This window comes from Sarcophilus harrisii, chromosome X (genome assembly GCF_902635505.1).
Source record: "Sarcophilus harrisii chromosome X, mSarHar1.11, whole genome shotgun sequence".
NCBI lineage: Eukaryota > Metazoa > Chordata > Mammalia > Dasyuromorphia > Dasyuridae > Sarcophilus > Sarcophilus harrisii.
Genome location: NC_045432.1, coordinates 23,733,647 through 24,022,004, shown reverse-complemented (window position 1 = coordinate 24,022,004; position 288,358 = coordinate 23,733,647). Strand labels below are relative to the sequence as shown.

The window sequence follows — 288,358 nt, the reverse complement described above, 5'->3', positions numbered from 1 at the left end:
TGAGCTAAGGTAGACTTTAAAAACATAAGAATAAATCACTCTAAGAACATAAAAGAAGGTCAGGGTTGGACACAACCATGAAATGAAATGTGTCACAGGTAGAAGGCATCTTAGAAATTAGAATGGCAGACTTAAACATAAATTTAGATCATAGAATGTAAATGGTAAAAGGGACCTCAAAGTTGCAAGAACCTGTGGAAAATAGCAGAGGAAATGTCAGAGCTGGGAGAGACTTTAAAAAGAATTACATAAAATGGCAAAGCTGGAAGGGACTGAAAAACATGACAGAAAATGACAGAGTGGGAAGAAATCACAGAACAGAAAATTTTGGAGCAAGGAAGGGTTGAAGAATATAGAAAATAAGAGCTGGAAAAAACCTAAAGACAGAACCTAGAATTCAGAAGCAGAATTATGTTACAACATGGACAATTATGACAGAGCATAAGAGATCTTAGAGCATAGGATAATGTCAGATTATAGACTCAGAACTAAAAGGTAATGAACATTAAAAATCATTACTGGAAGGTAACATGGAACAAAGAAGGTCAGAAGAAGGAAATAAACTCAAAAATAACGAGAATCAACTGAAAAACAAAATTGGCAATAAAACAAAAATGATGTTACATGTGCAAACAAGTTACAAGATCGATAAAATAAGCGTACCACTGATTAATTTAGTATGTGAAAGAGGGGGAAAGGGGAGAAGAAAAGGAAAACCAGATTTCCAAAATAAAAAAAAATGAAAAAGGTCAATTTTCAATAAATTAAGAGGCAATAAAGGAAATTATCTGAAATAATAAAACTAATGGAATCAACAAAGAACTAGATTAGTTGTTTTCTGCAAGTCTTGGCAACCTAAAAATACCAAAAGACTGACAGGTCTTTTGGTAAAGTAAATCCACAGTAGAAGCCGAAAACCACTATCCAAAGTAAAAGTCTCATGAAATAATATGTAATTTGAATATATTGCACTTCTAATCATTGTCACCACTCACAAACTCCAAACCAATATCATAGGTTTATGCTTTCAGTTCTAATAGAACAGTACCCCTGCCCAGTCCACCTAATGGCAGTGACTCAATCTGAGCCTTGTAGCACCTCTCGTGGGAAAGAACAGGCTGATTCTGCCCAATTGCACGAATAAATGGGGAGCAAAATGAACAGGTAGAGGAGGAAAGAGTAGTCAAAGACAGCAACATGGAAGCAACTAGAAGGAAAGGGGTTTCTAAGCCAAAGAGAAAAGTGATTAGAAACCCTTCTGGGTTCAGTACTCTCTCCATGCCCACTTTCCCCAACATTAGGAACCTGAGGATGCCCTGCCCCAGGAGAGTAGTGGGACAAAGGGCAAGTGCAAGACAGGAATAGGAAGCCAATATCCTGAACTATTAGAATGCAAAAGAAAAGCTGAAAGGAGAAAGTTCAGTCTAGGTATAAAACTAACTCCAAAGTGGATAAACCAAACAGAGACTCAAATATAGAAGGAAAATAAGGGGGGAGGGAAGGAGAAAAGCCATACCACATTGAATGTGTGTTATAATATGGGAATAAGGGTTAGATGTGGGTTTTATTGATACAGGGTTCCCAAAGAGAAGGAAGCTCCCTCTGCCATTGTAGATCCGTGTCTTGTCTGGAAAATTACAGTCTTAGAGATTGCTTACAACACAGGAAGGTTAAGTGACTTGCCGAGGGTCACACAGCCAATATGTAACAGATGCTGGCCATGAGCTTCCAGGTTCCAAAGTCAACTTTATCCACTACACTATGCATCCTGTCTTTACATTATTGTGAAAGGAAATAAAAACAGAAATTAAAAAAAAATTAGAATTCTAGGGACACCCTTGAAATCACAAAACAAGGAACAGCAAGAAACTCCAGGATGTCTCATAAGAGAAAACTTTTTAAGAAAGATATTAGGATGGAAATCGGGTCAAAAATCTAGGCTGTCAATACAGAATTAAAGAAGAAAAATGAAGATAGATAATATTATGAAAAATCTCTCCGGTGAAGGGGAGATTTGGAGAGAAAAGCCAAAAGCAACAAAGTTAAATGAATACATCTATCCAAACCTAAAGGACTAATCTGAAAAACAAGATGTTCAGAAATAGCTTAAGTATCAAAGGACTCCTGGAAGAACAAGGCAAATAAAAGGCTGACTATCGTGCTACAACAATAACACAAAACAAAACAAAAATAAAACTATCAAAATTTGAATGTAGAAAGCAAAGTATTGAGTAATCAAATATACAACTTTTTGTGTATGGAGGGGGGAAACACTTGAAATTTAAATGCTACATTTGTGGTTACATTTCACAATTTCAGTAACAAACAACAAATTTTGCAAGCAGCCGGGACAAAAACATTCAGGTATAAACAAATGCCAATTCAAATTACCAAGGATTACTCCCCAGAAATCAGAAGAATGGAATAGGATATTCCAAAGAGCAAAGGAGCTCAAGTTAAAACCCAAAATAACAGCATCGGAAAAGCTGAGCTTAATCATCCGTGAAAAAAAAAAGTTAAACCTTCAACAAAAGAGAGGTATTTGAGATATTCCTTTAAAAAAAAGAAGAGGAGGAGGAGGAGGAGTTAGCAAAAGTCAGCTTGCAAATACTCCAAACAAGAGAAACACAAGAAAAATAAATAAGTGCAATTATCAAGTAAAGATTAATGAAATCAATTGACTTGGGTTTGTATGCTATTTAAAAAAAATTAGACTGAAGAGTAAATGAAAGAACAAAGAGGGATCATCAGGGGGCAAAGGGTAAAAACGACCTAAGGGGCTTAAGATTTAAGGGCATTTAAAGGACCAGGAGAAGGGGAGGAAAAAAAGGTTGAAGAGCTGAATCTGTATTCCAGGGACTCAATCTCACACTCCCCTAGAAGAGAATAAATATATTTTGTGGGAAGTCACATGAATGGGTAGAAGTGAAGCAAGACAAAGAAGGAAGCCGGAGCTGTACTCTCACCCAGTTCAAAAGTGAGATGGGGTCCCCATTAGAAGGCAGATCTTATCCCGACAGGGAAAATTAAAGGGTGCTACTAAAAACCATTCCTGTGAGGGTGCTGGGAAGTAAAACATTTCTATAGTAAAAGGCAAGGGATTTATAATCAGTTTCATCATAGGCAAATTTGCACGCTAGAACACTTTCTTCATCAAAGGGTTAGACATCATCCTACTACAGGAGAAGGGATTTATGAGGCCCCAAGACTAACAAAGTATCCAGGGTTGTAGGGGAGATACAGAGTCATGGATAGGTTAACCTGACCTTGAGCACTGTGAGTAATCACGATAAGGACAGAGGATGTAACTGGGTTTCACGACTTAAGACAAAGTGACTCCCATAATATAGTGCTGTTCCGTTTGACATTGTATCCCCTAATGATATAACATTTCTAAGAGAGAAGCATAACAGAAAATGGGGGGTGGGGGATTGGAATGAGGTCTTCAAATGCAATAATATAAAAATGGGATATAAGTGGGATTTAAATTTGGTTCCCCACAAGCTCTCATGAGGGACAGAGTTATCCGAAAGGACAAAATGTTATCCTAAACTAAGAGGTCAGGGAGAAAGGGAAGGAAGATTGTGAATGGCAGACCTGAGTAGAAAGGGAAAAGGAAGTTTCCTAAGAGAAGAGCAAACAAATAAAAAAGAAAGCAATTTAAGTAAGTTCAAGGAACTAAGGCAGATAAATTGAAGGGGGTGGAGAGTCCCTGTGGAAATAGACTGACATCAAAACAGCCTCCTGTAGTACTTCCTAGAAGTAGAGAAATGTAATAAAGATAAATTTAAAATACAATATAGAAATGAATAAAATGTTGAAAAGTTAGAGAGACTTGTAGCATCTTCTGAATGAATCTTATTATTATTTTTAATTATTATTATTATTATTATTATATTATTGAAGACTATGCATAACTGCAGAGTCAAAAGGTGCCTTTAAAAATAGATTATATGCTAGTGAAGAGAAAAATAAATAAATGTAAAAAGCCAGAAATACTCATTATATTCTCTTTATACTACAATGCAATAAAACGAGTCATGAAAAGAGCATGTAGAAATCTAAGTGAAGACTTACAAATGACATACAAATAAGTCAAAGAAATACTTAGAAATAATTAATAGTTCTATGAAAGAAAACAGATAATATACATCTCTTTAGATATGTTTTATTAATATAGGAAAAAAAGATGCAATTAATGAATGGATCATTCCATTTATAAAATTAGAGAATCAACAAATTAACAACCCAAAATAAGCATGCACAAAAAAACAAATCTTGGGAAATAAAGGGGAAATTGCATGAAAAATGGAAAGACAATGGAAATGATAAAACTAAAAGCAGTTCTTTAACAGATTAAATGTATTTCACACTAGACCACTAATTAAAAAAACAAAACAAAAAAGATTGTGAAATCATAACAGAAAATAAAAATAATTACTAAAACTTACTCTACAGTATAGCCAACCTAATAATTTGACATAAATGGATAACCTACAAAAATATAAAATACCCAAATTAATAGAATTATTTTAATAACCCAAACACAGAAAATGATTAACCCATGAATAAACTACCAAAATAAATCAGTCAGGAGCAATTTTTACTATTGTTACATAAAATATTCTAAACGTTTTATATAGAAAACATTTTTCCAAATTTCTTCATGAAGCAAATGTGATGCTAACAACATAACTAGGGAGAGGGAGGAAGGATTAAAAAAAAGAAGAGAATTATCTTTCAATATCATTAATGAATGTTAATTTAAACATTTTTGAATAAAAACCTTTCGAGGTGACCAAATATTCATTCTCTGTGACCAAGCTGGATTTATACTAGTTATGCAAAAATGAGTTAACATTAGAAAAACAATTAGAATAATTAATTACATAAAGAAAAATAGCACAATATTAAAAATTGACATTATTTGCAAAGGGACTAATACTAGACCCTTTTTAAAGTAGAAGACAAAAACAAGAATGCCCCCTCTCCTCACTTTTAACTTGACACAATTCTAAAAATTCTAGCAATAGAAGCAGAAAAAAAATAAAGGCATAAAAGATAATCAAAGAGAAGGCAAAACTGTCCCAATTTGTAGAAAATATAATTTACTGAGGATATCCCAGAGAATTAAGAAAGGAAGTAATTGATAGAACAATAAAGTAGATTTTTTTTCACCTTATCTTGTATATATCTTGTTTGTACCTAACTATTTACATGTAGTTTCCCATTTTACATTTAGCGCTCCTTGAGGGCAGAGGTTGTTTTTTTGCCTATCTTTATATTCCTAACACTTAGCACAAATGATCTTTAAAAAGAGATAAGAAAATGTCAGTCAGCAAGCATTTATTGAACACTTACTATGGACCACTAACTGGATACAAAATTCTTGGGGATGCCAAGAAAGGCAAAAAATGTGACCCCTGCAGATAACTAAGTACATACAAAAAGATGCATCCTGTGTAAATAGAAAGTAATCTGAAAGAGAATGCACTGTACTTACCCTCCCTTCTTCATAGAGATAGGGGCCTATAGTTATTGTCAAATACAGTTCATGGTTAGTTTTCATTTTGCTGAACTTTTTTTACTTTTTTTTTTTTGCTACAAAAGATGCCTGTGGGAGGAGGGAAGAGAAAGATAATCAGAAATGAAGGAAATTTAAAAATATATCAATAAAATCAAAAATAATGCCTTAGAATATAGAGGAAGTTGAATAAATGCTTTTTGACTTTACCAGAATTAACATTTCAGTATATTAATAAACAAAACCCAGTATGAAAAGACAGATACATTAGTACACTGTTGGTGGATGTGTTCCTTGATTCTAATATTCTGAAAAGTAATTGGAAATAATGCCATACCCCAGAGATCTGACTGTTAGACTTATGCTTCAAGTGGGATAATGACAAAAGGTCCCATAGATACCAAAATATTCATAACAATGCTTTTTGGTAGCAAAGACCAACAAAGTGGATGTTCATTAATTGGGAAATGGCTTAACAACCTGTGTGGCACATTAATGAAATAGAACTTACTGCATGATAAGAAATGATGAATACGAAGAATTCAAACAAGCATGAGAAGACTTGATGAACAATGAAGTAGAATCAAGCAAATGACATATATAATGACTGTGACAAAGTAAATGGAAAGAATCCCCAAGCAAAAAAAAAAAAAAAAAACAAAAAAAAACCATAAAGTTATATGTAAAAAATAATGACCACACATGGTCTTTAAAAAGGCATAAAAAAAAATCAGTCAGTAAGCACTAGTTAGTATGCTAAATACTGGGGATACCAAGAAAGGCAAAAATGTAACCGCTGCAAATAACTAAGTACATACAAAAAAATGTATCCTATGTAAATGGAAAGTGTAAATGGAAAGTAATCTGAGAGGGAAAGCACTGTACCCAACCCTCCCTTCTTCATAAAGATAAGGGCCTATGATTATTGTCAAATAAAGGTCATTAGTTGCTTTGAGTTTTGCTGCACTTTTTTTTATCTTTATTTTTGCTACAAGAGATGACTGAGGAGGAGGGAACAGGAAGATGTTCAGAAATGAAGCAAATGTAAACCAAAAGATATCGATAAAAACAAAAACCAAAAAGAAATGGAGATAATTCTCACAACCACAGCTGGGAAATTTAAACCAAAATATATCAATAAAAACAAAAAACAAAGAGAGATGGAGATAATTCTCACAATCACAGCTGGGAAAGGAGAAGCCGTTATCAAAAACAGAAAGGTTGGAGAGATAGAAGTTATCACAAAGGGAAAAAAATATGATTTTCATTACATGGATCTAACACAATTTTAAATAAATAAAAGCAATGTAACTAAGATAATAGGGGAAATCGTTAGGAGTGGGGATTTTTGTATCAAATATCACTGATAAGTACCAAATACATAAAGAACTGACAGAAATAGGCATTTCTGTTACAGCCATTGTATAATCAATTAAGCATTTATGAGTCACCTACTATGTGCCAAATACTACAGTCCCTACTCTCAAGTCACCAATATCCTACAGCAAGAAGTACAAACACATTAACCAAGGCCATAAAGTGGGAAAGACTACAAATAAAGGCAAAGTATTTAAATGCGATATAATTTGGGAAAACAGGAAAGGTTGCATGTAGAAAGGAGTGCTTGAAATGCATCTTGAAGGAAGAGCTGGACCCTATGTAGTGGAGGTAAATCAGGAAAGACCTTATAGACATGGGGGATGGTTTGTTCAAAAGCTTAAGAGAGGAGGAGAGGAGAGGGAAGGGGCCAGTTCGACTGTATTGCAGTGTGGGAGGAGGATTAACGTCCAATGATGATGGAAAGTTAGTTTGGGGCAAGGTTGTGAAACGCTCTAAAAGATAAACAGAATGGCTTATATTTTATCCTAGAGACAATAGGAAAATACGGGAATTGATTGAGTAGGGGAGTTATATGGTCTGATCTGCACTGAAATTACTTTGTCAAGTGTGCAGAATGAACCCAAGGGGTGAAAGACCAATGAGGGCTTGAACTAATGTATAGTTTTGTGAATGAAAAGTAGAAATTGGAGGCAAAAGATGCTGAGGAGGTAGAAACAGCAAAATTCAGCAACTAATTACATATGTGGGGCAAGGGACAGTGAGAAGTGAAGGATATTGCCAAGGTAACCAACCTACAAGACTAGAAAGATGGTGATGTCAGATAGGAATAGGTCTGTTCAGAAGAGAGGAAGGTTTGAGGGGAAAAGATGGGTTCAGTTTTGGGAAAGGCAAGCTTGAGGTGTCTAATAAGCAACTAGTGATGTTGAACTGAAGCCTAGAGAATATACAGATATACTATACATACAGTATCTTCTTGTGCAATGAGATAATTGTATAAATGTCTATCTTTGGATATACAGAAAGAGATCTTGGAATCATGTGCATAGAGATTATAGTTAAATCTATGGGACCTGATAAGATTATGAAGTGATAAATGATAGAAGAAAAAGAGAAGAAGGACCTGGGACAGAACTCTGGATAATACCCACAGTTAAAGGGCATGATATAGCTGGGGAGTCAACAAAAGAAATGGAGAAGGGTCAGACAGGTAGGAGAACCGGGAAAATATTGTCACCAAAAACTCAATCAACAAACTTTATTAAGCATCTGCTATGTATTAGGCATTGAAAGATATAAAGAAAGCCCCACTGCAGCTCCGGAAAAAACCCAACTTCTCAATGAGTTCAGAGTTTAAAGGAGGGGAGATAACATGAAAACAATTATGTACAAATAAGAGAAATTGGAGATAATTGTCAGAGGGAAGGCACTAAGATTAAGGAAAGGGGACAGAAATGGAACTCTAGATGAGACTTGAAGGAAGCCACAGAAGCTCAAAGGAAGATGTGAGGACAGAGAATTCCATACCTGGCAAACTAGTGAGTAGGAACTGAGACATTAAATGCTGAGTGTAATACAGGGCTGAAATTTGGCGAAAGATGGGTGAGGATAGGACAAGAGGACAAGGAATGTAAGGAGAGGAGGTTTAAATGGCTAACTCCAGGGTTGAGACTGAAAAAGGAAGAAAATGAGGTCAGAGCAAGGATAATGATCTGAGAAAGTACTAAGGAAGAGGAGTAGAGATTTTGATAAAGGTGAAGAAAAAATCAGTTTAGAACAGGTGAAGCATACAATATGATGGAATGATAGGAAGTTGTAGTCTGATTAATATGAATTTCTCAATAAGGAAGAATAGTTGTGGGAATGACCGTGGTCAAATCCAGTGTGTGACCATCCCTATGTGTGGTTATTATAGAGTGAATGTATTGGTCATGTGATGTGAGAAACTGGGAGAACAGAGAATTTGAGGAGACATCAATGTGAATATTGATGTATCCTAGTCTCCGTGACTAGGGATAGAAATTGTGGGAAGGAGAGGAAGACAGCTAGTCAAAATTGAACTCCTTGAGAAAATCTGTAGAATGACATGAGAGTCAGTAGATTCATAGCCACCATGTTTTAAATAAGTGATCAAAGGGTTTAACCAGTTTTCTTCCTTTTTCTTCCATTCCTTTTTTTTAATTAAAGCTTTTTTTATTTTCAAAACACATCCATGGATAATTTTTCAACTTTGACCCTTGCAAAATCTTGTGTTCCAATTTTTCCCCTCCTCCCCCTGCCCCCTGCCCTAGATGGCAGGTAATCCAATATATGTTAAACATGTTAAAATATATGTTAAATCCAATATATGTATACATATTTATACAATTATCTTGTTGCACAAGAAAAATCAGATCAAAAGGAAAAAAATGAGGAAGAAAATACAATGCAAGCAAACAACAACAAAAAGAGTGAAAATGCTGTGTTGTGAACCACACTCAGTTCCCACAGTCCTCTCGCTGGGTGTAGATGGCTCTCTTCATCACAAGATCATTGGAACTGGCCTCAATCATCTCATTGTTGGAAAGAGCCGCATCCATCAGAATTGATCGTGATATAATCTTATTGTTGCCATGTACAATGATCTCCTTGCTCTGTTCATTCCACTCAGCATCAGTTCGTGTAAGTCTCTCCAGGCCTCTCTGAAATCATCCTGTTGATTGTTTCTTATAGAACAATAATATTCCACATTAATGTTTTTGTGGAATATTGTTGTTTTATAAGAAACAATCAGCATTGTTTCTAACTTATTCATTCATTCTCCAACTGATGGGCACCCACTCAGTTTCCAGTTTCTTGCCACTACAAAAAGGGCTACCACTAACATTTTTGCACATGTGTGTCCCTTTCCCTCCTTTAAGATCTCTTTGAGATATAAGCTCAGTAGAAACACCGCTGGGGCAAAGGGTAGTTCCAGAATGGCTGGATTCATTCACAATTCCACCAACAATGTATCAGTGTCCCAGTGTTCCCACATCTCCTCCCATATTCAGCATTATCTTTTCCTGTTATCTTAGCCAATCTGACAGGTGTGAAGTCTTAACCAGTTTTCAAAAGAAAAATTACAAATTATCGCTCTAAGGAAGAATGCTCAAAATTACTAAAAAGAAAAATCTAAGTCAAAACAACTCTGAGATCTGATCTCACCTGACAAAATGTAAAAGTTGATAAAAGATGGAAATAGTCAATATATTGCAAGAACTGTGGCAAAACAGGAACGCTGCCATGTTGTTCGATCAGAATTGGTCAAATCATTGCAGAGAGAAATTTATAATTTTGCTAAAAAGAAAGGACAAAAATGACCATACCCTTTGACCAAAAGATTCCAATACTCCAAGGAGGTTAAAGGCAGAAAGGTCCCACAGTTACCAAAATATTCATAGCAGCAGTAGCTCCTTATTCTCGAAATACAAAATGCTCTGTTTGGCATTCAAAGCCCTTCATAACCTAGCTCCCTCCTATCTTTCCAGTATTTTTACACCTTACTCCCCTGCCACATGTTCTTCTGTCCTGTGACACTGTTCCAGTGGCTGTTCCACAAACAAGATATTCTCTCTCTTTACTCTGGGTATTTTCAGTGGCTATCCTTCAAGACTTTTTCAATGCTCTTCCTCCTCATCTTCACAGACTGACCCCTTTGATTTCCTTTAAGTTCTGACTAAAATCCCACCTTCTACAGGAAGCCTTTCACAACCCTCTTAACTCCCCTCTGTTAATTATCTCCTACTTATCCTGTATATCGCGCACTTTGTATAGATTTGTTAGTGTGTTGCCTCTCCCACTATGGTATAAGCTCTTTGAAGACAAGGACTGCCTTTTGCCTCTTTTTGTATCTTCAGGACTTAATACAGTGCCTAGCTCACAGTAGGTATTTAATACATGTTTATTGCTTGATTGCTGGTAGCCAAAAACTGTGGGGTGGGGAAAGATTAAATCCTCCTAACTCTGCAATTACCCTTTACTCTTGCTGTAAGTAGCATCTAGGTAGTCTTTGGACTGGGAGAGTAAGGGAGATCATGACCTGACTGGCAGCAGAGAGAGGGTGGTGATCAAGGTTACAGTGAGAAGGACATGGGGACATAAAAGGGCTTCAAGGACAATGGTGACCCTGCTCCTTGTCTAGACTATTTTTACCTATCTTGTTCTTATGAGTCAGCTATAACCAGAGCTTCTCGGTCATCCTCTCGGTGACCCTAAAAATCACCAATCCTCCTAAGTTCCAGTTCGCACAGTATCATATTACCAGTTACATGCTGCAACCTCGACTCATATCTATACCTAAATGACAAATCCTATGGGAAACTTGAGTAGAACAGCCCAAGAATGACTTTGCATGCTCCAGGGAGCACTCAGACCATGTATGACTTCAAACTCCTGGATCCTGATTGATCCTATGTCTGCAGATGGGAGGGGAATGACATATGGAAAGTCTAGACAGAGAATTCCAAGAGTTCCAAATTCCAAATTACTTGATGAGAGTGGCACTCTCTGTTTTATTATGTATTATTAAGCACTATTTACTTATGGATTCTGTAATGAGCAAAAACACCGTATGCCATATTTCAGCATGTGTCTCTGTCTCTATGTGAACCAATTCCATTACACCAAATACTTATTGGAAATATAGCCTGTTAAGAAGACATAGGGTTAACCAGTTGGTTATCCAGAGATAATTATGATTGAGTACATCTGCAAATCCACACTCTCCTAGACAATCGGTGGCACTATCTTGTAGAGAGAGGCAGAGCTAAGGAATAGAAGGTTACTGACTCTGGAGTAATCACTGAGAGGCTGGCACTCTCTCAGCACTTTTTCCTCAACGAGGTAGGTACCCACAACAGGGGTAAGTTTGGGATTGCATAGAATTCTATCAGTACCATCTGGTAGTTAAACCAAGTAGGCGCCCATCAACTGGGGAATAGTTAAATAAATCACAGTACATGAACAAAACAGATATCTCAGACTATTAAAATAGCTAAGATTAAGAAAAACAGAAAAATTATATTATGGCTAAAGGCACCAGACAGAATAAAACAATATCATTAGTAAATATTTATGCAGCAAATCGTGCAGCATCCAAGTATACAAACATGCAGAGGAGCAGGGTGGGAAACTCTGTGTGTGAAGTCTCTAACAATACAAATCATAACTCATTAATGACTTTGGGATTTACTGGGCGTTGCTTGAGGCATATAGAGATATAATATGCTTGAGGCATTTAGAGATTATATGTAGGGTCACTCATATCTATGTCAATAAGTAACCGAGGACAGAATTTGAACTCAATATATTTGAACTCCAAGAGTGCTGACTCTATCCACTGGGCCTTGCTTCTTCTAAGGACTTAGCATCTAAGTACTTAAAGGAAAAGTAAATGAAATTACAGGAACATCTAGCTAATAAAATAATAATTGTTGACAACTTCAATATGTCTCTTCCAGAGTTAGACAAAACAAAAAGAAAGATAAACAAGAAAGAGGTTAAAGGACTTAAAGATATTAGAAAAAAATAGAGCTTATAGACTCATGGTGATTATTAAATGGGAATCTTAAAGAGCATGTGCATTTTTCAGCATTTCACAGCATATTTACAAAAACTGGCCATATTCTAAAATAAAGATATTTTATTCTTTGCCGAGAGATTCCCATGGAAAAAAGTTAAACATTATATGAGCATAGAAAGCATCAATAAATAACCTCAATATACAGAGTCAGTGAAAGTACATCACAGACTTCCTAAAATATTGGGGGGGGGGTCACCAGCCTAAATAAGAGCTAAGAAATTGACCCTTTCATCTATTAACCACTCTATCACAGTCAAAAGAGGCAGATTCTCTGCCCATGGCTTTGGGGATTAGCATTGGCCCCTTGGCACCCAGAAGGCTGGAAAATCCCCACCCCTGCCATGACTTGCAAAGTATAGGTGGTAAACCAGTCTACTCATTGTCCAGATGACATTTCCCTAATGGCTTGTGAACAGGTAAAGAAAAATATCCTAACACTGAAAAGTGTTTCTGCCTCATAGACTGTCTTTAATGTAAAAAATATAGAAACTCTTCTTCTTAAACTGTATAGTTCTATCATAAAGTAAGTAGTAAACCATTTCTCATTTAAAGTGACATTAGCAGTTGGACACTGGATTAAGCTGAATTGGCAGTTATTCTGAAATAGAAGTCTGTTCTGCTAATGAAGTGAGAACTGACACATTCTAGTGCATAAAGAGCTAAAAAACAAATTCCAAAAAGCAGAAATATTAAATTCATCCCTTCCAAATCATAACATAATAAAAAATAGCAAATAAATGTGAACAAAGGACTCAGACACATATACAAATAATATAATACTAAAAAATAAGAGTTAAATATTGAAAGCAAATTATTGAAACAGCAAAAAATAAGGTGACTCAAAGCCTGAGAAACTTGTTGCTAGCCACAAATAAAGCAAGCAGAGAGTGGGGAACAAGAAGGGTAAAGGACTTCACTTTCTTGGCTTAGCTTTTGTGTTTGCTCAGATTTCTTTTATGTAAATAAGCAAAGGATTTTAGAGTGCTTAATGAAGTCTTCGAACATCAGATGGACACAGCCTTTAGAACTTGCTGGAAAATTGCTCTGAAATAGTTTGAATGGGAGCAAAAGTTGGCAATATAAAATCAAATGAGAACTACAAGAGCTTTCTAACCCTAAAATATTTAGAGGCTTAGAAGAGAGATGTCGAGCCTACTAGTAGGAAAAATTGAATTAAAACATTATAATTAATTTTATCCTGAGGGAACTCGGCCTGGCTGTTGTTCCCTTGCCTGAAAAATATTAATCTCCATTTATTGTGGAAAAACTAATCACTATACCATAAAAAGACTGGAATCAAGATGGCAAACAGGTGCCTTGAAGAGATGACATTTAGAAGCTGGTAAGCAAATCTCAACAATCATGAGGTCAGTAAAGACATGGGATGCCCACTGAGGAGCAACGTGATACCTAGCAAAGAGCAGGCTTAGTGGGTTGACATAATGATACCACCACAGTTGGCATTGGCAGCCCTTCAGTGAAGGATATATGAATTGCCTTTTTATAGTCTCACTCCACGAGTTCCCTACTTGTGGGGCCCTCCATGTTTATATCTTGGTTCTTGGCATTAAGCACATTGGAAAATCCTCACAACTGGCATGACTTGCAAAATATATGTGGTAGACCAGCCTGTTCATTGTCTAATGCCATTTTCTGAAGGAAAAGATGAAAGATATTTGGGCTATTTAGCAGAAGAAAAGTCAAAGAGGTGGTTTCATCTTATTTTGGTTTAAAGATCGCCAGTGACTTCCATTCAACTTATATCAATTCAATAAACATTTATTATGGCTGGGCACTGTGTAATTGGTGTATTTGCCCTGTAGCCAAAGAGCATGGTGGAAGTTTCTCAGGATCTTTTAAATGTCTTTGAAACTAGTCCCTTTCAGACTTGAATGAACTGATGCATAATAAAGTGGGTAGAACCAGGGGGACAATTTAGACAACACTGTAAAAAAAAAATAACTTTGGGAGACTTAAGATCTCTGAGCCATGTCAAGACCAACTGTGATGCTACACGACATGAAGCCTGTTCCTCGCCTCCTGACAGGGAGATGATGGACTCAAGATGCAGAATGAAACAAACATTTTAGGGTATGACTAATGTGGAAATCGGTTTTATCTTTCTATGCAAATTTCTTACGAACCTCTTGTTTTTCTTTTTTAATGGGGATGGGAATAGAAAATAAATACTTATTAATTGACAATTTTAATGTTTAATGGGGGGAAAGAAGGAATTATTCCATTTCTAAAGAGCAGGGGGTAATGGGAGGCCCCTTCTCTTATTATCACAGCATTTTTCAGAAGCTATGCAGGCTTACGTATGGGAGTATATTCTATATTTTCATTAGAGATCTAATTGTCTTCATTCCTATGATCCTAAGCTTACATATCCGACAGGAACTATTTATTTAATTCGTCTTTGTAGCTTTAGGACCTGATCCCATGAATGAATGCCTATTCATTTGAATCAAATTGAAGGCTGATCAGTTGTTCCCCACTTCCATACAAACCAAGCAAGAGGTTAGATTAATTTAAAGCAGGAAATATTGAGGTGGACATTCTGGATAACCAGGAAAATTAAACACTGGAACCTATAGAGCTTTCATTTTTAGAGACATTCAAGAAAGATTTTGTTGAATGGTTGCAGCTTCAACTTGCTTAAGAACTGTAGGATTTTAAAATTCTAAAACAGTTACTATTAGAAATCAAAAGCTTCGTGAGTATTTTGCCTCTGGGGCACATAGATATTTATAATCCTCAAGGCCACCCAATATAGTCATTTCTCCTAACCACATAGTACTGTCTCCTAAATATACCTTACACATTGGCTAAATGCCAACAGAACTATGGGCTCTCTTTTGCATGGTGGATTTTTGGTGCCTATAATTATCTTGTGGTTGGGTGGGAGCATGAATCTGAGATTAGAACAGCCCAGTGCGTGAAGCATCAAAAAATGTGGCTAACCGTTCAGCCAGTGAAGTCAACATGTATCAATAGCCAAGTCCTTGACCTTTCCTTTTGCAACAGAGTGTGAAAAATTAAAACATGTGAAGGTTTCTGACTTTTAGAAAAAGTGTGTCGATACCTAGAAACAAAATTTATACTGATTCCATTCATTATGTATATGCAGGGTTCTCAATTGGCCCAGTAGAATAAACACTTTAAGTTGTTTTGTGGATGGTAGGATTGACTTCTGCCTGATCACCTAGGTCATCAGATGATCGATGTACTTCTGCTGCTGAGGAATAGGACAAAAGATCAAATCTCTGAACTTGATCCCATCAGCATGATTCCATGACTATGAGAGAAAATAAAAAAACTAACAAACAAAAAAACAAAGAACAGTGTTCTTAGCAAATGGTTTCTCTAGATTCACTGTTTATGTTGATCAAAATCCCCAGGTAATTGTTTGATGGTCTGTTTCCTTCATGTCTGATCTTCACAATTTCAGGACATCTAGTTAAAAAGGAGAGAATTCACAAATTTTATCCTGACAACATAAAATATCCAGATATTCGACAGAGCCCTTGACTGGAGATCAGAGATCCGGGCTCAAGTTTGGGTTTGTTGGGTGAGTGGCAAGATAATGTCCCCTCTTTTTTCTGAGCTCCCTTGTAAAAATCTGTGATTTCAGCATTACAGAAGGTGAGAATTAGGTTTCTTGATGGCCACCTAGTCCAATCCATCCCCCAAAAGATTTCTGACAAGTTTGTTTACGAACTGTTACAAAGGAGGTCAAGGACACAGCTACTAATGCACCTTGACTTCATTGGTAGAATTACTAATTTCATTCAAAGCACTTTTGTACAGCTCTTATAGTTAAGAAGGTTTTGTTTTTCTTTTTACAAGGATAATATATACATTTGTCCATCTTTTTTGGACAGTCCCGTGCTAATGGCTTTCTTAGGCCTTCTGGAACCCAGACAATTTGGAGTCTGCTATAACACTGTCAAGACAATACTCGAAGCTTAAATGATTGGTTGGAAGAAATTAGGAAGTTTTCACAGACATTAAACCTTAGTTTGCCTTCTGGAATCTTTAATGTTATTCAACATGGCAGCTTTTCAAAAGCTATCCCTCATGTATGGAATACTTATTGGACTCACCCTTTCTACTGCTTTTTCTCCCTGAAGTCAAACAGAACAATTATCCCTCTTCCATATGATAGCCTTCCAAATATTTGAATGTCCCTAAGATGTCTCCCCTAGGTTTCCCTTCTCGTGAGCTTACATCCCCAGTCTCGCCAACCAACCTTCATATGACAGACTCAAAGCTCTTCACCATTTTGGTTGCCTTCCTCTGGAATCTGTAGTTTATCATTGTCATTCTAAATTATGGCACCCAGAATTAAGCATAATCCTCCAGATGTAATCTGACCAGGCCAGTGTCTAGAGGGATCATCACTTCCCTATTCCTGGAAGCCATAGCTCTCCTAATGCAGCAGAAGATCACATTTGTTTTTCTGTCTTTTAGGGGAAGCTAGGTGATTCAGTAGATAGAGTACTGGGCCTTGAATCAAGAAGACCTAAATTCAAGGCACGTAGTAATTATTTGACCTCGAGTTAGTCGTTTAATCTGTTTGTCTGTTTCCTCAACTGTAAAATGGGAACACTAATAGCACCTACCGGTAGGGCTATCGTGAAGATCAAATGAGATAATATCTGTAAAGCACAGTACACATGTAGTTAAGTGCTTTACTTCCTTTTTTCAAACCTTTCCCTTTTTCCACAATCTGCCCCCAGTACTGATAATTCTTAATGTTCTTTCTGGGTCACTAAAATTCGCATATTATTTTCCCATGAATGTCTGTTGTGCAGCACCTTCCCTATCTTGAAATTGTGGAAGTGATCCTTCAAAACTAAATGCAAGATGATAAATGTGGAAATATGTTTAGATGAATTGAACATGTTTAACCTACATTGAATTATTTGCTGTCTAGAGGAGGTGAGAAATGGGGAGAGAGGGAGAAAAATTTGGAACATAAGGTTTTGCAAGTGTGATCGTTGAAAACTATCTTTGAGTGTATTTTGAAAAATAAAAAGCTATTATTTTAAAAATGTAAGAGTTTACCTCTAGCCCTCTTGAGTTTTATTGTATTAGATTCAGATGAGTTTTCTTGGGCAATTAAAACTTTGGAGATCCTCTCATTCATTTTATTGGCTCTCCTTCCCAGCTTTGGGTCAACTTCAGATATGAGGAGCATCTAGACGTTTTTTCAAGTAGCCGATAAAACATATTAAAGAACGTCTAGCTAAGCACAGATCCCTGGGACACTCCACAGGAGGCCTTTTTGCTAAGGTAAGAATCACTTACAAATAGTCTAATTTATAAGTAAATCCAAGTAGTCAATCAACCGATTCTTCACCAATACAGTTATATTGTTGTCAAGCTCACATTTCTCTATCTTTTCCATAAGAATAATATGAAAACTAGGGGCTCTAATTTGTCTAAAATTCTAAAATTCTTTATCTTAAGGATATAAACAGGAATTTTTCAGATGAAAACAACTCTGAGGTATCCCTCATACCTATAAAATTGGCTAAGATGATGGGAAAAAATCATAAATGTTGGAGGGGATGTGGGAAAATTGGGACACTACTGCATTGTTGATGGAGTTGTGAACTGATCCAACCATTCTGGAGAGCAACTTGGAACTATGCTCAAAGGGCTATCAAACTGCCCATACCCTTTGATCCAGCAGTGCTACTAATAGATCTGTATCCCAAAAGATCATAAAAAGGGAAAAGAGCCCACTTGTGCGAAAATGTTTGTAGCAGCTCTTTTTATGATGGCAAGGAAGTGGAAATTGAGGGGATGCCCATCAGTTGGGGAATGGCTGAACAAGTTGTGGTACATGAAGGTAACGGAATATTATTGTTCTATTTAAAAAGACGAACTGATTTTAGGAAGGACGGGAAAGATATACATGAACTGATACTAAGTGAAAGAAGCAGAACCAGGAATACATGGTACACAATAACTGCAGAGGGTAAGTTGTGATATATCAATGTAACAGAATGCTATTGTGTTATAAGAAAAGTTGAGGAGAGTACTTTCAGAAAAACCTGGAATGGCTGGATTGACAGTAAATGAAGTAAACAGAACCAGGAGAACATTATACACAGTAACAGTAACATTGTATGATGATCAACTATGATAGTTTTAGCTCTTCTTGGCAATACAGTGATCCAAGACAATTGTAATAGACTTGCGTTGGAAAATGCCATCCGCATCCAGAGAAAGAACTGAATGCAGATCAAAACATACTATTTTCCATTTTTGTTTTTTCTTTCTCATGGTTTTTCCTTTTTAGTTATGATTTTTCTTTCACAACATGACAAATACAAAAATATGTTTAAAATATGTTTGTTGTCTTGAGGCGGGGAATGAAAAGGAGAAAGGGAGAAAAATTTGGAACACCAAGTCTTATACTTTATACTTATATACAAAGTCTTATAAAAATGAATGTTGAAAACTATCTTTACATGTAATTGAAAAAATAACACGCTATTAAGCTAAAAAATAAAAGAAATAAAATTCTTTGTCTTCCAAAGATATCATATATCTCTAAGTAGAATCTGTCACTTTCTTCTTTCCCCTCTTAACCTATAATAGTATAACATAATAATAAGTAATAATAGTATAATATAATGGCCTATAATAGCTTCTTCACCGTTTCTTTCCATTGTTCTCATTCTGTCATCTGAAGCAGAGCAGAGCCAGTTGTCTGCCCCTTCTAATGCTTGAAGACAAGGGTTCCATTCCAATATGTCTTCCAACATCCAGGCTGAAGATTTCTGATTGCTTCAACCAATCTTCCCCTAGCAATATTTGTATTACCCATTTGAATTGACTTTCTGTGGGTACCTTCAAGCTTTTCCATGTCTTTTCTAAGATGGAATGCCCTCAATTGAACATAATAATCTGTGCCAAAGACACAGAGGGACTATCACCTCCTCACTGGACACTAAAGTATTCACAACATATAGGCGTGGGGTTTCTAAGCAATCTACAAGCCTTTGGCCTCTTTTTTTCTTAATCCTGAACCATTTTTCCCAGCCTTTGCTCCACCCACCTTCATATTCAAGTCACCGACTAAAGCTTAGAGTTTTAGAGACTGCCTGGTCCAGGGCTTCTTAACATATGTGGGTATAGGTACAAGGAAGTACCTTTATGCACAATAGTAGGTCTAGCAGTTCTCTTTGTGATTACTCAAAATTGGAAACTAAGGGGATGTCTTTTGGAGAAGAGACTAAAAGAATCAAAGAATATGGAGGAAATTGACTATTACTATACTATAAGAAACTGCTTAAAAGGGACAATTTGAAGGGAAACTAGAAAGATCTCCATAAACTGAAGCAGAGCAAGGTGACTAGAACTAAGAAAATAATTTCTATGACAACATCACTGAGATCTTTTAGAGCTCTGATCATTGCAATGACAAGTCATGAGTCCAAAAGAATGAAGATGAGACATAACAAACCTTTTCCCACCGGAGTAATGAGCTTAAAATGAAGAGAGACATTTGGGGGCATGGTTACTGTGGAAATTTGTTTTGCTGAACTTTGCATGTTTATGATAAGAGTTCTGTTTAAAAAAATAAACTCTGGTTCAAGGAGAAAGGTCAGTACAGTAGAACATATAAATGCGTGTAAAAATAAATATTTTAAATAGCCTCTAAGTATGAAAGAGTTGACTAGTATGAAGAAGTGTCTTATGCTAGCTATAGATTATTGTAAGAAAGATAAAATGGATCCACAATGCCAGGTCCTACAACCTTTAATTTAGATACAGGCCCAAAAGGAACATTCGAATTTTTTTTTAAAATAGAAAGAATAATCTACGAAGGAACAATCCAAGTGACTTAGTGATATGTTCTCATTAGAAATGAGGAGACACATAGACACAGAAATAGCTAGAACAGCTAGGGGTCTTTCAATTCATGCTAGAGAAAATCCAAAAGTCATCATTCTTACCACCCTGTACTATCTTTTTCATCGTTCAATCACCTACAAAGACGAAAGGGTACTACACCGGCCAAAAGGCCATTTCTCCAACCAGTTAAGTAACCCAACAATCAACTTGCCCACTTCTGGGCACTTCTTGATGGTGGCACTTCATGATGCTCACTTCTCCACTTATCTAGACCATTGGTCAAACGCAAAAGATTAAATTATTAAAAATAAATATGAAATATTTGGATTAAAAAAAAAACAACTTCACAAAGCAGAAGATGAAAGAAGCACTAACCTGAAAGCAATTCCTTTAACAAAAGTCCTGGAAATTTTAATCAACTACAAGTTCAATACAAATCAGCAGTGTGATAAGGCATGGAGTAGATTAAGAGAGGAGTAAAGAAATGATCAACAGAAATCATTCTCTTTCCCTAAAACCCTTCCCTCTTCCCAGCTTCCTACAATTATTGAGGAAGCCACTGTTATCCAATCACCAAAGCCTCCAATCTTGGATCATCCTTACTCTTCACTCCTCCATGCTCCAATTAGCCAGTCAGTTGACAAATTTTGTTGTTCCTATCTTATATCTTTTATACATATATACATATATACTTATACATATGTATATATACATATACATATGTATATATATATATATATATATATATATATATATACACACACACACACACACACACACACTTTCTTCTTTCTATCCACATATCCAGTAACTTACTTAACTTGTGCCTTATTACATGGACTAATGCTATAATCTGGTCTCTTTACCTCACGTCTTTCCTCTCATTCATTCCATCTTTCACTCAACTGCCAAGAGTTTTTTTTTCCTAAAGTGTGGATCTGAGCATGTCACATTCCATTCCCCACTCATGGAACTCTGGTGACTAACTACTATCTCCATAATCAAATATAAACTCCATTCAGTAATTAAATCTCTTCATAACCTAGTCTTTCCCTTCCTTTCCAGTCTTCTTATATTTACTCTCCTCATATACTCTATGATCAACCGACACTGATCTATGGCATCCCACCTACCAAATCAATGGATTTTATCTCCTGGCCCCCATACCTGTAATGCTTTGTCTTTTCACTTCCCATCCTTAGTTCTCCTTCAAGACTTAGCTCGCATCTTGTGCAGGAAACTTTTTACAGGCCCCGCTAGTTGTTAATGCCCTCGATGCCTTCCTTTCTTAGAATGCCTTCCATCATCTATTCTGTATGTGAGCACAATGCTTAGCATATAACAGGCACTAGGTCCATGCTTATTCCCTTCCCTTCCCTTATTTACAAGTTGTCTCCACATGAGAATATAAGCTGATTGAGGACAGGAAGTGTTCTGCCTTTATGCAACTTGTGCCCTATTACATGAAGTAATACAAGTTGCATAAAGACAAATTTAGGGGCAGCTAGGTGGTGCAGTGGATAGAGCACTGACCCTGAAGTCAGGAGGATCTGAGTTCAAATGCGACCTCAGACACTTAATATTTTCTAGCTGTGTGACCCCAGGCAAGTCACTTAACCCCAATTACCTCAAAAACAACAACAAAAAAAGACAAATTTAGACTTCATTTCAAACAAAATCTCCTAACAATCAGAACTCTCCAAAAGTTGAATAGGATGGCTCAAGAAGTGGCAAGTTCTCCTTCTTTGGAGGTCTTCAACCAGAGGCTAGATATCCACTTGTCAGATGCATTGTAATGGGAATTTCCTTAGGGAAATGGCTTGGCTGCTAAGACACGTTCCACCTTTAAAATACTGTGATTTTGTGAAAATCGAGAGCTTTGGGAGTAAACAAAATTATGAAAAGATATAACTTAAGACATTCTTCGTTGATGCAAAAATGTTGCAATCAATTTTTTTCTATTTTTCATGGAAATAAAAGCTCCAAGAAAAATCACTCCAGGCATTTGCTGTACCCTGAGGGTTAACAAATCAGGTAAAATCAAACCCGGCAGAAAGCTGAGCTCCAAAGACTTCTTTCTAGCTAATAATAGCTGACATTCATCTAGCACTTTACATACGTTAATTATATTCTGTTACCCTGTAAGATAGATGTCCCAGTACATTTTTTTTTACAAATGAGGAAACTGAGGATCAGAAAGTTTACACAGGTGGGAAGTATCTGAGGCAAGATTCAGACAAAAGTTTGTTCTCCCTGCAAGCCTACCACTCCGCCTTTTAACTTGAACTCTAAAAGATCTACAAGAAAGGAGGAGAGTTGTCTTGCTTAGATATATCAGGGTGACAAAACTTGTTCAAAATATCAGAATGTTTGGCATTTTTATCTTTATTTATATCTTGTAATCATGGGGCATAGCAGGTACTTAGCAGGTACTTGCTTAGCAAGTGGCTGGCTCCCACTCTCTTGGCTCTCTTCCATTTGCTGTGATTTTTTTCTATTTTCAACCCTTAGGGGTTTCATTAAACCTTCCTGGTTAGAATGCTAAGATTGAAGATGCCTGAGGCAACTGGCCTCAAAAGGAAAGGACTCAACTTTCTCTTTTATTTTCCCAATAGGCTCCTTTAGACTCTGGATGGGTCCAGGTTATTTGGTCTGAATTCGTGGGGTCTTTTTCTCTGTTATTGACATGTTATAAGATACGGATCAATATCATCTCTTTCCATATTTTTTCCAAAGAATCTCTCCAAGCTTTAGTCACATAATTGCCTCCCTCTCGTCTACATTTACCCCCAAAGGGTATACATATAAGCAAATACATTAGTTTGGAGAAATTGGTTTCTTTTCTTTTTCTTTTTTTTAAGTGGCAAAAGGAACCAAAAAGCAAATAAAATCCTAAAAAACAAAGATCAAAAACATGTTTCAGTACTCTCCTGGGAGAAAATAAAAGCGAAAGCAAAAAAAAAGTTTGATGTCAATAGTACCAGATTTCAAACTATACTACAAAGCAGTGATCACCAATAGTATTTGGTGCTAGTTAAAAAGTAGAATCTAAGTGTAGCATAATTTCAGTGTCCTAGGCAACTAATTCTAAGATTATGAGTTACAGAAAAGACTTGTGTCGATAGTTTCTTCATCCACAAATGGCCTATGCCAAGAAAGTCTCAGGTACAATCCCTATCCCTAATAATATAAAAATTGATAAGAGATACAAATTTGCAACTCAAGATCCAGAAGCAATTGAACTTATTAGAATAGTCCTCAATAAACCTACAAAACTCAGCTACTGGGAGAAAAGAGTGACTATTTGACAAAAGCAGTTGGGTTAATCAGAATTATCAGGCAAGAGTTAGGTTTAGACCAACATCTCACACTTCTACTACAATAAGCTCCAAATGGATATATTATCTAGATATTAAAGTTCGCATAATAAATAAAATAGAGGCAAAGAAAAGAAATAACGTTCACAACTATGGGTAGAAATATTCTTGATCAAGCTTAAGAATATCATAAAATGATTTTGATCACATCAAATTGAAAGGTTTTTTCATAAACAAAATTTTGCATAAATAAAAATCAATTAAAATTGGAAAGAAAACAATAGAAAATTTGTTCCATAAATTTCTCTATTTGAAATATATAATTGATTCAAATATATTGAAATAATTTTCATATAAATGGATTCAAACCAGATTCAATCCCCCATGAACAGATTAAAAGATATAAATAAACATGCAGAAAGGAGTTCACCAAAGGAGAAAAACAAATGACCAAAAACAGTATGGAAAAATGCTCCAAATCATTAATAATACTTCAGAGTCACTTTGAGGTTGCACCTCTCACCCATCAGATTAACAAAGGTGACAAAATGTAAAATGATTATTAGAGTGATGTGTGCATTTAGTAATTTAGTAAAAAAAAAAATAGTGCATTAAAGTAAAAAAAATGCATAATAATACATTTTGTGAGATTGTGAATTTACATAGATTTTCTGGAAAGCAATTTGAAATGATGCCCCCCAAAAAACAGTAACAAAATTGTACAAACTCTTTGAACCAGAAATAATACTGCTATTCTCATACTCTCACTGATTTAAAAGGAAAAAGAGAAAGTACCCACATGTACCAAACTATTTCTTGTAGCTCTTTTTGGAGTGGCAAAGAACATAAGCTAAAGGAGTATCCTTTAGTTGGGAAGTGGCTAAACAAATTAATGCCTATGGAGGCAATGGAATATTATTACACCATGAGAAATGACAATAAGGACATATTCAGAAAAAAAAAAAACTGGGAAGACTTGTATAAAGTGATACAGCGTGAAGTTAACAGAACCAGGAGAATAATTTAAACTGTAACAACAAATAACTTTGAAAGACATAAGGAGTCTGATCAATGCAACAATCAATCACGACTCCAAGAGGTCAGATGATTACAAAGAATTCTCACCACCTCTTGACAATTTAGGTGGACTAGAGGGAGGGGAAATGAGGTCTTTTTTTGATATTATTAACATGTTTTGCTTGACTATGCTTATTTATTCCTGAGAGTTTTAAAAATTGGGGAGATAGAGTGAGGGAGGAACTCATGATAGTAATGCCAAAAAAAACCAAAAAGGATAAGAATCAATGGTGCCTTTTTAAGTGCACAAAACAGGAGGAAAATCAGAGGGAAGCCCAGACGAGCAGGACAGCTTTGGAACTAATGTGCTGAATGTATTATTCCATGTTTAAGAAAAACAACTTAGACATAATGGAGATTGATATTTTCACATACAATCTTCTTTCTGTTCTTTGTGTGTGGAAATGTTCCATATTTGCTGGGTTTGTTAAGATTAGAACGGCAAAAAAATTTAATTAAAAAAAAAAAAAAGGTTGGATGTTACCACTTTTTTTCTTGGCAATGGAGACAACTATAGCCACTGAACAACTGTTCAGCAGTTCAGATACAGTCTTTTCCCCATTCTCCTTGGCACTCTCTCTCGGGCCAGTTCATTTGCAATAGTGGGCAGCTGCAGGGGCACCCAGTACTGCCTCTATCACTCCCCCTCCTTACTGGCAGTCTTTCACATGACTTCTACTCTTCTTCCATTAGAAACCTGGACTCAGTGGGTAAGCTGGACAATGGCCTCCAAAATCCTGCGTCATATGAAAGACAGATAATCAAAAAATTGGACAACTCAACAATCTGTAAGATAGTCCTGCTGAGATAAAACAGCACAACCTCCTATATAGCCTGTTTCAAAATGAGACTCCCTGGGAGGAAGAGAGAAAAGTAGTTTTGAAGAATCAGTAAAAACAGACTTGAAGAAAAACCCACTTTCCTGTTACAAGGAGCATTCACACTAGATAATAACTCAGAAGATGATTCAGGTGATGAAGAAGCTGAGTATTGGGACCCTCAATAGGGTCTGGAAAAATCAATGGTATCCCAGTCCCAGAAGGTTCTCTATTCAGACAAGGCTTAATAATTCCATGGTGGAGACACAGGTTGAATAGAGATGACTAAGAAAGTCTAGAGACAATGATCATCAGCTTAAGCCAATCATAGGTTCAGGAGCAATTCAGTGAGCCAAAGATCCTATGGATAAAGATGGGCAGCCTAAGGCACCCACGGGGGCTGGAGGTCACAGTCAAAAAATCAGTGACCAAATTTATCTCATCTCAGGTGCAATGGGACACTCAAAGCCTGTAGGTGAATTGATGACATCTCTTCAACTAAAACATATTCAATATCCCCTTAGGCAGAAGCATTCTATAAGGCTGCAAAAGCAATCCTCCAAAAAGACAAAAATGGATTCGCTAAGCCCTAAAGAGGTAAAAAGCTTTCAATGAGGAAGTCCTCTGAGATCTCAGGAACCCAACAGCACTCACTGGCCCACTCTTGGAGCTGTTTTTATATCCTCCTTATTCCAAAGGGGCCTCAACTGGGTCCCAGATCAAGCCATCTGGAGGCAAAGTTAACTCAAACAGCTCTTGCCTTAGATCGCAGCTGCCCCAGTTGGTACCATGGGAGAGTATGGGTTAGCTCCAGTCACCCCAGTTAAATAGTGACCTAGCCCTAAATATTTATGATGCTTTCAGAGATAGGGGAGAAGTAGTTACTCATTTAAATAGCTGTTGGGGTGCATATATTATATTCTTTGCATGTAACCACAATATATACTATTGGATATGCATTGTATATGATATACAATATACTTTTATTGCTTAAGTATTAAGCTTTTTGTGCTTGAATGAAGTCTAAATATGTATTCCAATTGTTCTGTGTGCATGCAGTATGCTTTTTTGCATGTTATCTAGTATTTGGTCACCGTCTGCAAATTTGGCATATTGTATTATTAGTTTCTTCGTTGGGGTTTCTTTCCTTAATTTAATACAGACTATATATGCCATTGATTATGGATTATCTTTGCCATATTCACTAATGCTACCTACGTGCAATTCTACTGTGAATGCTATGTCTCAGAGTCCTGCATGTGCATTTTACTATGGAGTCAAGATGACCTATGCTATGTTACATCTCAATTTATGTTGCTTATGATCTACATTCAGTTATACTCTATATAATTTTCCATGACTGAAAACTGTTTACTAGGACATAGGGAGACAGCAAGTTTTCATTTTTAATGACCAAAATCCATAGGGTTTACTATCAAATCCTGTAACACTGACACAAAAGATGTATATAAAGGCAGAGAGAGAGAGAGAGAGAGAGGTTGCAATACATATGTGTGTATTAAACACAGGAAAAGAGACCATGTGAGTAAAGGAGAATTATCTTGCCTCCTTTGTTTAACTTTTGACTAAGACTTATTATTATATTATATTATTTTATTATATATTACATATAATATAATAATATATTCTATATTAATATAGAATTAATATTATTTATTTATTATTTATATTATTATATAATTTATTTTATATTATTATTTATATTATTTATTTTTATTTTATATTATTTATTTATTATATTTGTATTATTTATTTTATATTTATATTTATGTTATTATATTATTTATATTTTTATTATTGTATTTATCAAATATTTATATTTTGATAAATATAATAATAATTTTGATAAATATATTGTATATATTTATATCAAATATATATTATATTTATCAAATTATATTTATCAAAGATCCTCTTATCAAGAAGGGACATTCTAGTCATTGTACCCTAGCTAATAGGAGCTAACGGCCAGTAGGTGATTTTAAAGAGATAAAGTTCAGAAGCTTAAACAGAGAAAACTTTTTGCTACCATGTTCCCTGGTGAGGTGGGGAGGATACCTAGAAGCAATTAGTAGAGCAATGGTGATCAGAGATGATGTGTCCAGCAGTAATCATGAGATTGACAGTAACCAAAAGGCCAGTGGAACAATATTCCAGTAAAGAGGAATATTATAACATCATTCATAGACATCAGCAACCCTCCTTCTTTGAAATTGTGAGTCGGTCCAGATTTCTGAAGGAAATATACTGTTACTTTTCTCATTATGCTATTCATTAAATGTCTTTGTTTTAAATTATGTTCTCCACGAAGAAAAGTAAACACATTGATTGGTTCTCAAGAGCTTATGGTTTTGAATTCATATGAACCCAGAGTACTTTGAATCTAAGATGACTTTTCTGGGGGACTCGAGTGTTCATATGTGTGTTCATATGAGGTGGGGAGGGAGAGAGGGAAACAGAGACAGAGACAGACAGAGACAGAGACAGAGAGAGGGAGAGAGAGAGAGAGAGAGAGAGAGAGAGAGAGATGGCCCAGGCACTATACTTTATAGCCTACAGAATTCAATTCACTGGCTCTGTCAAAGCTCATTTCACAGAAATGGAGCTTGCCAAACCCTGGGGCCAAAGCTACAATAGTTTCCCAGTGATTTCAATTCTGATAATCTCCCTAAGGGAACAGAACTAAACTAAACTGCTTGGACAGGTTGGAGAATGAAGCACTTTGTACACAAAATGTGGTACTGGGAAGTCTCAGGCAAGCCAAGACAGCTGAACAAGCAGTACACAGCAATTGGAAGGCTCCCAGGTCCATATTGCATGACTTGGCCATGACTCTGAACAGCCAGTTAGCAAAAGAATGCCCCACAACAAGAAGCAACAGCAACTTCACAGACCTGGGTCCAAACCTTCATTACCTTTCATTATTCCTTGACATTCATCCCATCTATGCTGTAATTGTACTGAGTATCATCAATGGAGAACTCAAGAAACTGTCAGGTGTCCAGGACACGGCCCAGATGTTCAGATCAGGACATTCAAAAGAACCTACTTAATATCACAGCGATTGACAAGATTGAGTGACTGAGGAAAGAGGTGCAATTTTGATGGCTAGAGAATCTCAGAAATAGAATACACAATTATCTGGTTTGGTCGCAAGGGTAGCCCTAGGAGTCCTATTCATAGGCAACCAGCTGTGTGGTAGGATTTGGAAAGAGTCAGGAAGGCCTCTTGCTTCCACCTCCCACCCCCACTAAAAAGTAGCTCCCATGCATCCATGGAGAACTCCTGGAGGCGAAGTGATGGACAACAAGGGCAAAAAGAGCCAAATTTGAAGACATAATTAATGTGTTTTGTTTCATTTGACTATATTTACTACAAAAAAGGGCTTCTATTAGGAGGAAGGGATAAGAATTTCTACAAGAGAGGAAATAAGAACTTCTTTGGGGAGAGGGGAATCAGAGTTTCTTCTGGAGAGAAGTGGAGATGAGAGCTTTTATTGGTGAGTAATAAAAGTATGAAAACAAAAAAAAAAGAAAGGAAACTGAAGAACATCAATGAAACATTTAAGAAAATACATAGAAAAATCAGAGATACTAATATAATACATGCTTTAAAAATAACTAACAATAATTATTGATTTTATATCAGAGTTGCAATACAGTCCAAGTCTTTGTTGTTATTCTGTTTATTGAAGTATTCATATTTGTTGATGTTTAAGCTAATAAACACACATTATATGTATATATGTGTGGGTATGGATGGGCATGTGAAAGAATCCAGGGGAGCCAGGAAACAAAGATTAGAAGGGAGAACATTGCAGGCATAAGGAGCCAATCAGTGGAATTACCCATAGTCTGGAGATGGAAGATCATGTGCAAGTAACAGCAGGGAGGCTGATGGCACTAGATTGCAGAATAGGTGAAAGGGTGGTAAGTGTAAGAGACTGAATATATGGGGTAAGAGTGAGGAGTCAAGAAACTAAGTTCTCAAATCTATATGAATGAAAGGATGGTGATTCTTGACAGCAACAGGGAAATTCAGAGGAGGGGAGGGTTTTAAAGGAAGGACAATGAGTTCTGTTTTACACTTGCTGAGTTTGAGATACCTATAGGATAGGGATGGGGAACCTGTATAAGGCTGGCAAAGGCATTTGAATAATCAGCTGCAGGTGATGACGAGCTAAAAGCTAGGTACAGTTCCTCCCTGCTTGAGTTCTATAAGTTGATCATTTTGTATGGCCCGCAAATGATGTCATAAATATCCCAATGGCCCTCGGTAGGAAAAAGGTTCCCCACCCCTGCTATGAGACAACCACTTGGAAATGCCCAATAGATGGTTCATGATGTAGGGATTGGAGCTCGGGAGAGAGAACAAGGCTACCCTCTCTCATGCCCCTAATACTCTGCATCAAGAGGAAGCTTATTTGCTCCTTATTCCCACTTCCAAATCCTCTCCTCGCCATCACCATTCAGAATCCTCTTCCTCTTTAAAGTTAATACCATCCCTTTATATTGAGAAGAAAGTTGCAGAAGTTTTTAGCTGCCCTCCTTTTGGCAAAGGGAGATCTCTAGCAGGTGTCTGGATAGATTAAGCATCCCATCACTACTGTACCATGCCTCTGAGATAGTCTTATGATCTATTTCTGAAACTCCTCACGTGCTTCTTTTCTTTGTCAATAGGGTCCTGTCATATATTCTGATGACAAAATCACTCCTGTTTCTCCCTCCATTAATCTCCATCCAACTATTTTTCACTATAATCTCCCATTTCCTGGATTTTCTGACATGAGCCTCTTATTAACATGAAATACTACTTCACTCCTTTTTGTTCTGCCCTATTTCTTTTAATCTGGTCATGGGTTTGTTTCATCTCACTAACTTTTAGTACTGTCCATGACATTACATTTGCTTCCTTGTATTTAAATTTGTCGTTTTCCTTTCTTGTTGCCAGAATTTGTACATTTATGTATAAATATTTGTGATATGGGACTTTACTTTTGTATCTTTTCTTGGTTTTTGCCTCCTGTGGCCTTCAGGATGTTTCAGTGGCTAATCTTGGTTTATTGTAGCTTTCTATCGTGTCTAGCTTCATGGTTAGATACAGGTAGTTCTCTCCCCCCCATCCTCCAAAGTTTAAAACCCCTTTGATTTGATTTACAGGGCACCAGGCAAATACATTCTTACTACTCCTTTTTTTAGGTGCACTCTGTCACTGGCCAGGAACCTGTCATCCCTGTATTTTAAGCCATGGTCCAGACATCCAAATCCCATCTTCAGACACCACCTTCTTAGCCAACTATTCACTTCCCAAATCAGCTTTTCTCTTCTACATCCTTTGCCTTCAATATGAAGCAGTAAGAAAAACATAATGTCTTTGGTGGTTTAGACCCCTGTGGTCTTCAGTTTCTTGCCCAAGTGTTTGTAATCTTTGGCAGTCCTTTCTAGATCCCTTCTGTTTGGATCATTTGTGCCCATGTGAGTCACCAGAAGTTGATAATATCCGTACATGTTGACAAGTCTGGGAAGGTTTTCTGTTATATATTTTTTCCTTATTACAAACTTGACAGACATAAACAAACATGATCGTTTCTACGTACAAAAAAAAATAGAAAAAGAGAAGTGAATATAAAACTATGAATCTCAATTATATACAGCTTGGGTATTTTTCTTAAAAAGAATAAATTTAACATGGTAATTCTACTATCATCGAAACTCCCTGCTGCTTTATTCGGTGTGTTTTATAAATTCCCCAGGAAAACAAGAGACCTTTCTGCTGAATAAATGGTTGCCTCAGTACTCCTGAGCAGGAAGTCACCACCACTGTGATTCTTCAAGCTCTTCACTTCTTTCCCTCACCTTGGACAGCACCTGTGGTACTCTACTAGATGATTCCTTGGAAGACCAGCAGCTTGATGTTCTCCTGAGCATCTAGTTTCTTCTTCCCTGGGAAGAGCCTTAGAGAGGTTGTTTAAAATTCCAACTATGTAGTGGGTACCTCCACAGTATGACATGTGCCCTTTATTCACTAATTTCTAGACACCGGTTGAGTTTTTTGTCACTTCAGATCCTTTGGTCAACATCTTCTCTCATGGAAGTTCAGGTTTCAGTTTTGTCGCATTTGGGTTTTTTTAGGAACCACTTGTCCTGGATCATTTGGAATATGGTGATGCATCCCTTTAGCCCCTGTGCCTTCTCTTCTAGGAAAGAGACCAAGAAGTGCTTTGAAATCACTTGATTTTTGCAGAAATACAAATAGAGAGCATTCAATGCAAAATGTTTTCCTGCTCTCCATGTAGAATAAGATTTTTGTCTTTTACAAATATATATATTTGTAAGTGTTTATAATGCCTTTCCTAGCAACCTCCTTAAGACCCTTTCAGCCTTTTACCATCTCTTAACCACTTGAGGGCCACACCCTTCTTTCCTTTTTCCTTCTCTCAGCAACAAATTGATAGCCACACTCAATTTCCTTTCCCTTCAGATCACTAACCTTTTATTTATTTCTACCAAATTGTTTGATCCCTTTCCATTTAGCTTGGATGTCCGCCATGACAGTTGTCAACACCTTTGGTAAATACGTGTTCCGGTTTAATATCTCAATTGCTACTGATAATCAGAGGATCATCGATCAAAATTATCTTGTTGGTTGTATGTATCGACAGACCTTCTGTATGATCGATCAGGTTAAAATTAAGCATGTCAACATTAAGTATCTGCTGTGTTGGGGGAGAGGGCAGTCACAAAGACAAAAAGGAAACAACTCCTGTTCTCGGGGAGCTTGTGTTCTGTTGAGGGAGATGACACAGATACATAAAAACAGAAGCAGAATACATTAGAAGTAAGTGCAAGGTAATTTGGGAGTGGAGGGAGGCACTGGAAGCAGGATGGAAGGAAATCAGGAAAGGCTTCATGCAGGAGGTATAAAGGGAAACCAGAGATTCTAAGAGGTAGAAGTGAGGAGAAAGTATAGTCCAAGAATGGGACACAGAGAGGCTAGATGAAATGTCATAAACTGGAAACAATACATAATCTTGTTCAGCTGAATTGTCGTTAAGGAAAGTAATATTTAGTGAGCCTAGAAAAGGTTGGAATGAGCATGGCTGGGAAGGGCTTTAAATAGCAAACAGATTTGATCTTAGAGGAAATAAGAGCCTTTGGAGGTGTTTGAGCAAGGGAATGGCCAAGAGCTTTTTGTGATATCATTTTACCAAAAAATATTTTGTTACTTTGTAAAGCTAAGGTTAATTTTAGGTTTAAAAATGACCCCCCCCTCTCTTTAGGCCAGTGCCAATATCTGTCTGGTTCTAGGATCCCAAGATCAGAGATTTTGAGCTGGAAGAGAGTTTAGAGATTATTCAGTATACTCACCTGATTTGACAGATGAGGAAGCAGAGTTCCAGAGCAGGAACTAGCCCAGCATCAGAGAATAGGTAACTAGCTAAGGCAGGGTTGGAACTGAGGATCCCCCTATTCAAAATTGAGTACTCCATCCTCATGCTGCCTTCCTAGACAGCAGATCTAGTCTGTCACTAGGACTGATCCAAAGGCTTTCCAGTTGGGTTCTGTGGGTGAGTGGGCCAGCTCCGTAGCCACCCATGAGAGAGAGTCAACAATAGCCAGAGGTTTAAGCGACCCAAGTTTTTCAAGGGGGCTCTGGAGTAAGATTGACTAGGATTTCTGTTCTGTGTGGGGATGGTCTTTCATTTTTCTACTTTTCAGCAAATGGGAATAGGCTGGCTTCCCATATAACCATCAGTACTCATTCCCCAGCATGTACACCTTTCTATTTTAGGTTCAGGGAACATTTAACAAGGGCACATAGATCATGAGTGTGAGTAATAACAGTGTGGCTGTGACAGCTCCATGATGGAAACTCAAAGATCACTGTGAAGGCCGAGCTCCTCTCAGGGGAGTTGTGTGTGTGTGTGTGTGTGTGTGTGTGTGTGTGTGTGTGCTTAAGAACTTTGCAAAGCAATGTTGGGAGTTCCCAGAATTTTCTAATGAGCTCCTAGAGCAAAAAAAAATTCCTATTGCCAGCTTCCTGAAGTTTTACCCCAAACCATCATCAACTTTTTAATGTGGGAAAGACAGAGAAGACTGAATTTAGAGGGCAGTGCTATTTGTTGTTAGATGTCATGGCAGCTAGAGAATGAGACCAGGCGTTGAGAAGATCTGAGTTCAAATCCAGCTGCAGACACTTACTAATTGTGTGTGATTCTGAGCAAGTCCCTGAACCTCTTTCTGCTTCAGTTTTCTCCATTGTAAAATAGAGATAATAATAGCATCTACCTCCCTGGGTTATCATGAGGATCAAATGGGAAAAGACTGGTAAAGCAGCATAGTGTCCAGCACATAGGAAGCACTTAATAAATACGATTATTAAATAAATTAAATAATATCATATATGATATACTATATGCTTTAATATATAGCATATACTATGCAACATTATAGCATCTCATAGGTAATATGATATTATAACTACTAATATTCAATAAATGAAATATCATTATTAAATAAATTACTATTATTATAGTATATATCACAATCTATATTACAGTTTACATCTGTAGCTTTGCAAGTCTGAATGGCCCATGCCATAGGTAACCTGAATTGGGCAACACTTATAATGGCCTTACTGAGGAGACAGCAGTACTCTGACAAATGATTTGGGCATCTTTATCAGACACAGGACTCTGGAGCATCCATGGTTGCTGTTGGGCATCAGACAGGGAGTAAGGGCTCATTAGCAGTCCCTGAATGAATTCAGGCATCTAAGACTCATTTAGGACTGGGATAAGGTCATCTTCATTCAGATTTTGGATACGGACCTGATTTTGTAAGTGTCCAGAATTGCTGGGGTGGAAATTCCCTCGACCAGTGCAACAAGTCCCGTAACTTAAAAATCTCAGAGAGTCGTTTGAGACATGGAGATGGGAGATGAAAATCTGAGCTTGGAATAACCAGGGGGCAAGGAGGGCTGAAGCAGAGAGTCTGTGATGGAGAGTAAAATGAAATAAATCTGGAAAGTTGGCTGAAGTCAGAATGCAGACAGCCTTAAAAGCCAGGCTGACCTATTTGTATATGATCCTACAGGTACTAGGAAGCCACTGAAAATTCTGGGGCAGGGGAGTAATGGGGTCAGAGCTGTACTTTAAGTACATTACTTGGGAAACTGTACATGGACTGGATTGGAGAAGGGAAATATTAGAGGCGAGGAGACCAGTTAAAAATTATTATAACCCAAAGGACTCATGATGAAAAATACTATCCATATCCAGAGAAAGAACCATGTAGTCCGAATGCAGATTGAAAAACACTATTTTCACTTTTTATTGTTTTTTCTTTTTCATGGCTTTTCTTTTTTGTTCTCATTATTCTTTTACAACATGACCAATGTGGAAAGATGATTAATGTGATTGTACAGGTATAGCCTGCATTAAATTGCTTGCCATCTTAGGAAAGGGAAGGGGAGGGAGGGAGAAAAAATTAAAATCTTATAAAAGTAAATGTTGAAAATTATCTTTACGTGTAATTGGAAAAAAATAAAATACCATTAAGTTCGGGGTTGGGGGGCACAAGAAAGTTATTGTAGCAATCCAGGTTAAAAAATAAAAAAGTATGTGACTTGAGTTAGGGCCATAGCTCAATAAGTATACATTATAAGGGAAGGGATGTGACAATAAAAGTAAAATCAATAAAGCTTGGATATGGGATGAAAGAGAGAGAGAAGGTTGCAAAGTTATTTCTATACATTATTTCATTTGATCTACTTTTAGCATCAGCAATAACTCCAAAGTTTGTGTGTGTAAAATATATATATATATGTATATATGTATATATATATATATATATGTATGTAAAAATGCTAAAAGAAAAACTTCATTGACTGATGAGGTTAACAGTTTCAAAAGCACACTATGGGAAAACATGGAGGTTATCAGCATGACAAGGAAAAGGGAGGACAGATGGCAAAACCCTGATCCTTTCTGGAGGTCAAAGCAGGAGTTGGTGGAGTCTTGGGGCCTGGATGAGGTATAAGAATGATGAGGCATGTTTGAGGTAATCACTCATCAATTAAAAGCTAGGTCAGCTCTTCCCCAAGGCTAACTCTAATATTGAATAGGAGAGGGGTGTCTTTGGTCCTTGACTAGCGATCAGTGGGGGAGGGAAAGAAGCAGCAGAAGATCAGATTGTGATTCTCTGGTCCAATTTGATGGTCAAGATGAGGGTGGGTGGAGACCTGAAGGCCGATTGGTGATAGATTGAACAGATAGTTAACTGAACATCTGTTGTGTTAGTGACAAACTGACATGATGGCTTCCCTTCATCGGCTGTTTCATTAGGGTTTCTCTTGTGTTCCTTCTGCTTGTAGGTGTTAAAAGTGTATATTGCCTATAAACCAATCTGTATGTATATATGTAACATAATCAACCTTTTAAATATGTTACTATAACCTTTTTACTAATATTTTACTTAAAATGTTTGAATCTGTGTCCATTAAGAATTCCTGTTTTGCCTCTCTCTGGTTCCTTGGTTTAGATACTACGATCATATTTGTATCAGGGTAAATCAAGGATGTCTCTAAAAAAAATTTAATAATAGCTTCTTATTTTTAAAATACCTGTAAAGATAGTTTTCAATAGTCAGCCTTGCAAAACCTTGGGTTTTTCTTTTTCTCCCTTCCTTCCCTCCACCCCCTCCCCTAGACAGCAAGTAATACAATATAAGTTAAACATGTGCAAGTTTTCTAAATATATTTCCACATTTATCATGCTGCCCAAGAAAAACCAGATCAAAAAAAGGGGGGATGAGAAAGAAGAAAGCAAGCAAGCAAACAACAAAAAGGTGAAAATCCTATGTTGTGATCCACATTTAATCCCCACAGTCCTCTCTGGGTGCAGATGGCTCTCTCTGTCACAAGTCTATTGGAACTGGCCTGAATCATCTCATTGATGAAAGATCCAAGTCCATCCTAATTGATCATCTCATAATCTCACTGTTACGGAGTACAGTGTTCTCTTGATTCTAGTCACTTCACTTAGCATCAGTTCATGGAAGTCTCTCCAGGCCTTTTGGAAATCAATGGATGTCCCTTTTTTTAAAGTGGATCCCAGAGCAGGGAATTGTTGTATACCTGCTGAAAGAAAATGAACAATTCTTTTATAAATTTGATTTGACTGAATTGTCATCAACTATGGCAGGACCAGGCTTTGGAAAATGTGATGAAGTTGGCTAAGTTGGTTTTGATCACCCCCAGTCTTCCCCTTTCCCCACATCCATCAGCACCTGCTCTCAGGAAAATGACTGAGGAACCTTTCAGGAAATGACAGACCGAGCTTACTTAATATGCTCTTCCTCCCAGACTTGTTTTCATTTTAACAAAAAAAACTTTAAGCTAAGGAAACATGAAACGAAAATACAAAGTTCTCTCTAAAACTTGCCTTTAGCGAGCCTAATGGGGGAAATCGTTTGGTCAGCATGAACGGGCCCAAGTCCAGGGTATCAGCTTGTAGCAATATCATTGAACAAATTCAAAACAAACTTTTACTTCCTTTACCACATTGATAAAAGAGACACAATTGGTCTTATCTCTGTACTGTATCATTTAGGACACAACAAAGTGTCAGTCTCGGGAACTCGTGTCTTTGTGAAAAGCTGACATGTCTTGGGCCTAACCTTGGACTTGTTACCCCATTGGGCAGTGAAGAAACAGTGTGTGAGTCAGCAGAATAAGGCAGTGGAGTTCTGGAGAACTGGGCCTCGTTGCTTGGAGCTCAGACCTCAGCAGCTCTAGGTAGCCCCATGCTTAGCTTGATGGTGAAAAGGATTGCCTCATTTCCCAGGGGAATAGTCTAGATATGCAGTAGTATAGGGTGACCATGAACTCTTGGATCTGGGCTTTTCGTTAGGAAGAAGACTCTAGACCCTCTGGTTTTATCTTCTCTTCCTTCTGGTTTTATCTTCTCTTCCTTGTGGTTTTATCATGGGAATTTCATTCCGAGCTTATGTCCTTTCCCACCAAGTTGCCATAGGTTAATTGTAAGTAACCTGAGCTTCCCTGTTTAAGGCTCATGGTCCGAGAACTCATATCTGACCAGATTGTCTGGATCCCGCTGAGAAAAATCTCCGGCTTCTCTCTATTGCCTCAAAGACAATGCAGTGCAAAAGCCTTCATTAAAGGGATTCTATGTGCTAAGCACTGGAGATACAAATACAAAAGCCAGACAGTCCCTATGCTTAAGTACATTCGAATGGGGGGACCACACATATAGGGGAGTGGTGGCCAGGGAGGGGTGTTTTGGTCTGGGAAGTCACAGGCAGGGTGGATGGAACAATAGGCCAGTCCATGGGAAATGTCCTTTTCAGAGGCAATAGTAGTGGTAATTGAATTACACTTCTCAGAGCTAGGAGTGGAAAGTGTGTGTGTGGCAATGGGAAGGAGGCTCTGGGTGGGGGGGGGGGGGGGGGGGGGGGGGGGGGGGGGGGGGGGGGGGTGGGGGAGACGAACCCTGGGGCAAAATTAAAAATGGCTGGGGTGGAGATGAGGCTGATGAGCCCAGGGGATTCTAAACTGGAGTGGTTTAGGAGGGGGAGATACAACCTGATTCTTTTCTACCTTTCTAGTATTGGTTCAGGTCACTCCCCTTTGCACAGTCTCCATTCTAGTCAAAGTGACCCGCTTAAGCTGTTCCCCGTAGGTGACATCCATGCCCTACCTTTCTAGCCTAGCAGAAGTGGTCGGCTCTGCCTGGAAGGCAGTTCCTCTTCACCTCCACCTCAAAGAGCTCCTCGCTTCCTTCAAAGCCCAGCTCCAGTAGGGCCACCTTCTTTCTGATTCTCCTAGGACCACTTAGGATGGTCCTTCTTGAAATGATCCCAGCTGCCCTAGCTGGGATAGGAAAGGGGAATGGGGAGAGGAGATGGGTAGCAGGGAGAGGGAGGGCAACAGCAACTTGGTCATAAATGCAAATGTAAATGCTCTTGCCCCTCTTCCCCCAACAAATCCCAAATGCACAGCCACAGCTCCCAGGTAAAACAGTGATGAGGGAGAGGAGGGAAAGAGGGAAGAAGAGAGAAAGAGAGGGAAAGAAAGAAAGATAGAGGGAGAGATGGAGAGATATAGACAGAAGGAAAGAGAGACAGAAACAGAGAGATAAAAGGATCTTTTATCTCCTTTGTACTTACTCATGTGGACATGTTCTATCCCTGCCCCCCTCCCAATGGAAGCTACTCAAGGCCTGGGATTATTTAATTTTCTTCTTCCTTCATATCTCTAGGGCCCAGAATAGCTTTGCACATGGGAGGGACTTTACTGGCTGTTATGTTGAATGGAATTGTCTCTTCTCTGCCCTAGCAGGACATTGGTGAAACATGTTTCTGGATTTCTACAGTTCAGTAGATGTCTTTTCCTTGTCATACTGATAAGCTCAATGTTCCCACTTGAAACTCTTAATTCATCCCATTTGATGGTGATTCCAGACCTGGATTACTAGAATGCTCGCGCTCTCGATGGGAATAGGGAAGTTTGGGAAAAGGTTGGGCTTGAGGAGAAAAACAATGAGTTTTTCAGAACTCATTCTGAATTCTGTTTAGGTCCTATTATATTTAATATAGTAATTTAATTATTATATTTAAGATGTCCATGGAACACCCATATGGCAATGTCAGTTGAATAGAGAGTTACTTGGTGATTCAGAAATGGAGCTCAGGAGAGAGGCTAGGACTGGATACAAGATCTGAGAGTGAGTTCACAGAGAAGATCATTTTACCCATGGGGAAATGATGAGATCACCAAGGAAAACAGTGGTGAGGGAGAGGAGGGAAAGAGGGAAGAAGAGAGAAAGAGAGGGAAAGAAAGAAAGAAAGAAAGAAAGAAAGAAAGAAAGAAAGAAAGAAAGAAAGAAAGAAAGAAAGAAAGAAAGAAAGAAAGAGAGAGAGAGAGAAACAAAAAAGAAAGAAAGAAAGAAAAAAGAAAGATAGAGAGAGAAAGAAAGAAAGAAAGAAAGAGAAAGAAAGAAAGAAAGAAAGAGAAAGAAAGAAAGAAAGAAAGAAAGAAAGAAAGAAAGAAGAAAGAAAGAGAGAGAGGGGGAGAGACAGAGACAGAGAGAGATGGAGAGATATAGACAGAGGGAGAGAGAGAGATAGAAACAAAGAGACAGAGAGACAGATGGACATATATATATATATATATATATATATATATATATATATATATATATATAATGTGGAGAGAGAAAGAAATTAAAATAAAGTGATGAGGGATGCCCACAGTATAATAGAAATAGTCAACAAGGGAGAAGCAGAAAGACAGGTAGGAGAATCAGGAAACAACAGTATCAGGAAAACCTAGAGTATCCTGAAGAAGGAAGTGGTGTGAAATGCTGCAGAGAGGGAAAGTAGGATGAGGAAAGGTCCTGGGATTTGGCAATTCAGAGATCCCCCAGGCTTCCTCCTTTCTCATAGGTGTGACATGGTTCATTTCATGAGGTTGTCCATGCAGGGAATTCTATTTTTTAATGGTGATCATTTATTGCATACTTAATCATAAAAGATTTTTCTTCATTGTACACACTGAAACTTAAACTTAATTTTAAAAATTAACAATTCAAATTTATGTTAAAAACAAGGACAGACCTATGATATCATTGGCATACGGGGAATTGTCCAGTGAAGAAACTCCCTCCAGCAGTCCTGGGGCACTGAGGCCTCCATCTGATTTCTAGAGGCTGATCCCATACTCTGCTATCTAGTCACAGCCTCCCTTTTGCCATCTAGAAGTTGAAATCAGCAGCACTGGTGAGCCAGATGACTTAGGCCTCCATTACTTTGGGGTACACTATTTCCAATAGGAAAGTTACATGTGCCAGGTGGCTCCAAGATGCCTAGGGTCCCAACTCACTGGGCTTCCTGTTGATACTGTCTGGCCATTTCTTTGGGTCCCATGTTCAACCTTTGGATTGTTCCATTTATCATCCAGCTAGTGCGCATTCCATCAAACCACCAGGTTGCTCGGAGTAACCTGTTAAGTAAGTGATCCTGAAACCAGCTTTTCTTTCTTTTTTAGGCAATTGGGGTTGTGACTTGTCCAGAGTCACACAGCTAGCAAGTGACTGAGGTCAAATTTGAACTTGGGTCCTTCTGACTCCAAGGCTGTTCACTGTGGCACCTAGCTGCCCCCCCCCATTCCAGCCTTTCTTAATACCGATACTATCTTAATCAGATTATAATTCCCAAGTGGTCCCTAAATGCCAAAATTCATGGAGGGGCCCATGTCCTTGTCTGACACTTGATCCTGAAGTTATAGTCTCCTGATGTCTCCGGTGTCTAGCAACAGGTTAGTTTCTCCTGACTCCTCTACAAGTTACCCAGAGCTATTCAAGGAAATATTGGAGGCTTATAGATCTAGAACTGGGAAGGATCTCAGAGATCAGGGGTGGGGAACCTCCAGCCCGAAGTCCTTATTTACATAATCAAAGTGATGAAGCTAGGGCCATCACTGACTGAGCTCTAGAAGTCGATAATTTTGTATGGCTCATGAATGATGTTATAAATATCCAAATCCGACCTTGATAGAAAGAAGGTTCCCCACCCCTGCTCTAGCCCAAGCCCTTCATTTTACAAGAGAAACTGAGGCCCAGGGAGGGGAAGTGGTTTGGCCAAGGTCACACAGGTGGTCGCAGAAGTGGGGGGGTTTTCTAGCTCCTTTCACGCTGAATCCAGCAATCTTTCCCTCATCTGTTTGAGACTGTGTCCTACTACGTGCCATCTAGGGGGGGGGGGGAAGGAGGGGAGAATTTGGCACAGAAGGCTTTGCAAGGATCAGTGTTGAAAAATTACCCGTGCATATGTTTTGTAAATAAGAAGCTTTAATAAACGAGAGACAGAGAGAGACAGAGACAGAGAGAGAGACAAAAGAGAGAGACAGAGACAGAGAGAGAGAGACAAAGAGACAGAGAGAGACAGAGAGAAATAAAGAGAGACAGAGAGAGACAAAGAGACAGAGACAGAGAGAGAGACAGAGAGACAGAGAGACAGAGAGAGAGAGAGAGAGAGAGAGAGAGAGAGAGAGAGAGAGAGAGAGAGACTGCGTCCTAAACAGTGGATGGCACTGGCCAACAAAGACTAAGACTTTCTTCCTTGCCCTGAAAAATGATTCAGGATGTAATCATTGGTTCTTTTTGACTAATGAATATGGGGAGGGGAGAGAAAAGGAGAGTTGGGGAAGGGAGGAAACACCTCCATCATTTATAAAAGACACCTTGCAAAGAGCTTGGCCTTAAGAGCTAGGCTGGGTTCCACTAGGTTCCACCCCACCCCCACTCGGCCAAGGCTTCCTGGGGAAAGGGAGAAGCCCCCAGGCCTGGCTGCAGCTCCTGTAGCTCACAGCACCATCCCAGCACCCCCGCCCTCGGGTCACGCGATGCTCGCCCTCCCAAACTGCCAACAGAACTCGGGGACCGCCTAAGACGATTCCGGGGGGGCTGCGCTATACGAGAATCGGCCCTTCCCACACGGAATCGGTTGGGACTCCTTGCTGGGCCGGGGAGGGGAAGGGGGAGGGGAGACGGTCGGAAGGAGGGGGAGGGCAACGGCAAGCAGTCATCAATGTACCCCTGTACCGGCTCTCGCCGCTGCTCCCCCCCCCCAGAATCCCCAGCGCACGGCCACAGCTCCCAAGTGCTGCACTGTGGACTCTCCCTCACCCCACCCTCCCCCGACACAATGATGCCTTCTGTGCTGCCAGGCTCCCGGCTCCCGGGCCAGGCTCTCAAATTAGCCCTGAGGCCGTGTTCTGACATTCCGAAATACCCCTCCATGGAATTGCAGACACTTTGCTTCCCCTAATAGCCGCCCCCGCCCCCACTCCTGCCCCAGGCCAGGAATCTGTTTGATGAGACACACTTGGATATTCCTTCTCCAATCTCAGGCCCGTAATATCCTCCTAGGACCACGAATTTTGAGCTGGGGAGGGACCTCAGAGGCCATCCCCTTCCAATGCATCTTCCAGAGGAGGAGACTGAGGCCCGGAGGGGGGGGGGGAGCAGGTAGCAGGTCTGGGTTTGGGCCCCCGGGGCCTCGGCCTTTCAGTCCGTTAGTATTTGCAGTTGGGTGAAACTTTGAAATGGATGCGCTCCCTTCTCGTCCCTATCTCTTGGGCTCCCTAACTCTGTTCAGGACTCGGCTTCAGTGCCACTTGATTCTCCCAGTGCCCCCCCCCCCACACCTTCCCCTGCACCTTTCCCCTCCCCACCAATAACCCTGTAGTGACTCTGTGCTTACAGCTACGTACACACGTCGAACCCCGCCCCTTATTGACTGTAAGGTTCTTGAGGACAGGGATTGCCCACTTTTATCTTTCCCATCCGGGTGCCCGGCACCCAATCAGCGCCTGCCGATTGATGGATCGAGTAGTTGGCCACATCCGGACTCTGCTTTAGGACATAAGAATAATAACAGCCGACGTGTGTGTAGCATTTCAGGGTCCATTAGTTCTGTTGAGTCTCTGGACAGCCCCGGGGAGTCGATGCTAGAGGCCAGATTATCCTCATTTTACAAATGAGGGACCTGAGAGGTGAAGCCTGGCAAGCCGTGACCCCCAGACGGTTGGCAATACTGTCCATGGAGCCAGGGTGTTTAGGGACAATTGAAAGGGGGTGGCCAGAAAGGTGGGAGCCGCTTTTCGAATGCCAAAGAGGTCAAAGACTCTCCAAGCTCTCTGGGCAGTTCCCAGTCCTTGTGTTGGCACCAAGGGGTTCCCAGCCCCTTGCCACTTCTCCAGGTGGGCCGAGGGCTCGGCTGAAATCCCAGGCACCCATAAACTTTGGCTTTTATTGTAACCATAAAAAGCATATTTTCCATTAGATTTGAATCCACATTAAAAAGCATACAAAAGGAACGTTGTTAAGATGGAGCCATGACAAATCTAGTTTAATTATCCAGGCAAAGGTTCCACTCAAGTTTCATGGGTTTGTTTTGTCGTTTGTGGCTGTGATAAGCGGGAGCAGGTGGAGAGGGTCTGAGGGGGTCTTGGGAGCCAGGAGGGAAAAGCGTGAGAATTCTTGCTCTGGCCATCTCTCCTTTGCAGCCTGAGCTGATGGAAGGGACTAGCAGAGGGGAGATCTGGGTTGGGGATGTAGATGGGATAGTTGGGTGACCTTGGGCGAGTCACTGAACATGATTTTCGAAACTTTGGAAATCATGGTAAGATCAGTCCCCATACTAAGCCTCCCTTATCCGTTACCTTCTAAAAGCTGCCTTTCTTTTACTCTTTTGTGGATGTATGTGTGCATATCTATTTATATCTATATCTATATATAGATATCTAGCATACACACACACATATATTCATAGATGCTATCCCCCCTCGTTAGAATTTAAGTAAGAATTTAATCCCTGGATTGCTTTTGCTCTTCTCCGTTTCCCAGCTTTAGCCATCTAATAAATGCTGATTGAGTAATTCATTTAATTTAAAAATGATGATCTTTTCTCATAGCTGGGGACGCTGGTAGTTTGTGACCAACAAAAAAATAAAATCAAATAAAAGCCATAATGGCGAAACCTAAGCAAAGGTCTATCAGACTGGATATTTCTTTCAGTCCGGATTTGAAGTTGTTCTTCACTTTTACACAGCAGAAAAGGGGGATTCAACTAACGAGGGCTGAGGCTAATATACCAAGGGGCCATGCTGGTGGTAGCTTCTTCTTGCTAGTACCATACTCAGAAACAGGGAGAGAGCTGGGAGAGCTAGGGTCACATTGAGAGGGGGGAGAAAAGTCACTTGGGGATCAAGGAACAGAAAAGCTGATCTGAATTGGAAGATGTGCCAGAGTTGGCTTTTGAAAACCACAGTGGCTGGTGAGAACACTGGGAGACCACAAGATCCCTGGACCCTTCCCCTGTTTCCCCCTCACCTTAAGAATTGGCCTAGACAAGTGATCCTCCAGAGGGAAGGCAATTGAACGATTGGGTATATTCTCTCCCCAAAGGGAGCACAAGGAAGAAGTTGTAGGAGGAGATTTGGGGAGGGGGTGACTGGGTGAAATGCTCTCCCGGAAAGGCACTGACTGGTTTTCTTTGCAAGTTTGCTACATTTGATAAATCATATAGTTACAGATTAATTGTATACTATAAATATCCTTATAAACATTTGACCCTTTGATCAAATTAAGGGAGGAAATTCCAGATATGGGGGTGAGGACAAAGCCGTAGATTTGCTATAATTGTCCCCCTCTCCTCCGACAGTTGGAGTTGACTTGCCCGAGATCTCACAGCTAGTAAGTGTTAGTGTCTGAGGCTGGATTAGAACTCAAGTCCTCCTGGTTTCAGGGCAGGCACCATCTAGCTGCCCCCTATAATTTTTGAATTATTTGGAATCACGTTCTAGTTCCATCACCTAGCCTAAAATTTAAATCCAGCCAAGAGGTTCTTCAAAACCTGCCCAGCCTCATGCTAAGGGAAGGGATTGTGTCAGACAGGCCCTGATGGGACCACTAGGCTTGCCACTTGAACAATGGGCCGACGCTTTCTCGCTGGCCAATTAATTGATTAAGCCCAATGACGACTAGTTTTCCCATAGGTTTAAGGAAAGCCGGAGAGAAGCTAATGGGGGCTGCTCTTGCTACTGTGATACTTCACAGAGGTCACCTCGGATACCTTCTAAGTACTGGGAAGCCTGCGCCAGTGTAACGGTGATAATACGCCCCAAATGTTGTTGTGGAAAGAAGTGCTGGACTTGGAGAAGGAGGACCTGCACGTCGCTCTTGGATCTGCCATTTCTGACCTATGTGATGTGAGGAAAGTGTTTGCTGTTTGGGTCCTCATCTGTCTCAGGAGAGAGTTTAACTAAATGATTACCTAATAAAATCTCTTCCATTTTGAAATCTATAACAAGATCTCTTCCATTTTTAAATCTATCACCCGGTAGAATGTGGTATTTGAGACTTTCATTTTCTTTGTTTCCTTGGTGTTTAGCATGTAGTTGAATTTCCTGTTGAATTTAACACTACGATTCTATGCCCTATCACAGAGATGTTGGAAGGGCCAAATGAAATTACAATGATGTAAGGTTATAATGTGACTTTTTCAAATGTGATGTTTTTCAAAAGCGGCATGTATGTCTGTGCATTTCTGGCAGTTTTGGAGAGGTACCTGCTTAGAGTACCAAAAAGGCAAAAAGGAAAATGACTCGCTCAAGGTCATACAGCCAAATCCATACAAGGATGTGTTAAAGGCAAGACTACCTCACAGCAAGGCAAGGATTTCTCTCTCTCTCTCTCTCTCTCTCTCTCTCTCTCTCTCTCTCTCTCTCTCTCTCTCTCTCTCCCCGCAATCCGGGGGAAGTGACTTGCACAGGGTCGCATACTTAGTAAGTATCTGACGTCAAATTTGAACTCAGAATCTTCTGTCTCCAGGGCTGGCATTAGGGGGCCACCAACTCTTAAGAGTTGCCGTGACCAAAATTTAGTGTAGACAATCTGATAATGAACCTTACAACATTCTCCTAAAATCTCTCTCTTGATGAACTCTTCAGATACTATAAATTTAATGATCATCTCTCTACACTTAGGCCTCTAGCTCTAGGCTCCTTCCTGATTCCCAGTTCACCATTATCAGCTGCCTTAAGGACATTTCCAGTAAGCATCTCTAACTCAACACATCCAAAACAAAACTCTTTCCCCTTCCCTCCAGGTACCAGCATCCCTCCAGGCAGCCCAGCTCATAACACCCGTCATCCTGAACTCTTCTTTCTTTCTTTGTTTCTTTTTTCTTTCTTCCTGTCTTTGTTTGTTTGTTTCTTCCTGTCTTTCTTTCTTTCTTCCCCCCTCCTCATTTTCCCATTCTCTCTCTTCTCTATTGAATCTCTTGCCAAGTCTTATTCTATCTTCACAACATCTCTTTCATCTGCTTCTTCATATGGTCACCAGTACAGTTTAGCCCCTCATTCCTATCTTGCTCACACTATGGAAATAATCTTGCAATCTTCAGCTTCTCTTTTTTCAATTCATCTTCCTACAGCTTCCCAAACGATCCATACTCCAGATCTGACTACCTTTCCATTGCTCAAGAGTTCTCAGTAACTACCTATTGCCTCTAGGATCAAATACAATTTTCTCAGTTTGACTTTTCAAACCTTTCATAATCTAGCTCTATTTTTCAGGTTGATTTCACTTCATTCCCCTCCCTAAACTTTACACTTCCGCCAATTTTTCCTCCTTGCTGTTGATTGCAAAAGACATTCATTTACTATCTTCACTCCTCTCTTTACGCGGCCCATCTCCCCATGCCAGAAATGTACTCCCTCATCTTTGCATTTTAGAATTCCAAGCTTCCTGCAAAGTTCAGCTCAAATGTCTCCTCCAGCCGGAGGATTTTCCTAATCTACTTAGCTAGCAATTCCTTCCCCCTCTTAAAATTACCTTGCATTACTCTCTTTTGATGTCTTTACTTATATGTGTCTACATTTCCCTCAACTGAATAGGGCAATGAATCATTCACTTTTGTCTTTGTGCCCTTCGATTCAGCACCTGGTACCTAGTAGACACTTAAAAAGTGCTTGTCCAAGGAAAAGATAATGACGAATGTTGGAGGAGATGCGGGAAAACTGGGACACTGATACATTGTTGGTGGAGTTATGAATGGATCCAATCATTCTGGAGAGCGATTTGGAACTATGCTCAAAAAATTATCAAACTGTGCATACCCTTTGATCCAGAAGTGTTACTACTGGGTCTGTATCCCAAAGAGATACTAAAGATACTAAAGAAAGGGACCCACATGTGCAACAATGTTTGTGGCAGCCCTCTTTGTAGTGGCCAGAAACGGGAAACTGAGTGGATGGCCATCAGTTGGAGAATGGCTGAATAAGTTGTGGAATGTTATTATTATATGAATGTTATGGAATATTGTTGTTCTGTAAGAAACAATCAGCAGGATGGTTTCAGAGAGACCTGGAGAGACTTACAGGAACTGATGCTGAGTGAAATGAGCAGAACCAGGAGATCATTGTACACTTCAACAACAAGATTATACCATAATCAATTCTGATGGACGTGGCTTTTTTCCAACAATGAGATGATTGAGGCCAGTTCCAATGATCTTGTGATGAAGAGAGCCGTCTACACCCAGAGAGAGGACGTGGGAACTGAGGGTGGATGGACCACAACATAGTATTTTCACTCTTTTTGCTGTTGTTTGCTTGGATTTTGCTTTCTCGGTTTTTTTCCCCTTTTGATCTGATTTTCCTTGTGCAGCAAGATAAATTGTGTAAGTATGTGTGCCTATATTGGATTTAACATATATTTTAACATGTTTAACATATACTGGATTACTTGTCATCTAGGGAAGGGAATGGGGGGAAGGAGGAGAAAATTTGGAACGTAAGGTTTTACAGGGGTCAATGTTGAAAAATGATCCGTGCATGTGTTTTGAAAATAAGAAGCTTTAATAAAAAAAAAAAAATGCTTGCCCATTGATTGACTAGGCTGCTCTTCAGACCAGTTGGGTTTGAAGCCTTTCTAGTTTTTCAGGCCTTTGTCCTGGGCCCCTTCTTTTTTCATTTCACACTATCTAGGTAAGCTCTTCAGTGACATGGGTTCATTGATAATCTCTCTGAAGAGAATGCCAAGTACTATATCCAGCCCTAATCTCCATTCTGAGCTCTATTCTCATCACCCACCATGTCTTGGACATCTTGAACCACACGTCCAAGAGAGGTATCAAACTCAACAAAATACAAAATATCTTATTATTTGCTTTCCCTCTCCCCTTTTCCTAGCTTTCCTGTTATTTCAAGCAGTACTAACTACTACCCCCCCCTCCCCGCAGTCACCCAGGCTCCCAGCATCTTCAGCATCTTCCACTGCTCCCTTGCACTTACTTCACATATCCAAGCTGTTGCCAAATCTTCTTGTCCTGGGCAACATCTCCTTCTCTTAACTCAGCCACAATCCTAGTACAAACTCTTATCCCCTCACACCTGGCATTGTAATCACCTTCTAACTGGTCTCCCTGCCTCATCTTTCCCCTCCTCAATCCATTTCTCCCACAGTTGCCAGTGATTTTCCTAAGCCATAGCTTTGACTATACCACCATTCACACCTCCCACTCAGTAAACTCCATGGACTTCCTATTATCTACAGGATTGAATATAAATATAAATTGAATAAAAATAAAAATATTAAAAAAAATTCATTTGGCTTTATCTTCCCAGTCTTTTCACACTCGGTGTTGCTCAAACGTGACATTCTATTTTCCAACTCTGTTCCTTTTGACTGTCTCTCCTTTTTCTGATCATTTCCACCCCTCCCGCTCCCCTCTTCTGCCCCTTCCCTCTTCCCAAAGTGCCTTCTGAGATTACCTTCAATTTGTACTGTATATATCTTGTGGGCACAGAGATATTGGAACATTTCCTCCCACATTAAAATTTGAGTTCCTTGAAGGTAGAGACTATTGGCAGTGTCTTTGGGACACTGGATTTACCCCCACTTTACGGGGAGATTTCAGGGTCCAGTTTCAGTGGTGAATTAGTATGATAATGATGATGATGTCTGGCAAGTGGGGAATTGAAAGTATTCTATTCTAGTGAATCTCATTTTGTCAGGTTTTTGGTTCAGTTCTCACTTTGACTAAATATTTAGTTTCACCATCCACCATAAATGCAAATGTTCACCAGGAGGAATGTAAAAAAAGACATAGGGAAGGGGGAGAAGAAGGAGAGAGAGAGAGGGAGAGAGAGAGAGAGAGAGAGAGAGAGAGAGAGAGATGGAGGGAGAGAATAAACCAATTAAATGACACTAATCAATCAATATTTATTAAAGGACTGTTATGTGGGAGGAACTGTGTTAGGTACTGGAAATACACATGTATATTTACATATATATGCACACATGTACAGGTGTCCCAACAGTCTTAGCACAGTTTTTATCCCCAAAGTCTTAGTACAGTTTTAAGCTTAATTTGTACTGGATATACAAGTTTTTAAGCTTAAAAGTGTATTAAGACTTTTGGGACACTGTGTATGACACACGCGTAGTCGTTAAACACAGGCTACTGGTATTTATCCAAGGAAGAGTTGTTAACAAGATTGATGGTTGTTGTTTCTTTTTAAAAAAAAAAAATTTAGTGAAATTAAGCTTGAGCATTCCTTTCCAGAAGACTGTAGTTCTTCTCTCCTCTGTTAATGGCACTTACACCCTATACTTCACATGTGAGGCTCAAATAAGATAATAAATGGGAATGTTTAATGAAAACCTTAATTGGGATCTTGTGCTAGGAGCTAAAGATACAAAGACAAAAACCAGACCCTGTCCTCAAGGAGTTTATATTCTGTCCGGGGAAAATAAAAACAGGCAAAAATAAAGTAAATATAAGGGAACTGGGGGTGGGGGAGGGTCCCTAGCAGTTGAAGGAATCAGGAAAAGCTTCATGTTAGGAGGGAGTATCCTAACTGACTCTGAAGAAAGAGTCCACAGCTTACAGAAGCTTCCACTCTTAATTGGGCTGGGGGGTGGGGGGAGGCAAAATCTGAAAGCCTTAAATCAGAAGGATAAATTTGCTTTTAAAAAAGGAGCTTGGCAAAAAGGGTTCCGAGGGGGAGGTCAGAGATCTAGGGGGAAGCAATCAGGAGAAATCTCGTGGAGGAAGTAGAATCTGACTTTCTGGAAAGGTAATAATGTTGTCTGGGGCTGCCCTTGGGAAGCTGGTGATAGATACCATGTTGTTTTGTCAAGTATTTCCTGTTAAGAATTCTGTTAAGAATTGGGCTCCTAGAAGCCACCTGGGGTTTTATGACCTACCCTGACAGGCTATTTATTAAGTGCCTACTAGGTGCCAAGCAGTGGGCTGGAGAAGCAAAGATTTTTTTTTCTAATGAAACAGTTCCTGTTTTTGTTTTTGTTTTTGTTTTTTATGGGAGAATTTACATAAATAGACAAATACAAAAAAAAAAGTAAGAGGGAAAGTTAAGGATTGGGGGTATGGAGACACTAAGTGCTTGGGGTGAGGATCAAGAAAGGATTCCTAGATGGGAACTGTGGGGGGGGGGGGGGGGGGGAGTTAAGAAGTACATGAGGAAGGAGTGACTGCGCTTGTGCAGTCGGCACAGAGATGGAATAGCCTGTGTGAGGGACAAGGTCTAAGGTTGGCTATTTCCAAAAGAGTTCCCAGTTCTCCAAAGAAAATTCATTTTGTTTCCCGTTCATTCAGACTCCCTATTGCCATTTGGTGGAAACGAAAAGAAGATTGGAGAAGCAGTGTGGCTAGGGTACGAGAGGGAGCCGGTCAAGGGGGGTAGCAAGTGCACGCTGGGCGCTGCCTCTGACTACCTGGCCAACTCTGGGCCCGAGAGTGTTCTTCTCTGTCACGTGTGGGGAGTTAGGTTAGCCGGCTTCAAAGGTCTCTTCCAGCTTTAGAGCTAGGAACCTGTGTTTGACCTTGGATAGGTCACTGCCCATCTCTGAGTCTCAGTTTCCTTATTTCTAAAAGAAGGAGGGTGAGATGGGTGGCTTCTGAGGTAACTTGTAGCTCTACATGTAGAAAGTTAGGATGCCGGCTGACAGGAGCCCACTAGGCTCCCAGGGGCTCCCTGTCTCTCCCTAAGTGGACGGCAAAGAGTGCCAGGGGGGCGCCCCAGACCCGCCCAGGAACGTTAGTTCCCCGGATCACTGGGACTGAGCCGGGGGGGAGGGGCCACGGACGAGGTGCCCCGGGGCTCCACTCGCTCGCCGGCGTTGGGCCGGGAGGGATGCACTGTGGGAGCAGCCCCCGGGAGCCTTCTTAGGTGAGGCGTTCAGTTCCACTCGAGAAGCCCACGTGCGGGCCGTGCTCCGGGCGCTGCGGGCGGGCGAGACACAGCGGGGGTCCTTGGCTCCCGGTCCCGCTGGGTCCCACGCCGGGCCTCCCGCCCGTGGTCCTTCCGCGCGTCCGGCGGCCCCGCGTGCTCCGACTCCGGCCCCTGCCCGGGCGGCCGCCTCCCCAGCCCCGGAGGCACGTCACTTCCTTCCCCAAACTTTTTTCTTTTTTTTTTTTTTTTTCCCGAGGAAATGTCTCTGCAAAAAAAGTTGTCCTACGGGGAGCCGGGAGCCGGACGCCGTGGCTGTGGCTGCAAGTGGGTCGTGGGGTCGCGAGGCGGCGGAACCGCAGGGACGGAGCCACAGGCGGGGGCACGAGCCGCACCGCTGCCCTCCTAAAGGCGCTAGCGGGCTGGGGACTGGCTCTGGGGACCGGGCGCCGCGGGCGCAGGCTGCCGGAGCGCGCGGCCCCTCGGCGGCCCCCTCCCACTCGGGCTCCGGCAGCCTCTCCGCCTCCCCAACTCCCTTTTCTCCTCCCTTCTCCTTCTCCTCTCTCCCCCTCCCTCTTCTCTCCCCCCCCTCCCCCCCGCATCCCGGCCTCTGGTCCTGCCCTCCTTCCACCTCCCCCCCCTTGCCCCCTCCCCCTCTTTCCCCTCCCCTCCCCGCCCTCTTTTTGCCCCCTCCCCGTCAGCTCAAGTCCAAGGGAGTTGCAGCCCAGGCGGGCATTCGGTCAGTCCAGCTGGCGCCCTCAGCTCGTGCCCGACGCACTCTGACAGGCTCCTCTGACTCCCGTCGCCCGTCTTTGCTCTTCGCATCCCCGCAGCCCCGGCCCCAACTTCTAGCCGAACTCCAAGCCGACCTCCGACCCCGAGCTCCACCTCGACCCCCTCCCCGACCCCGACCCCGGCCCCGTCCCCGGCCAGGGCTCCGGCCCCGGTCCCGACCCCGACCGCAGCAATGGCCATGGCTAGAGTCTCGTCGCCCCGGAGCCTGGACCACATCGACCTGTCCACTCTGAGGGTGAGTGAGCGCTCGCGATGCGTGCTGGCGTCCCGCCGCCGGCGCCCGTCTAAGTGCGCGCGGTTTGGGGCCCGGCGCCGGGCTCGGGGCAGCCGGAGCGGCCCCGCACCGTGCTCCGGACGGGCCGGGAGAGGAGCCCCGCAGGGATCGAGGCGGAGCGCGCGTCCCCTGGCCGCCTCCCTCCCGGGGTCGGCGCCTGGCTCTCCGTGACTGCAGGGCACGGCTTCCCGAGACCCCGGCTATTTCGGTGTCTCCGGGGTGCCGCGCTCCACTTCTTTCCGCGCGTGTGTGTGTTTGTGTGTGCGCGCGCGCTTTCCCTGCCCGCGTCCCTCCTGGGGTCAGCGCCTCGGCTTCCCTGGACCTCGGCTATTTCGGTGTCTCCACTGTGTGTGTGTGTGTGTGTGTGTGTGTGTGTGTGTGTGTGTGTGTGTGTGTCTGTGGTGGGAGATGCTAGTCTCCCTAGAATCTGTCAGATCTAAAGCTGAAAGGGATCTGGGAGATCACTTAGCCAAACCCTCTCTTTACAGTGGGGCTAAACTGAGACTCGAAGAGAACATGTGATTTGTCCTTGATCGCACAGGTAGTAAAACTGCAGTTAGAATTAGAATTCAAATCCTCTGACTCGAAATCTAGCACCTTTTCCACTGTGATCCCCCCCCCCCAACACACACACACATACACACGGGATGGGGTGGGTCCGGGGCTCAGAAATCCACTTTAGAAGGAACCAATTCTCCAAAACGAAGAGATAGATTCTAGCAAATCAACGGAAGATTCAGTTTCTCCAAAGCAAAGAGTTGACAAAGTTTCTCCCTCTTGTAAGAGTTGCTTCTTTTGGCTTTGAGTTCGTCGTGCGTTTTCAGAGAGAAAGGTCAGAGCTGCTTAGGGCGGGGGGGAGGGGGGGAATCTGCCGCGCCCCCCCCCTCCTCCATCAGTCTTGTAAGAGGTCGGGGGTTTTCACCTGTGTATATTTCTTTCCCCCGACCACACGCCTGATCTTTCCTCATTAGTAATTTTGATTTTGACAGAATCATTTCTTTCTCTCGAAACCAATTCTTGTGAAGTTTGGACTTTGCGGATCGCCCCCCTCCCATGCGTGACCTTTACTAAAATTAATATAGTAACATAATAATTAACGCAGCACCTGACACACAGTAAGTACTCAGTAAACTTAGCTCCATCCCCTATTAGTCTTCTTTTGGAAGAACGTTTCTTTCCCCTGCAGTGAGCCTCGAGCTTTCTCACCGGACCCCCCAAAACACATTTACCGACTTCTTTTCCAAAGTTGTGACTTTATTCCCAGCCTCCCTTGAATGCAAAGGGCAGCTGGGAATCGCAAAAGCGGCAGGCAGGCAGGCACCTCGGTGGAATGAGTGCAGGGTAACTTTAAGAACGGAGCATTTGATGCTTGTCTGTTTTGAGAAAAGCTAAATATTAACCTTATGTGAAAGGACTTTTGAAAATCCCATTGGCATACATAAGTATTACTGCACTCTGATGACATTTACAGACTGCCCCCTTTGTATTTAGGATTGGATCCTGCCAGTCAAAAAGCAAAATAAACCAACGAACAAACAAACAAAAATCAAACAACCAAACGAAGGAAGACTAAATCCATCAAGAGTATCCCCTCTGTCGTTTTCTTATTATATATATTGAGATTTTTTTTTTTAAAAAAAGGGGGTAGTATGTGGATAATAATTTAGCAAAGTTAGCTTATCCATAAAAATCGTTCACTGTATTGCAAATATTAGTCCTATAATTTCTAATGCTCTTTTACAAATAAAAACAGCTTTTTTTTTTTTTTAAGCTCAGTTTTGTCTTTCTGGCTCCACTCAGAAAAGGCTCCATTTCTGTTCTTCATTATTTTCAATTCGATTCCACAAGCCTACATTAAATACTTATTACAGGTGACAAACATTGTGTTGAGCTGTGGAGATGCAAAGAAAAAAAAGAAAAGAAAGGAAAAGAAAAAGTTTCCTCCTCATGGAGATTATTCGGGGGACCACAGCTATATAAATTGGAAGAATCGACAAAATAATTTGGAAGGTGTATCTTGGAGGGTGTTGACTAACCCCCCGGGGAACATCAAGAAAGGCCCCTGTGTAGGAGGTGACATTTTAACTTAAGGGGAACTAAGAATTTAAAGAGACCAAGGTCAGGAGAGAGAGCATTCTGGGTAGGGGGAACAGTTTGTGCAAATGTTCAGAATTGGGAGATGGGAGTGGGCACTGCAGGTGTTGCTTTTTAATCCTGAACAGGATTTTCAAGGTCAGTTTAGATTCCTTCCCACTATCAGCCCCCCAATGAAAGAATAAAGCCAATGGAAAAAAAAATGTTGAACGAATGCAGCCTTTTTTCTTCATGTAAGGGAGATAGAAAAAGCAAACTAGGGCAAATATGCAAAACCACAGACAAGCAAACCGAATAAACTATTTTCTAAAAATGACGAGAGGAATGGAAAAATCCTCATGGAAATGATGGGGCAGGGAAATCCAAACCCAAGGAGAAGAGAGGGTCTTGTTGCCACACACATTAAAGAAGGGAAAAAAATGGAAGAGAACACTGCCTGGATTATGTCCTTGGTCATAATCCTAGTCCCCTGATTTCAAATTCAGGACCGAGAAGAGAATTACACACATTATCACTTTATTCCTCTTGTATCAACCTCCTGACAACCCTGTGATACTTGTAAGGGATGAAAATATTACCCCACAGTGTCTGACACACAGGCTCTTAAGAAATGCTTATTGATCCATCATTGAACTTCATCGTAGAGATATAATTTTGGCTGGGGTGGGGGGTGGTCTTGCCCAGGATCCAGAGCTAGTAAGGGTCACTGAGCCCAAGTCTCTTGTCCCAAATCTAGTGCTCTTTCCACCACACCAGCTGCCTCTCCCAAGTAGATAAAGGAGATAGCATTTATCTTCAAAGAGGAGCCACGTGCAATAATAGTCTTCTAGGTATAAATAAATTAGATTGTCATCGCAGCGGTGGGAAAGAGATTTGTAAACCAACCCTTTGGCACCCAGCTTAAGAGCCTAAACTAAATGTGACATCGTCTAGATTCGAGTTGCAGCTACTCCACTAAAGGCTGAGGACAAACCTTCATTTTCTAATTTTTTTTTTTTTCATTCTGACTTGCCATACTTGATTTGATTTTCATCAGCTTTTAAGCTTTAGTGTTGAGAGAAACTAAGGTTTCCTTCAGATTCAAGTTTTCCCAACGACCTCAGCCATAGATTTGGCAAGTTCTCTCAATCAAAACACACACACACACACACACACACACACACACACACACAAGTACCACACAGACACACCCTAAAACTTTTAAGATGATCCTGGATGGATTTGCTATCGCCTTGGCAAAATATCATATTGGCTCGGTACGTTTCATTTTGGGGCGTTTCAATGTATGTGATTTATTTCCTGTATTTCTGGAGAAATGTCATGTCACTGCTTTTTGGAGCACCCGACAGATGATAAAAATAAGCAAGAAAACCGACATATGGTAAGATGCATTGTCATAATTACTCTCCAAATGATGAATGTGTGGGTCAAAACTTGCCAACAGAAAGTATAGGAGTTTGGTGATAAGCTAGAGAAGGGTGGGGAGACGGACCAGAAAGGTTTGAAAGTTAATAAAGGGAAAAATAGATGAGTGAGATCGTTAAGGACTTGGCTCAGCTAAAAGTTCTGTCCGATTGTCCAGGTGACAACGTCCAGCCGAGCAAGGACATGCCGGAGGTACGGTCCAGCCGGAGAGCCTCAATAGTTTTATCTGGGCCCACCGCTTCCCTTGGGGATGAGGAAAAGAAGAGAGGGTCTAAGTGCTTTGGTCATAGACATCTTTATGAAAGTCAGGAGATATTAAGTGTGATTTCATAACAAAATGGCAGGAGAGGCAACTCGACACAGTAGACTCTAAAGGGTCGGCCTTGCTTTTAGCCGGAGTTAGAAAAATCTGAGTTCAATCATACTTCTGACACCTGACATAGGCTGGGTGATCCTGAATAAGTCATGGGACCTCTTAATGCCCCAAGAAGTTCTCCTAAGGGCTAGTTTCAAACCTATGTGCATTGGTAGAGGGAGTTTCCGCAGTAGGTTTTCCTACACTGATAGGACTGCAAGTTTAGTTTCTCCAAAAATAGTAGGAGAGAGAAAGAGATAGAGAGACACAGAGAGAGACAGAGACAGAGAAAGCGAGACAGAGACAGAGAAAGCGAGACAGACAGACAGAGACAGACAGAGAAACAGAGACAGAGAAAGACGGAGAGATCCAAAGAATTCTGACACGTGTCTTGAAGCTAAAGAAAGCATAGAATAACAGCTGGAGGCCCTTGCAGAGGTCATCTGGTCCAGTCTCCTCATGTCTGTCACTAAGGCGTGGCGCAGTTTTCACCTCCAACTCAGACGCCATCGGGAGCCGGGGCTGCTGCCTTGCCCGTGGCTCTTGGTGATGTGGCACCGAGGGCTCCCCATAAGTGCGAGGCGCTAGCCCTTTAAGCTCTGTGCATCTTTCCCTCTCACAGCCAGATCCCAGCTCCCTCAGACTCCCAGGCCGCGTCTCCGGGGCCAGAAGATGAATTGTTTGTTCCCGGGCCGCAGGTTGATGAGGGATGCTCCTGCCCGCTGCTTGCGCTCTTGGAGTTCGCCTTCTGTCCCGTTCTAGAGGCATGGAGGAAGGCAACGAGCTGAACCCCAACAGCAGATGATTTCTCCTGCCATTGCATTCTATTTATATGTTAATGTACCTGCCATGTCTCCGACTCCCCCACCGCACTGCCCAAACCTGTTCTCTGCCCTTCAGTCATTCCCTGCTCCCATTTCAGCCAGCCCATTAACCCCTCCTAGTTATTCTGGACCCCTCCACCTCTCCTAGACTCCAGAGTCAGCTATTTTAGTGCTGGAAAGGGCACAGGCTTTGGAGCCAGAGATCCCAGTGACCTTAGGCTAGGGACTTTCCCCTCTCCGGGCCTCCCTGTCTTAATCTCTCCCCTCACCATGTAACTGTGAATACCTCCTAAGGTTCTATTCTTGCCCTTTTGGAGTTCACGGTTTTCCATGACTTCAGCTACTACCTATGTGAAGAAGTCGCTCAGCTTTCTCCCATCTGCAGCCTTCCCCTCACTTGTGGGTTTTTCTCTTCTGTTCCCGTGATGTTCGGGGCGCCTTCCCTCGCCTAAACTGCTGTGAGTTCGAGGCTCACGGTGTCTGAAGCAGAGCTCCTCATTTTCCTCCTTGGACTGACTGCTCCCCGTTCCGGCCACCAACGTTACTGCCATCTTTTAGTATCTGGAACATGAAGCTTGGTCTTCTCTGGGACTCTTCCCCCTCCTTCATTTCCCAAATCCAAGCTGTCAGGTCCCACATTTCTTCCTTCCAGATAATTTGAGGTTAAATTGACCTGTGGTTTGGTCACTTACTCCTTGGCAAGTCACTTTGGCTCTCCGGGTCTCAGTTTCCCCCTCTGTAAAATGATAGGGTTAGGCTAAATGATTTTTCAGGTCCCTTAGAGTTCTAACTCTCTGGTTCGGTGATTCTTTGTTGATCCCCGTGTGCCTAGAATAGTACAACAGCTGACTTTCCTTCGACCGGTCTCTTTCCTCTTCTAACCCACAAAATTCTCTTTTTCTTAGTCTAATTTTAAAATCACAGTGCCTTGAAATACTAATAGCCGGGGGAGGCAGCCCTGAAATGTCCTGAATGTCTGGGTATACTCAGCCTGGTTGTCTGTGTGTACAAAAGTGTAACAAAATGTGCAAATGGGATTGTTTTTTCTTAGACGGAACCTATGATTCTATCGATGGAGGAAACTCCCTGCACCCCTGCAGATCCAAATCTGCTCCCGTTAGGGCTGCCGGAGGCACTAAGAGTGGAGCAAAGTACTAGGGTGTCAAAGCCAGTATGTGTCAGAGGTCAAGATTGGAACTCGGGTCTTCCCGGTTCTGAGGCTGGCTCTCTACCCACTAAACCATCCTGCCTTTTATGGAATTGTTTAGAAAATTCTTTAAAAGGACTTCCCGAGAGACAGCATAGCATAGCGGATAGCATACTGGACTTGAGGCGGGAAGACCTGGATTCAGAGCCTCCCTCTGACACTAGCTGGATCCTCACTGGACAGTTATCTGCCATGGCCTCTAGATCCCACCCAGCTCTAAATCTCTAAACCGATAACTTAGTTGTTGTTGTTGTTGCCATTTTTAACCAGCTCTTCTAAGTCCCCTATGGGTGGCGTTTGCTTGTTTTATGGTCATTTTCCTTACAGATAGAAGAAAACCGTGGCAGGGAGAAGACCTCAGACACTCTCAAGGTAACACTGCAGGCAGGATAATTGACCCAGGCAACCCCCACGACTTGGAAGACCTTGAAAAAAGGCCTTGAAAGATGGATAGCTGTTTATTTTCTGAAATCAAACATTTCTTCTTAGATTTTGCTTATGTCTATGAAATTTCCATTTTTTTGTGAAGCAACATTAACTCCCTCTCGCCACTGTCCTAGTCCATGGCTTAATCCTTCTTAAAAAAAAAAAAAAAAAAAAAAAAAGTTAATTTATTTTTAGTGTTTTTTTCTTTTTTGTCACTTAATAGTTTATTTTTTATTTTTTCAATTTCTTATAAAGAAGTTTTCAACATTCATTTTTTTTAAGTATTCGATTCCAAATTTCCTTCCTTCCTCCCTTACCTCTCCTGTCCCCAAGACAGCAAAGCAATCTGATATAGTTGATCCTTCTTTTTAGACATCTGTACCTCACTTAGTAAGTGAGGGGAATATTAGTGGGAAAAAAGGTCTTGTCTCTGGACAGACAAATTTTATTTGAATATGATGCCACGGCTCTTCTTTTCTCAGTGTTACCTCTACTGATCCAAGATTATAGAATCCTAGTTCTAGATACGAAATGGAACACAGAGGCCATCTAGTTCAACTCCCTCATTTTATGGAGGAGGAAACTGAGGTACAGGGTGGGGAAGTGACTTTTACGAGGCCAGGAAGATAGTAAGGGATATTGAACTCCCATTCCTGTTACTTCACATCCAATATTTCCACTGCACCTACGTTGGAGACAAATAGGATAAACCTCAAAGGAAAAAACCCAGAGAAGACACACAGGAAAATGTTTTATTTACAAGTTCTAGGAGAGATGCGATTCCATCCAAAACATGAATCTTTCAGACTTCTGCCAAACAAGAATGCTGGAAGTATCAGAACAAATTTTTAGGGGAGGAAGAATGTTTCTAAAGTAACTTGGATGTGACTCAAATGAATTCTGAATAAACTGATGTAGACTGGAAACTGTATTGATTATTTTTTCCAAATAGCCAACTTTTAAATGATCATAGCTGCCTGTATCCAAATTCAAATAAGGATCTCGCTTTATTCATTTCACCGCATGGGATGATGGAAAGGACTTTAGAGAACCCGAACAGGGTTTGTTGTCAAAGAATTTAGAGAAATTCTAAAGAGACTCCTAAGTGGTCCTTTTACATGCAGAAAATCTAGGTCTCTAATACTGTGTCTTCTGAAGCCCAAACAAAGAATGGTCCTTCGGTCAGTGACATCAATAGGCATCAATTCACCTGACTGATGGTTTTGACAGATGGCCACAGGCTGATCCTACCAAGTTAATAATGTTTCTCATAAATCTCCCAATGATGTCCACAGAAGGATTCTGCTAAGGTGATAAATGGTTCAAACAGATAGAGAACTATATTTTTCATCACATAAATCTCACTCTAAGTTATTATAAAAGGTAACACATTTTATATCAAGATCACCCCCCAAAATGATCTATTTTTACTTCTAATTTCTTGATTAAAAAAAGTTTTCTCTAACTTGGACAATTAAAAGGAGCCCTCGGGCATGACATTGATTATTGCTGAGATTGTCTGATGGTGACATTTGTTTTGAAAATAATTTTGGTAAAGAAGGGAACTGCCTTCTCAGATGAATGGGAGGAGCTACAGCCAGTCAAGGAGAGGTAGAGTTGGTGAGTTTCAAAGCTCAGGTGACACCTGCTGTAACGTGCTTTTTCTAATATTGCTCCACCCACCCCTGCTAAAATTACTTTCTGTGTATCAAATGTATATATCAGTTTTACAGATAGTCATTTATATGTATACACATTGTTTCTCCCAATAGAATAGTAGCTCCTCAAGGACAATGATTAATCTCACTTTTATCATTGTATCCCCTATGCCTAGCATCATGCCTGATATATATATACACATACACACACACACACACACACACATATATATATATATACACACACATACACATACATACATATATATATTTGTGTGTGTATATATATATATATATATATATACATTTGACATATCATACACACACACACACACACACACACACACACACATTTGCCCAATTATTTCAGCCATAGAGACTCAGTCACATCTTAAACTAGTATACAAAACTAGTTTGTATCTGGATATGGACAGCAGTGGAGAGTTAGATTAGTCAGATGTGAACTTCATTTTGAAGCACCGAATACCATGCCTTAGTAGATGCTCACCAAGTATTTGTTGAGCAAATGAAATAGTCCCTAATTTTCATATAAACCAGTAAAGAAGTTTTTTTTTTAAATAGTGCAAGACATAGGACATCACAGACTCAGTGTGTATAAGAGACGAATATAGGACCTTTGAGATCATCTGTTTCAATCTTTTTGTTTTAGAGGGGAGGGAAGTGAGATCCAACGAGGGGTAAAGAATTTACTCAAGAAACCATGCTATCTCACTGTTTCCATTTTATTAATGAGGAAACTTGGGGCAAGAGAGGTAAAGGACTTTGTTTAATCTCTATTTAAACTATTAGTAAATCCTTTTTTAAAAAAATAAATTTCTTGGTGCAGTAGAAAGGATTTTGAGTCAGAGGATTCAAGTTCAGATCTTGGCTTACTCCCTGTACAATATTGGACAAGTCACTTCCTCTTGCTGGGTCTCAGTTTCTTCCTCTGTAAGATAAGGAGTTCAGATTTGTTGTCTTGAAGACCCTTTTAGTTCTAGGCTTTGTTCAGTGACTAAGTAGCTGCACAAGCAGTGGATTGAGGGCTCTCAGATTAGCAAGAGTTTAAAAAAAGAATAACCACATGTACTTAAAATTAAATTGTAAAAATACCAATCTTTTGAGTTGTAACCGGGAAAGTGGGAAAGTTTCATGTCATGTGACTATCTCATGCTCTTCTTGTGGAAAAGATGGAGAGATGGGAACAAGATGACCATACATTTAGATGGCTTTGAAAGTGAATGAATGGTCAGCCCGGGATAGTCAGTGGTTCCATATCATCTTGGAAGAACAGCTCCAGGAGAGGTCCTCGGCACTAGATCTGGAGTCAGAGTACTGAGGAAAGAATCCTGGCTCTGCCCCTCTTACTACATCTATAACCTTGGATACTTCCTTTTCCTTTTTTCTCCAGGTCTTAATTTCTACCTCTGTAAAAGAGGGCATTGAATTTGAGGACCTTTGAGATCTGACATTCGGTGATCTTTCCATGTGTTTTCTCAATGAATCAGGCCAGTTAAAGACACTATTCAAGTCCTTCCCTAAATATTCAGTTCTTTCTGCGTAAGGGATAACTATATTTTCTCTTCCTCTTACAGGATCCGGCGGGGATATTTGAACTAGTGCAAGTCGTTGGAAATGGCACCTATGGACAAGTCTATAAGGTTTGCTATCTTTTCATTCATTTGACATTTCTTGTTAAAACCATTGCTATATCCTGACAATACCATAAGGTAAAATTAGCCTTCCTAAAGTTTTGACTTACTTTGGGAGCAGCACGGGGTTCAAGCTCCTTGGAAAGGAAGAGGGAGACGTGGTTAATGAATTCTATGCTCGTTATCTTATAGTAAGTCTGCTTGATTCCAAATCCAAAGTCATAGGTCAGCATTTTGGGGATCTTCCACGCACTGGCCATAATCCACTTCCCCACCCCAGCCAAACCATATGAATTAAAGACAATTAATGAGAATTGTTAAGGAGCTACACTATCAAGGAAAATGCCAGACTCAATACAAATGCACAAAACCTATGAAAAATCTTTCCTATAGAATGATCGGATTTGTAAAATAAACATAACATGGCGGCTATACAAATACTCCTGAAAGGAGAGTAGAAACAGACACCTGTCATATGGGCACTTGGGAAGAGAGAAAGAGCAAAGGAAAGCTTTTTGGGTGAAATAAATTAGAGCCGATGAGAGGAGGAAAGTATGATTCTGCCCTACTTTGCTCTCCTAGCCGCCTGTAGGGGAAGAGAGTCAGAGCTGAGAGAATAAAGCCCCCAAGCTCCTTCTCTCTGGGCTGTTACATAGAGAAGAGGAAGAACAGAGACAGGAGGTTGCTGTTCTTATATGCAACCAGGAGGGGGCGAGAGAGAGCATAAGAGCTGAGCCAAGCTTCTGCTCTTCAGCTTAATCAGGGGAAAAGACAGGGAAAAGCAAACAAAAAACAAAACAAGGACCAGAGATCCCAGAAAGCCCGTCTGCTGCTTTGACTGTGGGCAGGTCATATCTTCCTCCTCGCTGGGATCGAGATCTGCTCATCTCTTTCCTTAAAGCTAACACAGTATCTTATCTTCTGCCTTTCAAAGTTTGCCAGCTGGGAAGGTCAGTAGAGGTGGTTACCTTCTTCTAAAGAAGGAATCGGTTATGAGTTGGACAGGAGGGGAATATCTATTAAGAAACAGAAAAAACAAACAACCGAGGAGACAAACCTCCTCAATTTGGTCCGTAAGGTTCATGAGGAGCCACTATTTTGAATCTAAAGCCACATTCTCAATCCACAACCTGTTGGGGTCCATGACACCTGCTGGAGACCGCCTTTTCCTGAGACCTGGCTACAGGTCTGAGTGAAGGAGGGGCAGTGTTAATCTACCCCTACTCCCATTCCAGGTACAAGAAGGTAATTTAGTGTCAGTCGTTAACTCCGAAATTGCCAAGGAGAGCTGAGCAGGCAGGCCTGTAACACTCAATCTCTCCAAAGGAGGAATCAAAGCAAGCTTGCTCAGCACAATCAGTGATAGCTGGCAATGCTCATCATTCCCAAAGGAGAGTCCTGGGGCAGCTTAAAGAAGAAAGTATCACAGATCATTTCAAAAACGGACCGCAATCTTCTCTCACCCAACCTTCCAAAATCCTGTTTCTTGTATTCGGTGAGTGGCTATGTATTCTTCAAAGACTTTAAGTGAGAGTCTTTTGTATTGCTTGGGACCAGTACGTGCTCGGGATATATTGACTCTGTACAGCGACAGAACTCTTTCCAGGCAGTTCTGACTAGAACTTTTCAGTTCAGCGTAGGTCTGGAATTACAGTCCTGCCAGTCACATGACTGTCTGGACACATCATGACTGATCACTTTGTCCACAGGTCAATATTTGGGATTTGGGGGCCGGTTGGGTTACTGCCTAAAATTCTGTTGGGAGTAAAAAGAAACTGATTCAAGATAAAGGCAAGTGTTTTGCTATGGGAATAGTTCTGAAGAATTAACTTAACTTTATATGTATAACTATGTACATATATGTCATATATCATTTAATGTTGGGTCCTCCACAGACAGCCATAAACATCACAACATCTTGATGCTGGAAACAACCCTAGAAGTCATCTAGTCCAACTCCCACACTGCAGTAATTCTGGGCAGGAGGGTTGTAGCAATTGCTTGTGTTTGTGTATGTGTGTGTATATATACACGCACACACACATGTGTGCACAAATCCACACGCACATATACACGTTCAGGTTCAGAGTAACTTAATGTCTCTACCTCTTATTTCCTCAGACATACTCTGTAGGAGTCCTTGGGCGGTTCCCAGCCCACATTTCCTCTATGACCACCTACCTCTCTTATGCTCTATCTCTTTTGTAAATCCCTAGTTATTACATGTCTCCTCCATTAGAATGCAAGCTCCTTGAGGGCAAGGACTTTCATTTTCATTTTTTTTTATTTTTCATCCTCAGAGTTTAGCACAGTACCTGCACATAACAAGTATTGAATAAACACCTGACTGACTACAAAAGGAGAGAAAAGCTTGCAATAGTCAAAGACACACCTTACATTTTGGGAGAGCAAATTTCAGAGGGCTCCAAGGAGGTACACGTAAGGTTCCTTGAGCTAAAATAAGTCAGGAATTAGACTCAGAGGAATGGAAAATTCCCAAAGATGAAATTATGAAGGTACAAAAAGAAATAATTCTGAGAAGAAGAAAGAGGCATGTGGCTGTAGATGGAAGTTACCAGTCAACCTAGATTAAAAAGAAATGTATAGAAAATGGAAGCAAAAAAAAAGTATAGAAAACGGAAAGCATGTATATGGCACCCATTGTGTGCTGAGTACTCTGCTAAGCACTTATAACAAATATTGTCTTATTTGATCCTCAAAACGATCCTGCAAGGTAGGTGCTATTATTTTGATAGTTGAAGAAATTAAGCCAAATGGAAGTTGTGACTTGCTGAGGGTCACATACTAGTAAGTGTTTGAGGCTGGATTTGAACTCAGGTCTTTCTGACTCAAGCTTCAGCTGAAAGAGACCCAGTGCTGTCTTCACTGCCATCCCTCTGCCTCCACACAATATAATACACTAATACAACAATAGTCTAGTAAAATAGTATCAAGAATTCTAAAGGATGACCTCAGATGGCAGAAATAATGTTTTTAGGCTTTAGTTTTGTTTTGTTTTGTTTTGTTTTCTTTTCTTTTTTAAGGTGGGAAGAAAAAGATCAAAGAAGGTACTTGCCTGCTGCTCAGGGTTGCTGAAATGATGATAACTGATGACAGAGACAAAGCAGAGCTTCTTCCTTCTTGTTTTGCTTCTGTTTTCTCTGGCAAAGAGAGTGACCTTTGAACTGGAAAGAATAGAGCAAAATGATGTTTAAGATAAGTGAGGAGACAGTAAGGGTTCTGAGCTGCCCTTGAAGGCTTCATGTCATTTGACCTAGATGAGCTATGTTTTGGGGGTACTGAAAAAGCTGGCAGATGCACATGCTGAGCCGCTGTCAGTAATCTTAGAAAAACCAGGGGAAATGGAAGAAACTGCAGGCCTGGAGAAGGGCAAAGGTCCGAACTTTGAAAAAAGGGAAGTGAATAAAACCTTCAAAGTATAGGCTAGTGAGCGCAACTTTGATTCCTGGCAAAATTCTGGAAAGGATTATGAAAAGGACAATTAGTGAACATCTAGATAAGGAAACTGCAATCACAAAGAGAAGGCAGGGTTTTAGCAGGGTTGTCCCAGATTATCTTTATTTCCTTTTTTGACAGAATCTCTAGCTGCAGATCTAGTTTACCTAGATTTTAGGAAAATATGACAAAATCTCCCCTACTTTTGTGGAAAAGATGGAGAGATGTGAGCTAGCTGATAGTGTAATTAGATAGATTTGGAACTGGCCAAATGGCTGAGCCTAAAAAGCTCCGGTTAATGGTTTCCTGTCATCTCAGAGGAAGAATTCCGGTGGAGTACATTTGAGAGCTGCTCTTGCCCCAGTGCTACCTTGACACTGAAGGGAAAAGGATATAATTTGACTTCAGAATGTTACCAAGTGTATGTTTGTGGTTAAAAAAAAAAAAAAACATAACTAATAGTGTATGGAGGAGGGATTTGCCCATTAGGAGATTGTCTTCTCAGGGAAAGGGCTGTACCTCCCAGGATTATAAGAGACATATTAGACCCCAAGGCAACTAGCACCCAGGGTAGGAATGGGAGGTGTCATAGAATCAGAGCCAGGAGAATATGGATTTAGGAGGGAAGACTGATTATGACTCATTACTTGAGTCTTTGCTTCCATCTGACCTCATTTCCTTCATGGAGTAATATTTCTAAGGTTAAGGCACTATAGAAAATTAGGAGAAGAGAGTCAGATATATAAATTCAATAGGAAAGAAATGAGATGTAAGGGAGAGCTGAGATGAAAGGAGAGAAGGCAGTACTGGGAAGCCAAGATGTTTGAAGAAGCATCGCCATATATATTGAAATGTAAGGGTTTTGGGGGCAGCTAGGTGGCACAGTGGATACAGCACCAGTTCTGGAGTCAGGAGGACCTGAGTTCAAATTTGACCTCAGATACTCAACACTTCCTAGCTGTATGACCCTGGGCAAGTCACTTAACCCCAATTGCCTCTGCAAAAAAAAAAAGAAAGAAAAGAAAGAAAAGAAAAGAAAAGAAAAAAGAAAAAGAAAAAAGAGAAATGTAAGGGTTTTGGATAAAGAAGAAGAAGATGAGACAGGTATTTAAGTTCTTAAGAAAAATAGGAGGCAAATTAGGGAGGCTAAAAGCAGAGAAAAACAACTATAGCAGCAATTAATGAACTAATTAATCTTGACAAAAAAATATTCATTCTATTAGGGTAGCTACAGAATTACATTCACAAGATGATTCACTGTGACAAGGTTATTTATAGTTGTTTATGTAAAGAATTACCTTTAGGAAAACTATAAACATGATATGTTATATTAATAAAGAAGATAATAAAAATCACATAATTATATCAATAGATACAAAAAAGACTACGACAAAATGGAGTATTGGTTTAAATGCTATAAAATCATAAGATTTAACAAACCTTTCCTTAATTTGACAAATCATTGCTATTAAAAACCAACAGTTACCATTATCTGCAGTGGAATAAGAAATGATAGAAGCCTTTTTAATGAGTAGAAGTAAAGCAAGGATGTTCCTTGTAATGACTATTATTTGATAATAATTCTAGAAATGATTGATATGACAAGGACAAGATAAAGAAATCAAGAGAATAAACATAGGTGAAGAGGAGACAAAATTTCTCCCTTTGTAGATGACATTGTTTACTTAGAGAATCCTCAAGAGTCACCTAAAACAATTAGTAGTTTAGGGATAGAGCAGGATATAAAATAAGCCCCACAAGAATAATCAGTCTTTGTGTATATTACTAACAAAACTCAGCAGAGATAGATAGAAAAAGAAATTTCATTCAAAGAAACTACAAGATACATATGTGTGTGTATGTGTGTATACACACATGCATATATGTGTGAGTCTATGTATGTGTGTGTGCGTATAAACACCTATATACACACAGAACTAAATGTGATTTTTAAAAAAATATAGAGATTTAGTGTTTGTGGCTAGATCACATCTCTATAATAATATGATGCTGCTGCTTATAATAATTTGTATATTTAGTGCTATATTTTTAAAACTACCAAAAAGTTACTTTATTTCAATGGTTCTCAGACTTTTTGGTCTTAGAACCCTTTTAAACACTTAAAATTATACCTCAAAGAGCTTTTGTTTATGGAAATTATATCGACTGAAGTTTATCATTTTAGAAATTAAAATATTTCTGTATCATTATTAAAATGTTTGAAAATTTTAAAAGATCTCAGAGACTCCTAAGAGTTTCTGAACTACATTTTCAAAGAAATTAAGGGACGAAAGTAGGCATGAAAGAGTATTAGCATTTTCTGATTTCAAATAAATTGATTATTGACATTTATAAAGGGCCGACTAGGTGCCTAATTCTGTTCTAAGTTCTAGAATCACAAATAGAAGTGAAACAGTCCTTGCCCTCAAAAAGCTTACAGTGTATCCTGAAGGGAATTGTGTATATAGGTATGTGATAAATTTTTTGAGGGGATACACCAATGTTGGAGGAATCAAGACAGGCTTCATGTAGCTAGTGGGGAGGAAGGAGAGGGAACAAGTATTTTCATAGTGCCTACTACATGCCAGACAATATGCTAAGTTTTCTTTCTTCCTTCCTTCCTTCCTTCCTTCCTTCCTTCCTTCCTTTCTTTCTTTCTTTCTTCTCTAGGAGGTAGGTGCTATTATTCTTACTTTACAGATAGGGAAACTAAAACGAACAGAGGTTAAATGAGTTCCCAGGATCACACAGCTAGTGTCTGGGACTGGATTTGAACTCATCTTACTGACTCTAGGCCCAGTTCCCTATCCACTGAAGCACTACCTAGCTATCTCTAGAAGATGGTGTTTGAGCTGGCTTTGAAGAAAACTATGGATTGTAAGAGGTAGAAATGCAGAGGGAGGGCATTCCAGATATGGAGTGAATGCAAAGGCACAGCTTAGGATATGGAGTTCTTATCAATAAGCAAAATGATCCCTTAGGCTGGACTATAATATCTGCAAAGGGAAATAATATGTATTAAGTCTGGAAAGGTAAGTTGGGACCAGGTTATGAAGGCCTTTAAATGCTAGTACTTGAGTCTGTACTTGATCATAGAGGTAACAAATAGTTTATTAAGTAGGAAAGTATTTTAGAGTCAAAAATGCACTTTAAGAAAATCACTTTGACTGCTGGGTGGAAATTATATTGAATGTGGAAGAAATGCTTAAATTCACTAATAATAAGGGTAATACAAGTTAAAACCATTTTGAGATTTCTCCTTATACCCGTGAGACTGGGAAATTGATCAAGACAAAAAAGGTAAGTACTGGAAGATGTGGGAAAATAGGCACACAATAGCACCTTTGGTGGTGCTTTGAATCAGTCTATGCATTCTAAAAAACGCTTTGGAATTATACTTAAAAAATTAACTAAACTGTGTATATCCTTTGATGCTGTGATAAAATTATGAGGCATGTATCCCAAGGAGATCAAAAACAGAGAAAATGGTCCCATATATGCAGAAATATTTTAGTAGCATTTTGGGGGGTTATAGCACGGTACTGGAAGGAAATGCATGCCTATTACGTGATTAAATGTGATAAACGAATGTAATTAAATGGTGTTGCACCAGAAGAAATGATAACTATGAAGATTTGGGGCAATTTGGGGAAGATTTGTATAGACAGATACAGAGCAAAATAAGTAGAATCAGATGAATTTCAGCAAATTTCATAAAGACGATTTTCTCTTTTCCTTCTTTGACCCTTCCTTTCTCTCCTTTTCCACCTGATGACACACTTTCTGATCATAAGAGAAACTGAGGAAACAGAAACTTGCTTGGAAAACTGGCCTCCTGAGTATGGCTACTGGTTTGGGTGGGGGTTTTTCTCTTAGAGAGGTTAGTTTGAAATCAAGATCCTGGGTCCAGTTCCCAAATGGATTCTGTTGTTCTGCCTTCTTCTATGATCGCACACGGCACCAAAGGCATTGCCCGCACACATAATGCTGTAGAATGTAAGGGGTCTAGAAGGAAGTATGTCAAAGGCTCATATTTAATGAAAAAGCCACTCAAGTGTCAGTTTTGTCGGGATTGGTTCAGAGCTTGGCCCTCGTTTATGGAGGAATTAAAAGTAAGAATTCTTATGTTAACGGTTGCCTTTTTTTTCCAAGTCCAGATGGCAAGGAAACCTGAAACTCATAGAGGCTAGAGCAGTTGCTGTCCCTTTGTGGCATCAGGGTCTGGAAGTCTTGAGGCAGGGGCTGGCTGACCTCTGCTTGGGTATGTGGTTGAGGGAATTCTTTTTCAGACATGGGTCGGACTAGCCGGTCCCTTCCAACTCTGAGATTCTGAGATTCTGTGAGTAATTCATGACAGCCTGCCACTCACGGCATGACCCCATCTGTTGGAAATGCTTCAGCGAGCGCAACTCGCTGTTTGTTTTCAAAACACTGCTAAATGCATTGTTGCCTAATTTAATTTTGGAATCACCGCTCACCACATTTCTTTCATTTGCAAACCACAGGGGGTTAGAGCAGGGTTGAGATTCTTGGTTGACACCCATAGGGAGGGAAAGGGAATGGAGAAAGAAAGGATCCAAGTTGTACCCCTTCTTTATGCCCTAAAAATGGTGGGAGCGGGGCACAAGGAAAGGGGACTTTGGGAAATGTCAGAGGAGGGAGCAGCTGGACTTAGCAGCTGAATCTATGTGGGGGCTGTAAAAGAGAGAGTCTTTGGTCTCAGACTTGGAGGAAAGGCAAAGTGGGATTATAATCAGTGGTCATGGAAAAATTGGACAGTGTGCAGGGCTTAAGAGATAAACAATTCTGCTTTCATTACATTGAGGTTAAACTGGTAGGATAATTATAATATGGACAGAAAACAAACTGAAATTGGAGAGGAATCGAGGGAAGATTTGGGAACTTCACAGAAAATAAAAGATGTCTTTACAAGGCAGTATGAGGTAGTGATAGAGCGTTGGATTTGGAGCCAGGAAAATAAATGCTGGTTGTATGAGTCTGGGTAAATCACCTTGCCTCCTTGAGCCTCAGTCTCCTCCTCTCTAAAAAGGAGTTGAATTAGCTGCCTTCTGGAGTCTCTTCCAGTTCTAAATCTATAATTCTGCTTTTCTTTTTTCAACTAATTGAAGTTTCAGCTTCTGCTAATGTCACTGATAGACCCCAGGGGTAAGGTTTAGAGGACTGGAATTGAGTATTTACTTGGAGATAAGCATAAATCACTGTGGGCTAAAGGAATGGTGTTTGTGGAAAATCCCCATGTTGTTCAGTGGGGAAAATGAGGGATTAACAGCCCCAGCTAGGGTGAGGCAGGTGGGAGATCAGTTTGAGGGTGGGGGACGGGGCAGGCTGCGGAGAAATGCCAGAGCTAAGATAGCAGACGGGAACCAAAGCCAAACCATGAGCTGGGTTAATGCGAGAGGCGGCCAAAACAGGTGACAGAAGAACCAGCCTGGAAAGCCAGAAGTTCAGGAAACACATGAAGCTCCATGCGTCACAGGGAAATCAAGCTGTACTCAGTGAGCAACCACTGTCCATAACTTCCTTGTGACTGGCCTTGCTGGCCACTGCTGCCTGTACATCTTGAAGGAGGCCCCACTCCAATCAGGCCCAGACAGGCCTGAGAAATGCTGTTGGGAAGGCTCAGATCCATGGAGGAACTGACATGTTTAAACCTTGGTTGGCTCATACGCTCCTTAAAGGAAATATAAAACCTCTGAGACTCAGAGTTCTCATCTGGTTTTCCTCCATTCTAGTGAAGCCTTGTTTGTCTGATGCCATAGAAATTGAAGGAAAAGAGAACATGCTGAGGTCAAGTAGGAAAGAGAGGAGGGAAGAATAGAAGCAAACCTGCTCCTCATGCTCCCGTGCTCCCAAGATTTCAGAATCAAGCTAGCAAGGGTTTATTGGGCACCTATTAGGTGTGAGGAAAGAGGCAAAAATGGAACAATTAGTCCTTACCTTTATGTATATTTTCCTAATTAGAAGCTCTGACGTTATGCCTATCTAACCATTCCATCTCTTCCCATGCTTTACCTCTCCTAAAACCATTCTTTGCCTCCATCAAAACCTCCAATCCATTTAACCATCAGTGCTTTCTCGAGCCATTGCCTGTCCTCTGACTTCATTTTCTGCAACTATAGTTAGCCATTTCAACTGCTCCTCTGCCCCCTCATCCTATCCCAGCTCTTCAATGGGCAAACCTCAGCTCTGGATAGTTCTTGCCATCCCTGTCATAAAACTGGAGGAAGTCTCACAACTGGGCTGATTAGATATTACAGTTTAGTGTTATCCAGTCTCGCTGGGCTCTCACTTTTCTCTCTCTCTCTCTCTCTCTCTCTCTCTCTCTCTCTCTCTCTCTCTCTCTCTCTTTCTCTCTCTCTCTCTCTTCCTCCCTCCCTCCCCCTCCCCCTCTCTTTCTTTCTTTCTTATTATTTTATTTATGCAATCTTTTTATTCCTCCCTGTTTGATTACCTCTCACATTCTCCACAGAAGCTAAGAAACTCTCTTCCCTCTTCATGCTTCCCATAACCTCCTCTCTCCCTTCACTCAGCCAAGGAACTCGATTCTTGATTTAATGAGACAATCGATGCAACTTGATGAGAGCTTTCTCTCCTCTATTTCTCTTGTCAGAATTCTTTGACACCTCATCTACTCTCTTTTCCTTTCCCTTCCAAGGCCAATCGCTGTCCCTGTATATTTGATTTGTCTTCTCCAGTATATTGCAACCTCAATCATACTTCCTTCTTCTCTCTAATCTTCCTCCTTTCTCCCTCTACTGGTTGCTTCCCTACTACCTCCAAACAGGTAAGTTTCTTCTATCCTTAAAAAAGCAAAATAAAACAAAACAGAACAACCTTCATTGGACCTTACCATCCCCTCAAGCTATCATCCTATACCTCTCCCTTCCTCTTTTCAGCTAAATTTTTTAAAAAGCTATCTTTTCTTCCTGTTTTCTCTTCTCACTCCTCAATCCCTTGCAGTTTGGCTTCTGACCTCATCACTCTGCTCTCTCCACTATTACTACTAGCTATCTCATAATTGCTAGATGTGATGGTCAGACCTCATCCTTTCTGGACTATCTGCTTTATTTGATATTATCCCTATTTCAGTCAACCTTCTGGTATTCACCAACCTTCCAGTCTCCAAGATTAGTCACCTTGGCATTATCCAGGACTTTTCACCCTCCTTCATCCCACATATGTAATAATTTACCAGATCTCTCTCTTTCTCTCTCTCTCTCTCTCTCTCTCATCCGATTCTCTCTCTCAACTTACTTGTCTATCATAGTAGTTTGGGCCCTGCTCACCTCTCCATGCTCAAGACACTTCCGCCTCCAATCCATCCTCCACATTGCTGACAAATGAATTTTCTTAAAACCCATGTGATTCCCCTACGCAATCACCTCCATTGGCTTCCTTTTGCTTCTAGGATGAAATAGAACTCTTTTGTTGAGCTCTTCACATCGTGGTCCCAATCTATCTTTCCAACCTCATTCAGTGACATTTCCCTTCTTGAACCTTGTGATCCAGGTTAACTGGCCTTCTCTCTGTTCTTCACACATGACACTCTTTCCCCATCTCTGTGGCTTTGTACTTATTATATAACCCATGCCTAGCATGCATTTCTTCTTTTCCTCATGGAATCCCTCTTTTTCCTTGAAGAAAAAGCTTTGGTACAACCTTCTGCATGATGCCTTGTTTTATGTTCCTCCCACTCATGTCCTCCCTCCCAGACTACCTTGCATTTAACCACTGTGTAAATATTTACATTATATTTATGTCCCATATACTCAGATATGTTCTTGTATACCGGGTGCTTAGCACACAGAGTCAAAATGAGTTCCTTTAGGGAAGGAGCCACTGGCAGATCAAAGTGGAGAGTGCGGAGGGCACAGGATTTGGAAAGGTCTCATGTAGATGATGGGACATGAGCTGAACTTTCAAAGAAACTAGAGATTCCAAGAGGTAGACTTGAGGTAGATGGCATTCCAGGAGTGAGAACCAGTTTGGGCAGAGATGTGGAGACAGGAGACAGAACACCATTGGTGATGTCCAGTTTAGTGTCACTGTATAGTGCGTGAGATTCGTGTCTAATCAATCTAAAAAGATAGCTAATAGCCAGCCTGAGAAAGACTTCAAATTCCAGACAATAGAGTTTGTACTATTTCTAGCGATTCAATACACTAGGGAGTCTTTAGAGTTTCTTGAGGGGGGAAAGATAGACTCACACTTTAGGAAAAGAAGTGTTGCAATCGCCATGTAGAATTTTCGTGCTCTAATTTATTGAAGTTTAATGGTTATATTTGGGAAATTATTGTTTACTGTTTGAGATGAGGCAGTGATTTTCGAAGTCATAATCTCATATATACTCAGCCCAGTTGTGGCTCTAAAATGTGCTAGGTTTTTCTAGGAAAGATTTTGTCTCAACAACTTAGAAAAAAACAGAACCTTTTTTAGGCATTTGATTAAAAATGTACATTTCCCAATAGAAACCAAGATCAATACATTTATAATGGAGACTCCACTCATTTCTGACTTCCCGTCGCTATTTGAGTTCAGCTCGGGAATACTATTCTGCTTGAGCAGAATTCATTTCATTCTTTACCAATCACCTGGGTAAGAGTCATAAGTCCGATAATAAAATATTTCGTTGGAATAAGATCGCAAAGTAAATAGCAAGAAGAAATTAAGCAATAATATCCTCCTCAGTCACTCCTACAATGGATGAATGGGTATAATCTCCTACAGATGTGTTCTCTTGTGAGGTAGAAGAAAATTCCTGCTTGGAGGTGGGGAAGGCTTTTGACCTTGATGAAGTCTGTCTTGTATGGAGACAGGAAAAGTCCATCTGCTAGAGCCCACGTAACTCAGCTTCTCTCAGATCCTGGGCTTCGCCAAGATTCTTGGCCTCTCACAGATCCCTAGGCCCTCTCAGACCTTGTGTCTCTTTCATCCCCTGCACAGCTCTCTTTCTCGACCCTTGTCCTGGGTCAGATCCTTGGCCTCTCTCAGCTCCTTGACCCATATAATGCCGACATTCTGCTTTCTTTCCTCCACTCTGTTCCTGCTGCTTGGCGAAAGTGTTATTATTCTTTCAGATGGAGACTTTCCTGGGCCACTATCATTTGGCTAGTCAACACATCTTTAGCTCTGTTGTTATAAAACCACACAATCTCCACCCCGTTGGTGCTCAAAAAGGCCACCCAAGCAGCCATGAGCTTTCCTGACTTGTCCTTCCCAATGAAAGGCTCCTGGCTCTTAGTCCTAGTTGAGTTGGGGTGAGTTCATTCCTTTTACCTCTTTGCCCGCCTCAAGATCCAGGCAGGGTGCCTCAATGTGGTCAGTACCTCTTGCTGAGGCTTTCATTTGTCCTTCCCACTCGTCATGCCCTTAAACCCAAACCCATCTGATTCTCACTGGCCACCATTGGGTTCTAGGCCAAGCTCCATTTGGTCTTGTTTGGGTCCTGATTGACTCAGATTGAATGTAAATGGCAGTCATTTCTGCTTTGGCCAGAAACCTTGAGGGTCTTCCCCTTCCTGATTTATTTAATATTTATTTATTCATTCATTTATTTATTATTTTCATTTATCTATCTATCTATCTATCTATCTATCTGTCTATCTAGCCAGCTAGCTATTTGCTTGTTTATTTATTTAGATTTTCTTTTCTTTTTTTTTTTTGCACTAGGTGAAAGATTCTTTGCCTTCATTGCTATCTAACCTAAATCACTGAATGGGTGTTGCCTCAGTTAAACTGAAACCTATTGAAGACCTAAGCTTGAAAAAGCTAAGGTCTCCCATTTCATCCAGGACCATCTCCAGTTGTTCTGATCGCTATCTGGCCACTGACCCCTGCTGACTCTGGAGAGGAAAATGAGGCAGGTGACCTAGCCTAGCCCTCTCTTACTTAAATACATTTCCTTTGCATGTCATGGCATCCCTGACATTATGTCATGGTCCTCTTCAAGAAGGAAGGACAAACAACTTCTGTTGTGCACCCATATAATAAAAAGGGGTCCCATAATAACTGGGGCCCTGCCATGTAAGTGGCCTTGATGCTCTGATAAGCTACCAGAAAGTACTAGAAACCCTGGAAAAGGTCCCTTAACATTTTTTGTTACACAGTAGATGATGTCAGGTGATAGGATGCAAGGGAAGAAATATAAAATATGGATGAAATAAAAATAGAAAGCTCAAGAAAAAAAATGATGTTTTCGGATAGTTGCACAAAGTGGTCAAAATTATTATATATTATAGTATACATTAGTATTTAACTATTTTATGTTGACATAAAGACAGCAAAAAATGTAAGTCTTTACAAAAGAGTTAGACCTTCTCTTCCGTCATTGCTGACCTTGTGGATTATGGCTTGTCGTAGGATGAATGGACCAAAGAATTCTGTGACTTTTCTTGCAAAACTAGAAATTTCTTTCCAGAGTAGTTAAACCAATACACAGCTCCACTAATAGTTTTGAGGGTACTTATTCCCCTCCAGCCCTTCCAACAATGACTGTTCCCATCATTGATCACTATATGTGACAAATTATTCCTAGCTTCTCTCTTTGTGGTAGTGAAAAACTGGAAACAAAGTTGATTCCTATCAGTTGGGGGGAAAGGTTGAGCGAATTGTGGTTTATGCATGTAATGGATTATTGTTGTACCACAAAAAATAACAAATGTGAAGATTTCAGGACATAGAAAAGGTTTTTTTTATGAATAGATACCAAGCAAAGAAAGTAGAGCCAAGAGAATAATATGCACAATGTGACTGTAGTGTGTTAAGGAAAAGCCTACAGCCCCATGGAGTTCAGATGAATTGCAGTGATCAGTCTGGGTCCCAGAGAAAAGAGGAGGAAGCAGACTTCTTTTTCAGTAGTGTCAGAGGATTGTGAGTGAGCTATGTTGTGTACATGTTCAGGTATGATTGCTTTGTTGATTGGTTTCACTCGAGTTTTTCATTGTTATAAGGGAGGGATCATTTGGGAGAGGGAGTGAGACATATACTGGGAAATGATCTTGATGTTAAAAAAAATTACCAAAAATAATTGATTAATTAGAAAAAAGAAAAAAGTGGGAGGTAATAATAGCAACAGTAATGCCATCCTTCTTTCACATTTTGAGGAAAGGATGAAAAAAACAATCATGAAGAAGAACAATCAACAAACAAAAGAACAATCATCTACTTTTAAGGTATGTACCAAACACGGTGCTAAGTACTAGACAATAATTTTGCTATGTGTGAGCAATGGGCAGAAATGTGGGCCAGAGTTGCAGTCATTTCATGGAAGGTGATTGAATTGGAATCTGTGACAGAGTGAGAGACTTCCAGGTATTTGTTACTGTTAACAACAGTCGGGTGAAACAATGGAATTCTGGGAAACAAAAGGGCAGCCTTACCTGTTAGGAGAGTCCACTTGAAGCATAAAGGTTTGGTTTATAAAGCATTTTCTTCCCAGCAACACTTGGGATAAGCCCATTGAACTGTGGGTCTAAGGGCCAACGGTTCAAAGGCTTTCCTTTGTATATCTTGACTTCACATTGGTTATCTCAGGTGCTAATGTGGGTAACACCTACAAACTCAATGGAAGAAGTGAATTTGCCCGGGTACTACCTGGGGTGCCAGGGAGGAAGTGGAAAAGCTTACAAGTTTCTATTGCTAGGGCTCTATGGGCTGCTGCCTCAAACGTACTTCTTTCCTAAAAGGCTTCTCAGTGAAAGCCAACACAAATAGCTGCTTGTGGGGTGTGCAGCCATCTTTTTCCTTAGTTACCAGCCATTCTGGTAGTTCTTCCATTAGCAAAGTTTGGAGAGGGAGAAAAGTCAGGGGAATTGTCTCCTTGCCATTTCTGTTGCAGAAATAAGGAAGTGGGTTGGTTAATCCACGGACAGCCTTTTTAGACAAGTCACAACAGTGTGGTTGATACAAGTGGCAAAAATCCTGAACTCCGTCCTCAGATCTTTTGAGTCCTGGCTCTAGCCCTGAACTATATGTGGTCATAAATGAATCCATAGCCTTCTCTTAGTCTCAGTTTAGATGCAAAATGGGGACAGTCAATTCATCAGCATTTCTTAAGGGCTAAAGACTGGGAATATAAAAGGCAAAAGTGAAACCATCCTCATCCTCCTTTCATTGAATAACTAATAATACTTGTCCTATCTCCTTCACAAAATTATTGTGTAGAAAACACTTTAGGCGGAAAAGGCCCTGGCTCTGGAATCAGAGGTCCTGGGTTCCAATCCTGCCTCTGATGGCATTTCAGCTGTGTGATCTAGGAACAGTGGGTTCTTTTCCCTGGGCCTTGAGTCCCCTATCAATAAAACAAGGGGGTCAGATCGGTTAGCCTCTGACATTCCTTCCTTCCAGCTCTAGGTTCTGCAGTCCTGTAAATTGTGAAGCACTTTATAAATGTGAGCTGTTATTCCTAAATTTAGGGAAAGGTAACGGGATTATTTCAGGCCCTCTCGGGGCCAAAGAATCTTGCCATGCTCAAAGCATTGCTGCTACCCTTTCTACATAAATCATTACCTTCACACAGGAAAAACACCGCCATTATTAAGGCAAGCTCATGAATCCTCTACATTCCTTGCTTCTGAGAGAAAAATCAAAATTAAGTGTAAAAATATGATGTATACAAGCCAAGGGGAGGGGACAAGATGGAGACTGTTTGCTCAGGGACAGTGAGCCAGTGTCTCGAAATACCGAGTGGTCCGGCGACCTGGGAGATCTCAGTCGGACAACAAAGAAGCTTTCGTTTTAGCTATATAGGTCAAGCAAAATCTCTGTACAAAATGGCTGGCTATCTAGAAATCTAGTGAATTTAAGAGAAATCTGTCTTATTTTGAATGGACGATGAAAGCCTGGTATTTGAAGGAACCGTGTGGTTCTTCCTTCTATAATCAAACCAGTTTTTCTCCGGTTTCAATGGAGTTGTTCCAATGGAGACCATGATCAATTAGATGAGGCCTCCAGTCAAGCTGTTGCTCTCACTGACAGGATGGGGACCTTCATTGAAAGCTTTCCCTCTCCTTTGCCCCCATGGACATCTTGCTGAGCACATGCAGAAAATTCCTCTTCTTCTAAGTGACTGAACTCCAAGATAATTTGTGACTGAGCCTGGGGAGGGGGGAGGAGGGGAAGCAGATTCTTGTTGGAAAAGTCCCTTTTCTCCTGTGGTATCTAAAAGTAAGCTGTGAAATGGCCCTGCCCTTTATTTTCTCATACTTTCTTTCCCATGAACTTCTAGACTGGATGCAGCAAAAGGGGGTAGGAATTGTTCCCAAGTCCCACTTCAGGAATGGAAAATGGTAACTTGCAAGAAAAGCACATCGAAAGGGCATTCCCTGACCTCCAATTCCTGGCCACCTTCTTCTGGCTTTTGCGTTTCCTTTTCTAAGAATAGGTCAGTGACTAGAGATCCTGAGGATGTGCTATGTAAGGTAGAGAAGTGGGTAGAGGGCTGGACTTGACTTCAGATAGAGGTGAGGAAGAATCCCGCTTACTAACCATGTGCCCCTGGACAAGCCCTTTCCCCTCTCTGGACTCAGTTTCCTCCTCTGTAAAATAAAGGAGTTAAACTTGGGTGGACTCTAAGGTTCCTTCCAGCCTGAGAGCTATCGTCAGTCTGGGAGTAATTTCCAAAAACATCTAGTCTCTCAGTTGGGTAAGAGAAGGGGAAAGGCCACAGAAGGGACAGAATCCAAAAGCGGACCTCGCTGAGAGTTGCCCAGATAGGGAATTGTTTGTTCTTTAACCTCCTCTTCACTCCCCCTTCCCCAAAGTGTTTATCTTTTGAGGTGAGACCAATGGGCTATTGAAGGGCTTTATTTTGTGTCTCAGATGGGTTTTTCCTGTAACTGAAATAATGGCTATTTCCTTCCCAATGCCCATCTTGTACATTGAGTGCTGGGAAAAACATGAGAGTTACCCATTTTAAGGAAACCTTCACATAAATCTTACCATGACTACTTTTAGAGATTTTCTGGTAGGGAGCATTGAGCTAAAGGGAGAAACTGACCCTTTCAGGGTTAATCCCCCAAATTGAATCTGGGCTTTTGGAGGTTTTTGGATGGCATCTCTTTTGGGACCATAATAAGCCCTTACTATTTGATTCATTTCACACACAACTGTTATTCCAAAGCAACTATTCTACAATTTAGAATCTGAGAGACTAGCTTGGGGATATTGAAAGATTAAATGACTTGTTCAGGGTCACATAGACAGGAAATGTCAGAGGTGACATATGTTTACTCTTTGTGTTTACTCTACCAGGCTGAGATTAAACATATATATGTACAATGTACATGTGCACCTATATTTTATGTATATACAGACATATAAAAACACATCAGTGTAAATGTATATACATATCCATGTCTGTATAGATATCATATTTCTATAAATTATATATATATATATATATATATATATATATATATATATATGGAAGTGTTTATACATGTATATATTGTGTGTGAATGTGTGTGTGTGTGTGTGTGTGTGTGAGTGGGTGTAGATACATACACAGTTTCACTGAAGCTTGATGTGGCACTTAAAGGTGCTACTCCAACCCAGGATCCGAGCAGAGTTTAATTGTCCCCAACTCTACCAGTATTTTGGAACAAGAAGCACGTCAGGAAGGAAGAAAAAGATGGTAGAATGCTGCTGCCAGCATTTCAGATTTCAGTTCCTCGTTCGACTTTCACCTCCTGCTTTCTTTTTCTCTTATTCATTGGCTGCTACAAGCTGAGGAAGGGGGGATCTTGGATAGTCAACTGATCCGCAAACTTGTTTGCTTTCCATGTCTCAGACTCCCTCCACCCCCCCTGGTTCAGAAGGCTGAAAGGCATACCTAAAGTGCATCTGTTCTCTTCCCTTTATTGGGCTAAGTGGGAGGGTTTAGGAGGCCCAGGAAATATTCGGAGAACCACAGCTGATGCTGTGAGGTCGGGGCCTCCAGATTAGCCAATTGTCAGATTCTGGGTGAAGACATGGGATTTACTGGAAATTGTGGTTAGCTGAGGGCAGCGATGAAGACAGTTTATGATGTGGCACTCGGTAATTGGTTAAATCCAGCCCACCGGGTGGCTTTGGGATGGTTGCTAATACGAACCATAGCCTGTTCTTCACTTAATTGAGTTTCAGTGTAAGGTCTGGCTAGAGGGGATGGCACAACTCTAAGAGCTTCTTATAATGAATTGGGGGGTGGCACAGCACAGTTAACCTGTTCCTTTTTGCCCTAAGTCAAGTTAGAGAGGAGATGTACCCTTGCGAGCCCTTAAGACTCCTTGACCCAAATTCCCACATTGGAAGGTTCTGGGTAAGTAGAAAAAGGGCTGAAGCTACCCTCTTGCCCTCTCCCCAGGAGAATGGAAGCGGCCATGGATGGCTGTATACCTAGGGGGGATTCCCCCTCTTTTCCATCCACTGGGAACCAGAGGTTTGAGAAAAAGCAGACTAAAAGAATAATGAGGCAGCTACGTGATCAAGTAGAGCGAGTACTAGAAGTGGAGCCAGGAAAAACTGAAGTCAGATCCTACCCTGCATACTGCCTAGCTGTGTGACCCTGGGCATGTCATTTCTCCACACTCAGTCTCAGTTTTCTCACCTGTAAATATGGTGACAACAATCGTACCTACCTCACGGAGTTGCTGTGAGGCTCAGAGGAACAAATAAATGGGAAGTGCTCTGCAAAACTTTTTTTCTCCTTTATTAAAGCTTTTTATTTTTCAAAACATATGTATGGATAATTCTTCAACATCAAAACTTGCAGAACCTTGCGTTCCAATTTTCCTCCCCTTCCTCCCCTCTCCCACATGGTAAGTAGTGCAATATATGTTAAATCCAACATGTGAATGTGTATTTTTAGAATTATCTTGCCTCTGCAAAACTTGAAGAAGATAAAAAACATTCGCACTTTCTGCTCAAGAACTCTATGAAGCTGGTAGTGCAAGTATTGTTAGCTTCATTTTCTAAGGGAGGAGACAGGCTCATTAGATAAAGTGTGTGCTGTGGAGGGTTCGAATCCTGTCCTGCCATTTACTACTTAGGGGATCTTGAAAATCACTTAACTTTTCTGTGCTTCCATTTCATCCTCTGTAAAATGAGGGGGATGGACTGACTGATATTGGTTCCAGTTCCAAAATGATGATTCTATTATTTAAGCAGTCCTCATCCTCCCCCCCTTTTTTTTCAGTCAGTTGGCAAAGCTGGGTTGTTTAGCATGTGGGTTAACAATAGCAATAAACTCACCACTCTACATAGCCTGCTGAGCTTGATTTTTAAAGAAATACTTTTTATGGATGGCTTTTGTTTTTATGCCACAGTCATTTCAACTCCCTTTTCTAGAGTCACAAAGAAAAACAATTAAGCAATACCATATGATTCAGTGACCACATCTGACAATATATAATACTCCGTCCCATTAGCCTCCCTCTTCTACCATCCCCGGGGAGTTAGATTTCATTATACTAACTCCTCCCCAACACCACCATTTCTTCTTCTTTCAGCCTTGCTCCCCTGTTGCAATCTAGCTCTACCCATCCTTGCCTTTGTATCCCCTGAAACCCTGTGTTAGCCTTAGCAGACTTCCCTTCTCCTTCTCCTCCTCCTCCTCCTCTTCCTTTTCCTCCTCCTTCCCCCTCCTACTTCCTCCTCCTCATCCTCCCTTCCTTCCCCCCCCCCTCCTCCTCTTTCTTCTTCTTCTTCTCCATTCATTTTCTGGTCCTCAAGGATCTCGACCCCCATCCCCACCCATTTGGAAACTGCATGCTTGGCCACTCTTTCTGGTATTGGATGTACCTTGTCTCTTAGTTCCTGACCATCTGGTTCCAGAGTTGCCATAGTCCTTGCCACTAGTGATTCCCACTCATTCACATTCACTTGGTAACTTCTTCTTTGAGACTCAGTCTTTTCAGATTCTAGTAGTTATCTTCTAACTCCCAGGTCAATATCCTTTCTTTCTCTAAATTCTGAGTTTGGTACCTGGTTCATAATCTCCCTCTCTATCCTGTAGCCTGCCCCTGCACTAGAGAACTTCAACATACATATTGATGTTCCTCCAAACACCCAGGTCTCCCAGATCCTCAGTCTACTCAATTCCCACGACCTATTCCTTTACTCTAACTTAGCCCCCCAGGGATGAGCACATCCTTGATCTCACCGTCCCTGCAGGATTGGTCCCAGGGTCAATGACAGAGTCGGACCTGCAGATGGCGTTTAAGTGACAAAGGTTAGGGGGTAGCAGAAGTGAGGAGGCAAGTAGGTCATTCTGGGAGGGGAGTTTGGGGATGATAAGATTAGTACTTCTTCCCAAGGGCAGAGGGAAGATAAGAAAGAAACATTCTACTTTGTTTTGCCCTACTTATACTCCCCCAGGGAATCTGTTCTTCCATCCTTGCTGTTTAGGCCTGTTCAGAGGAGCTGGCTACAAATGAGTAGCCTACACTACATCTAAAACAATATTAGTATGACTGACATATAGATTTCTCTCGTGATTGAATCTTCAAGTTCGACTGTGTCTAAGATCAGTGATTACTAGCTATATTTTTTCCCCAATAAATTTGACTCCTGATCTCTGTTGAAATGTTTATGTATATCCGTCCTTTTCTATTTCTGCTAAGTTTTCTACCTTAATTTTGCTCCTTAACTTGTCTATTACTTAGCCTCCCCCCACCTATGGATCTCTTCATCTTCTTCCCCTCCCTTTGCACCGTCCTCCATCTTTCCCTCTCTCCTTATTTCTTTATAGATTTTGGATGGTGCTATATCCTTCATGGGATATATGTAATGTTGCCCATTTGATCCATTCCCGATACGAATAGGTTTTCAGAACTACAACCATCCTCTTTCCTCTAATTGCCTCTGTGTCTATTTTTCCTCTGCACCTCATTTATATAAATTTTCTTTTGAGCTGCCCAAATCCTAATGTCAGTCGTAAACATATGGTATACATTTTCATACAGAAAACATAAGCAATTTGTCCACATTAAGTTCCTTAAAATTAATCTTGAATATTGGGGGTTTTATATGTTAAATTTTCTAGGAGTTCTGGTTTGGTTGATAGAAAGTCCTGAAAATCTCCAAGTTCGTTGATTGTCCATTTTTTTATTGAATTTACGGATATTTTTGCTGGATCTGATATTTTTGGCTGCAGGCCTAGTTTTTTTGAATGCCACTGTATGTGATTCCAGGACCTGCGGTCTTATTGTGACTGCCAATAAGTCCTGTACAATTCTGATTGTAACTCCAGATTATTTGAATTGCTTTTTTTTCTTGTTTCTTACAAAATTTTCTCTTTGATCTGGGGCTTTCAAAATTTAGCAACAATATTCCTATGTGTTTTCCACAAAGGATCTCTTTGCGATGGTGATCAGTGTATTTTTCTTATTCCTGCCTTCCCCTTCTGTTCTATCACTCCATGACAATTTTCTTGGATTATTTCTTGCTTTATTATGTCAGGGTTCTTCTTTTTTTTTTTTGTCACACCTTTCAGTTTGGATTCTTCCTTCTTTGTCGGTCTATTTTTTTTAATGAGAAATGTTAGTTTAAGTACCTTTAATTGTGGGGTGGGGGATGGTGCCTCTTCCTTCACTTCAACTCTCCCTTCTGACCTGGAACCCCAAATCAAGAGCTCCACCTTCCTGCAAGTGTCTACACTCAGCAGCATCCTTGCCCCACTGCCTCTGCATACACCAGGTGTGCTGATTCCTTCCCGTCCAGTGCTATGTCTCTGCAGCACAGCCTAGCCTCACATTCCTAATCAGCTGAGGTTCACTCAGTCTTCCTGTGGTTCCTGCTAAGGCTCTCACCAAACTTAGGTTGCCCCAGGTTCCCAATTTAGTGCTTGTGAGGGGCTAATCTGGAGGTGTGCGTGCTTCACAGGGGTTAATCTTTCAATCTTCTTGGGTTGTACCAGGAAGACCCCTGTTCTACCCCAAGTTTTTTTGATTTTTCACCAGTCTAGTTCATCCTGAGGCACAAATGTGTTCATTTTGTGGGGGGAAATCTGGAGAGCTTGAAATTTACCCACCCACTCTACCATCTTCCCAGAATCTCCCCCCACTGCAGATAGAGAAGATGTCCATCTCAGAACTGACCAGGAGGAAACATGAGCATAAGCTTTGCAAGTGGTTGAGTTCCTTCTATTTGACCACAAAGGAAAGTGCTGCAATGATGGGAGGAAGCCAGCCAAACTGAGAATGAGAAAATCTGCAAAGCAGTCACTGATTAGAGACAGGCAGTGGCTGTCACCTGAAAAGCGGGGATGGCCCAAGAACTTACAATCCCCCAGACCATTGCCAGTGCCCATAAAGTTGCCTTTGTGTCCCTCGGCTTCAGAGACATTCTCCAGGGCATGCTGTTGAGCTTCAATTTCTTAATTGTTTTCAGCATTTAGTTTTGCATTGAAGAACCAGGATAAGCCATAAAGTGTCTAACAAAAGTGTGCTGTTGAATTAAAGCAGGACTGTCATGAGAATGAGGTATAGCCGACTCTAGATTATCCAGGAACTGACTTTCCAATTTGAGGATGATCTAAGCCCGTCACTTCTCCCCTTTCCCCACTGCCAGCCCTCATTAGCAGCCCCCTCAGAAAAAGAACAGGATGTGAAAATCAGAGTTCTTCTTGCCAACTCTGGAGAGGCTAAACAGATTGCAAGGGATTGCCTATTGATTTCATTAACTTGAGCTAACTTACACGTAAGTACTCGATAAATATTGGTTGAATTCAATTAGTAAATAAATGAGCTCGTCTTCCTTTTTTAAAGGAGTGTTAGTTGAAAGGGTTTGGAGAAAGTGACTAATTGGCCATCTTTCTAATCATGTGACCCCTTAAAATATGCATTTGATAATGCTGTAGGGACTTTGATGGCTGTGTGATTTTATTCACTTGGACCCTCCTCTAAAGATGCAGGTCACAATCCATTTATATGTCCATCCCTGTCTTCTCTTCAGTCCTTCACAGGAGGTCGTCTACCCACCACACCAGTGGCCTTCCTCTAGTTCTGATATTTGTGTAAATATCAACGAGGCAAGTGACCCGTCTCCTTTTTAACCCTCATTCTCAATACCTATCTTGTCACCTTTTCTAATGACATATCATGGTGATGGTTTTTTGCATACTGTTCTTCATTGGCAATTTATCACAGCCTGATTTTGCCCACCATGTTTCTTTTCTGTTGATCTGTAGCCTCAAAGTATCCCTGGAAAACTGCTGTTAAAAAGAAAGACCTTTGTTTCAGGGAGCAGCAGCTTGAGGTTATTAAAAGTATTGCACAACTTTCCAAATGCAATCTGGACCACACTCTTTATTCTATTGAATTTTGGGCCAAGTTCCTTGTCCCTCTGCAGAGTATGTCAAGGATATATGCACATACATGCCGATAGAATTATTGTGGGTTGTCAATATTGTTATCTGGACCAGTTAAAGCAAACTCAAATAGAAACAGATTCCTGCCAGCTACTTGTTGACTTAGAAAACTATAAATTAACATTACCTATGCTGTATTGTATTTTTATCTATTCTGTTAAACACTTTAATCTAGTTCTCCTCTCACTTTGGAGTTTTGTGGGCCCCTGTGGGTGATATGTACCATCAATCAGCATTCTTTGGACATTTAACAGTTCATCTGTGTGATCCTAGACATGTCACTAATTTACTTTTGGCCTTAGTTTCCTTATCTGCAAGATGGGGATAGTTATACCACATAGGTTCAAATGAAAGAATGTATTGAAGTGCTCTGCAAACCTTAGACACTATGTAACATTAGTTATCATCATCATCATTTTTATTATCAATATTATGATTATTTTCCCTTTTTGAAGGGAAACTTACCTTTCAGCCAAATTGATTGGTCCTGCGGTCTTCTGGATCTTATTGCAGTCAGCATCTGGAAGGCTTCACTCTCTAGAAAGGACCCTTATTTCATTTGGACTGGGTGCTAAATGTGCTCCATTCAGTGACCAACACCTTTGGCTAGCATGGCACCTGATTTTATGCTTCCCTTGATATTAATAATCAGAAAATTTTCTTTTTTATTTTCAAAACATATGCATAGGTAATTTTCAACATTCACCCTTGCAAAAGCTTATGTTCCAGATTTCTCCCTCCCTTTTCCCCATCCTCTTCCCTACATGGCAAGTAATCCAATATATGTTAAACACATGCAATTCTTCTATACATATTTCCACAAATATCATGCTGCATAAGAAAAGTGAGATCAAAAAGGAAAAAAAGAGAAAAAAAAACAAGCAAGCAAACAACAACAAAAGAAGGGGAAAATACTATGTTCTGATTCACACTCGGTCCCCACTACTCTCTCTGGGTACACATGGCCCTTTTCATCACAAGACCATTGAACTGGCCAATTTCCAAGCAAAGTCATTTCTGTTGTTTTATCTTTTAAAGAAACTTGCATGATTTTTATCTACACACCACACACACACACACACACACACACACGGTCCATTGTTTTGGGGAGGGGTGGAAGAAGAGTCTTTCAGAAAGCATTTTGCTCACCCAAATCAGAAGCTTCTTTATAGACCACAAACCATAAGCATAGGGTGTCTTATATTCTTAGCACTTTTTAGTGAGATGACTATAAAGACTACAGTTGTCTGCTATGGGATATCAATTGGGAAGGCCAGCTGTTTTCTTATACCTTCCTTCATCAAAAGTGCCTTCAATATGTATGTAAATTAGTCTCAGAAAGAGGTGGGAAAGTAAGCATATGGGTCAGTAGTTACCCATATTTTCCCGATCTTCTTCTGATGATAGTTAATATTTTGTTAACCAAGCATGTGGTATTTCACATATCTTGAGAACATATATCTCAGTTACCCCTTAATGTTGTCACCTTCAGCTCAGCACAGGTCTCCCCTGTGTATACATGGTTTAATCCAGTGATTACTGTGTTGGTTTTCTTTAGTTTCATTTTTACTTCCTCCTGTAGCCCGTCAAACTGTCAAAATGCAGTGGTTTCATTGGCATTGATGGAAAAATTAGTCCCAGAAATCATGACAAATCTTTTCCATGTTACATTCTTAAGTACTATGGGGATGATTTGGCTTAATTGGGTCTCTTGTAAAGCTTTCTGTAATCATGTTTTTCCTTTTCCTACTTCTTATTCTTTCACATAGGTGATAGTACTTATAATATTACACCATTCTCTGCTGTTAGATTCTACAAATTAGTTTATATGCTAAATCATTGTTTCCTTTGTCTTTGCTTGTCAAAAAGATTTAAATGTCTGCTGGCAGAGGCAATTTCTAGGCTCTCAGCCTCCTCCTAGAGACAGCTATTTTCTATCACTTAAGTATCCTTAGGAAATGGTGATTTGTCTATGTTGATATCTGTTCCTTTAGTTCCCATTTTCAGTGTTAGTAGCTTGTTTTAATAGGTCAAGTTCCCATTTCTAATTTGATGTTTATTTGGATCTTTAACAAGAACAATAACTTGATTGTACACAGACAGCTGGTTCGGGAATGAATGCCACAGTCATTTCCTGTCTGTTAAAATATAATCAATTTAGGGGGTAGCTAGATGGAGCACCGACCCTGAAGTCAGGAGGAGTTGAGTTCAAATCTGACCTCAGACACTTAGCACTAACTAGTTGTGTGACCTGGGATAAGTCACTTAACCCCAATTGCCTCATTAAAAAATAAAAATATATATGTAATATTATAATTATGATATATTATATAATAAATAAAATAAGAATAAAATATAAATCTACACATTCATGCTCACCAAGTCCAGTACCTCTATCTTCTTGAATAAAACATTTGTTAGAACTGTGAGGCATTTCTGTAGACTTTGGCCTCTTTCATCTTAATCTTAAGATATATTTTCAATTGGGGAGGGCAGTTTCTCTTATGCTCATCTTTGCATTGATAAAGTCTTCAGATAAAAAGTTGATTCTATTTAGGGGACACTTTTACCTGTTTATAGAAGTTTTCTACCTCATTGGATCATAGGCTTATAGATTTAGTTCTAGCAGGGATCTGAGAAGGTCATCAAGTTCATTTTGCAGAAGAGAAAAATGAGACCCATAAAATTTATGTATCTGAGGTGGGCTTCAAATCCAGAGCTTCCTGACTACAAATCCATTGTCCTATATGCCCTGGTTGTCTCTGCAGCAGGACCTTCTGCACAGATGGTGCCATATGAGCAGGACACTAGATATGGTTTGACCAGGGCTCAAAAAAGGGTAAGATATGATTCTTGTTCAGTATGGAAAGAAGTTCACAGTTGAGAAAATTTAGCATATGGGAACCAGTAGTACAAAGAAAAGAGATGATCAGTGCCAGTGAGGGACATAGACCACCTTTCATTTTCTGTTGCCTCATTTTTTTTCTTTCTTTTTCCTCACTAGTATTTATTTTTCCACTTACATGTAAAGATAGTTTTCAAGTTCATTTTTGTAATATTTTGAGTTGCAAATTTTTCTCCCTCCTTCCCTTCCCTCCTTCCTCCCTAAGACAGCAAACAATCATTTTAAACATATTTCCATATTTGTCGTGGTGTGAATGAAAAAATCAGACCAAAAGGGAAAAAACCACGATCAAGAAAAAAGGCAGAGAAAAAATAGGTTAAAATAGTATGCTTCCTTCAACCCACATTCAGTCTCCATAGTTCACTCTCTGGAAGCAGATGGCATTTTCCATCCCAAGTCTATTGGAAATGTCTTGGATCACTGTATTACTGGGAAAAGCTAAGTCTATCATAATTGATCATCACTCAGTCTTGCTGTTACTATGTATAATGTTCTCTTGGTTCTGCTCACTTCACTCAGCATCAGTTCATGGAAGTCTTTCCAGGCTTTTCTGATATCAACCTGCTCATCATTTCTTATAGAACAATAATATTTCATCACATTTATACACCACAACTTGTTCAACCATTCTCCAACTGATGAGCATCCATTCAATTTTCAATTCTTTGCTACTATAAAAAGAACTGTTCTAAACATTTTTGCACACGTGGGTCCTTTTCCCTCTTTTTTATGATCTCTTTGGGATATGCAGTAGAAATACTGTTGCATCAAAGGGTATGCACAGTTTGACAGCCCTTAGGGCATAGTTCCAAACTGCTCTCCAGAATGGATGGATCAGTTCACAACTCCACCAACATCCCCTCCAACATTTATCATTATTTTTTTCTGTCATCTTAGCCAATCTGGTAGAGGTGAGGACTACCCTGGAGTTGTTTTAATTTGTATTTCTCTATTCGATTGATTTAGAGAAATTTTTTCATTTGACTATAATTTGTTGTCTCGTATTTAAAGTAGGAATAATACTAGTACTTCCTTTTCTGGGTTGTTATGAGGTTCAAATGAAGTAATATTTATAAAGTAATTTGTAAACCCTAAAAATGCTATGCAAATTTTAGCTGTTATCATTATCATCATTATTATCATTTTGGGCTGGAATAGTCAGGGAAGACTACAAGGAGAAAAGGATTTGAGTTGGCTCTTGTAGTATGGCTGGGATACAAATAAACAGAGATGGTCAGGAAGGAATTTCAGGCAGAGATGATGGCAAAGACAAATTAATTTGATAAACATTTAGTCAGTGCTTACTATATATATATAGTGAAAGAAGAGATGGGATTTGGAGCCAGAGAACCTGGGTTTTGCCCTTCGTGACATTGGGCAAGTTGTTCTCTAGACTTATGTGAAAAATGAGGAGCTTAGACTGGATGACCTCTTAATATTCCTTCTAACTCCAGAGCTATGATTTTCAGGATTTTTTCTTTGTTTTTTGTTTTGTTTTATAAATATTCTTCACAGGCACTGCAAAATGAGATGGTCCATTGTCCCATGAAATGATGTTTCTTGATTTTACATAGGAGTAGATATCTGAATCTGATAAATAAGAAAAAAAATGTGATAATGTGGGATTCGGCTATAGGTACATACAGGTTCTCCATTTGTCAGCCTGATTTAATTTTGAAATTTCAGAGGTTTTCACAAAGAAAAAAAGTTGATTCCCTTAGCTTAGTTTTCTTACTTGGGATGAATGGCTTGCCTAAGGCCATTTTTGTTTTTTCTGTACTTTCTGTACAGAAATATTTATAAATATTTATATTTATTATATTTACAATTTACATTTAATTTTTTATTTATTTATAAATAAATATTTATGTTTATAAATATTTATAAAAAGGACTAAGATCAGGCTGTATTCAGATTCCTTCATCTACCTTTCTGGCCTTCCCTATCCTTCCTGCATCTCCATAAGGCATCCATTGTCCTCATGCTTTACCATGGCTTTCAAGTTCTGTCCTCCCTGTCCCACCTTTGGAGTCCCCTACCACGACTTAACTTCACGAGCAATCTTGTGCTCTTGCCCTCTCTCTAATCCTTTGCCCATCAAAATGTATTTTTCTTGTGCCCTGTGCCTCCTGGATCCCGCTGTCCTCCTGAATTGCTAGTGGGTTACCCATCCTGGGAAACTTGATCACTTTAACAAGAGCTTTCTGGAGAAATCGACCCTGAACTCGGGGGTCTTCTGGATGGAGTGAACTTGTAGGGTGCTCCTTCAGCCACACCATTTAAGCAACTGCCTACGCAAAAGGTGGCCCTAGGTAGAACTATTTCCCAGGCATGGAAAAATTATCCTCACTTTTTTTTATTACTTTCTACTGAATGAGTCATTTGGGAAGCTTGAAAAAGGATTTTTTTTCCCTTGCATACTGTGGTTGGCTCTGTGGTGTGGCAGCTGGTGCAGCCAAGTAGCAGGATGGCTTCAATGGGGCCTTATACCTTGAGGACGACGTGAGAACCTGGGCTGATATTTGAGGCTTGTGCCAAGTAGCAACCTTTACAGAGGAGAAAGTATGTATGTGAGAGCCTCCCAATTTTCCTACTTCTCCTGGCTCTGCATAGATTTATCAGTTGCTATAATGACTTCTTTTAAAACCACCTAAAATTTTAATGTGGTCTGGGGAATTCAGTCACAAAATGAAGCCACTGTAAAGCCTAGAGAGCACAGGGGAAGAGCTGCTAGTTGCTCGGCTGCCCCAGAACCACCTGATTTTTGTGTGCCATGGTCTAGCTGCCCTCCCCAAGGCAAGAGGAGAAGGGCCCAAGGAAGTGAGAAAAGAGAAAGAAAAAAGAAGCTAAGGGAGTGGGGAAGAGAGCAAAATTAGTAGTGGGAGGCCCACAGTTGGGTTTCCTCAGGACAATGAGAGGGACTAGTTTGCTCTGGGTCACTTTTGAAACTCTAATTGGGATGGGAAGTGGGAGTGGCAGTGGCAGTGATAATGAATCATTTCAGGAGAGAGCTGCTCCTAATTATCTAAGAAATGGTCTCGTGGATCCAGGGCGGTCCAAGAAGAGAGGATATCTCATCATTATCACAGGGAGACAAAAAATTGAGTGGTTCTTGCTGATTCCTTGCTACCGAGGCAGATATTTGTGCAGTTGACATGAACCCCCAAAAAAGTATCTCATGTCTTCCCAGGACCTATATCTGGGACATGACAGAAAACCTCCCGAGACATGTCAGAGCAGACAACCACTACCCACTCCTGGTGACTCATGTGGGGACAAACGATCCTGCCAGAAGAAACCTAGAAAGCAGTGGAAGGATTATTAAGCCTCGGGCAAAAACAAATAACCTTAGGGAAGTGGGTGGTTTTCTTCTATCTTGCTGATTAAAGATAGTGGATTCTGATTTGTGAAGTGATGAGCTAGATATCTACAAACCCCATTTGTATTTCTGAACCATAGCTTAGAAATATAGAGACAAAGGGATTTTGGTTAGGGATAAAGTCTACCTCATAAGGACCAATAGAGATTCATTTTATTGGAGTCCTGACAATTTGATAAATAGGATTTTAGACTGAGAAGGGAGGAGAGAGGATATTGTCCTTATATATCTGCTGTGCTTAAAACTACAGAGACTAACAATTATATCACTGGAACAGAAGAGGGGCCCAGAAATTTATGGGAACCCATATCGAAGAAGATGGTTGTGTTCATTTGTTTCAGTTGGGCCCAACGCTTTGTGACCCCATTTTGGAAGTTATTTTGGCAAAGATACTGGAGTTGTTTGCCATTTCCTTCTCTGCAAACGATAAAACTAATGGCTTCGCTTGTCTAGATAGTAATAAGCAAAGCACGGAGGAAACAGGGTGAACTACAGATGGCAATGAGAGGTGAATTTAACCTGATTAGGTATCACTGAAACTTAATGGGACAGGACTTACCTCTGGAATGAGGTTCTGGGAAAAATCCTCCCTTAGCAAAAGGAATAGGAGTGCTAACTTGGGTAGTGCAATCACATCCTGCTCTAAGTGATTAGAGAGAGAGCTAGACTTGAACTCAAGTGTGGCTGCTGTGACTCAGGGCAAGTCACTTCATCTCTAACTAGAGGACAAGAGCACAATATTGTTTGGGAAGTCGAGTCTTGATAGGGACCTCCAAAGACAGGAGAGGGAGGGCAGAACTAGAAAGCCACGATAAGTACTCTAGGCCAGAACTTCTTAAACTTTTTCCACTTGAGACCTCTTTTTTGCCTGAGAAATTTTTATGTGGCCACAGGCATATAGGTCTATAAAACTGGTATAGAAATGAAACATTTTGTGGCCTCTGTATTCAATTATGGGACCCCATATGGGGTCAGAATCCACAGTTTAAGAAGCTTTGCTATAGGCAACTCTCTAAGATTATAAATTTTAAGAAGATGCCAATTTGCAGTTTTCTTCACCTGAGACTTCTTTTTAATAAGTGAAACTACAGGACCAGTTCTTAGTTAATTAAGAAGCTCTACTCATTTTGGGGGAGTGGAGAGAATTTCAGTGAGTATCAATAGAAGGAGAATAATTGATATTGTCATCAAAATATACTATGGATCACCTAGACAGAAGAAAGATTTAGGTGAGTTCTGAAAACAAATCACAAGCTTGGGAAGGGGATATGATATAATATTAGGAGTACTGATGTGGGTAAGGGGCTGTCATTACCTGCTTCAGTCTTCTCCAGAAAAAGTGGAACAGCTAATAAGCTCTTGACTTGCAGTAATGATCGTTTCATCTTTCAAAAGATGAGGAAAAAACAATAATAATATTGGTAGTCTGGACCTGAGTCTGACAAAAAATAAATTGGTGTGGGAAGGTTCTGACCCTTGATTTAATAATTGGCATAGAGGGCTTTAAATACAAGCAGCTTGGACAGTCAAAAAGGTTCCATGTAGGAGGTAGCATTTAGGCTGAGCTTTGAAGGAAGCTAAGAATCCTTTGAGGTGGAGGAAGAGGTCATCACAGGCATGAGAGACAGTTTGTGCAAAGGCTCAGAGATGGGAAATGGATTGTCATAAAAGATTCAGTTTATAACAAACCTTTTACTCTTCCCACTTTGATCTACAGGAGCTCAGTAACACAGGGCCTCTCTCGATCCTTTCTAATTTGTTTTCCTATTTTTGGCGTCCCAGGAAGGGGAATGTCAGGGATTGGCCATCAAGGATATGGGTCTGGAGGAGTCTTGAAGGATAAAGTCCAAGAAAGATTTAAGACAAGGAGAGGGTGAGTTTAGAGCAAAAATAGCCCGTTGCAAAAAGGACTAGGTTGCTCCTCCCCAACTGGGGGATTTTCTGGACCATCACACTAAGGTACTGAAAGAAGTGTCAGATGTGATTGGTAAACCGCCTTTTGTGGTCTTCGAAAGATCTTGAGTAATAGAAGTATGGCAAAACTGGAAAAGGGCAAGTATCGTCCCAGTTTTTCAAAATGAGAAGAAGGTGGAGCCTACAAATTATAGGTCAGTGGACTTCCATTCCTGGCAGAATTCTGAAACATGTAATTAATGAGATGATTTGTGAGCATTTAGAGAGATCTAAAAAGCCAGCATGGCTCCATCAAGAAGCAGTAATGCCAGACTAACCGCATTTCCTTTTTTGACAGGGTTACTAGACTGTAGATCAGGGGAATGCTGTGGAAGTGATGTACATAGCTTACAGCAAAGCATTTTGTGGATACCGACTTTGTGGATAAACTGGAGAAATGTGGGTTAGTGATAGTACAGTGAGGTCGATTTAGAAATGATTGGGTGATCAAGCCTCCTCTTTCCCCTGCCAAAGAAATTTTGTAATATGAATGAGTCGGTGTCAAGTTGGAGAACAATCTCTAGTGAAATATACCAGTTATCTGTCCTTGGCACTGGGTCGCTTAACATGTTAATTGGTAACCTAGACTAAGTCATAATTTGCAAATGATAAAAAGCCGGGAAGTACCAATGAAATGTTGAATGAAAGTTAGACTCTAGAAAGATACGAGAAGACTAAAATCCTGGGATGAATCTAGTAAGGTGCATTTATATGAATGGATCAAGCTCTGTACCCTTGGATTCAAGGGCCCATGACTAGATAACTATTTCTGTGAAAAACTCTGTGGGATTTTGTGAATGACAAGCTCAACTAAGTCAGCAGTTTGGCATGACAGTTGAAAAGCTAATGGAATATTGAGCTGCATTGAGAGGTATAGTATCCAAGATTAAGGAAATGATGTCAAATCCTATCTCTGTAGTATTGTGTTTCACTGGAATGTTGCATTTTAGGAGGGATATAGACAAGAAGAAGCCCATTCAGAAGATGTTGTTTAAGGGATACCCTGTGTAGTAGGAATTAGCTTTTCTCAAGTTGCAGGATATAAAATTAACCACCTCAATCTATGTATATAAACCTCTATATAAAATCTGTATAAACATCTATATGCATTTCTATATGTTACCAACAAAGCCCAGCATCAAGAAATAGAAAGAGAAATCCCAGCTAAAATAATTGTACACAATATGAAATATTTGGTAATTAACTTGCCGAGATAAACTATGTTTGCCAAGAACTACCAGGAACTATATGAACACAATTACAAGACATTTTCCACAGAAATAAAGTCAGAGCTAAATAATTAGGAAAATATCAATTGCTCATGGACAGACTGAGCTAATATAATAAAAATGACAATTCTACCTAAATTAATCTACTTTTTTTCAGTGTCATACCAATCAAACTGCCAAAAACTCATTTTGTAGAGCAAGAAAAAAATAATAACAAAATTCATGTGCAAGAATAAAAGGTCAAGAATATCAAGGGAATTAATGAAAAATGCAAAGGAAGGTAGCCACCAGACCTAAAACTATATTATAAAGAGGCAGTCATTAAAACCATTTGGTTCTGGCTAAAAAATAGAATGGTGGATAAATGGAATAGGTTAGGTACACAAGAAACAATAGTCAATAACTATAGCAATCTACTGTTTGATAAACCCCAAGACTCCAGCTTCTTGGATAAGAACTCATTATTTGGCAAAAATTGATGGGACAACTGGAAGATAGTATGACAGAAAGTAGGATAGACCAACATCTCACACCCTATACCAAGATAAGGTTAAAATGGTTTTTAGAATTAGATGTTTTAGAAATAAAGGATGATAGTATAAGAAAATTAGGAGAGGGAGGGATAGTTTACCTGTGAGATTTTTGGAGAAGGGAGGAATTTATGACCAAAGAAAAACTAGAAAACGTTATGAAATGCAAAATGGATCATTTTGATTACATTAAGTTAAAAAGGTTTTGCATAAACAAAACCAATGCAACCAAGATTAGAAGGGAAGCAGAATTCTGGGAAATAATTTTGACAGCTAGTGTTTCTGATAAAGGCCTCATTTCTAAAATATATAGAGAAGTGAGTCAAATGTATAAGAATACAAGTAATTTCCCAATTGATAAATAGCCAAAGGATATAAATAGAGAATTTTCAGATGAAGAAATTAAAAACAAAAAGTCATATGATGAACAGGCTGATTTTAGAAAAATCTGGAGTTACATGAACTGATGCTGAGTGAAGTGAGCAGAACCAAGAGAGCATTGTACACAGTAACAGCAAGATTGCATGATGATCAACTATGATAGACTTAATACAGTGATCTAAGACAATTCCAATAGACTTGGGATGGAAAATGGCATCTGCCTCCAGAGGGGGAATTATGAAGACTGAATGTGGATCAAAGCACACTTTTCGTCTTTTTATTTGATTGCTTTTGCTTTCTCTTGTTGTTTTTTTTTCCTTTTGTGCTGATTTTTCTTTCACAACATGACAAATATGGAAATATGTTTAAAATGATTGCATGTGTATAACCTATATCAGATTACTTGCCGTCTTGGGGAGGGGGGAGGGAAGGAAATGAAGGAGAAAAATTTGAAACTTAAAATCTTACAAAAATGAATGTTGAAAATTATGTTCACATATAAGTGGAAAAATAAAATACTATTGAGAATTTTTTTAAGTAGAAAAATTTTTAAAAATTAGCTTTGCTCAGCCTGGCCATAGGGGACAAAATTGAAGCAATGGGGAGAAGTTTTTAAAGCTGCTTGGATTTCAGATGTCAGGAAAATTTCCTAACAATTAGAATTATCCATAAATAGCATAAACTAGCTGCCTTTTTTTTTTTTACCATGTATCTTCAAGACAGTTCTTGGGAATGGTGTAGGCTGAATTCTTATTCAGTTATGAATTGGGCTAACTGATCTCTGTGGCCCCCCTAGTTTTCTAGGTTCATTAATTCTGTTTTTACCCAGGACAACTGAATATCAGTTCCACGGTTGTTATGATTTTTTTTCCATAGACTGGGCTGATTATTTGAAAAGCACCAAATTATCCACTTGTTCTGTTCCTTCCTAAAAGATTGTGTGTGTTAGTGGCTATACATCCTGGTATCTCTTAGGGACTAAAACCATACCCTCTGTCCTTGTCCCACTCACATCTGAATTTTTGAGCTAGGGAATGGCGAATAGAGAAGCACAGATGGCTCAGATCCAAGCCTGTTTCACAAGAACTCTCCAGACTAGAATATACCTGAGATCTGACTGGACCATCCCCCTCTAGATGAATTTGGGTTGGATATCAAATTGGACCCAATGCCAGAGAGGGGCTCTGTTCCCGACACAGACTGTGGTAAGAGAGTTGAGAGTGTTCTTTCAAATCCAATATGGCCTGCAGGGATCCCATGCCAAGCCGCAAGGGGCCACTAACTGACCCAGCATGCCTTTCACTCCCCTGTTTGCCAACATGCAAAGCTGCCAGGCCAGAGGTGGGCCTCCCCAAAAGGGCCAGTTTGTCAGCTTCTATAAACAGTCCTTGTGTATCCAGTCACCTCACTTCTCTATTGCTCAGTGGAGAGATGGAAAATCACAGAAGAGAAAGAAGCTTCAGTTCTCAATCTCTAGAGACCTAGCATTTCTTGGTAGCAAGCCTATAGCAAGAGCATCCTTGCCTATACTGTAGCCATGTGTGCCTGTATGGCTAAGAATAATAAATAGGATGGAGGAAGAGAAATCAGGGAGCAGATGCTCAGAATGTCAAGAGGCAATTTTCAAGCAGCCATTTTTGAACCCAATTTTACTTTGACGTGGGGATGAATTCTAAGTCCCTGAAACAACACATGCAAAATCTGATACATTGGCAAGCTTTAAAAAAAATCCCAACTTTTTGTATCCAATCCCGATATCAAGGAAGTTGTCAGACATGTTTGTTGTCACTTCTTGGTTGTAAAACGTTAGGTAAAATCATCCAAGACTTTAGCCAAGTCTAAAGAATTCTACCAATCAGGAATTTAGCAAAAGGGATGCAAGGTGGTCCAATGAGCATTGACTCTGGAATCAGAGGACTAGATTTAAATCTCTTCTGTGCTGCTTATTGTGTATCTTCCTTAGACCTCAGTTTTCTCATCTGCAAAATGAAAGGGCCAGGCTAGATGGCTCCTGAGGTCCTTTCCAACTTGAGATCTAGGATGATCTTATGAATAATCAGTACTGAGTATGAAGAGCAAGTGCATGGGTCTCGCCAACTTCTGATGTGGGAAAGCCTGGGGATTCTGCTGAAAGCTTTAATTGTTGGTAGGTAGTGCCTTTGACATTTACTTGAAGACTCATTTTCAGAAATACAACTTTGAATTTTGTCACCCCTTCCCCCAACCACCCACCCACCCTTGACCCTAAAATAGCTATAGACCAAATGAAATTTCAGCTTCGTATCATTTCATGAACAGAACATCAAACCTTCCAAGGTTGTCTAAAATGTATTTCATTTGAAGAAACATTATGGGGGGAGAGACCTAACTGTGTATAAGTATCTTTAATATTCCTTTGAAAAAGGCCTTTCATGCTTTGCAGACAAGTTGTCCGCAGAAACCCTGAGTGCAAAGTTACATATTCATCCTTTATTTCTTCCTTTTTCATTTGTGCTCTGTAATGGGTGGATGTCCTCATATTTCAGGATCTACGTGTTTCCCCAATAGAATAATGTGTGCATTGCCTTGGTAAGTGCTCATTTCTGCAGCATTCCACTGATCCTGCATGTTATCATATTCACTCACAACCTGTAGATTATTCCATCATCTCATCTTTAGAATTTGGGGCCCTGGTATTTTCCCCATCCTTTTCCTGAATTTTTAGACTCAGCTTTCCCAAAGCAAGGCTGTGTATCTGATTGTTCCTAGCTTCCCTCTCTCCTCCTCTACTACAAACTTGAAAATGTAGTGGTTGCTTTCCCTCAAGATTCCAATCATTTTTATCCTAGCAACAAGTCCATCCTTGTTGGCGAAAATCAGATGCACAAATGCTCTCCTCATTGCTTCCTCCATCTCCTGAAAGATGAATTATCATTAAGACAAGGAAAGAAATGACTAATAGCCCTGCTTTTGGCAGAGGGAACCTCAGTAGAAGTCCAGATAATTGAAGTCACCCATCAGTTTTATATCATGCCTCTGTGCCAGGCTTCTGATCTTTTTCCCAGACTCCTCTATTTCATCTTTCATTCCAGGTGGACCGTAGTACACTCCAATGACAATATTGCTTCTGTTTCTGCCTCCGTTGATCTTTATGCAGATGCCCTCTGCCATGCTTTCTCTTTCTGGTTCCGGGATTTCCTCACATGAATATCACAGTCATATTTAATATACAGTACTATTTATTTCACTTGCCCAGCGTACACCCTTCTAAATATCCGTCTCTTTGAATGACAGCCATGGCAGCTAGATGATACAATGCTTAGAACCATTGCTCTATCTACTTGGAATTAGAAAGATTCATCTTTCTGAGTTTAGATCTAGCCTTAGACACTTATTAGCTGTATGACCCCGGGTAAGTCACTTCACCGTGTTTACCTCAGAGTAAAGTGAGCTGGAGAAGGAAATGGCAAACCACTCCAGTATCTTTGCCCCAAAAAAACCCCAAATAGGCTAAAAGAGTGTGGGACGTGATTGAACAACAATAAAGACGTAAGATAATATTTGGAAAGTGTTTAGCAATGCCTAGCACATAGTAGGCTCTTAATAAATGCTTGTTTCCTTCTCATTCTTTATCCCGACAAATCTTAGTGATGCCCTTTGAGGTCAAATTTGCCCTTTGGGATTAGGATTTCCATTCAATTCAGTATGGATTTATTAAGCATTTAATATATGCCAGGCAAAAGGCATCATGGAATAGCGAATAAAGGCCTTGGAGTCAAGACATAGATTCAAGTCCTGTTTCTGGTTTTGTGATCTAAGAAAACGCACCTAACCTCTCAGTGCTCCTAGAGGACATCTCCTCCTCAAGAACTCCTTATACCAATGAAATCACAGGTCCTGGGTTACCGCCATGATTTACTTCTGCAGGTTGAACTTTGGCCTCTGAGGTTATTTCCAGTTCTTGATCCATGATCCTGCTCTCCTCTGATTAGTGAATTGCTTGGTCTTATATTTCTACTTAGTTTCCATTTTACTCAATTATACTGAGTTGACCTTTGGGGGCATGGGTTTCCAGGGCTCTAAGCTCAGAACAACTTCATAAAAAGCATTGCATCACTGATTTAGAACTAAAAATGCCCTTAGAGGTCATCTAATCAGTGTCCCTCTGTGGTATGATTTCAGGGATTCCCAGATGATAAACTTAGTATATGGATGTCAGAAACTCGAAGTTTATTCCTTGACAGAGCTTCCTACCTTGTTAGCCTTCTCGGTTATTTATACATAAATATAACTGACTTGCTCGGATTTTTTTCCCTCAGAGTAGCTTCTGATAAATGGGGAGGGGAGCAGGTCAGGGTGTTTGGTTTTGAAGACAGATTTTATCTCCTCCATCATTTTGCTTCAGGCCTAGCCATGGTCTGAGTAACTGTGTAGTTTCTTGTCCCAGATGCTTTCCTAGGCCATCGGGAAGCCACCGGGTTAGCAGCTGCAGAAGTCATAGGGGCCAAATGATTAACTCTCCCCAAACTGAGGATTGTCATTGAGCTAATGGGCACATTTTCCCCCAGGGTAGAGGGAAAGATCAAGGTCAATATATTGGAGTTTGTTTTTTCTAACCCTGGAAGGGCTCGGGTCTTTACTCGAGTCACCTAAATCAATGCCAAATCTCCAGTTGGATTGCCATCAATAGCAATCAAGGCTGACTGCCTTTTAAAATGTGTATGTGAAAGTCCTTATGCTGCAATTTCAGAGGCCAGGCTCCCATTTGGTTCAGGATCCAAAGAAGGGGAATGGGAATGGGCAGTTACCTTTCAGAGCCTTATCACATGTGGCCCATTCTCTTCAGTCAATTTAACATTAATTTGTATTTATGGAACTGGGAACTTAGCCTATATGAAAAGCGTTCAATCGGTGGTGGAAAACTAGAGGCAGCTGCCAATACAATAGGAGCGTTGAAATCCAATTTCCCGCCCCCTCCTGCCCCCCCACCCCATTTTTTTTAGAACAATCTAGAAAGATATACAGGCTCTCCTCTCTCTTTTCAAATATTATTATACCAAGTCCTAGAAATCGGAGAGGGAGCAATATAATAGTCATCTTGGCAGAAAAGGCCAAAGGTGGCGGTATCCAGCTGCAGGAAGCTGCTGGCCCCTTGCTCTGACATAATTCATTAGAATGGCTTCCCCAAACAGGGGATCTCAAAGCTCTAGCCTGAAAAGACTCCACTTTGCTTGCCTAGGCCATACCCTACCTCCTCTCTGTCTGCCGGCATCCTCAGAATCGTGAGAGGAACACAGACGTGCCTTCTTGTGGCTTCCTTCCTCACTTCATAGATCTATAGCTGGAAGAGACCTTAGAGGTCCATTCTCCTCATTTAGCAGATGGGAAAATCAAGGCTCAAAGACAGATCACTTATCTATAGCGGGATTTTTTTTATTTTTAACTGGAGTCCATGAACTTTTAAAATTGATATTTAAATTAGTTTCCTTCATAATCCTCTACATTTCATCGATACACTTTAAAACATTCTGTGAAGGGGTCCATAATTCCAAAAGAGTCTTGGGCGAAAAGCGGGGAAAATTTAAGAAGCCCTGATCTAGTTTGACCTTCTATAGTTTAGGAAACTGAGACTCAAAGAGGTCAAGTGACTTGCCCATGGTCAAAGAGCTAGTAAGTATGAGAATCAGGATTTGAACCCAGGACTTTCTGACTCTATCCAGTGTGCCTTGCTGCCTTTGACTTATCCTTCACTGATAATACTCACCCTCCTTGAGCTTGAGGCTTTAGGAAAATGAAGGATAATCTCTTTTCCACATCCCACCCTCCATTCAGATAGAAGTATGGGGGCGGGGGAGGGGGGGAGGAGAGGGTAAAGGAGAAGGGCAGGGGAAGTTAGTTCCTCACTACCAGAAGTACCTCCTAAGTAATAGGACCATCCTTGGCCCCAGGAAAAGTGGTCCTGGTGCAGCTCCTCCAGATCTGCCACCCCCTCTTCTCTTTCTGGTCATTTTTGCTCCAATCGACATCAAGAAGTGCTTCTGACAAAGAAGAGAGAATTATCTCTCTAGTCAATGCCATAGCCAAAGTATATGGTGCATTTATGGGGACTCTGAGAAGCAAAACAAGCAAGTTCTAAAATGTTGTTCTGAATAGTGAGTGTTTAGGCAGAATTTAATTAAAATTCCTCCCCGAAGAACCAACTTGTTTAAAACCAAACCAAAAAAGGAATAGTGATTTAATGGAAAATCTTTCAGCAGCTAAGAGCTCCGAGTTCAGCACAAGCTTGAAGTAGTGAAAGGCATCACATGCGTTCCCAGTATCATTCCCAATCTGAGGTCAAATGGGAAATCCCCAAATTAGACAATAATATCTTCATGCTCACGCTCCTCCTTTGGGGGGGCTCTGGAGAAGAAGGGGTCTATGGAAGTTTGTCAAATATACTTCAAAAGGTTAGAAAAAAGATTCAGGCCGGAATTTACTTCCCAATAACTGGGCTGAAATCACTGCTCCATTCCCAACCACTTAGGAGACCGTGAGCAAGTTCCTTCCTCTCTCTGGGCCTCAGTTTTCCCCTTTGTAAAACGAGGTGTTTGACCTAGATTCTTTCTAATAGTCCTTGCAGCTCTTAATTCTGTAACAGTTAGATTGTGCTGTTTCCAGACTCGTGCATCTCTTCTTACTCATCCTTGCCTTGCTTATAGCCTCAAATGGCTCATAAATAAGAGGGATTTGGGTTACTGCCTCTGGATGTGGGTCTTAGGTGGCTTTACCTTGCTTTGCCAAGATTGCCAATAGAACCGCGGAGGAAGCAATTTCCCTCCCCCTTTCCCCAACCTCTTCCCCTAGATGGCAAGTAATCCAATATATATTAAATGTGGTAAAAATATATGTTAAATTTATCTTGCTGCACAAGAAAAATCAGATCAGAAAGGGAAAAAAAGAGAAAGAAAATAAAATGCAAGCAGACAACAAAAGAGAGATTTAAGAATATCAGGCAGCATCTAGGAAAAGCTTGTGTTTTGTTGACTCACTTGAGGGTTTCTGGATTTTCAGTACCCAGATTTTCTAAGCTCCAGGACTTTGCAACCCCATGGTCCCTTTACCAATAATCATCCTACATGTTCAGGCCAGATATGAAGTGGCCTCCAACACCCACTGGTGCATACCTGAATCCCCTTTCCCTGCTGTTTTCCTCTCCGAGGTCAGTGTCCATTGTGTGGCATTTCCCCTGAAGCAGCATCACTCTACTCAACTAAGGAAGCCAGAGGTTGAGGCAGAAGGGATGTTGACAGCTCTCTTAAGATAAACCCGAAGACTGAACTCCAGTCCTGGTACTTAATTAGAAGTGCTAAAAACTTACCCAGTAGGAGCCTATTTTACGTTTTTGCCAATACTATCCAAACCCTGAAGACCTCTGTTTCCAGACAGGGCAACCCTAGGAAGCTTCTCCTCCTTTGCTTGTATGCTGCCCCTACATGCCCTGTAACCTCTGATCCAGTGTCATCCTGCAACCGGGTAATGGACATTTATTGTCTCTATCCTCTCTTGCTCACTGGGTTTATTGCCTCAACTTCAATTTTATGTCCTAGAATCATAGATGTAAAAGTGGAAGACGCTTCAAAAGCCAGCTAGTGTGACCTCAGTTTAAGGCCCAGGGAGATGAAGTGATTTGCTTGAAGTCTTACTCGGGATTCTCGATCTAGATCTGGAAAGGATCTCAAAGGCTATCTAGTTTCATCCCTCATTTGGCAGATGAGGAAACAGTTTCTATGATTTGCCCAAAGATACACTCATGATCTAGGGCTGAAAGGGAGCTAAAGGATCATTTAGACTAACCCCTCTTTTTTTAACAGAAAAAGAAACTAAGACCCAAAGAGTTCAGATGACTTGACAAGATCACTTAGCATACGCTCGAGGCTTAGTTTCTCTGACCCCAGAGCCAATGGGCTGCATTGGTCTGCAATCTTGGAGGATAACCAGCTTATAGATTCCATCTCTTTATTTAAATCCCCCTGGCATTCAGGGGTTGGAACTTGATTGCTTCTTTGAAAGAGTTGATCCCCTTTCCCTCATTTCATCGTCTACCATTAGATCTAGGTTCTTCTCTTAGTCGCAGATATCCCTGAAGCCACTAGGTGGCGCTGCAGTGAAAAGAGTGTTGGTCCTGGAGTCGGGAAGATCCGAGTTCAAATTTAGCTGTAGACAATTACTAGTTGTGTAACTGGGCCAGTCACTTAATCTCTGCCTGCTGCAGTTTCCTCTTCTGTAAAATGGAGAGAACAATAGGACCTATCGCCCAGGGTTGTTGTGAGGATTAAATTTTATAAAACATTATAAAAATGTATAATAAGCATTTATAAAAAGCTTTAAGCACTATGCCTAGCACACAGTAGGTACTAAATAAATGCTTATTCCTTTCCTCTTGCCACCTACCCTGGGAAGGAGTCTCATTTTTAAGGAACTTTGGTGGATAAAAAAGATAATCAAAAGACAGAAGTTCCAGTTGATGTGTCATTTGAGTAGCTGAGGGAAATATGTTTCCCCTCATGCAGTTAGTGCTAAGTAAAACACCGAGGTAGACAAAGTATGCAAATGACCCTCTAATCAGATTCACAAGATTTGATTGAAATGACCCCATCTTCCCACTTGGGAAGCATCTAGAACCCATGGACCCAAGATTCTGTTCCAGGCTAGTTACTTTGCCCAACTGTACCCTGTTAATGAATTAGAAAGCTAAATAAATTTGTCTCTTGCTTTTAGAAAACACTACAGAGTAACATAATGGTTAAAAAATATCTTGTGTTGATAGTTTATATGTCTTAGCTCAAATTTCTATGACAGATCATGCTAGAAATTTCACAATTGTGACAACTTGGATTTTGTTGAATGCCTGGGTAGATTGGGTAGGATTTGAGTTTGCCTCAGACCCATCTGGAAATTTCAGCAGGAGCTGTTAGAAGTTTAAAGTATTAACTGGGAGAACTAGTGTTAATTGGGAGCTATAGGGCTATATTATTTGTTTGTTTGTTTTTTGTTTATTTGTTGTTATTATTATTATTAGGCTGTATTATTTATCCCCATTTCAGGTAAGATTAACAGAGCGGAAATACAACGTGGATGCATGATTCCGGAGCTGTGTCTTTGTAATGACCAAAACAGCTCATCAGCCAACTCGTCAACCATATCCAATAATCGATTCATTGTTTAGTTAGACCAACTAGTATTACCTTGATTTATTTTGTGTTTACTTATCTGTCTTCATGTTGTCCCCCTCAAAGGAGTGTAAGCTCCTTGAGCATCGAGACTATCCCATTTTGTTTGAAAATTCCCAAGACTCAGGAGACCCCGGCACATAGGAGGTAGTTTCATAAATGCTTATTGATAGATTATACCACCAAACCCTTCCAAATAGTAGGTGTAAATTTCACAGCCTGAGGTTGTTTGTTCTCCTGATAAGGTGAAAAGCAATTTGTTCACTTCTGTAAATCACTTAAATGTCATTGTGTCTGGAGTTATTGTATTTCCTATGAAGTCTATCCATTTGAGTCAAAGAAAGTACCAAACTATATTCTAGTAAAGTTTATCCCCACCCCCAATTTATTTTGAATATGCACGCAATCTGACAAAAACCTATTGCTTTTCATTTCCATTCATTTGAAATAGAAATGCCAGGTGATAAGCACTCTCCTGTCACCCTATCTCTGTGGAACACTTGGATCCACCCAGGAGTTTATGTAGCGCTTATTCTTCCACTCAGATTCAAATTGTTGTTTTAATTTTTTTTTTCATTAGTAGCCACACTCTTTCCCCCTGAGTTGAGACTTTTGATGGAAGAACTCAAGGGGAATAATAGGCTTAAAATGTGAATCTGATACTGCTACAGCTGTTTTTCTGAAGTCTCTTTTTGCCTTTTCAACTTTTGGATAATCTTGCCAAAACCTTGAATGAAACATTGTGATCTAGATAATGATCCCTATTATTTAGACACATTTATGGTTACTTGTAACAAACTGTGAAAGCAAAGAAGCTAGTGATAAAGTTACTTTGAGTACATTCCAGAAACCTGAGAGAACTCTCATGAGGACCCACGTCCTTAGAGAAATTCCAGATTTAGAGCCTGTATTTACTTGTTTCTTTCTCCACTTCACTTATAGCAATATATAAACACTCTCTGTAGTATGGTAACAGGCTTATGGACTGTCACCAGGAATCTCACTTCAGGCCATTATGTCATAGAAAGTGGCTGCGTCCAGATGATACCAAACATCTGGATCTTTTGGCATCGCATAGACAAAGCCACTAAACTTTTTGGCCATTACGGAGTATTCACAAATTTATTATTAATGGTGTTTAACTAGATGGCCAGATCATGCTACATTCTATATAACAAAAAAGTTGAACATATTCAAGATATGGACATATGTCAAGGGGCACAGTTAATGCAAGGCCAAGGGAGTACCACATCCAAATAAAAAAGGCCCTAGGACTGTCACTACTTAGTAATAGACAACAGACAAGGCATATTGTATTCTTTCAACACTTAGGCCCAAGTCGACTTAGCCATTTTTCTGAATATATAACCATTTCCTTCAGCTATCTGAAGGTCTGTGATGCTGAAGAAGAATTATATTTATTCTGCTTATTCCCAGAGGGCAGAAAGAAGAAAATTGGGAGGAAGTTGCAGAGGAGAAAATATTGGCACATTATAAGAAAGAACTTCCTAACAATTTGAGCTTATCTAAAGCTGATAAGGGTTGCTTTGGAAATGCATTGAGTCCCCTAGTAGTTGGAGGTTTTTATAAAGAAGATGAACATACTCTTGTCAGGAATATTATAGAGAAGATTTTTGCAAAGTATAGGTTGGGCTAGATGGCCTCTGAACATTTTTCCACCTTTGCGGTTCAGTGATTTTGTCTCTTTTATTCTAAAATAATGAAATGATTTGGTCAAACTGTGGAGGAAAATCAAGATTTCAATTAAACTCACTTCCTCCTAAAATCATCTTTAAAAAGAAATCATCCCTATGAAAGCAAAGATTAACAAATAAAAGAGATAAATGAAAAGTCTCCTTTTGAAAATAAGAAAAAGAGAAAAACACAAAGAACTACTTTCCCATCCACACCCCCAAAGCAAACAAATGATATGGAAATCAGATAAAGAGAGATAATTTAAGAATCAGTGGATTCCCAGAAAAGCATGATGAATTAAAAAGAATCTGGGTGCCATGTTTCAAAAAATCATATGGAAAAAATCTTCCGAGAACTAGTACGCTGAGAAAACATTTAAAATCAAACTCACCAGACCTTACCTGAAAGCAACCTCCACTTTAACACATTCAGAAATGTGATTTTCAAATCTCAGAGTTTCTTGATTGAATCAATTGATCTATCCATAGCAAACATGCAGGAAGAGACAGATTCTCAGTGAAATGTTGGTTTTAATTTTCTATAAGAGAAGTCTTCAAAGGCAAAGAATAAAAGTGTCATCCTTTGAATATATTAAGTTGATAGGGTACTTGGTCATACTCCATTAAAGGGATTTCTTCATCTCAGAGATGATGATCATACTTTATGCAGGAAGATATCTTTGGGAAAATCTTATATAGCTAGAAAATCCTAATATTTGCAAGAATGAAATTAGATGTCTTTAGCCTGATGAGGTTGGTGGAGAGGAGGAGGGAAGTAGCTTTCCCAGGCTCATATAATTAAATAATTCATTTATTTATTTATATTATTTATTAGGAGTTTTTCCTAATATTAACTGAGACTTCCTTCTTTACAACTTCTACCTATTGTCCCCCTAGATGTAAGCAGAGCAAGTCTAATGGCTCTTTCCCATGGTAGCCCTTCAATTACTTGAAGACAGTTATTATGTTCTCCTCTTCTCACCACGCATCCCTGTGGTCTCTCTTCCCTAGACCAAATATCCCCTTCAATTAATCCTCACATGACATGAACTCAAGGCCCTTCATCATCTTCGTTTTTATTCTCTGATTATCATTGGCTTTCCTAAAATGTGCTTACTAGAAACGAACACAATACTCCCAATATGATATGATTTGGCAGAGTACAATGGGGCAACCACTTCCTTCATCCTGGACACTAATTCTCTTTTACAGTAATTTACGACTGAATTAGCTCGAGCATGTAAGTAGCATGGTGATATTTTCACTTTAGGAATAAAAATTATCATAATTAGCTTTTACATAATGTTTTAATGTTTAAAGATTGCTTTATCTGATTTGGTCATTTTGGTCATTGCAGTAATTCAGTGAGCTAGGTGCTGTTATCATCCCCATTGTACAGATGAGGAAATTGTGCGGAGAGGTTATATGAATTGCCCAGGGCCAGGAAACTAGTATGAACTGGTTAGGATTTGGATTCAGTTCCTTGTAACTCCACCCTATAATTCTGGCACCCCTATAAACTGTACTACCTGGAAAGATGCATAACAACTATGGAGAATAAATTGGAGAACAGAGATATTTGATACAAGCGAACTTATTTAAGTAGTCTAGGTGAGAGATGATGAGGGCTTAACTAAGTTAAGTCGTTTGTAGTATGAACAGAAAGAAGGAAATAGATATGAAAATTATTGAGGGGGGGGGTGGAGTTTGCCAGACTTTGTGCATGATTGGATATGGAGGATGAATAAGAATAAAATTTGTTGATGACTCCTAGGTTACACAGATTGAGATGACCAGAAGAATGGAGTTAAGGCTGATTTCTTAAACCCAAGTATAAAACTTTACATTTATCCATATCAAATTTCATCTTCAGTCCTTGTCGTAATATCAAAATCTTTTTGGCTACTAGACTTTTTCATCCCATGTATTAGTTTTCCTCTCTCCCCCAGATTTTTGCCATGTGATCTATAGTATCATTAGATCAAACGCTTAGGATTCAAGGGGAACTTACAGGAAATTTGGTACAATTCCTTCATTTTATAGATGAGGAAATCGGGGCCCAAAGGCATTAGGGGACTTGCCCAAGATGATACAGATAGAATGTAACAGAATCAGGATTCTTCTGACTGCAGATCTGGTTTTCTTTTTACTATATCACATAACCATCTATGCCTTTATCTAAGCCGCTGATAAAATTATTAGCACATGGCACTGGGCTATTTTATGGGAGACCTCCTTCCAAGTTGACATCAAATCATTAACAAATAATCTCTGGGACCAGTTGTTCAAATGATTCTCATCATTTAAATTAAATCATCTAGCCCACATTCCTTTATCATTTCCACAAGAATAACATTAGAAGCATCATCAAAAGCTTTGCGGAACACTAAATAAACTAGATCTATGGCAGTCTCCTGATCTATCAGTTTAATGGCCCCATAGAAGGAGGAACTGCCTTCTATAGTCTGCCATGACTTATTCTTGGTGCTGAGGCAATTGGGGTTAAGTGACTTGCCCAGGGTCACACAGCTAGGAAGGGTTAAGTGTCTGAGACCAGATTTGAACTCAGGTCCTCCTGATTTCAGGGTTGGTGCTCTATCCACTGTGCCACCTATCTGCCCTACCATGACTTATTCTTGTTGAACAGGTCATGTATGCTCTATGATCACATCCTTTCCTAGATATTCACAAACCATCCCTTTAATGATATAACCTAAGTTATTGTTGTTTTTCAGAATCAAAGTTGAGTTCAAAACCAGCTGGTCAAAGGACAATTCCTATAGTTTGCAGGCTCTTCCATTTTTTGAAAATTGGAATAGCATTCGCCCCTTTTCTAGTTCTTTGGTGCCTCTTGTTCTCCATCACTTTTCAGATATTACTGACAATGCACATTTCCTAGTTCTTTCAGTAATGGAGAATGTAATTCATCTGAGCCAGACCACTTGACTATCTCAAGGGCTGTTAGGTGCTCTCTTACTATCTCCTTGCTTATCCTGGAAATCTTCCCTATTAGACATTTTTGTTCTCTCCTTTGGAGTAGAGAGATCATTTTTCTTAGTAGAGAAAATAGGAGACTAAAATTTGACCAGCCCTGTCCTTTTCTCTGTCTTTGCTTGATTGACAAAAAACTAAAGTACTTTCTATCATGGAATAAACAGCCTGTTTGAGCTGGAAGGAACTTTAAATACTATCTAGTCTAATCCTCTCGTTTTATAGATGAGGAAATTGAGTTCCAGAGAAGGGAAGTGTCTTCCCTAAAAGTGTCTTCCCTAAGGTCACATGTTTTAAGGGGCAGAATCAAGATCTAAACTTAGTTCTTGTGATTCAAGTTGAGGGGATATTCCTTCATATCATGCTAGCTATATCCATCTACAGATGGAGAGGAGAATATTATTATTTATCAGGAAGTGGAAAAATGGTCCTATGAAACATTAATTGAGTTAGCCATTTTTATTCCTGGTGTAATATCCCTGGTGATTTCATTTTCAGGCAGAGATAGTCCAGCTTTCTTCTGTGAGGTGGGAGACTTGTTAGGATGATGCTTTTGTACCTGAGAATCAAACGAGGGGCATTGGTTCTTGGCCACAGACGAAACATGGTAGATGGAATTCTCTGATGACAAATTCAACTCCTTTGAATTGCTTTGTCTTGTCTTTGCCTACAGGGAAGGGGAAAACATTAAGGAAGGAACGTTTTATTTAGTGAGTCTTAACCTGTTTGGGGCTGACCTTTGAATCTTGGGGACCAGCACTAAGTGAGAAGAAGGTGTATATAATCTCATCAGTTTATTGCAGTATTTCTTAACAATGAGGCTTGTTGCAAAAATGACAGAATCTCAAGCTAATGGAACTTTATATTTTGAAATGTACAACTCATCCCTCCATCCCATTTTTCAGGTGTAGAGGACAATGGGTGTGGAGTATATGGTGAGACTGTTCCTGTGTTCAGTTTTGCCGAACTGTTGTCATCTTTTTCTTTTTAATTCTTTGTTAGGGAGGAGGAGAGGAGGGATAATGGAAGGGAAGGCGGAAGGATATGTTTGTAAATGAAGATGATGTAAAACAAAAGCAGGATTTTTTTTAAAAGTAGAAAACAAACATTTTGACTCAAGTGTCATTTTATGGCTTATCAGTTTCTCTCATGTAAACAGGGTCTAGGAGAAGGAGGGTGTGACTAGGGGAAGGAGAAAAAATGGCCTGAGACATTAGTAACCCACATTTGCAGATGACTTCATTCTTAATCCACAAAATATTATCTTCCTCTTTCCAAATAATTCTATAAGAATTTAGTATTAACCAAATGTGCTAGTGTTTCAAGTAGTGTGTATGTTTTATTTCTTATATATCTTTGGTTTTTTGCAAGTGTATGTTTTCAACAAATAAGCACAAACAGAAAATAATCAGATATTCTCATTAGCCCCAGCTTCTTCAAGGTCCTTCTCATTTTATTGCAACAAAATATGAAATACGGGTAGCCCCCTTTGGGATCACGTCTCTCAGCGTGCTGCCCATGCATGGTATCATTCATTGCACGGTGATAAGGGATCCAGACATAAGGAGGGGAAGGAGGTGGGGGTGGAGGAGACCCATAACCTGCATAATGCTGAGTCAGAGTGACAAAACCGCCTTTTTGTTGGTTTTACCATATCCTGTTTGGGGGAGGGGGGTGTTCTTTCGGAGGAGTAGAAGAAACTTGGCCTGATCTTTTAAAATTTTGTTTTGACTGACTGGACGAAAAAGTGCATTGATGTATTCTAGTGATTAAATTTCTGTCTTTTACCCATTTGCTCTACTGTTGCAGATTAGGGAGGAAAGGCCTCATATTAACACCCAAAATAGGATCCTTTACATCATTTAAAAAGTCGATAGATTTGAATTAACTCAGTTTTACTGTAAGAAAAGGAGGATATTATAACCCTAGATCTCAAGCTGGAAGGACCTCAAAGGCTATCTTGGCCAATCCTCTTTTTTTTTACAGAGAAGGAAACTGAGGCCCAGAGGGGAGAAGTTATTTACTCAAAGTTGCACAAGCACTAAGCATCAGTCAGAATTTGGGTGGTCTTCAAAGCATTTCTTATGAGGACTGATATGAACTTGTTTGGAAAGACCTTTGAACTTCAAAGATAAAAAGAAGCAAATGAAAAAACACATTGTGTTTATTATATAGCAGGAGTAGTTATAGAAAAATAATTAGATTATAGACAGAGTAGATGTGTAAATATATGCACGTATGTGGTTTGTTTAATTTTTAAAATAAAGATTTTGAGTTCTTTTATTCATTCAGATATGAAAGTAAATATACAATTAGGAAAAATGAACACATATCAAGGACACTTTCTCAATAAAGTTATAAGAAAGGAATTGGCAGGCTTTCTCAAGTGATACTCAACAGCTGATCACATCTTTGTTGTTGTTCAGTTGGGTCTGAGTCTTCGTGACCCTGTGGACCATAGCATGGAAAGTCCTTCTCTTCTAAGTTCGTGTTTATTGTTTCTATGAAACTATCTAGCCCTCTCATCCTTTGCCATTTCCTTTTGCCTTCAATCTTTCCCAACATCAGGATCTTTCCCAATAAATCCCATCTTCTCCTTATGTGGCCAAAATATTTAAACTTCAGCTTCAGTGTTTGACCTTCTGGTGAATAGCCCAAATTAGTTTCTTTAAGTATTGACTGATTTTATCTCCTTGCTGTCCAAGGGACTCTCAAAAGTCTTCTCTGGTGTCACAATTTGAAAGTATTGATTCTGTTGGGCTCAGCTTTCCTTATAGTCCAAATCCCATAGCCATACATTGCTCCTGGAAAAACCAAAGCTGTGACCGTACAGATCTTTGTCAACAAAGGGGCATTTCTGCTTTTTAGCATGCCGTTCAAAGTTGCCATAGCTTTCCTTCCAAGGAGCAAGCATCTTTTAATTTCATGGCTGCAGTCACTGTCTGCAGTGATCCTTGAGCCTAAGAATATAAAATCTGACACCGCTCCTATTTCTTCTCCCTTTATTTTCCAGGAAGTAATGCGATTAGTTGCCAAGATCTTACTTTTTTGATGTTAAATTTCAATCTAGCTTTTATATATTCTCTTCTCTTTCACCCTCATCAAGAGACTTCTTCTTTTTTCTGCCAGCAGAGTGGTATTGTCTACATGTCTGAGATTATTGATATTTCTCCCCTGAAACCTTAATTCTGGCTTTTGATTCACCCAGCCTGACATTTCACATGATGGATTCTATATATCAGTTAAATATGGTGACAGTATATGGCTTTGTTGTACTACTTTTCCAAACTTAAACCAATCAGTTGTTCCATGTTTGATTCTGTTACTCCTCAGCCCACACATAGCTTCTTCAGGATACAAGGAAAGTGATCTGGAACTCCTTTATCTTTGCCACATCCTTTATCTTTGCCACATTTTGTTGTGATCCACACAGTCCAAGACTTTTGGTGTAGTCAGTGGAGCAGAAGTAGTTGTTTCTCTGGAGCTTCAATACTTTCTTTATAAACCGGCAGATGTTGGCAATTTGGTTTCTAATTCCTCTGCCTCTGTGAAAACCAACCTGCTCTTCTGGTAATTTTCAGTGCATATATTGCCGAAGCCTAGCTTGCAGAATCTTAAGCTTAACCTTGCGGGTATATGAAATCAGTGCAGTTTTCCAGTAATTTGAACATTTCTTGGCATTGGTCTTCTTTACTATTGGGATGTAAACTGATCTTTTCCAATCCAGTGGCCACTGCTGAGTTTTTCAAATTTTCTGGCATATTGAGAACTTTAACAGCCTCATCTTCTGGGATTTTAAGTAGCTCAGGTGGAATTCCATCACCTCCACTAGCCTTATTATCATCAGCGCTTCCTAAGGCCCTACTTGACTTTATTCTCCAGGATGTCTGGCTCTAGATCAGGAACCTCAGCATCATGTCGATTGTGTGATCACATCTTTAGCATCACACAATTTACTGAAAGGTGGAGCAAATACAAAATATCCCTGTGTTTAACTGTCGATTTTTTTTAATTGATAAAATTGCAATCGGATATTTCCCATGTGTGGTTCAAAAGGGCCCATCCAGAATGGCCCAATGGAAAGTTGGCTGGATTTGAAGTCATAGGATACAAATGGGAAAATCTGGATTCTAGTACCTGGTTCCTTTATGGCACTGGTCAAGTCAGCTAACCTCTGTGGACCTTAACTTCCTTATCGGAAAAATGAGGGGAATTATACTAGATCACCTCTAAGGTCCCTTCTAGTGCTGATTATGAACCTGTGACCTCATATAAGATTTCTTGAAAGATGTAACAAGAGAACTACCTTTATTAACAATCCTCTGATTTTTCATGTCAATCAAAAAAGGCCTAACACAGACAATGTATTCACTACCATCATTAGAGGATGTCCAATTCAAAGTCCAAATGGAAATTGATAAATGATAACATCATCCTGTTGGTGGATGGCATTGTACTGATTGCGTCAGGTATCAAAACACTCTTAAATAGCATCCAGAATACTTAAGGCTAACTAGCCACAAAGGCAAAACCCAGTAGACAATGATTCCTGATCATCTAGAATCCATAGTTAGATGAATAACCCATCAAACTAGCCCAGCAGTACGGTACAGATATTGGACAGACACTGAAAATGAATAATAAGCTGGGTCCAGAACTGAACAGGAGAGTAGAATATCTTTGAAAAACTTCAGTTTTTTTCATTCGTGACTCTACAGTTTTCAGAAACAAAGGGGTATTTTTTTTGACAGTGACACTCTTTTATTTTTAATTTTGAAGTTAAATATCAACAAATATGAACATTTCCATATTTAAAGCAGAACAGAATGAATCTGTACTCTTTCAGAATGAACTGTAGCTAAAATTCATAGAATACCACAGTCTCTAAAAAAATCAACATTGAGGATCCCTCAAAAGGAAATAGAGAGAAGTGTGGTGGTTGTCAGTGGTTTGCAACACATTACCATGGATGAATTGTGTAGGGAAAGTGATGTAAGTGATTTCGGTGAGATGATTATACCTTCTTTTAAAAAAGGGAGATTGGTCGTGTGGGAAGAGCAAAGAATTACTAACAGACGTCTTATGTACCCCATTGGTATGTCCACAATGTTGAGAACGCAAGGATAGCCCCTTAGCATATCACGTGGATCCCCTGTATGGGATTTATAAGAGAACATGGAACCACATTGTACAAAGATGGCTTCTGATTTGAATATTGGAGGGGGTAGCCCAAGTTAATGAGATGACAGGTCTGTCTTCCAATGTGATTGGAAGAATGGTGGGACCCTTGAGGGAATTGGGGAAATTAGGGAAAAGAATGGGTTTGGGGGGAAAAGAAGAGTTCTGGGTTAGGATTCATTTCTTTTTTTTTTTTTTACCGGATCTTAATTTTTTTTTATTTAATAGCCTTTTATTTACAGGATATATGCATGGGTAACTTTACAGCATTAACAATTGTCAAACCTCTTGTTCCAATTTTTTACCTCTTACCGCCCCACCCCCTTCCCCAGATGACAGGATGACCAGTAGATGTTAAATACATTAAAATATAAATTAGATACACAATAAGTATACATGACCAAAACGTTATTTTGCTGTACAAAAAGAATCAGACTCTGAAATATTGTACAATTAGCTTGTGAAGGAAATCAAAAATGCATGTGTGCATAAATATAGGGATTGGGAATTCAATGTAATGGTTTTTAGTCATCTCCCAGAGTTCTTTTTCTGGGCGTAGCTGGTTCAGTTCATTACTGCTCCATTAGAAATGATTTGGTTGATCTCGTTGCTGAGGATGGCCTGGTCCATCAGAACTGGTCATCATATAGTATTGTTGTTGAAGTATATAATGATCTCCTGGTCCTGCTCTTTTCACTCAGCATCAGTTCGTGTAAGTCTCTCCAGGCCTTTCTGAAATCATCCTGTTGGTCATTTCTTACAGAACAGTAATATTCCATAATATTCATATACCACAATTTATTCAGCCATTCTCCAACTGATGGACATCCATTCAGTTTAGGATTCATTTCTAAGAAGCCATAGATCTCTGCTGACATTTCTGTTCCACTAACTGAGCAATTCCATTTCCTTTAACCTTTCCTCATGGGATCTATTTTTTGTCTTTTTAATGATCTTTATTGTTCTCTTTTTTAAAAAGAAAAGCAATGAAAGTCCAAAGAGAGGGCTAGGAACAAGGTTTGAACTTGGGATTTCATTAATATAGGAACCTTCCGGGTGACACGATCATTCCACAATGCAGATCAACACCTCTTCTGAAATCTCTAGTCCTATAATGTTGGATAGAGCCCTAAAAGAGGAAGAGGTTTGCCAGGATCACCCAGTCAGTCTAGGTCAGAGGCAGGACTTGATCAGAGAGCTACCTGACTTCAAGGCTGATTCCAGGTCCACTCTGCCATGCTGACTCAAAGTCCCAAATGGCATAGAACTGCAGCCCTAAGGAGGACCTTACAGCATCATCCTATCTTTGTCCTTATTTAATAGTACAGCTAGATAGCTAAGGGCTGAACTTGGAGTCAGGAAGGCACACTGAAATCCTGTTTCAGATGCTAGCTTTGAGACTATGGGTAAGTGTGCTCACAAAGCATCTTTGTCAAATAGGCAAGTGAGCAAGCCACTTCACCAACTCTGTTTCCTCATCTGTAACATGGGAATGATAGCAGCACCTATTTCACAGGATCGTTGTGAGGATCAAATGAGATGACTTACACAAAGTGCTTTGCAAACCTTAAAGCACTATATAAATTATATTTATTGTTGTCGTCATTGCTATTATCGAAGCTCAGAGTAGAGAAGAACAGCGTTTAAAGTGATACAATGAGTTAATGGCACCCCTGACAATCAAACCCAAGTCTGCTGTCTCCCAGTTCAGAGTTCTTTTTACCACTTTATTTTCCCTTATGCTCTTTTTCCAGAAGGGAGAGGGGACCGAAGTAGTTACGATACTTCCCAGACTGCTTTGTGGTATTCCCTACATCCTCCTCTACATGCATGCATTAGACCTAATCCTTTATGAAGGCTGTCAGCCCAGAGGATGGTCACCCAAGAAAAGGGGGATCACTTTGTGCAAAAGACAACAAACCCAGCTTTTAAAATCATCTGGAGCCTTCCTTTTCATAACCTTCTTAAGTCTTCTATATTACAGCACAAAATTATAGATTAAGAATATCTTGAAAATTGGAAAGAAAACTTCTCTTTGCTTTTGTGGTTGTGACATTCAGAACTGACTCTGGCAGCACGTACCGAACCTGATTTGCTGTTCTCTGTGCATCTTTGTGGAGGGGCCACTAGCCATGTTGTAGGACTTGATCGAAGACAGGACTATGCCAGGTCTCCTTCTTCCTTCTCAGCGGTTATCTCCTGGAGATGTTGTTTGTTATTCTCGTCCTCTGTCCTTCAGTCAGAAAAAGGACCATGATATCAGGGAGCTAATGCCATGACATGCAAGTGAGTTGGATTTAAGTGAGGGAGGGCTGTGCAGGGTCCCCCGCAGAGCCATCTGGGTCCAGTGGCCAGATCTAGATCAGGACGATTGAAGATGGCCCTGGATGCAGTGGGAGACCGTGGCCTTTTGAACCTAAGGTCTGTAATAGGTCTCAATTTGATTCTGACAACACCCATTCAGTGATTAAGGATAGGTAAGAAATGAGGCAGAGAATGATCTCTTCCCCCCCAAAAAAAAATCAATCTGGGAGGGGAAGATCCTTAAGGTCTCTTTCTAGAACAGAAACAATTGCTATTAGCCCAAACAGTGACCTTTTTGGTCCTTGGCCTGGGACCTATTGTTGGCTAATCAACGAGAGCCAGAGTGATCTGGGTTGAAGGCTTGGTCCTTAAGAAAGAAATCTAACCTGTAAAGCCCAAGATATCCTGCAAGATTTCAGGGGTCAAAATTTATATTCCTTTGGGGGGAGCACCTGCAGACAAGAGTATGATTAACCTAAACCCTAAGCCCCAGCCCAACACTGACCTACTCTTGAAATCTAACCCTAACCCTAACCCTGGAGCTGGAGACAAAAGGAGGAGTATCTTCTCTCCCATCCCCAGAGGATTAATTAAAAAGGTTGCAGTGTTTTGAAGTCCTTTTACTTAAAGATCTTTTCAAGTGAATGCTGGGTACTTTTTTGCAGTCTTTGCTTACTAAATAATAGAGGAAGATGTCAAGAAGGAGAAAGTCAGGATATTTACAAGGGAGAACTTTTAAAAAGGAAATGATAATGATCTCAAAAGAAAATAACCATGGTCCAAAATAATCCAAGGTGCCCAGAGTCTGACTTTAATAACATGTAAGATATAAACTAAAATGAGAAAAATCATTATTCATTAAATTGGCACAAATTAAAACAACTTTATACAAGCAGTATTTTACTAATCCTGTTTTGTTTTGCTTGTTTTGGGAGAGAAGGGAGAGTTAAGTATTGAAACTTTTTTCCTTATATTGTAAGGAAAATAGAGACAAAAGTTGCTAACTTGCTCCAACCAATCCTTGTCAATATTGCCCCTGGACTGATTTGCATAGCACCTTGGGCCACTATGGAATACCAAAAGAACCTCTTCATGTCAACTTCTTTGCAGTTTAGTTCAATGGAACCTGATTGATCTGGTGATGACAAAGGAATACAGGATAGTGACTGGCCAGAGTTGACACTGAGCCACCCAGACCCCAAGCAGCAGAATTGGATTTCTTCTTGTGTGAGACACAATTGGGGTTAAAGGACTTGCCCAGGATGAAATGTATTTCAACAGGCAGATTTCTCGAAACCCAAGGGTTTCTACTGGTTGCTCAGTCATAGTCAGTCCTGAGTGTGTGGTTAAAAGAACAGAGCCCCCTTCTTGCTGGGAAAAGGCTTGATGGCAACTATAATTCAGCAGATGTTGGCAGAGAGCAGCAGTGTACACTCGAGCTGTGCCGGCTTCGTGCCCCCTTCCCATTTTCCTTTCCAAACATGTTCCTGGCTACTGTGTGCTGACTCCGTGTATGTGTATGTGGTGTAGTTAGCCTATTGGAGAGTTTTTGTTGTCGTTTTTCAGTCATGTCTGACTCTACGTTACCCCTTTTTTGGGGAGGGAGGGAGGCAAAGCCATTGGGTGATTTGCCATTTCCTTCTCCAGCTTGTTTTACCATGAGGCAAACAGGGTGACTTGTACAGGGTCACACAGCTAAAATATGGCTGAGACCAGCCTTGAACTTGGAAAGAAAAGTCTTCCCTACTCCAAGCCTGGTACCCCATCCACTGCAGTGCCCCCTAGCTGCCCCTATTTGAGAGTACAGCATGGATACGTAAATATGAGAATCTCTTTCACCACTTGTTTTTGCTATAATATGTCGTTGAATACTTCTGCTTTGAACAAATGTGGTGCAGTGATTACATCAGTGGAGATCAGAGCGTGGAATCAGAGATTGGGGTGCTGGCCTGAAGCACATCGTTCAGGAGGCCCCCTCTTAGGGAGCAGTTGTGAGATTGTTGAGGTTTATGTGGGGCTTACATTTCTTCTGAACTCCCTAGCACCGCGGGGGCCTAGCAAAGATTTTTCCTCTTATATTTTTGCCGAAGCCATGGTTGGGCAATAAGGTTTTCCTTTGTGACTTATAGGCTGGCCTCAGTTATGGTTTATTTTTGGTTTTTAGTCTATCTCTTCTTTTTATTGTGGGTAAAATACCATTACAAGATGGTTGTTGATCACTCTTATACTGATGTGATTTATGGCGATTCAGATTAGGATGGATACAAAGGAGTCCCATTATGCATTATTTTTTTTTATTTACATGAATTCAGCTACACATGTTTGGTAAAAAAAAAGAGAGAGAGAGATAAGGAAAGAAAAAGAGGAAGAGAAAGAGTGGGGAGAGAGACAGAGAGACAGATGAACAGAGAGAGAAAGAATTATTTATTTAGTGTAGGGGAGTCTACTCACCATTCCTCTTAACCAGAGTATGGGAGAAGGGAATCTATGCTCCCCTTCAATGAGCTTCCAGTGTATCCCATCTCCCCTTCCCACTCCCAAGACACTTAGGGGATGTTGGAGGTAGGTGGTTGGAGAAGGGAGATGCCAACATGGAACAATGGTGGAATATCTAGCATAGGAGGGTACTGACCAAAGCCTAGCTTCCCATCTGATCCAGCTCTTAAAGCCCCATCCCCTTCCCCATTCCCTTACCTCCAGGATTCCAATGTGCCCCTGAGACTGTCTCGCCTTTGAATAACTGTTTCTGGAGAGGATCATTTTGGTTCCATGAGATTCTTGGCTTTTGCATTGACATTAGAACCCACTTAAGATGTGACTCAACTGTAGCCCAAAGGCTGTTCAGTATTAAAAATTGGTGTAAAGTAGTGTGACTGGTCCCTCATTGAAATCTGTTGCTTTTATGGAAGTCTCTTAACCATTCCGATGATATTGAAAATCAGTCAGCTAGCATTTATTAAACACCTTCTGTATGTCAGGCAAAGCATTAAGAACCAGGATTATGAAGAAAAGCAAAACACAATCCCCATTCTCCACAATGGGGAGACAACAAACAATTATTTACAGAGAAGATCTATCCATAATGATTGGAGATGATAAACAGAGGGCAAGCCATAGAATTAAAGAGAATTGGGAAGGGCTTTTTGTACAAAGTGAGACTGGAGCTGAGACTTGAAGGAAGCCAGAGACAACAGGAAGCGGAGATGAGGGGGAACATTCCTGGGGTGGGGAACAGCCAGTGAAGCTTCCATGATGTGCTGTGCTATGGACCCTTTAGGGAAACCTCTAGGGTATCGAAGGACTAAGACAAAGCCCTGGATGTGCTGTGTGAATCATCTAAAACAGTGTTACGTTCCAGCATTCCTAAATAGGCAATGTTTAAGGAAGATATCTGGAAAACAGTTCCTAGATCCCTCACTGTAGAAGAGAGGATGGTGGGAAAGGTTAAGTCAGTCATGTGCAGAGGGAAGGCTGAACTGAGGACAGAGCTCGGCTGCTAGGAGCACAGCTGCACTAGCCGTGTTAGGGATGGAGAGCAGATTGTTGGCCTTCCAGGGCAAATGCTAGAGATGTGCGATGTAAGACCAAGATCGTGCTCAGGGGAGTGTCCCCACCCGTCAGATGAGTACATGAGGACACGCCATTTAAATAATACAGCAGAGGCATGGAGCTGTTGAAGAGAAACAGAGGCGTCCTTGGGGGACCTCCATCTGACTTCATGTGCTCTTGGAAAATGCAGAATCCCAGAGTCGCAGCTTGGGAGTGCTTGAGGAAGCCGGAGAGACAATTTGGGAGAGGGAAAGAGTGCATGAAACCCGAAGCCTGGCTTTATGTCCTCCACACCTTTCAGCAGGAGGCTTCTGACTTGGTATTAGGTGTGGGAAAGCTGCTTCGGAGACTGGCAGTCCCAGAATCGGGGAATAAGAGCTAAACGCCATCCCCACATTGGCCCAAGTGGCCAGTGGGGCCCAGGGTCAGGGGTCACCTACGGATGCTTGAACAGAAAGGAGAGTTTCCTCCGAATATCAGGGGACGGCACACCTGGTGAAGGGAGCAGTTAAGGAGGGAGAAGGTGCGAGCGACAGACTTGGACTGGTCTCTGCTGATTGTTTTCATAAGATCACAGACTCTAAGCTGTAAAAGAACTTTAGAGAACATCTAGTTCAACCCCCTTGTTTTACAGATGTCTTATACTCACCAGCTGTGTGATATTAGGTGACTCTCACATAGTCTAACCTTCTCCAAGAAACTTTTCCCAATCCCTCTTAATGCTAGTGTTTTTGATCTTGGTGGCAATAGGGAGTCGCTAGAGCTTGGCAAGATCTGGACTTGAGGGATATTGATTTGGCATTTGTGGGGAGGATAAATTGAAAGGGGTTGGGGTTGGGGGAAGGGGACTGGAAGCAGTTAGGCTAATTAGTAGAGTGTTGCAATAGTCCAGGCTATAGGTGATGAGGAGAGTTGGCTGCGAGTAGAAAAGAAGGGATGTTTACAGAGGATGTGGTGCAGATAGAATGGACGACATTCGTCGTCTGATTGGGAGGTCGAATCCGAGGTTGGGAATCCAGGAGGCTGGAAAGATAGTGGTGACCTCCATAGTGAAGCTGAGAAGAGGGACGGATTTTCTGGAAAGATAATGAGGTCTGTTTTGGACATGTTGAGTTTAAGTCTCCTTTGGGACATCGGGTCGGATATATCACATGTTAAGTAATTGGTGGTACAGGACAGGAACTCAGATGAGAGACTAGGGCTACATATTTAGATCAGGAATTCACATGTATCTGAGATAATAATTGAATTCATGGAACCTGAAGAAATCCACAAGAGTGAATACAGAAGAGGAAATGACCCAGGACAGAGCCCTGGATAACACTCATGTGTAGGGTGCAGACCACGAATGATGATGCAGCAAAGCAGACCGAAGAATGACCAAAGAGGTGGGCCAGGGGAAAACCATAGAGAAACAATGTCATGGAAAGCCAGAGACAGGCTGATGGGGTGGTCTATATTCTCCAACATTCAGGGGTCAAAAGTTCAATCTTCATCCCCTTTTGTCTGGATTATTGCAATAGCAACCCAATCGCTCTCCTTTCCTCCAGCATCTCTCCTCTCTAATTCGTCCAACCATAAAACTGCCACGCTGACATTCCAGTTCACTTTTACAACACCATCTACCCTTGCGTTCTTTGCTCCCTTGTTCTATCGTGCCCAACCCTGTGTTACCCCTCTCATCAATCTTACTCGCACCTACTTACGCATTGTTGAACCCTGATGAAGTCAGACAACCACATCAACTGGGTCCACTCTTGATTTGTAGAATATCTATCATATATTATTTCCCTAATAGGTGACCTCGGTTGGGCCTTCACTGCTGCATACCAATTCTTTTATTCTCCTGTGACTAGTTCTCTCTCCTACTTCCCTCAGCATCTGTTCCAAACCTTTTCTTCTAACCTCAAACTCTCTCTCTTTTTTTGTAAATAGTATTTTATTTTTTTTCCAATTACATAAAAAGATAGTTTTAAACATTCATTTTTATAAGATTTTTGAGTTCCAAATGTTTTCTTCCTTCCTCTCTTCCCCCCCTCCCCAAGGCAGCAAGCAATCTGATATTTTATACATGTAAACATATTTCCCCATTAATCATGTTGTAAAAGAAGAAAAAGAACAAAAGGGAAAAGCCATGAAAAACAAAACACAAAAAAAACAAGTTAAAAAACTATGTTTCAATCTGCATTCAGACTCCAAAGTTCCTTCCCTGGTTGTGGATGGCATTTTCCATCGTAAGTCTTTTGGAATTGTTTTGGACCATTGCACTGCTGAGAAGAGTTAAGTCTATCATACTTGTCGTTATTGTATGCAATGTTCTCCCGGTTCCTCTCACTTCATCCAACATAAGTTCATGTGAGTCTTTCCAGGTTTTTATGAAATCTGCCTGCTGCCTTCTGGAGTCCTGTAAGGTATGCTACTTAACTTTACACTCAAGGTCACTTCAATAATATCACCCATTTCCTATATGCTTATACAAATATATACATATATGCAGGCATGCATACATATACATATATTTACGCACACAAATATGAGCTAGGCTGGAAAGAAAGTCTGAATGATCCAGGGATTGTGAGGTGAAGTCACAGGGTAGTTGATTGTTTAGGTAGGAGAGTGATAAGATGAAGAGCATCTAAAAGGGGGGGGGGGGCACAACCACAATGGTTAATGGCCGTAAATACATGTCAGATTAGCATCAGTTGAAAGACTCAGAATTGGGGCAGCTAGAAGGTACAGTGGATAGCGCACTGGTCATAGAGTCAGAAGAACTTGAGTTCCAGTCTGACCTCAGATACTTACCACTTACTATTTGTGTGACTCTAGGCAAATCACTTAACCCCAATTGCCTTGCAAAAAAGGAAGGAAGGAAGGAAGGAAGGAAGGAAGGAAGGAAGGAAGGAAGGAAGGAAGGAAGGAAGGGAGGGAGGGAGGGAGGGAGGGAGGGAGGGAGGAAGGAAGGGATGGAGGAAAAGAAAAGAAAGAATCAGAATCGTTTAACCTAGGGAAAAAAAGAGCTTGGAGAACAAGAATGATATTATTCAAGTACATCTATACCTGTCATGTGGAAGATTGATTGATCTTGTACTATTCGATTCCAGAGAGGGCTAGTTAGCTGTGAGTAGAAGTTGTAAAAAAGCTGAGGCATGATATCAAAAAAATGTCCCAATATATTTTGAGCTATCCTGAAGGGAATGAGCTCCTTTGGGTGGTGGTAGATGCCCTTTACTGGGTGGGTGCCCCTTCAAGCAAAGGCTAAGTGGCCTTTTCTTGGGTGTGCTAATAATAGAGAGCCTTTTGAATCCTTTTCAGTTCTAAAATTCTGTGATCCTTTGGTGTTTATCTTCATGTTCCTTTGAGTTTTAAATCTGTGATCTTTAGGAGAGATATGGAACAGGTACCTTTGTGGGGGGGACAGTGGGAGAGAGGGCTGGGATTTTGTTAGCATTGGGAACTAACTGGAAGTTCACTCTCCAACACTGCAGCTCAGTGCCTGCTCTCTAATTTATCATTTTAGAGAATTAAATTCAGAGAAGGCCATTTTATAGATGAAGAAACCAAGGCAGAAGCTTGACAGACCTCAAGATCTCATATGCTTGTGGGGTGAGGGGAGGAATAAGGAAAACAGATCAGCAAAAGTCAGGCGTTTCTTTTTTCAAAAGTAGCAATAAGCCATTTAGTAATTGATCCTCTTCCAGATGGAACAGTGAGCTTGAAGTTCTGATTTCTCTTTTTTATTACTTACATGTGGGCAATCCAACTCTGCTATCAGCAATTTCTAACTTTCAAGGTGAAAAGAAACCTGTCTCCTAAACACAGCCTTGTCCTAAGATCAATGATATCATTGCCACCACATAACCATAGTGTGGTTATCACATTTTGTCTTGACAGAAGAGCGCATAACTCAAAGTTATCTCAGGAAATAGCAGGCCAGAAAACCCTGCAGTGCCTTTTCAGACCAAGAATCTGAATGTGACACAGACAAAACAACAGTTAATATTAAGCCTTGTGTGCTCCGCCGATCCATCTCGTTATCCTCTAAGGAGAGGAGCAATTCAGAAATCCATGGGATGTTGCCCAAATTATAAACACATCGAATTCAGCCAATTCCCTCATTTGATTTATTGGAAAAATATCTCTCTGAAGTTAGGTTGAGAAGATTCTAAGCCATTTAAAAAGAAAAAGGAGAAAATAGTAATAGATGGAATAGTCTTGAAATGGTGGCCTGGGCCAAGAACTGGAAAGAAGTTCTTTACTAAAAGTAACCGTTTGTTTACATAGCTGGTGACCAGCACCTACCACGCCATTAAAAGTTTGAGCTGAAAGAACTTTTTCTTTTTCTTTGAAAAAAAAATTTCTCAGCAGTTGAATAGTCTTATTGATTTAATTTGGGGACTAAACTTGCCAGAGTGGAAAGATTGGTTTCTATTTGACTTTCTGTAAGTAAAGTAAGTCTTAGTCAGGCCTGAATAAGGAGAGGGGCTTCCAAGACAAGCTTATTGGTGGGGGAGGAGAGAGGGGAATAACTCATATAGAGGCTCTATGTTTTTGCTAAAAGACTCAGAAGCCTTAAAGGTTGGACAAGATGATCTTTAAGGGCCTTTCCAGCTCTCAAAGTTTGTGATTCTAAGCAATAAAAAACATCCCTAGGGTGTAAGCAGTCGAGTCCATCTCACCACACTTTGTCTGCCCCATACCCACCTCCAAGGGGGAGAACGTAGAGAGAGAAGGAAGGCGGACACAAGTTAGAACTGTAGGGAGCACCTACCCATATCGAGGGGAGAGGAGATGGATGATGCTCCAGAAAAGGAAGCTGAGAAGGAACAGTCAAGAAGAAAGAAAGTCAGGAGAAACCAAAGGAGGAAAAATATACCCTAGGAAGGAATGGTCACCAAAAGCAAAACATGCAAAGGGGTCAAGGAGGATGCAGACTGAGAAAAGGCCATGGGATTTGCCAATTAAGAAATTCCTGGTCACCTTGGGAAATTTCTTTCAAATGATAATGCTAGAAGTCAGATTGAAGTACAATGCAAGTTGGGTGGGTAACGAGTCAGTAGAGGCGAAAAGTTTTCCAGTGAGAGGGAAGAGAGATCTGGGATAATAACTGGAGGGATACTGAAGGATCAAGTAAAGGTTTTCATAAAGATTGAGTAGACCAAACTATGTTTGTGAGCAGCAGAAAAAAGGGCCATTACATGGAGAAAGATTGAAGATGAGACAGTGGAAGAGAGGGGGAAAGGGAAGAAGATGGAAAGAGCCAGAGTCAGAAAACAATCAGTAAAGTAAAGGAGGCTACAGTGCTTATGTTGTCCTTGGCAAGAAGGATGGACACATCTTTCTCAGAGAAAGGATAAAGGATGAAAGACTAGGTGAACACTTAGAGTTGTTTTGCAGTATGGTGGAAGGGAAAAAAGCGAATTCAAGATGGTCAGCATCTCTTCTCTCAGTAAATTAGAACTCAAGTCAACAAACTTCCTACGCCAGGCGCTGTAATAAGCACTGGAGATAAAAAGATAAAGAAAGGAATGGTAGTTGAAGAAGTTATGGGGAGCCTAAGTAGAGAAAATATTTGGAAGAGCTGCTTGAGGGATCTGGATAGTCAATCAAAGAACTTTAAGGGTCTTAACTATTTTATTAGGCAAAGGTCAGAGCTCTGTTGAGTTTAGATACCTTTAGATACTGGAGACTTCAGTGAGGGCACCAAATAGGTTTAGAAAGTATAAGTTGGAAGAATTGAAAGAATAGGAAATTATAATAAAAGAGGGGGAATTTCAAAGTTCTACATAAGAGAAATTATGTGGTTATCAGGAGCGAACAAGAAATCTGGCTTTTGGCCATTCTTCTAGGTGGCTGAAGTGGAGTAAACACGTAGGTCTTGGAAAGTGAAGACGCTGATGAACTGGGAGGTCAAGATATCTGCGGGAACATCAGTGCATTTATCAAATTCCCCTAGTGGGAGACAGAATTTTGTTTTCCAGAACCCTAGAACTGGAAAGTATTCAAGAGACCATGTAGTCCTCTCCATATAACATAGCCGACAGGTGGTCAAAAAAATAAAAGATTTGTGATTTTATCGGTGTAAGGGATTCCTTCAGCCAATTCAAATTCCAACCTATCTCTAAGTTTCTTGATAAATCCTAGGGACTGCTTAACCCACACACACACTGCTAGTAAATGTCAAAGGAGGAATTTGAACTCGGCATTCTTGCCACTTTTACACCTCCCCTAGGTCTCCACAAATGGTCCTAGGTAAATTCGAACTAATAATTTATTGGCTGTAGGACAGGTTTCAGTTCACCCCCCAAAATAAATGCAAAAAACCATAAAGAACTAATCGGTCTAAGAAATTTTATCTGTCATCAGTCAAGACAACCCTCCGTTCCTCTCTGATAAGTCCTACCTTCTTCCCCAAAATCTGTATGGTCCTCCAGACTCAGAGCATTTCTGTTGGGGGGAAATTCTCCTGAGAGAGGGCTTCTCTAAGCCCCTCCCTCCTTCTCTCTTTTTTTTTTAATAATAGCCTTTTTTTTACAGGATATATACATGGGTAACTTTACAGCATTAACAATTGCCAAACCTCTTGTTCCAATTTTTCACCTCTTACCCCCCCCCCCTAGATGGCAGGATGACCAGTAGATGTTAAATATATTAAAATATAAATTAGATACACAATAAGTATACATGACCAAAACGTTATTTTGCTGTACAAAAAGAATCAGACTCTGAAATATTGTACAATTAGCTTGTGAAGGAAATAAAAAATGCATGTGTGCATAAATATAGGGATTGGGAATTCAATGTAATGGTTTTTAGTCATCTCCCAGAGTTCTTTTTCTGGGCATAGCTAGTTCAGTTCATTACTGCTCCATTAGAAATGATTTGGTTGATCTCGTTGCTGAGGATGGCCTGGTCCATCAGAACTGGTCATCATATAGTATTATTGTTGAAGTATATAATGATCTCCTGGTCCTGCTCATTTCACTCAGCATCAGTTCGTGTAAGTCTCTCCAGGCCTTTCTGAAATCATCCTGTTGGTCATTTCTTACAGAACAGTAATATTCCATAATATTCATATACCACAATTTATTCAGCCATTCTCCAACTGATGGACATCCATTCAGTTTCCAGTTTCTAGCCACTACAAAGAGGGCTGCCACAAACATTCGTGCACATACAGGTCCCTTTCCCTTCTTTATAATCTCTTTGGGATATAAGCCCAGTAGGGATATAAGCTGGATCAAAGGGTAGGCAGTGTTTGATAACTTTTTGAGCATAGTTCCAAACTACTCTCCAAAATGGTTGGATTCGTTCACAACTCCACCAACAATGCATCAATGTCCCAGTTTTCCGCATCCCCCAACAATCATCATTATTTTTCCTGTCATCTTAGCCAATCTGACAGGTGTGTATGGTATCTTAGAGTTGTCTTAATTTGCATTTCTCTGATTAATAATGACTTGGAGCATCTTTCATATGACTAGAAATAGTTTCAATTTCTTCATCTGAGAATTGTCTGTTCATATCCTTTGACCATTTTCAATTGGAGAATGGCTTGATTTTTTATAAATTAGAGTTAATTCTCATATATTTTGGAAATGAGGCCTTTATCAGAACCTTTGACTGTAAAAATATTTCCCAGTTTATTGCTTCCCTTCTAATCTTGTCTGCATTAGTTTTGTTTGTACAAAAACTTTTCAGTTTGGTATAGTCGAAATTTTCTATTTTGTGATCAGTAAATCTCTAGTTCTGCTTTGGTCATAAAGAACCTTCCCTTCCACAGGTCTGAGAGGTAAACTATCCTGTGTTCCTCTAATTTATTAATAATTTCATTCTTTATGCCTGGTCATGAACCCATTTTTGACCTTATCTTGGTGTAGGCGTTAAGTATGGATCAATGCCAGTTTCTGCCATATTAGTTTCCAATTTTTCCAGCAATTTTATCAAACAGTAAGTTCTTATCCCAAAACTGGGATCTTTGGGTTTGTCAAAGACTAGGTTGCTATATTTGTTGACTGTTTTATCCCTTTAACCTAATCTATTCCACTGATCAACTAATCTATTCCTTAGCTAATCAAATAGTTTTGGTAATGCTGCTCTATAATATAATTTTTAGATCTGGTACAGCTAAGCCACCTTCATTTGATTTTTTTCATTAATTCCTTGAAATTCTTGACCTTTTTTTTCCATATGAACTTTGTTGTTATTTTTCTAGGTCATTAAAAATAGTTTTTTGGGAGTCTGATTGGTATAACGCTAAATAAATAGATTAGTTTAGGTAATATTGTCATCTTGATTATATTTGCTCGCCCTATCCAAGAGCATTTAATATTTTTCCAATTGGTTAGATCAGACTTAATTTGTGTGAAAAGTGGTCTGTGATTTTGCTCATAAAGTTTCTGATTTTCCCTTGGTAGATAGATTCCTAAATATTTTATATTATCAGTAGTTACTTTAAATGGAATTTCTCTTTGTAACTCTGACTGTTGGATTTTGTTAGTGATATATAAGAATGCTGATGACTTATTGGGTTTATTTTATAACCAGCAACTTTGCTAAAGTTGTGGATTATTTCTAATAACTTTTTAGCAGAATCTCTGGGGTTCTCTAAGTATACCATCATGTCATCGGCAAAGAGTGATCCCTCCCTCCTTCTCTTAGGATGAGTATAATCACCCAGACTGAGAGCTAAGGTTTGGGGCTCTCCTGGAAGGAAAATTTGCACTTTGCTTGAAAGATACCCCCTTCCCATATGATCTACCCAGTCCACATAACTCACAATTCCAAGAGAGGACAAAGACCAGGTTTGTTCCTTCACATGATAGTTCAATCCCTTGCTGCTCTTTCAGCTCTCAGATCATATGTCTACACCTCTTCCAGATGTGGTCTGACTAGGAGAAATACAGAGAGACTATCGCCACTCTTGTCCTTGGTATTTTGCTTCAGCAAACTGACCTACTTGTTATTCTTCAAACCTAGCATTTCATTTCCTACTTCCGTGCCTTTGCACTGGCTCTCCCCCACATCTGAAATATACTTCTAATTTACCTTGTGTTTCTTTTAAGAGTCCTTAACTTCCTTGAAGGCTCATTCAGCTAAGACATCATCACTTCCAGAAAGCCTTTCCTGATTCCCCTAGTCCCTAGTGCTCATTCCCTCCTCGAATTATCCTGTATTTATCAACCTGTTTTAAACATTATATCCTGCAGTAGAATGTAAGTTCCTTGAGAGCAGGGATTCATATTTATATAACCAACATCTTACACATAGTATTAGCCAATCCAGTTGAATTGTTGACTTAAATATACATTTTCTTATACTAAGTCCAGCGGTCCAGAAGTGTCTTTTAAAATGTCCATGTTCGATTGAAACATTCTATTTTTATCTTTTATTACCTTTCTCTTGATTTTTCCCTCTTGTTCTGATTCTTCTTTCACAAATATGATAAATGACAATATTTCGGAGTCTGATTCTTTTTGTACAGCAAAATAACGTTTTGGTCATGTATAAAAAAAAAACAAATATGACAAATGTGGAAATATGTTTAATATGATTGTATGTGTATGTCCTGTATCAGACTGTTTGCCATCTTGGAGAGTGGTGAGGGGATAGAAGGAGGGGGAAATGGAATGCAAAATCTTATAAAAGTGAGTTTTGAAAATAAAAAAAAAGAACAATAAAATAACAATGATAATATTGAACGACAACAAAAAATAAAAGTCCGTGCCCCTTGAATGAAGAGGGAGATAAGGACATCTCTGTCCCAGTAATATATTCATCCCCACGAACTCATTGCCAGTTGCTGAAATAGCTATCTCCAGAAAAAAAAAGGGCATAGTTCTGAAGAAATCAATTTGGGTTAAGAAGTATTAGAGTTTGGGAGCAGGAAGTATGGCTATATTGCCTAGGCGTTACAGACATAGGTGGAACTCCATGAGCCTGGAGGCAGCACCCAGAGGGATAACTAGGGTAAGTCCTATCTGGACTCGATGGTTTACCTCCTGTTGACTCCCTGTACCTAAAATGGACTTTCTCCAGTCACACCTGAAACACTTCTTTTGTTCTAAGGCCAAATTCAGCTGAAACCTCCACCTTAGGGCTTTCTCTGAGAAACCTTTTTTGTCATTGGTTCACACAAGCTGGAAGTTGTCTCTTCAGATTTCTTATAGTTTTCTGATCCCACTTCTGTGTAATGATCACAACTGTATTTACATTATAATTATTTGTATACAGTTCTGATTCAGCTTTTTTTTTTTCTTATCAAAGTTCTTTGAGGGCAGGAGCTGAGTTCTATTCCCTGTCATTTCTTGCACCTGGCATAGGGTCATGTACATAATAAACATTTAAGTGGATAAATGAATGAATGGATGTCTTCTGCTCTTTGTTATAAACAGGATGGTTTCTCTCCCTTTTCCTCCCCTCCTTTTTTTTCCTTTCTCTCTCTCTCTCTTCCTTCCCACTTGTTTTTTCCCCTTCATTTTTCTTCTTGTGGAGCCTTGGCAGGAGTCCCTAAACTCATGTGTTGTACTCTCTACAGCAGGGGTCCTCAAACTTTTTAAATAGGGGGCCAGTTCACTGGCCCTCAGACTGTTGGGGGGCTGGACTATAGTAAAAACAAAAACTTTGTTTTGTGGGCCTTTAAATAAAGAAACTTCCTAGCCCTGGGTGAGGGGGATAAACATCCTCAGCTGCCACATCTGGTCCGCGAGCTGTAGTTTGAGGACCCCTGCGTCTACAGACTATGCAAAAGATTCAGAACAATTGAATGGCATAGGCAATTGAACGCTGGACTGACATTTGGAAATATCCCAGCTCACATATATCATAGCTCTGTTACTTGAGCAATTCACTTGCTCTAAATCCATTCTCCTATGACCTCTGAGCCTCAATTTACCTTTATAAAAATGGGTGTCATTTGTATGTCTGACCTCCCAGAGTTCACTCAAGGAATGCACTTTTGTGAAGTTCTTTGGAACTTTGGGAAGTTCTGTCTCAATTTGATTTGTGATTATTTATGTCCCTCCATTTACCTTGACATTTACTCAAGGCCTGCTCTGGGGACCTCTATAGGAAGGAGATCAAGGAGCCAGTATAAAAAGAATATTTTGAATAGGTTTAGGGGAGGATACACTCTCCTTGACGGCAACCCTGGCACTCACTCATCTGTGAGTACTTTTGTTTCTATTTGCTGAGCTGCCTCAGATAAAGAGGGACTTGCCATTGGCACCAGCTGGCCCAGGTGCACAGTATGCATTTGGTGGGTGCCTTAACTGGTGCATGCTTTATATAAGCCGAGGAGGATGGGACACAATACCGTGGCGTTACAAGGAGGTGCTCTCTGTCTCATTTGAAACCTCTTTGCTTAAGAAAACCTGGATTTCTTTCCCCTGCTCTCCCAGCAGGCCAACAGACAGGTGAACCCTAGGGGCTCAAGCCCACGCTCTGTATTTCCATGGTGACAGTGGTAAGATGTAAGAACTTAAAGGGAAAGTCTAGTGACAAAAAGGGACTTGTGGAAGCTGAGCTTTTTTCCATTTGTGCAAATCTTCGCTCTCTGAACACAAGGCTTCCACTAGAGAGGCAGTTGGAAGGTATTGGGCAGTAGCGCCCCTGCCTCTCGCCAGCCGAGTCCCTGTTAAGCTTCTTGTAGCACCTAGCTGTCATCTAAAGCTTTGGACTTCAGTAGATAGAGATAGTCTGAGCTTGTTACCTGCATGGATGAAATGGTAAAAATGCCACTTGTCAGGAGGAAAAGCTTTAATTGTGGAGGGCTGAGGAAAGAAACAAGGGCAGTTTGCAGATGGCCCATCCTCTTGTGGCCAACGGAGCCTGGCTGAGCATTTAGCAGATATTTGGGACAAAGACTCAGGTACCAGTTGGACTAGATCGATTCGGAAATCCAAATTTAAATGGCCAAAGCTGTTGGGGCAAAGAATGAGTTAGTTACCCCTTCCGAGTCTCAGTTTTCTCATCGAAAAATGGGGATTATAATGCTTGCTCTCCCGGCCTCCTGGGTAATTCAGAATTTCCATGAGAATCAAATGAGAGATAGTGGATGAGAGATGTCCTTTCTAATTTTCTTTCGAAATGTGTCTTTTAAACCCCAAACCCTGGGGAAGCACAAGCTGTTATTGTACCAGACTATGTCTACATGACTATGTTACTGTATCTCACAGTCCTTCTGTCAGCCGCCAGCAGCTGTTTTTTTTTTTTTTTTTGTTTTGTTTTTTGTTTGTTTGTTTGTTTTGTTTTGTTTTGTTTTCCATTCCCAGCAAACTTTGGCTCGATCTCCCAGTCAAGAACTTTGAGCTTTACTGTTCGGGTCATACAATCCTTACTCTGTATGCTGTACTACAGCACTTGGAGTTACCGTATAGTCGGGGCACTAAAGCTCAGTTGAAGCCGTCTAGGAGCATGTATAAGCCTCTGGGAATAGGGCAGGAACTGAGGTTTGGGGAGTTCCCCTGTCCCCCTGCCCATGTTAGATCATTTGGGAGCTGCTTAAGGCATATAGAAGGCACTGTCAGAAAATAATACTTGAACCCGAGTCTTCTTGACTCCCAAGTCAGTGCTCTGTCTACGGTGCCATGACAAGAGCGGATCACCTGAAATTATGGGGTAAACATGGAGTGAGCTTGGAAGCATATGGGGGGGTCTCTGCGTGTGCTTTACAGAGTTCTAGAGAATACATCTGACCAGATGTACAAGAGAATGCCTTGCCAAGGCCCAGACCTGGGGAGGAGGAAAACATCATTCTCCAAGATTACACTGGTGCTCACATTGTTCTTTAGTTTCAAAGCTCCAGCCAGCCAAGGTTAGGGCAGTTGTTTGTTTGGTTTGCTAAGAAAAAATGGGCAAGGAACTCATAATTTATCACCAGTTCATGACCCTCCAGTTGATGTATTGCAGGGGATTGAAGCAGCTTTTTAACATCCTCGGAGGAAGGCTGCTCAGTGGAAGTTAATAGAGACTAGGGAAAGTCATAGGAAGAGCCCAGCTGGCTGGTTAGAGGGCCATCTGGTAGTGCCATAGCGGTGGTGCCATCGGCACTGCGGCCAGGCACGTGCCCACGACCTTTGGCTATCACTCAGTTTGTGGCTCAAGACTTTGTAGCGGGAAGCAGGAGGGAACTCAAAGATTCAGAAGGGAACACAAAGATTATTAATGGTTTAGAGAATAGGATTGGTTAGTGGAGTTAGGGTCAAGTCCTCCATAAAAGGATGGAACAGAATGCCATGTCAGGAAGCAGCCACTGTGTCGGGGCACGCAAAGGGGCAGAGGCCTTAAATTTTGACTTGTCTCCCTCCTCCCCTTTGTGAGCTGCTCTGATACGGTGGCCAGAGTCCGGCCACACTACACCTCTTCTGTCTGAGATTTGTCTGCAATGGGATTGTAACACTCGATGCTTTCATGGGTGTCTAAGTGCACAGAGCAATTCACAAAATGAACAGCAGGGCAGAATGGACTTTTTTTGGGTAAAGTAACATCAACAAGCATTTATCAAGTGCCTACTATGTGACAAAAGTGTCTTTAGGGAGTTCCCATTCTATTAGGACTGATAGTAATATATCTTCTTGCTGGCAGAAATAAGTTGGCACTCTGTGCCCTCGCTCACAATTCACCCACCAGTATGTAACGCATGGAGTGTACAGTATGACAACAATATCAAAACCAAGATTTGTAGAGTCTAGCACCAGATCCCTTCCCCCCGGCGCCGCCGCTCTTTCAGGACTAGCAATGCCTGATTCTGACATTGGTGAGAGAGAAGAGGAAGAAGGAGAGAGATTTGAAGCACAATTCAGAGAAGGGAGAGGTAGGATTCCCGTTGACCCCAATTCCATAGAGGAAGGTAGCCCGACAGAGTTGACAGTCTTTCATGAATATAGCTCCAAAGCACAAAGAGAAATAATTTGGCTAAAATAGAAAAGGAGAAACTGTCCAAAAAGATTGATATGGATGCAGAGGAAACTAATTGATGAAATTCGAGATTTAAAAGGCATGCATAGTTGGAAGGCTAATCAGGGGAGCCTGGCCAACTCAATGAATTTAAAGACCTGAGGCCATAGATTGGGACACCAGTTGTATGGGAAAGACTATGACTTCCAGAGAGCTAGAACATTTCCACAGGCTGATTTTCTCATTGTTAAGACCAAAAGCTGGTATTGATCCTTCAAATAGAACATCCAAACTCACTAGAAGGAGAGTGTCTTGATTATTCCTTTATGGTTTCTGAATTCTTTCCATTGATGAAAACAAACCAAAGGATTTTTTTTAAGTTATGTTGGGGATGAAAGATCAAAGAAAGGAAAATAATATAGTTGAATGTGATAAACTAACCCCAAACTCCTCAACCCTTATTTTCCTTCTATTTTCTTAATTTTTGTAATTGCTAAAGATAGGCCGATAATGGTTGATGAGGAGTTGAAACCCTCAGGGCAAATCAAGAGATGGTTTAAAAAAAAAAAAAGAAAAGAAAAGAAAACCTACCTTCTCCAGTACACTTAAGTCACTAGACCAAGTGAACTACAACTCCACTTTCCACCACCACCCCAGACACTAGCAGATGTGATTGCGGAGTGACTTTTGAAAAAATGTGGAGGATGAGAGGTCCCATGTCTAAGGAAGGAATAAATGTTGTCTCCATTTTTAGAAAAGGAAGAATCTGAAAAATACAGGATGGAAAGTTTGACTTTAATTCTTCTCAAATTCTGCAGGCTAGAAAAGCCCATGCATTTCTTTCTTTGATAGATACTAAATTAGTAATTCTGATGAACACTGCAAATATAGCAAACCTGGATCTCATGCTCATGCTCTCCTTATGGATGAAATGATTACCTTGGGAAGGGGAGAACAAAAATAGGTGACAATGAGTTGAGCCTCTTGAGCAATTTCTGTGTGTTCTCCCAGAAATCTTTTAGAACTTTTTAAATATTCATAGGAAGTCTTGGAGAGTTTTTATGAATAAAAAATTCCTTACCCTGTGATGAGTTTGGTGATGAGTGCCCTTGAACTACTGTGTGTGTGTGTGTATATATATATATATATATATATATATATATATATATATCACACACCACTTGATGAGCTTTTGGAGGTAGACTTTAGTGAAGACTAGATAGCAGTTCTGGGGGCATTTATGGACTATGAGCTCAACATGTGCCAAATGAGTGACATGATAGATAGAAAAGCAAATTTGGGCCTGCATTGTGAGACATAGTGCCCGGAGCAAGAAGATGAAAAGCTTATTCTTCTCTTCCCTGGGCAAGTCACTTCTGGAATATTATGTTCAGCTTTAGCCCATTTCATTTTAGGAAGGAAACTGCCAACTTGGAGTGCATTCAAAGGACAGTAACCAGGATGGTAAGGCGACTGGAGACCGAGCCATATGGTGATTGATTGAAAGAATTGGAGGATGTTTAGTTTAAAAGAGAAATAGGGGACACAATGAATAATTTCATCAAGAGAATGACAATAATGAAATGACATACCAAAATTTGTAGGATGCAGCCAAAGCATAATAAGGGGAAATTTTATATCTCTAGAGGCTTACTTGCATAAAATAGAGAAAGAGAAGATCAATGAATTGGGCTTGCAACTAAAAAAGCTAGAAAAGGAACAAATTAAACGCCCCCAATCAAATACCAAACTTGAAATTCTAAAAATAAAAGGAGAGATTCATAAAACTGAAAGTTAAAAAAACTATTGAATTAATAAATAAAACTAAAAGTTGGTTTTATGAAAAAACCAACAAAATAGATAAACCTTTAGTTAATTTGATTAGCAAAAGGAAAGAGGAAAATTCAATTGTTCGTCTCAAAAATGAAAAGGGAGAACTTTCCACTAATGAAGAGGAAATTAGAGCAATAATTAGGATTTACTTTGCCCAACTTTATGCCAATAAATTTGATAACCTAAGTGAAGGGGAGGAATACCTACAAAAATATAGACAGCCCAGATTAACAGAAGAGGAAATAAAAGAGACATAGGGGAGATATGTTAGCTCTTTTCAGGTGTTTGAAAGCATATCATGTGGAACAGGGATTCAGTTTTCTCTGCTTTGACACCAGAAGCTAGAATTAAGAGCAAATGGGTGGAAGTTTTTTACAGGGGAACATTTAGGTTCAATGCAAGGGAGAATTTCCTAACAGAAAGAAGTGACTTTCCTGTTAGTGGAGATCTTCAAGCAAAGGCTACTTGGGACTGTAGAGGGGCTGTCTATATAGGTAAAGGTTGACCTAGATGGCTTCCAAGGCCCCTTCCAACAGGAAGTCTGATTGTATGATTCCCAGCTGACAGCCAGCTTGGCCAGTCACCTGAAATTTATAGCTGCTTGAATATAGAAGACTCTCTATCTTAAGGTGTCTGGGCTTAAACAGAGCTCCAGTCAGGCTCAGTGGGCTCTAGGCCAGGAGGATATGCTCTCGGTCCCTCTGGACTCCCTGTCTGGCGCCCATTTTTCTGAGGGGAGAAACTTCCAATCTAGTCACAGCTAGGGGCTAAACCCAGGAGAGAAGGTGGAGGTCTCACCGGGACTTCATCCGAACCTCCCTTCTGCTAACCTTCTCCCACTGACAATCTGGTAAATCGGTTGGTTATTGCACTGGCTCCTCATTAGACCCAGTAGCTGCTGCTACCTGGTTATTGGTAAGACCCTCCTTATGGATCTCTTCGACTCATCACTTTCCTGGGAGCTTCCTTCTCAGAATACTCATTCGCTTAAAGTCAGGAAGGATAAACACAAAAGAAAGAGAGGTGCCATAATCCAGGTATGGAGAGAAGAGGAAGCAGCCAGCTCCTCTTCTCCCTGCCCCCAAGCTGGCAGCATCACACATTCCCAGAAGCGGGTCTGCCCCAGGCTTTGATTCAAATGCCATCCAAGTGTGTTCCAAACTATGCTCAAAAAGTTATCAAACTGTGCATACCCTTTGATCCAGCAGTGTTACTACTGGGATTATATCCCAAAGAGATTATAAAGAAGGGAAAGGGACCTGTATGTGCATGAATGTGTGGCAGCCCTTTTTGTAGTGGCTAGAAACTGGAAACTGAATGGATGTCCATCAGTTGGAGAATGGCTGAATAAATTGTGGTCTATGAATATTATGGAATATTACTGTTCTGTAAGAAATAACCAACAGGATGATTTCAGAAAGGCCTGGAGAGACTTACACGAACTGATGCTGAGTGAAATGAGCAGGACCAGGAGATCATTATATACTTCAACAACAATACTAGATGATGACCAGTTGATGGATCAGGCCATCCTCAGCAACGAGATCAACCAAATCATTTCTAATGGAGCAGTAATGAACTGAACTAGCTATACCCAGAAAAAGAACTCTGGGAGATGACTAAAAACCATTACATTGAATTCCCAATCCCTATATTTATGCCCACCTGCATTTTTGATTTCCTTCACAAGCTAATTGTACAATATTTCAGAGTCTGATTCTTTTTGTACAGCAAAATAACGTTTTGGTCATGTATACTTATTGTGTATCTAATTTATATTTTAATATATTTAACATCTACTGGTCATCCTGCCATCTAGGGGAGGGGGTGGGGGTGGGGGTAAGAGGTGAAAAATTGGAACAAGAGGTTTGGCAATTGTTAATGCTGTAAAGTTACCCATGTATATATCCTGTAAATAAAAGGCTATTAAATAAAAAAAAAAGTGTGTTCCAAGAAGGGGGTGCTGGTGGTAAAAGGGCGCTACACTGACATCGAGAAAGGGACATTTCATCAAGGTAAATGTAAGGTATTTATACTGAAGTTTAAAAAATAATCAGTGTCAGTTGATGAGGGAAGGGAAGTGTAGTTAGTCAAGGGGGGGATTTTAGTAGCCTGCAAACTCAATAAGACTCAGCAGGATGGCATGGCAGATCAAAAAGCTCATGTGACCTAAGGCTTTTTTTAGCAGAAGTCTAGAATCCAGAGCAAGGGTTCTTAATCAGGGGATCTATTTCCTACTTTACAGAGCTTACATTCTCTCTCCTCTTCAATAGACATCTAGGCCCAGGGAGATCTGAGTTCACATTCGACCTCAGACACCTACTAGCTGTGTGACTCTGGACAAGTCACTTCACTTCGGCTTGTCTCAGTTTCCTCCTCTGTAAAACAAGGATAATAATAGTAACACCTATCTTAAAAGGTAAATAATCATTGTAAAGAGTGCTTGGCATAGTTCCTGGCACATAATAGGTGCTAAATAAATGCCTGTTCCCTTCTCCTTCCCTTTCCTTCTTCCCGGTCCATTGCTGTACTAGACTTTCCATCATATACTCTTCATCCCAGCAAGCTCAATTACTTATTCTTTCCCCACCCAACATTGTTTCCCACTTCAGTGACTTTGTACTGGCCCTTCCATCCATTTGGAACGCACCCTGTCCTCACCCCCACCTCTTCAAAGCCTTAGCTCTTTTCAAGGTTTAACTCAGTTGACACTTCCTCCAGGAAGTCATCCTTGTTCTGCCCCCAGCTCCCGATTGTTAATGCTTTCCCTGCCCTCAAATTCTTTCCCTTTAGGTATCTGTTTCCCCATTGTACCAGCCAGTAAAATACAAGCTCCTTGAAGAGCAAGGATTTTTCGCCCCTCCCACCCCAAATCCCAGTGCCTAGCCCAGTGCTTGGCTCATGGGATGCTTAGTGAGTGAAACTGGCAAACTGATGCCTTCCAGAGGGGTCCGGGGCACTGGGAGAATGGCTTAAAGGAGAGACCGCAGGAGCCTTTTTAGTCTGTTTAAAGGGCTCTTATTGTGTGGCGGCAGACTCGGGTTCCTCCTGTTGGGTCTTAAAGGACTGAATGAGGAGCCATGAGGTGGAGAGTGAGACATTTCAGCTCAGCATCAGCATGAAGTTTCCTGTAAAGGACTGGGTTACCTCTAGAGATAATGAGCTTCCCTTCACTGGAGGTCTTCAAGGGAAATCTGGAGGAGCACTTATCAGGGGGTATGATAGAAGAGATTCATAGCTTCAGGCAGAAGGGCAGAGGATTTAATCTCTGGGGTCCTTCCAACTCCGAGTTTCTCTGATTCTGTGAGCTGCTGACCTTTGAACGGCCATCCTGTGCTCAGAATTCTTTGGACTTCTCCTTTCCAATCGTGGGGCCTTGAGCCCTGGAAGCCATTGTGTGTGTTCCCCCCCGGGGAGGAATCAGAGCCACCAGCTCTGTTGCTTCATCCTTCTCCTGGACGCCACCCAGGCCGCACTCATGGTGGCCTCCGAGGGCCTGCTCTCTGGCTGAGAGGAAACTGCAACTAACGGAGACCACAGGGAATAGCCTGCGGAGGAAGAGCGGGATAAAGGGATGGGATGGCCCCAAGTGGAGGGAGCCCTTCTTTTCCTCTCACCACCACAAAAAGAAATCACTTGGAAAATGAGTGCCCTCAGCAAGACGTGCCCACAGCAGAGGAGGCAAACAACCCTACTCTCTGCCACTGGAGGATTTCTGAACTTCATCCTTTGTGGCCCCCTCGAGTGTATGATTAAACCAAAATCACCAGCCCGGCAACAACTGTCCTGTATTCTTTCTGGGGAAACCCTGGTAATTAACTGCCATGGAATGATAGATTTTTCCAACACAGCTGTCACAATTGCTATTTGAAATAATTTGTTATGGTTTAAATGAGTAATCCCCCTCAAATTTGCTCATTACTGCAGTTCCCAGTTAGTTTTCCAGCCTTAATAACCCTGAGCTCTGCTTCAGGCCATTAACTAACAAAAGTCAGTCATAAACTGCTAAACTACTAATGGCTTGTTTCTTCAATGATTACTCCTGGCTCCTTTCAAACAGGATTTTTTTTTCTTTAAAATTTCAGTAGTGGAGATTCTGACTTGACAGAGGCAAGCATTTTCTCCCTTCCGTTCCCACTCACCTCCAGCCAGCTAAGCAGAAACCGTTGTTGTGCTGGTGGCTGTTGTCGAGTTGTTTTTTGTTATGGGGTTTTCCAGATACTAGAGTGGCTTCTCCAGCTCATTTTACAAATCAAGAAATTGAGACAAACAGGGCGACGTGACTCGCCCGGGGACTTACACAAGCTAGCAAGTGTCTGAGGCCAGATTTGAGCTGGGATCTTATTGACTGGTTTGCTCTCCACTGTGCCACATAACTGCCCCAGAAGCAGAGTACTATAATAGAGCCTTAAACTTTTGAGTCCAGAGACCCGAGTTCAAATCCAGTCTCTGCCACTTCTTGGTTTTAAATCCGGTCTCTCTGGTCCCTTTTTATGTGACCCTAGGCAAATTATTTTGGTTTTCTGAGCCTTCCTTGTAAAATAGGCTTAATAAGCATTGCTCTGCCTATGGCCTTGTGAAAAGGAATTTTGTAACTCCTTAAAGCACTATAAAAATGGAAGCTATCATTATCTGTCCTCTCCCTTTTTCTCTTTTCCCTTTCCTTTCTGTTAGACCTTGGCTCACACCATTCTCCAGGCCTAGAACATCCTTCCCTGTGAAAGGCATGCTACCCATTCCTCATGGCCCAGCACAAGTCTGACCTTTCCTCCAGGAAGTGTTTGTAAACAGGTCAGAAAATCCTGCAACCGACAAGCACCACACAGCTAAAAAGGGACAGTCGAGGCAATCCGTGCCGATCGGTGTACTCGTGGTTCCACGGTATCAGAGATTTAGCATTGGAGACGTCCTTTGAGGTTATCTAGTCCAACCCCTCCCTTTTACAGAGGGGGAAACTGAGGAGAGAATTATATATCACACACATATGCTCTGACTCATGACTGACTTAATAGTCATTCCTTCAGGCTCTAGTTTTGGTGCACAGTACCATGAATTCATATTTTGGGGATCGAGGCTCTTCCGAATGAGGCTCTTTAAAAATGGACATGAAACAAAAACAAAAAGAGATTAGGAAGGAAGTCACAAGTGTGATCAAGTGTGCTAATATTTGATTGAGCTGCATAGAGGTGGGAGCAAGACTTTTCCAAAAGAAAGAGCAGGGAAGTTAAGTGCAAAGGTCCCCAACAGGAAAGAAGGAAAGAAAGAAGAAAAATTCAAGAACATTCCTAATTCTTTCAACCATGATCCCAGGACCTTTCAGCATCCTCCTCATTGAGTTATTCTCTAATTTATCCATTTTTTGGACTAGATGGATGATTTTTTCAATTTAGGGAATTCCCAGTGAGGAGACTTGGCCTACCAATGCCAATCAGCACCTCAACTTCAATTTAAAGAACTGCGTGGGGAAACTGAGACACTGGGTGACTGGGCCAATATCACACAGTCAGTATACATAAAAGTCAGGACTTGAACCCTGGCCTTCTTGGCCAACTTTTTATCCATTGCCCCATGATGCCTCTCGGAGCTGACAATAATAACTCGTATTTATTTGTTGTAGCGTTCAGCAACCATTTAATTGGCGCACTGTTCCAGGTGCCGGGAATACAAAGACACAAATCTGCAAAAGTCTCTGCCCTCAAAGGCTCCTGCTTTGCCAAACTTGCAAAGTGTTTTACTTTTTTTTTTCCTTTGACCCTCACGAAGGCCCAGTCAAGTGGTACTGAGCCCATTGTGTGGTTAAGGAAACGGGTTCAGAAAGGCCAATTGATCTGCCAAGGTCACAAAGTGAGGAAGTATCAGAGGCAGCATTTAAAGCAAACCCTTCTAAGAACAATTCCAGCATCCTCCCCCCGCCTCTGTGCTGGGTGACTTTCATCATTGTGGCCCCCAGAATTGAGCTCAGCACTCCAGATGTCATCTGATCAGAGCAGAGAAAAATCAGACTATCGGCAATCCTGTCTTTGATACTGTGCCCTCCGAATGTAACCCAAAATCTTCCTGACTGTTTTAGCTGCCATATTGGATTGTTGACTCCTTGAGCCTGCGTTCCACTGAAACCCCCAGATCATTTTCAGACATACTGTTATGTGGCTTCCCATGCCTCTTCCCTCCTGTATTTGTGCAGATGATTTTTTTAAATTTTTGAACCCAAGTGTGGAATGTGACATCATGCCATAGGAAGAATTCCAAGAAGCTCACAAGAGACAGCTCAAAAGCAAAACACTTTTACACTTAGAACAAAAATTGTGTTCTAAATGATCGTATCCTAATCCATAATGAACTCCCTAAAATTAAACATATAGCGCAGAAAGGAAAACAATTTTAACCCCTTCATTTAGTCTCCTTGTTACAGGTACTTCCCCATCTCTCTGTAGGCAAAAAGGAAGAGATTTCCTCCAGAACTTCCTTAAAACAAAACCCTACTTATTTTTAATTGTATCTTTTGTGTTTCTGTCACCTTTATTTCTAATTATGTTTCTGTCCCTCCCATCTGTGGTGAATCATCCCCTATAACCCAAAAGCAAAAACAAAACAAAAAAAAATCAATTCAGCAAAGCTTAAGGTGTACAACTCCAGAGTCTGACTGCATATGCAATCAATGCTCCACACCCCTGGTCCCCCATCCCTGCAAAGAAAGGAGAAAAGTGCATCTTCGTATCTCTTCTATGGGGCAAACTACAATTTCTATGAATTATTATTCCTCGTGCTTTCCAATCGCATTACTCTGCGGTCACCGTGTCTGTTGTCTTGGTGGTCGTATTCACTTTATTCTGCCTCAGTTCATACTGAGTCATTCATCCAGTCTCCCGTGACTCACAACTTCTTATCTGTGACATATCGCACGCTGACCAGACCCTGTCGATAGGAAACCAGGACGAGATCTTCTATGTATCTATGAATACTGAAGAAAATCGAATCCCTGTCGCGATAAAAACATCAGACGACCCCAAACCTCGGCTCGGCCTCTCTTATCCACCTCCAGGATCTCCGATAGCAATCGGGAGATGCCGCGGTCACCCACGAGGCGCAACGGACAGCTAGAGAGTCTCCTGAACTCATCAACCTTGGACTGCTGGCAAGAGACTGAAGAAAGAGCTGTTGAAAAACCTTCTCCACACCAACCATTGAAGAAAAGCTTACCAAATTTAAAGAGGCTACACTGCTTTGAGACAGATGGCCACTTTTATGCTACCTAAGTGAAATTCTTTTGGGGGAGGATGACTGCCAACCTGTGATCTTTGGTATAAATTCAGAAAACCCACCAGAGGGAGTGGGGTAGGATCAGTGTCGGGAGGAGGGAAAGTGGGTTGTTCCAAAGGTAAAGAGAAAGATACTTGCATATGCTTTTGGAAACCTTCCTTCGTCTATGTTCTGGCTTACGGGGCTGTCTGGCCTTCATTTTGCTCTTCAGTATCTCCTAAGTTGATGTGCAGGAGGCACTAGCAGTTGAACAGAGTCAGGAAAGCTAACAGGTAGAAGAGAGCACTTGAGTCAAGTTTTGAAGGAAGCTAGGGGGTCAGAGGTAAGAGGGGAGACCCTTCAGGCTGTGCAAAGTACAGAGGTGAGAGCTGGGGTATCACAAAAGGGGAACTGCAAGCGCTCCACTTTGGCTAGATGATAAAACATGGGCAGGCAGGCAGTGTGTTCAGGAAACTTGAAGAGGTAGGCCAGAGCTTGATTATGAAAAGTTTTCTGTACCCAACATGAGCCATATTTGATCCTAGAGGAAAGGCAGTGCTCCCGGAGTTTCCTGAGTAGGGCAGTGACATGGATTGGGAAAGGGAAAGACTAGAGGCAGGGAGGCCAATTAGAAGACTGCTATAATAGTCCAGGTAACAATTAAGGAAACCTGGATGACAGCTGTGTGAGTGGAGAGGAGATGGATGGGAGGTATATTGAAAAGGCAGAATCAACACAATGAAAGCTAGCTAGATGTAAGATGTGAGCGAGAGGAGATAGTTGATTATGACTTCTGGGTTGTGAGCCTGGATAACAAAAGAGGTGCTGGGGCAGCCAGGTGGAGCAGTTGATAGAGCATCAGCCCTGAAGTCAGGGGACCTGAATTCAAATCTGGTGTCAGACACAACACTTCCTAGCTGTGTGACCTGGCCAAGACACTTAACTCCAATTGCCTCAGGAAAAAAAAGAGGTCGGTGCCTTTCAGAGAAATAAAGAAGTTAAGGGAGGAAAAGATGATGTATTCTGCTTTGAGGGCACTTAGGGTTTGAAATAGGTAAGTAGGAATGTGGGTCTAGGGTTCAAGAGAGAATGGAGTTGGATATGTAAATCTGGGGAGTCATGGAACCTGGAGTAGATGATGAGATCACTGAGAAACCATCTCTCAAAGCTCTTTTTTATACACCATGGATCAAATTTAGGGGCCTGGCAAATGCTCAGTCAAATTAACCTTTGAGGAAGCTCGGAGTAATTGATAGAGCACTCAACTGGGAGCCAGGATGCCTTGGTTTCAAATACCATCTCATATTTTTATTAGCTGTGTAACCCTGTGTTCCACTTGCTCTTCTTGTCACCTTCCGCCCACTGCCATCTGAAGCCCGGCCTCGCCACAGTCAACCAGTCACCAAATTTACCCCCTCACATACAAGGGCTTAATTCTCGACAAAACCATTCTACCTGTGTATCTGAAAGAAGACTCCATTTGCTGAAGTCTGCCTTCTTTTCTCATACATTTAGTGCCTGACAATATTTCTAGAGTATGTCCTCAACTGAAAGGTATGGTGTGGCCAGAGGAAGCTTGCTCACCAAGATTGATATTATTGGAAATGAAGAGTGAGAAAACTCTGTCCCACTTCCTCACTGGGGACATCTGGGAGTGCCGACATGACATCTCGGACTCTGGATGTCTACTATTATTTCTCCTTTAAAGCATCATGTAACCAGAGAGGGTGAAGGACTTATTTTTATGAGTCCACAATTGGAAATCTCTGAAGATTTCATCTGGAGACAGCCATTGCTAGGGAGAGGGGGGAAAAATACAGCAGCCTCAAATGATTTTTTTCTTTATAAGGAAAGAGCATTGAGTACCATATATGGCCTGCAATCCTCACCTTTATGCAAATTTGCTGTATCCCGCTCCAATTTTTGTTTATTCAATTTTGATCTTAAATGCAGGTTTTATTCCTCTTTGGAACCCATTCCCACTGTTCATCTGCATAGCTTGAGATCCTGTGAGAGGGACCAGACCCAAAGCTCAGTGAGTCCAGATCTCGATGTTTTTTGAGTTCAAACCTGCACATTCTTTTCCAGCCTGTATCTGAAGCAAGTGTGTGGGACCCAACCAAGTTCATGGAATGTAGAAGTTTTTGGCAAAAAGAAATCCGTCAGGGCCCCCGGCCAAAGCCCAGCTGTGAGATCCACAGCCTTGGCCTTAAATCGCTTGGGAAGATTCTGATGGAAAGATGGTCTTTCTCTCCACCAAGGATGACAAACTTTCTCCTTGTACCTTTGAACCTTCTTGTGTCTTCTGATATAGCAAACCCCACGAGCATCCTCTCTAAATTCTAATCTTCCCTTGTGTCCTTCAACCACGCCCACATCCCTTCTGTCTTTCAAAAACAAGCCTTATTTGTCCTTCTCCATCCCTCAAGCTATCATCCTAGATCTATTCTTCCTTTCTCATCCAAATTCCTAAAAAGGGGGATTTATATCTTCATTTCCTGTCCTTTCACTCTCTTCTCAACTTCTTGGCTTCTGGCTCCCAATTTCATCCTTCACCTGAAACTTTTCTTTCTTTTTAAAAATTGTTATTAAAGCTTTTTATTTTCAAAACCTATGCATGGATAATTTTTCCACATTGACCCTTGTATTCCAAATTTCCCCCCCTTCCCTCCACCCCCTCCCCTAGATGGCCAGTAATCCAATAGATGTTAAACATGTTAAAAATGTTAAATCCAATTACATATGCATATTTATACAATTATCTTGCTGCACAAGAGAAATCAGATCAAAAAGGAAAGAAGATGAGAAAGAAAACAAAATGCAAGCTAACAACAACAAAAAGAGTGAAAATGCTATGTTGTGATCTACACTCAGTTCCCACAGTCCTCTCTCTGGGTGTAGAGGGCTCTCTTCAACACAAGATCATTGGAACTGGTCTCAGTCCTCTCGTTGTGAAACTTCTTTCTTTAAAGTAATTACTGATTGAGAAATGCAAATTAAAGCAATTGGGATGCTACCCTGCACTTCTCAGATTGGCTAAAATGACAGGAAAATATGATGATCAATGTTGGAAGGGGTATGGGGAAACTGGGATGCCCAAAGGGCTATCAAACTATGTGTACCCTTTGACCTAGCAGTGTTTCTACTGGGTTTATGTCCCAAAGAGATCTTAAGGGAGGGAAAGGGACCTGTATGTGTAAAAATGTTTGTGGCAGCCTTTTTTGTAGTGGCAAGAAACTGGAAACTGAGTGGATGTTTCTTCCGTCTCCCTCTCCCCAGTTGGGGAATGGCTGAATAAGTTATGGTATATGAATGTTATGGGATATTATTGTTCTATAAGAAATGAGCAGCAGGAGAATTTCAGAAAAGCCTGGAGAGACTTATAGGAACTTATAGGAACTGATGCCAAGTGAAGTGAGTAGAACCAAGAGAACTTTGTACATAGCAACATCAAGATTATGTGATGATTGACTGTAATGGACATGGTTCTTTTCAACAGCAAGGTGATTCAGGCAAATTCCAATAGACTTGTAATGGAGAGAGCCATCTGCATCCAGAGAGAGGATTATGGGGACTGAATGTGGATCACAACACTTTTGTTGTTTTTTGCTTCCTTTTTTTCTTTCTCATTTTTTTCTTTTTGATCTGATTTTTTCTTGTGCAGCATGGTAAATGTGGAAACATGTATAGAAGAATTGCACACGTTTAACATATATTGTATTATTTGCCATCTAGGGGAGGATGTGGGAGGAAGGAAGGGAAAAAATTTGGAATACAAAGTTTTGGAAATAAAAAGAAAAAAGGAAAAACTTTAAAAATAAATAAAGTAATTACTGATCTCTTTCTTGTCGATTTGATTCCTTTTCTCAATCCTCATCCTTCTTGAGTTCCCAGCAGACTTTGACAGGCTCCTCCAGGTGACACTGCTCTGTCTTGCTTTTAATCCTTCCTGTCTGACTACTTTCGATTGTTTATGTCCCATTCTCTTACTATGGATGTAGCCCAAGGAGCTGTCTCCAGCTGTCTTCTCTCTAGATTCTCTCTTGGTGACCTCATCAAATTCCATCTTTCCCTGACAGCCACATGTTCCAGATGATCACCTGTATCTAATGACTCCCACATTGCTCTATCCAAGCTTAGTTCTCTCTCCTGATCTAAGGTTACACCTTTCTATCAGGCGTCAGTGATGTGTCATCATTCCCCTTTGTATGTAGCCTCCCTCATTAGCATAGAAACTCCTTGAGGGCAAAACCTCTTTGTTTTTCATTCCTGGATCCACATAATTTAGCATAGTATTTTGCACAGAGTTCAACATTTAATCATTTTTGGTTCATTTATTCATTCATCTCAAACACTCCAAATTAGATCTCATCTATCAAACTGTGCCTAACCCTTTGATCCAGCAGTGCTACTACTGGGCTTCTACCCCAAAGAAATCATCATCCCTGCTGATTTCTTGTCCAAACTTCTCTATTTCCATCAAGGGTATCACCAAGTCACCTTTGTAACCTGGATTCAGGTTTTTTTTCAGGCTTATTATGTAGAACCTCCCTCCATGCTCCTAAATAATCCGATAGCAAAACTGGTCTTCCAGCTGTTCCCCACGTGACATTTCATTTCCTACATAAAAGTCACCTCCCTCACTTCAGATGTTCTCCTTCATCTTCTGGGAATATCTAACTGTCTCAAGGCTCAACTCAAACACCACTTTCTCTACCTTTCTGACCCACTCATCCCACCTTCTCTACAGTTGTTAGTGCTTCTACCCTCACTCCTAAATTAGCTTACATTTCCTTTGTATATGGTTTGCACTTGTTTATTTGCATATGGTAGCTCATGGGAGCATAGATTCGGGGACCATAGAAGTCATCCTTTGTGGAGAGAACTTAACCAAACACACCTGCCCCCTAAAGATGTACACTCTTAACACTATATCTTCCCGGTGAATCCCAGTGTGACTTGGAGCAAGTCAGTTCAGCCCTTCTCTTTCTCTCTTTTCTTCCCTCATGGGCAGTGTTCCATTTCAATAAATGAATAAATGTCAGGGCACTTTGAAAATCATAAAGCTATATTCAAATATAAGGGATTTATTTCAACCCCAGAATCTATAGGAAGTGAAAATAGTCATCCATCTGTTTCCAAAAATTCAATTATTTTATATTATGAAGATAAAACCTCTGAGATGAACAATTACAATTTTCCCCAGGAGGAAGGAGAGATTCAGGCTCCAAGTAGACCCAGCTTAAGGAAGATGAGTCATGGCTATAAATGATAAGCATTAGACATAGAAAGAAAGAAAGCTGCTTCTAAAATCGCTCCCGTTTCTACAGGAAAGGCTAGTGTAAGGGGGTAGGGAAACAGGAAGGTGTAAATATTGACAATGTTATATTCTTTTGACTTACATGTTTGTGGTACCCAGGAAACATTCTCCTCTACCTCATACGGAACATTCTCCCAGAGGATAGCTATGGTAGGTTTAAGAAAGGAAGGAAAGAAATAAGTATTTGTTAAGTACCTACTATGTGCCAGGTACTCTGCTAAGTGCTTTATAAATATTATTTCCTTTGATCATCTTAACCACCCTGAGAGGTGAGTGTTATTATATATACTAGTAAATGTCTGAGACTGGATTCAAACTCAGCTCTTTCTAACTTCAAGCCCAGTACGCTGTTCACTATACCACCTAGCTGTTTCTGTATAGTCATAGAGGTAGCTCGTGAGCATCCATCCACTTAAACCAGGAGCTCCTACTGTGTGTATATAGTTCAAAACAAAGGCATTTAATGAAAATAGCACAATAAGAAAAGTAATAGTAAAACATTTGCCCTATAAACCTGGCGCACACTCTCCCACTTAAACATACAACATGGCTAGGAAGAGGGAACATGGATGGAAAGGCGGAGAGAACACGTGGCCCAAATATATAGTTGGAGAGACACACATGCGTAGGGCACCTTTGTGGCCAGTGGCTATGTACAGGGGGGCAACTCGCCCTCCTAACACTACCGAGATTCTGATCTTTTCCAGTGATGTTACTTCATTGCTCTCACTGGGCTTGCTCCCTGCTGGTCTCCACTGGACACTGTTCTATTGGACATTATTCCATTGGACCCACAGTGGATGCCAGATACTACAGACTCATTTCGGCTGGACGCTACTTTGTTGGATGAATAATCTGTGCTGATTGCTGCTCTCCTTCCAACTTTTGGCTTCTGCTGGTAGTCTTTGGCTATGGGACTGGCTCTAATATGCTCTTTTAGTTCAAAGCCAAAGGCTTTTTATAGCCCTTTATAAAAATCAGTCACCACCAGCATAGACCATCAGAAAGTCTTCCCTATGGGAAAAAAAAACTCATCTTTTTTTTCCTTTAAAGAGTAAACGGTCTTCGGTCTTAGGAAGTCTCTCCTCTCCCTGGGAGATGATGTATCTCAAACCCTGGTGTCAAACTCTTTAGAACAAAGAGCAGAGAGATACTCAACACAGTCAATCTCTCTTTGATTTGGATTAAACTTTCTGGTTCATGGGCTTGAAGTCTCTATAGGTTATCTCATTCTACCTCACACTAAGCATCTTTTGGGCTTCCTGATTTTAACCTGTAAAAGCTAGATTGCAAACTAGGGCTATTTGCCCAATAAATACCAAACAACTCGGTTTCTTTTTTAAAATTTTCTTTTTTGTTATGAACTTAAACCAATAAGCACAAATATTTTAGTATTAAGAAGATTGCATAGGTAACTATGAACTTCTGTTATCTACAGATTTTTTAAAAAGTGTATCCTAAACCTAATAGTGCTAAGTTACCTTTTTAAAAATTTCTTTTGTGTATTTTAAATATTTCATTGATGTTTTTTCATTTCTATTGCTGTCCACTAACTAACCCCATTTAAATAGAAGCTTTCCCTTAACAAATAAGTTAAACAAATTCACACATTGGCAGTGTCTAAAAATTTAAGTCTTATTCTGCACCTCTGTCCCCTCACTGTCTAGAGATCACAAGGATGCTTCATTATTAGTCTTCTAAAATTGTAATTGGTCATTAAGTTGAGAAGAGTTGTGTAGTCTTTTAGGTTTCTTTGTCTTTAGATTCTTGTGGTCATTCTGTAAGTTGTTTTCTTGGTTCTGTTTAACTCCCTTTGCATTGGTTTACCTAAGTCTCCCTGGGAAGTCTCTAAGTGTGTCATATTTGTCATTAAATATGGTACAGAAGTTTTCTTTACATTCAAATGTGACGATTTGTCCAGTCCTTCCCCAAGTGATGGGCGCTTACTTTGTTTTTATTCATTTTTTACCAGAAAAAGTACTGCTATGACCATTTTTGAACATGTGGATTCTTTACCTCTGTGTAATGATATTGCTTGATCAAGCTCCTCAATTTTCCAACCCTAAGCATCTTTTGTACTCTCCTGTAGATAAGTGAGCAGGGGAAAAGTCTCAAGTATACACCCACACACTCATATGCACATCCCAGAGAGAGAGACAGAGAGACAGAGAGAGAGAGAGAGAGAGAGACAGAGAGAGACAGAGAGAGAGGGAGACAGAAAGAGAGAGAGACAGAGAGACAGAGAGAGAGAGAGAGAGAGAGAGAGAGAGAGAGAGAGAGAAGGAAGGAAGGAGGGAGTGAGGGAGAGAGAAAGTGTTAAACTCAAAGGGCAAGTTCATGGCCTCCCATTTTGGCTCATCCAAATTCCTGGTCTTTTATAGCTAAAACTGAGAGGGTTTGGGGCTCATCCTTATATCTTAAAATCTTATTAAGTGCATGAATCTGCCCTAGTGTTTGACCTGATTCTTTAGTTTGTTTCAGTGACTGTTGATTTATCTGCCCAGCTGTGTGATTCCACTTTGGATTTACCAACATTGTTTTGTTTGGTTTTTGGCAGGGTCGCCATGTGAAGACTGGACAGCTAGCAGCCGTCAAAGTCATGAGTGTTACAGAGGTGAGTGTGAGCTTTTCCTCTACTACCTGGGTGGGCCGAGTTCTTGGTATTGATCACAGATGAATGGAGGTGGTACATATTAGGGGAAAGAGCAGGAGCGTGGGGTAAGAAGGGTCTGACTCCTAACTGTACTAGTAAGAGCAAATCACTTCCCCTCTCTGATCCTCTGATTCCTCCTCTGTAAAATCTATTTTGTGCAGCACTTGGTAAAACCTATTGTTTAAGGTTATGTAGAATGCAAAACCAATTGTTGTCTGAATTTTCTTTTCATTTTTAACTGATTATATTGCTATTTTATCAGTATAACCTAAAAATAGACTTCAGACTTGTGTATATTGGACTATCTTCAGTTATCTTTCTTTTTACTCTTTGCCTCAAAGACCAAATTTCTCCTTGTTAAACACACACACACACACACACACACACACACACACACACAATAACTAGTAACATAGCAATGAGCCACTGAATAGACATATAAAACAAGAGGCAAATTTGTTCTTCAAACCCTGAGGCTTTTACTATTCAAGTTTCTTAAAATTCAAGTTCCATAACACATGCACTAAACAGGGGGTGAGTTCTCCATATTTCATTAGTCTTTGATAATTACCAAAAGCTCTCTGCTGTTCTACTTCTAATTGATTCTGTTCTCAGAGATAGTAAATGGAAGGTTTCTTACAGCCCAGCTGCCCAGCCCCTGTTTCCTCTTGTCTTTTTCCTCTCTTCTGCCTCAGGACAGGGACTACTGTTTTCTCAGTCCTGTTTGAGCTGTAAATTTTGCATGCAACTGTTGACAGGTGAGTGAGCAAGCAGACAGTTGAATTGGCAATGCTGTCCTCACTGACATGAATAAAATGGTGTCATAGTTCATGATGTGGTTGTCTCCGATGTCAGTAGGCCCTGAGTTCTTGGCCCATCTGTGAGCCAGAGTGATGTGAGTAACTTCACCTTCCTAAGATATTAGGAACATGAACGTTGCAAAGGTCAGATCGGCTCCCACGGGCCCTGAAGGAAAATTCTCCTCAAAGATACATATTTCCCCAAACTGTTGTCAGTTGAATCTCGTAATTCTTTTCTAGTTGGGTCAGGGAGTGATTGTAGAGTAGTGTGGAGAAAACTGGGTGCTTTTAATTTGGCCAGAGGCCAGTATTTCAGTTCTCTTCCAACTGAGAGGATTTTTGTTCACCTGTATCACACTTGTATGATCTTGAGCAAATCACTTAACTTCTCTGGGCCCCGGTTCCGTCACTTGTAAAATGAAGGCCTTGAACCAGATGTCCTCTGTGGAGATGGGGCCATCAATACAGAGCTGGAAGTGAACTCATTGTAGAGATGAGGTCCTGGGGCTCAGAGAAGGGAAGTGGATAGCTGAATTCATACAGGTAGCAAATGGCAGAAGCGGGAGTTCTTTGACTCCAGATCTTATCAAGTTCCTACTGTGTGCCATATACATTACTAAACTCTGGGGATACAAATACAAAAGCAAGAAAGACATTGGCTTAGGGAACTTACGGTCTAACGGGAGAAGATTACATAAGGAGGAATCTGAAAAGGGGGACAGCTAGAGAAGTCTCAGAGTAGAACAGCCAGGTGAAAAATGAAGAGATGTTCAGAGTATAAGTTCCTTAATGAAGGATTTGGAGTTCGTGGCACCATGAAGCAAAGGTTAATGATGAGTAGAAGACCAAGACCAATGGGATCTTGCACAATGATCAGGTTTTCCCAGTAATGAGCTTCCTGGGGGCACAGGGTAAAAGCCAGAGAGGTGCCAGAGGATTGTATCCAGTGAGAAATGAGTGTGTTTTCACAATACCACGTCCGTAACAACTTGGCCATTCTCAGATTCTTTGAGTTTCCAGATGAAAACCAAGCGGCTCAGGCTCACAGCATAGGTCATCCTCAATTCATCATTCTCCCTCATTTCCCAGATCCAGTCAGTTACCAAGTTTTGATGATTATACTTCCTCAATTCAGACGCCCATCACCTCCATCCTAAACTACTACAATAACCTCCTAACTGGTATCCCTACGTTCTATACCTATCCACTCTGATCCAGCGTCCACCTTACCAAAAGTGCTATTCTTGAAGCGCGAGTCATTCCCCTGCTCCAGAAACTTCCTGACTTCTATTAGCTTTGGGAACCCAAAATAGACCTTTGGGCTCCCGATACCTTTGAAATCAAACACAGATTCTTTTATTTGATCTTTAAGGCCTTCACAATCTCACAATCCTACCTGGCCAGGCTGATCACACATTATTCCTCTTCATTCACTCTATGTCCCAAGTAACCTCCATATTCAGCATTCCATCTCTTTCCTCTATACCAATGGTGTTAAATGCAAATAAGAATGGGGCCACTAATCCGGACATAAAGATCCTTGCAGGTGGCGTATAAATTTAGTTTTAAAATGTAATGTTATATTTTATTCTATTTTTATTTATTTTGTTAAATATTTCCCGTTTACATTTTAATTGGCTTCAGTATAACCTAAAGAACCCTACAATTTAATTTAATTTAACACGCTTGGGTGTATTATTGGGTGTCCTGGACAATTGTTTGACATCACTGCTTCTTAATTTTGAAAGCGGTGTCCCCTAAGCTTGAGATGCATTTAGAATTCCTGGCTTCTTTCAGTTTCGGCTCAGGTGCCAACTCCTACAAGAAGTCTTTTGGGATTACCTCAGATGTTAGTGTTTTCTTCCCATCCCAAATTATTTTGTACTTCCTCTGTATGTTTTTTGTTTATTTCTTTACCCTGTGTGTATATTGTTGCCCGCCTGTCCCCCATAGATGGTAAGTTTCTTGAGGGGAGGAACTGATTTTGTTTTTGTCTCTGTCTCCCTAATACCTAATATACTGCCTAGCACATAGTAGGTTCTTAACAAATTGAATGGACATAAGAGCAATGACTTTGAAAGTGTATTTAGATCCTAGCTCTGCCACTTATTAGCTAGATTTCACTTTCTCACATCTGGCCTCAGTTTCCTCATCCATAAAATGAAAAGATGGGGCAAGATGACAACTATTTCCAGTTTAAAATTCTAGGATCTGATGGAAGGTTATTCCAGTTGCTTTATCGTCTCCCGAGAGCCCTTGAACTAAATTTCATCAAAGGGACAGTGAGACCTTGGGAGTGTTTAACCCCTGGATGATTACTGTCAGTTATCTATATTGGAAGAGAAAAAAAATAAAAGGTCACATTTGGCTAACATCAAACTGTGTTTTTCTAGTTACTGTAGCAGTTAAATCAATTACTAAGAATCGGGTGCCAGGTTTCTCTCTATATAAGCATCTGGTCATTTTCATTAGGAATATTAGTTTAAATTGAGAATTATATCATTCTGCTGTCTTACTGAATGTTCTATCCCAAGACCATGAATCATTTTCATCATGTCCCAGGAGGGACAGGGAAACATGATGTCAGCTTTATAAATTTTTTGATCTTAACCCCATTAAAGGTTTCATGAATAGAGTACTGGTTCTGGAGTCAGAAAGGACTGGGTTCAAAATAGACAAATTATTAGCTGTGTGACTCTTTGGGCCACAGTTTCCCTCTTTGCAAAATGGATTTGATAATGTATAAGGGCACTTCTGGCTCTAGATCTAGAACCCTAAGAAGTGATTTTTCAGTGTGAACTTGTGAGCAGAAAAAGACAGGACTCAAGTTCATGAGTAGTCCAAGGAAAGACACTGGGAGCAGCTACCTCGGGAGTATAACCTAAAGAACCCTACAAACTACCTCTTGTACTTCAGAGAGCTTCCATGCTGTCTGGACAGGGACTTTAGTGTCCATCTATTCCAATTCCCTCATTTTACAGAGAAGAAAATTGAGGCCCAGAAAGGTTAAGTGACTTGACATGGGTCCCATAGGATCCTACATCTTAAAGACTCTGGCAGCATTGTTGTACTACTGTTTAAACTGGAAGGCCTCTGAGCTCCCTTCCAGTTTAAACAGTAGTAATAGCCCACATTTATACAGCATCTCAAGGTTTGCAGAACACTATAAATATGTTATCTCATGAGATCCTCATTTTACAGAAAGAGAAACTGAAGCCCAGATAGGGAGAAGGACTGGCCTAGGGTCACCTCTAAGATTACAGGATCATATGGATCAAGAGCAGGAAGGCTACCTATACAAGTACTAAGAGTCAGAAGCAAGGTTTGGACCCAGGTCAGCTGACTCCAGAGCCAGGGTTACACTGCTCTCCATGATATAGAGACCAGATCAAAGCAGAATATTATCAAATTTATTAAAGCGGGTGAAAAGAAAAATCCATTTTCATCAATCTACTTCATTTCTGTTCAAGAAGCATTTATTATGTGCTGGACACTATACTAGACACTGAGAATACACGGACAAAAATTAGTCTTTCTTTCATTTGATTTATTTTTGTCGATGAGTTTTTCTCAATCTTTCTCCTACCCCTTATCCCACCTCATCCCTGCTCCCATAACCACCGTATATACACCAACTCTTTTGAGTTGATTCTGGTGCTGGGGTGTAAGCATAATGGCTGGGCAGGGGGAAGAGTTGAGTTTCTTTGCCTCTAAGTAAATCCTCATGGGGCATTCAGGTGATATAGTGTTGAGACTAGAATCAGGAACACTCATTTCCCAAGTTCAAATCTGACCTCAGAGACTCACTAGCTGTGTCACCCTGGGCAAGTCACTTAACTGTTTGCCTCAGCTTTCTCATTTACAAATGAGCTAGAGAAAGAGATGGCAAACCGCTCCAGCCAAGAAAACCACAAAGAGTCAGGGCTGCCTAAAAAATGAACAGCAAGTAAATTGTCACCGTGAGCTGCTGCCTCCTTCTGATGGAATGCTGGCTGGGATCATAGCAGGAGCCTGGACTTAACTCAGGAAACAGTAGCCCAGTGTACAGTGTCACAAGAAGAGAACCTGGAGAACTGACCGTGGTGGGGTTTGTGGTGATCTCTTTCAACTCCCTTCTTCTGAGCCTTGACTAGCATCCTCCCTGTTAACTGACAAAGGCATAAATAGCAGGACTTTCCAAACCGATCTGATTAGACTTTCCTTGTTGGGAGTGGAAGTTGGGGGGCAACTCTATACATTAGGGGAACCCCTCTTTGATGAGTTTCTCTAGTGCATTCCCCCCTGGAATTCGACTGATACCCCCGGTAACATATGATTCAGTTAGAAAATGACCCTTAAATAAAGAACCAGCTACCTTAGAGAGTCGAGAAAGAGGGTCCGGAAAGCGTCTGATCTCTCTCAAGTCAGTCAGCTGGAATCATCGGGGATAAGAAGTATGGGAACTACATCCCATGCTATTTCTGGCGATGGTGTGTACTTAGATGTGAATTAGTGATGGCAAAGTCAAATGGGATTTTTGTTTAGGCACAGGATGCACCCATAGGGTCTCATTTACTAACTTCCAAGGCCTTAGTCTTCTGCCTCGATGACCCACTGGAAGGAGTACTAGAATAAGATTTAAGAGATTTGAATTAAATTTAATAAGCTCAGATGATCCTAGATCTAGAGCTAGACAGGACTCAGAAGCCCTCCAGCTCATTCCCCCTTATTTTTCAGAGGAGCAAACGGAGATGAGATGCTTTGTTCAAAGTCAAGCAGTTATTATGTGTCTGGGACGGGCACATTTGCTCTATCCCAGGAGCCTGTAGTGGTTTTCTTCTGTACTGAGAGAATCAAGCTCAGTAATTATTAATTCTCTCAGGTACATGAAAGTATTAGCTCTCATAAAGTTTCTGCCAGTATCCTTGGAAGAGCAACCTATTTCCCAGTTCAGAGAAGAGCCTCTGTCAAATACACTAGTGAAGAAGTTGCCCTCCCTAGGAGTAGAATGCATCAGCATGTAAGATGCATCAAATGGACACATTTGGAATCTTCTTGCATTTTGAGAGAGGGCTTTCCTGAATTTCCCCCAGTGCTACCATTCAAGCTTGTTCCACCTTGGGCAGAAGGTGGGAAAGCAGGCAGCCAGGCAAGTTAGTTGTTTGTATTTGAGGGAGCCTCAGGTTGTACAGGAGTCCAGGCCATCCAGGATTCCCTCTCCTATTGGATCCTAGAGACCTAATTCCTCACTAGCTAGATTTCTCTTTACCCAAAGGCCTGGCCCCGTCATCCCCAAAAGTTAGGTTTTTCTTCCAAGCTAGAAAGTAAATGCAATAATAGAGAATACTGAGGATGCTAAAGGGCATCGGAGGCTAGCCCTCTAGTGAACTTTCACATTGGGTGGTACTTAACTAAGGAATTGCCCCACATTTATGTCCACCTGCATTTTTGATTTCCTTCACAAGCTAATTGTACAATATTTCAGAGTCTGATTCTTTTTATACAGCAAAATAATGTTTTGGTCATGTATACTTATTGTGTATCTAATTTATATTTTAATGTATTTAACATCTACTGGTCATCCTGCCATCTAGGGGAGGGGGTGGGGGGTAAGAGGTGAAAAATTGGAACAAGAGGTTTGCCAGTTGTTAATGCTGTAAAGTTATCCATGCATATAACCTGTAAATAAAAGGCTATTAAATAAAAATAAATAAATAAATAAATAAATTTAAAAGAGAAAAAAAAAAAAAAAAAAGGAATTGCCCCACAAGGAGAAAAGCTTCCTTTGCCATTCATTTGGTGTCCAACGGCATATTTAATACTGATGCTAGATTCATCCTCTGGGTGAACCTTATAGTTACTCCTTGCTTCACAGAAGACAAGTGTGCCGCAAAAGTTTGGGGTGATTCGGTTTCTAAAAGTGTAACAGTAGAGCTTGTTCTCATTGTGAATCCTTTTATCAAGTGAAGAATTGCACACTGAAGTGGAGAATCACCCTCTAATTTGCTCCCTTCCTCCTCTGGTGTGCTTAGACTCCGAGGCAACTGGGATATCTACTAACTTGTACTGCCCTCTAGCACTGTCTTCTTAGAAAACAGCAGGAAGGGGCGCAGGGGAACAAAAGCCCCAAAGACTTAACCGAAGATTGTTTAAGCTAGATCATCCCAAGAGCATGGAAAGATGAAACTGAAAGAAGGAAAACACAGAGATAAAAAATGGAAAAAGTCTTTCAGGATGACTATCACGAATTATTTACATCAGTGGTGGGGGATAGATTACCGTGCATAGACTCTGACAACCCAACCCAGGGTGCTGCTTAAAAAAGTAGAAATGGGAGAACTGGCATTAATGGAAACAAACACTGCAAGAATAGCTAGACTAGACCCATTTGTTTTACACAATGGATATATACATTGAGGCTGGATTTGGCAGTTTTCAGAGGGACCAATTATCAAGGTATCTAAAAGAGAGGCGCAAAAGATCCCAGATTATAACTTCCCCCCAAAAGCAGTAAAGAGATTCTCAATAACTCCTAACCCAAATGGTTTCTTTTCTATTTTTACACCTTTTTAATGGTAATGATCAAATCATATCAAGGGAATACTTGACGAGGATATGAGAAGGGAATAGGAGGCCATTTACAAAATGATCTTCCACAGAAGGCCACCTCTATACAGTCACAAAATGACCTGAAAAGTGCAGACATTGCAAGATTCCACTGTTTCGTTGTTGGTTAAGTATCTGATTCAGTCACAGTGCTGCCTAAAAGATTTTCTTCCCACAAGTTATCTCTAAGGCATATGTAAAAATTATCCAAGGAGCAACACCAAAAATAATATTCAAGGGATCCTCTGATGACAAATACTAGGTAAGGCATAAAATGAAAAAATGTACCTTACCAAAGGTGTGGACCACAGTTACAGAAGATGTCCAGCAGTGAGGGATCAAAGGAAAGAATGGCTGCCTATAGATGGTTATATAGTTGGTGGGCATGATTATTATATCAAGGGCCCAAACACTTAAAAGCTTTTTAAAGAAGAGCCATAACATGGAAATATCTATATCTATATCCACATCTATCTGTGTATCTATCCATCTAGATGCAGGAATATATGCATGGATACATGCAGGGAAAACCAAGTAGATTTAAAAATGCCTATTGTCCAGACTATTATATATATATATATATATGTATATATATAGTCTAATATATAAATAAATATATGTACACAATTGCATATATGTTATTGTATACACACACACACATACACACACACACACACACATACACACACAACCAGATTACTATCAATAGAACCTACTTTTTGTCCTATATTTTATACAATAATTATTTGTGTATATCTTCATTTAACAGAGCAGTGTACATTTGTATGGCAGCAAAAAAAACCAAACCTGGAAACAAAAGAAGTTCTCATTGAATAAATATGGCTAAATAAATCACGCTATATGTATGATGGAGCATTCATTGTAAGAAATAACTAATATGAGAAATTCAAAGAAATATAGGAAGACCTATATGAAGTAGACTAGAGCAAAGTAAGAGAGAGAACAGTATACAGAATAGCCACAATAAGGTAGATGAAATCAATACATAAAGGAAGTTCAACTCAGACTAATTGCAATGACTAGTATTGAAAACAGATGATGAAATATGCGTCCCTCTTCTCTTTAGAAAGGTGGAGAAGAAGGGCCTATAGATTATCACATATGTGTCCAGCGTGGTCATTTTATTAGTTGGTTTCGTTGAAATGTTTTTCTTTCTTACATCAAAGGGTTTAATATATGGTTGTGTTGGGGTACATTTAGAAATGACTTGATGTGAAACACAAAAATTCAATGATCTCACAAAAAATATTGGAACCATCAAGAGATGACAAAATTGAAATAACATGTGAGGTTTCAACAAAGTAAGACAATTGACCAGTAATACAGAACTAAATGCGACAACTTATGAATTATTGGCCTTCTAAAAACTCGTGACTCGAAAAAAGTTTGTGTTATCAGGAAATAGTAAGTTAAAATTGACTATAAATATTATAACTAGTTGACAAAATGCAGATTGAGAGAATCCTCAGAACTCCACCAAAGATAGACCATTGGTCGAATGTAGCCAGAAATTTAGTCCCCAGGCTCCAGAGTATCTAGGTCAAAAAGAAAATATCAGAAGCAGCCAGGAAAAGATAGCTCATGTACCAAAGAACTCCTATCTGAACTGTCCAAGGAAAGAAATGAAAGAAACCAAGAAGTAATAAAAAATGGCTTGCACTCAAGGATAATTTTTCTTGCAGAGTTAAGATTAGTCTTAAACTGTAAAAAATGGAAACTTGTAATAGAATTAACAATTTCTAAGCCTTCCTTTTAAGAAAATCAGTATCAAACACGATTTTTGAAATAAAAATACGACATACAAAAGAAACTTAAGAGAAGTAGTCAAGTCCTCATAGCTCGAGACAAATCCACACGGCTCAATAATATTTTAGTGTTGCCTTAAATACAGGAACGCAAGTCTGCTATCCATTTGGAATCTCAATTCATCTAAGGTTAATGAAGGAATAAAGAGAAAAGCCATGTGGGATTAGGTATTCAGAAAGAAAGACTAGACGAGAGGGAAAGGAAAGGAAGGGACTTAGTGTTTCTTGAAATTGGGATGCCATCACTGAAGACCAAATTAAGAGTAAGTATGGTAGGATAAGTGGGATTTCCGTATTCATATTCTTACCTGCCTTGTAAAAAAAAAAAAAAAAGATTCTAGTAGTAAAAGTCAAATAAAGTTAGCTAACTGGTTTAAGGAGGTAGAAGAATGGTAACTGAATCTAAGGAAGGCAGCAGATAGAGAACTGTTTCTTGTCAAAAAACATCACCACCATATTTATACCTACATGTAGTTGTTGTTCAGTTGCTTTTTGGCCATGTCTGACTCTTTGTGACCCCATTTGAGGTTTTCTTGGCAAAGCTACTGAAATGGTTTGCTATTTTCCTTCTCTAGTTCATTTTATAATGAGGCAAGCAAAGTTAAGTGACTTGCCCAAGATCACACAGCTAGTCTGAGGCTAACTTTGGGCACAGGAAAGATGAGTCATAATTTACATTACAAAGCAGTAAGCATCAAATGAGTTCACACCATTAACATTCACAGTTAATGGGTTTTTTCCCTCTCTATCAGTTCTCTCATACTGGGATAGAAAGGACTCAACCAGGAAAAAAAGAACCTAGATAAGCAAAACCCAAATGCAGTTTAAACCTAGTATTTGATAAATCAAAGAAAGCAAATTACCAATAAAAGGAATCAACATGAAATTTTCTGAAAATTGGAAGGCATATTTGGCAGACTTTAGATTTGGATCAGCATTTTACACCATATACTGAAATGAACTTAAAGACGAAATGCAAATAAATATAAAAAGTCATGTCATTAAAAAAAATAGAAGAAAACAAAATCAGATAGCTTTCATAACTATGGATAGAGAGGAAATTCTCAATCAAGCAAGGAATATAGAAATTCTAAGAGATAAAATAGATTACTTAAAAAAAATTAAACAACTTTTACATAAACAAAATCAATGTACCCAGCATAATAGAAACAGTCATTTGGGAGGGAGGAAAGGCAATAAGTTTTGTTTCAAATATCTGTGAGAAAAAGCTGATATATAGAGAATTATATATAAGCAGGGTAACTTAAAAGTCTTAGTGTGGTTTTAAGCTTTAATAACTTAGGAAAATAGAGGAGTGGGATCTGAGTTTAAGGAAGCTAGCAAAGATAAAACAAGCCTAAATTTTTTTCTACTTATACTACAATAATGATCATCTTTTTTTACATGTGCCTTACCCAGTACAGGTAAAAATGTGATTTTGAAATCCCATTTATGCCACCGTTCTGGTTTGGTCTTTAGTGGTATTATCGCAACAATAACTTAAAAATTTAAAATCCTGCAAAAACTTTCGGAATTCCCTGTTTAAAACCAAGAGCCATTGCTCGATATTGATAAACAGAACAAACTTTTCAGATGAAGAAACGCAAATTATTGACAATGGTGTAAAATAATATATCAAATGATTAATAATAAAGATATGCAAATCAAAAGCACTAGGCCTTCATTTTATTTCTCTTCCTTTTTTTTTTTAAGGTAACAGGGGTTAAGTGACATGTCCAAGGTCACACAGCTAGGAAATGTTAAGGCCTAAGGACAAATTTGAACTCTGGTCCTCTTGACTCCAGGGCCGGTGCTTTGTCCACTGCACCATCTAGCTTCCCCTGAGCCTTCATTTTATACCCCTAAAACTGGCAAAGATAAAAAAAATTAAAATGATCAGTTTTGGAGGGTTGTAGGAAGAAAAGCACCTCAATATTTTGTTTATGAACCTGTAAATTGTTGTAAATCATTCCTCAAAAGCAATATAGAATCATGGGAGATAAATCACCAAACTATTCATACACTTCTGTACAAGGATCCTGTTACTGGCTCTGTACCCCCAATAAAGTAAATGACAAAAAATCTGTTTGTAACAAGATATTTATAGCAGTACCCTTAGTGTTGTCATTCTTCCACCAATTTTTCCTGAGAGCCCCTGGAGAGATTAAGTGACTTGACTGGAGCCAATCAGCAGAATTAGAATTTAGGTATCCTAATTTTCAGTCCCGGAGTTCTTTCTGTTTGATATATATTGTCCTCAGCTAGGTATATTCTTTAAAACTTGTAAAAGAGGTAATTTTAATGCCAATGAATGGAAGTACATACCCCATTATACAGTGAGGATAAGAACTAATCTATGACTAAATCTAGGAACCAAATAGAACATGACCTACAAATTCTGACCCCTGACACCTATCCAGTTCATTACTTTACATATAGATCTCATTGATTCTTGTCGCGACCTAATACGGTTTTTATACTTTCTTTCTCCTTCGATCTCCAACAACTAAGTGATCCATAATCTTTGAGGCACGTGACTCAGAGTTAACAATAAAAGCCAATGTCTGTTTGTTCTACAGGATGAAGAAGAAGAAATCAAAATGGAAATCAACATGCTTAAGAAATATTCCCATCACAGGAACATTGCGACCTACTATGGTGCATTCATAAAGAAGAATCTTTCTGGTCACGATGATCAGCTCTGGGTATGTGTGCAAACACTCTAGTAGAATGTAATCCCTGCGAGGCCATGACGTCTTTTGTTTTTGTCTTTGGATTCCCACTACGTAGCATAGCACCTTACACATAGTAAGCCTTTTATAAATATTTATGGAATTGAATTGGATTAAAACAGTTCCGATTAGAGGACAGAAAGAGGTCAGTAATACAACCTTGTTATGACTTGAGAATTGAGAATATTCCTTTAATGATTGTAAGATCATTAACTTTAAGCACATATAATGACCACTATTAGTGATAAACAAGGTTTTACAAAGTAGGACAATTTGGTGAACTGACAAATGACAAGTAATAAATAATAATAAATATAATAAATAAATAATGACTGACAAATAATGAAGGATAACTTGTGATTAGAATTTTGCTTGTATGAATGTGGGTTCTGCAAAAATAGTTGAAATGTTTATACTCTAAAGTTTCACAGCTGTGTACAGTGGCTAGAGTCCTGAACCTGGAGTCAAGAAAACCTGTAATCAAAACTGGCCTCAAATGCTTATAAGCTATATGACCCTGAGCAAGCCTCTTAATCTTTGTTTGTCTCAGTTTCTTCATCTGTAAAATGGGGACAGTAATAACCCCTACCTCCTGGGATTGTAGTAAGGATCAAATGAGATATGGATCATAAAGTGCATTGCACAGTATCTAGCACACAGTAGGCATTATGTTAGCTAACTGTTAACAGTATTCACTCTTATTATTATTGTTATTGTTAAACATTTCACACACACACACACACACCTACCTACACACGGTTATATTATTAACTAATTAAGCAAAGCATTTCCCCAAATGTTGAGTGACAACAAAACATCCCTTCTCTTGTCCAGATGATCACTGATTCCAAATTAATGAGATAGGAATTAAGGCAAAACTTCAATTAAGTGAAACCTAATTAGCCAGGGCCATTAATCAACCAGAATCTTTGCCGCCCTCAAGTATAAATGAAATTAGCAACTCACAAAAAAATAAGCTAGGATCAGAGACTGATTGAAAAAGTCATGGCCTAAGTTCAGTGACCATTTAACCAGATCTCTATAATTCCATCTCCATCCAAGATTGTGCTGAACAGTCATATCAGTGACTCAGTTAGCAAATGGCAATTTTGTGATCTCTACACTATACTTTCTAATACAACAAAGTATACACACACACACACACACACACACACACATATGTATACACACACATATTGAGTTATTCAGACTCCTCCATTGCCTGAGCCATTGCTATTAAAGTTTTACTCTATATCTCTGTACAGCTTTTATTCGTATCTCTGCTTTTACTTATATGTTTGTTTATTCATATCTTTTCCTCCCCTCTGTTACCCCAAATAATTTATTACAATGTTTTCTGTAAACATTGTTGGCTGATTCACTGATTGTCTGAGAGACTTCCTCTCTCCCCAGAATCTTAAACTCTTCTAAGGCTAAAAAATCATGTTATTCTGTATTGGATAGTATATTCTTAGTAGCACCAAGTAAATCAATTATTTATAGAGGTAATAGCTTACATAGAATAGTCTACACTTTCTTGCCAATAATCCAGTGACATGTAAAGCAGAATAACTGGAAGAGGTTCAGAACTCTGACACCTAATGATCAGGTCATGTAGCCAGATTATCGATTATATATTTAAGTTCATGTGTCCTCTTTGTCATGATGACAAAACCTTAGAGCTAGAAGGAATGCCAACAACCATCTAGTTCAATATATATTCCTTTATTAAAAACATTTTTAATTTATTTTTTTCTGGTTATATATGTACGTTAACTTTTTAATACACATTTCTTTATGAATCATGTTGAGAGAGAAAAAGCAGAACAAAAGGGGAAAAACCACAAGAGAGGAAAAAAACATTAAAAAGAAGTGAACATAGCATGTGTTGATTTACTTCAATCTCCACAATTCATTTTCTGGATGCAGATGGTGTTTTCTATCCAAAGTTTATTAGGATTGCTTTGGATCACTGAACCACCGAGAAGAACCAAGCCTTCATAGTTGACCATCACACAACCTTGTTGTTATTGTGTACCATGTATTTTTGGTTCTGCTTGTTTCTCTCAGCATCAGTTCATGTAAATCTTTCCAGGCCTTTCTAAAAGCAGCTTGTTCATCATTTTTATAGAACAATAATATTCCATTACCTTCATATAGCTTGGAGCCACCAAAGTGGTTATCTTCATAGAATGTTAAATTTTGATCTTCACATGACACTCAGAAAATTGAGGACATAGTATGGTCTGCGCTCAGGAAGTATTCATTTGGACCCAAACTGCTTCTTTTAGTATTAGTGTGAATGAAAGATTTGGGGTGGTTTATTTCAATATGAACTGAAAGGTAAGAAGAATGCCCAAGCTATCCCCAACCATGATAATATAGAGAATGGGTGGCTCAATTTAAATAGTGCAGAACAATCAGAATCTAGGGGCAGGAACTTAAGGAAGTTCAGGAAATTGTAAAAGATAAATTTGATAAATGCAGTCACGGAGATGAATGGATTCGGTGGCCCCGTGAGTATTCATGTCAAGTGAGGCAAAGGTGCTGCCATGTCATGGAAGATGGCTTGTGCACGGTGCAAACGAAAGAATGATTCTGTGTCAGTCTTGGGGAGGTCCTCCAGATGTTCCTCTTTGTGTGTGCTGACTCCAGCAAACCCCAGGGTGATCTAGGATTATTCTGAATGCATTAGTCCAACAGAAACTAAAAGGGTGAATGGTGCCTATTGTCCCCACTAGGACATTCTTGCAGTTGGCTGGCCAGTCCATTGATTTAGTTCATTAATACCTATATCTGGGACAGTGTATGCAGAAAGACAATGAGTTGGGTCCAGAACTGAAGAGAAAAAAGAGAGCAAACTCAATTGCATATGGGAAATTGTTCAGGGCTTTTTTCTTTTCCTGAGGCAATTGGGGTTAAGTGACTTGCCCAAGGTCACACAGCTAGGAAGTGTTAAGTGTCTGAGGTCAGATTTGAACTCAGGCCCTCCTGACTTTAGGGCTGGTGCTCTATCCACTGGCCACCTAGCTGCCCCAGTTGTTCAGGGTTTTTAATTGATTCCAAACCACTTCCCAACGCAAACTTTCAGCCCAGATGTTCTCCCAGTGCTTCTGTATGGATTCAAATCTTGGAATGCTGCATCCCGGGTTGCAATGGGCGATGGAGAAATATATGATGGGAACAGACTGTGCAGTACACTTTTGCCTTTCTTTTTATCTCTAGTTCCTAGCATGCTCAATGTGTATTAAATATTTAATAAAAGCTTGCTGGTTGGTTGATAGTGACCTATACATAAGATGTAATGGGTCATCGTTAGACCAGAGAGGGAGCAAATGAATAGATGGCTCATAAACTCCACCATTACCCACAAAATCTAAAAAGACCTAGAGCAAAGGCTCCAGTATGTTGGCTAGATCCTTTGTAGAGTACTTTTGGATGGATATGGACAAGAATCCCAAAGGTTAGAAAGAGTTGGGTGAGTTGTGAGCTAGACCGATAGACTGATAGATAGATGATAGATGGAGATCCACTTTCATGTGCTCATAGGTTCATTGAAAATTGATGTATGTGCAAACTACACTTAGGAGAGTAAATGTGCTAGAAAGCATTTGTGTAATATTCCAAATCAAATAGGAATGAGTTTTTGATTAGCCGTTGTTTGTAGTTTATCCATGTATCTGTTCTCCTTCATTAGCATAAATAATCAAGAGTTGGCTACATTCTGAAAAATCTAAGGTTTTTTATTGACAAAGTAGTTAAATGGCATGAGCAATTAAGCATAAATATATGCTTTTCTCTTTATCTGAAATAACATCTGCTATTAAAATAAAGGTTGACTAATATAACTCTATTCTCCTTCATATCGGTCAGGGCACTAGTTAGGGAATTTAGTGCCTGAGGATGAAAAATTAGCCAGCCATGCAGTCAGTCAATTCAGTGGTGGCAAAAATAGACTTCCTGAGAAATTGGGTTTATTAAGAAAATAAAATCTGAATGAGACACTATCAAGAGTCTTAAGGCCTAAAATGGACCCACCTTGGCAGCAGTCCCATTTGGAAGGACTCGCCCTGCAGGAATGCAATTGATTTTTTTTCCCAGAGTGAGTTTGCTAATCTCTTGGGAAAAATAACCAAGCAGTTGAAGGCCCCTTTTTCCTCCATCATAAAGTCAGACAAAGAAAAAAAAACACAAAAACAAATGCCTTAAGGATACAGCTCTAAGGTGGAATTGGAGATTCCTTAGCCTGGTTTTCACTTAAGACTCTTAATCTGGCTCCACCTTCCCTACACATGTTTATCTTCCTTACTGCCCACCTTACTCCCTCAATTCCCTGTATTCCATTTTTGCCATATTCATTCTTGTCTCTCTACATTTGCTTATACCCTTTCCATCTTGAATGATTTTCTCGTTTTTCTCTCAAATTATCTGAATTCTACCCATCCTTCAAGGTTCAGCTATTCAAATACTGTGTCTCACTCCTCTTCCTCACACAGCTTCCTCCTTCTCTGAATTTTTGGTCTACTCAGTTACAACTACATAATTTCTATCTTAATTGTCCTTTAAAGGTCTCATGCGCATTAGTTTCATCTCTCAACTAGACTATCCATGTTTCAAGAACAGAAGGAAGGACAGAAGGAAACAAGCTTTTATTATTTATTAATTTTATTTATTTGATTTATTAAATACCTACTATGTACCAAACATGGTGCTCTGTCCACTGTGCCACCTAGACTTTTATGGAAAACTTTAAAAGTAAGCAGCTATTACAGGCCATGCCTAATAAAAGCCATATCTTTTGCATGTTTTGAGTAGCAGCTGGTAAACTGTGGGCATTTAAAATATTTTATCTTATTTTTATTGATGTGTTTATGTGGCTTTTATTTGTGAATATATCCCTTTCCCTTCCTAGCAAGCCACAAAGATTAAAAAAGAAAGGAGGAGAAAAGCAGTTCAGCAGAGTTAACATCTGTGACTGCTTATATCTGCACTATCTCATATCATAATCTCTTATTTCTGCAGTGAAGGGAAAGGTGAATTTTTTTTTTCAGCTTCTCTTTGGGATCGAATTTGAGCATTATAATTTTGTACCTTTCAATTTTGGTATTTTATTCTTTTAGTTTAAAGTTTGATAACTGTTATGTGGTTTTCCCCTGTTTCTGCATCAGTTCATAAAATTTTTCTTTGTTTTTCTGAATTTTTCATATTTTTATGGCACATGGATATTATATTACTTTTTATCCATAATTTATTTAACTATTACCCAGTAAATGGATTTTTAAAAATTCTTTTTAAAAACTAGACATATGGGGGCAGCTAGGTGGCTCAGTGGATAGAGCACCAGCCCTGAAGTCAAAAGGACCTGAGTTCAAATGTGACCTCAGACACTTAATATTTCCTACCTGTGTGACCCTGGGCAAGTCACTTAACTCCATTTGCCTCAGGGGGAAAAAAAACAACTAAACATGATTTCATTATCATAGGGAACAAACCCTGATGAAGAAACTTCCTTTGTCAATGCAAATTAACACTTAGTCTGCAAGTGATATTTTTATAACATTTCCCATCCTAGGTTTTTTTCCTAACACAAAAAGTTTGTCATGAACATTTTGTTATAGGGGGACATTTTTCCATCATTAAAGTCTTTTGGAGTTTATGATTAGCAGTGGGATCTCTGGGTCAAAAGTTATATGCATCTTAGTCACATTTTTAGCATAATTCCAAATTGCTTTTCAGAATAACTGGACTGACAGCTTTACCAACATTGTGTTTATTATCTTCTTATGGTTTCTTCAACATTATTTCTATCTTTTGTCACTTTTGCCAGTTTTCTACATAAGAGGGAAAACCTCAGAATTGGTTTGATTAGCATTACTCTTATTACTAAAGATTTAAAGAAATCTCTCATATGGTCATTAGCAATTGCAATGATTATTTTAGGAACTATTTATTCATATCCTTGAGCACATGCAAGATGATAAATAGTTTCTAAAATAATAATTGCCTATTTTATCTTTTATCATTTCTACTGTCTCTTGTTTAGTTATAAAGTCTCCCTCTAACCATATGTGTAAAAAGTATCTGATCTTGTTTTCTTCTATTTTTTTAAATAGTGTGACCTTTTATAATTCAGACTACATATCTATTTTGAACATATAGTAATGGTATGTAAAATAAAATGTTGATTGTAATTTCATTTCTTTCAGATGATTTTCCAGCATTCCCATCAGTTTTTGGCTAATATGGAGTTATTCCCCCAAGTGGGTTTAAGTTAGTGAGTTCCATTGTTTCTAGTGCCGGCTTATCTTATCTGTTCTACTAATTAATTCATATACTTTTTTTTAGCCAGTACTACTTTTTATGATTACTGCTTTATAATTTATAATTACTTTGTCTAGCTCTATAAAGTATGCCCTTAGTAGGGCATACTTTGGTTATTCGTTACTTGGTATCAAGCAAACTTTGTGCTTTGATTGATTTGGCAGTAAATTTGTAAATTCATTTAGTGCAGTATCATACTTTTTACTAGATTGAGATAACTCAACCCTGAGTGAAAACTATCCCTCCAATTTTTGATGTCATTCTTGATTTTTTAAAGAGTTAGTGTAGTTATATTATATGGCTTGAATATGCCTTGGCAGACTGACTCCCAGATGGTTTATACATTTTGTAGTTATTTTAGTGAAGAAATGCTAATGATCAGGGCATAGGAGTTCATTTTGTATCCCAGTTTCACTTGTTGTTAATTGCTATTAATTATTTCACTTAGTTCCCTTGACAATTCTCTGAGGTTTACTAGATGATTGATTTTATCATCTGAAAATAGAAATATTTAGTCTTTTCTTTGTCATTCTCTTTGCCTTTAAAGTCCTTCTTTTTCTTGCCTTACCTGTATCACTAGTATTTCTAGAACATGCAAAATAATGACCTCTCCATTATCCTTCCTCTTCTCTCTCCTCTTGTTCTGCTGCAAAATTTCTTATCCTTTTAATTCATCTTTTCTAGGTCTTTCTCTAGCTCCATACTAGCTAATGCTTATGAGACATATTTCCAAAATGCTAGTGATAGTAGTAAGAAAAGAAAAAAAAAAACATAAATATCAACAGAGGAGCCAAAACTACCTATTTACAAATAACATGATAGATGACTTAGATAACCACAAAGAATCAACAAAGAAGTTGGTTGACACAATTAGTAACTTAAATAATGTAATAGGATGAATCAGTAGTATGTCAAGTTGAAATAGTGCCCTACTCTATTTTTACACAGAAGTTATTTTGGGGGATCCACATAAAACAATTGAAAAGGGGAAAATAGATTTCCCCTAGCCTCATTATTTCCTACATTTAGTTACAATCGCCCTCAAAGTTAATAATTTCTTAATAAACTAACCACCAATTAAAAAACAGTTCACACCACAGAATTTACATCTCCTAATTAAATTGATTGAAGAATATTGTTTATACTCATTATCTGGAGGACAGGAGGTGAGAGGAGATGTTATTTAAACATATGTTTGGAATTGGGAAGTACAGAAGCTTAAGATCTCCAGTCAGCTCATAGGGAAGGAGGCAGGTAAAGTGGCAACTTCTAAAATGGCTGGGTTTGCAGCACCACATATTTGGTGGCGACACCAAAAATAATTTTCTACTAGTTATCTGGACAACGAGAGGACTATAATCCCAGTTCATCTGGCAGGGAATTGGGTGGCTATGCCTAAATATCTTGGGAAGGCCCCCAAAAGTTCCTATTTTTAATGGATATTAGTAATGTTTCCATTTTCTAGTTCCTCAGCTAGTGATGGCTGAATAAGATGGCAAGGATAAGAACAGAAAATTCTCCTTTCTCTGGAACCTAGAGAAAACAATGGTTACATATGAACAAAAATACTAAGTAAATAACTAAACTTAATTTATTTAGACTGAGTTGGGCATTATCACAATTAGTTTAGGAATATAATTTATGAGGGAAATTACATAGTAAATAGAAAACAATGATCGTTTGCTACTGAAGTTTCATCTTCTAAATAGGTCACCTGCTTTGGGGGAGGATGAGAGACTTTGGTCCAAAAAATTTGCACCTTTTTCTGGATAAGTTCCTGATAACCAATAGCAATTTGTCCACTAAAAAGAAAAGATCCCATTTGCTATTTTATGTCCTAAATCAAACACCAAACATTTGTTAATTGCCTACTGTGTGCCAGGTACTGTGTTAAGTAATAACTTTACAAATATTATCTCATCTGATCCTCATAACAACTCTGGGAGGTAGGGAAGTGCTATTATTATCTCCTCTCCCAAATGAGGAAACTGAAGCAGAAATGAAGTGACTTGCCCGGGATTACACAGCTAGTAAATGTTTGAGGCTGAATTTGAATACAGGTCTTCTTGATGCCAGGCTCAGCCCTCTATCTACTGTGCCAATCTAGAAGTACATGACAGACAGCATGGGATATATTATAGTAGTCAAAGATTTATTTGCCCCAATACACACTTGAAAACTGTGATCTTAGGCAGCTTTAAATAAGATAAAGAGCATCTAAGTCTAAGGAGCTGACTGGGCCACTATACTCTGTCCTAGTCAGAACCGATGTGTTCTGGACACCAAATTTTAGATAGGACTTTATCAAGGGAAGAGCATTCCGGATGGTGAAGTTAGTGCTGTAGGAAGTGGGATTAAAGCAATAAGGGATGTTTATAGCCTAGAGAAGGGAAGACTTAATGACTATAATTAGCTTTCATTTAAATTGGGCTTTAAGGATTGACAAAGTGCTTTACACACATTATCACATTTGATTAAGGGAGATAAGATTACTCTTTGCCTTTACTAGGTGGGAGGTCTGGTGGTTGAGGGATTAGTCTTGTTTTGCTTGAAGCAACTGTGTGATAAGGCCAGGCTTTTGCAAATTGCCAGTCACTATCTAAAAGTAACTGTCATTTTTATATCCTAGTTTGGGGTAGCCCCAGTTGTTTTATGGCATTTTTTTTCTTACATTTTCTTTTCTTACAAAACTTTTCAGTTTTCACTCTTTTCTCCTAATTCTGCCGGGGAGGTAGGGGATGGACAAATAAGAACCCTCCAGTTAATAATAATAATAATATAACTAATATAATAATAATAATTTTTATACGGGGCTTATCATATGCTATGCACTGTGCTAAACATTTTACAGTTATTATCCCATTTGATCCTCACAACCCGGGGAGGTAGGTACTATCATTACACCATTTTTGCAAATGAGGAAACTGAAGCTAACAGAGGTTAAGTGACTTATTTGGGTTCACACAGCTAGTTAAATAATAAATAAATAATAAATAGTCAAATTTGATCTCAGGTCTTCCTGATTCCAGGCCAGACACTCGATCCACTGTGCCATCTAAGTATCTTACCAGCGTCACCCAGCTAATAAAGCACCTAAGGTAGGATTTGCTTAAACACAGTTAAAAGGTTTTTCCGACTCTGGGAACTAGGAGCATCTTTCCTTTTGGATGCTCAAGCCTGTACTGGAGGTCCTAAGAAAAGGTCAATGTCTTTGACTTTGTTTCTCTGTGTTCAGCAGACTACCGTTACCTGAATGAAATGTCTTCCAGTGAAGTTGAGGGAAGCGTTTGTGGCTTCTGATGTTACTTTGTTCTTCCCTCCCAACAGCTGGTGATGGAGTACTGTGGAGCAGGCTCAGTGACTGATTTAGTGAAGAAGACCAAAGGTAACTCCTTTAAAGAAGACTGGATTTCTTACATCTGCCGTGAGGTCCTTCGGGTGAGTCTTTGTGCAGTTATTCCCTCTGGTTATTAAAGGAGCCTGGGTAGAGGTTTTAAAAAGGCAAATATGCAATGAGGGCAATGAGGGTGGGAGGGTAGTGGGAGTGGAGGATGCTGGGAGGGGACCTGGTAGGAGAGTTACAGGAAACGCTAAAAGATTGTGGACTGGAACTTGAAGGAAGGAAGGAATGAGGGGGCTGAGCAGATTAGGACAGCCTCAAAAGATGAGGCTTCTTCCATTTAGAAAGATAAAAGCCAAAGGGGACATGATCCCAGTCTGTAAAATCACAATGGGCGCGCTAAGATGGAATGTGAACTTTAACAGCCGATCCTGGAAATGGAATAGGGTGGCCTCTTCTTCCTGGTGTTTTTCAGAAAAGTCTGCAAATGTCCCACTACCTCTTTGCAGATAGACAGCCAGTGATCCCACTCCCTTTTTCTTCATCTGAAAAAAATAAATGGACAAAGCAGCTGTGCTCCATTCTGTTTTCAGTGCAGTACCTGCCAGGGACTAGGGTAAAACCCAAAGCCCTGGTTGACTCAGTCTGTGCCCTAGGCAAATGGGAGCACCCAAGAATCAAGAACAGGAGTTAGCCCTGCAGTCGGGAGAGAGCCGTCATCATCCCTCACAGTGCCCCACTGGAGTTTGGCAGAGCTTGGTAGTAAAGGCTTCAGTGGTGGGGAGGAGAGAGTCCTTCCACTAAGCCAATTCAAATTCAAGCCATTCTAAAACGAATCTCCATATTTCCCTAATTTCGCAGGCTTCAAAAACTGACCAAGAAATGTTAGTAACTGGGCTCGAAATGAGGTAAAACCATGGGATATCTGGACGGCCAATGAAGTCAACCAACTTTTTCCCTTTTAGGGAGGAGAGAGGCATCGTAGTCCATGGAGGCAAATTTTCTTTGCTTTTTCTGGGTGTTTCCCTGGTTTCCTTTGTCAAAAGTCCATCGAAGCACTTCTGAGTTGTCACCTAAAGAATTCATTCTGAAAAATCTCAGCGTTTCCCCAAACCTCCAACTCTGTATCAGGAGTTAGGGTTAGTTGCCCTAACTAAGTCAGATGGTCAGCTCAGTTCCAAGTTAGTTCAGTGGACATTGACTGAGCCCCTGCTGTGCAAGAGCCCATAGAGGGCCCAACGTTCATACGGGAAGGAATGGTGACAATGATGTGATTCTCCTGCAGGGTCTTTCCCATCTTCATATGCACCATGTCATTCATCGGGACATCAAAGGACAAAATGTCCTCCTGACTGAAAACGCTGAAGTAAAACTGGGTAAGTCTTCTTGCAGCAGCTGGGGGAGGCAGCCATTAAGTCCATGTATAGAACAACTGAATGTAGAGGACACTTGCTTTTTGCATTTGTGCTACCATCCCTGTGTTCAGACTGGGGAAGAGTTATCGAGGGAAAGAGCTCTCATTTGGATCTTAGCCATCTATAGCATGGACCACATAGTAGAGGGAAAAAAGATCTGTCCTTGGAGTCTGATGACCTGGGTTCATATTTATCTTCATATCCTTAGAGTTAGTAGAGACTGACTTATTGTATCATCTTATAAGTCCACTTCACCCATCTGATCCTCAGTTTTTTCACCTCTAAAATGGAGAGATTTGGCTAAACAATGACTTAGGGTCCCTTCCAGATATGGATAAATTTTCAGTTCTCAATTCAGTGATTCTTTGCCAAATGATTTCCCCTTTCTAAGCCTTAATTTTCTTGCCTATTTAAGGATGTTTGCATTATATTCCTAGGGTTGTGAAGAGAATCAAGTAAGAGGAGTCAGATGAGAGGGCTTTGTCACCATCAAGGGATTTTTTTCCCCTACTGAGACTAAACCAACAAATTATTTGACGTCATCTAGACCAGACCTGCTTAAACTTTTTCCATTCGAGACCCCATTTTGCCCAAGAAATTTTTGCCTGACCCTAGGTATATAATTACATAAAATAGATATACAAATCAAACATTTACTGATAATAAATCATAATTTCATGACCCCCCCATATTGTTATGTGACCCACAGTTGCATAAGCTTTGATGTAGACGATCAATTAATCAACAAATATACTTTAAGTGCCTCCTATGTGCCAAACAAAAAAGAAAGTACCTGCCCTCAGAGAGCTGGAAAGGACCTAAGAGGCCCTCTAGTCTCATTTTAAAAAAGCAGAAATTGTGGAAACTGAGGTGCAGAGAAGTTGTGATTTGCCCAAAGTCATGGAGGTAATAGGTATCCTAGGGAGAAGAATTTGAACCCAGTTCCTGGGGCTTGAGACACAGTGTTTTTTCCCCTGGATTACACCATGTGCTCAGTCACACAACCATTTGATTGGTGGTGTTTTTCACTGATATCTGCTAGCCGCGTGCCATTGTTGTCATGTTTGGGCAGGGAACATCATGAGACTTAAAGGAGTAACCCTAACACCAGTGATTCACATTTATCTGGGGCTTTTACCAGTCTTGCCTCACTTGAGCCTCATGGGCCTCTCTAGGGGATGAGCAGGTTGCAAAATATTGCCATCACCACCGAAAGAGTAGTAAGTCGAAAATGCAGTTCCAAGAAGGGCGGTGAAGACACAGCTAGCAAGTGTTAGTGAGGACCCTTCCTTGCTTTCCTCACTACCTATTCAGAAGGCCCGAGTGGGGGTGGGAGGACTTAAGGGGCCTTAAGTTTTAGGCAGCTTTATTTAATGCCAGCTAATGGCCTACAGACAAACATTAGAACAGCTACTGATCTCAGATCCTATCACTCCAGGGCGTCTCCCTATGGGTTTCCATCACACACAGTCTTGATTTTCAGTTGCAGCTAAAAAAGTGTCCAATTAGCAGCAGGGCTGCATTTTATGCTCTCTTGTGAGCACACGCTCCATGGAGTTCTCACTGAGGAAGCAGAAGGTTCTAAGTATGTTTGCCTTTGAAATAAATGATTCTAAATGTGTATCAGGTTAAAAAGGAATTCCAGGCAAATGCGTTATCTCCTGAAAGCCACAGTCTTTGGAAATTCAGTGTGGAAATTTGTGAAGGTTACCCAGATTCCACCAGCTCTCCCATATCAAACCAAAGGGCACAGCCCTGTATTTTGAACATACAGTAAGACCCCACTTATCCAGAGGTCAGATTTCTGGCAACCTCAAACGACAGGAATACAAGCAAGAACTAGGGGTATCTAAAAGGGTCCATCTCCATAAAGATGACTACCGTCTAATAGGAATCAAAGATTTTCCCGATGATACCTAAAGCTTAGCAAAAATTGATAACAGCACCATTTCCTTCTTCACCGTTGTCATTTCTGGCAAGGCAAGATTGCTGACAGGAAATAAGTCTCGTCTCAGACTTTTTCCGTATGCTTTTCTGTAATTGTCAGCGCTATTGTGCCTTTATGTCACTGGCGGTGATTGGATTACAGATGAGCAAACTGAAACCTGCCCGAGGAAGTCCCATACCCAAGGAGGGCAGAGAAGTGAGCCAAGCGCAAGGGATAGAGAGAGCAATCTAATCCCTTGTCTGCCTCTCAGACCAAACCATCTCACCAGTAATTGAGAGAAGGTAGTTCAGCAACAGGATCACAGCTGCCTGGATGGCTAGTGTCTGGCCCTTAGATTGGTTACCTGTAAAATGAAGGGATTAGACTAAGTGACCTTCAAGGTTTCCTTCTAGCTCGGAATCAACGATCCTGCTCGGGAGGTCGTCCAGCCCTGATCTAACCTACTTCGGAAACCTTCTAGAAAAGGACATTCTACAATGTCCAGTGGTAATGTTCCAACATCCCATAATCCTTGTGCTTGGCAAGAGCTCCCTAAACACAAACCTCAATCCCTCCTGCTTCCTCTTGGGTCCCTTCCCTCTCTTCTTAGTGCAGATGGGAACATTTTTTCATCAACTTTCATATGCCTAAAACTGAAAAAGTTCTCAAAAGTTTTCCCCCTTCCCCTCCGCCTTCAGAAAAAGGTTGCCTTTTTTTCCGAGCCGAGGAGCCCAGACGTTGTCTCCGAGTCCGAGACCACCATGCCAAGCTCCTTCTAATGTATCCCACAGATGAATGTATCCCACAGTTGCTAATGCCACTCTTTCCAAAGCATCCCACGGTTAACTTTTAGAGCCAAAACTAAGATGTGGACATCACAGTAAATATTTACATCTGTTTCAACCTAGCTGTGGAAGACTTTCCTTTAAACTTGACCATGAAACTCATTTTTCTTCCCCATCACGATGGGACTTTCTCAAATTATTGGTGAAGCTTCCCAGTCCAGCCTGTTTTGTGTTTTTTCAGATGCTCTTTTCAATCCCTGTCCTTCTTCCAGGAAAGTGGCAAATCCAAACACTATTCAGGGTGTACTGATGGAGCTTAGTTTTAATATTCATGGTAAGCGTTCAGCCAAGCCAACCATAGATTTATTACAGTACTGCTGGGGCTCCTTCCAATGTAAACATCAGCAGAAGCCTCTTTCCCAGTGTTCCTGGAGCAGGCCCCATGTTCAACTTTCCCATGCTGGAGCTTCAATCTGTTCTCCATTGTGGCTTTCATATCTGCTTTCCAAGTGAAGGCAATAACTCATCAAGCATCTTGTCACCGACTTACTCTTTGTACACGTGTGGAATTTTTCAGTGGATTTTGGAGTGAGTGCCCAGCTGGACCGGACCGCCGGTAGAAGGAACACCTTCATTGGGACGCCATATTGGATGGCGCCAGAGGTGATTGCATGTGATGAAAACCCTGACTCGACCTACGATTACAGAGTGAGTAATGGATCGGGACCATGGGATCTAGGAAATGGGACTATTGGTAAGCAGTGGTCTTTTCAGGGGCTGAGAACAAAGATGGAAAGGTTCTCCCCGATGCCACTGTGCTATGTGAATGTATGAAAACGAGGAGACGTGGAGAGAGAGAGTACTGCTCCCAGGTGGTTTGGGCCAATCTTGGGTTTGGAGAGCCTTTCTATCTGTCCCATCCCTGCCGTGTCTCTGCTACTTTCTGATCCTCACCACCTCCAGAGTGAATAGGACAAGGAAATGCGGTCCCAGAAACAGCAACTCCCAATCAAGGCACCTTCCCAAATGGATGCCTAGTTGGCTGAAGGACAGCTGACTCCCCTTTGATTTGGGCTGGTGGTGGGTGGTAGCTACTTGGCAGTGAAGGGAAAGGAGTGTTGCTGACCTTCTCCAGCCAACGTGTGCTCATTTCTCTTCCCACAGCCTCCATTTCAAAAATCACCCCTTCAATGAGTAGGTATTTATAGTCCTTTCTAACAGGTTTTTCTATGTCAGAAGCATCGGGGAGGAGAGGCTTAATGGTTTTCCTCCTGTGGTCTCAATAGACCCTAACTTAAGCACTCAAATGACTTCCTGCCATTTTTATCCCTGCAGAAAAGGCTTCTGGAGCCTTAGTTTTCTCTTTCTTTTCCCAGCTCTTAAGCAGCTGCCTTTTAATTCCACCTCTTAAAGAGTAGCTTTTTGCTGGGTGGATAATGTACCTTATCTAGATGGGGGAGACACACCTTGCTTTGTCTCGCTAATCTGGCTACCTGGACTTTTTCCTCCCTGGAATGTGGGAAACCCCTCCCCTCCACCCTTCCTTCCTCATCCTTTGTCTGGGGCCGCCCTTAGCTAGGACTTCCCAAAGGGATGATGGACACGGGGGCATTAATACTCTTGTATTTGCTAGGACAGAAAGGCCTCTGTATGGAGGCCATTCCATCGCAGGCTGCTATTTTGCACCATTCATTTCCAAAAAGGAAATAATTCTGAAGTCTGAGGACGTTTGGGGGGCCATTTCCTGTAGCAAAGACTACTTGATTCTTCATCAGAGCCATAGCTAGGAATCTGGACACTTGAGAAGAATTCGGGGGGAGAGAAGGGCTGGGGAAAGGCCTCAGATTTCAGAACACAGGGCCACACGGACGGAGAGGCAGAAAATCTGGACCACTGCTGCAGAAGGGAACACTGCAAGGCTGGAAAAGTGTACTAGAAAGTGGGGCCAGCCTTGGGATCGGGATCCAACCTCAGGTGGCTCCCCCTACATCATTGCTGATCCCAGGTACCCCCATGAAAAGTATGGCATGAGACCATCTTGATCAGTTGCAGATATGGTAGAGAGGGAGCGAGCCATCCCCACAGAGAGGCTGGATTTCCTCCCACAGGATGGCCAAAGAGCCCAGTCAAGGGGACGATGGTAGTGGGGGAAGGTGGGTTTTAGGAAAGGGGCACCTCAGAAATGAGGCTCCAGGAATTAGAGACCTGGGACCAGACAAGAGAAGTGGAACAGGAGTGACTGTGACTGTTGAGGACCAACACAGGTCTGAAGCACGCTCCTTTCCCTAAAATTGGCACTCGGGAACAATGTCCTAGTCTCTATGGGTGACTATCTACCCTGAGCTAGGGCCTTCGTGTCAATAACTCAATTCTTGGGGCCAGCACACAAAATGGACCCTCCTCCTACTGAATTCTATTCCTGCTAAACATCCTTAGAGAAAGGTAGACATCGGGAGCCAAGATAGCGCACGGCCACCTCAGGAGTACCCCAGATCCTCTGAGCCAAAGGGCCAACCTCGGATGCAAACTGCAACTGTGGCTGACTTAGGAAGTAGCTAATATTCATGGAGGGGTAACCCACTATGAAAAGCCAGTGCTCATCAGTCCTCCCCAATACCAAAGAGAATCCCCAACTGCTGACTCCTTTGCACCAAGTATTAAGCTCTGATGCCTCTGCCTAGATGACCTGGGTGGGGGGGTCCCTTCTAGCACTAAACTGGGACCCTCTGATAATTTTCTCACAACGCTCTGAGGCACCATCATGTGGATGGTGACCTGGGAGACCAAGAGGAAAAGCAGCTCACCTGGAATGAGAGAGCAGCTGGAGGTAGCCAAGGCCGGCGCTGTCTCCAAAACAGCCTGCTGAATTTATTTATCATCTTTCTCTTTCCAGAGCGACTTGTGGTCCCTTGGAATCACCGCCATGGAAATGGCCGAGGGCGCTCCGCGTGAGTAACTGTTTGGTCTTTGGCGAGATGGGTGAAGGAATTGTGTATGCCCCTTGGGAGCTTCCACTAGTGGCCCCATAGGTGCCGCACTCGGAGCAAGTGCCTGGCAGATATTCCGCGGGGCCACGCGGGTGCCCCAGACTACTCGGAATCAGGATGTCTGTGGACAAACCCCTGCCGAGAGCAGCATGCCGTTCGCTCTCCCAAACTTCTCTAGCAGGCTGACCAAATGTTCCTTTAGCTTGGTTTCCTGGTAATAGCTTTTGACAGTACTGAGTCACCGGGAGCCCAGTGGAGTCCTAAGCCACGTGGACTAGTGGTGGAGTTAGGCTTCTGAGCCATAAGGAGGCGGTCCTTACAGCAACTCCTCCAAGGCCTGGCTGGCTTCTGGGAGCCTGAGAGCCTAAATGGCCTGGCCCAAAGGCAGGAGCAGAAGAGAAGCTCATTCTGTTCCATCCCCTTTTCAAAACCACAAGCTCTTTTTCTTCATCAGCTCAAAATTTCTTTTTGTATATGAAATAGACTTAGATGAACTCCAGCCCCTTTTTCCTTTGAATTTTGACAACAGACTCAATATTGCCTGCTACCTGGGCCTTCATTTGGGTGGTAGGGCATTGACTTGTTCATGAAGCGTGGCTGCTAGGCAGCTAAGCGGCACGGCAGTGGGTAGAATTTGGGGCCTAGGTTCAGGAAGACTCATCTTCAAGAGTTAAAAAATTTGGCTTCAGATAATTACTAGCTGTGTGACCCTGGGCAAGTCAATTCCCTCTGTTTGCCTCAGTTTCCTCCTCTGTAAAGTGTACTGGAGAAGGAAAGTGTACCGCTCCAGAGTCTTTGCCAAGAAAACCCCAAATGAGATCAAGGAGAGTTGGAAGTGACTGAAAAATGACTCAACAACAACAAAAATTTTAACCCTTATTGCCTTTTCAAAACCAAGAAGCATGGCTACTTCAAAGTTTGCGACTTTATTCTGTCTTTTTTCTGCTCCTAATTTGTTTCTGGAACCCTTGTGCCACATTGGCACTTCTTCCAGCTTCCTGCTTGCTTTCACTGGGGTCATCCCGTGACTTTTGCCTCGATGCTTCATCTTCAGCATGGCAACCAGGAAAGCCACAGATTTTGCCCTTTGAGCAGAGTTTTTGTGGTATACCATTGCTCACCCACAGGGAGCTGCCGTGTGGAACCAAGCAGACCTCAGCCTCAGCCGGGGCATGCCCCTAGCTAAAGAAAGGGCAGAAGAGAACAAGGTCATTCTGTAGCCTACTCCATGAGGGACCAAGATGCCCACCAAGAGGACCACGACCCTGACTAACAAGGCTCAGGGCTGTCCCCAAAAGTCACTTGTAGAGAATGATTCCTTTGTATTGAAATTTTCTTTCTAAGAGTCTATTAAAATGTAACTTCCCTTACAGAGGTTAACTAATCAAACTCTAATAACAATAATGATAATAATAACAGTTATGATGACTATACCTGTGACGTCATTGATATAGCCAGCTTCTGAGTACTTGAATAAAAGCTCCTTCTACCTGTGTAGGTTAGCACCTTCTCTGCAACTTAAGAGTCTTGGGACAGTTGCCTAGAACACTGAGTGACTTGAATGACTTTCCCAGGGACATATAGCCAGCTTTTGTCGAAGACAGGACTCGAACTTTGGTTTTCTTGGTTCTCTGTGTACCACGTGACATTGCCTAGAATCATAATCACAGTAGTTTAAGCCCTTTGAACACTTGATCTTATTTCATCTTCATAATGATCCTGTGAGACAGGTGCTATTATCATCTCCACTTACAGGTGAGAAAACTGGGGCAAACAGGTTAATTGACTTGTCCAGGATGCCGTGGCCAACAGGCATCTGAGCCAGAATTTGAACTCGGGACTTTGTAACTCTGCTCAGCACTTTGGACCGTTGTACCCTCTCAGCTGTCATCGGCTGCCCACCTTATGGGCAATTGTTTTCCAGAATGATAGGGACATCTGGTAAACTAGAATGTGGAGTCACCAGAAAATGGATATGGTAGACAATAGGAATATTCAAAATAAGCAAAAGAAGGATTAGAGCCCTGAGGTCAAAGGTGGGCTGATCATATGAGAAGGGGAGATGAGTACCACATATTGTCCATGTGTCTTCAGGAACGTAGATTCACAGATTTGGAGCTGGAAGCCTTTGAAATCATCTGAATCAAATACCTCATTCTGTAAATAAGGCCAAGGGGACCTAAAGAAGGAAAGGGACTTATCCAAAGTATTCCGTATAATCACAATTGTGAAGCCAAGAGGATGATCTTTTGGGCTTTCATTTGGATGGCAGGGCTCTGACTTGCTTATCGAGCATGCATGCTGGGGAATTAGGGGGCAGTGCATCAATCCAACCTCATTTTACAAAGGAGGAAACTGAGTCCAAAGGAGGGAAAATGATTCGTTCAAGATTACCTAGGATCAGAAGCTCCTAGATTTAGAGCGGGAATACACTTCTGAAGTCATCCAGTCTAGTCCCTCTAACTTCACAGAAAAATAAACTGAGGCCCAGAAAGGGAAAGTGACACCAAAGGTAGCAGTCGGTCACTGACCGAATATCAGGCATTAAGGATTGTGAGCTAGCAGAACCAGGAGATCATTATATATGTCAACAACGATACTGTATGAGGATGTAATCTGATGGAAGTGGATTTCTTTGACAAAGAGACCTAATTCAGTTTCAATTGATCAATGAGGGACAGAAGCAGCTACACCCAAAGAAAGAACACTGGGAAATGAATATAAACTGTTTGCATTTTGGTTTTTCTTCCCGGGTTATTTTTACCTTCTGAATCCAATTCTCCTTGTGCAACAAGGAAACTGTTTGGTTCTGCACACATACATTGTATCTAGGATATACTACAAAATATTTAACATGTATAGGACTGCTTGCCATCTAGGGGAGGGGGTAGAGGGTGGGAGGGAAAAATCAGAACAGAAGTGAGTGCAAGGGATAATGTTGTAAAAAAAAATTACCCTGGCATGGGTTCTGTCAATAAAAAGTTATTATAATAAAAAAACCTAATAACTAATTGTTAGTAGAAGTAAAATTAAAAAAAAAAAAGGATTGTGAGCTTTTGAGCCTTGGGCCAACTCTGCCTTCAGTTTGAGACGGTCTCTTCCTTCCATCAATGTATATATGTAAGTAAGTGAGGACAAAGTTTGCCCCCTGACCTGCTCCATTAATTTAGTATTAGTTGGATAAGTACAGGGCTTGCTTCTGCCTGCCTGTCTGGGAAAGGCCCATGAAACCTTCCCGTTCCTCTCGAGGTGTGTTTGAGGGAGAGGGAAGATTGGAAGGGACCATCCCTAGCAAACGGTCTTAACATTGAAAGGAATTCAAAGGCCCTTGGGAAGAGAGTAGGCAGGCTCTCTGTACAAGGGCCTTTTGCCTTGTCAGCTTTCTTTGACCAAAGCTCAAGAGGAAATAAGTGGGGTGAGACACATATTTTAATGCTTACAGACAAACCCAACATTCTCAAACCAGTGAGGTAATGAGTTTGGGAAGCTCAGATCAAGTTGTTGGTTTGTTGGGGGGTTTTTTCACATTTATAAAAAAAAAAATGAAGCCTAATAATTAGACGCAGAATTCGAAATATCAAAGGTAGCTGAAGTACACTGTACCTAGGAAGCGCAGCCCCCCCAAACCATCTTCCTGTGGTTTTTGAGAATCTAGTCTTCTTTCTTTTGTTTATTGTTGTGTAGAGTGAGCTGGGAGCCCGGATGACTTCTCCAACTTATAATTACTTTTCCCAGCTGGAGATCCCTGCCAAACAAAAACACAGGCGGAAGCCCACCCTTGCCTCAGAATTTGATTTCCACGTTTAGGTGCAATTCGTCCATCATGCATCACCGCAAAGAAGTTGTGCAGTGTTCAATTTAGCATTGATTTGTCTATTGTATTTTATACACCTGGAGAGGATGAAGCTTTAGAATCTCTTGGGACCGTGCTGATTATGTTCAAATGAGTCTTTAATTATATTCTCTTAGTTATGAGGAGAAAATGCCTTGTTACTACTACATGGCATGTTTTTAAGCAGAGCAAAATGTATCATCGATAGGCAAGGGCCGGTATGCTATATAGGCAGCCATTTGTTTCAGTGCTTCTAATGATGTGTATTTTCCTTTGTAGCCCTCTGTGATATGCATCCCATGAGAGCTCTCTTTCTCATCCCCCGGAATCCTCCTCCCAAACTGAAATCTCGAAAATGGTAAGATTAGACATTTTAATCTCTCTCATGATTTGGCTCGGCCCTTCCCCATAACAATATAACAATAACAATAAATGTTTATTGACTGACTGACTGTCTAGCCAAGGAGAAAATTCTGTCCATTTGGGCAATTAGTCTCATTTCCCTATTGCTATTAGCTTGTGTCTTAGCTAAAAGGTCCAACTCGCCAGTTGGTGTTGAGTTGGCCAACTGGTAATAATATTCAGCCCCTCAGTATGTTACGATCACTACATTACTGTATAACATCAGCAGGTACTTTTTTTCCACCCTCATTTCTGGGTATCCTCTTACCCCCTTCCTTCCCCCCCCCAAAAAAAATGGAACTTGGTGGAAACAGATGAGATGGCCAACTGGAGTTAGAAGTATAGTCATTGGCTGTGGAGCAGAAACATCTCCCTAATCCACATTGGGATGAAAACCCTAAATTTGGCCTCGTTTGTAATCAGAAGGGAACTTATCAGGACTGGTACTAGAGCTCTCCCAGAGAAAACAGTACCAATGATTTAATGACTGGTTTTCTTCCTTTTGAATCATTGTTACTCTTCCCATCATAGCTAACTCATCCAGAGAGAAATCAAATCTACAACACTCATTTCCCTTTTAAAAATTTATTTATTTTTAACTTTCATTTAAAAATTTTGAATTCCAAATTCTCTCCCTCTCTCCCATCCTCACCCCACCCATTGAGAAGGCCAGTGATATATCAATTATACATGTGAAATCATCCAAAACATTTCAATATTAGCCACGATTAAAAAATAAAAAGCAAGAAAAATAAAGTGAAAAGGTTAACTTTCAGTTTTCACTCAGAATTCAGAAGCTCTATCTCTGGAGGTGGATGACCTTTCTTCAGCATGAGTCCTTTATGATTGTCTGGGATCATTGTATGGATCAGAGTAGCTAAATCTACAAGACCTGATTCTTAACCTTGATTATAAGCAGCTTTATGACCCTTCTTGTGAGCACAGTAAACTCTAGTGCCTCCGTTATCCTTTCTTTGGAACATACAGTTTAGGGTCTGTACCTTAAAATAGTGGTAATAATTTAGTTAATCAGATCCATGTTGACAGTCAAACAGGATCCCTCAAGCAAAAGAGCAAATTCACTGTGCTCTGAACTGTCTATATAGATTTGATTAACTAGACTATTTCCAACTCTCTTCTTTATACTGTGGAGACAAAGCAACCTGCTTATTTGCTTTGGAAACGCCACTGGGCCTTGCCACCCTTCCTGAGAAGCTCAATAGTGTTGTTGACTCTTGGCCATTAGGCCACACAGCAATTTAAGTTAGAAAATATAAATCTTGGGAGCGCCTTTCAAAAAACCTGTCATACATATCCTTCTGTTTGACCCCACTGTGTACACTCCATTTCTTTTAGGTCTAAGAAGTTCCTCAACTTTATCGAAAATTGCTTGGTTAAAAATTACATACATCGTCCCTCCACCGAGGCTCTGTTGAGGCATTCGTTCATTCGAGATCTGCCAAATGAACGACAAGTCCGGATCATGCTCAAGGATCATCTGGATCGAACCAAGAAGAAGAAAAGCGATAAAGGTAGTTTGAGATGCCACACTTAATTAAATGGGTACTCAGTGACAATCAATGATTCATGTATCTGTCCCTTTTGGTGAAAAGCAACAATGTTCACATTAAAGAAGATGACTGAAACTCTCAGGTCCTCTGTTATGTTTTGTGCTTTTTATCCAAGTCACTAACCTCTCTATAATAATTCTTGATAACCAGACCAAGTGAGGTGAGTGTTTGCAATGTGCACGATGTTCTTCAACGATATACTGTGACAGCCCAAGTTAATTTTCAACCATGGCAAAAAATGAGGCTGACAGAGAGAGCCAAATCTCTTTTTGATCTCTTCTTTGGACTCAAATGTGGAAATAACCGCTAGGGTGAATGATATCTGACGGAAGGCAACAATGCAGCAATAAAAATGGGTATTTGGCTTAGACCAAATATCTAATAGTTACACACGTCTAGGTTGGGACCAAGTTAATTTGGATTGTCAGAAGACTTATCGCAAGGTTGCCAATAGGAAGAAATCTGAAGGATCCACGAAAGAGAGAAAAACTATGGTTGCCTCAAGTATCATTGAATACGAATTTGAGCACAACACCAAATTTTGTAGCATTTGTATTCTTACATTTATAGAATAGAATTGTAGAGCTGGGAAAGACCTCAGAAACCATCAAAGGTCCAACCTACATACATACCCTCATTTTTCAAAGGGGGGAACTGAGTCCTAGAAAGAGGAAGGGACTTGCCTAAGATTACATAATAGAACCCAATTGGCAGGAAAGAAAGAAGAGGCTTACGTTAAGTGTCCTTAGGATGTAAAATGTTGATCTCAACGGGGACAGAGCAGATCCAAGGACATTGGAGAAACCCAGTGTAGGGTGGGGGGAGAGAATAGGGTCATGGAGCTGCCTCTCCCTCTAACTCTCTTTGGCAAAAAAAAAAGAGGCACACAATTCATTTTACAATGTAAAAAAATAGATCTGAGGACTCCAACTAAATGCAGACTTTAATATACAGTTTGTAGAAACACTTCTCATAGAAGGTACCATTCATTCATTCAACAAATATTTACTGAGAGCTGACCGTTACATTAGTTGGCACAAACTCCAAATTCTCTTCCTTCCTTAAGTTGAAGAAGGTTAGTCTGAAGGGAATTGCTGCCCAGACAGGAGAGTGATTAACTGGAAGCCACTAGACTAACTGAGCCTGCCCCTGGGCCCAATGGTGAGGGAAGCTCTTTGGTCTGCCCTGTAACATTCTGATGTGGGTCTCTCCAATGTTAGTCAACAGAAGGCTAAGCTCTTCCTCCGAGAGCTGAGGATGCTGGTCCCGAGCAGGAAAGAAATTATTTCCCCAGTCCTAGAAGAGCACAGGACTCCCAATCAATACTACCTCTGGGGTCCTGGAAATCACCTCCCCCTCCTTTGAACCTGGTTTGTGGGCCTAGAAAGAGCAGATGAATTTGATTTCAAAAGAGCTATGTTCAGATCCTAACTGTTTGACCTGCTTCCTGTTTTTGTGGCTTTGGGCAAGTTTTCCCTCTGAATTTTGCTCCCTCATACATAAAAATGAGGTTATGAAGGCAAGTGATTTCAAAGATGCCCTCCATCTCCTGCATCCTGTAATCATTAGATTTGCTGGATGAAGCCATATTTTGGATGTGAATCATTACATTAATTAATCATTCATTAAATTAATAAATAAATATAATATTATTAAAATGATAATAATAAAAATAATAAATAAACAATAGATTAAAAACCATACTTCATCCATGCTCGATGAAGGAACATACCTCCCCCCCCCCAACCTGTTGACACCTTTTCTCTCTTTTCAGATGAAACTGAATATGAATACAGTGGAAGTGAAGGTGAAGAGGAGGAAGAGGAAGAGGAAGAGGAGGAAGAGTTAAATGAAGACCAAGGAGAGCCCAGGTAAGCTTGACCAATCAAATACTGCATGGGATAATGCTGTGTGTAGAACTTCCCAGGCAGCATTGGGTCTAGGCCTAGGAGTGAGCAACCCACAGTCCTCAGAGTTAGTAGGGCAGTTAGCAGTCACTTACTTTCTTTTTTTTTCTGAGGCAGTTGGGGTTAAGTGACTTGCTCAGGGCCACTCGGCTAAACAGTCACTTTGTTTACATAATCTTTGAGGAGGGTCTTCCTTCCTATCTCCAGCCTCCTTAAGTAAGATGGCAAAGAAATATGGAAGAATAAGATCTCCCCAATGAAAGATGATTGAGGATCAGTAATCAAGAGAATGAACTAGGAAATTCTGACATTTCTAGAGATAGTTTTAGCTTGGTTGCTGCAGAGGAATATCCTCGCTAGCAAAACGGGGCCCCTAAAAGACCCGATCACTCTCAGTTTTAATTATATGAGTGATCCATTACTCATTGGGCTGTATCCTCTCCTTTAGCTCCATAGTGAATCTTCCTGGTGAATCTACCCTCCGAAGAGAGTTTCTCAGACTGCAGCAGGAAAACAAGAAAAGCCCACTTTCCAAGGAGCAACAACTGAAACGAGAACAGCAGCAGCAACAGCAACTGATGTGGCAACGTTTGGAGAAGGAGCAGAGAGAACTACAGCAGAAGCAGCAAGATCTGCAGCAGAAGCAGCAAAATCTACAGCAGAAGCAGCAAGATCTAAGGCAGAAGCAGCAAGATCTGCAACAGGAGCAGCAAGCTCTGCAGAAGGAGCAGCAAGCTCTGCAGAAGGAGCAGCAAGCTCTGCAGCAGGGCCAGAAAGTTTTGCAACAAGAGAAGCAAACTCTGCAGCAGAGCCAGCAAGACTTGAAACAGGAGCAGCAAGCTTTAGAGCTGGACCAGAAAGATCTGCAGCTGGACCAGGAAGCTCTGCAGCAGGACCAGAAAGCCCTGCAGCAGGACCAAAAAGCCCTGGAGCAGGACCAGAAAGCCCTGCAGCTGGACCAGCAAGCCCTGCAGCCAGACCAGCAAGCCCTGCAGCCGGACCAGAAAGCTCTGCAGCCAGACCAGAAAGCTCTGCAGCAGGAGAAACAGGCACCAGAGCTACTGCCTAAGCCTCAGAAACCTCCGCTATTGCCAAAGCTGCAACTACCACAGCAACCAGAGCATCATCAGGAACAGCAGCCACCAAAACAGGAGCAGCAGCTACCAAAGCAGGGACTGCAGCCACCAAAGCAAGAGCAGCAGCCACCAAAGCAGGAGCAGCAGCCACCAAAGCAGGGGCTGCAGCCGCCAAAGCAAGAACAGCAGCCACCAAAGCAGGGGCAGCAGCCACCAAAGCAGGAGCAGCAGCCACCAAAGCAGGGGCTGCAGCCGCCAAAGCCTGAGCAGCAGCCGCCAAAGCCGGGGCAGCAGCCGCCAAAGCCGGGGCAGCAGCCGCCAAAGCCGGGGCAGCAGCCGCCAAAGCCGGGGCAGCAACTGCCAAAGCCGGGACAGCAGCTGCCAAAGCAGGCATCCCGACAGCAGGTACAGCAATCTCCAGACCATCATTGGTTGCATTTTCCACCAAAGCCCAACCATCACCACACACAGCTGCTACCAAAGCATCTAGCCTATTTCCAGATACAGCAGCCACCACATATGTCAACCCATCACCACACACAGCTGCTGTCCAAACATCACCTACAGCAACCACCAAAGGTGTCGGTCCATTACCAGTCCCAGCATCCACCAAAAGTGCTAGTCCATCACCAGGCGCAGCAGCCACCAAAGGTGCCGTCCCATTACCAGTCCCAGCAGCCACCAAAAGTGCCACCCCACCAGCAGGCCCAGCAGCCACCCAAGGTGCCACCCCATCTCCAGATGCAGCAGCCACCAAAGGTGGTGCTCCACCATGTTCCTCAGCCACTAAAGGTGACAGTCCATCACCTGACTCAGCCATCACCAAAGTCTCTCCAGCTGCCAGCTTATCACCAGGGGAAGCAACTATCTCATCCCCAGTCGCCACAGCAATCAGCTCAGCAGCTGACCCATCGCCAGTTGAGGCAGCCATATCAACAGCCCCAACAACCAACCCAGCAGCTTTCACAGCAAGTGGCCCAGGTGAAACAGCGTCCACAGCAGACACAACTGCAACCAAAGCAACAACAGCAGCAGTTCAAAGACCAGGATAAGACCAAGGATCCAGTCCTGACTGAGTGGCAGAAAAGCAAGGAGCAACAGAAAGAGCAGAATAAGAAACCTGAGGATGTAAGAGTTAATATCTATTCCCCATGTCAAATCTAGCTGCCTTTGATGCATGTTATTCTCATAATTTTTTTTTACACATGACAAAAGTATACGTAGAAATTAGAATTTTTTTCCAATTGCTTTTTTTTTGGGTGAAAAAGCTCCCTGCCCCTCAGAGCTTTTGTGTCTTCCACTCTTTCCAATAAGTATTCCCCGACATTGTGTCACCTCCACCACAGACCTCCTGTGTATGTATCTTTGGTTCAGTGTAGCTGTTCTTTCCATTTCTTTCTTTAGTGCCATTTCTTAGTGCCCCATGTTTAGGGTTGTAATGTAATTAATGTCTAAATGCTGTGGCTCCCCAGTCAATGATAAGGAAAAAGTTTGTTATAAACATGCTTACAGATCTTTTCTATTTTTTTTTTTGTTTGTTAGGTTCCTTCTAGCTTCATCATTAAATACTCAAAGGATACTTTTTATAATTAATTTTCTCAACAAGCCCTCTCTGATTTTCTTTTGCTCTGTTTTTAAAAGGCACTTATTGTTAGAAAGTTATTCAAGATGGCTACCATATAATAAATATATAAAATATGCTATATTCTCTTCTCTAGGTTAAGCATCCTTCAACCTATCCCTATATAGTATGAGTTTGAGGCTCTTTACCATCTTGATTGCCCTTCTGTGGACACTCTGGTACGGTGAGAGTTTCTCCACTTTAGTTCTAGTCATCATGCCTCTCTGAAGGTAGCCTAAGCTCACATTGTCTTTTCTGGCTACCATATCACACTCGTGGGCAAGCCAATAACTATAATCCAAGAGAGGCAGAGTCTAGGCAAAAGAATGAGAGTAGGTAAATGTTGGGAACTGTAAACCCAGGTAGCCTATTTAAGTGACGTGTTTCACAAGCCGATGTCATGAACCTAGCACAAATACCTATATTGTTGTCACTCACACCCCTTGTACTAGATTTCCTTGGGCCCTTCCAGTCATTTGCTCTTCCTTTATAGAGACTCTAGCAAGTTCAGGAACTTACCATGCAGATATGCTGTGCGACACAGAATCTGAGCAGACTCCTCATCACAGGTCCCCAGTACCGGTCTTGTTATATAAATGGGCCACTGAGAAATAAAACAGAATCCTCTGCTGCATGTACTCACAGTATTCCCAGGAGGGGCAAACTTTAATATCCAGTGTACAATGAAATGGGTTAACTACAGGGCCCAGACTGAAAAGAACGAAGTGAGACCAGATAAGGGGGTTGTCTCCCTATAAATAGGGAGGTAAGGAACGATGGGAGTTTTCAATTAGAAGGAAGAGGAGGTTTAAAAGGAGTGAAGGAGGTAAGGAACAATAGGAGTTTTCAGTTAGAAAGAAGAGGTTTTTTTTTTTTTTTTTTAATTTATTTAATAGCCTTTTATTTACAGGATATATACATGGGTAACTTTACAGCATTAACAATTGCCAAACCTCTTGTTCCAATTTTTCACCTCTTACCCCCACCCCTCCCTAGATGGCAGGATGACAGTAGATATTAAATATATTAAAATATAACTTAGATACACAATAAGTATACATGACCAAAACGTTATTTTGCTGTACAAAAAGAATCAGACTCTGAATTATTGTACAATTAGCTTGTGAAGGAAATCGAAAATGCATGTGTGCATAAATATAGGGATTGGGAATTTAATGTAATGGTTTTTAGTCCTCTCCCAGAGTTATTTTTCTGGGCATAGCTAGCTCAGTTCATTACTGCTCTATTAGAAATGATTTGGTTGATCTCGTTGCTGAGGATGGCCTGATCCATCAGAACTGGTCATCATCTAGTATTGTTGTTGAAGTATATAATGATCTCCTGGTCCTGCTCATTTCACTCAGCATCAGTTCGTGTAAGTCTCTCCAGGCCTTTCTGAAATCATCCTGTTGGTCATTTCTTACAGAACGTAATTTTCCATAATTTTCATATACCACAATTTATTCAGCCATTCTCCAACTGATGGACATCCATTCAGTTTCCAGTTTCTAGCCACTACAAAAAGGGCTGCCACAAACATTCGTGCACATACAGGTCCCTTTCCCTTGAAAGAAGAGGTTTACAGGGAATGAAGGAGGTAAGGCGTGATGGGAGTTTTCAGTTGGAAGGAAGAGAAGGTTTAAAGGGAACGAGGCACTCAGAACATATGGAAAGATAGGAGACCATGAGCAGAAAGCTTGAGGGGAACGTTTAAAGCTACAGTTTGTTCCAGTGACTGAAGGGATGTGTCTTACACAACCAGAGCATCCAATTTAAAGGATATGTTTCATGGTTTTAGTTGACCGTGTGTACAAAATAAATTATTGTTCATATTCGATATACCATAAACCCTACTTAACTCCACCACTAGCAACAAAGAATCTAGCGGTTCTAGGTAATGGGATTTCCTCAAGGTGAACCCCATAAAGATCTGTTTCATTTTCATTGTCGAAAATCTTTTTTTAAAAGTGTGTTCCCCATACTCTGCCTTAATAAGTCCAGTATATATCAATATTTAAAGAAAGTGAACTTGTGGACAATAATCTAACCTTTGCTGATGGAGGTTTTTTTGCATGACCCTGGAGTTATAATTCTGGACGTTGCCAACAATCCGGTAGAGGTGGCCTTTGGCCTGAACCTGTGCTCAACCTAGGCCATTCCTTGAAAGATGCTTTATGATGAAATCCTTGATGTGAGTTAGCATTCTGTTTGTGTGGATAGTTTTCTTTCAAACCTCAAATCAGAAACAAATTCCCTGCTAATTCTGGATTTAGGATCCTATGTATATGGATAAGTCACTTGTCCTTCCTGGGCTTCAGAAGTGACTTATCCATACTCACACATAGGATTCTAGATCCAGAATTAGAAGGCATCTCAGTAGCTATTGAGTCTAACTTTCTCATTTTACAGAGGAGAAAGTAGAGATGAAATAATTTGTCCAACATGAGAAAGCTAGCCAGCAAGTGTCTAGTGGCAGTGTTCAACCTCAAATCTTCCTGACCCTAACTCAGACACTCTGTCTACTATACCACCTAACTGCCTCCTTGACTTGCAGAAGCTAACTTTTTCTGAGTTCTTATAATGTGTGATCCATTTCTTTGGAAATGGCACTAAAAAGGCAGCCCTCCTGTTGAGACTTTACAGGGGACTTGGTACTTTCCACAGCCACTGACAAGCCACAGAAAACAGGAAAACGACTGAGGCAATGCATAAAAGAATCACTCAGGAAAGGTAGATATAATAATAAACCCAAATAAACTATTGAATTCTAGGAAGATCATGGTACAAAAGAAATTATATGTCAGGATGGAAAAATCACCTTAAGATGGAAATTATAGCTGATAATTACCTCTAGCAGTTGCAGAGAGGGGAGCTCAGATAGCTGATATTTCTATAGTCCTTGGTAACAGATCAGTTTACTTACTTGCTCTCATTTTTCCTTTGATCTTCACGATAATTCTAGGAAGTAGAAATTGGTTCAGTCTGGTTTGGTTTTTGAAATCTGGTTATTTCATATTGAAATAGGCCTTTAAAGGTTGACTTCTTAACCAGGGATCCATAAATTTGGTTGTTTGTTTGGGGTTTTTTATTTTTATTTTGACAACTGTGTTCCACTATAATTGGTTTCATTGTTTGATCTTACATATTTTTTATGTTTTCTAACAATATTCTGAGAAAGAATCTGTAAACTTCCTCAGACTATCAAAGCAGTTCATCACCCCAAAAAGGTTAAGACTCTCCTCTTTAGGCAATGTAGGGGCTTTCCATTGGGGAACACTCTCTACCAATGCAAGTTAGCCTTTGAGGGATGCTTAGGATGCTAAGAGGTTGAATGACTTGCCAAGGGTGACACGGCCAGTATGATCAGAAGTAAGAAGAAGCATGGTGGATAGAGAGCCTGCCGAAGCTTCAAGAGACCATCACAAGTATTATTTCTTATATTTATAGATGAGAAAACAAATTCCGAGAAGTGATTTGACCAAGACCACGCAGATAGATCTCAAAACCAGGTCTTCAGAATTTAGATTGTCCATTTAAAAAGTCTGTACCTACTAGGATGAGTAGAAAGCTGTTCATAAGAAACTGGTGAACTCCAGCTATTTCTCAGGCAGTTTCTCTAGTTATTTAGGGAAATGTCATCCTGGTACAAGGAGCAGGAATAACTGAGGGAGAGCCCCAAAGCAGGAATTTGGGGCCACATCTCCAAGTTCAAGTTCTGACCATTGGTACATTCTTTCTCCCTCCTCCCCTTCCCCACCTCGTTTCCATCAATGCAGTAGATCACTCCAATCTTGTTTCCCAGAGTTGATCTTCAAGTTCTTTGTATTAAAAAGGCAAACAATTGCCCGATCCATACGGACAAGTAGAAGCTCTCCCAAACTCTTATATTCAGTTAAGTCTCTCCTTTAGGAGAAAGTAGAAAATTTTTGTAACACAATCTTAGAGAGCTCTCGATGCATCTATAAAAACCAAACTTAAGAAAAAGATGAAAACTTACTAAATTGCACAGGAAGTTGGGGTTTATGAGAAACACAGAGAACAATTTTTCATACTTGGAAAGTATTTAAAGGATTGAAATACATTACCTCTATGGATGGAGGAGTTACCATTGATATTTGCTTTTGGAATTGTTAATTCACCTTATTAATTTTATCCTTTTTTCTTTTAAAGAAAAAAGCAGAAGATGCTCCACAGGTTAAAAGATATCATCGAACCCTTCCCAAAGATCAAGCTCAGCTCTTATTTCTACAATATGATCACAAGCCACAGAACAAAGAAACTTCAAAGGCTTTGAAAAAGACTCCGACTTCTTCCCCAAGCACTTCAAAGAAAGAGGTAAAATTATTCTAGATGATGTGGTACAATTTTCCCAGCAACTTAAGATGTATAGATAAGGCAACACATCTAGTTATTCATACATTGTCTCCTGAAATAATACCACACTTGAACTTCCTCTCTGATAGCCAATAGCCACAAGTGTCTTCTCTGACCCATTGGGTTTGGTCTATGTCATCATGGATCTGCTGTAGGATACAAGCATGGGGTTAGAACTCAGGAGCACTCATTCCATGGTTCACACTACATTAAGAGAGTTCATGATGAATCAAGCAAGCATCATTGTTCAGTCTCCTCACCTGGTTTTCTGTTCTCATAAAAAAATCTTACATTGATTCTCCAATCTCCTGTTTAACTTTTTCATGGCAGCAAAAAGTTACAGGGGTCTTTCCTTCTGCCAGGCATTGCCAAGATCTTCCTAGCTCCCTTGGTTCATTTGCTTTACTGGTTCTCTTAAAAGTTACTCTTTAGAATTTTCCAATTGAAGCTGGGATAGGGAATGGTCTATCAGTGCTTAGCTTTCACTTTAAAAAAATGTTTTATTGATACTCTTTTAAAAAATAATAGCCTTTTATTTTCAAAATACACGTAAAGATAGTTTTCAACATTCACCCTTGAAAACCTTGTGTTCCTAAATTTCTTCTCCCTCCCTTTCCCCTATCCTACTCCCCTAAATGGTAAATAATCCAATATATATTAAATATGTGCAGTTCTTCTATACGTATTTTCACGATTATCATGCTGCATAAGAAAAATCAGATCAAAAAGGGAAAAAAATGAGAAAGAAAACAAAGAGCAAGCAAACAACAATAAGAAAGTGAAAATGCTATGTTGTGATCCACATTCAGTCCACACAGTTCTCGCAGATGGCTCTCTCCATCACAAGTCTAAGTAGTCATTGTGGTAAGCAATCATGACATAATGAAACATTTAAATTGGCAACAGAGGAAGAGTTCCTAAGGAAACTGGGCTACTAAACCCGTTACTCCACGCTTGAAATTCCTCTCCCTCTCCTTTCCCTTCTCCACTCCAAGATTCCCAGCAGAGGAAAGGGCTTTATGTCTCCTTCAATAGACCGCTTTTGTGACCCTACTTATGCTGAATCTGAAGGCACAGCTGGGACAGAAGCAAGACAAGGTTCATGGCTCGCTCTTTAAGAATCACTATTGTAGGGCCTAAGTAATAGCCAATTCTAACTATGTTTTTTTTTCTTGTCTGTAGTTTATGGAAGGAAGGAAAAAAGGAAGGAAGAAGGAGAGAGGGAGAGAGGAAACAAGCATTTATTAACTCTCTGGCATATTCCAGCATATTCCAATTCGCGCTGGGTGCTAGAGCTACAAATACAATAAATAAATAAACAACAATAAAATAAAACAAAAAAAACTTGAGACAGTCCCTTTCATTAGAGAGTTTGCATTTTAATAAGGGAAGGTAATTCATATAGGACAGTGCTGACCAGAAAACATCAGAAAAAGCAAATGGAGCCATCAGGTTGAATACTCTTTCTAGGAGTGTGTTCATGTGATTTAGATAGGGAGGAAGACAGATGGTGAGAATGTAGTGTGACAGATCTGAGGGCATCTAGATATGGTAAACTCTCAGCAATTGTATTTTCAGGACCCCAAGTTGGGTGCTTGAGCATCAAGTGCTTGGGTGCTGGATCAGAAGAGAGGGCAGAGCTCAGTAGCACAGAAGGAAGATGAGATCTAAAGTTCAAAATTCTATTAACTCAGTCTATTAGATCATGATGTTAATGACAACTTCTATTCGTGTGCAGGAAATATAGCATGGCCACGGCCTGAACGTCTAATCCTAGATAACCATTTATTAAAAGTATCCTAAGGACAATGGAGCAGCTGAGAGTAGGTGAATTCCAGCCCTCCCCACATGCAGATACGAGTCCCGTGTTGATGATGGGGCAGAAGACTTGTTTTCATCTTGTTATTACTGATCAACATCAGGACCCCAGGTCATTGCCTTCTTTTCCTTAATCGCTGTTGCTGTGAAACCTTGCCCTGGCAAACCTCCATTCCATACTTCCCCAGTGATACTAAAAGAGTCCTTTAAAGTGAATGATGTTTATTGCTCTATAAATTCTAACCACTGGCAGAAGAGTTTGTTTTACCAAGGGGGGGACACTGCATCTTCACTGAAGTCTTGTTCTATAGTGTGTTTGCTCTTGGTCTCAGGGAATAATACTAGGTCATCTCCTCACTCTGAGAGTTAATGGTAGATCACCCAGATCTGATCACTCAGCTATGCCATCTGTACCTGCTTGGTTCGATCACCTGTGTTTTACAAAGCATTACTTATTGTTATTCTTGTATTTTTTCTGACTATTAACTATTTCTCAGAGAAGGTAGGAATGAATGTGGAGGGAAAAGAAACCCAAAATGTTCCAGGCCTCTGTACATATGTTCAGTGTATTCATTTATATATATGGATGTATGCATGTATATATACATATACACACATCAAAAAATATATTATGTATTTTTTTTATTTCTAAGACAAAATACTGCCTGTCCAAAATAGGGATTATCTTTCTCGTTTCTATCTGTAATCTTTTCTGGGAATTTTGTAACCAGTTGAGTTCATCACATAACATCTCTGCCTTTATAACTTTATTTTGCATCCACTTCTCAGGGTCAACAATTTTCTGAGAAATCAACTCCCTGAACATAAATAAAGAGGCTTAGGCTGGGACTATCTGATGCCAAACACCAGGATGAAAAGTGAAAAATGCAGGCAGCCATCCAGATGTTTGATGGCTAAACATCTGGATAGGTTTAGAGATAAGTGGTTGCCAAAACATCTGGATGATTAGCTGCATTATTTTGTTTCTCATCCAGCTGTTTCCTGACATGTCCAGAAGTTGTATAGTGCAGTGGAAAGAGAGAGCCGACTTTGGATTCTGAGGACCTGGGTTTGAATCCTGGCTCTTACCACTTCCAACCTGTGTGACCTTGTGTTTCACTTTACTTCTCTGGGTCTCAGTTTCCTCCAATGTAAAAAAAAAAAGGAGGGGTTGTTGGGCTCAATGATCTTTAAGATATCTTCCAGCTGTATGATGCTGTATACAGACAAACTGGACATGTTGGTGCCTGGAAAAAAGCAACATCTTACAGCCAGCAACTTTTCTGCAAGACAGGAGTGATCACACCTTTGTGGTTATCAGAACATAAGCCCGAGATTTTTTTTTAAATTGCTAATGTTGAACTTTTCTTTGTCAAAGATTTAAATGCAACTAACAAGTCATACTATAGAAATTATGGTTTTGTTCATCAGCTCAAAAAAATACCTTGAACTCAAAATAGATGAAAGAATTGAGGAAAAAAATCTGAATTTTCTCATTTAGAAATCAATATTTATTTTTAAAACATTGCCTGTGATTTTATGAGTTGGCTCCAAAGTAGGTGGAGTCAGGGACAAAGAGATGGTCTCTCTTAAACCTCAGAATAAGCTAATCAGTATCGATGAGATAAGGATAATTTGACTTTTTGAGACTTTTATTATGTTTTAAGGGGGAAATGTTCAGTTTATTCACTCCTCTTGAAGTGACAGAGCCTGAGGATAAATGACTAGCAAACTGTCAGGTTAATTATCCATCTTGGTTTCCAGGCCCATGTTTTATAATTATCCATTTTGAAGAAAAAGTAGAATATAGTGCAAAATTTCATTTATGCATAAAGTCATTCACAGAATGTCAAAAGGATTCCAAATTTAAATGCTGTAAGGAGCCTCAGAGGCCATCTCATCAACCCCTTCATTTTGCAGAGGAGGAAACCAAGACACAGAGGGGTGAAGTGACTTGCCCAGAGTCACACTACTAGTAGACATCATAGGCAAGATTTGAACCCAAGTATTCTAACTCCAGAGTTAGTGATCTTTCCACTGCACTACAGACAGTTCTAGGATCCCTCATTGCTTATTACTTTGCCCCCAACAACTGAAAACATATGCTGTTTGGGTCTAGTTGTTAAAATTCACTTAGGTCTTTGATCATAGGTGTGCAAAGCACATACATTCAGTTGGGGTGGGGCAAGGATGGTCTTATTACAGAACATTGTAATAGTCGACATAAACTTGTTTATCGACATCTTCCCAGTAACTATAATTGTCATTCCCTACCTCTCAGTAGGGTGAACTATGTCTATGCGTCCCTCATTTTGATTCTGTATGTCTTGACTTTTTAAGTTGTGTTCTTTGTATGTGATATATTGTTGAAGTGGGTTTTTTTCTTATCCATTCTATCATTTTTTCATTTTATTGGATAGTTTAATCCATTTATACTTAAATTTACATAGGTTATGCTTGTGTTTTCCTCCATTTGTTTCATTAATGATGCTTTTTATGAAATCCCCTTCCTATTAAGGTCAATACTTTGTCCTTGTGATTAGTTTCTCTTGATGTACTTCAATGTTGATCTCTTCCCATAGTGTCTTTCCCTCCCCCACTCCTGTTTGCTTATCCTTTCCCTAGTTCCCGGATTTTATTTAAAGTATTCATTTTTTTCTTTCTTTTATTTATTTAGTCATTTTTTCCACTTCTTTCTGTCTCTTCTCTTTCCACAGTCAGTTAAATGGTTAGTTCAAAATCCTCCATCTCCAGAAGATATGTATAACTGCTTTGAATTATTTCTTCATCCAGGTTGCTTCTTTCCTTGTTTTTGGAAAATTGTTGTCATGTTAAGTTTCCAAAAAATAGCAGTGACCTAGTACAATACCATGTGTCAGTCAGAATTTCAAGTGCCAACAAACTGCTGGCCACGGTGCTGACAAAACTAAAGGACCCAGATATTGCATGAAAGAAAATTGCTTCTCCTCAGTCTAGATGATGACTATATCTCTCCTGGAACAAGATTCATTGGGAAAACCTGACTCTCTTGCTAGTTGTCATGTTCAATTGCACTAATGTGACAGTTTCAGAACACTGTAAGGATGCTTTTGGAAGATTTAGCTTGGTATAGAGCCCTGCCTTTTCAGTATCTGGTTTGTAGCCTCCAAATCCCTGTTGACATGAGTTGTATACATGCTACTCATAGCTCAAACTGCTCTACATTCTCAGTGTCATTGTCAACTTCTCACAAGTTCATTTCTCATCATTCGCTCCCCAAATCTTGTCATTTCTAACTCCAAGCTATTCTTTTATATGTTCCCTTTTTTCTCCACTCACAGTTACCATCCTGGTGCTGGCCTTTATCAACTAATTCCTTTTCTATGGAAATAGCTTCCTAATTGGTTTCCCTGATGTAAGTCTCTCCTCCACTCAGCTGCCAAAATGATTTTCTGAAAGTTCAGGTTTGGCCATATTACCTCTTCCCTCCTATTCAGTGAACTCCAAATAGGGATTATCTTTCTTGTTTCTATCTGTAATCTTTTTTGGGAATTTTGTAACCAGATACTGACATCCTTCAAATGCTCTAGTGCAATCATGCTGGTTTTCTTGCTGTAGCTTTCACGCAGTATTCTGTCTCATATCTTCATGTCTTTGCACTAGATTGAGCCTAGAATGCATTCCCTATTTCCAACTCTCATCACCACCTCTCGAGAGCCCTAGTTTCTTTCAAAATAAAACTCAATAACAACCTTCTTCATGAGGCCTTTCTTAGCCTGTCAGTACTTTCTACTTGTATCTGTTTTATATATCCATATGCGTGCATGAATATTTTCTTCATCTCTAGAATATAAGCTCCTTTATCATCTTTGTCTTTATGTTTCCAACACTTAGCACAGCATGTGGCACAGAGTAGACCTCTAATGAATGTTTGCTGATTGATTCTGATGGCATAGGAGTGCTGTTTCCTTTATTCCATGAGTTTTAAATCCTTTCTGGTACGTGACTGTGAAGGGGCAAGGACATTACAGTGTGGTCCTCAGCTGAACCACTGGCATTTTCCATGGCACTAAATGAGAGTCTGGTCTTAGGCTGTCCCTACCCTTGATTCCCGTCTTAAGATAAAACATTTGGGGACTTAGCATTTTTCCATCAATAGTAGAGAGATCCAAACTGGAGAAAACTACTATATCATGGAAGACTGCAGTCTATTTTGTTGTTTTGTTTTCTGAGTAGCTTCAGAGCACAGTTTGGGACATCATGTGTTATCTTCCTGATATGGACTTTAGGAGGCAGATAGAATTTCAAATTGATAAATGATAATTCCCATCAGTCACCTAAAATGTGTTATGTAGAGCTTGCCAGGATTTGGCTATTAAACATATTTTTAATAGAATACTGAATTACCTTTCTTCTTAGGGAGGAGGGTACTATGTCAGTGACCTTGAGCAGAGAGACCCCCATTGTTTCCATGGCCACATCAGAGGCCCATATCAGAAACACTAGTTTCTGATCAATATCATCTGTATATTCACAAACGTCTTGGTTCAGGGAGGAACCCAAGCATCTAGTTCAGAGTATATGTTTAATACCAACATGCCTCATCTTATAGGGCATCCTATTTCAGTTATAATTTAATTCTTTGAATTTCTGAATAAGAAAAGTAAGAGAAACCAATATTAGAAGAATGGTAAAAATATATATATTGAACATCATGTCTTTATCCTCATTCCCACTTTCCTATTTTGTTTTTCAGATGAACACTAAGACAAAGAAATCTGATGGTGCCCAGACACCTTTTAATTGGACCCTTGCTCTTGCCCATGACTCTGCCCCCCAAATTCGAGTGATTTCTGGCAGTAGCTCTAGTCCTTGTACACCAGCTTTGCAGAGGACAGGAATAACAAAGGTAAGATGACCTTTCCTTATCAGTAAGATGATGGACATTCCTCAATTACTGAAGGAAGGGCTTTGAACATGCAAAAGGGAAATGTCTGTTTCCAAACATCTGGAGGATCATATGAATTTATCACTTTGGATTTAGATGTTTTGGTTTTACAGAAACAAAAGTAGTCAACACAAAATCTGCCTACCGACTCTTCTTTCATCTCCTCCCACCAAAAACAAAAATAATCCTGACGCCATTATCAACATAGAAAAAAAGAAAAGGAACAACAAACATGATTTTAGGAGTTCAAATGAACTCATGCTCTAGGAGAAAAGAGAAGGGATTTTTTTTAATGGACTTGATCCTAAAGAAAATTCATGCTATGGAAACCATGAAAGATTTCTGACCTACCCTATTACTGTTGTCAATATGGTATACATTTCCTTGTGTAACACATAAACATTTTGTCCAGATTGAGTTCCTTGAAATTAATTTTTGATACTGGCTTTTATATGTTAAATTTTCTATTCAGTCCAGGAATCTGCAAGCCTGTTGAATGTCCATTTTTTCATTCAATATTATGCTTAATTTTGCTGTATATGATATTTTTGGCTGCAGGTCTAGTTTGATTGCTGATATATATTATTCTAGGACCTGTGGTCTTTTGTTGTAGCTGCCAATGAGTTCCATACAATTCTAAATGTAGCTCCAACATATTTGAATTTTTTTTTTGTTTCTTGCAAAATTTTCTTTTCAATATGGGGGTTTCAAAATTTGGCAGTGATATGCCTATGAGTTTTCCACAAAGGATCTCTTTGAGGTGGTGATCAGTGGATTTTTTTCTATTTCTACTTTACTCTTGTGTTCTATCACTCCAGGACAATTTTCTTTCTTTTTTCAAATTTTTAATAGCTTTTTATTTAGAAGTTATATGCATGGATAATTTTATAGCATTGACAATTGCCATACCTTTTGTTCCAATTTTTTCCCTCCTTCCCTCCACTCCCTCCCCCAGATGGCAGGTTGATCAATACATGTTAAATATGTTAAAGTGTAAATTAAATACAAAATAAGTATACATAGGACAACTTTCTTTCATTATTTCTTGCACTACTGTTGTTAAGATCCTTTTTTTGTCATGACTTTCAGGTAGTCCAATTATTCTTATATTTTCTCTTCCTGATCTATTCTCCAGATCTGTTGTTTTTCTAATAAGATGTTTAGCATTCTGGTCTACTTTTTCATTCTTTATATTGTGTTTTGTTATTTCTTGGTTTCTTATAGCTTCACTGGCTTCCCCTTGCCCAATTCTAATTTTCAAAGAATTATTGTCTTCATTAAGACTCTATCTCCTTTTCTAGTTGGTTAAATTTTTTTCATAATCTTGTTTTTCTTGAATGGTTTTTATTTTTTATTTAAAAAAATTTTCCCTCAATCTTTCTCACTTGGTTTTAAACATGTTTTTGAGTTCTTCTATAAATTCTTTGGGGGAAGGTAGCCATTTAACATTACTCTTTGGGATAGAAGAGGATTTCTTTTTAATTTCACTGTCCTCCTCTGAAGATGAACCCCAGTTTTCCTTATTCCTATACTAAGTTTCTATGGTTGGGTTCTTTTTTCTTTGCCTATTAATTAAAAAAAAAAAGAACTCTCCACCTCTTATTGTGTGTGGGGGGGGTGCCTCTAGCTTCCCTTCAGTGACCTGAACCTGGAACCCCAAACCAAGAGCTCCACTCTCCTGCAAGTTCTGACAGTCATCAGTCCCTGCCCCCCCTGCTTCTGCACTTACCAGGTATGCTGGCTCCTTCTAGCCCAGGGCAGCATCTCAGCAGCATAGCTGGGCCTGGCATTTCTGATCAGTAGAGGTTTCCTCAGTTTTCCCAGACTTAGACCTCTGACTCTCTACACTGTTCAGGAGGTAAAAGTCCCTGTGGTTTAAGATGAGGCTCCCTCCTAACCCAGTTAGTCCCAGGGCTTTCACTGGATGTTTCTGTGGAGATAGCCTGGAGGTGTTTGCACTTCATCCTGGTAAATCCCAGGCCCGGGGTCTTTCATTTTCTTGGGTTATCCTAGAAGGCCTTCTTTCTGTCCCAAGTCATCTTTGTTTTGCACCAATCTTTGTTCACCCTGAAAGCATAAAAATTTCAGACCTACTACTGCACTATCTTTCCAGAATCCTCTACACAGCTTCTAATCTTGAACAAGCAACCTGGAGCACTGGGAAGAAGTTAGGTAATTTGCTCAAAATGACATAGCCTGGGCCTTGCATCCCAGTCTTTTTAGCTGTAAAGCCCGCTCACTACGCCACTATGCTATATTTTCCTTAACTATAGTCATCAGAAATATTCAATTCTGTGCAGAGTGCTAATTTTTTCCATCATTCTAAATCTTTCAATCTTTGAGACTCAAATGAGGAATCAAATTCTAATCAAAAGGCCCAGCTCAAAATTTGAATGACTAGACTGCCTGCTCCTTGCCTTGGCTTGTCATTAGGTAAAACAAGTCCCCATTGGACTTGTTATCCATCTTATCTCTATGCTTATCTTCCAGGGCCCCTAACTGTAAAGCACTTTGAAAATATGGCATGTGAAAGCCAGCATTGATAGTTCAGTGTCAAGAGAATCTCAGTTTCACTAGGGTGCTCGTGTTGGAATTTAATTCATTTCCTTCAAAGAAACATCTTCTTGGGATTAAGAACTAAGTATTTTGTTATATATTAAAAAGTAACATGTTTGTTTCCAGAGCTTTTAAAAAAGTACCATAAGATATATGACATGATGTTAAACTAATGAGGTTACAGTATAGCCACTGAGTCTGTGATAACATTGTATATATGTCTCCTTTCTTTTGATATATTTGAAGAATGAGAACCTTCGACTGAGTAAAGAAAACCAGCACAGCTACTCCCTCTCGGACATGGCCATCAGACCTAAAACCGCGGGGCAAGATGATGTCTTTAGCAGCATTTCCCCAGCTGAAGATCAGCCTCCAAAGGTACCATCCCTTCCCAGTGATTATTTAATTTCCTTTCATATTAATTTGGATGACAGAGAAAGTGAAGAAAGACATCCAGTTCTACTTTAGCGTCTGGGGATGGGGGAGAAGGACTATAGATATCTGGGCATTTTCATAACATCCCAGATTATGATCAATTCCATTCAACACACTTTTTGGGGGAGGAAACAAATGCTGCTTAAAAAAGCTTCATTGATCCTTAATTACTCCAATGACCTTGTTAAAGCCGCAATTCTGGCATTCCCTCATTACTTCAATGACCCTGTTAAAGTAGCAATTCAGGGATTCCCTCCTAGTGACATAAATCTTACCTCATCCCATGTCTGCCCATTCTAGGCCACACTTGTCTATAATCCTTCCACCGTCCAACCAATACACCAGGGCTTTCCTCACTTTCTCCTGACTTCACAGGGGTACCACTGGAACATTCCACTTTGTGGATCTACAGTGATAGCTTTTGTCTTTTATTTTTAATATACCACATTAGTTTACTAATAGAACCGTCCCTTGGAACCAAGAAAAGATCGTTAAGCAAAACAATCCGTCTCCCATTTCTTAACAGGCAACACTTTATAGTCTTCCTCCTCTACTGAAGAATAGGGAAGTATCCATGAGAATTTTTTGAGGGTCCATTGGTATTATACTGTGCTAGATGCCATGAGGTTTGTGGAACAAGTACGGAACCTCCAGTGTTGTTGGGAAGAGAAAATTTACACACACACACACACACACACACACACACGACAATTTGACCCAAAAGATCCAAAGACTCACTGGCCCAGGTCCCAAGCCCTATAGGACATCAGTTAAAGGAGTGCATGGGTTGGAGCTAGTGAACTAGACTTTATTCATGAGTCACACATTGTTGGAACTGGAACGTTCTTTCAAAAGCATGAAGCCCCTTGTCATAGAGGAGAGGAGATTTCATGGAGAGGAGAAATAGTATGAACAGAGGTACAGAGCAAAGAACTAAGGGAGAATGGCCTGACGTGAGCCCAAAATCCCACAACAAGTAGAATTAGCTGAGGTTAGAGAATAAGAAGAGGACTTGAAGGTCAGCTGAGGTATAGAGTAGATGTCAAGGCCCAAGCTCTGGGTGTGAGTGCTGGCTTCACTTCTTGAGTGAGCCTAAGTAATTCAATCCCCTCTGCAACTAATTTTTTTCCTTTTTTTAATTAAAGCTTTTTATTTTTCAAAACATATTTGTGGAAATTTTTTTTTCCTTTTTAAAATGAGAGGATTTAATAGGAAGCTTCCTAAAGCTCCTTTCAGCTCTGTATGCTATAACATCCACTCCCTGGAGGAGGACTTTTGGTCTTGACTGAGAGACAGTACTGTGTAATGAAAAGATACTGAATGGGAAATCAACATCGTGGACTCATAGCTCCAGAGTAGGAAGGGACCTCAAACTCCTTAAATTTACAAAGGAGGAAACTGAGACCAGACAGGAGAATGGACTTACCTAAGGTCACCCTAACCCTAGAGCTGGAAGGGACTTCCAAGACTGCATAGCCCACCTCTCTTATTTTAAGTAGGAGGAAAGAGGCCCTGGGAAAGGAGAAATGACTTGTCCAAGGGTATACAGGGAGTAATGGAGATGAGATTTGAACCCAGATCCTCCTAGTCCAAGTCTAGCCTTCTTTCCATCGTACCACTGTTCCTCTCATCTGATTTATACTCCACATGTATTTTAGTTTACCAGTCATCCTGAAATTAATGCCTTGGATTCCCAATGCTAGAGAATTGCAATGAAATATTTGGTTATATCTTTAAGGTCCCAGAAAGAACGACCTCAAGATTCCGCAGCAAGGATATCATCAACCAGGCCCGTCGCCACCCAATGTAAGTACCTCTGCGCTCTGTGTTCAAGCCCATAGTGATTTATTTATGGCCTTTTGGAGAACTGAAGCCAGCCTCAGTGGTTCCAGACTCTCTCCGATTGAAGTCAAACCCAGAATGTTCGGAATGCCCCCAATCTTCTTTGGTCTGCATACTGTAACCACAGTTGAAATGATTTCCTTTGAAATTATTTTTTTAATCCATTTTGCCCACATCCGAGGCAGCCAAATTTCCAAACTTGAGCTAGTTGACAGTTTGGCCCCAAAGTCTTCCCCTTTCACCAATGACCATGTGACTTGGAAGCCCAGGCTGACTCCCACGTTGCCTTGGTTTGCTGTGATCGTGGTTGACCAGAATAAAGCATTTTTAAAACGACTGCAGTAATAGGGGGCCATCTTGTAACAAATGTCCCCCACGTAAAGACACAGGTAAATCTTCCAAATGGATTGATTGGCAAACACCCATTCAACACACACGACACACTCTCTCACATCAGGAATTAATGTCAAAGAGACAGGGGAGACACAAGGGCAAAAATCAGGCCCAAAGCTCCAAGGGAAAATTCCGAGATTTGAGATGACATCCCAGTAATGGCTCTAATGACTGTATGCTTCATTTTTCTCCCGGCCTAGCTTTCTTTGCATCATTTTGGGGATTGTATACTTCACTGTACATGCCAAGGTCTATGTGATCTGACACGAAGAATACAGTGCTCTTACTTTACTATAAGACAAACCCTCCCATTGGATTTTGTCTCGGAGCCATAGATCCCTTTTGGACAGGGAGCAAACATGGATGGCAGGAGCTATAGAGCCTAGGGGAGGGAACCAAGCTAAAGAGACTTTTCTTAATCACTCCTAGTCAGATAATAGTCCTTAAGCTCTTGTTTCTTTCCTTTCCCCAAACTTGAGCTGAGGCCCAACCCCACCAGAAGCATCTGAAAGTAATATTGCCAGTTCTCTCCTCCTCAACCCCCAGAAATGGTTAGTTGTGGCAGAAAGCCACAAAGTCAAAGGGAAGAAAACACCTTAGAAATCAGTAGCTGTTACATAGCTGGGCCGTACTGCTTAAACAATCACCAATCAACTTTACGCGGACTGAGAGGAGATACCAAAGCAGAGGTCCCAGGGGCCTTTCGACAGACAGAGAATTCCTCTATTCCTTTCCATCTAATTCAATGTAGACACATTTACTAGGTGTCTACTATGTGCTAGAACCCCGGTTTATCCTTGTCCCTTTTCTTAAAGAGCCTCCAGGCTAGGGACACAAGTAACTACTGCAAAATAGAATTGGAAAGGGCCAAAGGAAAAGCCAGCACAGAATCCTTTGAGAAAGCCAAGGAGAAAACCCTTAGGCCAGTTTTAATAGTCTCCAGTTTACAGAAGTTATTATGCAAATAACTTTTTAGGAAACCAGCTATTGCACAAAGTGAGATTATGAATAAAAGTTTTCAGAAAAACTGGCATGTGAGCTTCTGATATATCCAAGGTCTACATGAGACAATTCTCATCCCGGCAACAAAGGAGACCTTGAACTACTAGGCAGCTTGGAAACACTGGCCTGTCCTGGTAACTCCTCAGTGTTCCCATGACTCTTTGATCTCATAGATGTGAGAGGAGATTGAGTGACACAGCAGAGAATGCTCTGGCCTTCCAGCCAGGAAGACTGGAACTCCAAGACCTGCCTTAAACACTTAATAAGTGCGTGACCTCCCGGGCCAGTCATTTAACCTTTCTGTGCCTCGGTTTCCTAATTTGTAAAACAGGGATGATAGTATCCACCCCTCAGGGTTGTTATGGGGATTAAAGTACTTTGCAAACTATAAAGCACTATGAAAATACTGGCTTTTTATACATGGGCACTCCCTTCAAAAAAGCCCTTTCAGGTTTGCAAAACACTTTCCATTGATTATTTTAAAGATTCTTAGAATAAATATGAGAAGTGGAACCTCTATATAGATAATATCCTTTTTTTGGACAAATGAGAAAATTGATACTCTGAGAGATTATAGGATTTGCCAGTGATCCTAAGAAAGTGCAAGAGACAGCTCCTTCCAAATCTGGGTCCAAACTCTATCTGCTAGGCCCCACTGCCTTTCCATTGCTAGAGAGCTCACCCTCTCTATAGTAACTGTATTGGTTTTTTGTGGGCTAAGGATAGGGCAGAGCTTGGAATTCATTTGTGTGGGAATTTCCCAGTGTGAAAATTCTCTCTACTAAAACAATTTTGCAACTCGAAGTTTTATAGATAAAGAGAATTGCCTGGGACACGTAAGAAATTGTGAGGATTTGGGGTCACACAAGGTGGCAGTAGCCACAGGCAATACTTAAACTGAGATCATCATCCCGACACCAAGGCCAACTTTCCATCTTGTTGGGCCACACTGCCCCCAAACCCCAAACTCTCTTGCCTTAAGAGGAATATTTCCTATAAAATCAGAACAAGATCTTTATTATGTTATTTTTTTTTTTCATTCACTCATTCATTCAGTATGCTACTAGGCACTATTACTTAGGTAATCAAATTATCTCAATATGACATTCAGAGAAATGGCCTCGGGTTTTTTAGAACTAAATACATTTGTAGGCTGTGGGGGGTGAGCTGTAACTAGCCACCTCTTCTCACAGCCCCCATCAAGAAACTCGATTCTAAATAAGATGAAATATTTGGGACAAATATTTTGAAATAAATAAGATGAAATATTTGGGACAAAATCTGAAATTTAGGAATGTTGCCTTGGATTGGAAATGCAAGCCAGCAGTGTCTTTAGTGATATATCTATGATGTGCTATGATATCTGTACACACGTGTGAGATACACGTACACACCTACCTGCATAATATTCCCAAGCTCACACACACGCTTCTCCACCATGAACACGTATGCTCATCTTTATCGATCTGTGATGTGCTGATTTCCTTTACCGCTCATTGACCAGTAAGTTAAGTTGTTATCTCTCTTACTGAATGCCAGCAAGTGGCAAGTGATTTTCTGTCGTTTCAGTAGTTCACAGCAGCCGTCCTCTGGGGGATGGGCTCAGAAGCCAAAGAGTGGCAGTAAAGTCACTGGCAACAGACAGTGGGCAATGGAATGTCGTGTGACCAACAGACCAACATCAGGTGAATCTTCAAGCCAAGCTTCTCTAGTCTAATGCGTAATATCTAACAGCCCGTATGGTCAACACAAGTGAGACTGGTTCACTAAAACTACTAAACCTCCTTTATATTTCAACAGTTGCCAGTGAGTGGGAAACCATTCTACTGCCATAGTTGCGTTTCCTGAGATGTTTTCCTTTCAACAGTTCATACCTGAGTAGGATTGCTTTTGGAGGCAATAGAAGGCTTTCATTGTTTCAATTGGACCTGGCGAACTTTAGGGAACAAATATCTTGGCCATAAATGAAATTACTGTCTAAACAGCTCCTCTGAAGCTGCAGAGAAGCTATGGAAAGAGGAGATCCCACCTTCACCCTCACCTTCACCCTCACCTTCACCCTCCTATTCCCATTCTTCCAGAGCAAGAAATGAAGATAGATCCTTGATAGTAGTGAGCCAGACGGATGGCGAAACCTAGGCCAGGTTTTGTTGGCCACCCAAGCCTTTGACGTTGTCCCTTTGTTCTATCACTATGACTGTTATAATAATAAATGACAAACTCCTAATGATGCACCTTGGCTTAGTGAATTGAGAACAGGCCCTGAAATCAGGAAGACTTGTCCCTGATACATGTGTGATCCTGGGCAAGTCGCTTAAAAACTCTCAGCATCCCAGGGAATTCTCTAAGACTATAAGTTCAAGAGATGGTACCAATCTATATGGTGGAGGGAGCCTCCTCTCATCAGGGGCTTCCTATACCAATAAAATCACAAATCTGGTATAATAGTAACAACTAGAAAAAAAGTAGTTGTTTTATTCCACCTGTGCGATAAGCCATAGAATATGAAATATGAAAGAATAAAACCAGGATAGTGGCTTGTCCCAGAACTTTTTGAACCACTGAAAAAGATGAGATACATGAAATTTCAAAAAAAGAACAATAAATCCTATTGCAAAGTATGAAAACCCAAGACAAAAACAATAAACTTGCATTTTTAGAGTGTTTAAAGTCTGCAAAGTGTTTTCCTCGTAACTTCTGTATCTTTATTATCCACCTGTTACCAGAGAAAGAAACAAGCTCCTAGCAAGATTTGCCCAAGTTCACCCAGTTTGAAAGGAGCAAAGCTAGACCCTAACTCTCTCTATATATACATGTATTTTCAGCATTTTTCTTCCTTCAGCACCACTTTGAGACTGTCACCAGTTTCTTGCAGGGGTGCTCCAGCTAGAAGTTTCCCAAGATAGCTGGTACTGGTTTCCCATACTCCTTTGGAAAGAACCCTCTTTTCTTCAGGTCACTACCCACCCAAGGTTCTGCCTTCCATAGCACACCTGAAGAAGTATATATCACACTGCCACATTTTCTCCTGAGCATCAGATAGGACAGGACTTGGAGGTGACTTCCCTGTTTGCTTCTCGGCTCAGTTGAGATCAATCGTTGCCATCTTTTAGAATGTCTATCATCTGAATTTCACCATTTGAATGCATAAGAATGTCTAGATAACTAGCTAGATTTTTTTTTCAGTTTTCACTCCACCATGTAAATACAGCCAAAACGACATGGTCAAATAAAATAGAGGTGTTTTGTTTTGGAGGTAACTGGGTTGATGTGACTTGTCCGAGGTCACACAGCTACTAAGTATCTGAAGTCAGGATTTAAACACAGATCCTTTTGACTCCAGAACTGTTGCTCTCCATTGCAGTGCCACCTAGCAGTCCTGAGTTGTTTTGGGGAGGCAGCATGCCTTAGTGGAAAAATAGCTAGCCTTGATTCAGAAAGCCCCGGGTTCAGATTTCACCTCTGAAACATGCTGGCTGGGTGACCATAGACAACTCACTTAACCAGCCATTCATTGAACAAGGTAACTCTAAGACTAGAAGCTGCAGGGCAGATACTAGTCTGCTTTGATAGAGGGTATTTCCTCCTTTGTCAGTGAATCCACAGGTCCAATTTTTTGAAAAACTAACTTTCCTATTAATCCTTTATGCCGTTTCCACTTATTACTAACGTAACGAAATCCTATACCTGAGTAACTGCCACACATAAATATTCCTGCCCTACGTCTGCACTATAACTGGAATGAACTAACGGAAGACAAGGTGGGGAAATGAGTCTTTTAAATGAGCAACCGATGAAAAGTCTCCAGTGAAATTTAATTGAACAACCAAGCAAAAAATTGCAGTAGAAATCAGTAGAGCACACATTGAAGCATTGGAGGGGGGTTTGAGATCGGAAGTCTAATTTTGAAATGCACCTCTAACAGGACTGTGGGTGCTTAGGAAGATTGGAGGGCATTTGCACAAGACTGTTGTATAATTGCAAATTTTTCCCTTCCCATATACAAATCACTGGAGTATAGAATAAGAAGGGAAGCGACACTTTCAAAGCTGAGATGACCGTTACCCAAGCCTGATTGCAGATGCTATCAGTGGAAGGATGGTGTTACAAGGGCTATTCCAGTCACAGCTTCTGGTCAGACCGATCGATGGAGTCTGGGTCTATGTGTCTGGCCTTCAGCTAATCAACACTCATTTCTTAAGTGTGCTAGGTACTGGAGATACAGAAAACAAAATTAGACTGTCCCCATCCCCCACTTATCTTCTAGCCATCAGCGAAATCAACCAAGCTTTCTAGATGGTCATACAGACACCCAGTGCTGACTAGTTTGACTAGAAGTTGCGGTCATACATAGCATTTCTCACAGCCCTTGAGCTCTTAACCACGGCCCTTAACCACGGGAACTTTCTGAGGTAAAAACTCAGACCTCCTTCTCTCAAGGAGGTCTGCACGGAATGCATGCTGGGACTCACACTCTGGTACTAACGGGTTAAATAAGATCACTAAGTTACTGGCCTAACTTTCTCCTAGCTCTACCTAACACTTGGAGGTGGCGATGGGGGCTTGAGAACTCTTTTCTGCTCATGATCCCTTTTCACCTGAGAAGTTTTTATGTAATCCCGGGTATAGAGGTATACAAATCAAACATTTACTGATAACAAATCATAATTTCGTGACCCCCACATTCAGGTACGAGACCCAATATGGGATTGTGAACCACAGTATAAGAAGATGGGGTATGGGAGAGGGAAAGAAAGCTGGTAGGTAACCTTGAAATTTGATAAGGCCTCCGCAGTGATCTCAAAGAAGTGGGAATAATAGAAAGAGGTCGGGTTTCCGAGAAACACACGTTCAAAGGTTGATGTAAACTCTGCAAAGAGTGACTTCTGCCTCTCGGCTTCTATATCAATCAGAAGAAAAACATGGGAAGTAGACTTATGGCTCTCCAAAAGACTAAGTCCTACAAGTGTTTTGGTTTTTAAGAATACTAATAATAACATCACCATGCCAAATTACTCATACTCACCCAACTACTTAGATTGAAAAGCTCTCAAAATATAGTTACCTAATGGAAGAAATTCAAACCACGTGGGAATAGGATGAGGTAGATATCATCTCCGCCATCCTGTCTGCTGCTAGAATTGTCCCAAAGATACTTTTAGTGAGTGTACAAACATTTCTTATTCAAGTATAAAAAATAGGCAGTTGACCCGGCTGTAAAACAGTTCGTAGAGCATTAAAGATAAAAGACTAATAGTGTGGCAAGTATTTTTTTCACCACGTCAAGGAAGGGGGGCAAGAAGATGAGTTCTGTTGGCTTGTGAGTCCTATGTGGAGTTTATGATGCCTAGAATACAACCGCGTGACAAGGCCTAGAAAGTGCTTGGATATTGGAATTAGAGTTTGGGAGAGAGATGAAAGCTGGAAGTTATATAAATAGAGATGATTTTCAACCCAGGAAAGCTGATGATGTCACAATTAGAATATAAAAGTCAAAGAGAAGAGAACCCAGGACAGAAGCCTGAAGGTGAGATATAGATGATGACTGAGGAAGGTGTGAGAACCAGAAGACCTAAGTGTCATAAAAGTCCAAAGAGAGACTTCTCCTAAAGAGGAGAACACTATTGTGTTCTCTATTGAACACTAATTGCAAAGAAGTCAATCAAGATGAAGATTGAGAGGCTATTGGATTTATCATTCAAAAATCAGCTTTGAGGGGCAGCTGGATGGCTCAGTGGATAGAGCAACAGCCCTGAAGTCAGGAGGACCTGAGTTCAAATGTGGCCTCAGACATTTAATACTTCCTAGCTGTATGACTCTGGGCAAGTCACTTAACCCCAACTGCCTCAGGAAAAAAAAAATCAGCTTTGTAGTGCTTTTAAAAAGCACATTTCCATTAGGATGATGAGAATAGGAACCAGGTTGCAGGAGACTGAGGAGGGAGTGGGGATGAGAGAAAGCAGAGGCAAGACAGCATTTTCTAATTGTCTTGGCTACAAAAGGGATAAAAGATATAGAAAGATAATTTGAGGGGATGGTAGATTCATATCCAGTCTCAAAGTCAATGAACCAAATATATATTTCATGGTCTTAAATATATGACTATATTTGTATGACATATATATGGATATGCATATACATATACATGCATCCATATATTTCCAAAATTACATATAAATAATGATCTTAGTATAAATAAAATAATAGACTGTCATAACTAGAGGAAGCATTATAAAAGAAACTATTTGGAGAGTCTTTGAGATCTAGATCTCAGTTTATAGGTAAAGATTCTCATTGCAAAAAAATATAATCTATATTATTTATAAGGATTCACTGAAGACAACCTTCTTTCAAAGAGCAAATCTCTTTATTAAATTAAAATCAAATTACATTTAGAAATAGTTTGTTTATCCAAAACTTTTCAGAATCTAAGGCAGACAGTATGATCCAACAGAAAGACCGTATTCAGACCTTAAGTTGAAACCGCGCTCCTGCTACTTGCTTGCCATATGACCTTGGGAAAGTTACTTTCCGTTCCGTGACCTTGGCTAGAAGGCTTCACAGCCGCTTTCTGTTTCTAGATAAGGAGCTCTTAACAAGGGAAAAGGAGTTCTCTGACTCACGGATCCCTTCAACAGTCAATCTGGTGAAGTTAATTCCTCCTTCATGGAATTATGCTTGTAAATGTAATAATTAAATTACATTAAGATTAAAAAGGAAGCCGATTACATTGAGATATAACGATCTATACATCTCCCAAGTTCATAAACCCTGGGTTAAGAACCCCTGCTTTAGACACGTAACTTTTGTGATCCGTTCTCTATGGCCCTTATCTGTTTTGTAACATAAGGTATCGCGAGATGCTAAGTGGAAAGTAACATCTCTGGCTTCATCCGGGGACATCGTCGTTCTTCCACACGGTGAATCAATCCAAATACCTGCCCCGTGAAGTGTTCTTTTTATTTTCTAGCCGTGTAACCACTATTAGGGAGTGCTGGCTCTCAGGGACTGGTTTTGTATCTAGAGTCAAAACCCCCAAATAAGCAACCCCCTATCACCCACAGTCAGAGTGAAGCCTCCTCCAAACTCTCTCCTCCTCCATACACACACACACACACACACACACACACACACACACACACACACTGGATCTCCTTCCTTCTTTTTTCAGCACAGCTGGAAAGCTCTTTCTAACAGGGAGTTCAAATGACCTTAGACAACTACTCCTAGAGTAAATGCTGGGTATAATTCAATTCTACTTTCCATGCTGTTCCACAGTACTCAAAGGTGGTAGGAAAGTAGAGAGAAACAAAAAAACCCACTAGGGTGGGGTGGAGGGAAAAGGAAAGGATGCATAGGAAAATACCATATTAGCTGCTGGCTGTGTGTCTGTGGGTGTGGACAGAATGGATAATTCCTTGCCTCTCTCCTGCATTCTGTGGGCTTCATAGACCAGGAGCTTCCCCTGGGACTGCATGCTTCCTTGTGCAGGAAATCAGAGAAACTTGCTACAAATTTGCCTTCTAACCTCAAGCACTAACCCAAACCTCCTCCTTGGGCCGAGGCCACACCAAGGAACTTGGGGGAAAATGAGCCGTTCTCAGCAGAGGACAAAGGGGCAGCAAGCAAGTCGGGAGGCTCAAAGTATCCGACGGAGGAGGGGATGGGTTTGTTGCACACTGGCCCCCCCTGTAAAGCACCTGCACCTTGATGCGACAAAGTAGGCATCTCGCCACGGATTTCCAAGCACCCTATTATAAGGCTGTGAAACCATGACAAAAGGGCGGTGCTATTCATTTTCAAAATCCAGATGCACCAGGGGCCATAATAATGACCTCTGTCTGACCTCTTTTCCAAGGAGAAGAGGAAGATTAGGGCTCTTCACAGACTTTAAAACTTGTTCTAATTGAGGATTTATCAAGAGGTGAGCCCCGCTTTACAGAAAAACCGGTAACTGTAGCAAGAAAATCCTAACTTAGGAAGCAGAAATTCCTATCATAGATTCAAGATTACAAAGAAAAAAAAGATCATCTAGGGGGAAAAAAATCGCCCCGGTTCTTTTAAGTTGCTCATTCTCCATTCATTAAAGGAGGTGAGGTATCAAAGAAACAGGGAGGGTTCTTGGCAACTCATCCTAAAGCCGTTAGGTGGCACAGGGTCTGGAGACAGGAAGCTTTTGTCATTTCAGTCACGACCCCATTTGAGTTGTTTTGTTCTGGGTTTTTGGCAGAGATTCTGGAGTGGTTTGCCATTTCCTTCTCCACCTTATTTTACAGATGAGGAAACTGAAGCAAATAGAGTTAAATAAATGACTTTCCTGGGGTCACACAGTTAGTGTCTTTGAACTCAGGAAAGATGAGATTTCCCAGCATTCTATCCCTTGAGCCACCTAGCTGTCCTGGAGTCAGGAAAACGAGTTCAAATTCAGCTTTGGACACTGTGTGACTCTGGGAAAATGGCTTAACTTCTGTCTGCCTCAGTTTCTAAAGTGGAGATAATAATAGCACTTATTCCATTAGGTGACTTAACACGTGAAACCCTAAATAAATGCTGCATGCCCCACTCCTGCTAAACCTTCTCTCTCTGAGGTAGTAGATAATAGTGAGAGGGAAACCCAAACCCAACAGCTCCCCTCAAACCCCCAATGTTCTCCAAACCTCCATTCCCCAGCTGCAAAGCAACCTGATGCCCTGTTAGGTCAGAAAGCAGCTTTCCCAGAGCCAAATCTCTGCTCCACAACAAAGGACCGGACACCTCATCGTGTATCCCTGGGTGCCACTTTATCTTACGTCACGGTAGTTCACAAAACCGCAGTAAATATTCAACTGTGTCTAAGACCGGGTAGAAGCTATCAAAAATTGAAACTGTTGAGGCCAAAACATGGTGTCCAATCGTTCTAGATTAGATTTCTCTTTTTACCCGTTTAGCAGCAAGTAGTTCTGGGTTCCGTTGGGTGCTTGGATTTTCTTGGGAAGGGGGAGAGGCAAAAGTCAGAAGCCATTGCTTTATTGGATCCCCCTCTTCCTGCTCAGTGGTCTGAGAGAGGACCCGCATCCCTACCTTCTCAGGCAGCAGGAAGTAGTCGTTACAGAAGTGTTCCCTGTTGCTGCAGCTCCTGAGAACTTATTCTGGGGACATGCCCTGTGTGCTTTTCAGAGGGAATCAAAAGAACACTGTAGGGATGCTTTGGGGATATTGAATGGGTACAAAGGACATTGGGATCAGCATTTTCACTCATTCTCTTTTGGGCAATCCGTAGGCTCTTCCAGGCATGAACTTCCCCTGACCAGAGTCCTGGAGCCACTGTACAAAAATGGTGAACGTCCCCCTCCACCGGTGCAGATCCTAGTAAGTTTTCTTTGCCTTTTTCTCTTGATTGATTTTTACTTGTCATAATCATTTTGGTTAATTCACTACTTCCATGGTTTGGGATTTCATTGTCCCAGTGAACTCCTCCTGACAGCCTAGATTATGGTTTCCCCCCCCCCCCCATGATTTAGGAGATGTTTGTCATGAATGGCCATGGCTAAAAGATGCATTACTCTGTAGTTAGTCTGATGGTGAGCACTCTTGGGTACATAGAAGAGACATAGTCCTCTTCCAGGTCCACTAGACTGAAAGTGCTCCACTGATATCACCTTTGAAAATCCAAAGTCACCTTACTACCTGTGTGATCTTGGAGTGGTCACCTCAGCTCTCCACGTGAGTCTTAGTTTTTTTCCTTCTCTGTCCAATAAAGGAGTTGGACTGGCCAGCCTCTGATGTCCCTTGCAGCTTGACTTGTTTGATCCTATTACTTAAGTACAAATTATGTGTCCATTATGATACTGCTTCCATAACCCTTAGCAATTCACTTAACCTTCCTGGGTCTCATTTTCCTCCTCCATTCAATGAGACAGGTAAACTTGATGGTTTCTGAGGTCTCTTCAAGCTTTAGATTTATTATTTTCTACGAAATTTCACAGCAAGGGAGGCAGCATGGTATCAGAGAAAGATATGAAGTCAGGAATTGAATCCTGACTTTACTGCTTGCTGGGTATATGACTTTATCTAAGTCCTTTTCTCCGGACCTCATTTTCCTCATCCCTAAAATAACCAAGTTGGACCAAAGGCTCTTTTCTTACTCATAATTCTATGATCTTATGAATCATTGAAATCTTGAAGTTGAAAGGGGAATCCAAGGCCATATGGATCCAAGCCCACTTAAACAGGATTCCCCTCTACGTAATCCCAATAAGTGATTCACCTCCACTTGAAAATTTTGAGCAATGAAGAGCTAGCTCACCAGATCCCAAGGTGGCTCACTTTTGTGCAGCTCAATTGGTGAGAAAGTTCTTTCTTTCATTGAGCCTAAATTTATTTCTCTTGAGCTTTCCCTGTTTTCTCCTAATTCTGTCCCCTCAGTCCAACCAATCATTTGATCCTCCAGCATTCATTAATCTCTACTGCATGCCAGATCCCGGATTAAGTGTAATGAAGAAATATAAATTGAATCCCCGTTCCCCATAACTACCCTTTGAAAAAGGTTAACTTGATTTTTTCAAATGAGGAAACTGAGGCCCAGAGAGATTGTAATTTGTCTGAGATCACACAGCTGCTAAGGAGCAGAGCAGGGACTTTCTCTCTCCACTGTACCATATTGGAACTTCCCTGGTAGCAGGTAGCAATGAAAGAACCTTGTTTATCCAAAACACATAAATTCTTTAGGAAAGATGACTTATTGCTAGGTTACACTGGGAGATGAAAGATTTACAATTAAAACTGAAATGGAAAAAAAAAAAACAAGACTTCATAAACCCATCCAAGGTTAGAGCCAGAAAGACTCCTAAAGATGTTCTTATCTCAGCCCCTCATTTTGTTTTACTTTCCATGTTCTCCTGTTCAATAGAACATATTTGTGGGTAAGGATAGATCACTTTAGTATTAGAAGCCAACCCTCAGATACTTCCTAGGTTAACCTCAAAGACTAGAGTAGAAGAAGTTAGATACTTAGAAACCATTAAAGGGACCTTTATGTCTATAAATCCAAGGTTACCCAATCTTTGGAGAGTTCTGACACCCTATTATTTTTGGTTTGTTTTTGCAACAACCTTTCCTGAGCCCAGAAAGTATAGTGGGGCATATATTTATTTTGTAACCTAATGGGAATTTTTTGGAGAACTTTTTTGAGATATTCAGGATACCCCTTCATGTTATTAGATGCATCGTGCAAAGTGGCCAAACTAGACAGGGGAAATCTCTAAGAGAGATAGCCATTCCTGTACCTCAAATGAAGGTTTTGACTTCACTTTATCTGGGAAGCAAACAGAAAGTCAAATGGGGCTGCATGTAAGGCCCTGCCCAAAGTAGGCTAAGTAGGCTTAGCTGTGTCGGTCCACACAAATCACCCTAATTCACTTCCCTGAGAAAAACCAGTTGGAAGGCACCTTAGATCTAAAGCTTGAAGGAAAGTTAGAAATCATTTAGTCATAGGACACTAGCTCGAGAGCTTGATGGGATCTCAGAGGCCATTTGTCCAACACTCTCATTTACAGATGGAGAAATTAAAACACAAGAGATTAAATGAATGGCCCAAGCTCACGTAGTAGATTTGAACTCTAGAGCTGGAAGGGACCTCGCATGTCCTCTCGTCCAAGCCCTTCATTTTACAGAGGAGGAAACTGAGGCCCTGGAGGGGAAGGGATTTTCTCAAGGTCACCTATTACATCCTAATTTTAAGCTTGGAGGGACTTGCCCAAAGTGTCTTGGTGAATGAGTATCAAAGCCGGGACTATATCCTGCTGGATGGAGCTCTGCCTTGGACTGCCTGTGTAGACAATGTTCCTTTCCATCAAGGGCCACCAGACACAAAACGACTGAATAAATCATGACTTCCCAAACTTGGGGCCATGTAGGCTTGCTTTAATGTTTATTATCCTCCGTCAAATATTGACTGTCCAGGGAGGTAGAATTTACATTTGAGTGAGAAATATTTTGAATGGACTTTTTAAGCTTGTACAGTCTCTCCTACTTCTGAAGCAAAGAGCAACTTCAGTGATTCTACTTGTTTCCACAGACTCCTGGTTTCTTTAGGGGAAAAGATATCAGACTGTTCTTAAACGCCTCTGAATTTTCATCCTCCAGTGATGAAATTTTTAGCAGTGATGAGGAAGAATACGGTTATCCAAGGTTGGTTGTCTTGCTTTTCAGTATTATCTGCATCCTAACACAACTAGAGACTAATTGACTGCCTAGTGATACACTAACAGAAGCTCTATTTATTCCATGTGACTTGTGCACATTTGCAGTTTGACTCTAGGTTTCAGATATGTGCCTCTTCTCTTTCTTCTTACGGTATTGGTGTTGGCCAGCCCCAACAGGCATGTATTCGGGATGTCCTAGGATGCCCTCAGTGAGAATAGTTCCATTAGCTTTCAAGGGCCACATTTTATGAGGCATTCTGGGAAGCTAAAATGCAAGAAGGCAACCAGCATGGAGATGGGACTGTTTTACTTGAGGAGATGAGAGCTAGGAGGGACAAATATAAGGATTTAGAGCTGGGATGTTCCCCCCCCCCATTTGATAGGGGAAGAAGAATTCTCCCAAAGTGGTATGACCTGTCCAAAGTTACATGCTGCTAACAAATCACAAGAGCTGAAATGGGAATCCAGATTTGGGGACTTTACAAATTCAGTGCTCTTTTCGCCATACCTCTGTTCCTGACAACTGTCCTCAAATATCAAGTCCTGTCATGAAAAGGAGTAGGGCATTCTGATTGGCATGAGAGGACCAAACCAGGAGCAAGGAGTGAAAATGGCAGGAAATCAGATTTCAGCTCATTACAAAGATCAAATTCCGAGGAAATAGAATTGGCTAAATAGTTAACAAGTTTAAGAAGTTAATATTATCATTAATAGCAATAATAAATTAATAAGACACAAGGTATTCAAGTAATATCTAAAAAAGCCCTTTTCTACATCAGACAGGTGGTTGGGCTCGCTCACATCTTCACTTTCTTCTATGGTCCATACTGGGATAAATTGCTTCCCCTTCATTGGGTTTGTATTTACTCACAATTCTCAGGGCCCATTTTTCCATATAAGAATCTCTTCCCATAAGCAACAGATATTAAACACATAATATACATTGTAGTATATCCTCTGAGCTAAGTGGATAAACAAACTGCTTTGTTTGACAAACTGCTCCAGTATGGTTGTTAAGAAAGTCCCATGCCCAGAAGTGGTGTGCTCCAGTTCACAGAGTTAGATACAACTGAATTACTGAACAGCAACAATTAAAAAAAGAACAATTTATTTAAAATAATGTAGGGGGAGTTGTTGATCAATGGTGTCTCGGTTCACCTTGATGAGATTACAAGGTACAACTGTTTGTTCAGAAGCATCTAAGAGACAACTTTCCAAAAAGTTAGGTGTGCCCAGTGGCATCTTATTAGGACATAAGAGTGATGAACTCTTGTTAGGGGAATCACACTCCTCTGTGGCAAGCTGAAAAATGAGCTCACTCCCTCTTTGCTTTTTCCCTTCTACCTGACTCCAGAGTGGAGCCCGGGATCCAGCAGAGTGTGGTGTGGGTTTTCATATTCCACCACTTCCCCCACTCCCACAAACACCAATTAATGGTCACTTGCCACACAGGTACATGACATACTACCTACATTTGCTCAGGTGACTAGAGAGGAGAGTTCCTGGCCTCCCTCTGGCTTCAGTTTGCTATTTTAAACACAAACCAGAGACCAGAGGGCTGAAAGTAGACTTTTCCAGCCCAAGACATGAGAGCAGAAGCATACCAACAGGTATTTTCCTCTTCCCATGAATCACTGGCCGAATCCTCTCTACAGGACCCATCCTCTAGCTATCACAATCCTTGTCCAAATGAGGGAAAGTCTGCTTTCCTCCTAGCCGTCACAGTGCCCAACCAGTTCCCAGTGAGCACTAGGTAGTTGCAATGTATTATCTTTGTAGGGTCCTGACCATTTTCTGGGGGCACTTTTCTCAACTGGCAGATTGCCCATTATTTCAACTACTCGATATGGGGCGCCTTTTCTTACTCAAGCACAGCCAGTCAGGTACCCCAACCACAGTTGTTACCACAGGATTGTGAAAGAAGTATTTCTCCAATTATGGCTTCTTTGCCAGGAACCTTTTTGACCAAGGTTGAGACTTGGAGAACATGCTACTCAAGGCAGTATTCGCTTGAGCGGGAATCATTAAGTCTGAAACTGCACCTTACTATCCTTAAGGAGACCCACACCCTGAGTATTGTAATCACGTGCTACCAAGTGTGATGGAATGAGTCCAAAGCCTGAGCAGAAGGCACAGTAGAATAAAAAGGGGGCCTTTTTAGTACCCAAGTGGTAGCAAGAGTGGCGCTCCCAACTTTCTTCCATATCCCAATGTTTGGATAAGAGCCACTTTTACCTGCTAACTTGTACTCTGAAGTCTTAGAAGATTTGGGGTTGGAGAAGACATGGAACACTGTGGTTCTCTGAAATGAATACGGCAACAAGAAAAAGGTGCTATTTTTAGTTTGAAAAACAAATTCCCCATATCCATGAACAGAACTTCTCATTTTGCTTCAGACAAGTTAATTGCAAAATATACTGTCACCACGAGATATTTCTGGAGCTCGGGATATGCCCACAGAGCCCCTCTTGAGGTTCCACACAGTGCTAGGCCTGTCCTGCTCCGCCTGTTTGTCTGTCCCGCTTTGAACATTTGTCAGTTTAGTGCTCTGGGCACATCACCAGCTCTTTGGAGCTCGTACAGGCCCTCTTCTTTTAGTCTAAACACACACTATTTTCATATTTATATTTGTTCATGGCCATTGGTATTTAAAATATTTTAAAAGAACATTAGAAACCATTTAAAGTCTCTCCCTTTTCAGAAAATCGTTAACAGTAGATTTGTTCATGTACATTACACACACACACACACACACACACACACACACTTGCATATTTATGAAGAAATCCTCTACCGTTACTAATTTTGGATTCATTCACCAGAAATTTACAAAGGCCTTTTTTTAGGTCTTACATACTTTATACAGAGTTGCTTATTTGCTCCTCCTCGTAACCCCTACGAGTTTAGGACAGATTATGATCCCAGAAAATTGCTCATGGTCGTATTAAGTGACAGGTGCGATTTAGACCTAGGTCTCATCTTGCAGTTTGTCTTTCTTCTTTCTCTGAGATTTCTCAGGAAAGGTTTATTAAAAAAAAAAAAGGGAGGCATGGAGAGAAATAGATTTTATTATTTTTACATTTTTATTGATGTATTTTGTTTTTATATCATTATCGTTTCTGATAATCTCTCCCCATCCCTTTTCCCCATCTCTTAGAACAAGTCTTCCTAACAAATTTCAAAACTAGATTGCTTTCTTTTGTAATCCTATGTATTTTATTTTATGCATCTAAAAATCTTATTCTGAGAGAGAGAATCCATAAACTCTGACACTACCCAAAGGGATCTAGAACACCAAAAATGAGATGTTCCATACCCAGCTCTCCACCCCCAGCCATCTCCACCTCCTCCTTCAGCAAAGAAGGGAGGGTGGTACATGAGAAATAGATTTTTGAAAGTATGGGTTGATAGAGACTGACAAACTCCATGATTTACTCCATATCCGCTCTTCACTTAACGCAAGCCCAATATATCTAAATTCATAGAAAGGATCGATTGCGATCCCATTACAAAAAAGAATAGCCAGCTACAGTTTATGTGAAACCCAAAAGAAAGCTAGATATCATGCAAAATGAGGCACATATATTCTAAACCAGCATTTCCCATTTTCCTCATCATTCAACATAAGCTTTCCTGTATGATGACCAAGTTATATATTCTCATTATTACCACTTTGGAAACAGATACTAAAGCAACAAGCTTATTGTAAATCTGAAGATAAAAAGATTCAAATCACTAAGTCCCCGCCTAGTTCTAAATCCTGTGGGGTAAGAAAAGTAGGAGGGTTAACATCTATCAATTAAGTATGAAGAAAGATGGCCAATTCCGCAATGCTCTTTAAAACATGACCTAGATCCCTCATGCAAATGGCTGAAACATGAAGGAGTCTCTCTCACTTATGGGAAATGATGGTGTTTGCTGCAGAGCGAGCACATTCTGTTCCCAACAGGAAATAGTAGTTCCACCTCCCTAAGGTTGGGTTGGAGGTCCCCATCTTTTTGGATGACTATGGGCTGATTCTGGCCCAACATTGACAGGGGTGGTCTCTATTTAATTGAGAATCTTTTTTTGAGCAGCTGCTGGGAACACAAATGCCTAAGCATTTGAAAGTGTGGGTGGTATAAGAAATTTATCTCGTCTCTGGTCTCCCCCTCGGCTAATATCAAAGTGTGCACGTCAAAGCAGTATGGCTGAGCCTTGTTAAAGTCGCACCCTAATGCTGTTTAGTGAGCTTCTTTCCAGATGTGTTTGTTGCTGGATTTCTTCTTTTCATTAATTGGACTTTGTTACCAGGCACCCCTTAAGCAATGGAGGATTGAATTTCTCCAGGAGAAGGGCCCCAAAGGGACAAGAGATGAAAGCCAAAAGCAGAGGAGTAGAATCGAAGGTAAAACTAACTGTTTGAGAAGGGGGGAAAATGAGTTCCCAGTCATTGTAAATTTCCATTTGTATGTGGTCAACAGCCCTTCCCTGAATGCCTTGAAAACTTTTAATATTAGCTGGGGAAATTATACCTTCCCTTGGCTCCTCCATGCTTTCAGGGACAAAACCCCATCTCTTGGCTTGCTTTTCTTTCTCACTGAATCACATGTTTGAGAATGTCTACAGATACATTCGGTTTTAATTAAAACACATTTGAAAAGATACTTTTACAATTAAAAAGCTGCTGAAAATAAATGGGGTCAAGAAGGATTTACATGACTCCATCGATCCACAGCAAGTCATTATAAGGCAGAGAGGAGCACTCCCTAAACATTCAATGACTTTTTTTTAAGGTTGATGTTTCCCTGTGTCACTATCGGGGACAAATACTAGGCTGACTAATTAACCCAATTCAGAGTAGCATTTGTAATATCCTACAAACTAGTTTTGGTTAGTTTTTTTTTGGAGGGAGGTGGGAAAAGATATCTAAGATATCTAAGAAAATTAGATATCTTAATCCAAATGCTCATATGTCAGTACCATCTGTCAAGATCCTCTAACTTTGTACATAGTCAAACAGTAGAGAATAAGGATGAGTTCAAAGGTGTCTCCAAGGAAGCAGTGACGAAAGACCAGAGCTGTCACAGCCTTCTGGTGTATGTTGTGGCTAAGTCCTCCTACACTTTGTGATACTGCACAGATTCTCTCTAAGGACCTACAGGGAAATGAGTCATTCAGTAAGCATTTATTAAGTAATTAAGGTGGGCCCACTGGAAATGCAAAGACAAAAGTATCTCTTCCCTCAAGTAGTTTATAGCCTAATGGGATGAAAAGTATATGCATAATATATGCAAGCAAGTTTTTTGGAGGGAAGCACCAGTAGCTGGAGGCCACGGGAAAGGCTTCAGAGAGTTGACCAAGCTTGAGCTAAGTCTTGAAGGAAGCCAGATCTTCTAAGAGGCAGATGAGAGGAGGCACATTCCAGTTGTGGAGGCTAGTGCTCAGGTACTAGAGAGGGAAGATTGTATGTGCAACAACAAATGGCCCATTGTGACTGATCAAAGAGTGTATGGAGGGGAGTAATTTGTACAAATACTGGATAGGTAGGAATGGGTCAGGTTGTAAAGAGACTTAAAGATCAGAGTAGCTTCTAGTTGACCCTAGAGATAGTAGGAAGTCATAGGAATTTGAGTAAGCGTAAGTGTGAAACAGGATCAGACCTGTGCTTTAAGAATATCACTTTGAAAAAAAAACAAAAATAAAATAAAACAAGAAGAATATCACTTTGGCAGCTGTCTGAAGAGGGATTGAAGGAGGGTCGACTTGAAGTTGGGAGACCAAATAGGAGGCTATTCCAGTAGTCTAGGTAAGAGGTAATAAGAGCCTAAATTAAGGTCATGGTTATGTGATTGGAGATTAGGGGACACGTTGAAGAGGTAGAAATGACAAAATTTGGCAGCTGATTGGATATATAGACTGAGTGAGAGTAAAGAGCTGATGAGGTTACCAAGTGAGAGCAGAGAGAAAAGAGAAGGGACCTATGATAAAGCCTGGGGGAATAGCCACGATTAAGGGGCACAATATGGTTATAGAATCAGCATAGGAGACCGAGGAGGAATAGTCAGACAGGTATGAGAACCAAAAGGGAATAGTGTCATGAAAACCTAGAGAGGAGGGAGAATCCAGAAGGAAAAGGTGATCGACAGTTTCAGATGCTAAGGGATCAAAAATGAGAATCAAACACTGGCCATTAGATTTTGCTATTGAGAAATCATTGATGACTTTGTAGAGAACTTCCAGTTGAATGATGAGGTTAGAAGCCAGCTTTCTGACGGTTTAGATGTCGGTGAGAAACAATTGTAGACTGCTTTTTCAAGGAGTTTTCCAGAGAGCGAGGAGCTCAGTAGGAAAATGGTAGGCGTAACCAGACTACACAGAGCTTCACACAGACAGCTACACACAATTCACCTTACTCCTCTGCTCTTTCTTCCAACAAGCCAGTCAACTCTGCCTTTTCAGAGCATGCTTAGAAATGCCAGCCAAGTAGCCTGAGCTAGCTCTGTTTTTATAAGCTTGCCCAGGAAGCCTCAAAGGGAGAGAGAGGTCAGGACTCTCTCAGGTTATTTGGTGATAACTGCGGCCTTCTTGATGGTGAGAAGAGTCCTTTCCCTAGATGAAGGGGATACTGAGACCTGTTTGTCTCTTTTCTTTTCCCTGAAAAAGGTTATGTGGTTGGACCTTATCACTTATACCTGGTGGCAATTGGCTCACATTGGTGACACACATATTCTTTCCTTTCGGTTCACATGATCATAGATCTAGAGCGACAAGAGACCTTAGGGGTCATCTCATCTAACCCCTCATTTTACTGAATGAGAAACTGAGGCCCAGAGAAATTAAATGTGTCCAAGGTCATAAGTTAATAAATGGAAGAACTGGGATTCAAACTCAGGTCCTGTGACCCCCAAACACAGCACTCTTTTCATTAAGCAACACTGCCTCCAACCGTAATAATCCAGTTACCTTTAGCAAATCACTTCTTCCCCCATCTTCCTGGACTTCGGTTTCCTTCTCTCTAAAATGAGATAGTTGAACTAGATGGCCTCGAAAGTGTCTAACAGTTCTAGAGTTAGAAATCTATGATCCTTTAGAATTTCCTTTCTCAATCCCTCATTTCACACCACCAGATGAGAAGTGAAAAATTTGTCTTCAACCAGGGACCAAACAGTCAATTGAATTGACTTTCACTGACCAACAGATCAATTAAAAGTGTTACTCCAAAAGCCCCAGAGATTTCCCCAATCACTGGAGAAAAGAGTGGTGATCTATCACCTGACATTCACACAGCCCTTTTCAGGTCCTCAAGCACTTTCCCACAAATCTCGTTTTTGCAATATCACAACCTTTGGGCCTAAGCCTTATTACATAAAAAACTTGTCCATGGTCATATTGCTTGTAGGTGACACAGGTGTTACTTGAACCCATGTCTCCTAGCTCCCAACCTAGTGCTTCTTTTACATACAAATCAGTCATCTCATAAAATCAGCAATACCTGTAATATAAAAATGCTCAGTGATCCTAAGCCAACTGAAGCATATTCTCAGAGGCCTACTTGCTCCACTGAAAACCATGCCTGTGGCTTTTAGAAGTGGGTGCAGCTAGGTGGCCCAGTAGTTAGAGTACTGGCCCTGGAGTCAGGACTGGAGTTTAAATATGGCACTTGACACTTACTAGTTGTGTGACTCTGGGCAAGTCACAATCCCAATTGCTTCACCTCCCCCCCTAAAAAAATGGCTCAAGGTCTCTACGAAAAGGCCTTTTAAAAACGCCATAAACATGAGGATCCCAACTCATAGGTGGGAAATCTCAGTTCTAGTGGAAGAAGCTTGAGCAAAATGTTCAAAAAGACAACTCCCGTGGGAGGCTCCATAAACTGAGAGGAGCCAAGGACAGGGAAAAGGGAGGGGCAGAGAAACATGCCAACCCGTGCCAGGCCTGAGTCATCCTTTTCCACTGGGCCCCAGTCATTTCCCTGGCCAGTTCCAGTTTCCTTTTGACTTAAGGTTCAAACCTGTACTATTCCCCAAAGACATTTGATCCCCATCCCCAGATAAAATATGTTATGGTTTAGCTGGATTCCCCCTCCACAAAAATGTGGTTTTGCTCTTTAGGTTTTTTGTTGCTGTTATGAAGATGGTCAATCAAAAAGAAGCATTTGGTCAAACGTGACTTTACTGTCATCCTCACGTATGGTAAGGTTTGCAGATTCAACTTTCAAGAATTGCATTCTTGAAAACAGAACTGAATCTATAGTTAGGGATTCTCCTCCCTCCCTCCCTCCAGGCACCTTTTTTTGCATTGTTCTAACTCAAAGGCTTAAGCTAGAGAATATGCTCTGTGATTTCATCAAGGTAGGGTGCTCCAAGTGAGGAATCCCCTGTCCCTGTGCAGATGGGCACCTGCACCACCACTTAGAATCTCGAGAGTCGCCGGGAGTTACTCATGGCGTCACCCGATCATCATTTGTCAGAGGGAGGACTCGAAAGCAGGCGTCTCCTGACGCCAAAGCCAGCTGTGCACATGGTATCCAACTGCCTCTCCAACCAGAGAAAGTTCATTCAATTGACAAGCATTTATTAAGCACCAACTGTGTGCCAGATGTCGGGGACGCAAGTCAAAAAATGAAACTATTCCAGCCCCCACAGTGTTTTCAATCCACTTGGAACAAATACTACATAACATATAAGCAGAGACAAACTATATCTGAAGTTAATTGGGAAGGGTGGAGTACCCACTGGAGGCAGCAGGAAAAGTCGGTAAGAGGTAGCACTTGAACTGAGCCTTAAAGAAACCAAAGGATAGATATACTTGACTCCCGAGAGATTAGCATACTTTTTGACTTCCCTTTCCCAAAATAAAACTATTTTAAAAGCCCAAAGTAGCAAATATTAGATAGCATAATACATAATTTTATAGAGGAAACTTTAAAAAAAAGACTCAAATATGATTTCATACTCTTTTGATGATCTTCACTTCTCAGTAATCATAACTTAATCTCTTCTTACCAGACTTTTATTAGACTTGGCCAATTTAACACATTGGATCCTGTCTTGAAACTAAATCTCTCCTGGGGCTGGTACTATTTTCGAGGATTTCAAGCTAGTTTGGCCCCTAAAGCTTCCCTGGGCACCTTTTCTTCATTTTCCAGTAATATCATCCCATAAGTTTACCCTGCTTAGACTTAAGGAAGTGCCTTGGTTTACCTTTCTAGCATTCTGTATCATTTACAAGACCCGTACCTTTCTTCTGAAACTTTTGCATCCTTGTCCTATGTAGGATGCGTAGACTGGATCTCTGTTTGAGCTTGAAAGCCCCTTCACGATTGGTTCTACCCAAACAGAAAACTTCTCTGGCTACGTCCTGTCCATTTTGGATGTAGCATATTCCTGGCCCCTCCTGTCAGTTATTTATTTGACTTGAACCTATCTGCAGCATAGCAACTCCTGCAATTCACCTTCTTCTTCTTCTTTCATTTTCAAACTGTCTTTGACAGCAACCCATCTAGAATCGGTTTTCAAAAAGGGCCATGATGTTTTTAATATTTCCCCAAGTCTTCCTCCTCTGATGCTTCATCCTGATGTAGAAGAGTCCTTAGCTTCCCAAAGTCCTGATTGACAGCAACCCATCTAGAATCAGTTTTCAAAAAGGGCCCCGATGTTTTTCATGTCTCCCCAAGTCTTCCTCCTCTGATGCTTCATCATGATGTAGAAGAGTTTCTAGCTTCCCAAAGTTCTGATTGATAGAACATCACTACAGCAATTCCCCAAATCACAGAGGGGTCACAGAATCTAAAGGGGGAGTCCATGTGCTGCCCCCCTGAGCATGCTGAAGTACTTTCTGCCAGTGACTAGTATTATGTTAATATTACCATAATTGAAGTTTGTTTGGGACTTTAAAGCTTGGAAAGTTCTTTGTATACATTAACTCATTTGAACTGCACAGAAGCCCTGTGAGGTAGGGTGCTACGGGTATGAGGAGAATGGGTTTGTCACAGCAAACACTCAGTAACCTTGTTGTCCAAATGAAGGTCATTATTATTCTGTCAAGTCCCACCTCTGACAGTGAAGGTTGAGGGACTCGGGACAAGTCACTTCACTTCTCAATATGACTAGAAATTGTAGAGAATGTCCCGAGCTGCATCGGTAGAGGGAGTTTCCTAACTAGGGAGATCCTTATAAGCAAAGAACTCGTGTCTCTAAGTCCCTATTGCTTTTTTCTCTGGTGACTATTTCAGAGAACATTGGCAGAGCAGAATGAGTAAGGATATGTGATTTTAAAACGAGGAATCACAACGCTGGCTTTGTCCCATCTCAGGGTCAGAGAATCATAGGACTAGAGCTGAGAGGAACTTCAGAAGCCACTTAGCCCAACCCTCTCCTTGTACACTGAGGCCCAGAAGGAGAAGAGACTTATCCAAGGCGACAGGAGTGATCCTAGATTTAGAACTAGCAGAGACCTCAGCAGCCATCTAGGCCAACTGAAACCCAGGAGGGAAAGGGACTTGTCCAAGGTCACACATAGGATCCTACATCTAGAGCTGGAAGGGAATTTAGAGACCATCTATGCCGACCAAGTCATTCTACAGCTAAAATATTGATACCCAGACTTAAGTGACTTGCTTGAGGTTACACACGTAGTCATTGGCCAAGCTGGGATTTGAACCGGCTGACTCTAAATCCATTGCTCTTTCTACTCTACCGCACTGCCTTCTGTGGCTCCATTTATGTTAAGGCACATTATGAAATTCCTAAAGGCATCTCTTATTGATTTGGTTTTTCTTTGTTTTCTTTAATTTTGAAAAGAAGACTTGCCTTGGGGCACCTTAGGGGTGGGTAGCCATTATGAAATTAAACAGCATTAAGACAACTCAACATAGTATTCCCCACTGAGAGCTGGTGCCAGGTATAAAACCCCATATAAATCCTCATCATCTCTCTCCTGGGTTCTTCCTTTGACTTCCCTGCCCTGCTCTCCTAAGACTTCTTTCTCTACAAGTCCATAGCAGGGCTGCATGTTCAGGAGGCAGGACTGTGCCTTTTCCCCATCCTTAGCTCTACTAGATGCAAATGCATGCTCTAAGGACTTAGTGCTCCCAGGCCCCAGATCTAGAGAGTCTCTCAATGCATGCAGCTCCCGGTTTGGTGGGTAGGTCAAAGCACAGATACTGAAAGCTTATATTCTTCTAGCAGTGTGTGCCTCCCAAACTGGGAGGACAGCCTCCTGCGATCACCTCCCAATCAAAATGGTCTTGCTTTGATTCCTAGATGACAAGCTCTAAGAACAAGACATCCAAGAGCATCTCCTCTTCCACTTCATCATTCACCTCGTTTTTCGATCCCAGACTTCTACAGTTCACGCCTCCTATCAGCCCTTCAAGACGCATCTTTGGCTCCTGTAAGTGTGCCTGCCGTGATCTCAGATATATCACAGCCTCTGTGGTTTTCTGGTAGTTGGGAAGGGAGGAGCAGGGATTTGGCCATTCATAAATATTGGTGTAGATCAGGTTCAGATCAATACTTCTCCTGTAACTTAGAGAGTTAGAGGTGTCTGGAGGCCCGAAGAGATTAAATGATTTATTGAAGTTCACATAACCAATATGTGTTAGAAGGGAACTCGAATCCCATTCTCCAGACTTTAAGACTTACAAACTCTCCCTGCTGCTTCTCATTGTAGTCATTAATTACTCAACGTACTATGATAACAGCAATTTTTTGTTTTGTTTTGAATAGTATTTTATTTTTCCAATACATACAAAGATAGTTTTCAACATTCACCTTTGAAAAACCTTGTGTTTCAATTTTTTCCCCCTCTCTCCCTCTTCCCCTCTCCCCCAAGACAGCAAGCAATCTGATATAGGTTAAACACAGGCAGGCCTTCTAAACATATTTCCATATTCATCATGCTATGCAAGAAAAGTCAGATCAAAAAGGGAAAAAAACCCGAGAAAGAAAAAAAACCAAGCAAACAAACAACAAAAAGGTGAAAATCCTCTGCTTTGATCCACATTCAGTCTTCATAGTTATCTCGCTGGATATGGATGGCACTTTCCATCGAAAGTGTATTGGAAATGCCTCGAATCACCTCGTTGCTGAAAAGAGCCATGTCCATCACAGTTGTTCATCATATAATCCTATTGTTACTGTGTACAATGTTCTCTCGGTTCAGCTCACTTCACTTAGCATCAGTTTGAGTCTTTCCAGTCTGCTCATTGTGTCTTTTAGAACAATAATATTCCATAACCTTCATATACCATAACTTATTCAGCCATTCCCCAACTGATGGGCATCCACTCCGTTTCCAGTTCCTTGCCACTACAAAAAGGGCTGCAATAACATTTTTGCAATAGCATGTCATTAAAATAGTTTTAAAACTATGTAGCTATATTTATCTCATATTTTAATATTATCCATGAAGATAAGAAGTTTTTTGGTCAAAAATATTGTTAGAATCCAGTTATTCTGTACCTATTGTATACCCCTGACCTAGGAACCCTCTCCAAATGGAAAATCGATTTGATATGACCTATTTTTGAATATGCAAGAGTATTTTATGTCTTACATATCAAGTGCTCAATAAGTAATTTTGAATTTTGAAAAAAATAACATTTTTGCACATGTGGGTCCTTTTCTTCCTTTTATGATCTCTTTGGGAGACAGACCCAGTAGAGACATTGTGGCATCAAAGGGTATGCACAGTTTGATAGCCCTTTGGGCATAGTTCCAAATTGTTCTCCAAAATGGTTGGATCGTTTTACAGCTCCACCAATAATGCATCAGTTTTCCCACGTGCCCTCCAACATCTATCATTATCTTTTCCTGTCATCTTAGTCAGTCTGAGAGGTATGAAGTGATACCTCAGAGCTGTCTTAATTTACATTTCTCTAATCAATAGTGATTTAGAGCATTTTTCATATGACTAGAAATGGCTTCAATTTCTTTGTCTGAAAATCATCTCTTCATATCCTTTGACTATTTATCGATTGGGGAATGTATCTCTCCACTCATGAAAGATATCATTTGAATGTATAGCTGTGTCCTGATTAGCACAAATAATTTATTCTCTGAATACATATTCAAATTTAACTTTTTGAAATTATAATTACACAAAATATGGTAATTGGTTCCAGCCAGTAGAAATATTAAATGCAAATTCAAATAATGTGGATTGATCCCTACTGAGCTAATAGAATTGAAGTAATCTTTGACAGCTTCTTCCTTTTTCTTTTTTTTCCCATCAGGTGAAGAGAAATCTGGATTTCGTCGTAGGAAATCGAGGAAAACCTCTGTTGTCAACGTCAATCCTATCAACGCTCGCCCCCACAGCGACAGTCCTGAAATCCGCAAATACAAAAAGAAGTTCAGCTCAGAGGTCCTCTGTGCAGCTTTGTGGGGTGAGCTGATCCTCTTTGTCCTTGTCCAAACTGAGTCCCAACCATATGAAAATTAGAGAATGAAGTCATTTGTTCCTAATTTTCTCTATCAGTCAAAAAACATTTGTCAACAGTGATCAAATCAGCCAGAAATAATGGGACATCTGATGACTTTAGTGACCTAGAAATATATTTAGAAATATATTGTTTTTATTTTATTTTTGCATCTCCATCATTAATGAGTGTATCCATAAATAATAAAAAAGAAAAAGGGGGGAAATCAATCCAGCAAAAGAAACCTTTTTGACGATACATACAGTATGGCACATCCCTAGATCCTCATCGCTTCATCTCAAAGAAGAGAGAAAGAGCTGTATTTTCTCAACTCTTCTCTAGGGCCTAACCATCATTACAGTTATTCACCATTTACTTTTCTTTCTTTCTGTTTACATTGTTGTAGTTTTTTTATATGTCATTTTTCTGACGTGGCTTACTTTGTATCAGTTCATACCTCTGTGTAGTCTTTGTATTCATCAGTTCTTATGGAGCACTATAAAGTACCATTACATACATGTGCCAAAATGCATTTAGCCATTTCCTAATTGAAGGGCATCAATTATCATTTTTCTAACTTGAAACCAAAAAGATACAACTCTGTGTGTGTAACTAGTAAAAATCAATTCATTCTCTCCATTCATCCATCCTTCCATTCATCTTCCTCTCTTGCAAACTTCCTAATCATGCCATTAATCCAGACCTGAAAGAATGGCAGACGGGAATGAGAGGATGAGCTAAAGAAAGCTATTCTTGTCTCCATGGTTAGGGAAAGTCAACTGGTATCTGATAATTGCTTCTCAGAAAAGAATCATCAATTCTTTCATGCCTAGAGCCTTCACTTCTGTGATCTCAAATGACCAGTACCAGGACAGTAGAATAGGGAGGGCAGATGAACTGTCATTTCCCTAATGCTCTCTATTTCCTCTGTGTTGTCTACCGTTTCCCCAATTTTAGACCAATACCATGAACTCCTTTTCTGCCTCTTTCCTGACCTTCAGATTTGCTTAACTATTAAACCCTAGCTTGATTATCACTCAGCTTGTTGATTCTTTCCATTCACAATTTGTACCTGGGCCCTAATTGCTCCTAATCACCAAATAGTGATTCTATATTCTATAATATTGTCTCAATGCTTCTCCGACAAGGTTCATCCCTGTCTCCTCCTTGTTCTACTTAAAAGTGGTCAAGTTATGATTATCTCCATTTTACAGATAAGAAAACTGATTCCTAGAGATCAAGTGACTTAAATCACTGGCTCAAGGTCATGGATCTACTTAAGAGTATATATGGCCTCAAAATATAGTCTTCTATACCCAAATTCAGTACCACTTTCCAATTGTAATAATCTACTTTGCCAATCCAGTTTCTATTACAATTCATTGCTTCTAAAAATAATCTCATGTTAACCATTTTAGTTTCATTTTTCATTTTGATATTTTTATTTTGCCATTAGAGGGTAAATAAAAGGATCAGTAGAACTAACTTATCCACGTATCAGATTGGAACCTAAAGGAATGTCAATGGGACACTGATTTCATAGGCATTTGATACTGGGGTGATGTTGTTGTTGGCTTTCCCCAAGGAAAAAGTAGCTTAATATTAGTTCTTTTTTAAATAAAGAAATATTCTAAAAGTACAAAAGCCATTAAGTGACAGATTTTGATGAAAGGTGTCGAAAGCCATCATAACTTCTCGTTCTGAGTCAGTCCAGTAAATGACTTCCAATAAAAATGTTCAAATGTATTTTCAGAGATATGTAAGTAACTTTTGTAATTTTTCATGGATTTCATGGTCAGAGGTATGGAGAAGTAGGATGGATGATTTCCAAAAAAACCAAAAACAAACCAAAAAACCCTACTCAACTAGCACAGTGGATGAGCACACTGATGTCAGGAAGACCTGAGTTTAAATCCAACCTTAGCCATTTGCTAGTTGTATGACCCCAGGCAAGTCACTTAACCTCTGGCTGCCTCAGTTAACTCATCTAGAAAAAAAGGTTAATAATATCATCTATCTTCAAGATTTGTTGTGAGGATAAAATGAGATAATATTTATAAGTACTTTGCAAACCTTCAAATAAATGATAGTTATCATCATCATCATCATCAGAGAGCCTAGTGTCAAAGTCTCTACATTTCACTCTTCTTACTTTCTAAGGCTTGCCAAGCTTATATTAGGAGCTGGTGGTGGGAGGTGTCAGATACAGGGAGGAACAAGAATAGATAAGGATCCGTTTTTCAAAGTGTGTAGGTGTTTGAAGAAATAAAGACCTTTGAAAGCCAAAGTTTTATGAACTGGTAAAAATTTGCCAGAGACTTATGGTTGGGAAACACTGAATGAAATAAAAAACCCTACACAAACCAGGATAGCAAGAAGAAATCCAATGAACTAACTAAGAATACTATTTTCTATGTACAGGTGTCAATCTGCTGGTAGGAACGGAGAAGGGGCTGTGGCTGCTGGACAGAAGTGGCCAAGGAAGAGTTTACTCTCTGATAAATAGACGCCGATTCCAGCAAATCGATGTCCTGGAAGGGCTCAATGTGCTGATTACCATTTCAGGTTTGTTCATGATCCAAAAGGAACCCTGTTTTTGCCTTCCTTTGTAATCCCCAGCACTTCTCTCAGTGCCTCACACATATTAAATGCTTCATAAATGCTTACTTTGTTGACTGATTGAATAATTGCTGTACCAGGGGAGCTATTACACCCATAAATTAGCTTGTGAATTGTGTTAAAAAAAACCTTCTTTTATGTAGTGAAACACAAGCAAAACAAGATTTGTGTAAAGCTGAGCCTTTATCAGCTTCTATGCTTAGCTGTATTTCTGAATTTCTATTTAAATTATCTTTCTAGTTTTGCTCTAAGTTTTTTTATTTGGATTCAAAACTTGGGATCATAGGATCTTAAATAAAGAGTCAAGGACCATCTGGGTCAAGTCCCTCATTTTACAAAGGGGGAACTGATGCCCAAAGAGGTCTTTTCCAAAGATCAGAGCCCCAAGGTAAGCTTTAAACCCTGCCATATTAACTACAGAACCAGTACTCTTTCCACTATACCAAATCGAGTGGTTGTCCTCTTTTCCCTTTCCACATTTTTCCCTACCCCAACCCTCTACATCAACACAAGGTAGACATCAAGCCAAGAAACCTTCTCATTTTGCCTTTTCCTTGTCTTGGTATCTTGAAATCTACCCTTCTCCATGGAAGTAGATAACCTAGTTCCTCAGGGCCCAAAGCTTCTACTGTCACAAACTCTTCCAGTTCCTAGGACAGTTGACACAGAAACAAGGATCTAAGACTTTCCCAAGGAGACATGAGGTTAGACCATGGGGAAGGAACATAGTGTAATAAAGAAAATTCTGGATTTGGAGTCAGGGATATCTGAGTTCAGATCCTGCCTCAGATATAAGCTGTGTGACCCTAGGATTTCATCCCCCTTGACGTCAATTTCCTCATCTGTAAAATGGGAGTCGGGATCATTGACTCTAAGGATCCTTCCCACTCCAGATCTATGATCTTATAAGCCCTGAGAATTGGAGTATAGGGAGTGAGATGGTGGTGGACATCAAACTGTCAGGGAATGCAAATTTTTGAGAAGTAGTATCTGGGACTTCTGTTTTTGAATGTGTATGATCATGATAATGATAATTAGTACAATGTACCCTGGTAGATTATTATCATTGACTCTCGAGATCGGACAGAATAAGAAGGGAAAAAAATACACAAAATAGTCTTGATTCTATAAAAATTATTCTAATTATACTCATTCATGAAAAGAGCTTACTGGTTTAATTACCATGTAGACAAATAATGATCAAATGCATCATTAAACACGTGCCAGATTAACTAGGTTGTAATTTCTAGTTGATCTTAACAGATGCTCATTCTTCATAGTTTGTTGCTCACATAAGAAAGGTTGTTAGCTCACAATGCAAAACCAAAAAAGAAATAGAGGGACCATTGCCTTTTGTTCTACACTATCTCTAACATATTGGAAAACATCTGGATGTTTTCAAAATTTTATTCTGCATGGTTTTATATTTTTTTTGCTTTTTGTCCAGCTGTCTGCAGCTATGTAGATACGGGCCAACTGTGACCGTAGATATGTTCAGAAAACAAAAGTGAGGGCAGATAGTAAGAGGATGAATGCAAGTGAGGAATACGCCTATAAGAGTAGTTGCAACAATGCTAAACTCAAAATCAGTTGTGGCTAGTGAAGAAAGCTAAGGGCAAAAGAAGGAGTTGGGATCATTTAGCTATACTGGGAAAAATAGGAAGATCAAATGGATGCTTCAAATGGATGGGCCAATGCTAATTGATACAGAGAAAGCAGAGCTGCTCAACTCTTCCTTAGCTTCTGTTTTTTTTTCTGCCAAGAAAAATGATCTTAGCGCTGGAATTGATGGAGGTGATACCCAAGTTAAGTAAGGAGATGGTAACCAAGCCTCTGGGTGTCGTGGATGGATTAAGTCAGTGGTTCTCAAACTTTTGTTTTCAGTATCTTTATCCTATTAAAAATTATTGAGGATCTCTGCAAAGCTTTTTTGTTTATCTGGATTATATTTATAGATATTTTGCATATTGGAAATAAAAACTATTTTTGATTTGTAGACCCTCTAAAAGGGTTTCAGAGATCCCCAGGATTCTCTAGACCATACTTTGAGAATCACTGGATTAAGTCATCTGACCCAAATGAACTATATTTTGGAGTACTGAAAGAACTGGCAGATATGATGCTATCAGAGATGTATGAAAAACCATTTTTAAGAAACGCTTGGGCAGGGCAGGAGATGTCTGACAAGACTGGAGAGGAGCAAGTGTCCCTATATTCAAAAAAAGGAAATGGAATGGAATCTGCAAACTGCAGGCCAATGAGTTTGACTTCAATTCTAACAAAATTCTAGGAACCAGTGATCACAATGAGAGTGATCTCAGCAAGAATAAGGCATGCCTGATTCTCCTTGTTTCCTTTTTTTGATGGGGTTATTAGTCTGCTGTCTATGGGAAATGTTCTAGATACAGCTTCCCTGAAATATAGCAAAGGATTTTATAAATCCCTTCATGTTGTTAATGTGTTAAAGATGGAATCATATGGGATTCGTAGCTGATCCCCAGCAATAGTTTGATGTGGGTTTCAGAGATCTCCAGTAGAGTACCTCAAGAATTTGTGCTTGGCCCTGGGCTATTCCATATTATTCAGAATGACTTGGTACCATGTCAAACTTGCAGGTATCACAAAACTGGGTGGAGTCACTAACGTGGAAAACTCAGAATATGAAAAGATCTTGACATACAAGAATAGTGGGTCAAAGTCTTTCAAATAAAATATGATAAAGATCAACATAAAGTTTTATCTTGGGTTCAAAAAAATCAATTTTATAAATATAAAGTAGTAGGAATGTAGCCATATCAATGGCTCTTTATCTGTGAAAGGGCAGTGCTTTGCAGTGACCTCTATGGTCGACATAAGTCAGTAACATGATGGACGCTAAAAAAGCTAGCGTCATCTTTATCTCCATTGAGAGAAGGAGAGTGTCCAGGATGAGGGAGATGCTAGCTGTTTGCAGACCACATCTGGAATCTCATTTTCAGTTGAAGGTCTATGTCTTAGGAAGAAAACTGAGAAGCTGCTGAGCTTCCAGAGGAAAATGGTCAGGATAGGGAAAGGCCTTGAGCTCATGTTTTTTGAAGATTGGTTGAAGAAACGGAACACGCTGAGCCTAAAGCAGAGAATACTGAAAAGTGCCATGTTAGCTGTGTTCAAATACTTGAAGGCCTGTCATATGGAAGAGGTATTAGACTTGTTTTCCTTGGCTCTAGAGGGCAGAACCAGGAGCAATGGGGGGAAGTTGCAAAGGGGCCCAGTGAGGCTGGATGTCAGGAAGAACTTCCTCACTATGAGCGCAATCCAAGTGTGGAACTGAAAGCCATGGTATAGTTCAAAAGCCCACAGTTTAGTTTGGCCACATTAGAAGAGGCTGAGGGTGGGTGTATCCATCAGAAACCTGACACTCCATCCAGACTACTCTGGAAATATGTTCAAGATTGATCCCAGAAGTGAGACCTTCAAGGTTGGCTACAGAAATATTCCTAACATCTGCCTCAAAAGGGAGGGAAGAGGGAAGAGACATCAAAGAAAAAACAAGCTGGAGGTCCCCATATTACCACAGTTTCCATGTGGAGCCCAAGGAATTGCCTAAAGACCTCCAGTGAGGAGGAACCATTACCTCCCAAGACAGCCCACCTCCCTTTTGGACAGCTTACTCTCCAAGCCTAAGCACAGTGTGTTTTGAAAGTTCTTGCCTAGAGATGAATTGCAAGAATCTGCAAGTAGAGGTGGGGCAGGCAGAGAAGGGGAGTGGTCAAGAGATAAAAAATGGACCTCTTAAAGTCCTCCCCTGTTGCTTCACTGTGGCTTGGGAGAGTCCTGAGTTCTCAAAAGCTGTGTCAGCAGAACTTGACTTGGAAAGGTTTCAAGTTAAGGTCCAGGAGTGCACTATATGTCTAATAATAATAATAGGCTAATAATAATAGCTGACATTTAGCTAGTGGTTTAAGGTTTGCAAAATTAAACAATCCTGGAAGGTAGGATTTACCTCCATTTTACAAATGAGGAAACTGAGGCATAGAGGTTAAGTGATTCACCCAAGGTCATACATCTAGTAAATAGCTGAGGTGAGATCCTAATTCCAGGTTCAGCTTTTCAGCCACTACATGAAGCTCCCCTAGTCTAGCCAAGTTCAGAGAGCTATGTTCTCAAGTTAGCCATAGAACAATGCATGTTTTGGTCAGAGCCACTTTCTTTTTCTTTTTATGCTATTTTATTTTTCCAAATACATTCAAAGATAGTTTGCAACATTTATCTTTGCAAAACCTTGTGTTCCAAAAATTTTTTCCCTCTTTCCCTCCCTCTCCTCTCCCCAAGATGGCAAACAATCTGATGTGCAATTCTTCTAAACATATTTCCATATTGATCATGCTACTCAAGAAAAATCAGATCAAAAGAAAAAAAATTAAGAAAAAACAAACAAGCAAACAAACGACAACCATAAAAAGGTGAAAATACTATGCTTTGATCCACCTTCTGTCTCTATCGTTCTCTTTCTGGATGGCTCTTTCCATCCTAAATCTGTTGGAATTGCCTTAAATCACTTCATTGTTGAAAAGAGCCAAGTCCACCACAATTGATCATCACATAATCTTGTTGTTACTGAGTATAGTGTTTTCCTGGTTCTGCTCACTTCACTTAGCATCAGTTCATGTAAGTCTGCCCAGGCTTTTCTGAAATCAGCCTGCTCATCGTGTCCTGTACAATATATACTATAATTTATTCAGGCATTCCCCAACTGAGGGGCATGCACTCAATTTCCAAAATAAGCAAAATATTAACCTTAACCTTTTCCTTTATGCAAAACAGGGGACGGTTCATTCCTTCCTCATTAAATTAACATTTATTAACCAATTATCATGTTCAAGGAATAAAGATAGAGGTTAAAACTATGATTTCATTGGTATAGGGAACTTCCAGGTGAGGAAACTACCTTTACTAAAGCAGGTTGTCGCCTGTTCTATAATTTATAATCATAGAGAGTTATATAGAGCATTGAAAGATTAAGTGACTTGCCTTAGGCCAGACCTCTAATTTCAAGTGTTGGGAATTCTAAAGTAGAAACACCTTTCCTTACAGTGCTTCTTCCCTCTGTACTTTATAGTGTTCCAGTTTTACTTGGAGGCACTGAGACGTTAAGTGATTGTAACAGCTTTTTTAATTAATCTCCCTGCCTTCAGTATCTCTTTCACCTCTCCAGTCCATTTTATATTTCTCATTCAGAGTAATAAGGACAGGACCTGGGCCTGGGATTTCATTAGTAGAGGTCATTCTCCTTACCAATAAGGGGCACACTTGTTTTGAAACTTCAAAAGCACAAAGAAGTTAAATGACTCTCCTAGGATAACACAGCTAGTATATTTCAGAAGCAAGTCTTGAACCTAGGTATTTCCCATTTTCAGGCTGGCAGGCTGCTCTGTATGCAAGGCAAGAAAAAAGGAACAATTTCTTCCTTCTAAGAGTTGACATTCTATTGGATAAGATGTGGTCCTTGCCTTCACGGACCTTAGCATCTAGCAGAGACTTAAGACACAGAGAAAGCCCATTATTCTATTGCTGTAGAATAAATGAATTAGAAAGGTTGAAAACAAAGGGCCAGGGGCATTTCAGAGCAAAGATGATTACTCGTAGTGTGGTTTAGGGAGGCCTTCTTGGTATTTGATTTGATTTCAAGAATATCTGAGGATTTTAAAGGTGGAAAGGGAAGAGCAAGAGTATTCTAAGCCTACGACTTGGAGTCAGAAGAGAACAATTGTCCTGAATACAGTGAATGGAGGAAAGAGAGGTTATTTCACTTCTGTGTATTTCCATGTTCATCAGGAAAGAAGAATAAGCTGCGAGTGTACTACTTGTCCTGGCTGAGAAACAAGATTCTGCGTAATGATCCTGAGATGGGAAAGAGGCAAGGTTGGATCTCTGTGGGAGACCTGGAAGGCTGTGTGCACTACAAAGTTGGTAAGGTTCATCTCGGGTCTATTCTCCCTTCTTGACTTCCACTTCCTTTGGTATCATTAATCATCAGGAAAGTGGTCCCTAAGGAAAAGAAGAATTACACTTTGAAATATAGGGGTAAGTGAGACTCAAAAGCCTTCAGGAATTTTATGTTACACCCCTAACTCCATCCACTCCATTCTGATCGACTCAAATGATAAGTTTCTCCAGTTCGCTTTCGGTTCCTCCTCCTCCTGCCATTCCTTCCTCCTTTCCAGTCCTAATCCAGTGTGCTTAATCTCCATCTAAAGCCAAAGCCCTATCCAGCCCAAACTCTTCAAAATACAGTCAGGGAGACCGAGTTCTACCATTTACTGTGTGACCCGGAGGAAGTTATCATGTAACCTCTTGAGCCTCAGTTTCCTCAGTTGGAAAGTGGGAATAATATTGCTACTCTTCCCTCCTAGAGTTGGGCAGGTCCAGTGACTTTACTTTGTGTAAGAAGGAAGGAGCTACATAAATGTTAGCTCACTCTTCTCTGCTTCTTTGTAGCAGCAAAAAAAAAAAAAAAAAAAAAAAAAAAAAAAAAAAGCATGTGAATTGTGCTGCAAGGTTTCCCAAAGTGTTTCACAATAGTCTTGACCTATTGCAATATGGCATAATATTGCCTGTTTTACAGATAAGGGAACTGAGAGATACTTACTCAGGGTCACACAGCTCATAAGTACCTGACCTAGGGATTCAACTAACTCAAATATTTATAAAGCATCTTTTACATCCAACATAGTGTGCAAGACACAAGGGACACACGGACCAAATTGAAGCAGCCCCCATCCTCAAGGAGCTTCCATTCTACTGGGGAGAGACAATACATACACAAATGAGGAAATACAAAGTAATTTAAGTTTTGGAGGAGAGAGTACCTTTAATTTGAGAGAATCAAGGAAGGCTTTACAAAATGGCAGTACTTGACCTGGGCATTGAAGGATGAAAAAACATTCATAGACATTGTGGATTAGAAAGGGCTTCTTGAAGAAAATACCATTTGTTGTTTTAAATATGCTGAGAGTTGGGAGTGAGCATTAAGTGCCTTTTAAGATGGGGAACAGCCTAACAGAAGATGAGAGACTGGAGGTGGTATGTTAGGTGGGAGAAATGACTAATAGACTAGTTTGGCTAGAATGTCGACTAAATTTGATCCCCTTGTAGGTTGGCTCCCAGTCTAGCACTCTTTCCATGATGGTTGATGCCTAATCCATAGCAGCACCTAATACATTAGAGCTGGAATAGGGACTTAGAACTTGGAATAGCAAAGCTGTGAGGAATCCTAGAGCAGAGGTTCTTCACTTTTCTGTGTTGTTGATACTTTTGGCCAACTACTGAATGCAACAGACCTCGCTCCAGAATCATGTTTCTAAATGCATGAAATAAAATACATAGATGCAGTTACAGAGGAAGCCAATTCTATTAAAATCAAGATATAATTTTTCCCAACTAAGTTCTTAGAACCCCCCTCCCTCCCCCCCACACACATGCCCCTAAATCATTCAGTCTGGGAATCCCAAGTTAAGAACTCTTTAGAGTTGTGGTATCAAAATCAAATAGAAATAAGGGCCACTAAATTGTACATGAGGATCTCTGTGAACCACAGATTTAGTTCTAAAAGGTAATAGTATCTGTTTTAGTGTGTTTTTATTTATTTTGTTAAATATTTCCCAATCGAAGTTCATCATCTCTCTTCTCTGTGTGTATATATACAGCTTCGAGCTGCACTCAGAGTGTTATAGTTGGAACATGTTTGACACCTCTGCCTTAGAACATATAAAGAATATAAAATGACAGAATTGGAAGTACCTTTGGCCATTTGATAGAGTTGTTTTGATTTATGTTTTCCGGTGACGTCTGTGAATTGAAGCATTTTTAAAATGGTTGTTGATAGCTTGCATTTCTTCTTTTGATAACTGCCTATTGCACATCGATCCAGGGGGAAATGGCTCTTGTTCTTTTATCTTTTTATAAATTTTACAGATCAGTGATATCTCCCAGAATCCTTTCCATTTTACTATTTTGCCACTAGGTTTAAAACTTTGGAATCATCTTTGATGTTTCCTTTCTTTCACCGCTCTCCCCCATATCTAATATACCAAAGACACCAAATCTTCATTTCTTCCTTGTAAATGTCTTTTGGAGTTTCCACCCTTTCTCCCTGTTCCCACTGCTACTTTCGTATTCCATAAATTCACACCTAGGTTACTGTAACTTCTGGCTTCTCTACCTCCAGAAAGGCACCCAGTCTTTTTACTAAATAAAAATGCCAGACACCTATAGAACTCAAGAGACAATCAATATAGCAAGGGGCCACTGATATACCTAAATAGGTAGCTATTTCCTCAAATTCTCTTGGTGTTCCAAAATGACTAGCTGGGAATGTCTCAATAGCTCTTCCTCTAACCAGTGAGCAGAACAGATCCAGGCTGGCCTAAGCTGTCCACTTGAGGCATTATCAGTGCTAAAAGCACTAATTCCAACTCCACTGACCCACCTATCTGCATTTATATCGAACTGTGTCTACATAGATAGTTTGAAGGGGAAGAAATGAAGCAATTAATCAGATAATCCAAGAAAACATCATCTCTCTTTATAGTTGCTACCCAAACAGCTCTTTCAAGGAGTATGAACCCAGAAAGGAAAGAGACCAATTCTGAAGTTACGGTAGCTAAGCTGCCCCCTATATACTTGCAGGTTCTGTCATTTCAATTCCATTCAATTTTTAAATATTTATTGAGCACCTTTTACATGCAAAGCCCTATTCTAGGCACTGGAGTTATAAAGTCAGAGATGAGATAGCCTCTGTTCTTAAGGAACCTACATTTCTGGAGAGGGGGTGGGGGTGGGGATCCATATTATAAAAAAGTAATTAAATGCAAAGTGTTTTCAAAGTCACATTGAGCTACTTCATACTTATGGGTACAAGCAGATTATGATTCTTGGAGCAGGAAGGCAGCAGTTGTTGCCAAAAACCCGATGAAGTCACCGCCAAACCCCTCAGAGCCCAGGCTTCTAGGCAAGTGTTTCTGAACTGCCCCTCCTACTGTTCAGGTTCAAAAGAGACCCCAAAAAGGTTGGGGGTCTTTCCCCAAAATTTTCCCCAAAAAATTCAAAAGAATTTGCAGGCTTGAACCCATCTCTAAGTCAAGGGGCAAAGTTTATTATCATTGTAAAACCAATTGAAGCAGGCTAAGTTCCAAAAGGATTTAGCAAAGAACCGAGAGAAAGATAAATTTATAGGACAAAGTTAGAGAGATCAGAATTTCATGTTACTTATTTGCTAATTTTTAAGGGGTGGTCTATTCCTTACTGCCTCAGGAACTTGGTTATCACGGACCAACAGATTGTCTATCTGACAGTCAGCAACGTTTGTAGGACTGCACTATAGTACTCCTAAGGCCAGGAGACTTTAGAATCATTGACAGACAGAGTATTGGAACAATAGCATTCTATAGTCAGAAGACCTCAGGATCACTGCTATATTTCCCCTGGAAACTGCACCTTATGCATCCCATCACTACCACAGATAGGAGAGCCAGATGAGACCTCTCTATAACAGGGCTATGACAGTATAGCCTGCTCACCTGAGAGGCTTTATGGTATGTTGCCACTGTTGGTGTTCCCTGTGATTAGGTGTATCCCTGAGGAGATTCTTGTGCTCCACTGGGAGTTACTAGAGATCTCAAAGCACAGTATAGCAATAATGGCATTTCATAAAGTCAATGGCTGTATCTTTGACACCTCCATCAGAACCCTCTCCTGTTCTCCTGGAGGTAACCTGTAAAGACACCAACCATCCTGCCAATCTGAGCAAGTGGCTCACATTTATATAGGTTTCTATAGCTTATAAAGCACTTTCCTCACAACTCTCTGAGGTAGATATCTAGACATTATTGCCTGTTGCTTATAAGTGAGGAAACCGAATCCCAGAGAAGCAGATGGGACTTGGCCAGGATCAAAAAACAATTAAATGTCAGAGTCAGGGTCCCCAGGTCTCCTTACTTCAAGTTCAGCATTTTCACCATCATACCCTATGTGCAGATAGGATCACCACCAACAAATCCATCCCTGGAGAGGGTAGGGAAGAAAGAGAAGACAGAGAGACAGACAAATACTCCCAGGTGCAACTTGTTTTTGATTACAGAAAGAGCAAAGACCTAAATCTTTCAAGGCCATCATAAACCCACTTCTTTCCTTGTGGCTCCCCACAGATGTAAATACCACCCAAGTTGCCCCTGAATTGCTGTGGAATTGTAGCAGATTGATTTTTACAATTAATAATGGGCAAGGAGGCCCTTTCTAGGATGTCTAAGGGGCCAGAAGTAGCTGATGTCTGCAGATTCCTCAGGCCCCCAAACTAGGCCATCTTCTATAGTTTGGCAGAAGCTCAGCCCTTCCTTAGCCACTTTTCCCTTTGCTAGGAATGTTTTTTCTTCTTCCTCACTTATTTTAAAGAAATTCCTGGGCTTTTTTTCACTAAACTCTCCCAATTCTCTTTTCTCCCTTCCAAAAAGGAAAAAAAAATAGCCTGATTACAAATGAGGCAGGGAAAAGTTCTTTGACAGCATCAGCCAAAAAAGGTGGAGTATCTGAAGTGGAGAAGCTGAGCTGCTTATTTGGATGAGCCCCTGTACGCCAACTTTGTCCTCTTTTACCGTAAAGAGAGGCTTTCCCAGAAAACTTTCATTAAAGGATGGTTCACCTGAGTGGATGACATGCACAATCAGCGTATTTCAGCTGAGACCTAGACTTGACAACTTTGTTCCGCAGACAGAACACGCACATGGCTTGCTTACTTGTCAGCTGCAATCACGTCTGCTTTGACTTGCTTTCAGTATGGCTGCTAATTTGGGCCAACACTTCTAGTTGGCATCATGCTCAAAGTCCTAACATCTACAGTCCTGAAACTGTCCTCAGAGCCCCCTCTCTCTTCTTCCTTGTTCATGCTGCTGCTTTTACAGCTGGGTTTCCCAAACATTACCAGAGAAATTCTGATCGGAACGAAGGCAACATAGCTTGTGGTGACAGATAGTCTTTGATAGGAATCTAGATCTCATTGTTCTCCCCTCAGTGTATCCAAACTGATGTGGAACTCTCTTCTTTGAACTGGGGAACTGCACAAGGCAGGCCCATTCAAGTGGATAAATAGGCTACCCTGGATCTTGGTTCCCGTCCAATACGTTCCAGAGCTGTGCTCTCCGGTGCCTGACGCATGGCAAACGAAGTGCTAAAACTGCTGTCAAAGTAATGTAGAGTGATTTCTTGGCAAGCAGTTTGGTATGAGGACATGTTCAAACTTCAAAAAGATTGCTCTGTTGCTATTCATTTCAGAAACAGGACTGAATGACTTCAACAGGAATCCCTATCGCTCAATAATAGGATCAGATTCCTACTTCCCAATGAATCCTTGATGATTTCCCTCTCTTTTTCCCTCTCTCCCTTCCCTTCCCCCTACCCCGACTTTCTTTCAAATGGCTGTGCCAGCAGGTGAATGGCAAGCCAGTTGTCTGGCTTACATAGACCTCATCTGAGAAAAGTGGCTTGGAAAGTCTCCCTTTCCCTACTCATGTATTTCTCATTTATCATAATCCAGCTTGCAGATCTTGATTATTAAGACATTGATGATCTACTCTGTGGATTATTCAGGCTTCTTTCTCCTTCCAAGTGCCTAGAACTTTTTGTAAAGCATCACATGGGTTTATTTATATCTGTGTTATAGTGGATAAGGCTCTGGACTTTGGAATTAGGAAGACCTAAGTTCAAATACCACCTAAGATATCTGCTCGCTATGTGGCCCTGGGCAAGTCACTTGTTAGCCGGAATGAGTCTTAGATTCCTCCCCTTTACTAAGATGAGATTAATTAGATGATCTCTAAGGTCCATTCCAGCTGTAATCCTAGGATCCCCTACCTCTATGACCAGCCCTTCTCGATTTGTTTTATTTGATCATTAATCATTTTGTTAGATCATTCTGCTTTTTTTGTATGGGTTTTACTCTATTCTGGGCCTTCTTTCATGCAATATAATTATTGAAAGTTATATTGACTCAGTGACAGTTTCCAGCCCTGCTTGTAGGTGTTGGGAGAGGTACTGTTGGGGAAGACAACACTGAGTCTGCAGCTTTTTTCAATACCTGCTCTTTGTCACTTACTCCTATCCTTAAATTGTCCTATACCTGCTATCTTGGGGAAGAATCAAGATTCAATTGCCCAACCGCTTTTGCTGACACTGACCTACCTGAATCGTCTTTCTCTTATTATGGAAGTCACTAATAAAAGCTGACCGTCAGAGCTCAACCTGGCAACCCAACACTGTTATCTTGATATATTTAGAAAGAGCTCCTTTTTAATTCTCTTTGCCCTAAGTTTTGCCTTTTTAATCAGAGTAAAAGCCCAAACAAGGAATTTTTCTTTCAATACTCTCTCTGGGTGATCTCATTAGCTAACCATGGGTTCAATTATCATCTCTATATTAGTGACTCCAAAATGTATTTATTCAACCTTAATTTCTCTTCTGAACTCCAGTCATCCATCACCTGTGGGATATCGCCTCCTCAGTATACTATAGGCATCTTAAAATTAACATGTATAAAACAGAACTCATTCTCCCGCTCCCCACCCCCCACTCCTACTCTATTTCTGTTTGTGATGAGGTTAACACCATCTTTTCAGAAACTCAGGTTCATGACCTCAGGGTCATATTTAATTCTTTTTTTTCCTCTTCCCCTCCCGCCCATATCTCATTGGTTGCCAAAAGCATTGTCAAGCCTCCCTCCACAACTTGTATATCTGCCCCCTTTCCTCCCACAGCTTACACGATAGTTCATGTTTTTTATTCACTCTCACCTGAACTTTTGCAGTAGTCTCTTACTTGATCCCCTTGGTTTCAGCCTCTCTTTTTTTCCAATGGATACCCCTACTCTGCTGCCAAAATAATCTTTCTTAAGGCACAATGGACCATACCATTCCTCACTCAAAACATTTAGTCATTTCTTAATTTCTCAGAGGTAAAGTGTAAACTCTTCAGCTTAGAATATACAGTCCTTTACAATCATTACCTTCCACATACACTGTGTTCCCCTTAAAAAATATTGATCTCATAGCCACGTTCCAAACTAGGAATTTGACCTCATTGCTTTTGTCTGTCGTAGTTAAATATGAGAGAATCAAATTTCTTGTCGTCGCTTTGAGGAATTCAGTTGAGGTCTATGCGTGGGCACCAAAGCCATACCACAAGTTTATGGCCTTTAAGGTAAGTGAACCATGATCATGTCCTTCATTCCAAGATACGCCACTGGCAATTCCACTTGGATCGCAGAAACACAAAAATGCAAGATTCTTCCAGATTAAATAAATGTGACCTTTGTAGAACAACTCCATCTATCCATTCTGGAACAGTCAGTGTGACATTAACAATACTCTATAGGTTATCTAGCTGCCTCTTCCTTTATATTCGTGACCTTTTGTTCTTCCGAATGAATTTTGTTATTATTTTTTCTAACTCTATAAAATATCTTTTGATACTTTGATTGGTATGACACTAAATAAATTAATTTAGGTAGAATTGTCATTTTTGTTCTAATTAGCTCATCCTTCCCATGAGCATTTGAATTTTTCCAATTGTTTAAATCTGACTTTACTTGTGTGTGAAAAGGGTTTCGTAATTCTGTCCATATAGTTCCTACGTTTGTCTTGTAAAATAAAAATCCAAATATTTTATATTGGCTACAGTTATTTTAAAATAGAATTTTTTTATCTCAGTAAGCTGACTTTGTTGGTAATATATAGAAATGCCAATGATTTATGTGGGTTTGTTTTATATCCTACAACTTTGCTAATGATGTTAATTGTTTAAAGTAGTTTTTTTTAGTTGATTATTTAGGATTCTCTAGTATGCTATCATATTATCTGCAAAGAATAATAGTTTTGTTTCCTCATTGCCTAGTCTAATTCTTTCCATTTCTTTTTCTTCTCTTCTTGGTAAAAAATAATATTTCTAGTACAATATTGAATAATGGTGGTGATAATAGGCATCCTTGTTTTACTCCTGATCTTTTTGAGAATGTTCCTAACTTATCCTCATTATATGTGGTGCTTGCTGGTGGTTTTAGATAAATACTGTTTATTATTTTGAGGAAAACTCCATTTATTCCTATGCTCTCTGATGTATTTTAATAGGAATGGGTGCTGTACTTTGTCAAAAGCTTTTTCTGCATCTATTGCAATAATCATGTGATTTCTCTTAGCTTTGTTTTTGATGTGCTCACTGTGCTGATAATTTTCCTAATATTGAACCATCCCTGCTTTCCTCGTGTAAATCCCACCTGGTCATATCACCATATCCCGGTGATAAATTACTGGAATATCTTTACTAATATTTTATTTAAAATGTTTGCATCAATATTCATTAGGAAATTGGTCTATAATTTTTTTCCCTTTTTTGGTTCTTCCTGGTTTAGGTATTAACCCCATATTTGTGTCATAAAAATTTATGATAAGATTCCTTATTTGTATATTTTTCCAAATGGTTTACATAGTATTGGAATTAATTGTTCTTTAAATGTTTGGTACAATTCACTTCTAAATTTTTCTGGCCCTGGAGATTTTTTTCTTGGGGAGTTCCTTAATGATTTGTTTAATTTCTTTTTCTAAAATGGGGTTATTTAATGTTTAACATATATTGGACTATTTGCCATCTAGAGGAGAAGATGGGGAAAGGAGAAATTGGAATACAAGATTTTGCAAGGATTAATGTTGAAGAATTATCTATGCATGGTTTGAAAAATAAAAAGCTTTAATAAAAAATCAGGATAAAGGGAAAAAATAAAATGGGGTTATTTAAACATTTTATTTCCTCTTCTCTTAATTTGGGCAATTTATAATTTTATAAATATTCATCCATTTCATTTAGATTGTTAAATATATTGGCATATAGTTAGGCAAAATAGCTCCTGATTATTGCTTTAATTTCCTTTATATTAATGATGAATTCACCCATTTTATTTTTGATACTGGTAATTTAGTTTCTTTCCTTTTTTAAATCCTATTAATCAAAGATCAATCTATTTTATTGTTTTTTTCATAAAGCCAATCCTTAGTTTTATTTATTACTTCAATAAATTTTTTACTTTCAATTTTATTAATCCCTCCTTTGATTTTCAGAGTTTCTAATTTGATATTTAATTAAAGATTTTTAATTTGTTCTTTTGCTATCTTTTTTTCCCTTTATTCACATGCACTTTATTTTATTTTTTAAAAAATTTTTTATTATAGCTTTTGACTTACAAGACATATGCATGGGTAATTTTTCAGCATTGACCCTTGAAAAACCTTCTGTTCCAACTTTTCCCCTCTTTCCCTCACCTCCCTCCCCTAGATGGCAGGTAGTCCAATGCATGTTAAATATGTTAAAGTATATGTTAAATACAATATATGTATAGATATTTATATAGTTATCTTGCTGCACAAGAAAAATCAGATTTAGTAATAAAGTAAAAATAATCTGAGAAGAAAAACAAAAATTTTGCTAGCTTTTTAATTTCATGCTCAGTTTGTTGACTTGTTTTCTCTATTTTATTCATGTAAGGATTTTAGAGATATAAAATTTCTAAGTTCTAAGTTCTAAGCAGTTCTAAGAACTGCTTTGGCTGCATTCTATAAATTTTGCATGTTTTTTCATTATTGTCATTCTCTTTGATGAAATTGTTGATTGTTTTTATGATTTGTTGTTTGACCTATTCATTCTTTAGTATTAGATTTTCCAATTTTCTCTCCATGGCTCTTTACTACATGTAATTTTTCTTGCATCATGATATAAAAAGGATGCATTTAATATTTTGGCTTTTCTGCATTTCATTGTGAAGTTTTACTGTTTTAATATGTGCTCATTTTTTGTGTGACATTTATTGTTGAGAAAAAGGTACATTCCTTCCTATTCTCATTCAGATTTCTCCAAAGGTCTCTCATGCTTAACTTTTCTAAAATTCTATTCCCCTCCTTAGCTTCTTTCTTATTTATTTTGTGACAAGCTTTATCTAGCTCTGAGAAAGGGAGGTTGAGATTTCCCTACTAGTATAGATTAGCTGTATATGTGCTGACTGTTTTTTCACTTAACTTCTCTAAGAATTTGGATGCTGTGCCACGTTTTACTTTTCCTACATGGTTTTGCTTTTCAGAATCACATATACTTAGCCAGGCTGTTTTTTTTGTTATCATGGATTTCAGGTAGTCCAATAATTCTTAAATTCTCTCTGCTGGATCTATTTTCCAGGTTAGTTGATTTTCTAATGAGGTATTTTACATTTTCTTTTCTTTTTTTTCATTCTTTTGATTTTATTTGTCTGATTCTTGATGTCTCATAGAGTCATTAGGCTCCACTTGCCCAGTTCTAATTTTTAAGGAATTATTTCCTTCAGTTAGCTTTTGTATCTCCTTTTTCCTTTGGCCAATATTACTTTTAAAAGAGTTGTTTTCTTCACTCAATTTTTGTGCTTTTTTTCCCAAGCTGTTGACTTTTTCATAATTTTCCTACATAATTCTCTTTTCCCAATTTTTTTCTCCCTTACTTGATTTTTAAAATCCTTTTTGAGCTCCTTCAAGAGGACTTAAGACCAATTCATATTCCTCCTTGAAGATTCACATGTAGGCATTTTGACACTTGCCCTTTTCTGAGTTTGTGTTTGGATCTTCACTGGTGCCACCATAGCTTTCTATGGTAAAGGCTCTTTTTTGTTTTTTTTTGCTTTTTGACACATTGTACTCTGTTCCCAGAGCACTGGAGACACTGTCCTAAGCTTCTTGTGCTGGAGTCCAGGGGCCTGACCATTGGCTTTCTGCTCCAGGAACTAGGGTGCTGGTAGCTTGCTTACTGCACTGGGGTGGCCTGGCCTAAGTCATTCCTATTGTGCTGGTGTACCAGAATTGGCAGTTTGTCTTCTTCACTGGGGCACGGCTTCCACTGGCTTGCCCAAACACCATCAGCAATGGGCTTCACTCCCTTTTTACCCAAATCAGACATGTCTTTTCTGAAATCCTTCTAAGTTATCTTAAGGTGGACAATTGTTTCATCCCATCCTTCTGTCACTCTAGAAAGCTATTTAGAGACTTGATTTAATGTCATTTCTGAGGGAAAATGGAGAGAGCTGAAGCAACCTCTTGGGTTCTCTCTTGACTCCATTTCTCAAGTATATCATTCTTAGAACTTGACCAGAATATGACCAAGTTATAATAAGAAGATCTTGTAGTTTGTCTCAAATGTTCTCTGGAACCTGCCTGGGATAATTTGACTCCCCTGGGGTTTTTCCATCCGTATTAATCTTATGCTGGCTAATCCCATGAAATATTATTTCATTCTTTCTCACCATATTGTTTTATGATTGCAGTCGTTCCCCTCCCTTTATCAGAAGCCTCTGGCAGTTGACCTCACAGTGGAAAATGGACAGAGACTGAAAGTGATCTACGGCTCAGTAGCAGGATTCCATGCCATTGATGTTGATTCTGGGATGGTTTATGACCTATACCTACCAACTCATGTAAGATAGTTCCTTCTAATCCCCATAAATGATTATTTAATGATAATTGTTTTATTTCCTTGCTAACTCTTATAAAGTTTTGAAAATTATGATCAGGTTTTTCTTATAGAAACTACCAGTATTGATAAGGAGTGCCCAAGTATATGTATATTTACCATGGATAAAAAAAATGACAGCTCTTTAATCTTTCTGACTTCCAGTTCATTAGCTCTTTCCTCAAAATGCAAAGTGACCAGTCTCTGTTAAGATGTCTTCAGATGGGGAGAAACCAACAATGGAAAATTATATTCTCAATAGGTGGAAATAATGGAAATTGGAGTGGAGGGGGGCAGAGAATGAATACTCCCTGTGTTAGAAGAAAGGAATATCAAGCCTAATCTGAATTGCATCCTAAATTTGAGGAAAGAATTCAAAAGGTTCAGAGAAAAGAGAGGTAGGATCCCATATACCAAAATCTTACTTTGAAAGTCAGCCAAGAAGGGCTGAGAAGTTTTCAAAAATCAAATTCTAAAGACAGGCAAATGATTCTGATGAAGAGAAAAAAGGATAATTTTCTGAAATGACCAATAAAGATGTACGGAGAACTTGGATATGGCTGAGTTATTCACTTGGGAGAGCAGAGGAGTGCTGTAGATAGAGATTATCGAGATTTTAGTACATGTTCAACAAAATCGCTCAGGTTACAATTTTCGTGGAAAAGAAGGTGAGACGTGGCATAGACAATTAGGTGGATTTGGATCTAGTTGAATGGTCAAGGTCAGCTTAGAAAAATTTGGATGGTGAGTTCTAATGGTTTGATATCAACTTGGCAGGAGGTTCCCAATGGAGTGCCCCCGGGATCTAATGCTTGGCTCTGTTCTATTAAACATTTCTACATAAATAAAGGCACAGATGGTAAGCTTATCAAATTCACTTAAGCCACAAAGCTGATAGAAAGGGCTAACCCTGGAAGACAAAGTCACAGTCCAAAAAAAAATGTTGACAGGCTACAACGTGGAGCCAAATCCAATAAGATGAAATGTACAAGGGATAATTGCAAAGACTTACATAGATCAAAAAATCAAATTTATAAATACAAGATAGAAGCAGCAGTTTGGTAGCCAAGTGATCTTGGGCCACATTAGAGAGACATGGCTTCAAAAAAATCAGGAAAAAATAGTCTTCTTTCTGCTCCGTTTCATACAAGTAATAAGCATCAAGGTGAGAATTGAACCCAGGCCATCTGGCTTCAAAGCCAGTAGTCACTTCCTTGCACCACACTATCTTCTATAATATAGAAAGGTTAAGAGAACAAGGTTGTTCCTTGTCCTCAATGCAAACATGCTCCCACTCTTTTTCTTTTCATTTGCCTTTGCTTTTATTGAATGTGTTTTCTTGGTACTCATATTCAAAAACTTCTACCAGGAAGGATCTAGAAATCATTATTAATATGATAAAAATCCCTTCCTGAGCAAATGGCTGATGGGATTCCAAGCCTATTATTACCTCAAGGAGGTAATAAAGATGAGGAGGAAGAGCAGGAGTTGGATGATATCAATAGTGATGCAGAGGAAGAAGAAAATAACAACATCCATTTCTCTAGCGCTTTATGCTTTACAAATTACTTTCCTCAAAACAACTTGTAAGTGAATAGAGTGCTGGACTTGGATTCAAGAAGATATGGGTTCAAATCCCACTTCTGACCCTTATTAACTAAGTGGCTCCAGGGTTCTCTGAGACTCAGTTTTCTCAATTGTAAAACTGCAATAGTGACATCTGCAGAGCCTCTCTATCAGAACCGTTGTGAGCTTTCACATGGACCACTACATTTTTATTACTAGTATAATTTTCTAGTATACTAGAACTATAACATTCACTAGTACTAGTGTTTTGCAAATCTTAAAGTACTCTATAAATATGTTATTATTATCATCAGCCCTGTTTTATGGATGAGGAAACTCTGTCTCAGAGAGGTGAAATGCCTTGTTTGAGGTACCAGAGCCACAATTTGAACATGGGATTCCCAACTTGACACAACTAATTAGCAAAAAACAAACAAAATCTTAGCTTTCATTACGAGTCCTAGCATCCTGGTCCAGGTGATAGAGGTGATAGATAAGTACTGCTGTATTTTGCCCATCATTTCCCTTCTGGAGAATGATCTTCATTACTGAGTACCACATCTCAGGCAGATCATTGATAAAGATGGAGAATGTCCCAAAGAGCATGATCAATACAACCAAAGACGTTGAGGTCTTGCCCTGGGGAGGGCAGGTTGAAAGAACTGATGGTAAGAAAATAAGGCTCAGGAAGCAGCACATGCTAATCATTTTCAAAATTTTGAAGGATTGTCATATGAATACAAGAAGGATTTGACTTATTCTGCTTGGCCCCAGAGGGCAGAACTAGGGTAGAGCAATGATTTGGAGGTGCTGAGAGGTATCCGATATGTCCACAAGCAGAATGCCCTGCCTCTGGAGAGAGTGAGCTCCCTGTCATTTTAAGCGAGATTGGCTAATGACCTGTCAGCGATACCGTAGAGGGGATTCTGGGTCAGGTATGAATGACTACAGACTAGATTGTTCTAAAGTCCATTCCAGCTCTGAAATCCTATGATTCTAATAGCTGACAAGTCCGTGGCTCTCTTGCTCTTTTCTATCCTACCAGAAGGGAACATTTTCTAATTACTATATAAGAGGGGAGTGAGGAGAAACACTTTAAGCCTTAAGCCTTTTAAATCACTCCTTTTGACAGCAGATACCCAGCTTAATTAGGATAGCTCATGTATGTAACCAAAATAAATTTTTAATCCGAATGCCCTAATATCATTGGCCTCTCAGGAGAGTGTGGATGTCGTTCCTCTGGGTTCTTCCTTTGTAAAACAGAACATCCTAAAAATAAACGTTAGCTTCAAGTTGCTGGATCAGAAATGCTGTGCCTCTCCTAGGGGACCCCAACCTATTCAGAAGCTTTGCTTACTTTAGGGATTGTTGAAGAGACAAGAATTAGCCTTTGGTGTCTGTAGTCCAGTTTGACTGGAAAATGCTTGTATTGAGACCCACTGGCTCTCTCTTGGTCTTGCGCTAGCACCTGAACTCTTTCTCTCCTGCCCTTCAACTCTCCTCTGCACCAGTAGCTCATGGGAGTACCAAGGCAGCACATTAAAATCACTCTCCGCCTCTGGATCCCAGTTTTAGTTTTGCGGATAGTAGCAGCCGAGACATGGACTCAAGCACTCGGCCTGAGTGCTCTCGGTTTGGCAAGGACGGCTCCTGCCCTCTCTGTGGTGGTCAGTACATGGGACTGTGGATTTGAGGGTGGAGGGATGGAGCTGGCTTATGAGAAGTCTTCCCCCATGTTGCTAGTTTGGAGATGGTATCGTATCAAAAAGCTTCATGCCGTTTACTTTGGGGGGAAATACTTGACTGGGAAAATGTCTAGTGTTGGAATTAGATTTTGCCATATACTATTGTTGTCTGCAGCTGGAGAGTTAGAAATGCTAGGATGTTCTCTCATTCCTCAAACAGTTCTCTTAGTAAATGATCTGGATGTTATTTTTTTCTGTATAGTAAATCCCTCACATTTAATTCCTGATTTTATGCAGTAGTCATAAACTACTGAGTAGCAATAGTTTCTTTGGTCAAATATCACATAAGAAAGAGAATATCCACTAAAGATGTTCGCATGTAGCACAATGAAATATTTGAAGTTTAGTGCACCTTTAAAAAATGTCAAATGATTCCATTTCTAGTTCGATTAGAGATTCTTCTTGGTTCTAAGATTAATAAGGAATGAATGAATCGAGGGTATTGGAGCTTAGTGTCCATTATCCTCAAGTCTTCTTACTATAAGCTGATGAGCTGTTGGCTGGCCCTTGCTTGAGAAAAATCCTTTTGGAATCAAATGGCGTCTCTTCTTTCTTGGTTTGTAAACACTGGATCCTTGAGAAGAATCCAGGAGATGCTTCTGGGTCTGACATCTATCTTGATTTCTTCTGAGCTAAGATTTCTTATCAATATGAAGTGAAAGATTGAACAGGGACTCTACATAATAACAGAAAAGAGACTTTTTTCCAAGGGCTGGAGAGAAAAGCCTACAGTCTTGTTGTGAAATTGATGTTTCTTTTCCCTTCCCTAAGCTGTAAACCTGCTTTGTGTTCATTGCACTGCCAAATTCCTTTGATTGATGTGGGCATTAAGATTGTAGTCAGGCTGGTCATCTAAATCCTTATAAAATATCATTCCAGATCCCAGGAACCATTCAACCACATACTATCATCATCCTGCCCAATACCAGTGGCACAGAGCTTCTGCTCACCTACGAAGATGAAGGCGTCTATGTTGACATATATGGACATTTCACCAAGGAATCAATTTTGCAGTGGGGAGAAACTCCAGCATGTGTGGGTATGTATGAGACATGGTCTGCACCCAAATGGCTTGGGAGAGACTTCTTAAATGTTTAGATAGTGTGAAAAAAGAGCTCATCCGTGGCATCACACATCCTTTCGTTGGTGGGGCGCAACGGGCTGACTGATCAATGTACTTCTGTACATTGAAACATTTTCTGGGTCTTTCCATGGGGAATGGCTAAACAAATGAAGTACATGAATTTAATAAAATAATATCATACTGTGCTTGAAACATTGGGGGCAAGGTCAGACTTTGGGGATGATGGAGTTGGTATTCATTCACAACAATCACATCACTGAAATCTAATGATATTTGATTCTTTAACTATATATTAATTTTGTTTTCATTTACTCTATGTAGAATAGACAGTGAAAATGTGTCCCTCCCTCCCTCCAGCTGATTTATTCTTATGTCTGCCTTTATTCAAGAAACCAGCACATAGGTGAAGATAATGTTTGCATCCCTCACGGTAGTGTTCCGTGCAGAAATATTTCACAGGCTGATAGGGTCCTCTGTGACAGAGAACACAAAATATCCAAAATTTACACTCGAGTCCATACACTCTCCTCTTTCTAACAAACTCCATTCCCCATCTCACCCAGACTGTAGTCATACCATCATGGGACTATGGAATTTTGAACTTGAAAGGACCTGTGAGATCATCTAGTCTAACCTATTTTTTTTCAATCATTTATTTGTCTTTTACTCGATAACTTCATCTGTTTTATAGCACAGTCATTTCCTAATATCATATTCCTGCCTCCCTTCCTGGAATCCTTCTAATAAAACCATAAAGCCAAACATATTGTGTGGACAGTTCAGAAAAACTGAGACAACATGTGCAGCATCCCCCACTTTTCTACTGAGAGGAGGGGGGTATATGCTTCCACATCTGTTGTCCAGGAGAAATATTGATCATTGTAATTAATCTGAGCTTAGAGACACCTTTGAGTATCATTTCGATTTCCATCATGGTAGTCATCATAGGTGCTTTTCCTTCAGGTCTATCCTGCTTCATGTCAATTCCTAGACGTTCTCCTCATCCTTCTCAAAATGCCTCATCTTCAGTATTTCTTACAGTATGATAAGATTTTATTAAATTCATGTACTTCATTTGTTTAGCCATTCCCCATGGAAAGACACCTACCTTGGGTCTATTACCTCTTCACCACAAATACTTCTTTGAATGTTTTCACATACATGGGACCTTTCTTTGTGTCTCTGACCTCCTTGCAATACTCTAAGAAAGAAAGGAAGTCAGCTTAATTATTTATGATTGTGGATACAATTCCTATGTATTTTGTATTTTTAATCAGTGGCCCTCCTGATATCTGACTTTTCCAGAAGCGTCATTCTTTTCTTCCTGTTGTGTTAGGGTCAACAATTCTATAAAGTTCTTTATTGTCTCTTGACCTTTCTCTTTCTAGTTTGATGCTGTTGGGCTGTATCTGGCCTTGAGCACCAATGACAGAGTAGGTGAATGAGCTTCATTTTCATGACCTTCTCTCTTTCCAGGATTTTTCAGATGAGGAAAGTGAGATCCAATGAGGGGAATTGACCTACTCAGGGTCACCCAGATATTAAATAACAAGGATGCCCTCCTTTAGCATAAAAAAAGAACTTTCTATCCTTGCTTAATAGTCAAATCTAGTAGCCTCATGTCGGTCAGGATATTTTCTTGGTGTTCGGATGCTTGAGAAAGTTCACTTGGTCAGTTGGGTACCTGCAGCCAAATGTGCCCTTCTGGTCCTGTTACTCTGCAGCCCATAAACAAATTCTCTCCAGTCTTCACCCCCAATCCGTGATGGAAAGTTAGATGTCTGGACTGTAGCCATTTAAAGAACCACCTGATCAGTTACCCAGACATTGTGCCCTTGCCCTTGCATTAGAGTCAAACATTCCATAAATTTGCATGGCCCCTCTTGACCTTTCTCTCTTAAGCTCAGTTAGGTTAGGCTGCATGTGGCAGTAAGAACATGTGGCAGCACACTTAGGGCTAGAAGTCTGATTTCGCACAAGTCTTTATGGTTTCCAATGGTGACTATAGCTATCCCAAAAGAAGGGAGTCTGTGACATTATTTTTAAAAGTGCCCTGAAAATGTGTCCCCGATTCTTCAAATAGGTGAGAGCCCAGAAAAGGTTGAAAACCATTGGCTCTCAAGGAGCCCATTTTCACTGACAGAGAAGGCAAAGGCTTGCGACATAATTGACAGATCTGGGGCAAAGGAATCTAAAAATAACAGATCTGAGTCTAATTTTTACAGTGATATCTCTGCAACCAACATATTCATCAGAAACGGAAATAAGGAGGTTCATTTTACTAGGAAATGAAAAGAAGTTCACTCAAATAACACTATTGGATATTTAATTATAGGGATCAAAGGGGTGGTGAGAAGTTAGAGGTTCAGTCATAGATCTTGAACCGGAAAGAACTTCAGAAGTTGTCCAATTCCACCTCCTCATTTTTATGGAGTTGGAAACTGAGGCTCAAAATTTAGAACTTGAAAGAACCTGTGAGATCATCTAGTCGAACCTTACTGTTTCTTTTTAATCATTTATTTGTCTTTTACTCGATAACTTCATCTGTTTTCTACCACAGTCATCTCCTGATATCTTTTTCCTGCTCCCCTTCCTGGCACCCTTCTAATAAAATCCTAAAGTCAAACATATTGTATGGACGGTTCAGAGAAACTGAGATAGCACGTGCAGCTTGTAGTGACTTGCTCAGGGTCCCACAATTAGTAAGTCAGAGGCAGAATTTGAATTCTGATTTCTGGTTCCATATTAAGCACTCTATGTTACATCACTGTCTTCTAGTCCAGCGCCATGTTTGTTGACCCAGAAGGTTAGAGTATTTCATCAACATGGGAGATCAGAACTGAAAGAGAAGAGAGAACCCATTTAATCTAGCCCAGTCTCTATATAAAGGGGGAGAAGGGACCTGCCCAGAATCATTCACCTAGCCATTGGCAAAATGGGAACAACAACCCAAACTCCTCACTCCCATTCAACCCAGTGCTTCTTTCACTCTAGCATGAAAATTGTCTCGATAAGGTTTCCCGTGTCTCCCCCAAAAGACATCTGATCTTTAAAAGGGGACAGAGTAGTGGAACATCTCTAGTGTGAGGTTCCAGGCATCCAGCACATTGTCCTGAGGGGATGGGGGCAAATGGGAAGAAGTGTATGCAGGGGAATTAGTTTCTAGCACTTAATTATGGAGGTGGTGAACTCTTAATTATCCTCTGGAGTAGAAGGGGGTCATGGCATGGCCAATGATCCAAAAGCCCCTCCGGCTTGGCTATCAGACTCTATTGGTTATGCTTTTCTTAAAGTTAATAGAATTTTATAGACTTCACCTTATGCATATGTAAAATAAAGGAGAGATGATGAAGCAGCTGCCTGCCTCCTGACAGAAATGTGATAGACTCAAGATGTAGAATGAGAAACACATTTTCAGACAAGGTCAATGTGGGAGTTTGTTTTGTTGGACTACCCACATTTGCTATAAGCGTTTGGTTTTGTCTTGTTGCTGGGAGGGAGTGGAAAAGAAAGAAAAGAAATTTTTATTAGCTGGAAAAAAACCAAAAAAGCAATTGAGAGTTCCATAAAAATAAAACGAGAATTAAATAGATGAATTCTAATTTCCTCTCCATCTCTAGAATGATTCTTATAATTAAAAGTACTTGGTGGGTAGATTTCAATAAAATAAAATAAATGATAGCATTGTGAAAAGATTTTTTGATTTACAGGTTAAATCTCTCTAAAAACAATAATAGTTGGCATTTCTATTGCATATTAAGGAGTGCAAAGAGTTTAACAAAGATATTATCTCTACCCTTGAGGTAGGTGATATTATTCCTGGTTTACAAATGAGGACACTGAGGCAAACAGTTAACCCTGCTGCCACAAAATATAGTCATCCTTGCGACTACAATAAGCAGCCTGAAAGCTATCAACATCAGAAAAAGCTCTTTCAGACTCTTGGGCAAGTGATGCTAAAAGAACAGCTCCCTTTTTGAATTGCCTTTCTAATAGATAAAACATTTAAATAATTGTGACCCTCTTTGAGCACTGAAAAGAGGGTGTGCTTCAGTCACAACTGCTGAAATCCTAGAATAATCCATCTCTAAGTGCTCTAGAGACCTTGGGTGGTTAGGTGGTGCTGCAATAGAGCACCAGGTCTGGGGTCAGGAAGACCTGAGATTAAATCTGGCCTCAAACATTTGCTAGCTGTGTGACCCTGGGCAAATCACTTGATGCAATTTGCCTCAGTTTCCTCATCTGTAAAATGAGCTGGAGAAGGAAATGGCCAACTGTTCTATTATCTTTGCCGAGAAAATACCAAGTGGGGTCATGAGAATTAGACATGAAAGAAAAAAATGATTGAACATCTCTCTGACTTTGGGCCACCCCCAAAGATTCATTTTATGGAGGAGAAAACTAAAGCTGAGAGAAGTGAGTGTCTGAATCAGGGCATAACCTCTGGTCTGGTCTTCCTGACTCTCAGATCAGTGTTCAATCTACTGTGCCACCCAGCCCTCTCCTTGGCAGTGTGCTTTTAACTACACCATGCTGTTTGTTGGCAGTAGGGAAAGAATGCAGAATAAGCCCTCGAATTGGGACCTAAAATGAGGTAGGGATTGGCCCACTTGTAGGAAAGCTCCGAAACCATCATATTTTCTTTTCTCTCACTCTGAGACCTGGCCGTGAGTAACTTCAAATTCAAAATTGTATATTGCTGCTTCAGAAGAGCCCTGCTAAATTTTTCCTGTTTTTCAATTTGGAATTATTAATCAATTGGCTGCCATTTTTTTTCCAACAGAAAAATCCAGTGAGTTAAAACTTCCCTCAAATCCAGGTTTACACAATGAGAAATTGTCCTGAGCCCTAATAAACCTTTACAGTCGATAACTTAGCTTCCATGAACTTTCTATCAACAGTATAAAGAGATTTCAAAATATTGGGGTATGATATCAAAACTCAAGCCATCTTTAACTATACAGTCCCTAGCTTAAAAGGTAATGAGATCTTTTCCCCAGTCCCAGCTAATACAATATCACATACTTGAAGGCAGGTTAAACTTACAAGTTAGGGTAGGCTAAACATTCATATATCTATCTTAAAACTTTTCTATCATATTTTGCTTTCAAGACTAAGCTGGAAGCTCCATGATTCCAAAATATTGCGCTCAGTAAGTTTAAGCACACAACTGAGAAATCATGGCTTAATTGTACATACTATTTGTCATCAAATGTCAGTAGGTAAGGAGATGCAAACTTGGGACATATTTTTAGTATTTTATTGGCACTCTTTTATATATCTTATATTACTATCCATTGACCCTCTTTGCCCAACAGAACCCTCAACTAAGTCCAGTTGGGCAAATTTTTCACATCAACACATTGACTGATGTGAGTGATAAAGACACCAGATGATGGCAGGCAGCAAAAGTTGGGGTTCGGTCATGTGAAGAATTCACAATGGACATTCTCTTTGGCAAAAAGGTAGATTTATCCAAGGGAATGGGTTACAGACAAAATGAAGGGATACAAGAGACACCAGGAATGGTGAATGTGAAATAGAGTTGGGAGAGCATATGAAAGACCAGTTCCTCAGTGAAACTCCCAATTACCCAGTAGAAAGGGAGCACCCCATGAGGTGCTGGCAGGCTAAATCCTAACTCCCCAAGAGTTAGCCGTAAGGAAGAGAAGTGGGATTGGGAAGCCTAGTGGAGTTAGGGGAGAGACCACATGTGGCAGAGAATGGCTCTCAGGGCTTTGACATAACTTGGATTTCTGACTGGATGACCTTCCCAGAGGGTGGGATCATGGAACTAAACTGATCTCTATCAGTTCCTTCCCCCTGTTTGCCTGAGGGATCAATTCTTTAGTTTCTTTCTGTCCAACACACCATTCAGGACCTCATCATTGAGCGTATTTAAGTGTGCCACATTTCACACATGAAGTCCTCCGCTCTCCCCTGATTTTTGGAAATCTAGTCCTACCCCATAAAGTTATTGTGACGCTCAAATAGGAAACATGTATGCAAAGCTTTTTGCAAACTTAGAAGTGCTATAGAAATGTTGGGGTTTTGTTCTGGACCAGACCTGTTGATTACATTGATCTCACTCTCCTTCCCTTCCTCTCCCAATGGGTATCTGTTCAACAATTTAGGTTTTTGAGAGTTACCTGTAGACATAGAAAGCTTTTACTAGGAGTCCCATAGTCAGTAAAAGACACTGTTTAAGTCAATGGAGTGCACAAGTGGGATCTGTAATGTTATCTGCTGGGGAAGCACACCTAGGTGCTGAACTCATGGGGGAGCCAAGTTTCTTAGCTGGTGTGGATCCTGGGAACATGAGTGCTGGGGATACAAGAAATATCTGTCTAAGAAAGCAAACTAACACAGTTAATTCAGTGTATCAAATAGTTACCATACATATACCTGTGCCATGCCCCGGGTTATTTCACTCCCCTGAGTTTGAGTATATATAAAAATAAATCTGTTGCTACAAATTGGGGACCAAGTATGAGTACCAGGGTCCACTTGAGACCAGGTGAGCAGTAGGAGACAAGTAAATGACTGGCTCTGATTTGCAGGCTACTTTGAGTGGCCATCCTACTCTGAGGGCCTCAAAAATCCTTGGTTCTGGGCATTGGGATCCTGACCCAAGTAGTTTGCACTGCACTAGGAAAGGGAATGTGAGTTGCTGATACGTTCTTGGTGTGTTCTCAAGCTCAGAATGGTTCACAGTACCTTTGGGAAAGAGATTGCTACTTAAGTACCATAACCTTTTAACAAGCCTTTTTATGCCTGTTTGATATACATAGCCACAGCTTAGGGACGGCTTTGGTTTAAACATTCTACTAACTCCAGAAAAGTTTCAAAAAATACAGATGAGTTGATAATGTTCAATTTCTTCCCTTTTACAAAGAAGAAAAAAGAAAATTGAGCGAGTCCAGAATTCTGATCTTTTCCTTTACTTAATTTGATATTTTATGAATCCTTTCAGCTTCTGTCAAAACCTTGATATTATTTAAATGTTGGGGGTTTTCTTTATTTATGGAAATGGGCTTCCCTATGAAGAATGTGGCCTCCAAGCTCTTTCATTCTACTTTAATGACATTCCCTTCACAGCACCAGCTTGTTGAGCAGCTATTTACATAATGAGGGTTTCTGCATTAAAGCACTTATTGTCATAATCTTTAGTGCCATAAAGTAATATCAAGCTGCTAAAACCTTCAAAATCCTGGTCAAGAGAGAGCCTTAAAAATTTCAAATCTGGTTAAGTCCTGCTTAGAACATGAAAATCTATTCAATTACATGACAGATGCTATAATCAGTTCCCTGAGCTAGTCCTTTTCCTTAAGTTTTCATTCTTTAAGACTCCATCTGGTTGCCACAGACTTTATTTAAACAGGAATATAAACCTAGATAAATTGTGGTTCCCCTAAAATCTTCATTTCCTTCATAGCACAGCCCAAGTGCGGCCTTTTACCTCAAGTGTCTCAGATCTTGTCTTTCCCTATCCTCCCAGGTATTAGTTACCTTCCCTCCAAAATAAGGTAATCAGATGTTTCCCTGTTAGAAAGTAAGTTCCTGGAGGACAGGGACGGTTTCTTTTTCTGTCTTAGTATCCCTAGTGCCTTGGAATAAGGAGGGTGTTGTTAAATGTTTATTGACCAGTTATACTGTATTTAAATAAGGGGAGAGAGTAGATTTGAATTTCTGTTTTAAAAAATCCACTCTTGATTCTTTCTTGCAATGAGGATCAGAGATCAGATCGATAATGGAAATCCAGAAGCCCTGCGTTTACCAGATGTCACAGTTCCTTACCCAAGAAGGCGCAGAGAATTAGCACAGTGAACAGTTCTGAGCATCAAGAAATGTTCCCAAGCAGCGCCACTGGCAGCGAACTATGGCCGGGCCACTGGGACAAGTAAAGGAGGCAAAGGGTTCATTCACAAACTGGATAGTCGGTCTCTCAGTAACCCCAGATGGACTACGATTGGCAGCTTTCTAAGTTTTTTCTTTTACTTTTCTATCATTAGCCTATCTCCAGTCAAACCAGGTCATGGGCTGGGGAGAAAAAGCAATTGAGCTCCGCTCTGTAGAAGCTGGAAACCTGGAAGGAGTGTTCATGCACAAGAAATCCCAGAAGCTCAAATTTCTGTGTGAACGAAATGACAAGGTACGTATGTTCCGGAGGAACAATTAACGGGCAAAAAGTTGGAAATTAACTAGTTTAACTAAGTGAGAGAGATGCTTTTCCTCACTGCTCATTAAGAATCAACCATGCTCCCCACCCAAGATAGTTAAACCCAGTTGGTTAAACTAGTTGGAAATTAACCAGTTTAATCAAGTGAGAGATGTGCTTTTTCTTGTTGCTCGTTAAGAAAGAAGTAACTGTCTGCATAATGTTGCCAAAGGCAAATTCACCTTTCCCAGCAGAAATAGCTGGAGCATTTCTTGATTGAGTAAATGATTAACTGTGATTTTCAAAGAAAAACATTTGCAAGAAAAATCAAAGATTCCAGTCATGTCCCAAGCAGAGCTTAGCCATTATTTCTTTTGCTGTAGAACAAGTTATTGTATTTGAGCCACAGGCCCTTTTCTTTTCAGATTAAAATCAGGCCTTTAAACACACCATAAGAGTCATTTAAAGCTGTCTGGGTAGCCCAAATTAAAGTGGAAGTTTGGAACCTGCCTTTGATTTGATCATTATTGACAACCAAAGTAAATGATTCCAGGCAAGAAGCTAGGAGGGGTGAGAGGGCAGAGCTTAGGACAGAGGACCTTTGTCCAGCTTAAGTTAGAAAACACATGAGGCTGAAAGTGGCTAGCAGACAGGGCTAGTGCACAGCCAAGGTGAATTAGCATGAATGTATCAATCAGATGAGGCCATTGGGTCAGAATCGGAATCCTGGGTGAAAAGTTCTACAGCTGGTAGGAACCTCAGAGGTCATCTAACTGCCTCATTTTACAGAGAAAGAAACTGAGGCCCAGGAAGACGGGACATCCAAAAGGCCAGATAGGTAATAAGTATCAGAGTAGGGATTTGAATGTAGGTCTTTTGATATTAAAGTCAATGAATTACATCCTGCTGAATGGCATCTTTGGTTGGCTCCTTAAGTATACATCTGTTTGATTAGATGAAAAGAGTCGTTATACATCATAACTGTCAATAAGAAATATATTATCGGCATAGAACCCATCAAAGTAGCTACTTAGCAGGAGAACCCTTCTACCTCCTCTGAGTGTCTGCTCTGTATGATCTATGTTGAGGACCTGGAGGAGTGGAAAGGGTTCTTTTAGCTATATCAGGGGAAAAGCAGTGTATTCTGGGCCAACTCCAATACTGAATGCAGTTTGGCCCATTCCAATGGAGTACATGTGCTATCTTGATCGTAGTGGGCGAGATCAGGAGCAGTGGGTGGAGGTTACATGGAAGTAAATGGAGGCTCGCTGTCAAGGGGGAGGGCACTTCTTAAAATTAGAACTATCATGACGTCAAATGGGCTGCCAGAGGAGATATGGAAGCTTTCCCCATGTTGAAAATCTTAAACAACATCTGGAAGACCCTTTGTCAAAGATGTTGTAAAGGGTGATTGTTGCTCCGGCATGGTTTGGACCAAGTGGTTTCTGAGGTCCCTTCCACCTCTAAGATTCTTTGCTTCTCAAAGTATCACTGGGAATTTACAGTGGCCACAGGAGATGCTCAAGCTGTCTTACATCAAGGCCTATCTTGTGGCAGCCATAATGTGAGCAAGTCTGGGTTCCCAGGGACATAGAATGAAAATGAGCCAACCAATATATTTTGCTATAAATAAGACACCATTTTTTCCTTGATCTTTGTTCCAAAAACTTTGCAAAAAGTATCAGATAAGATGTGAAAAGGAATTGTTGAACCCCCAATGATCCAGAACTACTATAAGAAGTCACAAGTTGTGATGATTCGGAATGAGTTTGGTTTCCACTGGGGCAGCTCACAGATTGTACTCGGGAGAATAAATGTGGGAGAGTCGGCAGAATTGGTTTCATCTTGTACCCAAGAGAGGAGGTCTATAATGTAGTGTACCCAGGAACCTCTCCTTGGTCTTGTGTTATTTACAAGGTACAGATGGAATACTAGACCTGGAGTCAGGAAGATGTGAGTTCAAATCCAATCTTAGACACTTTCTAGTTCTCTAACACCCGGCAAGTCACTTAACCTCAATTTTCTTCTCTGTAAAATGAAAATAATAGTAGCCACCTTCTGGGGTTGTTATGAGGACCAAATGAGATAGTATTGGTAAAATGCTTTGCAAACCTTAAAGCACTATGTTGATGATGATGACAATGATGATGATGATGCTAGCAGATTTGTAGGTGAAACAAAGCTAGGAGCAATAGCTAATTCATTGGTTATATCTGTGTCAGGATCCAGAAATATCTCAACAGTATTGAATAATGGGCCAGATCTCACAAATTAGAATTTAATAGGGATAAATGTAAAGATCGACATTTGAATTAAAACAACCATCTTCACAAGTACTGAATGGACAAGAGGACCATTTGTCTGGAAAAGATCTGGGGCTCAAGTCAACAGTGTGGCATGGCAGCCAAAAAAGAATATAATACCCCGAAGAAGGTAGACAATAATTATGAAAGGGTACTCTGCCCTAGTCAGACTACATTGGAAATAGTATAACGAGCTCTAAAAGTGAAAGAGACCTTAGTCATCATTTAATTCAACTTCCTCATTTTACAGATTAAGGAAACTGAGTATTGGCTTCCGTTCTGGCCATGCCATTTTAAGAAGCACATAGACTCGCTGGACTGTGTCCAGAACAGGGCTATCAGGATAGTGAAGATTTGAGACCATGTTTTGTGTGAATCAGTTGAAGAAACTGGAGAAGAGAGTACTTAAGCACAACATGATAGCAGACAGTCTTCAATTCCTCGAAGGGCTGTCACATGGAAGAGAGATGAGACTCTTTCTGCTTGGCCCAGAGAGCAGAACCAGAAGCAACTCGGGGGTGTTTATGTGTAAGGAAAAACTTGCACACAGTTAAGACTGACCCCAAGTGGCCTGGGCTGCCCTGGGAGTAAATGGATTCTCCATCCCTGGAGATCCCCAAGCAGAGTCAGGAAACCCATTTGTCTGAGATCCTGGAAAGAGGATTCTTGTTCAGGGATAGGTGGAATTAGAGGCCTCTTAAGTTTTTGTGAATGTACCACGTGAATTAGAAAGTGATAACACTGGGTTTCTTTTCAAAGAGTCTACAATTCAGACTTCAGACTAATTCAGTCTTCTCCTATCCCTAGCCCTGACTCTCATCATCTAAATTAGTAAGTTTGGATAAATAAATTTACACAAGAGGCAGTGTCATTCTCATTTAATGTGTGAAAGTAAATTGAAATTGCAGTGTTCAATCTTTTTTCTCTTGCTCAAACATCAGGTTAAAATTGTCCAAACTGCCAACTGATGATGTCTCAACTTCTTTCCTTTTTTTTCTCCCCTAAGGTATTCTTTGCCTCTGTCCAATCTGGCTCCAGTCAGATTTATTTTATGACCCTTGGGCAAAATACGCTCTTCAACTGGTAAAAGCCGGAAGAAATGGTTGGATATTTCCAGAGATTGAAACCATGTCAAATACAATGAAGTTTGCACACATGCACACATTTGCACTTTTCATCTGCAAATATCTTGTCATTCATTCAGTTATCTTTCCGTTCTATTGTTCAGGAAAATGATGAAAACAAACTTTCAGCTTATAATGTAGCATAGAGTAATTCCGATGAGAAATGTAGCTCATAGAGAATTATTGCAAGCTCTATATACTCTCAAAGGGGTGTGCTCTCTTTTATAGAATTATTTTAAGCTTTATTACTTTAACTTTTGATGTATTAACCTTTATTTACTTAGTAACTCTGTGTGGATTTTACAGTGTAGGATTCGTAAAAACCTGCTGCAAATTTTATTCCAGGCAATTTTGGGAACTATTGGCATTGTTTTCTCCCCAGAAGAAAAAAAAATTATGCAAATCAGAATTAATTTTTTGAAAGGTAGAACCAAATGCTAAGTCATAAGATAGGGATAAAAAAGAAACGATATCATGAACTAAACAAAGGTAGTGCTTTCATTTCAAAAGCACACAATAACAGAACAGGAAAACGTTAATCCTTTTCCTCCTTGCAGAGTTTAATGATGTAGACATTGAACTTTGCCAAGACACAGAGTAATAATTATCTATCTATATTAGTTTTTCCCCATATTATACCCATTTCCCTGTAGTGTAGAGACTTTTCCTCTGATACTTGGTCTCCCGTGATCCTTAGCACCTCTCATTGATGGTTTAAAAAAAGAGGCTCTCAAATGTTGCATAGGCAACGGCTGCGTTGACAACTCACGAAGGATATACTTGTATTCTTGGCCTGCTAGACAGAAACTACAAAATTTTAAATTGGGTATGTATTAAAGTCTCACCCCAAAGAAAGACCGACATCACACTTCTGATCTGTTCTACGTTCAAAATTGCCCTCCAATTATTGAAAACAGCTGAAATCTATTCCTGATGATTGTTGAGTAGAAGAAAGTCAATATAGTGAATTAGATCGAGTCTGGGCCCTAAAAAAACCTGCAAATGACACTTAGCTGGGAGTGCCTGGACAAGTCACTTAATCTCCTTGAGTCTTGGGCAATTCTAGATCTGTAGTCAGGAGATTGGAGTTCGGATTCCGCGTCTGCCATTTAACACCTATGTGACCTTAGAGAAATCACTTATCTTTCCCTAGGTCTCACTTTCCCCATGTTCTGGGGTCCTTCTAGCTCTAGAGCTAGAATCCTATGACTACAAATTATGAATTGTTCAAGCAGAGAGAATTTCCATACAATTATAGTCACCTATTATTGACTAAAGTGAGGCAGATGGCCTTGCCCAGCCCTCCCTCACTTAAACCCAAATCACTTGCATGCCATGGCCTTCAAGAATGAAGGACAAACAACAATCGCTAAGTATTAGCTGTCGTTTGTGTCTTATAAATCAGGCCACTCCAACATGTGTGTCAAGGCTACTGGTTGTCTTTTTACAGCTATGCACGTTGCCAAAGAGCCGATAAAAAGGGAGGAAAAAAGAAAAGAAAGAAAAAAAGATTTCCCGAGATACCCAGTAGAGTTCATTACCAAGTGAATGAGGATTTGTCTCTAGAGTTTCCTTTATAGACATATATATGTATATATACATATATATATTTCAGGGGTTTGTATCCTGGCCACATAAAGTGGGATTAAACTTGATAACATATAATCTTGGCTCAGGATTAATGAAAGACTAGTGATTTTTTGTTATCCTTAGCTACATATATAATAATTTGCTTTCAAATGAGTAGTGGTAGAAATTCAGAGGCTCATCTGAATGTGTTGGCAATAAGTAGATGAAATATTTTAGTTTGCTTAAAGATGAGAACTCTTTGAAATAATTAGACTGAAAAGTTAAGTCTTGTCCCATTTCTACTGTGCCTATGAATCCCAACGTGAATCAGGTGTCCGGGATGTCCTGTGTGGTATACCATAGAAACCATCCAGCTAAGTGGCAGCGAGTACCTCTACCCCCGCCCCCATCTGTCCTCAATCCCACAGTGATTTCGTGATCGATGGGAAAGTGACAGAGCTGCCGGTGCACTCTCTACCATCTCTGGCTAGCCAGTGCATATGGATTTTCCAAGCTACCTGTTTGGGCATAATGTATGCGCTAACTTTCTCATGTGTGCTATCAAAACAGACACGCATGGTTACTTAGCACCATAGTGCCAGAAATGGAGATTTTTTTTTCTTTTTTCTCATAGCACAAATCAAGAGTTTGGCACACTATATGTTAGCAATTAGGAAAATGTGAATCTAAGCATTAAAGAAATCAATGTGATTATTATCTTTCCATAACTGTGATAATAATATAATCTGAAGAATTGGCTTGCCTTTTAACTGCTGACATCTGTATTGATTTTTTAAAAAAGAAAATGCACTTTGATGTTAAATAATTTGCTTCAAAGAATAATATGTTATCGGTACAAACTCTTACCTGTTTGTACAGCCAAGTTCTATGAACCAGCTCAAAAGACACAAAAAGAAAAAAAAATGCTGGGTGAACTTGGATTGGTTTGAGGCAAATGAGACATGTCATGCTTGAACTTGAGAAACGTGCATTTTAAGTACTGCCTATAATAATAATAATTAGATACATTTAAGTTTAATTCACGCTCAGAACTTATATAGTTAATTTCTTCTGCATAACATACTTGCTCAGGAAAAAAAAAAAGTTGAGAGCGATTTTGAAAAACGTACCTCAGAGGACTGTCTTTTGTAAAAGTAGTCCTTGGCCGTAAATGTTCTTAGGTGCTGTGGGCTCTCATTTTGTAAAACATTTTGTAAAGACGTTTGTGGGATGATTTTCTTTTCCTCTAAAGGGAAAGAAAAAAGTGTCAGGAGAAGTTCTTCCAGATGCCCCAAAACATCAAGGCAGGAGAGATGGCAGGTATCTAAGCCAGGAATTGCAGTAGGGTTAGAGTTTTCAGCAGATAAGGATGAGGGCACTACAGTGACTGATCAGAAGATGGAAAGGTTCAAAGAAAGATGAGCTGTGAACTCTGGTGATCAGACAGAAGAAATGGATGGAGGGAATGGTTTGGTAGGCCCAAAAGACCACAAGGCCCTCCACAAGGGCCTTAACAAAACATTAAGGCAGGAAGCGTGGTTCAGCCAAAGGAGCTCTAGATTTGGTGTCAGAAGACCCGAATCTGCATCCTTGCTGTTCCTCATGTGATCTTAATCACGTTAGTTAACCTCTCTGGGCATCAGAGAGCTTTTCTGTAAAAGGAGAGGGTTGGACTGAATGAACTCTGATGTTCCTTTCCAACTCGAATTCTATGAGTCTAAATACAGTCAACAAGCATTTGTTCAATGCCTACTATGTGCCAGGCCCTATGCTGGGAGTACAAAGACAAAAGCAAAAGCATCCCCACTTTAAGGAGCTTATATTCTAATGGGAGAAAACAAGATGTGCATATATATGTGTATATATATATATGTGTGTGTGTGTGTATGTATGTGTGTGTGAGCATGTATGTGTGTATAGATATATATACACACACACACACACATATATATATATACATATACATATATATAATGTAGATATATGCAAAACAGAAACAAGCTATTTTGAGGAAAAGGGGCAATAGCAGGTGTGGGGATGAGGAAAGGATTCATGTAGAAGTTGATGCTTGAGTTGAATTTTAAAGATAACCAGGTATTTCCAAAAGATTGACACAAAAGGGTGCATTCCAAGAATAAGGAACAACCAGAGAAAAGTCATTGAGATCGGAGATGGAGTGTTGTATGTGAGCAAGAGTGAGAAGGCTAATTTGGTGGAAAGCTAGAGTGTGTGGAGGGGAGTTTTGTAAGAGGAGATGGGAGAGATAGGAAAGAGATTGGGTTGGGAATAGTTTGAAAAGCCAGACTTTTGGCTTTGACTTGATTTTGACCCAGATCTTTAGAGATGGCATACCTGCATTGCAGAGTCATTTGGCTTCTAGTGAATGATTTAAAGAAAATATATGGGACTGGGGGCTTGACCATGTCCCCCGCCCCTCAGTTAGGGAGGTAGGTGAGTCCCACCATATTTGGTTCTGCATGCTGTGTCTTAGGAAGGGCACTGCAAAGCCGGTGTTCATCTCGAGAAAGAGAGTGTAGATGGTAAAGAGGTTAGAAGTCGTGCCTTATGAGTAAGGAAACTAGAGATGTTTAGAAGGCAAAGGAAGATGTTAAGGACATGATCCCTCTCTTCAGATAGTTGAAGGGCTGTCCTGTAGAAAAGGTATGAGATTGGTTTCACTTGTTCCAGAGGGCAGAACAGAAACCACTGGGTGGAAGTTTTAGAGAGATTTCAGCTCAACATCAGGAAAATCTTCTGATCGGTTAGAGCTGTCCAAAAGTGGAACGGATTGCTTTTGTAGAGAATGAGCTCTCTGTCGTTGGCGGTCTGTAAGCAGAGACTAAAAGGATGACTCCTTGTCATAGATGTTGCAGAGGGAATTCCTACAGATTGGACTCATTGACTTCTGACAGCCTTTCTGCCTTATAAGATTGGATGAATCAGCACTCTATTTGGGAATATCTTTCAGCTAGCACCCACCCCAAAAGTCTGAATTGCCTTTTCCAACTTGGAAAGAGATCCCCTTCAAATCTTGTGCTCCCAAAGTCAGCTGAAACTTGAAAGTGAAAGAAAATGTTGGCTTGGTTTATGTTTGTTCTCCCTAATCAGTGCATCTTAGGCTGCATGGAAATTCCCACGTCTCATCCAATCCTCAACCTTCACCACCCTCAACGCCACAGTGGGCCCAGGGAAGTCACTATCCTGTCCAAGACCATATACTTGAATAGGGCATCAAATCTCCGTTTTTTTTAGACCAGCCTTTAGAGGCCTCTCCCGCTCCTACCCCCAAATCCACTTAGAACTCACTTCTTGGTGCAGCTCCATATAAAGCTGCTTTCAGTTTACTTGTAGCTGCCACTCCTCTGCTAACCTAACCATCACCATCACAACCAGTTTTGAAAATTACCTCCCTGGGTAGGAGAAGGAAAGCCTGCCTTTACCAATCTCCCCTGACTATAACCACTTATTGATTGTATCCCCTTCAACAAGCATTTATTAAATGTCTACTATCAGGAAGGCACCACATTGTGGCATAGTGCGGAAGAAGGTTTGGAGCTGGGAAGACCTGGGTTCAAATCCCGTCTCAGATACTTGCTAGCTGTGTGACCCTGAGCAAGTCACCTCTCTGTGCCTCAGTTTGCTCATCTGTCAAATAAGAGGGCTCTAAGGTCCCTTCCAGATCTTATTGTGACCTTAGACAAGTAATTTAACCTCTCCGGGCCTCAGTTTCCTCCTCTGTAAGATGAGGGGGATGGCCTTCAAGTATCCCTTACAACTCTAAATCTAAGATCCCAAGATGAAAAGCCCAAACTCTTTGCCCTCAAGGAACTTACATTCTACTGTTGGGTGCCACATGTACACAGAGTCAAAAATACAAGGCAAATTGAAGACAGAGGGGACTAACATCTAGACTGGCTTTATGGAGAAGGCAGCGTTGGAACTGAGCCTTGTTCTATACGGTTTTATAGTTGCTAATAAATGTTGATTTTCAAGTGATGGTAAGGCATCTAATTCGTAGAAAGTGTGACCGAATTTTTGAAAAAACAACTCAGAACTTGTAGGTCCCGATGGGTGTCGTCCCCTTCAAAGCAGTCACTTTAGGAGGCAACACTCACTCCCAGGATTCATTGCTTTGGACAGTCGAGGATTTGCTTTCGTAGTCGGTCGCGGTTAGCCCCAGTCACATTGCTTTGTTTCTTCCCACCCTCTAAGATTCCTGAGGGCAAGAACTATCGGAAAGTTCTTTGGTATCTTCTCCCTCCTCCAGAGTTAGATAAATCACGATGGTTTAGGTTTAAGGGACCTGGGTTCAAATCTTCACTCTGCTACTTATTAGCTGTATGACCTTGGCTGAGTTTCTTCTCTTTGAGCTTCAGTTTCTTCATAAATTAACCCAGAGAGTTAGACTGGATGATCCCCAAGGCCCCCTTCATCTTCGACATCCTGTTCTTTTAAATGCAAGTTGAAAGGCAACAGTAGTATCTGCTGCACCTAGCACCCGCTGTACCCAGAAGCTTAGCAGGGAGATAGAGCTTTGCCTCCTTCCTGAGCCTTGGGAAATAGCTAGTGGAAGTAGCAGCAATAGTTTAAAGGCTTAAATAATTAGTCTAATTTAGAGGTTTATTATATATACATATAATATATATGTATGTGTGTATACATATATGTATATATATATGTATGTAAAACTGCTAAAGTATATTTACCATCAATGCAATAACAATATGCCTAACCCCATTTAATAACAATTATATTCAGGCTTTAAGTTGAAAAACGATTTGCTGCGTATTGTTTTGTTTACCTATTATTAAAGTCTTCATTAAACTCTACATTTCAAATTCTAAAAATAAAATCATATTAGCCAAAAGAGTGGTTGTTGTCATTAATTAATATGTGGTGATATATTTCCATTGATGGCCTACGTTCATATGGCATAAGGTACATCACTGAGGAAATGCATGATAAGAGCGATCCATGGCCTAGGGGCTAAAGGGCCAACCTCAGGAAGACCTAGTTTCAAGACTGTCTCTGACATAGACAGGCTGTGTGATCCTGGACAAGTCACTTAATCACTCAATGTTCTAGGTAATTCTCTAAGACTGGAGGTTTCCGAGAAAGTGCTGAAAGATATCAATAAAAAGCACACCCTCCTTTAGGAGTTCCCTATACCAATAAAATCACAGATCCTCTCCATATCCCTATGCTAGCAAAAGCAAGCAAAGAACAGTATAAATATTATACTGCTCAGTAGCTATGAAATATACAAACATCTGGCAAATAAGCTCCCTACTTTTTTGGCCCCTAAGTTCCTTACTCCCTCTTGAACATAAAAAAGTAAATTCAATCTAGTACAGCACGGAAATAAAATTAAGAGATTCATTTTGGGATTTATTTACCAAATATTCCCCATACCCTTTGACAAGCTTCTTATTCTCGGTGGTGTGCATGTGGGCCAATGAGGGGAAATTCTATCAAATTGGGTGGATGGAAGCACCTTTTCCTTCTTACCTTCATGCTAACCCCCTCGAAGGGGCTGGGGAGTTGAGGTTGCAAGAAAGCATTCTTTGCCTCCTCCTTTCCCTGGAATATCCAAAACTTATCTAGGTCATCTAGGTCTAGGCTCCCAGAGCCTGGATGGAGATAGAAGTCGCCAACTATTCCTTCCAAAGAAATGAAGGACCACCAGGCCTTAACCATTTGCCTTGCTACTGCATCCTAAGACTCTCTGAGCTCTCTCTCACATCTGACCTACAGAAATGGCCCCTGAGCCCGGTTATCCACACAGCTGTACCACCTTTAGGACTTCCAGGACTTTCCTTCCACTGCCAATGCCAGTAAGCATTTAAAAATTATTGTTGACTGACTTTCCATTCACCCTACAACTAAACAGTCTTTTATGTGTTCCCTCTCCCAATTAAAATGTGAGGTCCTTGAGAAGAGGGCTTTTCTCATTTTTTTTGTTTGTATCCCCAGAGCTTAGCACATAATTAGTGCTTAATAAATGCTTTTTCATTCATTTGTTCATTAATACCGGATGAGAATCTGGGAGAAATAAGCTTCTGTGGCATTTCCACGGCTTTACGACACTGGGAATGGTCTCCAAGCTGTGACAGTCTTACTAACAGTGACTTTGAAAAGAGCATAGGGAGAAGGCAGTCATTCTATTGAAGTTACAGCTGTTGTGCCTGGTTGAGAAGCAAGAGCAGCACCCAGGCAGTTTAAATAGGCCATTTAGATCTCCCCTCCAGTTACTAAAGGAGAGCTATAAATGCGATCACTTGGCATCAGTGCAGGATGAAAAGGGATCGGCTTCTCTCATCATGGCATCTAGCACCTTCCATGAGGGACTGAGCTATTCCCCTTCCTGCTCTTGTGGGACACAGAAGGGTTATTTGAGAGACCAATTGTCTGTCAGTTGCCCATGTGTCCCCTCTCCACTGGGCAAAAAGGCAAGTAAGAGGAAAAGGCCTGGGCCTTTAGGCTGGAAGTTGGGAAGTGGGCTTTCGCAGGTGATGCTGAACCACAGTCCTCAAGAAAAGAATCTGAAAGAAATTTAATCTAGTTTTTCTATTCATTTTGATTCATATTTTCTATAAAAGTTTCCTTTAAGATGTGTGTATTTTAACATAAGCAAAGCTCCCCTCTCACATAGCTTTTCCAAAAGTTTGAAGCATTTTGTGAACCAACAACTGAAAATTATTTTTCACGAGCCCCCATTGACGTCTCTTTTGCTAGACTGATCAGGAAACAGAATTCAAAAAAGACATTGAATCAAATAGTATGGCAAAAGAAGTTTCATGATTCTCCCCAACATACATTTTTCTTATTGGGTCATTTTACAATTGTATATGACTCTTCGTGACCCCTTTAGAGGTTTTCTTGGCAGAGATAATGGATTGGTTGGCCATTTCCTTCTCCAGCTCATTTGACAGATGAGGAAATGGAGGAAAACAGGGTGAAGTTACTTGCCCAACACTCTATCCACTGGGCCATCTAGCCACCCTCCAATATACTTTTCCACAGATTACTACTGTAAGACTAGTAGGGAGAGGACATAACCAGAGAATGAGTGTGATCTGAGAACCCACATGAAGGGATACACACATTAGGAGCAACTCATATATCTGACACGTCAAAGCTACCGAAGTCCCCCAGTGGTGATGTTTTCTCTCTGTTGAGCACCTTTGCTGAGCTGCTCTTTCTGTAAGGTTTCTCTGCTGAGCTGCTCTTTTTTTTTTAACCATCTTCTGCCATTCAGTCTTATTACAATGTATTGACTAAGCTGTTGCGATAACTGCCAGGACGTCGGCTCTGAAGAGTTCATAGTTTCAGACTATTTTTAGTTATTTGAGATATAGAACCCTGTCAACATAGACAGCTAGCTCACTAGCTAGAAAGTCCCTTAGGCGTTTAAATCTATACTTTTGAAAACCAAGTCTCCTTTGCTACTGTTTGGACTCCAATGCTTACCAAATTATGGTCAAAAAATACTATTTAATTACTATTATATACTTCTCATTCTGGTAAATCATCCCCAGGGAACACACTTAACAAAACTTCAGAGGAGATGAATGAAACTTTAACTACCCTCACTCCATATTAGGCCCCCCACGTTTCATGTACATCACAGGGGGTTAAGGTGGGTAGACGAGATCAAAAAAAAAAAGCTAATGACTTTTGAGATCACCCACAGCAACGAAATCTCTGCCTTTCTACCCCATAAAGGAAATATTTATATAATACCAGTTAGAGCAGGATTTCTTAACCTTTCTTGTATCCTGGATCCCTTGGCAGTATGGTGAAGCCTATGGATTCCTTTTCAGAAGAATGTTTTTTTTTTATTTTAATAGAATTCTATTTTCAAATATATGCAAAGATAGTATTCAACATTCAACCTTGCAAAACTTTGTATTTCAAATTTTTTCCTTCTCCTCCCCATCCCCTCCCCAAGACAGCAAGCAATTTAGGCCAAACACACGCAACTTTTCCAAATATACCTCCATACTCATCATGCAGCACAAGAAAAATTAGACCAAAAAGGGAAAAAATACAAGAAAGGAAAAAACCAAGCAAACAAACAACAGCAGCAGCAAAAAGGTGAAAATCCTGTGCTTTGAGTACTCTCCATAGTTCTCTCTCTGGATGCAGATGGCTCTCTCCATCGCAAATCTATTGGAATTGCCTCAAATCACCTCAGTTGATCATCACATAACCTTGTTGCTGTGTACAATGTTCTCTTGGTACTACTCACTGCTAAGTATCAGCCTGCTCATATCTAAAAGAACAATAATATTCTATAACATTCATATACCGGAACTTATTCAGCCATTCTCCAACTAAGGGTCATCCACTCAATTTCCAGGTCCTTGCCTCTACAAAAAGGGCTGCCACATTTTTGCATATGTGATCCTTTTTTCCTCTTTTATGATCTCTTTGGGACACAGGCTCAGTAGAGACACTGCTGGATCAAAGGGTATGTACAATTTCAAAGTCCTTTGGGCATAGTTCCAAATCACTCTCCAGAGTAGTTGGATCATTTCACAACTCCACCAATAATGCATTAGTGTCCCAGTTTTCTCACATCCTCTGCAACATTCATTATTATCTTCAGAATAATGTTTTTAAAGGTATAAAATAAAATTTGAGAATACAAAGCAAATTATATTGAAATTTAGTGATCAAAATGTTTTCAAAAATGAAGTCATGGCTTCCCTGAAATCTATCCAGTGATTTCTTGGGGGTCAGCAGATGCCAGATAAAGAAGCTGTGAATTAACGGACTTCAAGCTAATTATCCTCATTACACGATTTCAAGTTAATTTTTATATTATTGTTTCTAACATCTGAAAAGTTCTCAGATTGGAAAAATCCACCAAATACTAATGTATCCCTGATCTTAAACATGGAGCACTTGCATGAAACTCTGTCGTTGGCAGAGAAAATGATAATATTGTGTGCCTGTATGAGTAAAAGAGTTGCCAGAATAGCTTAGGAGAGGAAAGTTCTTCCTTCTTCCTTTCTACTTTCAGAGAGTACACATATGGTGAGAGAGACAAAGAAAGACAGAGGGATAGACAGATAGAAACAAAAAGAGACAAACAGAAAGGAAAGAAGGAAGGAAGGAAAGGAGGGACAGAGGGAGGGAGGAAAGAAAAGAGGGAGGGAGGGAAGGAGGGAAAGAAGGAAGGGATGAAAGAAAGAAAGAAAGGAAGGAAGGAAGGAAGGAAGGAAGGAAGGAAGGAAGGAAGGAAGGAAGGAAGGAAGGAAGGAAGGAAAAAAAGAAATACTGAGGGAACATTTATTAATCACTTAGTATGTGTGATGTTAAGTGATGGGGATACAAATGCAAGCAAGGTAAGGTCAAAGCTCACCCATTAGAGCCCACAGTGAGTAAGGTGCAGAAAGAAAGAAGAGTGAGAGGGTCAGCAGCCCTAAAGAACATTTATGATGGAAGAAGACTTATTACAAGTCAGAATTACTAGAATTCTCTGATGTATGTGATGTTTGCAGAATTGTTTTTTATTGTGATTGAAAGTAGGGGACTGGCATTAACCTTGTGGGCTGCTCTTTTGAGAGACTCTCCCAGATTTCTTTGTGGGGGTTTTTCAAAGGCCCTTGGCTTTTGGGTCCTGGGCTGTTTCCCACAGGATCTGAGAGGTAGTCAGGCTGACAGTGGTGGTGATTCAATTTGCCTGGCACATGTTGCCTCCTGCCTTCCCCAAAGGATCCCCTGCTACTTCAACAAGACTGGCCCTCCTGCCTCTTGAGTGGCAGTGGGTGGGGATGGCTGGTCTCTTCTCCACAGGTTCCAGATGGTGGCTCTTTGGACCAGGTTGGAAAAACCAGTGGCCTGGAAAGTGTTTGCTGCTCTCTGCATTCTTGTGCTTATCATTAATAAATAATAATCATGTAAAATAATACTGCTCGCACTTTATCATACTTATCTTTAATCAATCAATAAGCATTTGTTAAGCACCAGCTTTGTAGGTGGTGGGGATGCAAAGAGACAAAGATGGAAACAATTCCTCCTCTCTACCAAATCTTTAAAAGAATCATATATGATTTACCATAAAAAGATTAAAATCAACTGCTTCTTGAGTATAATAAACCTTATTATACTGTAACTAATGATTAATACTGCCCGGCACATAGTAGGAATGCCTACTAATGCCTTCTAATTGATTGATTTAATAGCTCCCATGTGTTGTTACACAGATTTATCTAATCCCAACCTAAAAATATGATCATCTTGATTCCAATGAAAATCCCTCCCCCAATTCCCCCCAAATTGTCAGCCTTTCCTTCTAAGACTTACCGAAGGTAAGTTCTGAGACATAATCTATGAAATGTTTCATTTTAAATGCCTTCCAATTTGTAGTTCAAAATCATTAGGTAATGTTAACAAATGTATAGATTTTATAAGCTTCTGCGCCTTTCTCAGGCTACAGTTTCCTGCTTCTCAAACATTATTTTTCTCCAGTGGAACCTAAATGAAACTTGACAGTTTAATTTTATCTCAGTGTTGGGGATGAGAGAGGGGAAGGGAGATAGGAGGAGGTGAGAGGATGTTTGTTCTATGGAGCTAAATTGCTCCACGATGAGATTGTTTTTTGAGCAAATATAAGATTCAGTTCAGAAACTGTGCTCAGACGAGGATGTTTAAGTTAAGAATCTAGTGCTAGGTAGGCTAGTCACTCGGGCTCTAGGAGGGAGATATAAATCCAATCTCTCCAGCCATTTCCTTTAGGAACTTCATCTCCTCCCTTGCAAATCCCCATGGGGAACTGGCTGCAATGGGAATTGCTCTTTAGGGGGCCAGGTACAATTACCCATCTCAGCAATCTAAAAGGGGACAAAGGCTCTAATCCATTTAGCTGATTCTGGAATTGTAAATCCTCGGAGAGTTCCCCCAGTTCAGCGGTTTTCAAACTTTTGTTCTCAGTATCTTTATATTATTAAAAATGACTGAGGATGTGCCCCAAGAGTTTTTGTTTGTGAGTTATGTTTATAAATATTTACCATATTCGAAATAAAAACTAATCTTGAATTTGTAGACTCTCTAAAAGGGTTTCAGAGACCCCAAGATTCCCTGGACCACACTTTGAGAACCATTGCCCTAGTTGATGTCATTCAGTTGGAGAGAACTTCTCAGCATTGACTCCATTAGACCAAACTCTCTAAAAGTCATTATTCCTAGGTTTCTGTTTGAACTTCTGCAATCACCTTTTCCTTAAAGCTAAATGGGAAAAGGCCAGAGCTTCATTAGCATTGGTAGGAGTTCTCCAGTCTCTGTTTCATTGTCTGCTTTCCTTCTCCCGTCTCATGGCTCAGATTTATCTCAATAGGAACTGATACCTTTGGGTCAGAAACCAGAGTGAGTTCCTGCCTGTGGCCTGTCAATCAGGAGAGAACCTTCACTTGCACAATCACCGGCTCCATTAGCTGCTCCTTAGCTCTCACTACACAGTCCCTGAAAGCCAAGAGCGCTTTCTCGGGATGCCGAAGGCATAGTTCAGGTCACTGTCAGTTTTCTCATGTCAGATATTCCACATTTTGCAGGATAGTTCTGGACTTTGGGCCCTCCCAGGAAGCCTCCTTTAGCCCCACTGAGCTGATTTCTGCTTACTTCCTGTCCCACAGAAAGGACCCCTCATACAGAAATAGAAGAGTCCTTGTCGGTTCCCTTTCCTTGGACATATTTCTCCAGCCATCCCCAACTCAGCCATGGTGTAAGCCATGGTGAGGCCATCTCATCCCGTCCCAAATTACAACTATGCTCAAATGTTAGGTGGGCCTAATGCCAGCATCTTGTTAGTTTAGGTTCCACGTTGAGATGAAACAAGGCCTTTGCGCGTCATTAAATTCGAGTTAACAAAAGAAGGTTTACTTGGCCCAAATACAGCAAAAAAAGATACTGTGGTACTAAGCTTCTCTGAAGGTGGCCCTTTGGGCCTCCATATGGAAATATGTCTGATGAACTGGGCAAGGTATATGGTCTTAAATGGTCTTAAAAAAATCTACCAAGTTAGAAGGGCCCAAACTTCACACAGTTGGGAGTTTAAGTGATCAGGAAGCTGCCGAGGGAGTCAGGGGCCAATCAAGCCCGGGGGAAAGCTTTGTTGTCTATTAGGGTCAATTAATGATTGTTGTGCGGAAACATGGGAAACCCATACTTAAATCACAAGAGGCTCAGACTTTTTCTGTATATATTTAAAAAACCAGTCTCCAGTAAGGAAGGGAAGAATGAGGATACAGAGAGTGGAATGGCCCAGCTAGACAGCATCACTTCCTGACTGTGATTGGTTTAGCAATGCTAATGTAGCAATCCAGTCACGCTTCTGGTGTTTCCACTACCTTATGAACACCCTCATATGGTGAAATCTGGAATGAACACTATACTTTTGCCTCTTATAATCCTGCCTAAAGGGTGAGTTATAAGTGCCCCCTTTTATTCCAAAGTTCCCATGTCCCTCTTCCCCTTCCCACACTTATTCTTGCTTTCTTCCTTTTCCTATTATTTTGGTTTTATATATCTGTATATTCCCTGGAGAAATCAAGCTCTTTGGGGGATGGGGGGGATCATTTTTCATTTATTCTTCCATATCCCCAATCTCTAACAAAGTGACTTGTTTTTAAATAAGCACGTATTATATAGCAGGCCTCTGCTGAGCACTTTAGAAATAGTAGCTCATTTTATCCTCACAACAATCCTGTGAGACAGATGGTATTATTATTCCCATTTTACAAATGAGAAAACTGAGGCTTAGAGAATGCAAGTGACTTTTCCAGAGTCACACAGTTTACAATTTACAGTTTTTTATCGAGTTACAGAGTTAGCGAGGGTCTAAAGCTATATTTGAAATCAGTTCTTCCAAACTTCAAGTTCAGGGCTCTATCCACGCAAGGCCACCTAACTGCCCACAGCAGTTGCTTAATTAACATTTGTTGTGCTGTATTTAATGGCTATCGGGTCAAATTTCTCATAATGGAAGCATCTTTTTAGACCATAAAAGCTTTGTATGTTTTAAAATAGGTAACCACAGTAAGAGAAATGGTCCTGATGAAAATGAGGGCTTCTTTGAGAGCACATTAAAAGACTACCTTGTTCTACTTCTTATGAATGTTAACAGCATCTCACTTTTCTCCCACTCCTTTTTGACAAGTAGCTGGATTTTTTTTCCCCTTTGTATGAACTTAAACAATTACCTGTCATGAACAGATAGATGAGATGTTCATAGATCCTTTGAAAAGAAAGAGCAGCGCAAAACCAAAAGAGTGTCAAAATATCTGTAGTATAATATATATGATTCATTTTCATGAACTACCTGAACACGCATTTGTTCTTGTGTTGTCTCAAAATTGTTAAGATAAATGAAATGTTATGGCCATAAATTACCTTGTGATCCAAAAGCAAAGTTGACCTAGGGATGCTTAATCTAGAACTATTGCATTCTGATTTCAAATATTTCCCACCTGGACTGCTTTCTAAATGATCATACTGGGTCCTTATCACATATACATGCAAACTTGCACCTGTAAACACATATATATGCACGTGTTTTCATAGGCTTAAGCCTTGGTCTTCCGTATTTATTTATTAGAGACTTCCTCATCCTTCAAGGTTCAATATATCTGCCACGAAAGCAAGACCGATAGATAGATGATTGATGTTTAATTCAATAATTCTGTTTGCCTCACCTAGAGAGTCCAAATGATGCTATATCTGAAGTCAGATGACTTGAGTTTGAGTCCCGGCCCTGTTGTTTCTTGATCTCGAGCAAATCGGTATCACTTTTTTCATCTGTAAAATGGCTTGCTTCACAGGGCTTTGGGAGAGAGAGATAAAATGAGATTATGGCTACAAAATAATTTATGCCAAATTGTTATAATGTATTAAATAAACATTAGTATTGTTATAGAAGTAATCCACAAACATTTGAAAAGCGCCTACTGCATTTCGTTTACCGGAGTAGGTTCTAGGAAAAGAAATATGTGAGAATGTAGGCTACCTGCAAATAGGAATTATACTTATTATATTTATGTCCCCAGTGCTTACACATAGAAACAGGGATGAGGATGGGCTATGACTTTACTGGTATAGGGAACTCCCAGTTGAGGATAGCCCCTCTCCCAATCAAGGTCAGCACGTTTCTGCAATTTGTAATTAAAGAATGACCAGGAGAATTGGAAGGTTCATAGAGCCAGTGTATGTCAGAGGAGGAACTTGAATCTAGGGCTTCCCGACTTCAAGGACAGCTCTTCATCTACTATACCTTGCTTTGCTCGTGGCCAATATGGTGGTCATATCACCATAATCACCGTCACGGGATAAGTGATGTCATTGTCATGTAGGTACTTTTGTCCCTCTCACATCTTTACTGTCTTCGTCTCACCCTCATCAGCACCGTGACAGATACACACAATTAATATATGCATTAAAACAATCAGCTGAGTAACAACAGCCGTCATATTACTGTCTCACCACCAGGAATACTGTATTCATGTCCCCAACATCATCACTGTCCCTTCCCTACCAGGATGACATTTACATCTCCGCTCTCACTGTTAAACCCCGAGATTTGCACATACCCATCATCCCCACAACCTTCCCAGAATCCCCGTCTCAGTATAAGCCCCATCACTGTCATACAGAGCTCCCCACCACCATTACTTTTGGAGGATCCCAGTGGGCTTCACGTCCATTACTTTCACACCTTTACCATCGTGCTTACCCTCAGCCTTCTCACGTCTCCACCACCATAACTGAAAAATCCTCGCCTTCTCCTTCTCACTCGGCACATTTCCAATCACTTGCCTAATTTCTTGTTATTTCTCTCACCCTCCCCCCCGTTCAGACCCCCATCACTTCTCTCTTGCATTATTGCAAGGCCTTCCACTTCCATGTCCTGTCTAAAATCTCTCTTTACACCCGATTCAGGAGAGACTCAGCAGTCCAATTGGCCTTCCTACAGGGTAGCTCTGATTATATCAGCCCCTACCCTACAAACCCTGGGGCTCCCCATTCCTTCTAAGATTGAATATAAAATTCATGCTTGGGCATTTCCAGTTCTTTACAACTGGGCCCATTCAAAGCTTTCCAGTTTGTTCATTCTTGACTCCTCTCTGAAGATCCCACAGTAATACCAGACTGCAATACTTGCTCTTTCTTACCCATGATTCTTCTCAGAGCCTCGTTATAATGTGGCTGGGACAGCAATACCTAGTTCAAAATGACAGTGTGACAAGTTCCCATTGGCCATTCTCGTTGACAAAAGGAAGATTTGGGGGACGAAAAGGTTACAGATAAAATGAAGTGATAAAGTAGACAAGGGGAAGGGTCAATATGAAATAGAGCAGATAGGTAGACTGAGGAAAAAGACAAGTTCCCCAAAGGAAGCCACAATTAGCCAGGAGAAAGGAAATCCTTCAAGAGGTTGAGAAAGCGCTTGTCTGGCAGGACAGACTGACTAGAGCTAGCAAGACTGGGGAGCAGGGAGCCATGAGGGGGAGGGAGGAGGAGAGTCCCACTGAGAGGGCTGAGGCCTGAAGGGAACCGAGCAGAGGTTGTCATCATAAACAGACCTTTCATGAGGGGAAATGTAGCTTGGGGGTTTCCCAGGTGTGAAGGGGGGAACTTATAAAGGAGGGGGATCATGGAGGAGAGGAAGAGCCAGGGAGCTCTAAGGGGGGAGATCGAGGCAGATTATTTGATCTGCTGACATATCAATTCCGATATCATGTCTCACAGGGTGTGTGAAGGTCCCCTGGCTGGGGGAGGGATCTTGGGGTTGTCAAAGAGCCCCTTCCTAGGCAGTCTGGGAATTATCTGAGAATAGCTTCTCCCTGACAGGGGGAGACAGTAAGTCACAGCCCCAAGCCTGGAGTCCCTCCCTCCTCCCCTCCCATCTGAGCTTCTCTCCCCTTTCCAGACAGAGCTTCCCAAGTGTCTCCTGCAGGAATCCTGTGGGGTCCCTTTCCCCCGCCTCGACCCTTTGGGGGCTTCCGGGCAAAGTCTGCTTGTCTTTGAATGTTTCTCGGGTTCCTGAGCAAACTGTTTCCTGGGCTCTAGACTGTGGACAATGACTGTTATTTTTCTTTTTTGTGAGAGAGACAGACAGAGAGACACAGAGACACACACAGAGAAAGACAGAGACAGATTCAGAGAGACACAGAGAGACAAAGAGACAGACAGGTGGGAGAGAGAGAAGAAGGAGAGAGGAGAGACAAATAGAGGGAGGATAGAGAGAAGTAGAGGAGGGAGAGAGAGAGAGACAAAGACAGGGAAGGAGACAGAGAGAGACAGAGACATACAGAGATAGAGACAGATAGAGACACAGAGACAGAGAGAGAGGGGGGGGAGGGGGAGAAAGACAGAGGGAGGAGACAGGTGAAGAGAGATGAAGGGGGAGAGAGAGGGAGGGGAGAGAGAGAGAGACAGAAGAGAGAGAAAGAAACAGAGGGAAGAGAGAGATAGGAGAGAGGGAA

At 40.3% G+C, this 288,358-nt stretch overlaps 1 protein-coding gene across 1 annotated transcript; it reads left to right on the top strand.

Annotated features, from left to right (window-relative positions):
* Nucleotides 1-52,296: 52,296 nt before the first annotated feature.
* On the top strand, nt 52,297-271,772 carry LOC100929955 (mitogen-activated protein kinase kinase kinase kinase 4). Its single transcript, XM_031945049.1, has 31 exons — nt 52,297-52,381; nt 62,005-62,070; nt 152,012-152,068; nt 163,898-164,023; nt 173,699-173,809; nt 174,997-175,087; nt 178,416-178,546; nt 180,732-180,786; nt 184,937-185,015; nt 186,416-186,591; nt 188,405-188,501; nt 188,986-190,741; nt 195,405-195,569; nt 202,162-202,314; nt 205,156-205,287; nt 207,083-207,150; nt 210,151-210,266; nt 217,841-217,929; nt 220,637-220,749; nt 225,057-225,150; nt 228,857-228,937; nt 232,010-232,139; nt 233,983-234,135; nt 236,590-236,733; nt 242,602-242,736; nt 249,911-250,011; nt 254,141-254,290; nt 257,406-257,558; nt 258,516-258,675; nt 266,733-266,872; nt 270,188-271,772. Exons 1-31 carry the CDS (start codon nt 52,319-52,321, stop codon nt 270,266-270,268), a joined length of 5,166 nt encoding a protein of 1,721 aa, XP_031800909.1. The 5' UTR covers nt 52,297-52,318; the 3' UTR covers nt 270,269-271,772.
* The last annotated feature ends 16,586 nt before the right edge of the window (nt 271,773-288,358 follow it).

Coding starts and splice junctions, on each gene's coding strand:
- LOC100929955 (XM_031945049.1), top strand. CDS start 52,319: ATGGCCATGGCTAGAGTCTCGTCGCCCCGGAGCCTGGACCACATCGAC. Junction 152,069..163,897: donor AAGTCATGAGTGTTACAGAG/GTGAGTGTGAGC, acceptor TTTGTTCTACAG/GATGAAGAAGAAGAAATCAA. Junction 164,024..173,698: donor GTCACGATGATCAGCTCTGG/GTATGTGTGCAA, acceptor CCCTCCCAACAG/CTGGTGATGGAGTACTGTGG.